Genomic DNA, 288,358 nt, shown 5'->3' on the forward strand with positions numbered 1-288,358 from the left:
ACAGACAATTTTGGGTTGTCTGAATTTAGAAGAGGTTGGCTAATCCTTGATTAACTTGAGGTAATGGATAGAATTCTAAGATAAAAATGTCAGTTTGCTAGCATCTTAATAGGCTTAGTCTGATCACCCTATAAACTGAACCAGGAGTTTTTAAACTTTTTGGTTTCAGAACCCCTATACACACAGAGGACCTTAAAGAGCTTTTCCTTATGTGGGCTGTAACTATCGTTATTTACCATATTAGAAATTTAAATGGATACAGCCATAAAAAAGAACGAGATCATGTCTTTTGCAGGAACATGGATGGAGCTGGAGGCTATTATCCTTAGCAAACTAACGCAGGAACAGACAACCAACTACCGCATGTTCTCACTTACAAGTGGGAGCTAAATGATAAGAATTTATGAATACAAAGAAGGAAACAACACAGTGGGGTCTTCTTGAGAAGGGTGGATGGGAAGAGGGAGAAGAGCAGACAAGATAACTATTGGGTACTGGGCTTGATCCTGGGTGAGGAAATAATATGTACAACAAACCCCATGACATGTGTTTACCTATGTAACAAAACCTCACATGTACCACCAACCTAAAGTGGAAGTTTTTAAAAAAAGTATAATAGTGTTAGCAGTGAAAGTTATTCGACTCACACAGCACCAAAATATGTTACCAGTGGCAAATCTCTATGGGTCTGCAGCAACTTTAATTCCTACCTCCTCAGAAAAAGAATTCGACTGAGGGGCATAAGACAGAAGAGACTGAAGCAAGTTTTAGAGCAGGAGTGAAAAAGTTTATTATAAAGCTTTAGAGGCCGGATGCGGTGGCTCACACCTGTAATCCCAGCACTTTGGGAGGCCAAGGCAAGCAGATCACCTGAGGTCAGGAGTTTGAGACTAGCCTGGGCAACATGGTGAAACCCTGTCTCTACTAAAAATACAAAATTAGCCAGGCGTGGTAGACGGTGCCTGTAATCCCAGCTACTCAGGAGGCTAAGGCAGGAGAATCACTTGAACCCGGGGGGTCAAGGTTGCAGTGAGCTGAGAGTGTGCCATTGCTCTCCAGCCTAGGCAAAAAGAGTCAGGAAAAAAAAAAAAAAAGCTTTAGAGCAGGAATGAAAAGAAAGTAAAGTACACTTGGAAGAGGGCCAAGCAGGCAACTTGAAAGACAAGTGCGCAGTTTGACCTTTTGACTTGGGGCTTTATATGTTGGCATACTTCTGGGGTCTTGCGTCCTTTTGAGAGGTGACAGTGTGCTGGCAGCCCTCACAGCCCTCGCTCGCTCTCGGCGCCTCCTCTGCCTGGGCTCCCACTTTGGCGGCACTTGAGGAGCCCTTCAGCCCGCCGCTGCACTGTGGGAGCCCCTTCCTGGGCTGGCCGAGGCCGGAGCTGGCTCCCTCAGCTTGCCGGGAGGTGTGGAGGGAGAGGCGCCGGTGGGAACCAGGGCTGCACGCGGTGTTTGCGGGCCAGCACGAGTTCCGGGTGGGTGTGGGCTCGGCAGGCCCCACACTCGGAGCGACCGGCCGGCCCTGCAGTCCCTGGGCAATGAGGGGCTTAGCACCTGGGCCAGCGGCTGCCAGGGGGTGTGCTGGGTCCCCCAGCAGTGCCGGCCCACCAGCGCTGCACTCGATTTCTCGCTGGGCCTTAGCTGCCTCCCCACGGGGCCAGGCTCAGGACCTGCAGCCCGCCATGCCTGAGCCTCCCCCACCCTCCGTGGGCTCCTGTGCCGCCCGAGCCTCCCTGACGAGTGCCGCCCCCTGCTCCACGGCGCCCAGTCCCATCAACCACCCAAGGGCTGAGGAGTGCAGGTGCACGGCGCGGGACTGGCAGGTAGCTCCACCTGTGGCCCCGATGCGGGATCCACTGGGTGAAGCCAGCTGGGCTCCTGACTGGTGGGGACTTGGAGAACCTTTATGCCTAGCTAAGGGATTGTAAATACACGAATCGGCACTCTGTATCTAGCTCAAGGTTTGTAAACAAACCAATCAGCACCCTGTGTCTAGCTCAGGGTTTGTGAATGCACCAATCCACACTCTGTATCTAGCTACTCTGGTGGGGACTTGGAGAACCTTTGTTTCAACACTCCGTATCTAGCTAATCTAGTGGGGAAGTGGAGAACCTTTGTGTCTAGCTCAGGGATTGTAAACGCACCAATCAGCACCCTGTCAAAACAGACCACTCGGCTTTCTGTAAAATGGACCAATCAGCAGGATGTGGGTGGGCCAGATAAGAGAATAAAATCAGGCTGCCCGAGACAGCAGTGGCAACCCACTGGGGTCCCGTTAGACACTGTGGAAGCTTTGTTCTTTCGCTCTTTGCAGTAAACCTTGCTGCTGCTCACTGTTTGGGTCCACACTGCTTTTATGAGCTGTAACACTCACCGCCAAGGTCCGCAGCTTCACTCCTGAGCCAGCGAGACCACGAACCCACTGGGAGGAAGAAACAAACTCCGGATACGCCGCTTTTAAGAACTGTTAACGCTCACAGCAAGGATCCGTGGCTTCATTCTTGAAGTCAGTGAGACCAAGAACCCACCAATTCCAGACACACTTTCTCCCTTCTTCCCTTGGGGTTGGCTGTCTGCATGGGCAGTGGCCTGCTAGCACTTGGGAGGTAAGCATGTGCAGCGTGTTTACTGGAACTGTAGGCACGCTCACTTGAGGTGTTCTTCCCTTAGGAGCCGCATGTCCCTAGGAGGTCATACACCAGTTAAACTCTGCCATTTCGCTTATTAGTGCGCATGTCTGAGCCCACTCCACCAACTCTTGAGAAGCTACTGATCACCAGTTTCAGGTTTTTCCTATCTGGAGGGAGACTGCCTTTCCCTGGCGCTGGCTGCAACCAATAATTTTAGATAGACAGTTAACCGCCTGACCATTACCTGATGGTTGCCTGACATTCCTGGTTGGGGGTATGGTGCGGGGAGCCCTCTCCTGCCCTGTTCATGTCTGTCTACTTACCTGAGGTAACAACAGTAGGAGCAGTAATAGCAAATTACATTGTTCATTTCTTTTCTTTTGGAATCTTTTAACTCAATCATGTTGAAAGAGCCTCAAATCAGCCTTGTGTTGATGAGGTACTTTTGCTGTAGTACCTTATCAACACGATAATGTGAGCCAGCAAATTTTAAGTCAATATCCTTTTTATACCCATCTAAGCAATGCTTGGCTACATAAACCACATTTTCCCTATGCTATTGTATTAAAGAATCCAGAAAATTGTATAAGGCAGTGCTCTAAATATGTTACCCAGCCTGCTCTTTGTAACTTCTAAATCCTATAAAAAGAGAAAAGTTAAAAAATTTAAATCCAGAAATTTAAAAACTATGTATTAATTCATTTAAAACAATAATAATATATCATTACATGTTAATATAAATAACATGTTTTATGAAAAATAACTACATTTCCCCAAACAAAAACATTTCATGAGAAGAGTGGCATTGTTTCACATTTTTGCAAATCTCTTTCATACTTGGCTTAATAGAAGACAGCTGAATTCTCTTAGCTGTAGTCGCATTCTGTCTTTTATGATATCACATGTCACATGACCTCAGCAAAACTCTAATGTTCTTTTGAGAGAATTGAAGTTTTAAAAAAGGGAAATAACATAGGATTATATTATAGTATTATGTTATAATGAAATTAGTTTTACTTTAAAGGCTTCCTGAAAAGGTATTGGAGACTTCTGGGAGTTGAGATGGGGGGCGGTCCCTGGACCACCCATTGAGAACCACTGAACACAAGGAAATGGATTATTCATAGTTCAAAGATACAAATGAAGAGGTAAAATAATATTAGATAAAATACTTTCTACTGGCCAATATTCTTTAAAGGTTTATTTCTTTTTTAAAAGAAATTGTGGTAAAATATATATAGCATAAAAGTTTACTATTTTAACTATTCTAAGTGTATAATTCAGTGATATTAAGTACATTAACGTTGTCATGTAACAATTACCACCATCCATCTCCAGAAAATTTTCATCTTCCAAAACTGAAACTTCATACTCATTAAATGATAACTCCCCATTCTCCCTACCCCCCAGCCTCTGGCAAATACCATTCTGCTTTTTTATTTTTTTTATTTTCAGAGACAGGGTCCCTCTCTGTTGCTCAGGCTGGGGCTGGAGTGCAGTGGTGGGAATCATAGCTCACTGCAGCCTCAAGATCATGGGCTGAAGGGATCCTCCTGCCTCAGCCTCCTGAGTAGCTGGGACTATAGGTGTGTGCCATCACACCTGGCTATTTTCTTATTTTATTTTTTTAGTGAAGGATCTTGCTATGTTGTCCAGGCTGGTCTCAAACTTCTGGGCTCCAGAGATCCTACCCCCTCCACCTCCCAAAGTGTTGGGATTACAGGTGAAGCCACAGTGCCCAGCTGTACTTTTTGTCTATGAATTTGACTACTTTAGGTACCTCACATGAGTGGAATCATATAATATTTGTCCTTTTATGTCTGGCTTATTTCACTTAACAAAATGTCTTCAAGATTCATCCATATTGTTGCATATGTTAGAATTTCATGTCTTTTTAAAGCTTGATAATATTCCATTGTATGTATATATCACATTATTTATCCATTCATCTGTTAATGGTGACTTGGTTTGCTTCCACCTTTTTGCTATTGTGAATAATGCTGCTATAAACATTGATGTGCAAATATCTGTTTGTGTCCCTGCTTTTAATTCTTTTTTAATTTTTTAGTCAATAACCATTTTGCCAAACTTGCCAACAGTTCTTTTGGGTAAATACTCAGAAGTAGAATTACTAGGTTATATGGTAATTCTATGTTTAATTTTTTTAGTAACCACCATATGGTTTTCCTGTGTCCACATTTTAAACACTTTCTGTTTCTTGTTAAAACTTTAAAAATACATCATTCAGAATACTAAAATTATTTTTATTTTTATTTTTTGGACTTTGTCCAATAACTAACAAATGTCCACTGAGTAGCTCATGGATTTGGTATATAATATAAAAGATTATGAGTTCTCTGGAAGTAGCTTTCTCATAGCCTGGCCTTTAAGGAGCTCTCAAACTAGACTAGAACATGAAAGTAAATTCCTCTAATAAAGGAATAAAGATAAGAGAGTAGTTCTGAAATGGTGACCCTCAGACCATGAGTAATCAAATACACCTTCAGGTGGTCTGGGAGCTGTCAGAAAAATCAACAGTTCACAGCCAAGCACAGTGGGCTCACGCCTGTAATCCCAGCACTTTGAGAGGCCGAGGCTGGTGGATCACTTGAGGTCAGGAGTTTGAGACCAGCCTGGCCAACATGGTGAAACACCATCTCTACTAAAAATACAAAAATTAGCCAGGCGTGGTTGCGCACGCCTGTAATCCCAGCTACTCGGGAGGCTGAGACAGGAGAATCGCTCGAACCTGGGAGGTGGAGCTTGCAGTGAGCCGGGATCATGCCATTGCACTCCAGCCAGGGCAAGAGTGAGATGCCGTCTCAAAAACAAACAAACAAAACAAAACAAAAATCAACAGTTCACTATTATGCCAGTGTCTATCCTTTGTCGATGGTACAACTTTGAGAGACAGTCCCAGTAGCATGAATCCCTGCCCACTTGCGAATTTAGAGAGAAGGACCCATAAAATGCTGCATACTTATGCTTGCCAACACCCATAACTCTAAGGGCCAGAGACGTTTCCAGAAGTTCTTTCTAGAAAGAACAGAGGAACAGGAAAGGACAAGGAAGAGAAAGCTTGCCAGAAGAAAGGAGTGGGCAGTGGTTTTAGGTGTGTTTGTTTTCTCTTTACCCTGAGGCTGTAAGGTTGATGGTGCTTAGGTAATCTGGGTTGTAACTCTACCCTCCAAGGCCTGGGGGCAGATAGGGCAGGCTCACTTGGCTGCCTTTCTATGCTTCAAGGAGCTCTGCAGCTAGGTAGTAAAGCAGTTCACAGCAGAATTGGTGTCTTTGTCTGGTAATACTGGTGGGAGAAGTTGTTTAAACTATTTATGTATTTCTTCCTCTTTTCTTCTCTAACTCCCATTTTCTTCTCTTACTAGCTTTCCTTTTCGCTTCAAATTTTCACTTGCTAATATGCGACTGCATGTTTGAGTGTGATGACTTTTTGGTGCAAATATTCTGCTGTCAAGATACCCAGCTTAAAACAGCTTTGCCATAGAAGAACTTTAAGGTGAAAAAAATTAATAAAATTGATTTACATCTGTTTCTTTCAAGGGCGATGCCTATAGGATCTGTATGAATTCCAAGAATTACTTAGATTTCACTGGTAAAAGAACAATCAAATATGAAAATTATGATTTCTGTTTTGGTATTCTTCTGAACTGTTGAGAAAGCAGATCCCAACACTCAATAGATTCCGTACTAGGAAAAGTTTTTAGGATGAAACAATAAAGTTTTCTCTTAACTCTAATGGTTTATATACTCCAGTGAAGTTCAGTTTTGAGCCTGAACACAAGGAATGATGTCAAAAACTCCCAAGTCTTAAAAATACCCACCCCCCCCCCACACACACACTCCTAAAAGAAACTCTTGCCTGCTTATTGATTGTTTGGGAAGATACACACGTTACACAGAATAAGAAGGAGATGTCATTTAGATAGTAATAAATGGTGCAAATCACATTGTAGGAAAAAAAGAGAACAGTTTTATATTAGAATAATGGCAAAAAACACAGAATAATTTTTTTTTTTTTTTTTTTAGACAGGGTCTTGCTCTGTCTCCCAGGCTGGAGTGCAATGGAGCAATTTCAGCTCACTGCAACCTCCGCCTCCCGAGTTCAAGCGGCTCTCCTGCCTCAGCCTCCTGAGTAGCTGGGATTAGAGGCACCTGCCACCATGCCCAGCTAATTTTGTATTTTTAGTAGAGATGGGGTTTTGCCATGTTGGCCAGGCTGGTCTTAAACTGTTGACCTCAGGTGATCCACCCGCCTCGGCCTCCAAAGTGCTGGGACTACAGGTGTGAGCCACCACGCCTGGCCAGAAAAATTTTTGCAATATATTCCAAGGTATCAATAAAATTAATCACTGACAATGCAGAATGTTACATTTGCTAAGCACTACATAGTTTATTTTCAGAGACCACATGTTTTACTTTTTTCTGTATCTCCATTGATAACAGAGGTTGATTCTAAGTTTCTGATGTCCAATACGGCCTATTTTGGCTATTCAGGGCCAGGTCATAACTATGGCTATTCTGCTAGCTATTGTGTCCACCAGCATGACAGGAGAGGCCACTGTCAAAGAAAACAGTGAAAAGAAGTTCAAACAATTTAGTGTTAGAATCAAGTTGCCTTAACGAAAACTGTGTGAGTTGGATCACTGGTAGCAGTGATCTTCCTTCCTTCTTTCCTTTCTTTCTTTCTCTCTTGTCCTTAGATCTGCTTTTTTGTGTTGCTTTTTTTGTTTTGATTTTTGCTGTTCCAGATTTGTTCATTAATTCTGTAATAGCATTGTTTTGGTCCTTTGGCCAGTTATTAAATATAATCTCTCAGTGCCACATCCACCCTTTCCTAATGTTGTTTTATGATGCTGGAGCTGGGACTATGCAAACCACATTTCTGCTTTGCCAGTTGCTCTCTGAGGTGTTTCCAATAGGGAATATCAGAGAGAGAGAGTGAAAGGCTGGAGGAGGGAGGATGGACTTCCTTCTTTCCTGTTGGATTCCTCCTCTTTATAGCAGTACCCCAGCCTCATTTTTAACTCTGGCTGAGTAAGTTTGATCCAGTAGCAGCAAGAGCAGCTATACAGTCCAGGTTACAGTCACAGTTTGCTTAATACTTGCAGAACTAACCTCATCACACCCCCTCAAATACCTAATATCAGCTGGTCAGCACCACTTCCTTAGAGATTTCGGTCGTAATTCCATGGAGGCCCTTCTCTGAGCAAAAAGACCATAGCACCAGCTAAGCAGCACGTTCTTTTCAGAGATCTGGTACTCAGTTTTTTGGGGCTTCTCCTCCAAGCTTCTAAGTTTTAATTATTCTAGCCCTTTCCCTTTATTCCTCAAGCCCCAGGGATAGAAGCTCCTTTTTATAATCTGTCTATAATCTGTATATCTATCTATAATCTTAGTGTTTTATTTTTCCCTTGTCAGTTCTTGATTACCTAGTTAGCAGTTCTTGAACTCTTTCTGTTAAAGTAAGTAGTATGGTTTCTGGCTCCTAATTAATATAGTTTTGTTTCCTAGATTCTGCAATCTCTTATTTTACTTATTTTTATTTTTAATTTTTTTTGAGACGGAGTTTTGCTCTTGTTGCCCAGGCTGGAGTGCAATGGCGCGATCTCGGTTCACCGCAACCTCTGCCTCCCAGGTTCAAGTGATTCTCCTGCCTCCGCCTGCCTAGTAGCTGGGATTACAGGCATGCGCCACCACGCCCGGCTAATTTTGTGTTTTCAGTAGAGACGGGGTTTCTCCATGTTGGTCAGGCTGGTCACAAACTCCTGACCTCAGGTGATCTGCCCACCTCGGCCTCCCAAAGTGCTGGGATTACAGGCATGAGCCACCATGCCCGGCCATGCAATCTCTCTTTTACACCTTTTATTATGTTATTTTATCATTTTGTAATAAGTTTTATTTTATCACAAACATGCTAACACAAACAGCTCTTACATTTTTCTATTCTCTGCGTTATGTTTAGATAGTATTTGGTGTGCCATCCTCCTTTCCTTACTGCTGCTTTCTTTGCTTAGTTTATTTGCATAGTTGCTGTGTTTTCTTTTATCTTGTTAATGCTTATGTTTTTCATAAAGCTTCATTTTATATTGTTCATGTATAACATGGGCAACTGTTTTCTAGACATTTTTTTGTTATGTTCATACATAAAAACATGTATGAGTAAATCTCTCAGCACTTTCTCTGCCTATTTGATAAGTATTTATGTTTTTCTACAGCTATAGTTTTAGGAAAAAATAACAGGAACAGATTTATTAAGGTGCAGGAAATGAGAAATGAGTGCACTATATTTTCTTATCATAGGATCTCAGAAATGGTTACATAATGAAGTATCTCTTTGCTGGGCAATGACCTTTCCTAATTTTAGAAATCTGTCTGCAAATATGAATCATGCTGAACAGAGTATGGTCATGTTTTTATCAAAAGAATGGACAATTAAGGACAACTTGTATTAAGTGTATAACTAAGTAATATTCATTTTAAAAACCTTTTATTTTATCTTTCAGATTGCAAAAATCAGGTAATCTGAAGACAGAAAAAAATGTACTGTGTCACCTTACTATCTTTGGTACTGCTAATTGAATCAGGGCTGTGGACATTGGACCGTGGTCAGAGATCTATGATAGTCTTGTGGGCAAGCTCTGCCCCACAAAGACCCCTCAATATTGCATAGTAAATGCCCCAAATAATCAGGTACTCTTTTTGAAGACATTTGAAGTTGAGACATAAGGGAAATAGTTTGGTAGTAGTAGGAATAGTGGAAGCAGAGTTAAAGAATATCCAAGTCTCTTTAAAAGCAGAGTACCTGAAGAGGGATTGAGAAGTTAATATTACTTTGATGATGACAATGCAACAAAATGTCTTATACCTTAAGAGATTCTAGTTCTGAAACTATGTGTCAGTCTTCATAATCCATTTTATCTCTCAATAAGCCACCATTAGTTAAGGTAATTGAAAACTTAAAAGATTGTAACTTACAAAGACATTTAACTTGTTTCTGATTTTTCAGTCTTGCATATGAATAACTTCATGTACATAGTTTTAATCTTCTGTTGAATTAGTTCTATAGCATAAACTCCTAGAAGTGGTCTTATGGTTTCAAGAAAAACATTGTGGTTTTTGCCACCTATGTTGCCATATTACTTTCCAAAAGGATTGTAACAATTTATCAGCAGTATTTGAGTATGGATTTCACTGTAATCTCATGTGTTGATTTTTTTCCCTAATTTTAAGAATATATAATTATGCCCTCAAAGCTTTCTTAGTTTACATGTTTTCGATACATACCAAATATTGTTGAGGCCGGGTGCGGTGGCTCACGCCTGTAATCTGAGCACTTTGGGAGGTCAAGGAGGGCTGATCACTTGAGGCCAGGAGTTAGAGACCAGCCTGGCCAACATGGTGAAACCCTGTCTCTACTAAAAAAAAAATACAAAAATTAGCCAGGTGTGGTGGCACATGCCTGTAATCCTAGCTACTCAGGAGACTGAGGTAGGAGAATCACTTGAACCCGGGAGGTGGAGGTTGCGGTGAGTTGAAATTGCACCACTGCACTCTAGCCTGGGTGACAGAGTGAGACCCTGTCTCAATCAATCAATAAATGAATAAATAAATAAACAAAAAACCATAAATATTGTTGAGAAAATTTTGATGAACTTTATGCAGACCTAAAAGTCCTCACGCCCTACGGACCAGCAGATGCAACTTTAAACATGTAAATTAATGACGTTAGAGTTAGCAATGTGTAAATCTTAGATTGAATTTCTAGTGTTTGTGAACTTGAAAACAAAGGCCCGATTAAACGTAGACCACAATATGAGATTGACAGGCTTCTGCTTGGACTAGACGTGACCTCATCAGTGCTTCAACAAAAGGCCATTATTCATTGCATTAATTTCAATGTGAGGATTAGCTTTTATTCCAAATGATCTCAGAAAGTTTTGATCTTTAGACCAATTTTCTACTTGAACCCAATCTATAAATGCCAAGCTAATGCTTCTACTATGATATAGCTGTCACTTTTGATAGGATGTCTTTAGATTTTATTGTGTCCTAAAGTTACCTGTTCTGAATAAAGAAAAAATTTCCAATTTTGTTTTGATGGCTCTAATTGCTAAGAACTTCCCAGTATGGAAAGACAAACAGATAGAAAGCCACAGTTAACATCTGTTATTGGATCTACTCTCTGCTTTCTTAAGATCATCTATATCAAAGTAACAAAAACAAAAACAAAAACAGAAGGTAATGTGAAATGATCTAGTCCAAATGGCTAAGCAGAATCCTTTTTACCCCACTCTACACACAGAATGTTGGACTAAAAGTAATAATAATAATTTAAGAAATATGTACCCAAGCTCAAAAATCAAGAAAAAAAAATTATCCAGAAATGCATAGATATAAAAGGGAGAAGGAGTTGAAGCTTTGCTGCCCATAGGAGGAACCAAATTGATCTGTGTCTTTGGGGTAGGGTAAATAAATCTAGGGCTGGGAGCTGAGGCTGCTGCCCTTGCCTGGTGCCTGCGGGGAGCGGCAAAATTACTACACTGTCTAAGAATGGGGACCAGGAAAACCCAAAGGCCAAGAGTTGCTGCAAAGGTGAGCCAACTCTACATAGATGAAAACAGGATGACCTACAAGCAATAGAGGTCTTAGGGAACCACCTCTGAGTGGGGGTTATCCTAAATATCAGCTGTCTAAAACCAAGAAACAAACATCAAGATTTGCAAAAACCCACAGGGCTCAGGCATAAGTAACAACGAAACCATCCCATAGGGAGGCTTCTATTACCCAGATATTCATGGAACACCGTAGAATTTATAACTCTAGCTAAAGAGAAACTCTCAGGCAAAAAATATAAAATACATAAAGAGCACATTTGTGTTCGAGCTGGATTAAAAAACTAAATTAACGTCTAGATACTTTTAATGAAATGGGAGAACAACAGAAAAGGAAAAAATATTCTAAAACTAACAGAAGGTTAACCAGAGAGGAAAGACAATTGGATTTCTCATTAGCAAGAATAAATGCCAGAAAACAGTAGAATAATATCTTCAATGTGCTGATGTTTCATTATGAGTGTGTGAATGTATAATTCCATCTTTAATAGCTGTCAAAATAAAACTCTATATTGTGATTATCACTGAAGAGTAAAGGTAAAATACCTTTGCAAATATACAGACAGTTTATTATCCATAGATACTTGAAAGAACTACCAAAGAATGTACTTCAACAAGAAGGAAAATAAATCTAGATGGAGGAGTGGACACAGAGAAGAATTGAGCTTGGGAACAATAACAGCTGAATTTTGTGAAGTATGTACAATTTTGCCTTGGGAAATACATTTCTATTGTATGTCAAATATAATGTTGAAAGACAAATTCTTGCCTTTGCAAATTTTTCCAGTAGACACTGAAGTTATAACTGTCATAAAAGATATCAAAAACATTTGGTTTTCTTAATGTAATGCCCAGACTTGTACCACAAGTATTACACACTTTTTAAAATGAAAATTATACATTCACACAGTTATAATGAAGCCTATAGTTAGAGGCTGAGTAAAAAGAAAGGTCAGCTTTTAATTTGGAATTAACTGTTTTAAATTCTGATAAGTGTTAATACTTAAAGTGAGTTGGAATTCCCAGTATTAATCAGGAATAAATGACTTCAATCTCTAAACATCCTGCACTTGGTCTGAGGTGAGTTGGTCTCATTACCTTTGACTTTTTATAACCTTTCAACTTCTTTCTTGAATTAAAGGGTTTGAAGAAGACTACAATACTTATTACTGCAAACCTATATTTTTGTGGTTGTAATGGGCATATTAGCAGTTCTGAGGTTGACCTCAACTTTTAAATACCTTATCATTTGATATCTCATTTTGAACATGTTATTTTCTACTTGCTTCTGTCATTGGTATTTTTCTTTGTATGAGGTCAGGTGAGTTACTTCAAGGTGAAAACTGTTGTTCAAATAAATGTTAGCCATTTCATGCTAAGCACAGAGCATTTTACTCAAGTAATTTAGAAAATTTTAAACGATGACATCTCTCAAGATGTCGATGAAGAAGTATTAATGTTAGACATGATACCTATCTGTGTAGAATGTATAGTTTGTTGGGAAAATGAGACACACAAACCTGGATGGGCCCAGTTTATGGGTGTCTCCACTGACAGATTTGAGCAGTTTGGATTTGATAGGGAATGGAGACTGGATGACTTTCCAGAGTAAGCAAGTGATATTTGAAAAAGCATGTTTCAGAATAATATAAGTAGAAATCTAAACATTCTCTTATGATCTTTGCAATTACTGCCAGGTCTTTCTTATCTACATGAAGGTTATTTATTTATTGTGAAAACTAATCTCAGCGAATATTTAGACTAGAAACTGGAGTCAGCCTGTCACTCAGCATGCTTGAGGCCTGTCTTCTTTACCATCTGTTAATGTGCTCTTTGGAATGCAAATTTTAACATTTGCCTAACCAAAACATAATTAGAAAGATAGCGTTGCTGTCAAAAATAATAAAATCCAGCATAAATGATTTTTCCCTATAGTCATCTTTTTTGGCTAAAATCTGCATTTTTTGACCTTATAAACCACTTTCTTCTATGGCACACCATCCTGTTTTTCTCTTTTTTAATTATAAAAATAATACAAGGACAATTTTGTGATCTAGCTGTGGGGAAGAACTTATTAAACAAGATGCACAAAATACAATCCACCAGGCAAAAATCAGGGCTATGTATGGCTGCATATGTTATTCACTGCCCAACTTCAGGGGGCCATTTACATAGATATTGTTGTTGTCTAAGGTGGTGGCCTGGTGAGAAATGGATAGATTTGATGAGACACCATACACAAACTTAAGATGGAGGACAGAGCCAGAAAAGATATTGTCAATGTCTAAAACTAACTAATGATATCTAGAATAGCATCTCCAATAGAAATATAATTTGTGGCTTGCACAAATACAAGCCAGCCATGTATGTTATTTTGAATTTTCTAGTTGCCACAATATAATAAAAAGCAAAAATAAATAGGTAAAATGTATTCTAAAAATACATTTTATTTAGCATATCTAAAATATTATAATTTCAATTTATTATAAATATTATTGAGATATTTTGCATTCTTTGTTTTGTACTGAGTTTTTAAAATCTGGTGTGTATGTTATACTAACATTATATCTCAATTTGGACTAGCCGTATTTAAAGTACTTGAGCGCTCTTGGCTTACTGGTTAATGGCTAGTGGCTACTGTACTGGACCGCACAGCTCTAGGACATAAATGATACTAGTGGAAATCAATAAATAAAAGGAAACAACAGAAAAATGGAGAAAGACTACAATCAAGCAGTATATTGAAAAAGAAACCTGAGGACTTCAGGGGTATTCCATCTCACTAGGAAGAAAAAACTTTAAACAATTAGGCACAATTTTATATTCATCAAATTGGCAAAAACAAGATATTACCGAGTGTTGATGAAAATGTTAGAATTGAGAACTCTCATGACCTGCTGGTGGAAATGTAAACTGTTGCATCATTTCTAAGCAGCAACTTGGCATTCTTGTTCTTATAGCAACATGATGTGTTGAGTGAAAAAATAACAAAATGAGGTCTGCAACATAATGTCACATATTTAAATACGTATTTAAATTTAAACACAAACTCCAAAAAACTCCACGTTTTTTACAGGGCTATATGTGTATGCATGTATATATATCCCTTAAAATATGTATATATATATGTATATATATATATGTATATATATATGGACATAAAATTAGAGTGGGTATCTGGGGTAGAGGGAGAAAATGGGATAAGAATAAAAATGGGAAAAATCATACTGCTTATAGTTAAAAGTTTATAGTACAGAAGTTCTCATTTTAAGTTCCCAAAACTTCCACTACCAACTCCTTTTTTAGGGGGATACTCTTTTTTTCTTACAATTTGGAGGGAAGTTTTCAACAATTTCTGCATATCATTTTATATATTTGTAAGACAGCCAGGTCTGACTTTTATTGCAATCTTTATGCCAAATCCTCCTAAGTCTATATCTCCAAACAAGTCCTCGTAGACTATTTAGTCCTAGTTCCTACTGAGCATTTTCCCCATCAGCTAAACTTAACACTGTAAGCATCATTTTCACCTCTATCCTAGATGTTGCTCTCTTTCTAAGCTGTCTTACTTCTACCACTATCATTCCTTCAGTCTTTAAGGAGAGCATTTATAGTAATTTTTTACTCTTTCCTTTTCCTTAACCTTTAGGCAGTTATCAAGGCTTACTGTTTTTACTTTGAACATCATTGCTATCCAATTACCACTGCCACAGTATATACCTGGAAAACTCACTATCTACCTTTAGATTTCCATTCCTTCAGTCCATTTGCAATTGCCAGATCTCCATATAGCATTATTTTCAACACATTGTCTCCTTGCTCAAAACCTCTAACAGTGCCAATAGTGAACTTTTGTTGTCTATTGGCTGCTCAGTATTTATTTCTCCTTCACACCTCAAATTCCTTTTGGGGATTATCTCTTCTATTGGATTAAAAAAACCCAACTATTAATCTCTTTTTCAGCTAAGGGAAGGACATATAACTCAAACTAGGGCTTTGGAATGCTCATTCCTCTAATTTGAATCCTTAGCAATGTAATAAAGAGATTAAACATGGTTGCATATTCATTCACGCTCGCATGGAGCCTTGGCCTGCTTCAAGACTACTTTTCTAGTTCCTACTTTTTAGCCTTAGAGTCCACTTTGCTTTCTAATGTTTCCAGGCCTGGTTCTCTAGTCTTTGCATTTGTTCTGGGAGCTCCTCATATTTTTCCAATAAATTCCTCTCTTGAATTTTCCAGAATTTGTTTCAGATGCATGCAAGCAGAGCCTGACTGATCCTTTCTCCACTGTACAAAGTATAAACTTCTTTACTGGTCCCAGATCTTCCATAATCTGGCCCCAGCCTTGTTTTCCTTTACTCACCAAAACCACAGCCAGCTGTCACTTTGTGACTGGAAAATGCCACGTTAGTCTTGCTTCTGGAATGACCTCCTCTCTTTCATGCATCTATACTATTTACTGATTCTTCAAGGTCCTGCTCAGTGTTTGTTTTCGTTAGGAAAACAAATTTTATGCCCTATATTAATTTCCACTATCTTTGAAATCTGTTAGCATTTAGTGTCTGTTATTAATTTTGCAGTCGGAATCAACTAGTTTTTGTATTTGTAGAAATATTTGATGGGCCAATCTCCAATCCCCTCCCCCAATAATTACCTATTCCATTGTTAGACAACTATAGTTAAAAGTTCTTTCTTGCATGAAACTGAAATTTCTCATCCTACCACCCATTAGGTCATCCATCACTGGTTTCAGCTTGGCATTCCAGTAAATTAATAATATCTTGAACATAGATTCTGTGCTTTAGCTAGTGGTTATTCCTTTCATCTTTGTGTCATCCGAGAAATTGTTAAGGTTGCCTTCAATGTCTGTGTCTAGGTTATTGATAAAAGATATGAAAGAAGGCCGGGCGTGGTGGCTCACGCCTGTAATGCCAGCACTTTGGGAGGCTGAGGCAGGTGGATCATGAGGTCAGGAGATCGAGACCATCCTGGCCAACATGGTGAAACGCTGTCTCTATTAAAAATACAAAAAATTAGCTGGGTGTGGTGGCACGCGCCTGTAATCCCAGCTACTCGGGAGGCTGAGGCAGGAGAATTGCTTGAACCCAGGAGGTGGAGGTTGCAGTCAGCTAAGATCACGCCACTGCACTCCATCCTGGGCAACAAAGTGAGACTCTGTCTCAAAAAAAAAAAAAAAATTAAAGACAAGTGGGCCAAAGATGGGCACTTATTGTATTGGATACATCTATCTAGGTATAGTCATTGAATATGATTTTGTAAACAGCTGTGAATCCTTTAATAATTTGCATTGTGTATATTTTCCAAAATGATGCTGCAGGAGAGTTTGTGAATGAACAGCTTTGCTGAAATCAACATATACTAAGTCTATGATACTCCTCGGAGCTACTGATCTAGTTACCCCAACAAAAAATAATAGGTTAGTTTGTCATGGTTTGTTCTTAGTGAATCTATGTCATCTGCTGATGACCACCACGTGCCTTTTTAAATGTTCACAAACCAAATATTTAATAATAATTAATTCTAGACTTTTCCTGGTGATAAACCTCAAGCCTTGTAGTTCGCAATTCCTGATTTTTTAAAATCAGAACCCTCAACCATTTTGAGCCGTCTGTCACCTCTAATCTTCTCTGTGAATTCTCAAAGGTTGTTGATAATGGATTTTGAGAGCTGTATGCTTCCCTTATAGCATGCTTTGCCTGGGTCCAGGCACTGGAACAACTTTAGGGCAATTACACTCTGTGACTTTTTATTTATTTATTATCTACTTACTTATTTTTTGAGACAGGGTCTCGTTCTGTGGTCCAGGCTGGAGTGTAGTGGTGTGATCACAGTTCACTGCAGCCTCAATCTCCTGGGGTCAAAAGATCCTCCTGCCTCAGCTTCCCAAGTAGCTGGGACTACAGGTGTACACCACCATGCCAGACCAATTTTAAATTTTTTCATAGAGACAGGGTCTCACTATTTTGCCCAGGCTGGTCTCGAACTCCTGGGCTCAAGCGATCTTCCTGCCTCAGCCTCCCAAAATGTTGGGATTATGGGTGTGGGCCACTGTGCCTGGACCACTCTCTGACTCTTTACTAATCCTAGGCTGTAATACTCTCACCATCTGTTTTCCCTCAATTTACATTTTAGTATATATTTTTAAATTATGAAAATGATATGTGCTCATTATAAAACTATTTCAATATTACAGAAATTTACAAAGTAAAAATAAAAAGTCCCTCCCTCAATCAATCCTAATGCCCAGTGGGAACAGATTGGAAAGTATCCTTCTAGACATTTTTTATGCATTACCAAACATTTTTATGTAATTTTAAGATGAGATTATACCCTGTGTACTGTGCTGCAATTTAGTTTTTTTCACCTAACAATGTATCATTAACATCGTTTTGTATGGGTTGTATAGCACTATCTCTTTTTTTTTTTTTTTTTTTTTTTCGAGACAGAGTCTCGCTCTTTTGCCCAGGCTGGAGTGCAATGGCATCATCTCAGCTCACTGCAACCTCTGCCTCCCAGGTTCAAGCGAGTCTCCTGCCTCAGCTTCCCAAGTAGCTGGGATTATAGGCACCTGCCACCATGCCTGGCTAATTTTTGTATTTTTAGTAGAGATGGGGTTTCACCATGCTGGCCAGGCTGGTCTTGAACTCCTGACCTCAGGCGATCCGCCCGCCTTGGCCTCCCAAAGTGCTGGGATTACAGACGTGAGCCACCGCGCCCGGCCACTGTCTCATTTTTTAAATGGGCACATGGTATTCTTTTGTAAGCACTGCAAAAATACATTGTTGTACATATACCTGTCTTCCTTCATCTCTTTTTCTACGAGGCCACATACTTTCCCTTGAGAATGAAGGGGAAACTGCAGGTACATAGGGGACTACCTAGAGAAAATAAGAAGAATGATTCTGCTCTATCCTGGAGGCTCTTAAGTCCATAGTCATATTGTTATCTTGACATGGCAATTTATGGCTTATAATTGCTTTCATGTTTCATTTGATCTTTATTCAAACCTATGAAGTGGCTAGACCCAACAGTAAAATCATTGCTATTTTACAGTCTCAGAGATATTGAGTGACCAGCCTCATGCCTCACAGCTAGTTAGGGACAGTATGCGGTTAGAATCCATGTCTTCTATCTTTCAGTCCACTGCTATTGCACAATGGACAGCTGCTCCCTGCACCCACATGTGGGAGGAGAATTGGGCGAACTGAAAAAAAACTGTGTAGTGATTCACAGGGAACTTGGGATAATGGTCGTCAAGAATGTGCTATGTCAGCCGGTTGGTGTCATGCTGAGCAGTGTTGGTTTGGGTTTTTTTTTTATATGGTGAGAAAGAGAATGAATGTCTCTCCATGTGTTTCTAGGTATATCAGTGATTTCTGCTTTCACAGTAGAGACAGTCATAATATGCATATGCACTTGTATCCTTAAAAGTAAGGCAGAGCATTATTCTAAGCGAAGTAACTCAGGAATGGAAAACCAAGTGTCTTATGTTCTCACTTATAAATGGGAGCTAAGCTACGAGGATGCAAAAACATACAGAGTGATATAATGGACTTTGGGGACTCAGGGGGAGGCTGGGAAGGGGATGAGGGATAAAAGACAACATATTGGGTACAGTGGACACTGCTCAAGTGCCAGGTGCACACAAATCTCAGAATTCACCACTAAAGTACTCATCCATGTAACCAAAAACCACCTGTACCCCAAAAACTATTGAAATAAAATTTAAAAATAAACATTTCCAAGGGAAATAAGCAACTCAGTGTCAAATATTGAAACACTGAAAAAAAATCTGTTTAAACAGGCTTACTATACTTTCTCCTGAAATTGGATTAATGAAACCTGAATAAAAATAACTATGTTTAAAGAAAAAAAAATGTAAGGCAGAGGTTCTTTTTTTTTTTTTTTTGGAGACGGAGTCTCGCACTGTTGCCCGGGCTGGAGTGCAGTGGTGTCATCTCGGCTCACTGCAACCTCTGCCTCCTGGGTTCAAGCAATTCTCCCGCCTCAGCCTTCCAAGTAGCTGGGATTACAGGTGCCCGCCACCATGCCCGACTAATTTTTTTTTTTGTATGTTTAGTAGAGATGGGGTTTTACTATGTTGGCCAGGCTGGTCTTGAACTCCTGACCTCAGGTGATCTGCCTGCCTCAGCCTCCCAAAGTGCTGGGATTACAGGCGTGAGCCACCGTGCCCAGCCAAGGCAGAGGTTCTTAACCCTGTTTGCACATTAGAATCACCTGGAGAGCTTTTAAAAAGCACCACTCTGTGTGGTGGCTCATGCCTGTAATCCCAGCACTTTGGGAAGCCAAGGCGGGCAGATCACAAGGTCAAGAGAGTGAGACCATCCTCGTCAACAGAGTGAAACCCCGTCTCTGCTAAAAATACAAAAATTAGCTGGGCTTGTTGGCACGCGCCTGTAGTCTCAGCTACTCAGGAGACTGAGGCAGGAGAATCTCTTGAACCTGGAAGGCAGAGTTTGCAGTGAGCTGAGATGGTGCCACTGCACTCCAGCCTGGGCGACAGAGTGAGACTCCGTCTCAAAAAAAAAAAAAAAAGACAATTTAACAGAGCTTTCAAAGTGAAATACAAAATCTCTACAGTAAACTTTCTCCCACCTACAGGGTTAGCAGTAACCAAATTTACCCTGGACAAGAATGTGTCAAATAATCTAAAAATTCTCAGTCATATTTTAGAGACAAGTATGTAATAAATAGATATTTGTTGAGTGAATGAATGATTAAATGAATGACCAAACAGAAACCACTTAAGAATCTATTTACTAACAGAAAAAAGAATCTATTTACTTACAGTCATTTACTCCAGTTCATCAGGGTATTTCTTTGAGAGCCTGCCCCATATCAGTAGTAGTAGCTTCCTATGTCTGCCAAAACAAATAATCACAAACTGGGTGGCTTAAAACAAGAGAAATTTATTTTCTCGCCATTTTGGAGGCCGGAAATCCAAAATCAAGGTATTGCTAGGGTTGGCTCCTTCTGGGGGCTGTAAGGGAGAATCTGTTACGTGCATTTCTCCTATCTTCTTCTTTTTTTTTTTTTTTTTTTTTTTTTTGAGATGGAGTTTGGCTCTGTCACCCAGGCTGGAGTCCAGTGGTGTGATCTCGGCTCACTGCAACCTCTGCCTCCTAGGTTCAAGGGATTGTCCAGCCTCAGCCCGTGAGTAGCTGGGATTACAGGTGCCTGCCACCACACGGGGCTAATTTTTGTATTTTAGTAGAGACAGGGTTTCACCATGTTGGCCAGGCTGGTCTTTAACTCCTGACCTCAGGTGATCAGTCCGACTCGGCTTCCCAAAGTGCTGAGATTACAGGTGTGAGTCACCGCACCCGGCGCATTTCTCCTATCTCCTGACATTCCTTGGCTTGTAGATGCATAACTCCAATCTCTGCCTTCATCTTCACGTGGCTTTTCCCCTATGTCTCTCTTGTGTCTCAAATCTCCCTCTCTTTTCTCTTATAAGGACACAGTCATTGTCTTCATAAGGACACAGACCACCCTAAATAAAGGATGATCTCATCCTGAGATTTTCAATTACATCTGCGAAGGCCTTTTCTTTCTTTTTCTTTTTTCTTTTTTTTTTTTGAGATGGAGTTTCACTCTTGTTGCCCAGGCTGGAGTGCAACCTCCGTCTCCCAGGTTCAAGCGATTCTCCCGCCTCAGCCTTCCTGAGTAGCTGGGATTACAAGACATGCACCACCATACCTGGCTAATTTTGTATTTTTAGTAGAGACAGGGTTTCTTCATGTTGGTCAGGCTGGTCTCATACTCCCAAGTTACTTCAGCAAGTTACATACTCCTGAGTTACTTCACCAAGCTCAGATGATCTGCCTGCCTCGGCCTCCCAAAGTGCTGGGATTACAGGCGTGAGTCACCATGCCTGGCTGCGAAGGCCTTATTTTCAATAAGGTGATATTCATAGGTACTGGGAGTTAGGACTTGGACACATCTTTTTGGCAGCCACCATTCAACCTACTACACCAGTAAAAGTCACTCATACTGTGGTCCACACTTGTGTCCTACAAGTGAATGATTTTTTATTTCCACAGCTGCTTTCCAGCAGACAGTAGGATTCTATTTGACTAGTGCAAGTATGGCTTTAACTTTCCATTAATGTCACCACGAATCATGAGGAACACACCCATCTCTGCAGCCAACACTAATGAGGTCATGTTAGGTGTCTGGACCTTGCATGATAACAATCTAAGGAAAATCACAAATAGAAAATAATCTTTTCCTAATTTTTTGAGAGGTACAGTCATCAAATACATTGAGATGTGAAAAATGACAGTCTCTTTAAAAATACAGAAAAACAAGTCACATCAAGCACATTAGAGGATTCCTTCCTCATTAGCTCAACAGTTTTCCCTGAATTAAAGTTTTTCAGTATTCAAATTTCTCAAAAGCCTGTATTACAAAAATGAAATGAAAAAGTTATTGTTCTTCAGCAGATATGTATAACTATAACTTCTAAATTAGAATGAACCCACCAAAATACATTTTTTTCCACATACAGTGTCTTTTGGGTACATGAAGGGCTTGTTTCTTCTCAGTGAATTGTGATTCAAAGTGCCTGGCTGGCTTGCAGCTTATCACGCTGAGGATTTGAGCACCAGCTGCTCACCCTGTTCATTCAGGTCTGAATAGATGGGTCTCACTATCCAATATGATTCTTCTATGAATAACAATCATTGCTTCTTACCTATTTCTTTTTCCTTCTGGATTAAATTATGTATTTCTAAAGAATATTTCAATAAAAAATTTTATCAAACATACACAAAAATACAGGGACTCTCACAAAGTCATCACCAAGATTCTAGAATTATCAATATTTTTCCATACTTACATACTATTTTTTGCTGAAACATTTTATTTTATTTTTGCGACAGAGTCTCGCTGTGCTGCCCAGGCTGGAGTGCAGTGGCATGATCTTGGCTTACTGCAACCTCCACCTCCTAGGTTCAAGAGATTCTCCTGCCTCAGCCTCCTGAGTAGCTGGGACTACAGGTATGTGCCACCACGCCCAGCTAATTTTTGTATTTTTAGTAGAGATGGGGTTTCACCATATTGACCAGGCTGGTCTCAAACTCCTGACCTCAGGTGATCCACCCGCCTCAGCCTCCCAAAGTGCTAGGATTACAGTTATAAGCCACTGTGCCCAGCCTGCTGAAATGTTTTAAAGAAAATCCTAGACATTATACCATTTAATTCCTACATCCTTTAGTATGCATCTCTAAAAATTATAGACATTTTCTTACCATACGTAATACTGGTATCATATCCAATGATAATTCTTCAGTATCATTTAATAGCCAGACTATATTCAAATTCCCCTGATTGTCTCAAAAATGTCTTCTTGGGTTTTTTGGTTTGTTTAAATAAGGATCAAAATAAGATCTACATATTAAATTAGATTGCTAAGTATTTTCAATCTCCTTTAATCTAGTAGATAATTTTTCACAGTGGCACTGTTGACATTTGGGACTAGATAATTGTTGTGGGGAAAGTTGTCAAAAAATTTGGACAATTTTTTGACAATGTCCCCTGAGGATAAAATCACCCTTGGTTGAAATCACTGATCTAGTATACTAGTATAGTCCCCCCACTTCATATATATATACACACACACACACACATATATGTATATGTATACATCTGCATATATATACGTATATATACACATCTGTATATATATACGTATAGATACACATCTGTATATATATGTATATACACATCTGTATATATATGTATATACACATTGGTATATATATATACGTATATATACACATCTGTATATATATGTATATACACATTGGTATATATATATACGTATATATATACACATCTGTATATATATACGTATATATATACATCTGTATATATATGCAGATGTATATATATACATATATATAGACATATATATAGACATATATACACATATATACGTATATATGTATATATACATCTGTGTGTATATATAGATGTGTATACACATCTGTATATATACAGACGTATATATATACACACATACATATACACGTATATATATACATATACATATATATACACATATACACATATATATGTATATGTGTGTATATATATATATACGTGTATATATATGTGTGTGTGTATATATATATGACATTAACAGGCCAGGCGTGGTGGCTCACACCTGTAATCCCAGCACTTTGGGAGCTGAGGTGGTGGATAACCTGAGGTTGGGAGTTTGAGACCAGCCTGGCCAACAGGGTGAAACCCCATCCCTACTAAAAATCCAAAAATTAGCCAGGCATGATGGCTTGTGCCTATAGTCCCAGCTATTCGGGAGGCTGAGGCAGGAGAATTGCTTGAACCCAGGAGGCGGAGTTTGCAGTGACTGAGACTGCGCCACTGCACTCTAGCCTGGGCTGCAGAGTGAGGAAAAAAAAAAAGAAACAAACAACAAAAAAAAAGGACATTAACTTATAGAAGAAATTAGATGATTTTTAGATGAGTTGTTTTGTAGAATGTCCCACATTCTGAATTTGTCTGCTCTCTCATAGTATCATCCAACATATCCCTCTAAGACCTATTCCCAGTAAGTGGAAACTAGGTTAACTGAGTCTCAGAATATTGGTAGTTTCAACATTTTTGACAAAAATAGTTCACAGTTGGTGCCATGTATTGTATTTTATATTGTATTATCTCAGGAGGTCTAGCATGTCTGTGTCATTATAAGTGATGCTACAATTGATCAGAAGGTTCAAGTGGTAATGTCTGATCCTTTTATTGTAAAGTTCTCAATCTTTAATTTAGTAGTTTTAGCCATTGATGAGCTTTGCCTGTTGTATCGACTATTTCATTATGTTGTAAAATAGAAAATTTATAATGTATTTTTCCTTTAATTTATTAACTGGAGTTCTTTTATAAAGAACTTTCCCTCATTAAGTATTTGGTTACTCTGAAGTATACTTCACTCAGGAAAGGCAGGATTAATTCTCAATTATTTTTAATTGCCAATTTTTCAAAGTAAGTATTGTACCCTAGGTTTTAATAGTGTCCAGTGTTTGCATGGGTGTGTATTTGCATTTTCTTGTTTACTTTTACTTTTTGATTCTGTAACACTGTGAACTCATGGATTTTTATATATTCAGTATGTTTAAATCAAATGTAGTCAATATCCGTTTTGTTGTTGTTTTGAGACAAGGTCTCACTCTGTCTCCCAGGCTGCAGTGGAGTGGCATGATCATGGCTCACTATAGCCTCCGTTTCCTGGGCTCAAGTGATCCTTCCACCTCAGCCTCCCGAGTAGCTGGGACTACAGGCATGTGCCATCACACCTGGCTAACTTTTGTGTTTTTTTGTAGAGATGGAGTTTCACCATGTTGCCTAGGCCAGTTTCGAACTCCTGGGCTCAAGTGATCGGTCTGCCTCAGCCTCCCAGAGTGCTGGGATTATAGACGTGAGCCACTGTGCCCAGGCCCAATATTCCTTTTGATGTTCACTTTTTTCCTATATTTGGCCAATAGAAGCTTCTCTATGTTTTTATTTTATTTTTCCCAAATAAGAAAGTTTAGTCATTTTTTTAATGAGTAACTGAGACAGTAAACTGCCTGCTTTAAATGTCTGAAGAAGTCTTTATTTTGACTTCATTATTGAGAGATAGATAGATAGATAGATAGATAGATAGATAGATAGATAGATAGATAGATAGTTATAACCTTACCATTGTTTTTCTGCAGCACTTCAAAGATATTAATCCATGGCTGGGCATGGTGGCTCAGTCTTGTAATCCCAGCACTTTGGGAGGCTAAGGCAGGCGGATCACCAGAAGTCAGGAGTTTGAGACCAGCTTAACCAACATGGTGAAACCCAGTCTCTACTGAAAATACAAAAATTAGCCAGGCGTGGTGGTAAGCACCTGTAATCCCAGTTACTTGGGAGGCTGAGGCAGGAGAATCGCTTGAACCTGGGAAGTGGAGGTTGCAGTGAGCCGAGATTGCACCATTGCACTCCAGCTTAGGCAACAAGAGCGGGACTCCGTCTCAAAAAAAAAAAAAAGATATTAATCTGCTACCAATTCCCATACCTGTATAACCTCACCCACTATGGACATCCTACACCACAGGAGTACATTTGTTACAATCAATGAACCTGCACTGACACATCATTTTCACCATAAGTCCTTAGTTTACATTAGGATTCATTCTTGGTGTTGTACATTCCATGGGTTTTGATGAATATATAATGACAGGTATCCACAATTGTAGTATCATACAGAAGAGTTTCACTACCCTAAAAATCTTTTGTGCTCTGCCTATTATCGTTCCCTCCCCGCAACCCCTGATATTTTTACTGTCTCCAAAGTTTTACCTTTTTCAGAATGTCACATAGTTGGAATTATACAGTATATATCCTGTTCAGACTGGCTTTTTTTTTCTTAGTATTAAGTTGGTGCAAAAGTAATTGTGGTTTGGGCCATGAATTTTGAATCATTATACCTAGGCTGAAACACATCTTTATTAATCAAAATGGGAATTATTACAATCAATACATTTTTGCCAACGAGAAATAATTTTGTTTATTCCTGTAGTGTAAAATCTGTGCTTTGGGATTCAACAAACTCTTGGAAAGCATTTTCTGCATCCTGCTGGCTGTGGAAGCATTTTCCCCGCAAAAAGTTGTCCAGATGCTTGAAGAAGTGGTAGTCGGTTGGTGAGAGGTTAGGTGAATATGGAAGACTAGGCAAAACTTTGTAGCCCAATTCGTTCAACTTTTGAAGCATTGGTTGTGCAATGTATGGTGGGCATTGTCATGGAGAAGAGTTGAGTCCTTTCTGTTGTCCAATGCCAGCTGCAAGCATTGCAGTTTTCAGTGCATCTCATTGATTTGCTGAGCATAATTCTCAGATATAATGGTTTCACCGGGAATTTGAAAGCTGTAGTGGATTAGACCGGTAGCAGACCACCAAACAGTGACCATGACCTTTTTATGGTGCAAGTTTGGCTTAGGAGTTGCTTTGGGACTTTTTCTCAGCCCAGCCACTGAGCTGGTCGTCACTGGTTGTTGTATAAAATCTACTTTTCAATGCATGTCACAATCCGATCAAGAAATGGTTCATTGTTGCATAGGATAAGAGAAGATGACACTTTAAAATGATTTTTTTGATTTTCGCTCAGCTCATGAGGCACCCACTTATCAAGCTTTTTCACCTTTCCAATTTGCATCAAATGCCGAACAACCACAGAATGGTCGATGTTGAGTTCTTCAGCAACTTCTCTTGTAGGTGTAAGAGGATCAGCTTCGATGATTGCTCTCCATTGGTAGTTGTCAACTTCCAATGGCCAGTGACGACGCTCCTCATGTTCAAGGTTCTCTCTTGCAAAACTTCTTGAATCACCACTGCACTGTACGTTCGTTAGCAGTTCCTGGGCCAAATGCATTGTTGATGTTGAGAGTTTTCTTCCCTGCTATATGACCCATTTCGAACTCAAAAAAGAAAATCGCTTGAATTTGCTTTTTATCTAACATCATTTCCATACTTTAAAATAAACATAAAACAAAGAGCACATAATAAGTTATTAGCAAAAAACAAAAACGTAAAGCAAGAAATTCCCATTAAAATGATGTATAACATAACCACATTTATTTAAGAATGTATTCCAATATCAAACGGCAAATTCCAACAATGCAAAAACCGCAATTACTTTTGCACTCACCTAATAATATGCATTTAAGTTTCCTCCATGTCTTTTAGTGGCTTGATAGCTCACTTCTTAAAGTGCTGAAAAATTCATTGTTTGGATTTACAACAATTTATCCATTACCTACTGAAGGACAGCTTGGTTGCTTCCAAGTTTTGGCAATTATGAATAAAGCTGTTATAAACATCCGCATACAAGTTTTTGTGTGAACATAAGCTTTCACTTCCTTTGGGTAAATACCATGGAGCATGATTGCTGAATTGTACAGTTAAGAGTACATTTAGTTTTGTAAGAAACTGCTGAATTCTTTTCCAAAGTGGCCATACCATTTTGCATTCCCACTAGCAATGAAGGAGAGTTCCTGTTGCTCCACAGCCAGAGTTTGGTGTTGTGTTTTGGCCATTTTAATAGGTGTGTAATGGTATATATTTGTTGTTTTAATTCATAATTTCCTAAGGATATATAATGTTGAATACCTTTTCATATGCTTCCTTGTCATCTGTGTATCTTCTTTGGTGAGGAATCTGTTTAAATCTTTTACTCATTTTTAAATTGGGTTGTTTTCTTGTTGTTGAGCTTTAAAAGTTCTTTATATATGTGTCTTTTGCAAATGTTTTCTCCTGGTTTGTGGCTTCTCATTTTCTTGACACTGTTTTTCACGCAGCAGAAAATTTTTAATTTTAATAAAGTCGAGATTATCAAGATTAATTGTTTCTTTTTTATTTTAATTAAATTAATTAATTAATTAATTAATTTAGAGACAGAGTCTTGCTCTGTTGCCCAGGCTGGAGTGCAGTGGCACCATCTCAGCTCACTGCAACCTCTGCCTCCCAAGTTCAAGCAATTCTCATCCCTCAGCCTCCCGAGTGGCTGGGATTACAGGCACATGCCACTATGTCCCGCTAATTTTTTGTATTTTTAGTAGAGACAGGGTTTCACCATGTTGCTCAGGCTGGTCTCTAACTCCTGAGCTCAGGCAATCCATCCGTCTCAGCCTCCCAAAGTGTTAGGATTACAGGCGTGAGCCACCATGCCTGGCCTCAATTGTTTCTTTCACGGATCATGACTTTGGCATTATATCTAGAAGGTAATCACCAGTCCCAAGTTTATCTAGAGTTTCTCCTATGTTCTCTTCTATGAGTTTTGTAGTTTTGCATTTTACATTTGGGCCTATGATCCATTTTGAGTTAGTTTTTGAGAAGGATGTTAGATCTTTCTCTAGATTCTTTTTTTTTTTTTTTTTTCTGTATGGATGTCCAGTTGTTCCAGCACCATTTGTTGAAAAGATTATTTTTGCACCATGGTATTGCCTTTGCTCCTTTGTCAAAGATCAGTTGACTGTGTTTATGTGGGTCTTTTTTGGGGCTCTCTTCTGTTCCATTCGTTTACTTGTCTATTCTTTTGCCAGTACTACATTGTTTTAATTATTGCTGCTTTATAGAAAGTCTTTTTTTTTTTTTTTTTTTTTTTTTTTTTGAGATGGAGTCTCACTCTGTTGACCAGGATGGTGCAGTGGCATAATCTCAGCTTGCTGCAACCTCTGCCTCTTGGGTTCAAGCGATTCTCCTGCCTCAGCCTCTCAAGTAGCTGGGATTACAGGCGTGTGCCACCATGCCCAGTTAATTTTTGTATTTTTAGTAGAGACGGGGTTTCACCATGTTGGCCAGGGTGGTATCAAACTCCTGACCTCAGGTGATCCACCCCTCTCAGCCTCCCAAAGTGCTAGGATTACAGGCGTGAGCCACCGTGCCCGGCCGGAAGTCTTGAATTTGGGTAGTATTAGTCCTCTGACTTTGTTATCCTTCAATACTGAGTTGTCTGTACTGGGTCTTTTGCCTCTCTTTTTTAGAAAAAGTTTATTGATATATATCAATAAATTGATTGAAAAATAACTTGCTGGGATTTTGACTGGGATTGCATTTAATCTACAGATTATGTTAGGAAGAAGTGACTTCTTGATAATATTAAGTCTTCCTAGCCATGAACATGGAATATCCCACCATTTATTTTGTTCTTTGATATCTTTCATTAGTTATATAGATTTCTTCATATAGATCTTGTACATAGTTTTTAGATTTATACCTACCTTAGTTTTGGCTGCTATAACAAAATACCACAGATTGGATGGCTTAAATGACAGAAATTTATTTCTCACAGTCCTGGGGGCTGGGAATTCCAATATCAAAGTGCCAGCAAATCCATTTTCTGGCAAGGGCACTCTTCCTGGTTTGTAGACGGCTGTCTCGCTGTTGCATTCTCACATGGTGGGAAGAAAGAAAGAGAGTGAGATCACGCTTTCATGTCTTTTCTTGTAAGGGTATTAATGCCATTCATGAGGGCTCCACCCTCATGACCTAATTACCTCCCAAAGGTCCCTACCTCTTAATACAATCACACTGGAGGTTAGAATTTCAACATATGAATTTGCTGGGACACAACAATTCAGTCTATAGCATTCTGCCACTGGACCCCCAAAACTCCTGCCTATCTCATATGCAAAATACATTCATTCCAACTCAACAGCCTCAAAAGTCTTAACTCATTGCAGCCTGAACTCTAAAGTTTAAAGCCCAAAGTCTCATCTAAATGAGATATGAATAAGAATAGAGGTAAGATTCATTGTAAGGCAAAATTCCTCTCCAGCTGTGAACTTGTGAAACCAAATTAGTTGCGTGTTTCCAAAATAAAATTGTGGGAAAGGAAAGGATACATATTCCCATCCCAAAAAGGAGAAATAGGAAAGAAGAAAGGGATGATGGAGTCCCAAGAAAGTCCCAAACCTATCAAGGCAAAATTCGTAAGACGTTAAGGCTTGAAGAGCTTCTTTGGCTCAATGCTCTGCCTTCTGGGACCCACTGGGGTAGCAGTCCTGCCTGTGTGGCTCTGTCTGGTGGGGGCCACACACCCTGGCTCTGCCAGGCTGGAGTTGTACCTCAGTGGCTCTGCTGAGTAGTGCTGTGCCTCTGCTGCTACAGGTGGCGCTGCACCGATGGCTCCATTGGGCATTGGTCCTGCTCTTTGAAACTGAGGCAGAGGCAGCCGCCCTGTTCCCCAAGTTAGGCACTCTGGTCCTATGGTGGGAGTGGTGGCCTGATGATCTTCAAATCATTTTTGGGTTTTGGGTTCTTTCTTCTCTTGTTTTGAGGAATAGTGCATGTTCACAGCTCTATGATCCAGTCCTGTAGGATCTAAGAAGGCTGACAGTCCCCCGCATTTAGTCCCAGCTGGCAGTGTTTCTGCTGCTATAATCTTTTCTTTTCTGTTTCTTCTTTTTTTTTTTTTTTTTTTTTTAGACGGAGTCTTGCTCTGTAGCCCAGGCTGGAGTGCAGTGGCCTGATCTCGGCTCACTGCAAGCTCTGCCTCCCGGGTTCACGCCATTCTCCTGCCTCAGCCTCCCAAGTAGCTGGGACTACGGGTGCCCGCCACCATGCCCGGCTAATTTTTTTTTTAATTTTTTTTAGTAGAGACGGGGTTTCACCGTGTTAGCCAGGATGGTCTCGATCTCCTGACCTCGTGATCCGCCCGCCTCGGCCTCCCAAAGTGCTGGGATTACAGGCATGAGCCACTGCGCCCGGCCTCTGCTGCTATAATCTTATCTGTATTCCTGGCTTCTGTTGAGATACATGGCTGATTTGGTTCATAGTTCACACCCATGCTAATCTTTTTTATCAAATCGTTGGTCTGACATGCCCTTTGTGTTCTCTTTTGAACATACCTTCTTACTTTTAAAATAATATGAACAGGCTTAGAATTTTCCAAATCTTTATATTCTGATTCCTTTTTGCTTAATAATGCCATTTTCAATTTATTTCTTCCTCTTGCATTTTACTATAAGCAGTAAGGAGGGACCAAGCTGCTTCTTTAACACTTGCTTAGAAATCTCCTCAGCTAAGGCCAGGAGTGGTGGCTCACTGTAAAGTGCTGTAATCCCAGCACTTTGGGAGGCCGAGGTGGGCAGATTGCCTGAGCTCAGGAATCGGAGACCAGCCTGGGCAACATGGTGAAACCCTGTTTCTACAAAAAATACAAAAATTAGCAGGGCAATGTGGCAGGCGCCTATAGTTCCAGCTACTCAGGAGGCTGAGGGAGGAGAGTCACTTGAACCCAGGAGGTGGAGGCTGCAGTGAGCTGAGATCGCACCACTGCACTCCAGCCTGGGCAATAAAGTGAGACTCTGTCTCAAAAAAAAAAAAAAGAAATCTCCTCAGCTAAATGTCCAATTTCTCCCTTCCCTTGCCCTTCCCCTCCCCCTCCCCCTCCCTTCCCTTCCCTCTTTTGTTTTCTCTCTTCTCTTCTCTTTCTTGAGATGGAGTCTCACTCTGTTGCCCAGGCTGGAGTGCAGTGGCGCAATCTTGACTCACTGCAACCTCCGCTTCCCAGGTTCAAGCGCTTCTCCCACCTCAGCCTCCCAAGTAGCTGGGATTACAGGCGCCCACCACCACACTCAGCAAATTTTTCTATTTTTAGTAGCAATGGGGTTTCATCATGTTGGCCAGGCCAGTCTCGAACTCCTGACCTCAGGTGATCTGCCCACCTTGGCCTCCCAAAGTGCTGGGATTATAGTCATGAGCCACCAGGGGCGCCTGGCCTAAATGTCCAATTTCATTGCTCATACGTTATACATTTTACCAAACACTAGAACATGAACAGTATTCAGCCAACTTCTTTGCTACTTTATGATGAGGATAGCCTCCAGGAAGAAATAGAAACTCTGTACAGACTAGTAACAAGCAGCAAGATAGAATCAGAAAAAAAAAAAAAAAAAAAGCCAACATAAAAAGTCCCAGGACCAGGTGGATTCACAGCTGAATTCTATCAGACATTCACAGAAGAATTGATGCCAATCTTACTAAAACTATTCCAAAACATAGAGAAAGAGGGAATCCTCCCTAAATCATTCTATTTAGCCAGTATCACCCTAATATCCAAACAGGATATAACAAAAAAAGAAAGCTACAGGCCAATATCCCTGATGCAGATAGATGCAAAAATCCTCAACAAAATGCTAGCTAACTTAATCCAACAGCATATCAAAAAGATAACACACCATGATCAAGTTGGTTACATACCCGGAATGCAGGGGTGGTTTAACATACACAAGTCAATAACTGTGACACCCCACATAAGCAGAATTAAAAACAAAAATCAGGCCGGGTGTGGCCTGTAATCCCAGCACTTTGGGAGGCTGAGGTGGGCAGATCACCCGAGGTCAGGAGTTCAAGACCAGCCTGGCCAACATGCGGAAACCCCATTTCTACTAAAAATACAAAAATTAGCTGGGTGTGGTGGCGGATGCCTGTAATCCCAGCTACTTGGGCGGCTAAGGCAGGAGAATTGCTTGAACCTGGGAGGCAGAGGTTGCAGTGAGCTGAGATCATGTCACTGCACTCCAGCCTGGGTGACAGAGTGAGACTCCATCTCAAAAAAAGAAAAAAAAAATCATATGATCATCTCAATAGATGCAGAAAAAGCATTTGACAAAATCCGGCATCCCTTTTTAATAAAAACCCTCAACAAAATTGGCATAGAAGGGACATACCTCAAAGTAATAAAAACCATCTGTGACAAACCCACAGCCAACATCACCATACTGAATGGCAAACATTGAAAGCATTATTATATATAACTGAGAACTGGAACAAGGCAAGGATGACCACTTTCACCGCTTCTATTCAACATAGTATTGGAAGTCCTAGCCAGAGCAATCAGACAAGAGAAATAAAAAGCATCCAAATTGGAAAAGAGGAAGTCAAACTGTTGCTGTTCACCAGTGATATGATTGTATACCTAGAAAACTCTCAAGACGCATCCAAAAAGCTCCTAAATCTGATAAATAAATTCAGTAAAGTGTCAGGATACAAAATCAATGTACATAAAACAGTAGCCCTGCTATACACCAACAACAACCAAGCTGAGGATCAAATCAAGAACTCAATCCCTTTTACAAGAGCTGCAAAAAGAAAATTTATAAATAAAATACTTAGGCCTGGCCAACATGATGAAACCCTGCCTCTACTAAAAATACAAAAAAAAATTAGCTGGGCATGGTGGCAGTAGCCTGTAATCCCAGCTACTCAGGAGGCTGAGGCAGGAGAATCACTGGAACCTGGGAGGCAGAAGTTGCAGTGAGCCAAGATGGTACCACTGCACTCCAGCCTGGGTGATAGAGTGAGACTCTATCTAAAAATAAAACAAAACAGAACAAACAAACAAAAAACAAAATGTACGCACACACAAAACAAAAAGCCTTAGGAATATACTTAACCAAAGTGGTAAAAGATCTCTACAAGGAAAACTACAATATCCTGCTGAAATAACTCATAGGGCTGGGTGTGGTGGCTCACTCCTGTAATCCCAGCACTTTGGAAGGCTGAGGCAAGCAGATCATGAGGTCGGGAGTTCAAGACCAGCCTGGCCAACATGGTGAAACCTTGTCTCTACTAAAAATACAAAAATTAGTTGGGCATGGTGGTGGGCACCTGTAATCCCAGCTACCTGGGAGGCTAATGCAGGAGAATTGCTTGAACCTGGGAGGCGGAGGTTGCAGTGAGCCAAGATCGCACCACTGCACTCCAGCCTGGGCAAAAAAAAAAAAAAAAAAGGTCTGAAAGAACTCATAGACAACACAAAGAACTGGAAACACATCTCGTGCACATGGATGGGTAGAACCAATATTGTGAAAATGACCATAAGCAATTTACAGATTCACTGCCAAAAGCAATCTACAGATTCAATGCAATTCCCATCAAAATACCATCATCATTCTTCACAGAACTAGTAAAAAGAATCCTAAAATTCATATGGAACCAAAAAAGAGCCCACATAACCAAAACAGTACTAAGCAAAAAGAACAAATCTGGAGGCATCACATGACCTGATTTCAAACTATACTATAAGGCTATAGTTACCAAAACAGCATGGTACTGGTACAACAGTAGGCATGTAGACTAATGGAACAGAATAGAGAACCCAGAAATAAAACCGAATACTTATAGCCAACTGATCTTCAACAAAGCATACAAAAACATTAAGTGGGAAAAGGACACCCTATTCAATAAATGGTGCTGGAATAACTGGCAAGCCACATGTAGAAGAATGAAACTGGATCCTCATCTCTTACCTCATTTGAAAATCAACTCAAGATGGACCAAAGACTTAAATCTAAATAAAAAACCTGAAATCATAAAAATCCTAGAAGATGGCCGGGCGCGGTGGCTCACGCCTGTAATCCCAGCACTTCGGGAGGCTGAGGCGGGTGGATCACGAGGTCAGGAGATCAAGACCATCCTGGCTAACATGGTGAAACCCCACCTCTACTAAAAATACAAAAAATTAGCCGGGCATGGTGGCGGGTGCCTGTAGTCCCAGCAAGTCGGGAGGCTGAGGCAGGAGAATGGCGTGAACCCGGGAGGCGGAGCTTGCAGTGAGCTGAGATTGTGCCACTGCACTCCAGCCTGGGTGACAGAGCAAGACTCCGTCTCAAAAAAAAAAAAAAAAAAAAAAAAATCCTAGCAGATAACATTGGAAAAACTCTTCTAGACATTGGCTTAGGCAAAGAATTCATGACTAAGGACCCAGAAGCAAAAGCAGCAAAAACAAAAATAAACAAATGAGACCTAATGAAACTAAAAAGCTTTTGTCAGCAAAAGAATTAATCAGCAGAATAAACAAACAACCACAGAGTAGAAGAAAATATTTGTAAACTATGCATCTGACAAAGGACTGATATCCAGAATCTACAAAGAACTCAAACAAATCAGCAAGAAAAAAACAAATAATCCCATCGAAAAGTGGGCAAAGGACATGAATAGACAGTTCTCAAAAGAAGATATATACAAATGACCAACGAAGTGAAAAAATGCTCAACATCACTAGTTATCAGGGAAATGCAAATTAAAACCACAATGAAATACCACCTTACTCCTGCAAGAATGACCAGAATTTAAAAATAATTTTTAAAAAGGTGTTGGTGTGGAGTGGTAAAAAGAGAACACTTCTACATGGCTGATGGGAATGTAAGCTAGTGCAACCACTATTGAAAAATGGTATGGAGAATCCTTAAAGAACTAAAAGTAGAACTACCATTCAATCCAGCAATCCCAGTACTGGCTATCTACTCAAAGGAAAATAAGTCATTATATGAAAAAGATGCACGCACTCACATATTTACAGCAGCACAATTAACAATTGCAAAAATGTGGAACCAACCTAAATGCCCATCAACCAACAAGTGAATAAAGAAAATGTGGTACATATACACCATGGAATACTACTTAGCCATAAAATGGAATGAAATAATGGCCTTTGCAGCAACTTGGATGGAGCTGAAGGCCATTATTCTGAGTGAAGTAATTCAGAAATGGAAAACCAAATATCACGTGTTCTTGCTTATAAGTGGGAGCTAAGCTATGAGGATACAAAGGTATAAGAATGATAGAATGGACTTTGGGGACTTGGAGGGATGGGTCAGGGGGTAAGGGATAAAAGACTACATATTGGGTACAGTGTATACTGCTTGGGTGATGGGTGCACTAAAATCTCAGAAATCACCATTAAATAACTTATCCATGTAACAAAAGAACACCTGTTCCCCCAAAACTATTGAAATAAAATTTTAAAAAGATAGCCTCTTCTCCATTGTCCAATAACATGTTCCTCATTTCCATCTGAGATCTCATCAGAGTGGTCTTACTATCTATAGATTTACCAACTTTCTGTATGTAATTACTTTTATATTCTCTAAGAAGATGGAAGCTTTCTATCCAGAAATCTTTTCTTTCTGAGCCTTTACCAGAATCATCTTCAAAAATTTCTTCATGGCATCACTGGCTTTATCTAGCATGCACCTCAAAACTCTTCCAACTTCCACCCATTACCTAGTTCCAAAGATGCTTCCACATTTTAAGGCATTTATTACAGCAGCACCTCACTTCTTGGTACCAATTTCTGTATTAGTCAGAACATATACATGTAGATATGTATTAGAAAGTATTAGCTCATGTGATTATGGAAGCTGAAAATTCCCATGATTTGCCATCTAAAGCTGGAAACTCAAGAAAACTGATGGTGTAGCTCAAAGGCCTGAGAGCTGGATAGCTGATGGTGTAGATTCCAGTTTGAATCTGTAGACCTGAGAACCAGGAGCACTGTGAGCAGAAGATTGATGTTCCAGCCGAAGCAGTTAAGCAAATAACAAATTCAATTTTTCTTCACCTTTTTGTTCTGTTCAGTCCCTCAACAGATTGGGTGATGCCCACCCATATGGGGAAAGGCCATCTTTATTCAGGTCACCAATTCAAATGCTAATTTCTCCAGAAACACTCTCACAGACACACCTAGAAATAATGTCTAGGAGTTCAAGAGTTCAAGACCAGCCTGACCAACGTGGTGAAACTCCGTCTCTACTAAAAATACAAAAATTAGCTGGGCGTGGTGGCAGGCACCTGTAATCCCAGGTACTTGGGAGGCTGAGGCAGGAGAATCGCTTGAACCCAGGAGGCGGAGGTTGCAGTGAGCCAAGATCACGCCATTGCACTCCAGTCTGGGATACAACAGTGAAACTCTGTGTCCAAAAATAAAAAATAAACATAAAATTAAAAAAATTCACCATCATAATACCTAAGCTTTCATTTTTGGATAATGCTAATGTAAATGTTAATGTGTTTTTAATTTCAAATTCCATTTGCTCATTGCCAGTATCTAGTAAAGTGATTGACTTTCATATATTAACCTGTGTCCTACAATCTGGCTAATTGCAGGATACAATTAGCTTTTTAGTTTCAGGAGCTTTTTGGTTGAATCTTTTGGATTTTCTACATAGATTATCACATCATCTGTAAACAAAGACTGTTTATTTCTTCCTTTACAACCTATATACTGGTTATTTTCTTTTAAAAATCTTATTGCAGTAGCTAGGACTTCCAGATGTCGAAAAGCGGTGGTAAGAAAAAATATCCTAGCCTTGTTCCTGATCTTAGTGGGAAAGCTTCGTTTCTCACCATTTGAGTACAATTTTAGCTGTAGGTTTTTTATAGTCCTTCTTTATAAAATTGAGGAAATTCCCCCTCTATTCCTCATCTGCTGAGAGTTTTTATCATGAATGGGTGTTGGATTTTTTTAAATGCCTTTTCTGCATCCATTGATATGATCATGTGACTTTCTTTAGTCTATCAATATGGATTTCATTAATATAGTTTCATATATTGAAACTGCCTTGTATACTTGGGATAAATTTCACTTAAGTTGTAGTGTGTAATTCTTTTTATACATCATCGGATTCAATTTGTTAATATTTTTGGGGGGATTTTTGCAGCTACATTCATGATATTGGTCTGATATGTCTTTTCTTGTTATGTCTTTTTCTGATTTTGGTGTTAGGGCAATGCTGGCCTCATAGAATGAGTTAGAAGGTACTCTCTGTGCTTCTATCTTTTGGAGAAGATTATAGAAAACTGATGTACTTTCTTCCTTAAATGTTTGGTAGAATGGTGAACACATCTGAGCCTGGTGTTTTCTGATTTGCAAGGTTATTAATTATCGTCAATTTTTAAAATAGATATAGGTCTATTTCTTCTTGTGTAAGTTTTGGCAGATTGTTTATTTGAAGGAATTGCTCCATTACATCTAGGTTATCATATATGTGGACATAGAGTTATTCACAGTATTCTTATATTATTCTCTTAATGTCCATGGGATCTGCAGTAATATCTACTCTTTCATTTCTGGTATCAGTGATTTTTTTTCTTAGTTAGCAGGGCCAGAGGGTTATTGATTTTATTGATCTTTTCAAGGAACCAGGTTTTTGTTTATTGATTTTCTCTGTTATTTCCTGTTTTCAATTTCATTGATTTCTCTGGGAGGTTTTTTGCTTGTTTTTGTTTTGGGTACAAAGGTTATCCTGAATCTCTGGTAGTTTCTTCAGATTTTTTTTTCTTAACATTTTTCAGTTTCACCATGGAGTGTGTAGAAGTATTTTTTATTGTTGTGTAAACAGTATAATGCTTGGACAGTGGTGTGCTGGTAAACATGGGAGTGGGGGCTGATTTGTAGCAGTCTGCCAATTTCTGTGACATAAACATTCCCTCAATAACCTATTTCAAGTTACCAATGTAACATCTTTAAGTAAGGATTTGAGAAGGGATGCAGAGTAGCATACCATTTCATTTTAGCCATGCAAACATGAGAGACATAAATAACTTCAAGAGCATTGATAATAGTAAAATGTAGTAAAATAATTAGGAATTGACAAGCTTTAAATATTTATTACTTCTGTTTTTAATATAATTATTTAATCATAAGTTTATGCAATTTAATTTTAATAATGGTTAACACTTGGCTTGCACATTTTCTGAATATTTAATAAGCAGCTCTCATAAGCTGACTCCAGCATATTTCTTCAGTGTGAGGATTTATCTCTCTTTAATTCCTGAAAATTCTTGGATATTATCTCTTCAAATATTATCTCACTCTCCCATTCTTTTTGCTTTCTCCTATTTTAATAAGCTCCTATTAAATACATGACAACTCTGCTCATTGAAGTTTTTTATTTTTCTTTTATATTTTCAATCTTTTTTTTTTTTTTTTTTTTTTTTGAGACAAGATCTCACTGTTGTCCAGGCTGGAGTGCAGTGGCACGATCATGGCTCACTGCAGCCTCGACTTCCGGGGCTCAAGTGATCTCAGCCTTCCACGTGGCTGGGACTACAGGTGTGTATCACCACACCCAGCTAACTTTTTTTGTTTTTTGTTTTTTTGCAGAGATGGGGTTTTTGTCTTGTTTTCCAGGCTGGTCCAGAACTCCTGGGCTCAAGTGGTCTGCCCCCTTCCACCTCCCAAAGTGCTGAGATTACAGGTGTGAGCCACCACACCTGGCCTCTATTCTTGTTTTTATTTTATTTAAACATTTTTGGCTGGGTGCGGTGGCTCACACCTGTAATCCCAGCACTTTGGGATGACGAGGCAGGCAGATCACCTGAGGTCAGGAGTTCGAGACCAGCCTGACCAACATGGTGAAACTCTGTCTCTACTAAAAATACAAAATTAGCTGGGTGTGGTGGTGCATGGCTGTAATCCCATCTACTTGGGAGGTTGAGGCAGGAGAATTGCTTAAACCCGGGAGGTGGAGGTTGCAGTGAGCTGAGATTGCACCATTGCACTCCAGCCTGGGGAACAAGAGCAAAATGCCATCTCAAAAAACAAAAATTTATTTATTTACTTTTTTTATTTTTAAAATTTTTATTATTTTTTATGGGTTTGAATCTACTCTTTTTAAAGTCGCTGTTTATTTTTAAAATTTCTAGTTCTTAAATTTCAAATTCCCCCATTGCCTGTTTATGATTATTTCATCAGATTCCTAACAGGAAATAGATGATATACTAAAATTTGTATAATTCCAAGGTGGTTTATTTACAAAGGGACCATTTACAGAGCTGTGAGCAGGGTGTAGTGTGGCCACAAAGGATAGTGCGATAACCTGGAAATGGTTGCAGTGGAGCCATTACTACTCCTTGGCCTGAAGAGATGAGGATAGGGAGAAGTGTCTAGAATTTGAAAGAAACTCATGAAGAAAAGATCACCTTGAGAGGTGCAATGACCTTCTGTTGAAAGACACAGCCAACAGCTGAGAGAGAGTCAACTGGGAAATAAAACTGATCCCACTTTCCAATATTCTGCTAGGGTTTCCCATTGGCTGAATCTAACAAGAGGCCAGAAGACATGAGAACTCACTGATGTAGTCCATGTAGGTCTGCCTCCAGCAATAGAAGACAGATGTAGAATAGTGGAGAGTGGGTCTACAGGAGCAAATGGAAGACATGCGATGTACTTTTTCTCCATCCTAGTGAGGTGTTTCTCCATGTGATTTGTAAGTTTTGGCTGTGAGTTCATCTTTAGCTGGTTGTTTTATATGGGAGTCTCTTGTGCCCTGGGTTGAGAGGGGTCTCAGTTAGGAAGTTTTATGTTTCCCTGTCTCTGGCCCTACAAGAAACACTGTATTTGGATCTCTTTTCATGTGCGTTTTTCTACTTAGAGTCCCTACACCGTGAATTCAGATCTTTTGTCCATGAGTGACACAGGTCTGTGTTTCTGATTTTTTTGGATTCATTGGATTCATGGCCCTAGGCTTTCAGCAGGATTCCTTGCTACTTCCCTTGCTAAGGACCACAGTTTACTTCCTGGTTTACTTCAAGAGCACCCTTTGTGGCTCCTGGCATTATATACGGACTTTGGTTCCAGCTCCTTATCTTTTACAAAAATTATGGTCTCATTAAAAATTATTTATTTATGACTTTTTTAATTTTTAAAAATTGTGGCAGCCGGAAGCAGTGGCTCACGCCTGTAAACCCAGCACTTTGGGAGGTCGAGGCAGGCAGATCACAAGGTCAGGAGTTGGAGACAAGCCTGGCCAATATGGTGCAATCCCGTCTCTACTAAAAATACAAACAATCAGCCGGGCGTGGTAGCGCACGCCTGTAGTCCTAGCTACTCTGGAGGCTGAGGCAGGAGAATTGCTTGAACCGGGGAGGCAGAGGTTGCAGTGAGCCGAGATTGCGCCACTACACTCCAGCCTAAGAGACAGAGCAAAACTCCGTCTCGAAAAAAAAGAAAACAAACCTGTGGCAAAATACATAAAATTTGCCATCTTCACGTTTTTTCCAATGCAAAGTTCAGTGGCATTAAGTATATTCACATTGTTGCGCTACCATCACCACCATCTATCTCCAAAGTTTTCATCTTCCCAACCTGAAATCCCATCCTCATTAAACAATAACTCCTCATTTCTCCCTCCTCCATTGGCATTCACCATTCTACTTTCTGTCTCAAAGAATCTGACTACTGTAAATACCTCATAGCAGTGGAATCATGGAATCATACAGTGTTTTTGTGTGTGTGACTGGCTTATTTCATTTAGCATAATATCCTCAAGGTTCATCCATGTTGTAGCATATGTCAGAATTTCCTTCCTTTTTATGACTGAAAAACATTCCGTTGTATGTATACATCACATTTTATTTATCTGTGCCTTCATTTATGGACATTTAGGCTACTTCCACCTTTTGGCTTTACAAATAATGCTGCTATAAGCATGGGTGTACAATCAGTTCTCTGTCTTTTGTGGACTTAAAATTTAGTATCCTTTCTGCATATATGCATTTAAACTTTCTCATTCAGCACCAAAGGCCTACTTCCAATTTCAAAACCCGTCTGAGTGACGTAGCTTCTGCCCCCGTTTATCAGGAATGCTGGGTACAGGTAAGCAGGTTATATCCTACATAAAGAAACCTGGGCAAGGTGGTGCATGGGGGTAATAACAAGCTTGAACTCCAAATTGAACTCACCAATTCCTGAAACCATGAGAGTGAATTTGTTCAGGGAGTAGGTCTATTTTTGATTCATGCAAAGGCACGGTTTGGCTGCCTTGCCACTCATTCACTTACATCTTTTTATGGCTTTTAGTTTCTGCTTCACTTTTGGCATCTAGAGATTTACCTTTCTTGTTTTTGAATTCATCCATGTATTTAATTTTTTGTTGTTATATTTTCTATTTTGTTGTTATATTTTTCTATTTTGTTGTTATATTTTCTATTGTTTGTATATGTTTGGAATAGGAGTGTCTTAGTTTGGGCTACTGTAACAAATATACCATAGACTAGGTGGCTTAAAAAACAAATGTTTATTTCTCACAGTTCTGGAGGCTGGGAAGTCCAAAATCAAGGTGCCAGTGTCTGATGAGGGTCTGCTTCTTGGTTTGCAGATTGCTATCTTCTCATTTATCCTCACACGGTGGAAAGCAAAGAGAGACAAAGGAAGCAAGCTCTATAGAGTTTCTTCTTATAAGGTACTAATTGCATTAATGAGGGCTCCCCCCTCACGACCTAATTATCTCCCAGAGGCCTCTCTGGGAGGGGGATTAGATACCATTACATTGGGGATTAGGCTTCAACATATAAATCTGAGGTATGGGGGGGCGGGGGGACACACAAAGATTAACTTCATAGCAAAGAGAAAAAGTCTTTTCATTGATTGGAAATCATAACCATTACTGTTATTGGAGTGCAATGGCGCAATCTCGGCTCACCACAACCTCCGCCTCCTGGGTTCAAGTAATTCTCCTGCCTCAGCCTCCCGAGTAGCTGGGATTATAGGCATGTGCCACCATGCCCAGCTAATTTTGTATTTTTAGTAGAGATGGGGTTTCTCCATATTGGTCAAGTTGGTCTCGAACTCCTGACCTCAGGTGATCCACCTGCCTCGGCCTCCCAAAGTGCTGGGATTACAGGCATGAGTCACCATGCCTGGCCCTCATTATTGTTATTTTTAAATAACGCGTTTAGGCTGAGCACAAAAATTAGCTGGGTGTGGTGGCACACACCTGTAATCCCAGCTACTTGCGGGGCTGAAGAAGAAGAAACGCTTAAATCTGGGAGACAGAGATTGCAGTGAGCTGAGATCGTGCCACTGCAGTCCAGCCTGGGCAACAGCAAGACTACATCTCAAAAAAATAAGATAAAATAAAACAATAAAATAGGCTGGGCGTGGTAGCTGGCGCCTGTAATCCCAGCACTTTGGGAGACAGATGTGGGTGTATCACCTGAGGTCAGGAGTTCAAGACCAGCCTGGGCAACATAGTGAAACTCCATCTCTACTGAAAACACAAAAAATTAGCTGGGTGTGGTGGCATGTGCCTGTAATCCCAGCTACTTGGGAGGCTGAGGCAGGAGAATCGCTTGAACCTGGGAGGTGGAGGTTGCAGTGAGCCAAGATTGCACCATTGCACTCCAGCCTGGGCGACAGAGCAAGACTCCATCTAAATAAATAAATAGATAAAATAATAATAAAATAATGCATTTCTTCTGTATGCTCTTTATTCTTCCAAATTAGATGAGGGATAGATACAATAAGAGAAACAGGAACTTTAAATTACAAACCTATTAAATCAAGAGCAAAAAGACAAGAGTCAAGTAATGAAGCATGGATATAATGTTAGGAGTACATTTACACTATGGGCAGCTACTAAAAGTGAGAATAAAACCTAGCTACTTATTTTTTTAAAATCTCATCAAAATCTGGTTTTCTTGGTTACAGTTTTAACCAAAGAATTTTCACAATTGTTGTAGGTAAACAATTTAATAATATGTGGGATTTTTCCCCCCATTTTTTAGGGGTCTAGCTATATTGCTAAGGCTGGATTTGAACTCCTGGGCTCAAGTGATCCTCCCACCTCATCCTCCCAAGTAGCTGGAGCTACAGACATGCACCACCATGCCCAGCAACCTCACTTTCTATTTGGAAAACCAAGACAAAAAGAGAAATATGATGGACTGTTTTTAGGGTATTCTATTTTGTAATTGATAAGTGCATAAAACGTATTTGGAATTTTCCCACACAAGCAGATAGATAAACCCCTTTTGCCCTATAACATAAAAGGCACTGTGTACCAGTTTTTCCAAAGTTGAGTGTTTATAAGTGCAGGACTGGCTCTCCTATATTTGCTTTCTTTTTTTTTTTTTTTTTTTTTTTCAGATGGAGTCTCACTGTGTAGCCCAGGCTATAGTGCTATAGTGCCATCTTGGCTCACTGCAACTTCTGCCTCCCAGGTTCAAGCGATTCTCGTGCCTCAGCCTCCCGAGTAGCTGGGACTACAGGCGGGTGCCACCACGCCCAGCTAATTTTTTTGTATTTTTAGTAGAGTCGGGGTTTTACCATGTTGGCCAGGCTGGTCTGGAACTCCTGACCTCAGGTGACCCGCCCGCCTCAGCCTCCCAAAGTGCTGGGATTACAGGCATGAGCCACCGTGCCCAGCCCGCTTTCTTGTTTTAAAACCAGAACAGTCCTGATTTAGACAAAGAATCTATCCCTGACTTCTGTTTTAACACTCAGCAAGTAGTTATGAAAGGTGTTTTCTTGCTCAGTCTCATTGGTTGTATTCAAAGTGGAAGTTGAAGAGTTTTTCCCTCAGGGCAAAAGGTTTTCATTCTCTCTGCGTGCTTTCCCTTACACAACGACTTCAGAGACTGGCAACATAAATGTTGCTTAACTTGTTCAGATGAACACGAAGGTAGAGGCTACCGCCTTAGGATTCTGAACCTGCAAGTGAGGTCAGACCTCAGAAGTCATCAAGTCCTAGTTTTGAGGCCCATGGGATGGCCTGGAATTTTTGTTTGTTTTTTCTTTCTGTTGGCCATTGAGCACAGGCAGAGAACTGACGGCTGTGAAAGCTGCCTAGAGGCCTGGCAGCAAGGGTTTTACCTGAACTATTTGGGAGAGAAAGTCCAGTCTTCCCCAGCTAACAGAAGAGGGCCTGTCTTCACTAGCACCTTGCCTAACCTTTAGATAAGTCACCTACATTCAATTTTGCATAAAGTGGTTGATTTCAGAGCAGCCAAAGCAGAAGTGAAATCAACTTGGTGTATCTCAAGACAACACTACATGGAAAGACCTTTCCTGGTGCTCACAGTGGGGTAACAGAGATTAGGTTCGCCTGAGATGAGATGCATGTGATATGAAAGAGAATGAACACTCAAGAAAAAAGAAAGGGATGAGTCATGGAATACTTTTGGAATATGAAAACAGAAATAGTTTACCTCCTCTACAGTTTTATCTGAGGAGCTTGAAGATGTAGAATATTTAGCTCCCAACTTTAGCTCACTATCCTGGTTTCTACCCCAATGCTAGATTCTGAAACAGTCTTGTGAGAGTAAAAGTCCAGGATGTAATATGGTCTGCTCTGTCCTTATCCAGGCTCAAAGAAAGACATCTTATATGTGTGTGTCAGAAGATTGAGGATTGGTTGGTAATCTTTACACAGGAGCCTAGGTCTGCAAGTGGGCTTATATGGCTCTCTTTAATTACAAAGTAGACTAGGTATTAGCAATTACCCTACTCAAGAAATTCCACTAAAGAGTCTCGTCCTTAACAGGATTGCTGTTCCGTGTAGGCCACTCTTCCTTCTGTGAATCCCAGCCCCAGTCTTCGTGGTGATTGCTCCTCCAGCCCCTTCATCCTTTCAATTTCCACACCTGGTATCTAACAAAAACACACTTCTGAGCTTTTGCAGAGTGCCACTTTATTCCACGGAGGCGGGAAGCTTGTAGATGGGAATGTGTGTTGCTCTAAATTAATTTCCTACACATGTTCCCTCATGTGCACAGAGCATTTGCATTTTAAGCAAATCTTCTCTCTCTCTCTCTCTCTCTCTCTCTCTCTCTCTATATATATATATATATATTTTTTTTTTTTTTTTTTTTTGAGACAGAGTCTCGCTCTGCCACCCAGGCTGGAGTGCAGTGGCACAATCTCAGCTCACTGCAAGCTCCGCCTCCTGGGTTCAAACCATTCTCCTGCCTCAGCCTCCCTAATAGTTGGGACTACAGGCACCCACCACCACGCTTGGCTAATGTTTTGTATTTTTAGTAGAGACAGGGTTTCACTGTGGTAGCCAGGATGGTCTTGATCTCCTGACCTCGTGATCCACCCGCCTCAGCCTCCCAAAGTGCTGGGATTACAGGCGTGAGCCACCGCGCCCGGCCTATCTTTTCTATATTTTATTGGTCACAGTATAATTTTACCTGCAATACAAATATAACAGTGATTACATTTTCTTTCTAGTAATTGGCTGTAGGAATCACATACTCTTATTAAACTCTTCCTGTCAGTTTATACTGCACAATAACTTTAGTTTATCACAGTGCCTACATGCAATGCTACCTGATACCCGCTCCTGGAAAAGAATTTTGTTCTGTTGTGCTTACTTTGCTCTTTTCTGTACAAACTCCCTTTTATGTACTTTTATGATTTATTGGCATTATGCAGCCCTCTATCCTCCTTTCCCGACCAGGCTCAGAAACTTGGGAGTGATGTGCGTTCTCTCCCTTTCTAGTTGACTCTTTCCTGGCTCCTTTACTCTTCCTTCTCCCCATCTCCTGCTTTCCTGTCACTGGCTTCTCCAATCTGCTTTTTCCTCTTGCTCCCCCTTTGCCCAGTCTTATAGCACCCTGTAAGAAATGTGTTTTGCCGAAGGAAGGTCTCTGTACACTGTTATTACTTTCTTCTTTGGCTGTGTTTTTAGTTTTTGTGTCATTTCTGGGAACTCTGCTACAATAACATTCCATGAAGGAAAGCTGAACACTAGGGAAATGAGAGAGGAAGCCGGGGAAAGAAAGAGCAGAGGGAAGATGGAGAGGGGCTCAGGGAGGACCCCAAACAAGTTAACATGAGGCATCTTGGAGTGAACTCTACAAATAAATACACTTTTTACAATGTTCTACTGTTTACAAAGTAGTTTTCATATGTTACCTGATTATCTGGTAACAAATATAGGCATGCTTCTTAACATTTTGCAGATGAAGAGACTGGAGCTATAAATTAAGAATAATATAAACTGTGATGATGCAGCTTATGAAAGCAGAGTTGGGATTTGAGGCTTCTGACTTCAGCTCTCTTTCTCTTCCCACTATTCCACAATGCCAGGAAGATGAAGGAGTTGAACTCAGGGAGAATTCAAGTCACCTTTCACAAGGCTATGTTTTCCATAGGTTCAAAAAACCAAAAAATCCAGACTTATGCTCTAGTTTATCATGATTAATTTTTCTTGTGGTAAGAAAATAATTTAACCATTAGGTTTGTTTGTTGTAGCAATAAGAAATGAATTACTTTCCAAACTGGGAATATCCCTTTGTAGCCAATGAAAGAATGAGTATAAGTGTGGAGGAGTAAATCTGCATAAAGATAAATATAAGATAACTTTAGAAAATTCTTGAGACATTGACAGAGTTTTGGACCTAATTTCTAAATGGGCAGAAAGCTCTCTTTTAGAACAGCTTCTCTGCAATCCTGTGTAGAAGTGGGAAGATGAACATGGAGACTATTCAAGGCAGGGATGGTGGACTTAGTGGGTCATTTTCACTTTTTTGAGTTTCAAAATCTTACAAATTATATTATTTTTGGCTCTTTCTGTGTCTGTGAGAACTGCTCTTTCTACCTTAAATCACCTCCAGAATCACCAGGGCAAACAAGAAGCTTATTTGAACTTCAGGTCTCTAGAAAACAGACTGCTGTGTCATTGCACTTGGAAAGCAATCATTTAAAGATAGTTTTCAGGCAGGTGAAAGACCAGCACAACAAACTGATAAAACTGCCTCTGTCATTTGATCTCCTGCAGCCATTCTGGAGAGAAGACATTCCTATTAGGAACCTGAGCAAGAAGCTCTGGTCAGGAGACTTCTATTTTATTAGGATCCTGCCCCAAGTTAGAGGTCAAGTTACAACTCCCCTCAAAATTACTCTGTAATAGGCTGCATTACATAGAAAATTCCAACAAAGCACCAGAATGTCTGAGTTAAGAGAGCTCTTTGTAAATTAAGAAGAAAAATAAAGTTCAGCAGCATAATCCTATTTCTAAGCCAAATCTGGATAATACTAAAGGACTTCCAAAAAACACCATTTAACTATTTGCGAGAATTATGAGTTTGCACTCTGAGCGATGTCCCGTCCCCTGCCCCCCAAACCCCAATAGAAGCAAAGCAGCTAGCAACACTCTACCTCATAAGCTTACTATTTAAACTGTGCAAAGGTAATAAAAAAAGTGAGAATAAAGAAGGTGATGTGGGAAGATGGCAAGGAAATGTCCCATTCTTAAACATCTTTTAAAAAAAGAATTGTAATCCCAGCACTTTGGGAGGCCAAGGCAGGCGGACCACGAGTTCAAGAGATAAGACCATCCTGGCCAACATGGTGAAACTCTGTCTCTACTAAAAATACAAAAATTAGCTGGGCATGGTGGTGTGCACCTGTAGTCCCAGCTACTTGGGAGGCTGAGGCAGGAGAATCACTTGAACCCGGGAGGCAGAGGTTGCAGTGAGCCGAGATCACACCACTGCACTCCAGCTTGGCAACAGAGTGAGACTCTATCAAAAAAAGAAAAAAAAAAAAAAAAAAAGAAGTGTAATGCCAAGATTTGCTCAAAGAATTTCCTGAATTCCATGGGGACCTAGAGTCCATTGACCCTGACACCTTCCACTACCCCTCATGGCCATTGTGTCCTCAATGCCCCTCCTTAGCCAGCTTCCATTTGCAGTCCTTGCATACAACCAACTTATTTGCCTCTCTCTCCTTTCAGAGTACAGTATGTGCCTGGCAATATCCTAGGTATGGTTAAAACCAATTCTCTGCCTAGTTTGTGCTTAAAAGTGTTGGGGGAAAACATGCAACCATGCTGACCAGACACACTTGAAATTCATGATCATTCATGATTATGGGCATCTTGTGGCCCTCCATGCTGCCTGGCTGTTCTTTTTTTTTTTTTTTTTTGAGGCAGAGTCTCGCTCTGTTGCCCAGGCTGGAGTGCCCTGGCATGATCTCTCTTGGCTCATTGCTACCTCCTCCTCCCGGGTTCAAGCAATTCTCCTGTCTCAGCCTCCCAAGTAGCTGGGACTTTACAGGCACTCGCTACCATGCCTGGCTAATATTTCTATTTTTAGTAAAGATGGGGTTTTGCCATGTTGGTCAGGCTGGTCTCCAACTTCTGACCTCAGGTGATCCACCTGCCTCAGCCTCCCAAAGTGCTGGGATTACAGGCGTGAGCCACTACACCCGGCCACACTGCTTGGCTGTTCTATCACATTGCACACGCCCCTAGATGGCTCGTCATACCTGTTCCCTCTTTTTACTCTCAGTGGGTCACCTTGCTTAACTGTTTTCTTAAAAATTTCTATGTACTCCTATTACCCCAATTCCCACAGGACTTACATCAGTTTAGACCTTGGAAGATGGCACCCAGCACTGGCTACATGCTCCTACTCTAGTTGTCATTTACCTTAAGGGCAGCATATTTATTGAAGGTTGAAACAATAAGATAGCACTGTCCTAGGCATGTTCCCTAGCAGCAGTGTCCTTCTGCCTCGTGTTGCTGTGCCTCTATTGCTTGAAACGTCAGTAAGTGAATGCAAGCCTGTTTAACCCAGGGTCCTGAGCATGTGTCCCCTGCCCACACTTCTGCTGAACTACAGTTCACATGTCTCACTGGGACAGTCTGGGAGGATGCTAGCTGTACAGACTGCTGTTGCTTCTCACTGCTGTTATTCCATCGAGCCGTCACCCAGAGACCTGCCCAAAGTTTGCAGGTGCATGTCCAGGGGTAAGGTGGGACCACACAGTTCAGCACCTCAGTAGGACTGTCCCCCACTGAGTCCTGCCCTGCTTTCTGCCACCTCCCCTGATGTCTGCCAGAAGAAGAGGCCATGCAAGAACTTAGGAAAAAAAACAGTGGGCACATTCATAATGGCTACCATTTACCAAGTATCTGTTGTGTGCCAGGTGCCTTACATGCATTCATTCACCTAATTCTAACAACTGTACTCCAAGGTGTCATTATTCTCATTTTATTAATGAGAAAACTGAGGCTTAGATTATGTAATATGCAGAAGCCTCACTGCTAATAAAGGGTAGAGTCTGCAACCGGACCCAAGTCTGCCTGAGTTCAAAGCCTATGTTCTTTTCACGACACTACTGCCTATTCATTTATGTCAAAATGAGAGCTTAGAGTTCACTGGAGACCATCAGTATGGGTCTCCAGGTTTCTTAGAATGCTGTGTGCTACCCAAATATTTTATTTTGTTCTGTTAAGTGAAACAATTTTTATTAATACTTGCAATTATATAAAATCAAAGCATGAACATGACCTGATAAACTTTGTATTTATTTTCATTTCGACTTGGACATCTAATAGGCATCTGAAACTTAACACATACAAAACCAAATTCCTGAAGACCAACTCCCCGCTAAATGTAGCTCATGTGGTCTTCCCCAGCTTAATAAATGGCAACTCCACTATTCTAATTGCCCTGGCAAAAAAAACCTTGGTGCCATCTTTAATTCTCTTTCTGTCATAGAACATCAGAAAATCTTGAGGACTCTACCTTTAAAATATATTAGAATATATTTTCTATTGCTGTTACTACCCTGCTCCAAGCTTCATTTTCTATTGGCCTGGATGATGGCAATAACTTGTTTCCTACCTCTTTGTCTCCTGACAGCCTTCACTCAACATTATGATCCAGAGTAAGCCTTTAAGACAGAAGTCAGCCTTCCCCACTCCCACGGCTTCACATGACTAGCCTAAAAAACAAAGATAGAAGTCAGGTCGTATCATCCTTCTGCTCAATATCACGGATTGGCTTCTCGTATCACTCCAAATAAAATTTCAAGTCCTTAAAAAGCTTATAAGGCTATATATCATCTAACCCCTCCTTCCCTATCTGAATGACTTCTACTTCTGTCCACCAATCTCACTCTGTCCACACTGGTCTCCTTGTTTTCAGAAACATATTACGACTATTTCTGCCTCAGGACATTGTGTTTGCTGTTCACCCTGCTAGAGATCTCTTCTAGATACCCACATGGCTTCTCCCTGGCTTCCCTTCTATCTCCGCTCAAATATCACTTTATCAGTGAGGCCATCCCTTTAATAACTGTGGTAGCTAGTGTCCAAAAATGGCCCCCTAATGAGCCACATCTTCCAATATTCTCAGCCTCATAGAGTCCTCTCTCCTTGAATCTAGTGATCCCTGTGACTTGTTTAGACCAATAGAATGTAGTGGAGGTGATGCTTGCCTGACTTCCAAGGCTACATCATAAGAAGCCTTGCAGTTTTCACCTGGAGTTTTTGGAATATTTGCTTCAGGAGAAGCCACCAGCATGGGAGAAGCCTGACTACTCAATCCCACCATGTTGTGAGAAAGCCCAAGATAGCCACATAGAAAGGTCATGTGCAGACAGAGTGATGCCTGGCCAGACCCCAGTTGTTCCAGCCTTCCCAGCTGACGGGCCAGCCATGTGAATGAAAAAGCCGTTTGGAATGTCCAGCCCATTCAATTATTCAGATAACCCTGGCCCGATTTGCCATATGACCGCAAATGTTTAAAGATCCCAGGGAACCTACCAGATCATACATTTTTTTCTTAAAGTTTTTTTTTTTGTTTTTTTTTTTAATTTTAGAGACAGGGTCTCACTCTGTCACGCAGGCTGGAGTGCAGTGGCACAGTCATAGCTCACTGTAAACTCAAACTCCTGGGCTCGAGCAATCTTCCTGCCTCAGCCTGCTGACTAGCTGAGACTATAGGTGCATGCCACCACACCCAGCTAATATTTTTTAACCAATAGGATTTAGGGTGTTTTGTTTTGTGGCAATGGATATCTGAAACAGAAATCAATATGTTACACCCCTTCCCACAAATATAATGACACTCCATATCCTCCTTAACTTGCTGTATTTTTCTCTTGTTGCATTTACCACCTGGCTTACTGTGTATCTACCTATTTGTTATTGTCTCCCTATCCCTGCTGGAACACAAACTCTGGGAAGGCAGAGACTTTGTCTTATTCATTACTGTATCTGAGCACCTGGAATAGTGTCTAAGATAGGCCCTCAATACATATTTGTTAAATGAAGGCATATATTTAATTTAATTTGATAAGTTTGCTTTTTGTAGACATAGCAAGTCCATAAAAAGAAAAGACAAATTAATTTAAATTGCCCATGCCGACAGCCTTCCCTCTTACGGACACAATATCTGGAGATGTCTAAAATACTGCGATCTTTGCCTTTCCACTGAAGCATACCTTCCAAGGGGAAAGGAGTAAGATTCTGCTCCTTTAATACATACTGACCTCAGGAGAAAGGGACTAGAAATGTATGGACTGAATGTCTGTGTGCCTTGCAAATTCATATGGTGAAATCCTAAACCCCAATATGATGGTATTAAGAAGTGAGACCTTTGGAGGTGATTAGGTCAGGAGGGTGAAGCCTTCAGGAATGGGATTAGTGCCCTTATAAAAGAGACTTCAGAGAATTCTCTAGCCCTCTTTATGCCATGTAAGGACACAGTGAGAAGATGGCCATCTATGAACCAGGAAACAGGCCCTCACCAGATATCATATCTTCCAGCACTTTGATCTTAGACTTCCTAGCCTCCAGAACTACAAGAAATAAATGTTTGCTGTTTAAGCCATCCAGTCTATGATATTCTGGTATAGTAGCCTGAACTAAGACAAGAAAAAAACCAGGTGTCAGGCAGATTCCAGGAGAACATCCCTTAAACATAACCCAAATGGAGATGACTATCAGAATCATCAAACCCTGTTGAGGAGCTCTTGTCAGTAGATCTGTGCTACACAGTGTCACCTCTCCCTTCGCTCACTTCTGGAAGGACTCAATAATTCCTCCTCATTCCACAAGCACTTTTTGAATGCCTAGTCACTCTCTTATGATAAAATATCCATTCCCTCCTTTCACAAAATTAGTCAGAATAAAGAAAAACCATTGGGTTGAAAAACTTTGAATAGAATGTTTAAAGTGATTTAGAAGTTTGGACACAAGAATTTTGTTTGCGTTAAAATAGTTCAAGATCTCATCTCAACCACTTCGTGGGAAAATTGCTAGCATAGAGATGCTTCAGCTATTAGCTTTGTTGACCTTTTTGTTTTGGCACTTCTGGAAAATGGAGGAAGGGGCTGAAGCTCATATATTCTTGGAGAAATAAGGCAAACAGCACAGCTCAGGTACGGGCTGGTGATGTGGCATTTTGTGTCAAGTAAGGAACACCCTGCCATCTCCTGGGCCTCAGCTTCAGATTTCTGGACAGCACCTTCTCAGGCAAGAATATATATTTTCCCATGCGCAGGCAAGAAGGCTGCCCAATCCATTTAGATTCATATGGAAAGAAAAGAGACACTGCCTCAAACTCAAAAGCAACAAAGCAGGCAGAGATGAAGTACAAGCTCAGAAACTCACAATAATTGCTTTACTAACCAGAATATCTAGTTAGCTTCTCTGCTGGAAATATCTGCAGTTAGGTTTTCTCAAAGTGCTCTTCATGATCCAGATTAGCTACAAGTTTTACTTTTTGTAAAGGGCCCAGTTGGGTATTTTTTCCAGAAAAAGGGTGAATGCAATGAATAGTCAAGTTTTTACCTTTCTCTAGACTGAAAAATTCTAGCTTTAAAATAATAGCTTTTCTAGATTATTTCAATACCCTGCCCTCCCCCTTCCTTTAAAAAATAAATCTTATAGGTTAAGTTTGGGCATCTGGTTGAAAAAACCCCATTTAAAAGTTTAGAAAATTGAGAGTTAGAGAGACTTAAGATCAGCTAGTACATGAGCCAAATTTTCAGATACAAAATCTATGTGTTCTCCATAGTGGAACACTGTAAAATTAAACTACCACACACTCACAAAGCTTTGTTTTTTTTTTTTTTTTTTTTTTTTGAGCAGAGTCCTGCTCTTTCACCCAGGCTAGATAGTGGCACGATCTTGGCTCACTGCAACCTCTGCCTCCTGAGTTCAAGCGATTTTCCTGCCTCAGCCTCCCAAGTAGCTGGGATTACAGGCGCACGCCACCACTCCCAGCTAATTTTTGTATTTTTAGTAGAGACAGGGTTTCTCCATGTTGCCCAGGCTGGTCTTGAACTCCTGACCTCAGGCGATCCACCCGCCTTGGCCTCCCAAAGTGCTGGGATTACAGGCGTGAACCACTGCGCCTTGCCTCACAAAGCTTCGAAAAACATTCCTTAATAAGGCCTCAAGGATGAACATGTCCTTGTGTATTTTTTTTCTGTGAAAATGAAACTAGTCTCAAATCTCCATGCAACTGTAGCTGGAAAAATAAATATTGATCTAGTTTCCTCCTATAATTCTGAATTTTAGTTCATAGGAGCTTAGAGTTAGAGGCAAACTTTAGACATTATTTAGTCCTAATCCATCACAAATTGTAAGAAAAAACTCAAAATAGCTTTATTTAAAACAAAAGTATCTTTAGGTATAATGCTATTTTCACATGATTGATAAATTTATTAGGATGAAAATCATATTAGAATAAAATATCTTTGAGGCTACAACTCGTCCTTTTTATGTGAATAGCAAAATTAAAGTTTTAAAATATATGCTAGGATGAAGATGAAAAATGTTATTTTCGGAAGACTGGAAAGTACAATGAAGGTTTGGCTTTCATACAAGGTTTGGATTTGTTTTTTAGATTCTTCCCAGTAATTAGATTTAGGGTTTAGAGTATCTCATGTGACTCTCTTATAAAAACAGACATTTTAACCAAGCACTGACATGCAAAATAAAAACAAAAACCTTTTTCCTTCAGGGACTAGCCCAGCTACAGTTGGAAGTTCAGAAATGCATCTAAACATACATAGTAATTAACTCTAGCTTCCAACAAACTTAAAGTTAAATTTTAATTACTTTTTACGGCTGGGTAATAAATTGTATGTAAATGAGTCATGGATGGAGACCTTAGTATATATAAAATGTCAAAAACCAGTACTGACTGATATACTGAAAAGAAAAGAGGCCTTGAAAATTTGTATTCTAAATCTAACTCAGCCACAATAGCTCCTTAACCAAATCATTCAGCTTTTCTGGGCCTCGGTTTCCTCATTTGTAAAATATGATAGTTACATTTGGTAATTATAATTAATGTTTGTGTGGTGTTTATGTCTCTAAAGCTCTTTCCTGTGTATGATCTCACTTCATTCCTATAATTCTTGGAAGTAAGAAGTACAGATACTTTTAGTATACAGATGAAGAAACAGCCTCATAAAGGCTAAAATATATGATCAAAGGCACACAGTTTGTAAATGGATTCAGACTCAGATGTTCAGACACAATTTTGTGTAGGTAGACACTATACCTACCACCTCTAAAAGTCTGATATAATAGAGTTGTGTTTAGTCATTACTCAATTATAACTAGACTTTTAAAGTACCTTAAACACTATTCAACAGGTACACCATGTTCTTTTAGCCTGCAGGACTGAATGCTCTTATGGTTTCCCTGCAGGAGGATCCAATTAAGTGCTAAGTTAATAGCCAACTTTATAGCCAAGCTAATAGAAAAGCCACATTACACTGGCTCCGTCTTGTCAAACCAATCACTTTTAAGACTTTGTGCTGATTTATGTCCCTGATATTCACTGTAATCTCTGGGTTACTGTAAAAATGCATTCTTCCATTGCTCAGTTACTAAGATGTGTTAAGAGTCACAACAGTAGCCAGAACACCAATAAGTAAATAATGTAAAGAGTATTCAAGTAGTTTAAGAAATGATGTTAGTTATGTGTCTCCATGCTCTCGCCCCAGATATTTAACCCCAGGCATTTGGTAAATCATAACAAGCCATTATTTTCGCAGTTCTTGATTTCCACTTGAAGTCAAGCCAAATATTATGTTCATTTACATTTGCGTGGCATACTTTTGTATCTTTCAAAGTGCCTTCACATTCATTATTTCATTTTATCTATATACAATGCTAACATGTAGTTGAAATTGTTCTCTGCGGTTGCCAAAATAGCTATTTCTTTATTTACGTTTTGCTTTTCTGTCTGTTTTTATCCCATCCAGGCATTTAAAATGCTAAAGAATGAACAAAACTGCAGTGTCACAGAACTTCCATGAAGACAATAGAAGGATGAATAGTAAAGTGTGCTAATCCCACCTAAAGTTAGTAGGGCCCAAAACCAAGAGAAGCAATGATAATAAAATAAAGTAACATGTTTCAAAAGTGATAAATCAACCTAAAAAATATAACCTAGGTTCAATCTTCAAATGTGTAATTTCAAAGAATGAGAGAAAATTGGTAGGAATTGGTGAGAATACCTTTGTAGCAGAAATGCCAATAACACTTAAGGATTTAGAAGGAGGTCTAAATAAATTTAATTATTTTTAAAAGATAAAAAGAAATAATTGAACACAACTTTACTAAAGGCCATGAATATTCATAGTAAGAGAAGAAGATACCGAGTGAGATTTGTCGATGTTTTGTCGATGAAAAGAGTTAAACTCTGTAAAATACTTGAAGAAATTTATTCTGAGCCAAATATAAGTGACCATGGCCTGTGACGCAGCCCTCAGGAGGTCCTGGGAACATGTGCCCAAGGTGATTGGGGTACAGCTTGGTTTTATATATTTTAGGGAGGCATGAGACATCAATCAAATACATTTAAAAGCTGGGCACGGTGGTTCACGCCTGTAATCCCAGCACTTTGGGAGGCTGAGGTGGGCGGATCACTTGAGGTCAAGAGTTTGAGACCAGCCTGACCAACATGGTAAAACCCCATCTCTACTAAAATACAAAAATTAGCTGGGCATGGTGGTGCGCACCTGAAATCCCAGCTACTTGGGAGGCTGAGGCAGGAGAATCACTTGAATCCAGGAGGTGGAGGTTGCAGTGAGCCAAGATCGTGCCACTGCACTCCAGCCTGGGTGACAGTGTGAGACTTCATCTCAAACAAACAAACAAACAAACAACCCAGATACATTTAAGAAATACATTGGTTTGGTTCAGAAAGGTGGGATAACTCAAAGCGGGGGTTTCCAGGCTATAGGTAAATTTAAACATTTTCTGGTTGATGACTGAGTTTATCTGAAGACCTAGGATCAGTGGAAAGGAATGTTCAGGTTAAGATAAAGGATTGTGGAGACTAAGTTTTATTATGCAGAGGAATCTCTCAGATAGCAGAGTTCAGAGAGAAAGCAGGTTGTAAAATGTTTCTTATTGGACCTAAAAGGGTGCCTGGCTCTTAGTTGATTATCTCCTGGATCTGGAAAGGAAGGAAGGAAAACAAAAGGGAAAGGGGATTCTCTATAGAATGTGGATTTTTTCCACAAGACACTTTGCAGGGCAATTTCAAGGTATGGCAAGGAAATATATTTTGGGATCAAGTATTTTTTCCTTGTCTCATAACGTTATGCCAGAGTCAGATTGAAAAGTAAGTCGTGATATACAGGGTCAGATAAAACCCATCTGATGAGAATTTATGGTTTGTAGGGCATGACTCCCTGGACCCCTTAGGTAGGAATTTGGGCAAAATGAAAAACAGAGCTTAGTCCTCCATCCCCCTTCTTGGCCAAAAAGCATTCCACAAAATGCATATGCAGGCCAACAAACAGCAACAGGTCCCACAGTGCTAGGAACGCTCATTCCTAGAGTAGTCTGGTTGGGTGATAATAATTTTAAGTATTTGCAATTTGGATCATGGGGGGAGGAAATGGTCTGACCTGGTGTAATAACCAGTAGTTTAAGGGGTGAGATGGAGTCAGACCTAGGGTTTAGTATAAAAAAATCCCAGATCATATCTATTTTGTGAGCTATCATGATCTGGGTCTTTAATTGTGCCTTGTTCATTTTGCTGTAACTGGCATAACATTTACAAGAGATATATAATGCTAATAGAGTGACAAATACCAAGATAAATACCGAGACGAATACCAAAATACCCAAGATAGCAAAGATTAGGCATCCAAGAAGGTTACAGGTAGAGTCAGAGGGCAGTAAACAACCTAACCAGCAAAAAAAAACACTGCATGCATCATCATATTCTTTGATCAGACTCACAATGTGTTTACCCTCCTTATCAAGGGTCATTTGAACCTTATGATAAATCTTATTTGAGGATTGTAGGACTGACACTAAATCAGAATCTAATAAATTTAGTCTCTCTTCCGGCCAATTTATCTCCATGGGTATAACATCCTGAGGAGGGTATAAATCAAATGCAAGGAATGCCTGGCCCTCAATGTCTAAATTGTTACAGGACTTATTAACAGTGGACAAATCTATTTTTCCCACCACCTTTGTATTGCACCATATACTGGTATTTGGGAGAGAAAAGAAGGTTTTGTTACAGGAGAAGTCATGTAATTCTACAGTGTCATTTTGTTGTCCCTCCCAACAGAAATGGCCCTTCCTTATATACCAGATGCTATGTTCCATGGGGGTGGATATTAGAGGCCAAGTTTAGGAAAATCAGGGTTCCAAGTGGTTTGAGGCCATAGCCATTCTCCTTTTCTCTTTTCATAATCTGAAAGGGAGATGGAATACCATGTGTTATTATCAGCTAAAATAGCCCACCTATTTCCCAGGGGTAGTACCTTTGAGCCTCATTTAACTTCGGTGCCTGTGCTCTGAGAATACAATGTTTAAGATCACACTTAACGTCCAAAAATCTCCATAAGTTTGGAGGACCACATATTTTCCACAGGTGTTTGGATTGTGCCTCAGTACTGAGGATTGTAGACCATTGCTTCATATCCACCTCTGATTCCATTTGTAATAAAATAGACATGAGCCCCTATCAGGTAAGAGTGCTTGTTCCCATCTTTGGATTTGGGAGTATGTTTTCATGGTTTGTCTGGTTTCTTCTATACATTTGATGAGTGCTGCATTATCTTTTAAAGCAGCTTCCCATCCTTTTCCCTCTTCCTGGAATAGCATTCCTTCAATGTGGCCTATTTTTGATAGGGATTTTTTTTTCTAAAGAATGTCTCTCTTCATTAGCCATGAACTCAGCTTGCCCCAGTATGCCTTGCCCAGCTCTGACTCCTCCAGTGAGGTCATGCTTTCGTTTTTTGGGTGGCCAATTTTCGTGTATCCATCAAGAATGCTGTTGCCATTGTATACTGATGCCATTTGTACAATTTGGATAAATGGAGTCAATGCAGAACCGCTGGGTATCCCAAACAATTGTTAGGTGAGTGGAGGTTACACCTAAGTATGCTCTTGTCTGGGTATTCCATAAGGCTTCCCAGTGGCGCCCTGGTTTTAGGGTGGAATTTGTGCTGTCAGGGACTTCTGTCCACCAATTGACTTCCATAAATAGTTATTTAAGGGCAGTGTCAGTGTGGTTGGTACTGGATGGGAGCATCCAGCAACAAGCACAGGGCTGGTGGTTATTTGGGCAGGCCATGCTATGGCAGTTTACACAGGAGACATTGTAACAAGGCAGTTGTCTCAAGTGATCATCCCCAATATCTATTGTTATGCAACGTTCTACCTGGTTAGACCCCCTCAGTGATCATCCTGAGGCATTGTTAGAAAAAGTATTCCTGCAGGGTGTCATATTTGGTTGCAGCCCTATAATAGGGGTACCTAAAAAGTGGGGACCTTGGGGAATGTTTAGAATGGTGCTCTTCCATATAACAGTCTTCATTTCCTCCTGGTCTATATCATACCAAATGATGTGGGCTCTGCCTGCAGGAAGACTGCTGAGGTTTACAGGGGACTGGTAGAAATTTTCAGGTTTGAAAAGAGGAGTGTGGGGTAGGTAGACAGAGGAGATTGTGGGAATGAGAATGAACAAGTAAAACATTTTCCTGGCTTTAGCAAGGGAATGTATAGCCACATCCATTTAGAAAGTTACACCAAAGAAGATTGCATAGATTCCAAACAGCTTCTTAGGGGTCTCAGTTAAAACATTTGGGTTTTAGCAATATTCTATAGCAAGGAAAGTAAGAATGATGGTTATTTTAGGGTTCATGAGGACTAGCCTGGTCCAGCATCTCTGGAAGTATGTTGACTTTGTTGTAGCCCTAGAGACTGGCTGAGCCTCCAGTGTTCTCTTGATTTGCAGGTGGGTGTCAGAGACTGCTGCAGAAGTTCAGGGGCGGTCAGGAATGTGGTCAGGTGCTCATTTTAGGTGTAAAATGTGAATCCAAGAAGCGACTCTCTTTAACGTGCAGAGCAAGAGTTGGTTAAAAGCACCTGAAAAGGTCCTTTCCGGAGGGGTTGTAAGGAATCCTTCAGTTGGTGTCTAGTTAATGCTATTAATTCAGCCATCTGGGCTGATTTGACTCCTTGGAGTTGGGCACTTTCGATTATGTCTGTTATGGAAGTGATGGTGTATCCTGCCTGGTAATATCCCTTAAATAAGAACCATCTGTGAACCAAATTAATTCAGCATTCTCAATGGGAGTTTTCCTATAAATCTTCCTTAGGGGAGAGTAAGATATTAGTTAGTAGAGTGCAGTCATGTTCCTCTTCCTTTTGTTGTCCACCTGGAAGGGAGACCAGGGTAGCAGGGTTAAGAGTGTTACAGCACTTCAAAGTGATGTTGAAGGCAGAAAGCAGGAGTACCTCATAAGAGGCAAGGTGGCTAACAGAATATTGTTAAGTGTAGTGACAGCTTAGAAGAGGTTTCACGAGTGGGGGACATAGATGGTCAGAGGGGACCCTAGGAAAAATCCTTCAATGTTTTTGCATAATGTGGCTGCAGCTGATATAGTCCTCATGCAAGAAGGGTGCCCCCTTGCAACTCGATCTAACTGTTGACTGAAATAACCAATTGGTCTGTGATTGTCACCATGTTTTTGAGTTAATACTCCTAGAGCATTCCCATTTATTGCATGTACAAAGAGGGAAAAAGGAAGACTGTAATTGGGGTGGCCTATAGCAAGTGCTTAGGTGAGAGCCTGTTTTAGATCTTCTATGTGTTGTTTTTTCCCTCTCTTCCCAGTGGATTGGGTCTGGCTGGGTCTGTTTTAGTTTTTTATATAGGGGTTGAGCAATTAAGGAGTTGGAATCCAACTCCTGTAATAGCCTGTTAACCGTGAGAAGCCTCTTAATTGCTTTTTAGTTTTGGGCAGGGGAAATGTCATAACAGCAGAGATTCTCTCAGGGTTTATTAAAAGCCCCCTTGGGGAAATCATATGTCCCAAATATTTAACTTGGGGGAGGCAAAATTGTAATTTATCTTTTGGCACTTTGTGTCCCTTAAAAGCAAGCTGTTTAAGGACTGTATCTTCTCTGCATTTTGGTAGGGAGGACGAACAATAAACCATCCACATACTGAGTTAGAATACATTCATTTGGAAATTCAATGTCATCTAAATCTGCCTTTAGTATTTGAGAAAAATAAGTAGGACTTTCAGAGTAGCCCTGGGGTAAGACTGTCTATGTGTATTGGTGATTTTCCCAAGTGGAAGTGAAAAGATACTGGCTATTTTGCTCTACAGGTATGCTGAAAAATGCACTACATTAATCAATAACAGAGAGGTGGCTGCAGTGATAGGAATATTGGACAGTAAGGTGTGGGAGTTAGGAACAACAGGGTGTCTAGGAACTATTATTTTATTTATAGCTCTTAGGTCTTGAACAAATCTCCAGCCTTTCTCATTTGGCTTTTTAACTGGGAGGACTGGTGTACTGCAGGGGCTGGTGCAGGGTATTATGAGTCCTTTGTCTAAATAGTCCTGAATGATTGGTTTGATTCCTAGGAAGGCTTCAGGTCTAAGGAGATACTGCCTTACATTTGGCAGAGGTTTGGATTTATTTATGGTTATCTCTATAGGGACTGCTGACTTAATGCTCCCAATATTTGTGGAAGAGCTTGCCCATAAGGAGTCTGGTACTTTAGATAAGAAAGGCTCTAATTCTTCCTGTCCAGAATCTTGATTGACTTTCCCAAGCACAATACTACATGTGGGTTTTTGTAAGTCTCCTAAGTTGAGAATAATTTCTCCCTTTTGTGAAAATGAGATATGAGCATTATGGGTCTCTAGGAAATCCCGTTCCAGCAGGTGTGTGTGGGACACTATCTACTATAAGAAAAATGTGATCCCCCACTAGTTCTCCTAGTTGAAATTGAAGGGGATTTGATTTAAAGGCTATAATAGGAGAGTCTGAAACCCTTACCATGTGTACTTTTTCTTTACTCCAAGGGAGAGGGTTTTTAATCAAGGTAGAGTTGAAGACTGACAGTGTGGTGCTGGTGTCGACAAGGGCTTTGATATTTTCCCCATTTATGGATATTTCTACTTCTCCTAAAGCATTAGTTAGAAGTAGGGGGAAAACCCTCTCTATTCCCTCAGAGCATCCTTATTCTGATTTTTGAGTTGTTCTGGTGCCTTCCTTTGGGGTCCTTTGCCCACGTTGAGCAAGCACCCATTTAAGTTTTTTACATTATTTTAAAAATGTCCTTTCTTTTTGCAATAGTGGCAAATTGCTTCCTCTTGGGGTTGCTTAGATCTCTGGAGACCATGGGACCCTTGCAAACTCCCAACTTGGTTACCAAGTTGTTTTAGTTGTAAACTTATAATTTTAGAGACTATTTCCTTTTCTTTCTTAATGATTGCTTGTGACAACTGGTCAGCTAGGGTGACTAGGTGGCTAGTGGGAAAGGAAGCCCAAGTCACATTATTCTTCTTTATTAGGGTTGCTAACTCTTTATCTAAACCTTGAATAAACTCAGAATTAAGGTGTCACTTTTACCGTGCTCAAAGTTTTCAGGAGGTATTCCTGAAAACTCTTTGAATGTCTTTTCAAACCTGATATAAAAGTCAGGCATGATCTCGTTTGGGTGTATTTTACATTGTTGCACCTTTGCTCAATCTATCAATCTATAACCTTGGGGAATATCTGTGGTACAGTGTCACAGAGGCGATTGCAGAGGTCTCTGCATTTCTGCCTTCCAGTTGCATCTATTTTGTCAAAATCTTCTAAAGGCTGTTTCCAATCTGCTACTCTAAACCATTCTTCAGCTTTGTTTTTGGAGACCAGTAACTGAATCAGCTGATATACGTCAGAGAACCCTGGGTCATAAATCTTAAGACTTAACTGGAATTCCTAAGCAAACCCAAAGGGATCTTCAATCAGATTGAGGAATCCAGATACCAGGGACTTAACTATGATTTGGTCCAGGGGGCATATATTATGTTAGAATCCCCTCTGCTTATGGGTTTTACTCTAAAAGGAGCAACTACTATATTATTTTCTGCAGCTATTTCTGGTCCCCCTGTGGTTTGAGGCAAGGGAGAAGGGAAAGGAGGAGGAAAAATGAAATTGTCCGGATAAGGAAGTTCAGAGAGTAGAGGGGTCAGGAGGAGCAGAAGGGGAGTCAGTTTCTGGAGCCTTCCTGATTTCAGAAGTGACTTTTACTGGTTTTTTAAATTCTGAAACAGTTTCAAAAATTTTTAAATTAACTTCCTGGAGGGAGGCAAGCTTATCTTTCCCTCTTTTTGATGATTCTAGATGCCAGCTAAAGTACGATTGCCATTCATTTTCTTTGATTTGGGAGCCTAATTTGTCTAATCTAGCATGCAGGAAAGCCAATTTAGGAATATCAAAGTTCCCTATTTTGGAAACCTTAAACCTAGGTCATCTTTAGTAAGATCTTTCCATTTACATAAATACTTGCAAGTAAAGGCACCACAATTATTAAACATAAACTCAGTTGGAGTGCCCACAGGGGGCCACTCTCCTTGCCTTTCCTCTTTTTTGGAGGATTTATTTCCTATCTTTTTTTTTTTTTTTTTTTTTTTTTTTTTTTTAGGGAACTGACCTGCGGCCTAAGGTTTTTGTGTGGTGGATCGATATGTGCTGCCTGTCAGTAGCACTCCACAGTGTGTCACCACTGAGTTATTTCTACACCCTTACGTGTCTCAATTTCTCTCTTCAGAGGTCTATCACCTCTGAGAGGGCTCAAGACGCTGGGTGATCAGCCCTTATGTGCATTTCCTGGATGAGCCTTTTTAAATTAATATTTGTTGGAGAGTTTCCTATAGGGCCGCTGCACATTACAGGTGATCAACCCCCCCCCACCCCCGCGGACACTCCCACGAGGCCCCCGGTCACCCAGAGGTGCCTTTCAGCTGGGAGGAGCAAAATGCCCTTTCACTTCAGAGCTGAGGAACTCAGTCTCTCACTTACTTATGAAAAACAACAGTTCAGTTCCTCATGCAAAGTGTGCACAGACAAGCCAATTGAGATTAATTTTGAGAGAAAAGGCAATGGAGAAAGATCCTTTTGAATGCACTTCTGAAACTAAAATTAAGATTTTAACCAACTTCCTAAGAGAAAAGACAGAGAGGAAAAAATCAGCCTAGAATAAATCAAGGACCGTCAACCAAAACAGGAGGTTGGGGCTCAGGAGAACTTACCAGTTCCACCGAAGGAGAAGCTCGAATTCGGTGAGGCTTCAATGGGCTCCTGCTGTACCTTAGCTCCAGTTTTGGGCAACTCCTTCAGGGTCCTGAGTCTTCTCTGAGGCCCAATGTTGGGCACCAGATTATTGTCGGTGAAAAGAGTCAAACCCTGTAAAATATTTGAAGAGATTTATTCTGAGCCAAATATAAGTTACCATGGCCTATAACACAGCCCTTAGGAGGTCCTGAGAACATGTGACCCAGGTGGTCAGGGTACAGCTTCTTTTTATATATTTTAGGGAGGCATGAGACATCAATCAAATACATTTAAGAAATACATTGGTTTGGTTCCGAAAGGTGGGACACCTCAAAGCGGGGGTTTCCAGGCTATAAGTAAATTTAAACATTTTCTGGTTGACAATTGGTTGAGTTTACCTGAAGACCTGGGGTTAATGCAAAGGAATGTTCAAGTTAAGAAAAAGGATCATAGAGGCCGTGGCGTGGTGGCTTGCGCCTGTAATCCCAGCACTTTGGGAGGCTGAGGTGGGCGGATCACCTGAGGTCGGGAGTTCGCGACCAGCCTGACCAACATGGAGAAACCCCATCTCTACTAAAAATACAAAATTAGCCAGGTGTGGTGGCACATGCCTGTAATCCCAGCTACTCGGGAGGCTGAGGCAGAAGAATTGCTTGAACCCGGGAGGTGGAGGTTGCGGTCAGCTGAGATCGCGCCATTGCACTCCAGCCTGGGCAACAAGAGTGAAACTCTGTCTCAAAAAAAAAAAAAAAAAAAAAAAGAAAAAGGATCATAGAGACCAGGTTTTATTATGCAGAGGAATCTCTCAGATAGCAGAGTTCAGAGAGAAAGCAGGTTGTAAAATGTTTCTTATCAGACCTAAAAGGTTGCCTGGCTCTTAGTTGATTATCTCCTGGATCTGGAAAGAAAAGGAAAACAAAAGGGAAATATGGATTTTTCCCACAAGATACTTTGCAGGGCAATTTCAAGGTATGGCAAGGAAATATATTTTGGGGTTAAATATTTTTTCCTTGTCTCATAATGTTATGCCAGAGTTAGAATGAAAAGTGTGTCACGATATATAGGGTCAAATAAAACCCATTTGATGAGAATTTATGGTTTGTAGTGCATGACTTCCTAGACTCCCTAGGTAGGAATTTGGGCAAAATAAAAAAATCAGAGCTCAGTCTTCAGTTTGATCAATAGTTCTTTTTATAATAAAATTGTAAAGATTATTTCTAAATGCTAGTTTTTATTTTTATAAAGAAACATATGCAACTATGTACTTTGAAAAAAACACCTGGACTGGGTGCGGTGGCTCAGTCCTGTAATCCCAGCACTTTGGAAGGCCGAGGCAGGTGGATCACAAGGTCAAGAGATCAAGACCATCCTGGTCAACATGGTAAAACCCTGTCTCTACTAAAAATACAAAAATTAGCTGGGCGTGGTGGTGTGTGCCTGTAGTCCCAGCTACTCGGGAGGCTGAGGCAGGAGAATCACTTGAACCTGGGTGGCAGAGGTTGCAGTGAGCCAAGATCGCATCACTGCACTCCAGCCTGGACGACACTGTCTCAAAAAAAAAAAAAAAAGAAAAAGAAAAAAACATCTGGAGTCATATACACATAATGTTACAGCAATTATCAAGGAAAGAATACCTATTTGTATGGATTTTTATCTGATCTGATACAGAAGTTTCCAAATGTTCTTGAAACTTGTGAGGGTGTTTTCTTTCATAAAACCGTAAACTTGGTCTCGTTTAAAAATTCCACCTGGAGAGCTACTGATTAACTTGTAAACTTACTGTCCCTTGATACATTTTAAGTGTGTTTCAGTAATGGGATCATAAAAAATTTGCCCTTAGGCCGGGCGCGGTGGTTCACGCCTGTAATCCTAGCACTTTGGGAGGCTGAGGCGGGTGGATCACCTCACGTCAGGAGTTCGAGGCCAACCTGACTAACATGGTGAAAACACTTCTCTACTAAAAATACAAAAATTAGCCCGGCATAGTGGCACACGCCTGTAATCCCAGCTACTCGGGAGGCTGAGACATGAGAATAGCTCGAAGCTGGGAAGCAGAGGTTGATCGCGCCATTGCACTCCAACCTGGGCGACAGAGCAAGACTTCGTCTCAAAAAAAAAAAAAAGAAGGAAATTTGCCCTTGTGCCCCTTCTTATGAATTCTGATGGATGAGGGAGAACGAAGAGAGGAAAAAGTAAGATAAAAAAAAAAAAGCCACAAGATGGAGGATAAAAATATTACGGTTATTCTTTTATCCAGGAACAGCATGAGTAGCATTTTCAGTTCAATGCCCTCACGGTGTATTTCAGAATACTCAGCACCTCCTAACCATTTTATATCTAGAAAGCTCCCAAAAAAAGGCTAATTTGGTTTACTGCCACTTTGGGACTATTCTGGTTCTGGGTGGATTCTGGTTCTGGGACGGAGTTGTTTTCCTTGTCTGTCCCCTCTGGATGCAGTTACGTAGCCATCTAGTGACTGAGTTGGGAATTGCAGCTTCCATTCAGATTGGGGAAGTCTGCCAATTCACCCTGCCTCATCGCAGATGTGGAATGAAAGAAATTCGGTTGGCAAACCTCCTACTAACGGAGAATACCTTAGTTAACCACTTTGCAAGTCCGTCTCCTATATCCTTGTGCAGGCATCTCTTGTGCATAGCCTTACATTCTTAGATTACCTCACAGGGATACCAAGAGCATAAGATGAAGTTACATAAACTAGAACACAAAAATGTATTTTTAAAAATTACTGTTGTTTTTGTTAGAAAACCCTTTGGAATAGGTCGTTAAAGAAGCCTGGTTAAGTGCAAGTCTGTCACAAAATCAGAGATGTTAAAGAAGGCAAGACTTGAGAAATCAATAGTCCAAGCCCTTTATATGAAGAATGAGGAAATTGAGGCTCAGAGAGGTAAAATGAAAGGAAATTCATGGGGTTGTTATACTTTCATTCATTTATTAACGATATCATTCACTGAGTTTCTACTTGGAGTAGGGTGCTGGGGAAACAAAGATGGATAACACATAAGGGGCACTCTGTCTAGAGGGGAGCCAGACTTGGAAGCAATTTTTAAAAAGTATATCAGAGCAGCGGTGACTGTGCAAAGCGCCTGCTTATGCTAGACGTGGGGACACTGAATCCCATTTAGGCAACATGCTTTAAAAAGTACACAGAATCGGATGGGTGCAGTGGCTCACGCCTGTAATCCCAGCACTTTGGGAGGCCGAGGTGGGTGGATTACTTGAGGTCAGGAGTTTGAGACCAGCCTGGCCAACATGGTGAAACCCTATATGTACAAAAAATACAAAAATTAGCCAGGCATGGTGGCACATGCCTTTAGTCCCAGCTACTTGGGAGGCTGAGGCAGAGGCAGGAGAATGGCTTGAACCTGGGAGGCAGAGGTTGCAGTGAGCCAAGGTCGCACCACTGCACTCCAGCCTGGGCAACAGAGTGAGACTCTGTCTCAAAAAAAAAAAAAAAATACACAGAATCAAACAAAATGTGGTATATCCATATCATGGAATATTATTCAGTCTTACAAAGGGAGGAAATTCTCACATGTGCTACAACATAGAGGAAACTTGAGGACATTATGCTAAGTGAAAAATAAGCCAGCTGCAAAAGAGAAAATACTGTATGATTACATTCATATGAGGTACCTAGAATAGTCAAATTCATAGAGACAGAAAGTAAAATGTGGTTTCCAGGGGCTCAGTGGAGAGGCAAATGGAGAGTTATTGCTTAAAGTACAGAGTTTTGCTTTGCGAAGATGAAAAAATTCTGGAGATGGATGGTGGTGATGGTAATAGAGCAATGTGAATATACTCAATACTACTGAACTGTACACTTGAAAATAGTTAAGATGGTAAACTTTATGTTATGTCTATTTTACCAGTTTTTAAAAAAGTACACAGAAAGCAATGAGAATGAATCAAGTATAGCTACACACAATATGACATGGATAACTCTTTTTTTTATTATACTTTAAGTTTTAGGGTACATGTGCACATTGTGCAGGTTAGTTACATATGTATACATGTGCCATGCTGGTGCGCTGCACCCACTAACTCGTCATCTAGCGTTAGGTATATCTCCCAATGCTATCCCTCCCCCCTCCCGACATGGATAACTCTTACAATGTTGAGCAAAAGAAGCCAGATACAAAATGGTGCATACTGTGTGATTCTATTGATATAATTCACATATTAGAAGTCAGGATGGTGGTTACTTCTGGGGGAGGCAGAGATAAAAAAGTAGCATAAACTTCTAGGGTTCTGGTAATATTTCTGTTTCTTGACCAAGCAGTGTTCACGTGTAAAAGTTAATTGCACAGTATATTTATAACTCGTGCAGTTTTCTGTATATATCTTAAGCTTCAGGTTTTTTTCTTTTTCTTTTTTTAAATGGGACAGAGACAAAGTGAAGGGGAATCACCAGGACAGTTAAGGGACTTTAAACATTTGTAGGAGGAAAAGTCGAACAATTTCAGGGTGGTCGAAGTAGTTTGTAGTCTTCAAATATCTGAAGGAGTGGCATGTGGAAGAGGAAGCAAACTTTGCTCACTATACCCAGAGGGGTAGGACTTGGAGGTGGTGGTGAGCCCGAGTTAGAGGAAGACAGAATTTAGCTCATTATAAATGATGCTTCAATTATAGGGTAAGAATTGGATCTCTTAGGAAAATCACACAGCTTCAACTTTGGGACTAAAGGTAATTGGGTATGAATCCTGGCTCTGCCACTTACTTGGATGAATTATGTCACTCAATCGAGTTTCACTTTCTACATTTGTAAAATGCGACTAGTACTAACCACTTGCTGGGTTACTTTCAGGACTAGTGATAATGTATAGCACATACTTTGCCTAGGCCCTGGCCCATAGGAAGTGCTGAAGAAGTAGTAGAAGTTATTTTCAGAAGAAAATGACATAGAAGATGGATTACACCTCAGTGAGGTGTTATGTATTAAAGCATTGGTTCCTTTCAACCCCAAGAATCTATGTAACTTGCCCAAGGTCACACAGCTAATAAAGCCTTCAGTTCCTGATTGGTCCACTCCACTGGGCTGCCTTAGGTGAGAGGATTTCTAGCATCAAGCCGTTGCCCATCAGGGCTAATCAGATAATCATGTCTGTAACAGACCATGAGGGATAGGATCTTATTCCTTTAAATTCTGACTGTACTCTGCAATAGTTCAAAGGGGGAAATCTGGGATGCTGGTTCAAGTGGTAGCCGTGAACAGACAGGTTACGGCTTGAAAGCACCAGGTATTGGTGTGTGTGTGTGTGTGTCTGTGTGTGTGTGTGTGTGTGTGGTGTGGTGAGTGAGAGAAATTTGTTTAAAAAAAAATTTTTTTTAATGGATTAAGGAAAAAATTTGAAGATAAGTTTAACCAACTTCACCATTTTTCAGGGTCCAGCTCTTACTGACTGAATAAATAAATCATGAGGCAGAAACAAGAGATACTGTTTTGAAAACCAGTTTCTTCGGCCGGGCATGGTGGCTCATGCCTGTAATCCCAGCACTTTGGGAGGCCGAGGCGGGTGGATTGCCTGAGGTCAGGAGTTCGAAACCAGCCTGGCCAGCATGGTGAAACCCTGTCTCTACTAAAAATACAAAAATTAGCCAGGCATGGTGGCAGGTGCCTGTAATCCCAGCTAATCGGGAAGCTGAGGCAGGAGAATCACTTGAACCTGGGAGGCGGAAGTTGCAGTGAGCTGAGATTGTGCCATTGCACTCCAGCCTGGGCAACAGAGCGAGACTTCATCTCAAAAAAAAAAAAAAAAAAAAAAAAGAACAGTTTATTCATTTGTAGGCAAAAGCAATGGACTCAATCCACAAAGGTGAGAAAAACCTGAGTTAACACTTTGGCCTAAATTTTCCCAAAGCCTCTTTCTTAGCCTGACTCCAGGCTGCTTAACCCTTATATTTCCAAAGGAAATGACTTGCTGGGGCGGGGTGTCTCAATTTCTACTCTAGGCTTTCTTCCCAACCTCTGTTGAATATTTCTGCCTTGGATTTATTTATGCCCTGGACACAAGAGGAGTCTCTATGACAAGAGACTTGAGGAAACAAACACCTAAAACAGTGTCTCTTTGTCTTGGGCATTATACACTTAAGTCACACTGACCCTTTAAACTTCTACAGCTGCTCAAATGTTATGTCTTGGCCCATATAACTTTTATACTGGATGAAAAATAAATGATATGAATTTAGCTCACTATAGCTTTGGTCTTCGCCAAAGGAAAGAAATACCAGCAGCTTCTTTTTGCAAGTAGCAACTTATTTTAGTGCTGTCCTCTTCAGACTAAAGCCCTTGGTAGGAACCAAAATTACAGCCAAAGCCCACACAGAAACCTCAGATTTTAGTCATATGTCTTGCAAGGATGTTACATCATTTCTTAGTTTACCAAATGGAGACATTTCCTGAAACACAGAGACTCACTGTGAGCTTTGGCCTAAAAGATTTTGGGACTGTGTAGCCCACAATGATCTTAAACTAAATCTTATTTAGGTATCTCATTGACAGACATTTTTTCTTTCACCTTGATCAGTGTGCCTGTCCTTTACGCAGGTGTAATACAAAGCAGGTACTTGTCTTATTTCTGAGATCTCAACATCAGAGTCCTGCAGGAAATGATGGCGTATTTAAAATGAATAATTTTTAGAATTCAAAGAAAGAGCCTAAAAAAATAAAGAAAAAAGAAAAAGAAAATGAGTAATTTGAGGAGAGTATAATAAAAAGGACTATTTACAAAGGTAAAAGAGTTCTGGGGAAGCAGCAAGGAATTGGGCAGTATTCTAGGGTTAGTTACTGTGAGCAAATGAGAGGGAGTAATCCCTTCCAACAGCAAGCAGTTTTCAAGCTTTAGTATGCATCAGAATTACCTGGAGGACTTATTACAACACAGATTACTCAGCCTCACCCTGGAGTTTCTGCTTCAGTAGGTCTGGGGTAGGACTAAAATATTTGCATTTTGCATAAATTCCCTGATGATGGCAATGCTACTGGTCTGGAGAGAAAACTGTGTGGAGAAGGCAATTTGGGGCCAGAGGTGTAGCTCACGCCTGTAGTTCCAGCACTGTGGGAGACTGAGGCAGGAGGATTGTTTGAGTTTAGGAGTTCAAGACCATCCTGAGCAACATAGCAAGACCTTGTCTCTACTTAAAGAAGTTGGGCATGGTGGTACATGCCTGTAATCCCAGCTACTCGGGAGGCTGAGAGTGGGAGGATTGCTTGAACTCACGAGGTCAAGGCTGCAATGAGCTACGATTGTGCCACTGCACTACAGCCTGGGTGATTGCCAAAAAAAAAAAAAAAAAAAGGCAGTTTGGCAATTTGACACAAGCTGTGCCCTCCACAGAGAGATGCAGCCAACATGGGAGATCCAGCAGGGACGTACCAAGAGAATCTAATCATCAAAATCTACCCCTATCCCATTCCTTCTGTTGCTCCTTTTTAAACTCAACCAGCAGCCGAAAGGCAAGGGAACCCAGTGATGCAATTCAGACAATTCAGCCTTTAGGATATGGATCACAGTAGAGAGTAGAGTTGGGTGAGCAAATGGGAAATATCCAGCACTTCTATCACAAAATATCAAGTACCTTCTCCTCACTACTTTTTTCATGCTATTTTATATTTTTATTTTGCTTTCCAGTATATACATGAACATTCATATACATGATATAAATGTAATTTCACAGTAACCCTATAGGGTAGGCAGGAAGATATTTATGCTTATTTAGAAATAAGAAAACTGAGGTGCAAAATGGTAAAGGCTACACATCTGAAAACAGCTTGGATTTCATCACAGGTTTTCTGGGTCCCAATGTAGGGGGCTCTTGCCACCACTTCACACTGCAGACATGAGGGAATCTGGTAGTGATGCTGGTTCCCCCACTCGAGGCTTCTAGGAAGCTCTTTCTCCTTCACTGCCCCACCTGCATTCCCCTTGAGCTGCATTCTCTTCTGGAAAAGGTGACTCTCTTTGACTGAGGAGCTCAACCCTTGCTCAAGGGCATACAATGAATTTAGTCTTCTACTAGAGTCATTTATTTGCATTTTTCACTGATTTTCAACCTTTTCAGTGGCAGGGCTACTTAGTCTTGATTTGGGGGCCTTGGAGAGACAAATAAATAACAGCTGTTACCCATCTGAATTCCTTTTGAGAAATAGACACAAAAATCAGACAGACAGAAATAAAAGCATCAGCTTTAATGAGGGTGAGGACAGAGTAGACAAGCTGCCGGTCAGGTCTCACAATCAGACTTCCTAATACAGTCATGCACTGCATAAGGACTCTTTTTTTTTTTTTTTGAGACGGAGTTTCACTCTTGTTGCCCAGGCTGGAGTGCAATGGCACGATCTTGGCTCACCGCAACCTCCACCTCCAAGGTTCAAGCTATTCTCCTGCCTCAGCATCCCTAGTAGCTGGGATTATAGGCATGTGCCACCACGCCCGGCTAATTTTGTATTTTCAGTACAGATGGGGTTTCTCCATGTTGGTCAGGCTGGTCTCAAACTCCTGACCTCAGGTGATCTGCCAGCCTTGGCCTCCCAAAGTGCTGGGATTACAGGCATGAGCCACTGCCCCCGGCCAAGGACTCTTTAATTAATGATGAACACATATATGACAGTGGTCCCTTAAGATTATAATACTGTATTTTTACTGTACCTTTCCTATGTTTAGATATGTTTATATACACAGACACTATTGTGTTACAATTCCCTAGAGTATTCAGTACAGTAACATGTTGTATAGGTTTGTAGCCTAAGAGCAATAAGATATATCACATAGCCCAGGTGTGTAGTAAGCATCTAGATTTATTTTATTTTTATTTTATTTTTTTTGAGACAGAGTCTCACTCTGTCGACCAGGCTGGAGTGCAGTGGCACAATCTCGGCTCACTGCAACCTCAGCCTCCCGGGTTCACGCCATTCTCCTGCCTCAGCCTCCCAAGTAGCTGGGACTACAGGCGCCCGCCACCACATCCGGCTAATTTTTGTATTTTTAGTAGAGACGGGGTTTCACCGTGCTAGCCAGGATGGTCTCGATCTCCTGACCTCGTGATCTGCCCCCCTCGGCCTCCCAAAGTGTTGGGATTACAGGCGTGAGCCACCACGCCTGGCCAGCAGCTAGATTTATTTAAGTGTGCTCTATGATGTTTGCACAACAAAGAATCACCTGGTTCCAGGTACCGGTCCCTGGCCTGTTAGGAACCAGGTCACACAGCAGGAGGTGATGGCAATGGCGGTGAGCCCGAGGCGGGCATTACTGCCTGAGCTCCACCTCCTGTCAGATCAGTAGCATCATTAGATTGTTATAACAGTGCAAACCCTATTGTGAACTGCACATGTGAAGGATCTAGGTTGCATGCTCCTTATGAGAATCTAATACCTGATGATCTGTGGTGGAAGTTTCATCCCAAAACCATACCTCACCCTTCCAGTCTGTGGAAAAATTGTCTTCCACAAAACTGGTCCCCCCCTGGTGCCAAAGGGGTTGGGAATCACTGACCTAATTACCTATTTCTCATAACGTATCCCTGTCTTTAAGTGATACATGACTGTACTTGACTCCTGAACTTTTTGGGGAGGCAGGAGTGTATGTGTGTGGGGAGGTGCACATGCTTCAGCGGTGGGGTTGGTGGGAGGATGCACCTGTCTAGTGGGCAGGCTAGTCCAAGAAGGTTGCAAAAAGGGCTGAGCATGCTCAGTTCCTTCCTCAGTGGTTCAGTCAGATGAGTCACTCCTTCCTTGGGGAGAACTGAGAGGGGAAATAGCAGGAAGCTAAATGCTGTCTTCACAATTCTTCTGAAGTGGAAGTTTCCATTTTATGGACCTGGGAGAGGGAGAAAATGGCTTCCCCAACAACATTGCTCTTAGCAGTACAGATGGTCCCCAACTTAAAATTTTTCGACTCTACCAGGTGCAAAGTGATATGCATTCAGTAGAAACCATACCTTGAGCACCCATACAACCATTTTGTTTTACTTTCAGTACAGTATTCAATAAATTACATGAGATATTCAATGCTTTAATATAAAATAACTCTAGGCTAACATAAGTGATCTGAGACTTTTAAGGTAGGCTAGTCTATGATGTTCAGTAGGCTAGGTGTATTAAATACATTTTCCGCTTATGATATTTTCAACTTATGATGAGTTTTTTGGGAGGTAACCCTACTGTAAATCAAGGAGCATCATCTGTATGTAACACCTCGCTCTTAGCAGTATACAAGGACTACTGATGCAATTAATTCTGTCATATGATCTACGTACTGTAGTTTTTGAAGTTTTGATTCTCGTTAGTATATTAGTACAGGGCTGGGCGCGGTGGAGTATAGCCTCAGGCTTCAACAGTACTATCACTTCTTTGGAATGTTATTTAGTTTCTTTTTAACTTGATTCATTTTTGATCCCTTGGTCAGTTCCCATAATGCTCTGGATCAGGGCCTGCTTGAATATTAAATTCCCATTGTTTCCTTCTGGGAAGGTCTCTGCTTATCTAATCTGGAGCCTATCTTTCTTCCTTGTCCTGGATCTGGTAGACTATTGGGAAAAGTCCTTACAAAGATTTCCTGGGAACTGGATTTTTAAAATGAGTGCATGTGGGAAAATACTCTCCAAGTGCAAAGGGGACTCTGTTTTTGCCTCTACTTATATTTCCAGCTCCTCGGGGAAAATAAAAGTATTACAGGTCAAATCTCTTTACAAGTAGCTCAACTTGACTGTCTAAATATGTAGTATGGAGTAGAGTTTTATTTCATGGATTACTGCTTGAACTAGGTTAGACATAAGCTGGGCTGTGGAGAACTTTTGGTTAAATAGAGATTTTCATTGCAAAGGTATTTGTTGTAGAGGAATTTACCCAGTAAACAGATATCTTCCAGCTAATGTTTTTACCAGGCTGATTCAGACCGGGTAGCAGGAGCGGGAAAACACTGTGGACACAGTCTGCTGGCTAGCGGTCAAGGCAGAGGCAAGTCTGGCACAGGCAAAAGTCTGTGTGAAATGTGGACCTGAGTCATGAAAGGAGAGGAAGAAACTAGTATGTGTCATTCTGAAAAAGCTCTTCTTAGGGCTCTTTGGGCTGTAACCACTGCCTCTCTCCATAGAGAGTCACAGGGCCTCACTTGGCTCTTCCTGCTGCATTTTCAGACTTAAAAGGAAGCCACCGGCCGGGCGTGGTGGCTCATGCCTGTAATCCCAGCACTTTGGGACGCCGAAGCGGGCGGATCACGAGGTCAGGAGATCGAGACCATCCTGGCCAACACAGTGAAACCGCATCTCTACTAAAAATACAAAAATTAGCCGGGCATGGTGGCGCATGCCTGTAATCCCAGCTACTTGGGAGGTGGAGGCAGGAGAATCCCTTGAACCAGGGAGTTGGAGGTTGCAGTGAGCCGAGATTGCGCCACAGCACTCTAGCCTGGCGACAGAGCGAGACTCCGTCTCAAAAAAAAAAAAAAAAAAAAAAAAGGAAGCCACCTTCAGGAAAATTCCCTCCGCCTCTCAAGAAAGATAATAAAACAAAATGGAGAGTCCTCGTCTCTAAAAAACCTGGGTCAGGTTTTGAATGAACGCAGTACGGTGACCCAGCATTAGGGGCTAAGAACGTCCACAGTCACGACTGAGGCTTGCTGCTCTGGCGCCCCCTTGGGCATGAGAGTGGAACTGTACACAAAGTTGCCTAAATCCCCACTGCTGCAGTCCCCAGAACTCCACCCAGTGTCTCTTTTTCTAGGCCTTTCTCAGCCTGGAGAGTTTCCTGACTAACTTTTTGCCATTCCCAAGGTTTTTCTCTGACCACCACCAAACCCTTCTCAATCTACTAATTTTTCTAAACAAATTATTTTATCTTTCTAATTCTGCATGCATCTCTAGTCACTAAGCCCCAGAAAGATCCTGTAGCAAACTGTCAATCAATGATAAATTAGCATTTCTGAAATTCATGAGACTTTTTCTTAGTTTTATTGAAATATATTTTATGTACCATAAGACCTCACCCATTATAAGTGTACAGTGAATAATTTTTAGTAAATTGATAGCTTTGTGCAACCACTGTCACAATCCAGTTTTAGAACATTTCTAACACCCAGAAAATCCTTGTGAGAATGTGCAGTCAAAAAAAAAAAAGAAAGAAAACAAACAAACAAACAAAAAGAGAATTTGCAGTCAATCCTCACTTGTTACCTTCAGTTTCAGACAACTACTGATCTGCTTTCTGTTTCTAAAAATTTTCCTTTCCTGGTCATTTCATATAAATGAAGTCATACACTATACAGTTTTTTGTGACTGGCTTCTTTCACTTAGCATGTTTTCAAAGTTCACCCATGTTGTAGCATGTGTCAGTACTTCATTCCTTTTTATGGCTGAATAATAGTCCATTGTATATAGATAAACTATATTTTGTTTATTCATTCATCAGTTGATGAACATTTGGGTTGTCTCCAGTTTTTGGCTATTATGAATGATGTTGCTATAACATTTCTATACAAGTGTTTGCATGAATATATGTTTTCATTTCTCTTGGGTAGATACTTAGTAGAATCGCTGAGTTGTATGGCAAATCTATTTAGCTTTTTAAGAAACTGCCAAACAATTTCACAATGTGGCTGTTCTATTTTACATTCTCATCAGCAATATGTGAAGGTTTTCCCATAACTCCTCCATCACTAGGTATTGTCTGACTTTTTGGTTATTGCTTAGTGGGTGTGTTAATGCTATCTTATTGTGGTTTTGACTTGCACTTCCCTCATGACTAATGATGTTGCACATTTTTTCAAGTGATTATTAGCCATTTATATATCCTCTTTGGTGAAATGTCTATTCAAATGTTTACTTCATTTTAAAATTAGATTATTAGTCTTCTTATTACTAAGTTATGAGTTCTTTGTATATTTTGGATATAAGCCCTTTATCACATACATGAGTTATAAATATTTTCTTTCAGTCTACATCTTTTCAATTTATTATGGATGTCTTTTAAACCCAAAAGTTTTAATTTTGATAAAATCCAATTTGTCAGCTATTTTTGTGAACTGTGCTTTTGATGTTATATTTAAGAACTCTGCCTAGCCCAAGGTCATAAAGATTTTCTCCTGTGTCTTCTTTTTTAATATGAAACTCTATTTTTCTTTTTTTTTTTTTTTTGAGACAGAGTCTCGCTCTGTCGCGCCCAGGCTGGAGTGCAGTGGCACGATCTCAGCTCTCTGCAAGCTCCGCCTCCCAGGGTCACGCCATTCTCCTGCCTCAGCCTCCTGAGTAGCTGGGACTACAGGCGCCCGCCACCACACCCGGCTAATTTTTTGTATTTTTAGTAGAGATGGGGTTTCACCATGTTAGCCAGGATGGTCTTGATCTCCTGACCTCATGATCTGCCCACCTTGGCCTCCCAAAGTGCTGGGATTACAGGCATGAGCCACTGCGCCTGGCCTCTCCTGTGTTTTCTTTTAGAACTTTTGTAGTTTTACTTCTCACATGTGGGTCTGAGATCCATTTTGAGTTCCATTTTGTATATAATGTGAAGTAAGAGCCTAGGTTCACTTTTTTGCATATGGATATTCAATTGTCCCAATACTATTTGTTGAAAAGATGGTCATTTCTCCATTGAAATGTCTTGGCTACTTCATCAAAAATCAATGGACCATAATTTCTGAACTCTCAGTTTTATACATGCCTATCTTTACACCAATACTACATTGTCTTGATTACTATCTGTTTATAGTAAGTTTTGAAACTGGGTATTATAAGTCTTCCAGCTTTGTTCTTCTTTTTCAAAATGTTCCTGGATATTACATATAAAATTTAGGACCAGCTGATTCATTTTTCATTTTTGCCAAAAAGCCTGCTGCAGTTTTTTGCTTGTTTGTTTTAGAGATATGGTCTCACTCTGTCATCCAGGCTGGAGTGCTGTGGCATGATCATAACTCACAGCAACCCTGAACTCCTGGCTTCAAGTGATCCTCTGCCTTAGCCTCCAGAGTAGCTAGGAGTACAAGCACGCACCACCGTGCCCAGCTAGTTGTTTTATTTTTATTTTTGAAGAGATAGGGGTCTCTTACTGTGTTGTCCAGGTTGGTCTCAAACTCCCAGCTTTAAATGATCCTCCTACCTTGGCCCGATAAAAGGCTAGGATTATAGGTGTGGACCACTGCATCTAGCCAACTGCTACAGCTTTGATAGAGATTGCGTAGAATTTAAGAACATTTTGGGGAGAATTATAATCTTAGCAATACTGAGTCTTTTCGATCCATGAACATGCAGTGTCTATCCATTCACTTAGATCTTTCATCTAACAAAAAAAGCAAAAAAAAAAAAAAAAAAAAACCAACACAACAGAATTGCTGGGCGCGGTGGGACATGCCTGTAATCCCAGCACTTTGGGAGGCTAAGGTGGGTGGATCACTTGAGGTCAGGAGTTCGAGACCAGTCTGGCCAACATGATAAAACTCTGTCTCTACTGAAAATACAAAAATTAGCTGGGTGTGGTGGTATGCGCCTGTAATCCCAGCTGGGGAGGCTGGGGCAGGAGAATCGCCTGAACCTGGGAGGCAGAAGTTGCAATGAGCCAAGATCACGCCACTGCACTCCAGCCTGGGTGACAGAGTGAGACTGTGTCTCAAAAAAATCCCCCCAAAACCCTAAAAACCAAAACAGAACTGAAGGGAAAAAGAGTGATTCAAGAATAGCTGGAGATTTCAATACACGCTTTCAAAAATGGTTAGAAACCAGAGAGAAGATTAATAGGAAATTGAGGACTTGTACAATACTATAAACCAATTATACTTAACAGACATATGCACACTCTGCCCAACAGCAGCAGAGTACACATTCTTCTCAAGTATATGTGGAACATTCTACAGGACAGACTGTATGTTAGGCCACAACACAAACACTAACACACTTAAAAAGACTGAAATACAAAATATATTTTCTGACCACAATGGAATGAAACTAGAAATCAATAACAGAAGGAAAACTGGAAAACTCACAAATATGTAGAAATTAAACCACACATTTTTAAACAACAACAATAGGTCAAAGAAGGAATACAAGGGAAACTGGAAAATACCTTAAGATTTATGAAAATACAAACACAGCATACCAAAACATATGAGATGCAGCAAAACAGTGCTGAGAGAAATTAATAGCTGTAAACACATTCATTAAAAAAGTGGAATAGGTCAGATGCGGTGGCTCAAGCCTGTAATCTCAGCACTTTGGGAGGTCAAGGTGGGCGATCACTTGAGGTCAGGAGTTTGAGACCAGCCTGGCCAACATGGTGAAACCCCCGTGTCTACTAAAAATACAAAAGTAAGCCAGGATTGGTGGCGCATACCTGTAACCCCAGCTACTCGAGTGGCTGAGGCACAAGAATCACTTGAACCTGGTAAGTGGAGAGGTTGCAGTAAGTTGAGATCATGCTACTGCACTCCAGCCTGGGCAATGAAAGGAACCTCTGTCTCCAAAAAAAAAAAAAAAAAAAAAAAAAAAAACGCCGGGCGCAGTGGCTCACGCCTGTAATCCTACGTAATCCTAGCACTTTGGGAGGCCGAGGCGAGTGTATCATGAGGTCAGGAGTTTGAGACCAGCCTGGCCAAGATGGCAAAACCCCGTCTCTACTAAAAAATACAAAAACTAGCCAGGTGTGGTAGCGGGCACCTGTAATCCCAGCTACTCGGGAGGCTGAGGCAGAAGAATCGCTTGAACCTGGGAGGCGGAGGTTGCAGTGAGCCAAGATCACATCACTGCACTCTAGATTGGGTGACAGAGCAAGACTCTGTCTCAAAAAAAAAAGTGGAATAGTTTTCAACCTAATTGTACACATTAGGGAACTAGAAAAAGAAGAGCAGTCCAGGTGCGGTGGCTCACGCCTGTAATCCCAGCACTTTGGGAGGCCGAGGCAGGTGGATCACAAGGTCAGGAAATCGAGAGCATCCTGGCTAACAAGGTGAAACCCCGTCTCTACTAAAATTACAAAAATTAGCCTGGTGTGGTGGCAGGCGCCTGTAGTCCCAGCTACTCGGGAGGCTGAGGCAGAAGAATGGCGTGAACTCGGGAGGCGGAGCTTGCAGTGAGCCAAGACTGTGTCACTGCACTCCAGCCTGAGCGACAGAGCAAGACTTCGTCTCAAAAAAAAAAAAAAAAAAAAAGAGCAAACTAAAGATTTGTGCAGAGATAAGTGCAATATAGAATAGAAACACAATAGAGAAATCAATGAAACCAAAATTTGTTTTTCAAAAGTGTAACTGCATTGACAACCTGTAGCTAAATTAAGAAAAAAAGAAATACTCAAATAACCAAAATCAGAACATTACAATCAAAGTCACAGAAATAAATAGGATAAGAGAATACTATGAACAACTGTACACTAACAAACTGGATAACCTAGAAGAAATGGATAAATTCCTAGAAAAATACAATTTATCAAGACTGAATCATAAAGTAAAAGAAAATCTGAACAGACCTATTGTTAGAATGAGATTGAATCAGTAATAAAAAATCTGTCAACAAAGAAAAGCCCCGGATGAGATGGCTTCACTGATGAATTCTACCAAATATTTAAAGAATGAAGACTGGGCACGGTGATTCATGCCTGTCATCCCAGCTTTTTAGGAGGCCGAGGCAAGAGGCTTGCTTGAGTCCAGGAGTTCAAGACCATCCTGGGCAACGTAGTGAGATCTGGTCTCTGAAGAAAAAAAAAAAAAAGTTAAAGAAGAATGAATACCAAACTCTCAAACCTCCTAAAACTCCTCCAAAAAGTGAAGAGGAAGGAACACTTCCAAACTCATTTTAAGACGCTAACATTATCCTGATACCAAAATCAGACAGACACTACAAGAAAAGAAAACCACAGTCCAATATCCCTGATGAATACTGATTGATTTAAAAAAATCCTCAAAATAGTGCAGGCAAATAGAATTCATTAAAAGGGTTATACATCATGACCAAGTGGGATTTATTTCTGGAATGCAAGGATGGTTCCACAAATGAAAATCAACCAATGTAATGTACCACATTAACAGAATGAGGGAAATAACCCATTCAGAATTTTTTTTTAATTTTAGAGACAGGGAGGGTCTCACATTGTCACCCAGAGTGGAGTGCAGTGGCACAATCATAACTCATTGCAACCTTGAAATCCTGGACTCAAGGGATCCTCCTGCCTCAGCCTCCCAAGTAGCTAGGACTACAGGTGCACATCACCATGCCTGGCTAATTTTTTATTTTATTTTGTAGAGACAGGGTCTTGCTATTTTTCCTAGGATGGGTCTTGAACTCCTGGCCACAAGTGATCCTCCTGCCTCCCAAAGCACTGGATTTACAGGCATGAGCTACTGTGCCCAACCCCCATTCAGATTTAATACAATTTATCAATAAGGTTGAATTAATGTCTACCATTTTGCTATTTGTTCTCTATATGCTGCTTGTCTTTTTTGTTCTTCTGTTCTTCCTTTACTGTTTTTTATGTTTAATAGATATTTTTATATCCCATTTTAATTTGTTAACTTTTTACTATTTTTTAAGTTATTTTCTAAGTGGCCACTTTAAGAATTAAAATATGCATCTTGATTTATCAAAATCTATTTCAGAGTAATAACTCCAGTAAAACATAGAAACTTTGCTCTAATATAGTTCCACTTACACCTTCTTCTTTGTTTTACTACTGTCATACACATTACATCTATATACGTTATAAAGCCATTTATTGTTTTATAATATTAGTTCACATAATATTCTGTTTCAAAGTTCTTAGAAGAGAAAACATATGGGTACAGTCCTTTATATTTACTCATATGTTTAATAATTGCTGTGTTATGCATTTCTTTGTATAATTTGAGTTACCATCTGGTGTTATTTCCTATTAGCCTAAATAATTCTCTTTAATATTTTTTTTAATGCAGGTCTGCTGGGTCCCTCTCAGCAGTCCAGGCCTTATGTTGACTCATTTACACACAGCTCTGCTTTGCTTTGACCTTGTGAAAACACTGCTTCATTTAAATTTCACCTAAACTCTACTCTTCCCCCACAATCCTATAATAATTCCATCTTTTCCTTTGTCTAGTCAGATGCTCCACAGTTCTTCTGGTAAGTGGTCTCTGTCATTGTCATGAGTCAATAAACTTGTTTATAGATTTGTCCCTGAAAGCTGATTGGGCTACAATATTTATTTAGTACCTATTTTATCCATGGGACTAAAAACTCCAGGACTGGGCTGGGTGTAGTGGCTCATGCCTATAATCCCAGTACTTTGGGAGGCTGAGACAGGTGGATCACCTGAGGTCAGGAGTCCAAGACCAGCCTGGCCACCATGGTGAAACCCAATCTCTACTAAAAATACAAAAATTGGCTGGGTGTGGTGTTGGGCGCCTGTAATCCCAGCTACTTGGGAGGCTGAGGCAGGAGAATCACTTGAACCTGGAGGCAGAGGTTGCAGTGAGCCAAGATCACACCATTGCACTCCAGCCTGGGTGACAAGAGCAAAACTCCATCTCAAAAAAAAAAAAAAAAGAATTAGCCGGGTGGCACGCACCTGTAGTCCCAGCTACTGTGGAGGCTGAGGCAGGAGAATCGCTTGAACCCAGGAGATGGAGGTTGCAGTGAGCCAAGATCACACTACTGCACTCCAGCCTGGGCGACAGAGTGAGACTCCGCCCCAAATAAATAAATAAATAAATAAATAAACTCCAGGAAGGGAGTTGTGTCTATCTTGTATCTCTAGCATGGTTCAATGCCTGACACATTGTAGTAGATCAATAAAAGTTGCATAAATGAATAATGATACAGTTTGGCTGTGTCCCCACCCAAATCTCATCTTGAATTCCCATGTGTTGTAGGAGGGACCCAGTGGGAGGTAATTGAATCATGGGGGACAGGTCTTTCCTGTGCTGTTCTGTGATAGTGAGTAAGTCTCATGAGATCTAATGGTTAATTATAAGGGGGAGTTTTCCTGCATAAGCTCTTTTTGCCTGCCTCCAACTATGTAAGATGTAACTTGCTCCTCCTTGCCTTCTCCCATGACTGCAAGGCATCCCTACCCATGTGGAACTGTAAGTCCAGTTAAACTTCTTTCATTTGTAAATTGCCCAGTCTCAGGTATGTCTTTATCAGCAGTGTGAAAACAGATGAATACAGTAAATTGGTACCAAAAGTGGGGTGCCACTGAAAAGATATCTGAAAATCTGGAAGCAACTTTGGAATTGGGTAACAGGAAGAGGTAGGAACAGTCTGGAGGGCTCAGAAGAAGACAGGAAAATGTGAGAAAGTTTGTAACTTCCTAGAGACTTGTTGCATGGCTTTGACAAAAATGCTGATAATGGTATGAACAATAAGGTCCAGGCTGAGGTGGTCTCAGATAGAGACGAGGAACTTGTTGGGAACTGGAGCAAAGGTAACTTTTGTTATGTTTTAGCAAAGAGAATGGTGGCATTTTGCCCCTGCCCTAGAGATTTGTGGAACTTTCAACTTGAGAGAGATGATTTAGGGTATCTGGTGGAAGAAATTTCTAAGCAGCAAAGCATCCAAGATGTGATGTGGATGCTGTTAAAGGCATTCAGTTTCATAAGGGAAGCAGAGCATAAAGGTTTGGAAAATTTGCAGCCTGACAATGCGATAGAAAAGAAAATACCATTTTCTGAGGAGAAGTTCAGGCTGGTTGCAGAAATTTGCATAAGTAACGAGAAGCCAAATGTTAATACCCAAGACAATGGGGAAAATGTCTCCAGGGCATGTCAGAGGTCTTCACAGCAGCCCCTCCCATCACAGGCCTGGAGGTCTAGGAAGAAAAAATGGTTTAGTGGGCTAGGACCAGGTTCCCCGTGCTGTGTGCAGTCTAGGGACTTGGTGCCCTGAATCCTAGCTGCTCCAGCCATGACTAAAGGGGGCCAAGGTACAGCTCAGGCCATGGCTTCAGTGGGTGCAAGCCCCAAGCATTGGCAGCATCCACATAGTTTTCAGCCTGCAGATGCATAGAAGTCAAGAATTGAAGTTTGGGAACCTCCGCCTAGATTTCAGAGGATGTATGGAAACATCTGGATGTCCAGGCAGAAGTCTGCTGCATAGCCCCAAGCCTTGGCAGCTTCCACGTGGTTTTGAGCCTGCAGATGCACAGAACTGCATCTGCACAAACTTCAAGAATTGAAGTTTGGGAACCTCTGTCTAGATTTCAGCGGATATATGGAAACACCTGGATGTCCAGGAAGAAGTTTGCTGCAGAGGCAGGGCTCTCATAGAGAACTGCTAGTGCAGTGGAGAAGGGAAATGTGGGATTGGAGCCCCCACACAGAGTCCCTACCGGGCCACTGCCTAGTTGAGCTGTGAGAAGAGGGCCACCATCTTCCAGACCCCAGAATGGTAGATCCACTTACAACTTGTACCATGCACCTGGAAAATTCACAGACACTCAATGCCAGTCCATGAAGGCAGCTAGGAGGTGGGCTATACTCTGCAAAGCCACAGGGGCAAAGCTGCCCAAGACCATGGGAACCCACCTCTTGCATCAGTGTGACCTGGATACATGGAGTCAAAGAGAGAATGAGTTTGAAGGAAAACGAAGAGACCCGAGAATGGGAGTATTCTGGAAAGCACAAGTAGTTCAGTATTTCTAGAGGCTCAAATAGGAGGGTGGTGGAGGGAGAGGAGAAAGGGGAGCCACCTAAGCTTGTTAATGGCTACCTCTGTGGTTCTGCTGATAAGATTGGATTTTGTTAGGCCGGGTGCAGTGGCTCACGCCTGTAATCCCAGCACTTTGGGAGGCCGAGGCGGGCAGATCACGAGGTCAGGAGATTGAGACCATCCTGGCTAACACGGTGAAATCCCGTCTCTACAAAAAAATACAAAAAATTAGCTGGGTGTGGTGGCAGGCGCCTGTAGTCCCAGCTACTCAGGAGGCTGAGGCAGGAGAACGGCATGAACCTGGCAGGCAGAGCTTGCAGTGAGCTGAGATTGTGCCACTGCACTCCAGCCTAGGCGACAGAGCAAGACTCTGTATCCAAAAAAAAAAAAAAAAAAGATTGGATTTTGTTCTGTAAGTGATGGGGGAGGCCTTTGAAGATTCTTGCTGAAGGGACCCACTAATCAGGTGTCCTACTAGCACCTCTCTCCTCATAATTCTTCCTCTGGTTCTATTTTAATCTCTGGCACTCCTAGCTCTCCACAGGTCCTGTGTCTGAGGCAAATCCATATATCATCTACTGTGACTGAGGAAGTAGTAACTAGAGCCTAATGGGCCTCTGAATTCCTTCTTTCCATCCCTCCTAAAGCAGTTTTAATTTTTCTTATGATTATGAAAGTAATATATTATCATTTCTAAAACTTCAATAAATACAGAAAAATATAAAGAAAAAATACACAGTAACCATAATTCTATTATCTGAGGCAACCATCTTTAAGGTTTGGGTATTCATGCTTCCAGTTATTTTTCTATGCACATTCTCCCTTCTAACAAATGTATAAATGCTTATTAATTGCCAGCCATTGTGCCAGGCACTGCATAAACAGCAGTGAACACCTGATCCCTGCCCTCAAAGAGCATTCAGCCTAGTGAGGGAGAAACACATTAAATAAATAAGGCAAATACTTTTATATTTACAAATTGTGATGTGTGACATTGACATATATTTTTGGCAAAGATGAGCTCAAACCATACGTATATTATACCGTTTTATAACCTGTTTTCTTCACTTACATCGATGTATCATGAATATCTTTCCATGGAAATAAATACAGACTCTGTTAGAACTGAGAGTAAGAAGATGAATATGGAAAACATGTTCCTGCCTTCATCTTCATATCCCCAAGGGTCAGCTCTAATAGGGAAGAGAGACATATAAACCGGTAATTTCAACTCAGTTTTAGTAGAGGTTGTAAAAGGTACAAACATAAGGTTTGATAGAGGAAATAAGGTCTGAGTTCTGTTTTAAAGGATAAATAGGAATTTTTCAGTTAAACAAAGAGTGGAAGAATATTCCAGGCAGTCAGCAGGTGCAAAAACATGAGGAGTTAAACAGCACGGCACACTCAGGGAATTCAGGCAGCTCAATATTACTAAAATAAAAAATTCTGACATAAGACTAGTATGAGGCCAGGTGTGGTGGCTCACACCTGTAATCCCAGCACTTTGAGAGGCCTAGGTGGGCAGATCACCTGAGGCCAGGAGTTTGAGACCAGCCTGGCCAACATAGTGAAACCCCATCTCTACTAAAAATACAAAAATTAGCTGGTGTGATGGCACACGCCTGTAGTCCCAGCTACTCGGGAAGCTGAGGCAGGAGAACTGCCTGAACCCAAAAGGCGGAGGTTGCAGTGAGCCGAGATCGCGCCACTGCACTCCAGCCTGGGTGGCAGGGCGAGACTCTGTCTTAAAAAAATAAAAAAAAAAGGCCAGGGTGCAATGGCTCATGCCTGGAATCCCACCACTTTGGGAGTCCAAGATGGGCAGATCACCTGAGGTCAGGAGTTCAAGACCAGCATGGCCAACATGGTGAAACCCCGTCTTTACTAAACATACAAAAAATTAGCTGGGCGTGGTGGCAGGTGCCTGTAATCCCAGCTACTTGGGAGGCTGAGGCAGGAGAATCGCTTGAACCCAGCAGGAGGAGGTTGCAGTGAGCTGAGGTTGTGCCATTGCACTCCAGCCTGGGGCAACAAGAGCACAGCTCCATCTCAAAAAAAAAAAAAAAAAAAAAAAAAAAAAAAAAAGAATAGTATGAGAAGAGGGTAGAGAGGCAGGCAATGGAAGAGTTATAAATATCTACAGATGCCCAGGTAAAGAGCTTCCATTTTTCCCACCAAACTATTTTGAACTAGGAATAGTAAAAGATTTCTGAGTTAGAAATCAGATGGCTGGCTGAAGAGAGGAGAGGACAGTGATGGCGATGACAAATTAGATTGTTATAATGATTCAGGAGAGAGATGAGGTACTAAAGTAAGATGTTTGCAGGGGAAATGAAGCAATGGGGGACGTTATTGGGGGTAAACTAAGGCAATATCGAGAGTGAAAAATCAGAACTATTGATGAGAGTTGTCAAGGTCTTTGCTGGAAAAACCTTGCCAAATGTCAAACCCAAACAGCCTGGGGATAAAGAATGCTAAATGCAGTTTAGTAGTTGAGGGGGTTGAAAACAGGATGAGAGCCTAGGAGAGAGTATAGAAGGGGAGAACTGGGGCCATTGGATATGTGTGTGTGTATCCTAGAACTTTCCTTTCAGGCGATTCCCAGGTGCACTGCTGGAGCAGGGATGATAACTCTTGGGGTAAGTGAGCATGAACAACTGTTGTCTGTTTGCAATACTCTAATCAACAGGTGGGCAGAGATTTTCAGTAAAATGTTATAAAAAGGAATGATTCTCTAGAGATATACTCTAAAAATAAGTGGGCTGAATTCTCTGTGGGCATGGGATGGCATAAATGACTTTCAAAATGAAAGCTATTGTTTCTGCAGAAAATATTGCTGAAGAAATGGATCATGGTGGTTGCTTCTAAGGAGGAAAGTAGGAGGGTGGGGAAAGGAAAAGAGGAATACTTTTCTCAGTGTAAGCTTTTGTACATGTTGAATTTGGAATAAAGTGAATGTAATGTTTATGCAAAATAAATAAAAGTTTTCTAAATGAAAGCTGAGGAAACACATGGAAGAAAAACATGTCTTACCTTTTCCTGTACCTCTATATATTTCCAAGTGAGACAGAAAGAAAGCTTTCTGTCTGTGTATTTCCAGTTGAGACAGAAAAGAAATAAAACAAGTGAGACAGGAAAAAAACTTGTGGAGTGGCTGGTGATAGTCTTATGGAGAATATACTAGTTTGCCCCCCTGCTGTCCTTGGACCACTGCACCTTCTTAAAGTGTACGGAGTCACTTTTCTGTCCTTTTATTTTTCTTTTTGAGACGGAGTTTTGCTCTTGTTGCCCAGGCTGGAGGGCAATGGCGTGATCTCGGCTAACCTCAACCTGGGCCTCCAGGGTTCAAGCAATTCTCCTGCCTCAGCCTCCTGAGTAGCTGGGATTATAGGCATGCGCCACCACCCTGGCTAATTTTGTATTTTTAGTAGAGACGGGGTTTCTCCATGTTGGTCAGTTTGGTCTTGAACTCCCGACCTCAGGTGATCTGCCCGCCTCGACCTCCCAAAGTGCTGGGATTACAGGTGTGAGCCACTGCGCCTGGCCCTGTCCTATTTTCTTTCTTTTTTTTTTTGAGATGGAGTCTTACTCTGTCATCCAGGCTGGAGTTCAGTGGTGCTATTTGGGCTCACTGCAACCTCCACGTCCCAGGTTCAAGTGATTCTCCTGCCTCAGTCTCCTGAGTAGCTGAGAATTACAGGGGTGCACCTCCACACCTAGCTCATTTTTTGTATTTTTAATAAAGATGGGGTTTCGCCACATTGGCCAGGCTGGTCTCAAACTCCCGACCTCAAGTGATCTGCCTGCCTCGGCCTCCCAAAGTGCTGGGATTACAGGCGTGAGCCACTGCATCTGGCCCCCTATTTTCAGTTCAATGAGAGCCACTTTTCTGCTTGACTGGAAGAAGAAAGAGGAATTTCAGCTCAAGAGGGTTTAACAGGTTCAATCTTTGTGACAGTAAATCATTCCAAGTGAAATTACCTAGGACAGAGGTGGTGATAAGAAAAGGAGGAAGAAGAGTCCATATTTACAGAAAAAGTGGACAGTCTAAAATTATAAGCTTAAAATGGAAAATTCATATCCTCTTTATTTTGGGGCAGGACTAAGAGCCAGAGTCTCAGAACAGGAAGCCACAAGTAACCTCTTTACTATCAACACCATGAAAGTATGGGGGAAATGCTCTGGGTTTGAATTCTAGATGTAGGGCTACAATTTCAGTTCCACCCGTATGGTTGTGTGACTTGAGATTAGTGGCTTCCACAATCTAAGTCTTAGCATCCTTTTCTACAAAAGGAGACAATTGGATGTGTGGATGGCCTTCAACTTTTCTTCCAGCTCTCACATTCTGTCATTATAAATCTTAGCAAGTCTTATGTACGATCAGCTTTTCTCTCCAGGCATTTAACTTCTGGACATTTGACATTTGTTTCCTTGCTCTATTTTCAATTTTTAGCTTTGAGAAGTGGAAGCTAGAGGAGGAATGGTAGGAATTAATGAGAGTCAACAATTTTTGTGCCTGGGTCACAAAATAGGAGGCTCTGGGAGTTGTTCCAGAAAATTCTCTGTCATAATCTGGTCAGTCATAGATTGTCCAGATTGAGAAAAAAACTTTGTCTTTTTCTCAAATTTCTCTTTCCCAAGAACTATTCTGTCCTTTTCTCTTGCAACCATTCACCTTATCTCTGAACTCTGGCTGTTCACTGTCCTAGACTAATATACCAATTGATGTGATTGAATGAGAAATATAATAATTACTTCAATAAATAATTGACTACATACTATGTACTAGATAAGCAGCTTTCAATTTTTTTGGTCTCAGGAGCCCCACAACATAGTTAAAAATTATTGAAGATCCTCAGAAGTTTTTGCTTTTGAGTTATATCTACTAATACTTACCGGGTTAGAAAGTAAAAGTGAGAGAATTTTAAGATGTTAATTAATTTTAAAAACAGCAACAATGGGCTGGGTGCAGTAGCTCACGCCTGTAATCCCAGCACTTTGGGAAGCCGAGGCGGGTGGTTCACCTGAGGTCCGGAGTTGGAGACCGGCGTGGCCAATGTGGGGAAACCCCGTCTCTACTAAAAATACAAAAAATTAGCCGGGCGTGGTGGTGGGTGTCTATAATCCCAACAACTTGGGAGGCTGAGGCAGCACAATCCCTGGGAGGTGGAGGTTGCAGCGAACTGAGATTGTGCCATTGCACTCCAGCCTGGAAAACAAAAGCAAAACTCCATCTCAAAGAAAAAGAATAATAAATAAATGAAACAGCAACAATAAACCCATTGCATGTTGACATCCTTTTCTATTTTTAAATGAAAAACAGTTATATAGTCAGCCCTCAGTATCCTCAGGGGATTGATTCTAGGACCCTCGTGGATATCAAAATTGGTGGATGCTTGAGTCCCTTAATTAGCCTTATTCATCTGAGGGTTTTTCATCCATGGTGGATTTTGATCCACAGTTGGTTAAATCCTTGGGGATATGGATCACGTGGATATGGAGAGCTGACTGTATATCAAATTCCAAAACAATTAAAGAACTGTGTCACTGTTTTACAACTTTGCAAGTCTCTTTAACGTCAGGATTAATATAAAACATTGCATTGTCATGTCTGATTCTGCATGTAATCTGTTGATTTGGGGTTTGTATTAGTTTCCTGTGGTTGCTGTTTAACAAATTATCACAAACTTGGTGGCTCAAAACTACAGAAATTTATTCCCTCATAGTTCTGGAGGCCAGAAAGTTCAATACCAGTTTCACTGGGCCAAAGTTAAAGTGTGGGCAGGAAAATGTTCCCTCTGGAGGCTCTAGAGAAGCTTCTTCCAGCTTTTGGTAACTGCTGGCATTGCTTGACTTTTAGAGGCATCACACTAATCTCTGCCTTTATCTTCACATCAATTTCACTTCTGTGTTGGGTGGCTAATCTCCCTTCTCTCTTAACAGGATGCTTGAGATAACATCAATAATCCACTCAGGTAATCCATGATAATCTCTTTACCTGAAGATCCTTAACTTCATCTCATCTGTAAAAGTTTTACCACGAGGTAACACAAATTCCAGGGATTAGGACATGGACATCTTTGGAAGTCATTATCAGCCTACCACAAGGTTTTTCTTTTTTGTTGAAGTTTATGAGGAAAACCTGGTCACATACAGAAAGTAGTTGGGGAAAAAGCCCTTTCAAATAATTGTAGATATTCTTCTTAGATCCAACACTAAAAGCAGTAAGTAGCTTTTAAAAAGTTGTTGCAATGTGGAATCTGAAACCATCAGGGAACCTTTTTTACTAGGTTACATTAAAATCATAATTCTATTGAAGCTGTCCTCAAAGGGTTAACAAGAATTCTGGATGGAAATATAGTTATAATTGAGCATTAATCAGGCTGCACTCTGACCCACTTCCTTGTAACCAAAAGTCAGGTTACACTATATAGAGACGATTTGCATTCCCATTGTTCCTATTGACAGAATTTCTGACATTAGGCTTTTTTTTTTTTTTTTTTTTGAGATGGAGTCTCTCTCTGTCGCCCAGGCTGGAATGCAGTGATGCAATCTTGGCTCACTGCAACCTCTGCCTCCTGGGTTCAAGCGATTCTCCTGCCTCAGCCTCCCGAATAGCTGGGATTACAGGCACCTGCCACCATGCCTAGCTGATTTTTGTATTTTTAGTAGAGACAGGGTTTCACCATGTTGGCCAGGCTGATCTCGAACTCCTGACCTCAGGTGATTTGCCCGCCTTGGCCCAAAGTGCTGGGATTACAGGCATGAACCACCGCACCTGGCCCACTCAACTAATTTTTGTGTTTTTGGTAGAGACGGGGTTTCACCATGTTGGCCTGGCTGGCCTCAAACTCCTGACCTCAAGTGATCTGTCTGCCTTGGCACGGACTCCCAAAGTGCTAGGATTACAGATGTGAGCCACCGCGCCTGGCCAGGGCTTTTGTTTAAGATAGATAGGATCTCTGACATTAGAATCATAAAGGGTTTAAGAACTGCTTAAGCAGATCCTGAATTCCAGCTGAACAGCTGATGCCAACCAGTTTAAAAATCCCCAGAGAGGAACGGAATCAATATCATCTCCCTGTCCCATGGCTTCACCCTGCACTCTGATCAATCTCTACACTTTGGCCTACTCCCAAACCCTTAAAAACCCTAGCTCCACATTCCTTGGGGAAATGGATTTGAGGTTTCCTCCCATCTCCTCATCTGGCAGCCCTACAATTAAACCTCTTTCTCTGCTACAACCTGGTGTCTTGGCATATTAACTTGTCACATATTGGGCGAAGGGCCCTATTATGGTTACACTATTTGCTTTAAGTGGATGTTTTGCTGGTACATAATTTTATAACATTGTGCATTGATCATTTGAAAAATATTGGTTCATTGAGTTATGTAGATCTTTCAAATGTTGGCACATTTAATTATACAATATAAAAAATTCATTAACATAATCACCAATTTATCAGAATGGTCTTTATGTATCTGGAAATTATTAAAATTGTAGTAGACAAACATTTTTCAAAATTTTAGTTTTCACTTGAAAGCCTGAATTTATCAGTGGCAACAAATATTGTCAGTTATCTTCCTTGAAGTGTGAAGGAAACCAGACTCTGTCACCCCAAAATATTCCTATTTGACATGAATATTATTTTGAGCTGAAGGCAATTAAGCAGCAGCAAAGGCAGGAAACACTCTCTCTACCTTCCTCCTTTTCTGTTTAAAGGCAGGATACAACTTCCTTTACTGGAGGCAACTCTACCATCTTACTAGCCCAGAGATGGCACCAGAGGAATCTGCACACAAACCTTACTTCATTACTTTCTTTCCATATATTTTCCTTCCCCAAGATTCGCAACCCTGGAAGACTAAAACTGCTTTCCTTTGTCCTGTCATTTCTCTATAAGTTTATTGTATTTTGTTAAAGATGCTATATAAGCCAGAGTTTTACCTTCTTTGAATTACTCATTTCTAGGTATTGCTATGTTATATGCTCCATACATTTTAATAAACTTGCTTGTTTTTTTTCACAGGGGACCCGGCCAAGAACTTAGAAGGGTAAGAGAAAAATATTTTTTTCTTTCCTTACAACTGAAAGACTCACTGTTCATTTTCAAGAAAACTACTGTTTATCGCTTTCAACTAAAAATGGTGTTCCATGAAAAAAAGTGGTTGGTTCAGCTCTCTCTTTTCTTTTTTTGAGACGGAGTCTCACTCTGTCGCCCAGGCTGGAGTGCAGTGGCGTGATCTAGGCTCACTGCAAGCTCCACCTCCCAGGTTCACGCCATTCTCCTGCCTCAGCCTCCAGAATCGCTGGGACTACAGGCGCCCGCCACCATGGTAGAGACGGGTTTTGCACCGTGTTAACTACGATGGTATTGATCTCCTGACCTTGTGATCCCCCCGCCTTGGCCTCCCAAAGTGCTGGCATTACAGGCATGAGCCACTGTGTCAGGCCGGTTCAGCTTTCAAGTTAAACAATGATACAAATGCTTTTCCTTGAGAAACCATCTTATCTCAGTTATGCCTCAGGAATTTTTTCTTTTTCTTTTTTTTTTTTTTGAGACGGAGTTTCGCTCTTGTTGCCCAGGTTGAAGTGCAATGGCACGATCTCAGCTCACTGCAACCTCCGCCTCCCGGGTTCAAGTGATTCTCCTGCCTCAGCCTCCCAAGTAGCTGGGATTACAGGCATGTGCCACCACGCCCTGCTAATTTTGCATTTTTAGTAGAGATGGGGTTTCACCACGTTGGCCAGGCTGGTTTCGAACCCCTGACCTCAGGTGATCTGCCCGCCTCAGCCTCCCAAAGTGCTGGGATTATAGGCCTGAGCCACCACACCCGGCCAAAAAAAAAGCCTCAGGATTTAAGAGTTTATACTTTATGAGGTTGTACTTTATGAGTACTTCCCATTTTGTCACAAAAAAATATTTTTTAAAAAGTGCACTCAAAGACTGAGATTTAATAAAATTAAGAATTCTTACTGCTTCATCAAGGATATTCTTAAGTGAAACTGACTTAAAAAAAATTGAGTGTATTGTTCCAGGATAAACTATGAGATTCAAAGAAGTTGTTCAATACATTATTTCATCACCACTTGTGTTTCTTGTCAAGATTTATGTAAAAGAAGATCTTCAAGAATTAGTTGGTGCTGACACTGGATGGATATAAGCAAAGCAACAAGTCCACCTACATGAATAATTATGTCCATTTTAAAGGAATTATAATTCTGCAGATGACATAGTAACTCAGTCTTTATGTTTGCAACTAAATTTCTTTCTTTTTTTTGAGACAGTCTTGCTCTGTTGTCCAGGCTGGAGTGCCATGGCACCATCTCAGCTCACTGTAACCTCTGCCTCCCAGGTTCAAGTGATTCTCCAGCCTCAGCCTCCCGAATAGCTGGGATTACAGGCATGTACCACCATGCCCAGCTAATTTTTTTTTGTATTTTTAGTAGAGACAGGGTTTCACCATATTGGCCAGGTTGGTCTCAAACTCCTGATCTCAAGTTATCCGCCTGCCTTGGCCTCCCAAAATACAGGGATTACAGGCATGAGCCACCTTGCCTGGCCTGCAACTAAATGTCTAATTTGGTGAGTTATTGCATCTTTGGAAAGTAGCACTCCCATGAGTTCTTTTACTGATTATCATCTAGCAGGCATTCATTAGTCTTTTAGCTATTGCATGTCCTTCTCCAATGAATGAAATATAATAATTTCATGTGTAAGATGCTTCAGTAGGTTTTTCATTTTTACTTTGAAAATGGTAATGCAAAAGCTTTGGCTTTTATAAAGCATATCATCTCTATGTTGAAAATATTAAATTCCCTTTCTTTTAAATTCTGACTGGTCTGAAAATGATGCCTCAACTTGATTGGCACCATAATAGTATTTGAAAATGTTCTGTTGAATGACATAAAATAAGGCAAGTGATTAACATCTCTAATGCCAAGGGAAAGAAAGAAGCTTTTGTCATACTTTCCTTTGTTATTTATAGTTTCAACCAGATTTCTCCCTTTCCCTGAGTCAGTGAATTCTGATACTGATGTCAGCTTCATCTTTTTCAGCATCTTTACATGGGAAGGTTAGAAAGCGAATCTTCTAGTATCCCCTTTTTAAGCCAATGGAAGAGCCTAAAATTAAAAAACTATACATAAAACAAAATTTACTTTTAAGATAAAATATTAAATTCCTTTTTTTTTTTGGAGACAGAGTCTTGCTCTGTCACCCAGGCTGGAGTACAGTGGTGCGATCTTGGCTCACTGCAACCTTCGCCTCCTAGGTTCAAGCAATTCTCCTGCCTCAGCCTCCCAAGTAGTTGGGACTACAGGTGTGCCACCATGCCCGGCTAAATTTTTTGTATTTTTTTTTTTTTTGAGATGGAGTCTTGCTCTGTCGCCCACGCTGGAGTGCAGTGGTGAAATCTCGGCTCACTGCAACCTCCGCCTCCCGGGTCCCAGCAATTCTCCTGCCTCAGCCTCCTGAGTAGCTGGGATTACGGGCGCACGCCACCATGCCCGGCTAATTTCTGTATTTTTTTAGTAGAGTCATAGGTTGGCCAGGCTGGTCTTGATCTCCTGACCTTGTGGTCTGCGCACCTTGGCCTCCCAAAGTGCTGTGATTACAGGTGTGAGCCACCGTGCCCGTCCGAATATTTTGTATTTTTAGTAGAGACGGGGTTTCACCATGTTAGCCAGGTTGGTCTGGAACTCCTGAGCTCAGACAATCTGCCCGCCTTGGCCTCCCAAAGTGCTAGAATTATAGGCATAAACCACCGCGCCTGTACGACAAAATATTAAATTCTAGGCAGGGCGTGGTGGCTCACACCTGTAATCCCAGCACTTTGAGTGGCTGAGGCGGGCAGATCACGAGGTCAGGAGACCGAGGCCATCCTGGCCAACGTGGTGAAACCACATCTCTACTAAAAATACAAAAAATTAGCCGGGTGTGGTGGCACGCACCTGTAATCCCAGCTACTCGGGAGGCTGAGGCAGGAGAACTGCTTGAACCTGGGAGGCGGAGGTTGCAGTGGGCCGAGATCACACCACTGCACTCCATCCTGGGCAACAGAGTGAGACACCATCTCAAAAAATAATAATAAAATAAAAAAATTAAATTCTAAAAGAGTATCCCTTTCTGGCTGGGCGCAGTGGCTCGCGCTTGTAATCCCAGCACTTTGGGAGGCTGAGGTGGGCGGATCACCTGAGGTCAGGAGTTCGAGACCAGCTTGGCCAAAATGGTGAAACTCTGTGTTTACTAAAAATACAAAAATTAGCCGGGCATGGTGGCGGGCGCCTGTAATCCCAGCTACTCGGGAGGCTGAGGCAGGAGAATTGCTTGAACCCAGGGGGAGGAGGCTGCAGTGAACCCAGATCGTGCCACTGCATTCCAGTCTGGGTGATAGAGCAAGACTCTGAAAAAAAAAATTAAATGAATAAATGAGTATCCCTTTTAGATAAAGTTTAAATATTTTAAAATGTTCTCAATATATTAAAAAATATTCTTGCGAGACAAGCCAACAAATTGAACTTTTTTCTTATGTTCCCATATAGGTATTAGAACAACTTCAGGATTTCAAAAAAACTCATTTATTAGGTGACGAGGTTACAGAGATTAGAGGAGGTATAACCGAAGATAGCTTGTAAGTGTAGCTGTAGCTGGTGGGCCGGTTGAGGTTCTGGACTTCGCGGTGCAAAATAATTTTGAAGTCCAAAGTAAAAGCAAGCAAAAGAGTTTATTGCTTGTAATAAGTACACCCTTACAGCTGATCAGAGCGGGCTGCTCAAAGGTGAGACAGCATGCACTGACACTGGGGAAACTCCCTTTGTAGGAGTCTCACAGGATCATTCATGAAGCGGGGAGAACGGGTGCTGCTATTAAGCATGTTCTCTGGTTTTCTGGCGCCATGTGCGCTGTGGTTGTATATGCTAGTACATACATTGCATGTCTTATTAGTATCTTAAATCTTCACCCAGGAGTGGTTTTTTTTTTTTTTTTTTTTTTTTTACTATTATAATGAGTATAATTCAGCCCAACGACACTGATCATGGGTTTCTGCGCTTGTGAGAGTTTGGGGATTTTCCCTTCTGCTCTCGTACCTCTTTGCTGCAAAATTTTCTAACCAGGAGCCTCGGATGTGGTTTGTACACTATGGGCTGGTTTGTTCTATTTATTTAGCAAGTTTGTTCCCCTTGAAGAGAGGCTATCACCACCTACCTAACCTACCTCCTAGAAACACACTAGGAGTACTGAGGGCAAATTGCATTAATCTCTGAAAACGCACGTATTTATGCCCTAAACCTACTACCTTAGAAAATTCTAGAAAACACAAGGATACATTTTACCAGCTAGTCAATCGTCATCTAGCCTCTTGAAAACTCTGTACACTTCCAACAGAATGAGGGTAAAAACGGCAAATAACACGTAAGAAACGTTATCAATATTGTTTTGACTTTGTGAATTCCCTAGAAGGGTCTCAGCGACCCTGAGGTCACCAGACCACATTTCCAGAGCCATTGTACCAGACTCTGTTCTAGATAAAAGCTGGAGCAATCGGAATGAATAAAATACTCTCTCTATGGGGAGCTGTTTACTTAGTGGCAACTGCGACCTGTTCTAAAGTGGAACAGAACCGAGCGCTGTGAGAGGGTGGGACGTGGAGACCTATCCTTGCCCGCCGGGCCAGGGGAGTGGGCTCCAGAAGGATGACCTTTCAACTGCGACCTGCTGAGGAGGAGTCGGCAAGGGTGGCCGCCGACCACTTCTCTTTCCCGCCCACCTCTCCAAATCCCAGAAGAGGAGCGGACGGGAAGCGACAGTGGCCGTGAGTCCCCGACACGCGACGGGCTCTCAACCTGGCACGCCGAATCCTCAGGACAGCCCCGCTATCACGCAACTACTCGGGTGTCCCAAGAGTCGCCAGGGCCGGAGCCGCGCGCGGCGCCGGGGACCCGCGTGAAACCGCCTGTGGGAAGCGGGCGGGTGGCGCGCGGTCCGGGGACAGTGAGAGGCGGCGGACGGCGCGGGGACGTCCCGAAAAAGGCGCAGCCAGGAAGACGCAACTCCTGACGCGGTCTCGGGCTATGCGGAGGCGGCTAGTGGGAAAGGGGGACTCTGGGAGACAGTGCCTAACAGGGCCAGGCCCCCGACGGCTTCCTCAGGAGGACTCCGGGGGATTCCGGAACCGCTGCCCCGTCGCGAGAAAGGAGGTTTACTTACGCGCGCAATCTCGAGCGAGCGGCCTTTTCCACCCCCGCGGTCTCTTGCGCCCTCTGGTGGCCTCTCGCGAGAACGACGCTGAACTTGTTCAGGTGGGACGCCAATAAAGATTTCTTATTCAAAAAACAGGAAGTGCCTACGGAGGCCGGGTCGGCAGCGGCGGCCGGGCATGAAGCCGGGCGGCTACGGGATCGCGGGCGGCGGCGGCATCGCGGGCGGCGGCGGCGATGAGCGACATAGTGGAGAAGACGCTGACGGCGCTGCCGGGACTCTTTCTGCAGAACCAGCCCGGTGGTGGGCCCGCGGCCGCCAAGGCGTCCTTCTCCTCGAGGCTGGGCAGCCTTGTCCGCGGCATCACAGCCCTCACCTCCAAGCACGTAGGTGCCCGCCGGCCAGGGAGCTCAGGGACATCGGAGTGAGGCCCCCGCGCCAGGAGGCCCTGGCCGGGCGGCGAGACTCCAGGGCCTCTGGGGTTAGCCCTCCGGCGGGGCTCAGGGGCTGCTGTGTCGGTTCGTCCTTTCGTCTGCCTGGAAGCTTCACTTTCCTGCTGGGACTGACAGCAGGGAAGCCGAGTTTCCACAGTTAGTTCTGACACTGACTCTTTGATCTGGGGCACATCTCTGTAACCTCTGAGCCTCCATGTGTTTTCTCAACGTTGTGGTGGAAAAGTACTGATACATAATTCATAGGTTTTTTGTTTGTTTGTTTTGAGGATTGGGTGAGATGTCAAGCGTGTGAAAATACCTAGTGCGATGGAAGTGTCAGACATTATTTACCTTCCACAAAGTTTTTTTTCCCTACTCAGTTTCCTTCTCTCCCCCGGTGCCTTCAACTGAACAACAGTTCAGATGTCGCATACCTGAAGAGATCCTGTGAGCCTCTTGTTGAATATCTTTGGGGAGCTTGAGGTTCTTGGGTTACAACAACGTGTTGGGCAAAGAAAAAGCACAGTTCTCTCAAAATGTAAAATTTGCTAAGTCTCTGCCTCAAGTGGGCTTTGAAAATGAGCAGTTATAAAAATTCTTAAGCTTTTAAAATTTTTAAATTTTTATTGACGGAGTCTCTCTCTGTTGCCCAGGCTGGAGTGCAATGGTGCGATCTCGATCTCGGCTCGCTGGAGCCTTAAGGTTTTAAAAATTTTAATTTTTTTTTTTTTGAGACGGAGTCTCGCTCTGTCGCGCAGGCTGGAGTGCAGTGGCGCGATCTGGGCTCACTACAAGCTCCGCCTTCCGGGTTCACGCCATTCTCCTGCCTCAGCTTCCCGAGTAGCTGGGACTACAAGTGCCCGCCACTGCCTGGCTAATTTTTTGTACTTTTCGTAGAGACGGGGTTTCACCGTGTTAGCGAGGATGGTCTGCATCTCCTGACCTCGCGATCCGCCCCCCTTGGCGTCCCAAAGTGTTGGGATTACATGCGTGAGCTACCCTGCCCGGCCTTAAAATTTTTTAAATTTTTAATGACGGAGTCTCGCTGTGTCGCCCAGGCTGGAGTGCGATGGTGCGATCTTGGCTCACTGGAGCGTCTGCCTCCCGGGTTCAAGCGATTCTCCTGCCTCAGCCTCCCAAGTAGCTGGGATTATAGGCGTACGCCACTACGGCTGGCTAATTTTTGTATTTTTAGTAGAGACAGGAGGATTTCACCATGTTGGGCAGGCTGGTCTTGAACTGACCTCAAGTGCTCGCCCGCTTCGGCCTCCCAAAGTGCTGGGATTACAGGCATGAGCCACCGCGCCGGGCCCCCACAGGCGCTCGATGGTTGCACGGATTGTGTAGTATACCGATTCACAGCTACAAGGAGTTTATATCTTAAAAAGAGCACGTGTTAATGTCATTATTTGTTCAACAGATGTTTATGGAACAAGGTTATGTGTTAGACACGGGAAAATAGAATTAAACACATTCCCTTTTCCCAAGGAATTAGTCATTCGTTTTGGGCTTAAGACAAGTATAAGCATGACTACAATGCAATGTAAGTGCTAAAAGAGAAGGAAAGACAGAAAAGAAAGTGCTCTGAAGGTTTAAAAAAAATAATTTTTTGGCAGCTCTAATAAGTTGATGCTATCCGGAGAGAACCTGCTTCACATTCCAGAATCATTACTTGTGGGCTTGTCTTGTTTTGTTTTGTTTTTGAGATGGAGTCTCACTCTGTCGCCCAGGCTGGAATGCAGTGGTGCAATCTTGGCTCACTGCAACCTCTGCTTCCTGGGTTCAAGTGATTCTTCTGCCTCACCCTCCCTGGTAGCTGGGATTACAGGCACACGTCACCATACCCGGCTAATTTTTATATTTTTAGTAGAGACAGGGTTTCGCCATGTTGGCCAGGCTGGTCTTGAACTCCTGACCTCAGGTAATCCACCCGCCTTGGCCTTGGCCTCCCAAAGTGCTGGGATTACAGGCGTGAGCCACCACGCCTGACCATTTGTGGCCTTAATAATGTTGTTTTTCTTAAGGTTTTTGTCCTTTGCTAATTTTTAAGGGATCCTCAATAAAATTTTTTAAAAAGTTATTTTTGGTCTTAAATAGCAGTTTGAAACTGTAGATAGGCATCCACGTGTATCAGTACGTCACTAGTGGCTTTTGAATAGCCATCTGATGAACATGTAATTCAGTGTGTAATTTAAGGTAGCATGATATTAGCCAAAAAAAAATGGGGCCAATTTTTTAAGTGCTTAGGGAGATAACATACAATGCAGACAGTAGGAGTGACCACATTGGTATGTGTCTGAGATAGGAAGTTATGGAAAGGATTTGGGGAATGAGGAAAAGACAGGGAAGAAGAATGTAGTTTAAGGGAAAAAGACCTATTTCTGTTTCTGCTTTCTTACCCTGTTTCTTAATTCCATGAAGACTTTTTACTTCTAAGGGGAAGATGTGAGATGAGACTCTTTTCTTGGGCCAATACATGGAGAATTTCTACTCTCTCTCCACCTTTAATTCTTTTTTTTTTTTTTTTAGATGGAGTCTTGCTCTGTTGCCCAGGCTGGAGTGCAGTGGTACGATCTCGGCTCACTGCAACATTCACCTCCCGGGTTCAAGCGATTCTCCTGCCCCTGCCTCAGCCTCTCGAGTATCTGGGATTACAGGACGCCCAGCTAATGTTTGTATTTTTAGTAGGGATGGGGTTTTGCCATGTTGGCCAGGCTGGTCTCAAACTGCTGACCTCAAGTGATTCACTCGCCTTGGCCTCCCAAAGTGCTGGGATTACAGGCATGAGCTGCTGTGCCCGGCTTCCACCTTTAGTTTTAAAAAAAAACATTTTCTGCTATTCTACCATTAAGGGGAAGTAACTGAGTAAAGAAAAGAGGAAGGATGGGTTAGCCTGGAAATATTTATTCTCTCCAGGGATGGTTCTGAGGTTTGGAGAAATGCCTTTAGATAGATCGTAAGCACATAATATTTGTAACTCTCCTTTAAAATAATGTTTCTTTTAAATTAAAAGTATTGTAAATTATATTTTTCCCTTTAGATAAATGCTGTTACAGTTTTAAAAGACAGTTAATCAAGCATTTAAATATTTTCACTTTCTCAGGAAGAAGAAAAATTAATCCAGCAGGAACTGAGTAGTCTGAAAGCGACTGTTTCTGCTCCTACTACAACACTGGTAGGTTTGCATAGTCAGTGCCAACACACTTGAATTTGAAATCTAGTCTACTGTGGACTCAATAGTGGCATCTAACTGATGATCGGTTGCTAAAATTTGATTTATCATAGTCAAAATGAATTATAGATGGTAGCAACTCAGATGTTAACTTTAGCCTTTTATTGTTGACTGGTTTGTACCAGAACAAGATTTGCCTACGTGAAGTCAGGGCTAATGTGATGATGATTACATAAATGTGGAGATACTCTTGGGACCCTAGTGCTGATCTGATGTTTTTAATGTTATGCATTTGGAAAAGGTTGGGATTTCAACATGATATTTTCAGACCTGAATTAATATATTGTAGGTATATCTAATTTTATTATTTAAGACCTAGTTGTTTTTAAAGTTTGTTCTACATAATTTGATTTTTCAAACAATATTCAGCAACTATTTAATGAATGGTCATTCATTATTATGCAGGCCACCGTGGGGCTGTCCCAGCATAGCTAGATTAAAACTCAGTTTGATTTTTTTTTTTTTTTTTTGAGACGGAGTCTCGCTCTGTTGCCCAAGCTGGAGTGCAGTGGCGTGGCGTGATCTCAGCTCACTGCAACCTCTGCCTCCTGGATTCAACCGATTCTCCTGCCTCAGCCTCCTGAGTAACTGGGACTACAGGTGCCCGCCACCATGCCTGGCTAATTTTTGTATTTTTAGTAGAGTTGGGGTTTTCATCATGTTGACCAGGCTAGTCTCGAACTCCTGACCTCAAGCGATCCACCCACCTCAGCCTCCTAAATCAAAGTACTAGGATTACAAGTGTGAGCCACCGTGCCTGGCCTGATTTTTTTTTAAATGAGATTTTGTTTCAAGCAACATATCTTCAGCAAATATTTGGTGAGTGTCTTCAGTATACAAGCCACTGTGGGAATGTTTTCCCTCTCTGCCAGTAAAAATATCAGGACGATCATTTTGCATAAGCACATGATTGTGAATTTGAATAACACTTGTAAAGTCTGAGAGAATGAATATATTTTCTTCTGTGGTCATAATAATAGTATGTGGCAAATAAAACTGAAAACATAATCTGATATATCCGTGTGTATATATGTATATGTATGTTTGTGTGTATACATGTATGTGTGTCTGTGGCTATGGATAGAATAATTATGCTTCATAGTACTAGATAGAAACGTTAAACAGAAATGGTTTTTGTTTGTTAGATTTCCATTTTTTATGATTGGCATCAGTATATAATTTTTCTTGTTCCAAGGCAGAAACCTGAAGTTGGGCAGAACTAAGATAAATAGGTAGAAATTAGGAAGGCAGAGTTTGAAAGGAAGGTTTTATAACACTATGGCCATCCAACTCTGTGTATATCTTTACAGAGTAGTCTGTCCCAGAGCTGTTCATGTAAAGGTTGGCTGTCAGAGAAATTGTAAAGAGAATTCTTGCATTGGGGAATGCACTTTCATCTCTAAAAATAAATGCATGAGATGTAATCTCACTTAGATAAAGTTCATAATGACTTTTGAAAAACTCTGAGATAAAATGTTACAAATCTAGGGTTGAAACTTAATGGCTTAAATGAACCCTTTAACTCCTAATTAATGTAGAAGTCTGAAGAGGGACTTCCAGTATTTTTTGTTTATCTTTTGTTTGTTTTCTCAGTATTTTGTAGCTTTTTTGGGGGCGGCAGGGGGGGAGGATGGAGTCTTGCTCTGTTGCCTAGGCTGGAGTGCAACTGCGTGATCTTGGCTCACTGCAACCTCTGCCTCTCGGGTTCAAGCGATTCTCCTGCCTCAGCCTCCCAAGTAGCTGGGATTAATTGCAGGCGCAGGTCCCCACGCCTGGCTAATTTTTGTATTTTTTTAATAGAGATGGGGTTTCACCATGTTGGTCAGGCTGGTCTCGAACTCCTGACCTCAGGTGATCTGCCCTCCTTGGCCTCCCAAAGTGCTGGGATTACAGGAGTGAGTCACTGTGCCCAGCTAGTGTTTTGTAGTCTTAATTAATGTGTTAATGAATTAACTTTTATTGCTTTAAGCACAAGTGACCTGAGTTAAATCTCATTCCCTTAAGATTTTCCTATGGTTTCTCTTTAAATTCTTTATATTTACATTAAACATTATTATCCTTGCTTTCAAATATTCATTTTTACTGTTTCCTAAGCATTTTGTGATTTAATAATCCTGTAATATGCTAACTCTAGTTAATTTTGACATATTAAAATAGTCTATGTGGCCGGGTGTGGTGGCTCACACCTGTAATCCCGGCAATTTGTGGGGCTGAGGTGGGTGGATCATTTGAGGTCAAGAGTTTGAGACCAGCCTGGCCAACATGGTGAAACCCCATCTCTACTAAATATACAAAAATTAGCTGGGCTTGGTGGCGTGCGCCTGTGGTCCTGGCTACTCGAGAGGCTGAAGCATGAGAATCGCTTGAACGTGGTAGGTGGAGGCTGCGGTGAGCCGAGATCTTGCCACTGTACTCCAGCCTGGGTGACAGAGCGAGACTCTGTCTCAAAAAAAAAAAAAAAAAAGTCTATGAGCTTTTAGTTATTTCGAAACACATTTTATTTATATATTTTACTTCTGATTAAGATTTTCCATAAATATTGAGAATGCAAATATCTTAGTGATAAAACAAATTTTTTAGCATCTCTTAAAAATTTTTGGCTTGCATTGAAGATATTAAAAGACCCCATTAGAAAACTAAATATTATTACAATAGCCATGCCATTAATGAAATCATGCCCCTCAGTTTATAATTGTGAGTTATTAAAAAAGAGTGCCTATAAAGCAAACTGTTCCATATTGTACTTAGCACAATAATTCTGAAGAAAATCTAGGTGCAATTTGGTTTTCCAATGTGAAAAATATTTTTGTTACAGAAATTATTACCAACTTGTGGGAATTTTATGGATGTTTTCATTTGACAAAGTCTACTAAAATTATGTGCTGTATTTTAGAAGCCAAGTAAAATGACCATGATGAAATCTTGTGTGAAGACCCCATGTATCACATTATAACCAAATTTTTCACTAGGGACACATAGAAACAGCTACAGTTGATTTATTTTATAGTAGTGCCACTAACAAAATAGTAAAATAATTTTACTAAAAGTAATACTGTTGGTAAGTAAGATCGGGAGCAATTTTTATTTATAAAGTCTGATATTGGGTGATTAATTTGTAATATATATGTTATTTCTTCAGCGCCAGGATTAAAGGATTCTCCTTTTAAATTATGAGAACATAGTTAAAACAATCTAAATATTCTGTTTATTTATACAGCTACTGGATATTTTGCTTTTCAGAAAATGATGAAGGAATGTATGGTGAGACTTATATATTGTGAAATGCTTGGATATGATGCTTCCTTTGGCTATATTCATGCAATCAAGTTAGCCCAACAAGGAAACCTCTTAGAAAAAAGAGTAGGTATGTATGTGTTTTAAGACTTTGATGCTTTCATGTTGTCCTTGAAGTTCCATCTATTATACAAAATGAATGATGGCAGGTATATAGTATGTGTTTAGAACACTGTATTATAATTTCTAAAACTTTAAAAGATCACACTTCAGAAAGTCAAAGCCATTTATAGGAAATCAGTTTTCCTGATTCATAGCATTTTGGAGTTAAAGAGAAGACTAAAAATTACTTGCTCTTGTGATGGTGGTTAGATGACTATATATGTCAGAACTCATTGAACCATACACTTAAATATTTTTTGTATATAAATTATATGTCTATAAAGCTGACTTTTTTGTATATAAATTATATGTCTATAAAGAGCTCTTTTTTTTGTTGTTGTTGAGACAGAGTCTCTCTGTGTTGCCCAGGCTAGAGTGCAGTGGCGGGATCTCTGCTCACTGCAACCTCTGCCTCCAGGTTCAAGTGATCCTCCTATCTCAGCCCCCTGAGTAGCTGGGACTAAGCTGTGTGCCACCATGCCTGGCTAATTTTTGTGTTTTGTTTTTGTAGAGATGGGGTTTCACTATGTTGCATAGGCTGGTCTTGAACTCCTGGGCTCAAGTGATCCACACGCCTTGGCCTCCCAAAGCGCTGGGATTACAGGTGTGAACCACTGCGCCTGGTCAATAGAGCTGATATTAAGAAGTCTTTTTAACCTTATTAGTTTAATGGTCAGAAATGCTTCTTTATAGAATAAAACTGAAATTTATTAAAGTAATTTTAAATATCTTGTTCTTAGCTTCTCAAATGTTAGCTATAAGGATTAGCAGTGTCTTAAAAAATTTTCTCTCTATAGTCAACCTTTAGGGCTGTTAGGAAAAATTCTTTTAAGCAATTAAATATTCTATTCATAAATGTTCAACTTTATATCAGAATTTCAAGAAGGAAGTATTTTAGAATAGTAAAGGTTAGAACACGTTCTTTATTCAGAGAAGTTGATAATGTCATGTCGTTAAGGACTAGCATTATTCATAAGTTATATTGCTCTGTGCTATCAGATGGCGGGGTGGAGGTGACAGATGTCTTGGTAAACATTCTGAGACTGAGTGCACACAATATTCCACTTGTGGAACCCCACTCCGCCCAAAACACACTTAGATCTTTTAAACTTGTTATATTCTTTCCTCCAAGTAGAATGTCCTTTAGCATTCTCTTTCTCTCTTTCCATATTCCAAATCAAATTTTATTTCTCCTGTGATCACTCAGGTGGCTCCTACCATCTGTTACCTTTTGTTATCTTTTCATATATTAATGTCTTAGCTCCTGAACTAATTTTAAGATCCCTAAAGGCAGGAATTTTTTTTTCGAGGCTTCAAATTAGTTTTTATTAGTAATTTGCTTTTCTTAAAACTTTGATTTTTCTTAAATATTATACAAATATGGAATGTAAGCTCTTCCAGTCATATTCACGATTTTCAGTTGTCATCCCAAACCTTGAAAATTCACCTGTCAGAATTTTCATATGTTAAAGTCTTTCTAATGGTGTTGCTCTTTTTAGCTTCTGAAAGACTGTATTTGTAGTTTTTTTCTCTTCTTTGGTTTGGTTTTGATCAAAGAAGGAAAACATCAAAAAGGAAATTTCAACCATTGTTGAGCATTTTGAGAAAAGTCAAAACCAACTTCATCCTTTTCGTTTCTAAGGAAAAATGTGTTAGATGTGAATACATTTGGAAATGTTTATAATTCAGTCATAACAAGAGTCAGTGATGGCAGATTTTAGGCAAAAGTCTGGTATTTCTTTGCCTCCCTCCCATCTTATCTTTTCATCTCATTTCTTTTACTTTTCTGCTTCTCAATTTCTTTGCTTTCTAATCTTTCCCTTCAACTTTGGGCCATTTTCTCTTATTCCCTTTACATATTAGCTTACAGCAGTTGAGATAACATTGATACTCTTCTTAGAGGTATCTATTTTGTTAAAGACTCTGGAAGACAGATCCAAATAAATTAGCCTTCAATAGTGAAATTTTGTCTTGAGTAGGAAAAATATTTATGAACGGAAAGTCTTCTTAGGGATTGTCTGTTTATAAAATTTATTCAGTATTCATGGAATTGATAAGATGAGTGCCCACTGTATGCCAGATACTGCAGTTAAACTTACAGATGAATAACTTACATTGCTTATTCATACTTACAGATGAATAACTTACATTTTGAGGATCCCTGCAATGACAAGGGAAAGGACCGAAACAAACAGAAATTAATAGTTACAGTACAGGCCAGGTACAGTGGCTCATGCGTGTAATCCCAGCACTTTGGGAGGCTGAGGCAGGTGGATTGTTTGAGCTCAGAAGTTGGAGACCAGCCAGGGCAACATAGTGAAATCCCATCTCTACAAAAAATACAAAAATTAGCTAGGCATGGTGGTGTGCACCTGTAGTCCCAGCTACTTGGGAGGTTGAGGTGGGAGGATGGCTTGTGCCCAGGAGGCAGAGGTTGCAGTGAGCTGAGATTGTGCCACTGCACTCCAGCCTGGGCAGCAGAGCCAGGGCATGTCTCAAAAGAAAAAAAAAAAAGTTATAGTATAATGTTGTAATTGCCTTCATGAAGGCATGAACCATGTGTTGTGCTGATATAATCAGGCATACAAATGACCATGGGAACCTTTGTTTCCCTGGTCTCAGACTTTGAAGAGGAGAATATGCTGATTAGATTTTGTCTGAGAGTTCTGAAATGAAACTACCTGGGAACCTGTTTAAATATTGCATGGGTAGAATTTAGTACTTTGCTTTGGTCCTGCCATTTTTGTTTTGGCTTCCTTTGGCATGAAATGGGCCTTAGTCCTGCTCTTTCTTGTTACTTGGCTGGCTTCCATGTTAGCATAGGCAGGAAATTTTGAAAACAATAGATAGTTATTAAATATTAGATAGTTGATGGTAGAATTATTTTGTCCAACTGTTGCTACATTTTGCTTCTTAGACTTACATATAATTTAAACAATTTTCAATTTTATTTTATTTTTAAAATATGTAAAGCATTATGGCTCACTTTCATCTCTAGCCCCACTACCCAGTCTTCCCCTTACCCTCATAGGGAACTATTTTCATTAGTTTCTGATTAATCTTTCCATTGTTTTATTTTGAAAAAGCAAGCAAAAGTTTGTGCACACATTCACTCTCTTTTATATAAAAGGCAGCATGTTATCTATACTATCTCTTACTTGAAAGATAGCATACTATATAGATTATTCTATACCTTGTTTTGACATCTTTATACTTTTATACAGTTGCATAATTTTTATTGGGTGGATGTACCATAGTTTTTTCAACCACATCCCTTTTGGTGGACATATGGCTTGTTTTTGATTTTTTTTGTTGTTGTTGTTCTCATAAATAATGTTGTAATTTGGCTGGGCATGGTGGCTCATGCCTGTAATCCCAGCACTTTGAGAGGCCGAGGTGGGCGGATCACCTGAGGTCAAGATTTCGAGACCAGCCTGGCAAACATGGCAAAACCCTGTCTCTACTAAAAATACAAAAAATTAGCCTGTAGTCCCAGCTACTAGGGAGGCTGAGGCATGAGAATCGCTTGAACCTGGGAGGTGGAGGTTGCAGTGAGCCAAGATCACGCCACTGCACTCCATCCTGGGTAACAGAGTGAGACCCTGTCTCGAAAAAATAAATAAATAATGTGGCCAGGCACGGTGGCTCACACCTGTAATCCCAGCACTTTGGGAGGCTGAAGTGGGCAGATCACTTGAGGTCAGGAGTATGAGACCAGCCTGACCAACATGGAGAAACCCTGTCTCTACTAAAAATACAGAATTAGCTGGGCGTGGTGGTGCAGGCCTGTAATCCCAGCTGCTTGGAAGGCTGAGGCAGGAGAATCACTTGAACCTGGGAGGCGGAGGTTGTGGTGAGCTGAGATCGCACCATTGCACTCCAGCCTGGGCTACAAGAGCGAAACTCCATCTCAAAAAAAAAATAAATAAATAAATAAATAAATAAAGCTGTAATTAATAACCTTTTATATGTATCATTTTATAGTTATGGATGCTTATATTAAAGGGGATCTCAGAGTTATTTTTATTGAGACTCATGATCTTTAGGAAAATATTTTCTTGCCAATTAGAGGGACGTATATCTGCAGGCATCAGATGTTTTTAATGTATATTATTGAGTGGTAATCATTTTTTAAAGATATAATTTATGGGGCTGGGCACGGTGGCTAATGTCTGTAATGCCAACACTGTGAGAGGCTTAGGTGGGCAGATCGCTTGAAGTCAGGAGTTCGAGACCAGCCTGGCCAGCATGGTGAAACCCCATCTCTACTAAGAATACAAAAATTAGCCTTATGTGGTGGTACATGCCTGTGTTCCCAGCTACTTGGGAAGCTGGGGTCAGAGGATTGCTTGAACCTGGGAGGTGGAGATTGTGGTAAGCTGAGATTGTGCCACTGCACTCCAGCCTAGGCAACACAGCGATAGTATGTCTCAAAAAAAAAAAAAAAGATAAAATTTATGCCTTCTTTTTTTTTTTTTTTTTGAGACGGAGTCTCGCTCTTTCGCCCAGGCCAGAGTGCAGTGGCGCTATCTCGGCTCACTGCAACCTCCCAGGTTCACGCCATTCTCCTGCCTCAGCCTCCCGAGTAGCTGGGACTACAGGTGCCTGCCACCGCGCCTAGCTAATTTTTTGTATTTTTAGTAGAGATGGGGTTTCACCGTGTTAGCCAGGATGGTCTCGATCTCCTGACCTCGTGATCCGCCCGCCTCAGCCTCCCAAAGTGCTGGGGTTACATGCATAAGCCACCGTGTCCGGCCTTCTTTTTTTTTTTTTGAGACAGAGTCTCGGTCACCTAGGCTGGAGTATGGTGGCGCCACCTCGGTTCACTGCAACCTCCGCCTCCTGGGTTCAAGTGATTCTCCTGCCTAAGCCTCTCGAGTAGCTGAGACTACAGGTGCGTGCCACTGTGCCCGGCTAATTTTTTGGTAGGGACGGGGTTTCACCGTGTTAGCCAGGATGGTCTGGAAATCCTGACCTCATGATCCACCCGCTTTGGCCTCCCAAAGTGCTGGGATTACAGGCATGAGCCACTGCGCCCGGCCATTTTATGCCTTCTATATGTCTTCACTCTGGTACTGTTGTCTCATCCACTCCTGAATTTTAAGGCCTGCTTTGGTGCTTTCTCTGATGCAGAATGTCTTTTTATTTGTATTTTCTTCTGAGATGGAGTTTCGCTGTTGCATCCCAAGCTAGAGTGCAATGGCACGATCTCGGCTTACTGCAATCTCTACCTCCCAGGTTCAAGCAATTTTCCTGCCTCAGCCTCCCGAGTAACTGGGATTACAGGTGCCCGCCTGCCATCACACCCGGCTAATTTTTTTATTTGTGGTAGAAACAGGGTTTTGCCATGTTGGCCAGGCTGGTCTCGAACTCCTGATCTCAGGTGATCCACCCACCTTGGCCTCCCAAAGTGCTGGGATTACGGGCATGAGCCACCGTGCCCAGCCAGAATGCCTTATTATTTTTTTTATGAGTATCATTGAATAAATACATTTTTTTAAGTTATTATTTTCTTTTTAGAGATAGGGTCTTGCTACGTTAGCCAGGCTGGTCTCAAACTTCTGGCCTCAAGCAGTCCTCCCACCTTGGCCCCCCAACGTGCTGGAATTATAGGCATGAATAAATAAACTTCAGTGCTCATAAAGTTAGGTGTTAAGTGCTTTATCTTCTGAGGTAGTATTTATCTTCATTTTACCTTTTCTTTTTTTTTTTGAGACAGAGTCTTGTTCTGTCACCCAGGCTGGAGTGCAGTGGCATGATCTTGGTTCACTGCAACCTTTGCCTCCTGGGTTCAAACGATTCTCATGCCTCAGCCTCCCAAGTAGCTGGGATTACAGGAGAGTGCCACCACGTCTGTCTAATTTTTGTGTTCTTAATAGAGATGAGGTTTCTCACCGTGTTGGCCAGGCTGGTTTCAAACTCCTGACTTCGAGTGATCCGCCTGCCTCAGCCTCCCAAAGTGCCTGGCCATTTATCTTCATTTTAAAGATGAGAAGACTGAGGCTCAGAAAAGTCAAGTAACTTATAGAGCATAGGAGCATAAGTCGTAGAGCAGATAAACGGAGCCAGAGCCCAAATTTCTGTACTCAAAGCTTGTATACCTCATTCTTAGTTATACCAAATATACTTTGTAATCGTAGTTATTATTCTTTGTTTCTCTGAAAATTTTTACATTTTTTGAGTCACAGTGTTTTTCCCCCTTTTTTTCTGATTGTTGAAACAGTTGGGATATTATTCATAACAGAAAGAATTAAGGTTTCATTGAGATGGTCTTTGGATTAGTTTGTTGACCTTGATATTGGTGACTTGGGAATGGGTGATACCTTAGCTGAGCAGGTGATTTATCAGCAATCTGATAAGACAATCTCTGCTTTAAATGCTTTCTGGGGGCCTGGGTGTGGTGGCTCACTCCTGTAATCCCAGCACTTTGGGAAGCTAAGGTGGGAGGGATCGCTTGAGTCTGGGCGTTTGAGACCAGCCTGGGTAACATAGTGAGACCCTATCTCTACAAAAAAAAAAAAATTAGCTCGGTGTGATGGTGCATGCCTTGGTCCCAGCTACTTGGGAGGCTGAGGTGAAGGATTGCTTGAGCTTAGAAGGTAGAGGCTGCAGTGAGTTTTGATCGTGCCACTGCCTTCCAACCTGAGTGATGGAGTGAGACTCTGTCTCAGGAAACGAAACAAAACAAATGCTTTCTGGGATGTTCCTTATCTCTTTCTTGGCCCGGGTCAGATTTGTTTCAACTCTTAAGATTGTGAGAGTAATAGCTCTGCTCCTCTGACCTCTAGTGAAGGTGTTGGAATTGGTCATGCTGCTACCTCTTGATTGTAAGAATAGGAAGTTTCCGTTTTCTCCCGTTCCATAGTAGACACAGACAGCATGGATGCTGGGTAATGATGGTTATAGTTAACATTAGAATCCCTGATGAAAGGGCTGAAAGAATTGAGAAGAATGAAAAACAATGAGCATAGAGTCAGGGAATCAGGTCAAGATAGACTATGTGGAGAGGCAGTAAAATATGGGGGTTTAAAATATGGACTGACTTCAACTGTCTGGGTTTGAGTCCTGGCTCCACCATGTGATAGATTGGACCTTGAGAAATTGCCTTTTTTTGGGTCTCTCTTTTTTTTGTTTTTTTTTTTTTTGAGACCGAGTCTTGCTCTGTCGTCCAGTCTGGAGTGCAGTGGCGTGATCTTGGCTCACTGCAAGCTCTGCCTCCTGGGTTCATGCCATTCTCCTGCCTCAGCCTCCCGAGTAGCTGGGACTACAGGTGCCCGCCACCACGCCTGGCTAATTTTTTGTATTTTTAGTAGAGACGGGGTTTCACCGTGTTAGCCAGGATGGTCTCGATCTCCTGACCTCATGATTCACCCACCTCGGCCTCCCAAAGTGCTGGGATTACAGGCGTGAGCCACCACGCCCAGTCTTGGGTCTCATTATTATATAGGGATAAAAATGCCTATCTCATTGGGTGGTTATGAGGATTAAATGAAGTAATGCTTATAAAGTACTTGACCCATAGTGACTGTCTAATTAAAGTGTTAGTTATTATCAGTGTGAAGCCTGACTGAGAAAATTCCTTGGAGTATCTAGATTATATGTACATGGCATTTGTCATAGTGTTAATATATTTCCTCAATCTTAAAATGTACTTTAAAAATGTTTTAATATTATTGCAATAAAAATGCTTATTTAAGCCAATGAGTATATTTAATGTGGCAGACAGTGTTTCTTTCCTAAATAATTGTTATTCCCTCAATTGAGAAGATAAGGTATTGTGTGTGGCTTATTATATTTAATATATGATTTACATCATGTGGGTTGATATTAGGTGGCTAGCTCACTCAATACAAAGAGCTAGTAACTCACTATTAACTGTAGTGATTAGGGTTTTTTTATTATAGTGATTAGTTTTTGAATTATATATTTGGCTATAAAATAGCAATTATAAAATAGAGAATGCTTTGATTGATAATGTAAAGATTTGCACAAAAAATAGAAGGCATGTCTTCTTAGTGCCATTTACAAGATTTTAAGTTGATACACATAGTGTCTATTCCGTTTCTGGAATATCCTATGAAATACATAATTCTGGAAGATTTCAGGGTGAAGAATACCTGAAATCTTCCTTACTGAAGGTTTTTAACCTTATATTTTGCAATTTGTGTTTCTGTTTACTTGTAACTGGTATCTTTGATACTTACAGGACTGCTTTGTTTAACTTCGTGTGAAAAGTCTGTTTTTGGTAGTTAGTAATCAGACTTTTCCCTCAACTTTTATAGGTTATTTGGCTGTTTCCTTATTTCTACATGAAAGTCATGAATTATTGCTTCTCCTTGTGAATACAGTTGTAAAGGTATTGTATTGTATGTTGGTTAATATGAAGTCATAATTCTTGTCAGCACCTGATATTTCTCCTCGATCATATTCAATTAGATGAGATTAGAAGAAAGTGGGCTTGCAGAATGGGCTTAGAAGAATCTTTTAGATCAGTTTCTGCATCTATAAAATGGAGTTAAATAATAGAACTTACAGAGTTGTGAGGATTAAATGAAATACTATGTGAAGTAGTAGCTGCTGCTCTTCTTGTTATAATTTCATTTTAAAACACAGAGTTAGAACTAAAGTTCAGGTCTCTAAGTTGTTAGTTTAGATATACTTTCCATGCTGTTATCTTTTTTTCTAGGATCTGTTCTAAAGGGATATAGATATAAACTGGGTAAATGAAGTCTTTAAAATTTAAAAAGTCATTTAAAAAAAGAATAGAATATAATCAAGTAACTGAAATGTAGAGATAATAAAAACAATCCTCACTCACAATATTTTCTGTTAAACTCCCAAATCAAAATGATAATGAGATGTAATTGAGTTGTTGAGCTTTTTATCTTGTGTCAGTTTTTTGATATGTGAGAGAGAGAGAACAGTATTTTCTGACCTTTAAGTCATATGCTATATTAAGGTTACTAGTAGCTTAAATTTCTTCCAAACTTAAAAAATATATTTTTAGGTTCTATTAGAATGGTTTATAGACCATATGGATAGATAAGTACATATGAATGTGTGCATTTTATTGTGAATATTCCAGAATCACTTCGTTTTAAACTTACATTCATATTATTGTTGATTAATAAGAAAAACTCATAAAATTGTTTTATTATTGGTTTAGAAAAGTTTTAAAGGCTGTAATAAAGGAGACTACTTTGGCTAGATTCAGAACAGAGATACAATTTCCTCTTGTATCAGTTGCTTTTTGGCTTTATTTGTCTACTGACTCTATTAAGGCAAATGAAACAAATGGGAGCATTGCAATAAAATATGCCATAAGTTTGGATGTACAAATTAATTATAAATAACACAAAATTACTAAGTATATAGGACCATTACAGTGTTGAATTTGCCATTCCTAGTTTCAGTATTTACACTAAATGTTTTCTTTGCTTAATGTTGTACCAGGATCTGCAGAGCACTAACCTAGTAGAAGTGTGTATGGCACTGACTGTTGTTAGCCAGATTTTCCCCCGCGAAATGATTCCAGCTGTTCTTCCATTAATAGAAGATAAACTTCAACATTCTAAGTAAGTAAATTCTTTTGGGATAGGCGTCTATGCCATATATTTCAAAACAGAAGTTTATACTAGAAAATTTATTATAACTTCAGTGCTACCAGGATAGAGATTATTTGACTGCTAGGAATAATACAAAAATCTTCAATAAGATCATCTTTATTTTTATGTGGGTTTAGGGGAAATGTTAGACAGCTTTCTAAAGTTAGACTAAGAGACAGTGAGGCCTAGTATCCAGGAATCCTTGGCTTGCCTCCCATTTCTACCACTAATGAGCAGTGGTCTTGTTTTTCCTTGGCTATATGGGGTTGGTTGAAGCTCCTTAGTTCTACCAAAGTTGTTTGGGGATAAAGTGAAATAATGAAAAACATATGGCAATTGTGCAAGTGTTGTGAATGCAAAGCTTCAGTGTAGTGGGAAGATGCTTTTTTTTTTTTTTTTGAGACAGAGTCTCACTCCGTTGTCCAGGCTGGAGTGCAATGGCATGATCTTGGCTCACTGCAACCTCTGCCTCCCGGGTTCAAGCAATTCTCCTGCCTCAGCCTCCCATGTAGCTGGGATTACAGGTGCCTGCCACCATGCCCGACTAATTTTTTTTTTTTTTTTTTAATAGAAACTGGGTTTAGCCAGGCTGGTCTCGAACTCCTGACCTCAGGTGATCCACCTGCCTCAGCCTCCCAAAGTGCTGGGATTACAGGTGTGAACCACCATGCCCGGCCCGGGAAGATGCTTTTTATATCAAAACCACAGCATTTTAATCCTATTTTATAGCAGAATGTTTCCAAACTTAATTTACTTTGTAGTATTTTGCTAATCTTCTCTTGTAAATTTCCTTAACTGTCTCCTTATCAGATTGACTTACTTTTCACTGTATTTGAATTATTAATATTTTGTTTTTGACCAAGCCCCTTTATGTCATAATTTTAATTAATTAAGTAATTAATTAATTTTTTTGAGACAGAGTCTCACTCTGTTGCCTAGGCTGGAGTGCGGTGGAGTGATCTCGGCTCACTGCACGCTCCACCTTCCAGGTTTAAGCAGTTCTCTGCCTCAGCCTCCTGAGTAGCTGGAATTACAGGAACACGCCACCATGCCCAGCTAATTTTTTGTATTTTTAGTGGAGGCAGGGTTTCACCATCTTGGCCAGGCTGATCTTGAACTCCTGACCTTGTGATTCACCTGCCTCGGCCTCCCAAAGTGCTGAGATTACACATGTGAGCCACTGCGCCTGGCCCATAATTTTTAAAGTTGGAAAAGGTTTGCAATCATTGTGATTATGGTATGTCAGTTATATATTCTTGATGAAGATTTTTTTGTTACTCATACAACATGTGTTTTACATACTTTAAATCAGTATTTTTAATGTTCTGAGATTGCAAAATGTTGTCTTATAGCTTGTATTCTTTTTTTTTTTTGAGACGGAGTCTTGCTCGGTCGCCCAGGCTGGAGTGCAGTGGCGTGATCTTGGCTCACTGCAACCTCCGCCTCCCGGGTTCAAGCTATTCTTCTGCCTCAGCCTCCTGAGTAGTTGGAACTACAGGCGCCCGCCACTATGCCTGGCTAATTTTTGTAGTTTTTGTAGAGACAGGGTTTCACCATATAGGCCAAGCTGGTCTCGAACTCCTGACCTCGTGATCCACCTGCCTTGGCCTCCCAAAGTGCTGGGCTTACAGGCGTGAGCCACCATGCCCGGCCAACTTGTATACTTTAAGAAATATTGAATCATGAATCTTCCAGCTAAAATGATAGCTTTTACTAAGAATTACAGAATAACTTCATAGGTCTTTCAGACTTTTTATGTATTGTATATCATATCTGTGTTTAGAATGAAGGATGATTATGGACAATTAATTATTGGAAATATTTGCTTTTTTGAGATTTATAAGGTGATCTGATTATAACAGCAGCATATTTTTGCTTAACTTTTCCTTACCACTACTTTTTGTGGTGACCTTACTTACTGACCATTTGTATGAAATCCTTCTGAGAATTGAAAGGTCCCGTTTCAATTTTTTTCTTTATTGCCTTGTATTTAGTCTAATTTCAAGTCCTGGCTAGAGTTTAGACTTTTTGAAACTCAGCTTTTGCAGTTATGGCTATACTCAGCCCCATGCTCTGGAGTAAAGAGCTGACGAATATGGGGCAGAGCTATAGGTAAGCCAGTAGATGTCACAAAGAATATTTGAAATAAGGCTTGAATTCAACTTTTGAATCCCTGGCTGTATTTCAGCATACCAACCCCAGAGCCTGAATCTAGGTCTCTTGTCTTATGTTAGTACCACCACTTGAGGCCAGGCCTGTGAACTCCTGGGCCTATTCAGAGTTTTTTTTTTTTTTTCCTCACTTCATTTACCTATTCTCCCCCAGAATTAATATCAGTTAACACGCAATGGCAATACACTGTGATGTGGCTTGCATTCACCACAGTATTAATACTAACAGTAAATCTGTTACTAATCTGCCTTTCTTTTCTTTTTTTTTTTTTTTTTTGTGAAAAGAGTTTTCCGTTATGGCATAGCTTGCCTAGGAAGATAAGAGTTGTTTATTAATGGAATTTGTATGACCACTTATTAAGAATCTTATAAAAGGTGTTCGTGAGTGGAACACAAAGGATTGCACTGAATAGTCTTAGTCTTGAGATTCTATGACAGAAATATCTGTTAAGGAACCCGAAAAGTAAATACTTCACTTTTGTGATGTTTGCTGCTGTTCTGAGCACTGCCAGCATAGTCTGCAAATAACAGATATGTAGAAATAGACAAGAGAGAGAATTTCTAACAAGGAAGAAGCTTCCTTGGAAACTACATCATGAACATAGGATGGCATTTCTTTATTTTTGTTTCTGTGTGCTAGACGTTATCTGCTACAGATGAAGTGCAAAACTAGTATATACTTTTCTTTTTATTATCATGAGGTTTTGAAACAGATGAACTGGGCAAGGAGAGGAATAACATCTTTTTATTCCATGTGTGTCCTTGTATTCCTCCCCTCTGTCTCCCAGAGTATTTGGAGTCTGCTATCCAGTGATATATATATAAAAAAAAGAAACATAGAAAGCTACTATTTTAGGGTGAGAATGTTAACGAGTTTTTTTTCTTTTCTTTCCTTTTTTTTTTATTTGAGACTGAGTCTCACTCTGTCACCAGGTTGGAGTGCAGTGGCACAACCTTGGCTCACTGCAACTTCTGCCTCCCAGGTTCAAGCGATTCTTGTGCCTCAGCCACCCAAGTAACTGGAACTACAGGTGTGCACCACCACACCTGGCTAATTTTTGTATTTTTAGTAGAGACAGGGTTTCGCCATGTTGGCCAGGCTGGTTTTGAACTCCTGGCCTCAAGTGATCCACCCACCTCAGCCTCCCAAAGTGCTGGGATTACAGGCCAAAGATTTTTAATATTAATAAAAAGACTTTAATATTACTAGCTGAAATTACCTATTACTTAAACTTACTGTTGACTTTTTTCAATTTTTAGAGATACGTCTTTTAAAAATGGAATTAGAGAATTAAGAAATTTGTTTTTCTTGTTTTTTTTAATCTCAAAAGTAATATATGCTTATTACAAAAAAAATTCCCTAATTAGATAAATATATAACACGGGCAGTTAAAGTTTTGAGACCTTACTTCCTAGAGGTAACCACTTTTTATAATTTGGTATATTAGAATAAATAAATTAATCACAAATGTATAGTTATCTCTTTCTTTGTAAATTAAGGTAATGAGCCAGTATTTTGAATTCATCTGGCCTATAATCTTTCAAAGTAAATACTTGAGAATTCAGATTGTCTTGTTTAAATTTCATTTTTTGTCTTCAGGGAGATTGTACGAAGAAAAGCTGTTCTGGCATTATACAAATTCCATCTCATTGCTCCTAATCAAGTACAACATATTCATATTAAGTTTCGGAAAGCACTTTGTGACAGAGATGTTGGGGTCATGGCTGCCTCCTTGCATATATATCTTAGAATGATTAAGGTAAGTTGGAAATTTTAGCAAGTACTGAGTAGTTACCATTAGAAAAATACAATTATGGAATTAAAAAGAAACAGATATTTTGGTAAAATGCTTAGTTAACATTTTATAATTTTATTATTGACCTTTGAATTAGTAGTTTTGCAAGTTGTTGAGAGCATGAGTTGTAGGCACATTACAGAATTAGTTTTTTTTTTTTAATGCCTAAAATTTTTTGATATTACTAAACAGGTGTGGAAAAATGGTATCAATGGAAGGTGTCTTAAGTTTGCAGATTTGTGTTTTTTCAAGCGGTAATTCTCTTTTATATAACTTCATGGGATGCATAGAAATGAGGAAAACCAGCGGGGGTTGTGCAAGCTATAGATTGTAGTATTGACTCCATGTATTAATTCTGTATCATATGAGGAAAGAGGGTTGAATGTTATGGTAAAACACTTTTCTAAATGGCGATGGTGGATTTATACTAATTCATCCTTAGTGTATTGCCTGAAACCATTTGTGTTCAAATATACATATTTGTAACAGATTTCATGGCACTTACTATAACAAAATAAAATATGCTATTGAACTCATTTAAAGTTATATTGTTTTTTATGTATCGTATTCTAAAATAGTACAGTTTAAATAAATGTTCAATATTAAATTTTATTTTTTCCTTAACATTTACTAAAATTTGAAAGAGCTTTATTTCCCTTCCAAAAAATTTTCCCTTGATACATAATAAAAATTAGAATAAAGAATCTAATGTTCCTTTTAAGGAGTGTGGATATAATTTCCCCAGTCCAAGAGATTACTCAGATACATAATCAAGGCACACTCCTTCAGAAACAAATATTTTTAGATACTGTGTGGCTAATTAATTTTTAATTGGCAGGCACACTGATTTTGGGGACTTTTTTTTTTTTGAGATTGAGTTTCGCTTTTGTTGCCCAGGCTGGAGTGAAATGGCATGATCTCAGCTCACCACAACCTCCCCCTCCCAGGTTCAAGCGATTCTCCTGCCTCAGCCTCTCGAGTAGCTGGGATTACAGGCATGTGCCACCACACCCGGCTTATTTGGTATTTTTAGTAGAACCAAGGTTTCACCATGTTGGTCAGGCTGGTCTCAAACTCCTGACTTCAGATGATCCACTGGCTCGGCCTCCCAGAGTGCTGGGATTACAGGTGTGAGCCACTGTGCCCGGCCGATTTTGGGGACTTTTAATGTTTAGTCTTGGCTGTGCTCTTCTACCCAGGACAAATTTTTTTTTTTTTTTTTTTTTTTTTTGGGTGGAGCTTCGCTCTTGTTGCCCAGGCTGGAGTGCAATGGCGCGATCCCGGCTCAAAGCAACCTCTACCTCCCGGGTTCAAGCAGTTCTCCTGCCTCAGCCTCCCGAGTAGCTGGGATTACAGGCATGTACCACCATGCCCGGCTAATTTTGTATTTTTAGTAGAGACGGGGTTTCTCCATGTTGGTCAGGCTGGTCTCGAACTCCCAACCTCAGGTGATCCGCCCGCCTCATCCTCCCAAAGTGTTGGGATTACTGGCGTGAGCCACTGTGCCCGGCCCCAGAATGAATTTAACTCATTTACATGTGAAGTCTTTTGGACACAGAGTTCAGAGATTGCAAATAGGCCTTGATTTTCATCCAAAGCCGAGGTATTACTGTCCTTTTGCAGTATGCCAGTTCTTTTCACTTTTTGTTTTAATTACTGGTATTGGCTATTAAGGATTCTACCTAAGATATAAGAATTTTGAAATGTGATTAAACTGTATATGGGGAAAAGTAGGGAGTGATGGAAGCTTTTCTGGGATGATTCACCTTTGGGTTGGTTAGCCACAGGAATTTTATCATGGAAGATGTTATACATATTAGAGCACTGTTTCATTAAATGTGAACATAAACTTACGTATGTATTAAGTCAGGTTCTATATGACATTTCAATTAGGTCTATTTCTATTTAATAAGACGTTATTAACAAAGTTTTTTTTTGGGGGGGATGTAGGAGAATTCATCTGGATATAAAGACTTGACTGGGAGTTTTGTAACCATTTTGAAGCAAGTAGTTGGAGGAAAGCTCCCAGTAGAATTCAATTACCACAGTGTGCCAGCACCATGGTTACAAATTCAGCTCTTGAGAATACTGGGACTTCTAGGAAAAGATGATCAAAGGTAAACTATTTTCAGTAAGTTTGCTTAATGACCCCATACCAGATGATAAGCTTAGACTTTAGTAACCTAGAGGTTTAATGATAAACCAGATTCTTCCAATGTTTAATTGGCTTAATAGTGATAAAAGAAGCCATGGTAAGAACCACATAAATGCTTTCAGGTTGCTGGGATAATCCTGGCTCTCTCCTTATCTTAATTTTACCCATCATGAAAGGTACCCATGAAACACCATCTCCTCTGTGATGCTTTCGTAATTGTTCTAGTTCAGGGGTTGGGAAACTTTTTCTGCAAAGGGCCAGATAATAAATATTTTAGGTGGCCGGGCACGGTGGCTCACGCCTGTAATCCCAGCACTTTGGGAGGCTGAGGTGGCGGATCACAAGGTCAGGAGTTTGAGACCAGCCTGACCAACATTGTGAAACCCCGTCTCTACTAAAAATACAAAAATTAGTTGGGCACAGTGGCGCGCGCCTGTAGTCCTAGCTACTCAGGAGGCTGAGGTAGGAGAATCGCTTGAACCCAGGAGGTGTAGGTTGCAGTGAGCCGAGATTGTGCCACTGCACTCCAGCCTGGGTGACAAAGCAAGACTCTGTCTCAAAAAATAATAATAATAAATAAATAAATATTTTAGGCTTTGTGGGCCATATGTTGTTTTTTGCATCTATTCGACTCTGCTATTACAGCATGAAAGCAGCCACAGATAGAACATAAATAAACATTATGGACATTAAAACTTGAATCTCAAATCGGCACATCATAAAGTATTATTCTTTTAATTTTTTTCCAACTATTTCAAACTGTAAAATCTCTTCTTAGCTTGAACCCATACAAAACCAGGCATTTGGCCAGATTAGGCCTGCGGGCTATAGTTTGCCAACCCTTGCTCTGGTTGGGTGTGAGTGCTTCACCTTTTTAATTCATTTATCTGAATTATTCTTTTAGCCAATAACTTAAACTTTTCATGTGTATCTTTCCAACTATATATATATATATAAATATATATACTTTCAATTTTGCCATTTTTTTTGTTTTTGAGACTAAGTCTTGCTGTGTTGCCCAGGCTGGAGTGTAGTGGTGCGATCTCAGCTCACTGCAACCTCCACCTCCTGGATTCAAGAGATTTTCCCACCTCAGTTTCCCAAGTAGCTGGGATTACAGGCGCACACCACCATGCCCAGCTAATTTTTGTATTTTTAGTAGAAATGGGTTTCACCATGTTGGCCAGGCTAGTCTCGAGCTCCTGACCTCAGATGATCTCCCTGCCTCAGCCTCCTAAAGTGCTGGGATTACAGGCGTGAGCCACCGCCCCGGCCTCAATTTTGCCCTACTTTTTCAAACTTAGACACTTTCAAAGTTCTAAGGACAGTACAAGGAGTTCCCTTACATCCTGCACCTAGATTCATCAATTTATTTTCATTTGTTCTATCATTCTCATTCTCTGTGTGTGTGCATGTGTGTATGCGTTTGCAAGTGCACCTACATATTATTTTTATTTTAAAAACTATTTCCGAGTTGCTTGAGAGCAAGCCCCTTGAGATTTTAGTTCCCTTGAGAGCAAGGACCTTGGCTAGAGTTCCTGATATGTTTCTGTCTTAAGAAAATGTTTGCTAATCAGTGTTCTGATTTTATGAATATTGTTCCCTTTTATATAGTAGGGTACCTTTGTATTCTAATGTTTTAGCCTAGCTTTACAAAGGGACCATTCTCCAGGCTTTTGCTTCTAGAAATCAACTTAATGTCAGAATCCATTTGCCTGTGAGCTCCTGACTAGCACTAATTGGGCTATATCACTGTTGGTATTATATATAGTGTTACTTTTTTCTGTGTTTATGAATCTCAACTACTGATTGAAACCTGCAGTGAAAACGTAAGGTGATGGAGCATGTACACACATTAGAAATGATTGTCTTAATTATATTTTATTTTATATCATGCCAGCCTATCCTAACGTGGAGCTCTAGTTGGAATTACTGGAATTATGTTTTAAAATCATGAATTTTATATTAATGCATCAGATCTTATTGGTCTAAAAAAGACTTACTGCCATCCATTGTTATCAGGAAGTAACTTGGGAGGCATTTAGTGAATTTATTAAATTCATTAACTCACTGTCTTCCTTTTTCTTGCCTTCATGGATAAATTTGGATAATACATATATACAAAGATGAGTAAGCTAGTCCTTACCTTCACAGCACTCAGGTGACCAGTAACTAGGCTCAGTTATGAATAGAGTGGAACTTTCTTATAATGTTATGGAACATTAGAATGTTTTCTCCTTTTTTGTCTCAACTCTAATGAGATTTTATTTTAACATAAATCTTACATTTTGTTGGACATTATTGCTCAATGTAGCAAAGTAAAAAGTTATAACTGGATTCTAAAGTATTTAATTGAAAAAACCAATTTACTGGAAAAGTCTGTTGTATTTATGGTCTTTTATATCTATTTGAATATTTTCTTGTGTTTTGTAGTTTTGTGCTTCTTAGATTTATTAAGATTTATCTTGATCTTGTTCACAAATGTTTCTTCATTTCATGTGGTTAAGACTCACGCCAGACACTGGCTTTTTAAATTGAGGAACTAGACTATAATCTAGGTATAATATTACCAAATTTTTTGGGGGGGCAGGGAAGGATTGGTAATGTCTGCTGTATGGTTATCTTCTGAGGAAGAAATGCTTAACAATAAAACGAAGGATTTTAGAATGTGGTTCTGGATTCTTAATTATTGGATATTTATACTTCAGTCAAGACAGAATGAAAGTACATGCACTTAACATTGAACTTTCTAGCTGTATATTTGGAAAAAAAGAGATTTTCTGAAAGATGTAATTAATTTATATAGTCCCAAATTATTTTGATATTTTCATTTATTTTATGGCACAGTTTCTCTGCAAGACCACTGTATGTATCCTGTGTTGCTGGTATTTTTTTTTTCTTCTATTAGTGCTTTTTGAATTTGTAAAACATACAAAATACCAGCTAAGAAGCTATAGTTTTTCACATTGGCCTCTTGGAGAGGATATTTCTCTAACAAGCGTGGAGGCAGAGTGCTAGGGCACTAATGCACTTTTTTTTTCCCACAGTATCTTCCTCATCACAGTTATTCTTACTGTAATCAGTGACCATAATGACATATGAATGGTCCAAACCTGTTAATTCCACAAAATATCTTTTTTTATATTTAATGTAAGTGTAAGTAAAAATTTTCTTTCTGAAGAACCTAGTTACTACTCAAGGAAAGACTAGTATTTGAAAACTTTTTCATGGTATCTGGTTAAAATACAGTTAATATGCTATCTGAAATAATATGAATATATGAAGTATTACTATGGTGACTTAGAAATATTCTATTGAAAGAAAATTATAAAATATAGTATGTTCAACCAAATAAAAACTTGGTTTATAAACTAGGCACAGTGAGGAAAGAGTTGATTGACATATATATCTCATTGGTTAACTAGTCAACTTTGATAAAGTAGGAAGTTCAGCTCGTGAAAAACAGCAAACCTTTTAAGAAGTGAAATTTCCATAACTTCATCATAAAATGAATTTCTTTCACTTCTCTTCTGTAGATCCTCAGTTTTAAAGAGAAGTTTGAAAAACTGTGTTTTATTGGGTTAGAATACTATAATTCTACTGCAAATAAAATATCTTTTAAACAGGACAAGTGAATTAATGTATGATGTTCTTGATGAATCCTTACGAAGAGCTGAGTTAAATCACAATGTCACATATGGTAGGTAATATATGTAAATATTACTCTAATGACTAATAATGTTTTTTAGTATTGCAGTTAAATCTGTGTTAGAATGCTATAAATTCCAATAGAATTTTATACACTGATTTTAAGATAGTTCTTTGGATTATTATTTTTTCAATGTAAGCATTTAATTACTGATAGATAAGAGTAATTTGAACTCATGGCATGTTCTAAATGTTGACCTAAGTTTATTATTATAACTGTCTCTATTGAAAACACATATCAATTATCTATTTTTTTCAAGTATCTAATTGACTGTGAAGATAACTCCATAGATTTTTCCATGCTTGGTAAACATTTACGGTATTCAAAGACAGTTCTTAAATAAATCAATCGACTAGTTGTCAGATATTTTATTAAATTTCTGTTATTTGTCAGTCCCTATGCAAGGTACTTAGAATACAGCAGTGAATAAAACATTATGGGGCTTATAAACTAGATTGATGGACAGGGATAGGTGTTGTTAATGTTACAAAAGAGAATTGCAGGGCATGGTGGGAGAATTTAGCAGCTAGTCTTAGGTGAGGGGAAGAATAAAGAAGGTTTTCCTGAGAAAGTAATATTTAAGAAGACATCTGAAGGATGAATAGGATATAGGCAGGAATATATAGATGTGGAATAATAGTATACTATTTTGTGAAGAGACAATAAATTGTTACATACAATTTAAAAATTAGTAATAGGAGACAAGAGTTGAGGGAAGGGGGTAGAAAACTGAGAAAGCAGCCAAAAAAAACTTCCAATTTTAACAGCCAATGGGAGGAGCTATTCTTTTTGATTAGCCTGAGAAAGCTCAGTGAGGAAATTGAGATATTTGGAGCTATTTAAAAGGTAGAACAGTTTGAATTTTGCATGCTCTGGAGGACAACAGTAGAAGAGGCACTGAGAGATGTAACTCAAATGAGAAGTCATTTCTTAATCTGGTAAAATATCATGAAGTAGGAAATGAAGAGCATTACTTTTTCTGTGAGACAAGGATAACCTGCGGACCTTTAAGAACAATGGTTGTAGAAACGTAGGTTAGACCAGAGGACAGAAATTGAACTAGTTTAACTGAAATAAAAAGTGCCTGACAAAGATGCAGTCCAAATAAGGAAAAAGGATTGTGTGTATGAGACTAATACAAGAAAAATAATGCACATGGTAGTGAATTGGGGTGGTAAACTTTGAAGGATAGATTTTTGTTTTGCATGTATGAATGGTAATTAAGGTAATAAGGATGCTTTATTAATTTGTTCAGCCAGCGTTTATAGAGTGCCTGTGAAACAAAAACTTGATTGTGTTTTAAACTAGGTGTGGATTGAGGAAAGAGTTGATTGACTTATGTATCTCTCCATGCTAAGTGTGGAAAGTAAAGGGAAGAATAAGGTAGACACAGGCCTTGTCCTTATGAGTATATAGTGTAATAAACAGTTGATATTATGTAGGTTCCTGCTATGCAGGAATAAGGGGTCACAGATGTGGATGACCCTTACTGAAGCAGGTGATTTTCTGAGAAGATCTAGAAAAGTGTCAGAATTTTTCCAGTAAGTTAAAGTAAGTTAAACTTTTTTGTTTGCGATATAACCAGTGTCCAGGATAAGGGTTTGAAAGTCTTTCGGGAAATTCTGCTTAAAATTCAGTTAAAAATCTGCTTTTTTTTTTCCCTTGCAGAAAGTTTTTTTTATTTTATTTTAATAATTGACATTTCAGCTTTAATTTTTTTATTTTTTTGAATAGGTAATATATGCACATGGGTCAAAATTCAAAAGGTACAAAAGGGTATACAATGAACAGTAAGTGTCCTTTCCACCCTTATCACCCACCACCCAGTTCCCTTTCCTGGGGATAACCACTGTTACCCGTTCCTTTTGATTTGGAGAATACTGTATACCTGAGGAAATATTTTTTAATATTTTCCAGAACGACCCTTATTATTAAGATTGCTTGGCCAGGCATGGTGGCTCACGCCTGTGATCCCAGCACTTTGGGAGGCCGAGGTGGGCGGATCACAAGGTCGGGAGTTCAAGACCAGCCTGGCCAATATGGTGAAACCCTGTCTCTACTAAAAATACAAATATTAGCTGGGCATGGTGGTGTGTTCCTGTAATCCCAGCTACTCGGGAGGCTGATGCAGGAGAATTGCTTGAACCGGGACCTGGGAGGCAGAGGTTACAGTGAGCCAAGATCATGCCACTGCACTCTAGCCTTTGCTACATAGCAAGACTCTGTCTCAAAAAAAAAAAAAATGATTGCTTGAACCAACACCAACAGTTTGTTTCTTTGCAGGCTCTTGGTCCAGTGTTTCACCTTGCTACAGAAACCTTATAGTTCCTGTTGTTTCATTTCCTTTGTTTAGCTTTTCATTGTTATGCTTTTCTCTATATCTGTATTGATAGAGCTTATAACTTACATTGATTATATCAGTGGTAGAGTATTTGCTAGCAATCCTGATATAGGTATTTTACTGCTTAAGAATGTTAATTTTAATCGTAAGCTTCATAAGGGCAGGGACTGTGTCTCTCTTATTAACCAGCATATCTCAGTAGCTGGTACTGTGTTAATGAGTAATATGCTTTAACTGAATTAAAGGAAGAAGAAGTTATTTACTTTATCAGTTATCTAAGTGGGTTTCAGTATTAGTACTTTCTATATTTTATTTTTATGGAAGCTCTATTATTACAATTTAGTGTCTAATCAAGAAATAAATTACATTAAAGACATCTATTGAATATCTGCTATGTGCCAGGCATTGTATAAAGTGGTGTATAGGATATGAAGACGTATAATATATGACCTTTGTCTTTAAGAAATTCACAATATAGTGGAAAGATAACTTGTTCATGAAAGCTTAATACCAGTGTAAGGCAGAATGTGAAGGGATGGTTCAGGGAAATAAGTATTGTAGGAGTTCCGAGGAAGTAGAGATCATTAAGGGCCTCAGGGCACAGATAGGGATTTATTGATGTGATAGGACCCTGAAAGGTAGATAAGATTTAGATAGGCAGAAGGGAGATTGAAGGGGCTTTTAGGTGGAGGGAACATGAGAGAAGGTGTAGACATGGGGCTATTTAAAAACAGTTTCAGAGACAATGTCTCACCAGTCTGAAAGGATAATTTATGGTGGGGAGCAGTGGAAGGGCAGTATTGTGGAGGACCTGTCACAACAGCCAAATGAGTTTGGATTTGTAAATCCGGAGGTATGGAAGATTTTTGGATAGGGTACTGATAACATGAGAATATCATTTTTAGTAAATTAGTAAATTGAGAGAATTATATAAAATGGAGTACAAGAGACAAAAGCCATCAAAAGTAGGTAGATAGAAGTACTTTTCCGTTTTTTTTTTCTCACTAATTTCACCGAAAACCCTTGGATACTATGTATAAGAAACATAAGACTCAGGAAGGTGGAGAACAAGTCAGGCTGGTTAGAGACCTCAGGACACAAGGAAAGAAACAGACACGGTGGTGTGTACCCTGGGTTTTCTTTTTGCCTCGGGTACCCCAGACTGGGTACTGAAGAGCCAGCAGTCTGGAAATGCCAACAGACACAGACAAAAACACCCCCAGAAAAGCCTGCCCTCTCTCACCAAAGGACCAAGAAGAAAAGGGAAATTAGCAAAGTAGAAAACTTTTAGATGATAACCCCTCTGTTCCATCCAAGCACAGGAAAAAACTGTGGACCCATCCCCTCCAGCAAAGGCTGAGGAAAAAGCCAAGATTTCCATCATCACCAGGTATAATGACGTGCCCCAACACACCCTCCCTAACCCCCCACTAGAGTGGTGACAGAAGCCCAAGAGACAGCTGGAATTTCATTGATGCCAGGTGATAAGGAAGGCCCCTTCCTTACGCTGTCAGTGGAGGTGACTTGGGAAGTCTGGATTTTTCCCATCTGGAAGTAGGGAGTAAAGAGGTAATTTTCCCCTCTTTGTGGCCAGGGTTCGGAGGCGTGGGTGTTAGAGAAAGCCTGGTGGACAGTCAGAACTTCCACTCCTGATCAGCGATAATGAGGCCACTCCCTCATAGTGTCACTGGAGGCCACAAAGGAAGCAGTAATGAGGTACCCCTCTCTCTCCCAGGCAGGGTAGAATCAGTTGATACTCCCTCCAACAATAACCAGGAGCCTCTCCATCCCCAGGTATCAAAGGAGACAGAGTAGAGAGCCTGGATTCCATTCCCATTGGGTGATACCTCCTCTCTCCTGCCAGAATAATGTCAGTAGATACTTATTTAACTTAATTAAAGTGAGAGTAAACTCTATTCTGAGGGATAAGGTGTCAGAAGAACTTTACATTTTGTTTGAGCATACATAATCCAACCCAAAATATCTATGATGAAACTGCAGTGTCATAAATGGTAGAACATTATTGATTTTTAATTTAGTAATTTATGCTTTATAGTATTTTAATTAGTACCAAGAGAGTAACCAAGAGTACTGAAGAGTAACCAAGTTCCATGTTGTATTTTTAAGTTTAGAAACCCTCAGTTGTGGCCGGGTACGGTGGCTCATGCCTGTAATCCCAGCACTTTGGGAGGCTGAGTTGGGCAGATCACTTGAGGTTAGGAGTTCAAAACCAGCCTGGCCAACATGGTGAAACCCTGTCTCTACTAAAAATACAAAAATTAGCTGGCCATGGTGGTGCACGCTTGTACTGCCAGCTACTTGGGAGGCCAAGGCAGGAGAATCACTTGAACCTGGGGGGTAGAGGTTGCAGACTGCATCTCAAAAAAAAAAAAAAGAAATTCTCAGTTGTATTTTACTTCACCACCACAGAGAGGAGACAGCAGAGTGGCTGCTCTTTCAGTTATGAACTTATACTTAGATATTTGTAGAATTGGAGAATAAAATGACTTAGCTCTGGGTGAGAAAATAATTTAAAAATCCATTTAATTCATTTTCAGCTCAATTATGCCTAAGGAAACTAAAAATAAGTGCAGTTTTTGAACTATTATTTTTTTTCCCATATTGGCATCCCAGAAACTTTATGAGTATCTAAATATAAACGTTTAAATTTTGGATGGGTAATGGCAGGCTTTTGTTAGTAAAACAATTTAATAGCAAGAGAGTTCTTAATGGTAGGAAGCCGTAATGAAAAATGTGTCAGTTATGTTGGAAAATGGAATATCATGATTTGAAATCTTAGGACTGTCATGGTAGTTCACAGTTCAGCAAACTTTTTCTGAAAAGAGGGCCAGATAGTAAATATTTTAGGCTTTGCAGGTCATGGAGGTTTCTGTTGCATATTCTCCTTTGTTTTTTGTTTTGTTTTTTACAGCCTTTTAAAAATGTAAAAATCTTTCTTTAGTTCACAGGCCTATAAAAATAGGCTGAAGGCTGGATTTTGTGGCAATTTAAAAATAGGCTGAAGGCTGGATTTAGTGGCAGTTTCTCCATTCCTGCCTTATCTTATTAGTCAATTGACTAAGGTCCTCTTTGTTTAGTTTGTCTAGTTCATGAATCATAAAGCGAACTTTTTTCACAGCATAGAGTAAAGACATTTTATAGCATAGCATCTGAATATACAAAGTCTCTTTAGGTTCAGCCAACTTACTCTGTAGTTTTCATTTAAAGTCAGTTCCTTTCTTAAAGAAAAATTAATATATCTGATTTTTTTTCTGTCTCTGTTATAGAAGAGGTTTAAATTTTTTTTTGTCTTTTCTTTCCTTGTAAATTTGAGAAAAAGACAGAGGTTTATAGAAGTTTTTTCCACAAAATTTATTTGTGCATTAATCGATAGGCAACATAGTGTAAAACATAGCTAGCTGAATATTCAGAATATATTTTGTACATAAAGAGAATATCTGGTTATATTTTAAGCTTTTGGAAATAGAGAAGGAGTGATTGTATCAGGACACTTGATATACTTCAACTTGTACTAGAACAGTTTTTAAGTGTTGATTCTGTACCTTCACTGTGTCACACTTCTGATACTATGATTCCATAGAACACATAAGACTTAATGTCCTTTCAGTGATTTTTCTTTACCATGGCAAAGCTCCAACCGCTTGACTCATGCTTTTTCAAATAATTTGAAAAAAACTTTAGTGTCCATTTTGATCATTCACTTTGATCATCTGTCATAGTGATGAGACTTTCGAATGTATCAGAAAATAAAATTTGAATGCTATCAAGATGTCCAGTAGATTATTTTATGTGCTTTGAGGTTATTTTAAAGAATAGTTTGAAGATTTATGAGTAGGGACTATATCTTTGAAATAAATACTGGATCATCCTATAAAATGATTATGTTGAAATAAACTACATACACAATTTTGGCACGTAAATGGTCGAAAGTGTTTGAGAATAAACCATTTTAAAGCATTAAAGGAACGTGGGAAATATCTTTTTATATAGGAATAATGAATATGTTATTGATGTTTCCATTAGAATGTGAGCTCCTTGAAGGCAGGATCTTTTTTTCCATCTGTTTTGTTCACTGCTATATTCATAGTACTGAAACCATGCCTGGCACATAGGAGGTGTTCAGTAAATACTTGTTCCATTAATAAATGCATAATTATTACCAGTAAATATAATTTTTTGAACATTGTATTGTGGTAACCTAATCCTAGTAACTGGGTAAGCCTGAAAGTAGTAGCGTTTGTTTCTGTGAAAAGTCCATAAATAAGATTTCTGACTAAAATGGACTTTCCAATTAGTTTTATTACAAGTTCTACACAAATACATTGTTTTGTTATACCTTACCATGATACCTGCCATTTTTATGTTTCTTTTTCTAGCTATTTTGTTTGAATGTGTGCATACAGTCTATTCTATTTATCCTAAATCGGAATTACTTGAGAAGGCTGCCAAGTGCATTGGAAAATTTGTTCTGTCACCTAAAATAAATCTAAAATATTTAGGTAAGATGATTGGTTCTTTTGACAGAAATTACAGAGATAGCTTTTGAAATTTGCTGTGTATTTGTTTCAATTCACTTTGTATAATGTGTCTTTGTTTCTAGGACTGAAGGCTCTTACCTATGTTATCCAACAGGATCCTACTCTGGCTCTTCAACACCAGATGACAATAATTGAATGTTTAGATCATCCTGATCCCATTATTAAAAGAGAGGTAAACTGGTATTTTGAATAGTATATGTGAAGTGTTAAAATTTTTAAAAATTTTGTTGGCATTGTGTAGAGAGATTAAAGTGGTGGGCAGTGTGTATGTTTGCTCGTGTGTATATTTTAACTTTTGGATGTATTTAATCCTTTTTTTGTTTTCTATTTTGAGACAGAATCTCACTCTGTCACCCAGGCTGTAGTGCAGTGGCGTGATCTCAGCTCACTGCAACTTCCACCTCCTGGGTTCAAGTGATTCTCGTGCCTCAGCCTCCTGAGTAGCTGGGATTATAGGTGTGTGCCACCATGCGTGGCTAATTTTTGTGTTTTTAGTAGAAACGGGGTTTCACCATATTGGCCAGGCCGATCCTGAAATCCTGACCTCAAGTGATCTGCCTGCCTTGGCCTCCCAAAGTGCTGGGATTACAGGTGTGAGCCACTGTGCCCGGCTTATTTATTTTTACTAAAGTTTAAGTAACTTTTCTAAAAAGTACTATGTCAGTGTCCACAGGAATGTCTTTAAATTATGAGTTGAAGGAATTAGGTCCAGTCATCTGTGTGGGTTCATTAATATAATTTCGATCTGAGCATCATACCAATAGGAGACCTGAATTCTGGTCCCAGGTCTTCCTATTAGTACAATTTCCTGTTATTGTACAATTTAAGATGCAGTTGATGTTAATTAATGATTTCTCATTGTTCTCTTTTATATCTATAAAATTAATTAATTTCCTACCAAACAGAAGTATTGAAAGAATTAATGAAGATATTCATAAAATGATTTGAACTTCTTGGAAGGAAAGGCTTAATAATATCATCATCGTATATGTCTGTATATTATATATAACATATACATAGCATATACCATATGTTACTTATATATAATATTACTTTTGTATATTACATTTATATATATATAATTATATATATCACTTATAATAATAATATACTTCTTTCCAACTTTTTCTTTTTGTAAATTTGCTTCAATGTCTACTTGGGTGTCTATATAAATATTCCTTTTAATTCTTATGGAAGAAATCATTCAGTATCTTTATTTCAAATGGTATATGGGACCTAGTTAAGAGTAAAAAATTCTATTTATAAAAATAGCAAAGATTTAAAAAGAATTTTTTAAAAAAATTTTAGATTCAGGGGATACATGTGTGGGTTTATTACATGGACATTTTATGTAATGCTGAGATTTGGGCGTCTATTGAACCCATCACCCAAATAGTGAACATAGTACTGGGTAGGTAGTTTTTCAACTCATTCCTTTCCCCTCCTGCCCTCCCTGCCTGCTTGTGGAGTCCCCAGTGTCTATTGTTTCATCATTACATCCATGTGTACCCATTGTTTAGCTCCCACTTATAAGTGAGAACAAGTGATATTTGATTTTCTGTTTTTGCATTAATTCACTTAGGATAATGGCTTCCAGCTGCATCCATGTTGCTGCAAAGGACATGATTACATTCTTAAAAAAAGATAATCTACTAAATACTAAACATCTAAATATCTTAAAAGCAATGAGCTAAGAGTAGGAGAGTTTATTGAGAGAACACTATTACATTAAACAACTATAATTTTTGAAGATTACAAATTTTAAATTTTAAAAGGCATTTGAAACACATTTTTGAAAAAATTTGCCTTCATATATATTTATTTATTTCATATTTTTAGTAGTCTGAAAATTGTTACATGCCTTGGATCTGGGCAGTTTGCAGATGTACTAATTTCTGCGTGTAGACATCCTAGAAAAATAAGAAGGCTCGAAGAGACAGTAACAAATAATTATACAGCCGTTCTGCTTTAACAGATACAGAGCATGCATTTCCTTTGTATAGTTGAGTACTAAGTTGAACAAAGTTGACTTAGGTACAGTTTTTTCTTATTGCTATTTGGTAGTCCCCACTTATTTATGGAAATATGTTCTAATACACCCATTGGATGCCTGAAACCATAGATAGTATTGAACCATGTATATATTTATATATTTTCAATCTGATAACCAAGATGGCTACTTTATGACTAAAGAGCTGGTAGCATATACAGTGTGAATACAAAGGGATGATTCATGTCCCAGATGGAGTAGGATGGTGCAAGATTTTATCATGCTACTCAGAAAGGCATGCAATTTAAAACTTATGAATTATTGATTTCTGGAATTTTCCATTTAATATTTTTTAGATTGTTTGACTGTCGGTAACTGAAGCCATGGGAAGCAAAACCACAGATAGGGGGTTTATAATATTATTGTATTTCATAATTATCCTTTCACTTAAAACTCAGAGTCAAAGGGAAAATAGGTGACTTTTAAAATTATGAAGGTTGATCTGTTTGGTCCCTTACCTGCAGTGAGAAAAGTGATTTGAATTCTTTGAGGAGTTACTGAGTATCCTTGGTGCGCAAAGATGGCACTAAAGTACTGTCTCTTCAATGCTGTTGTCACTTCTAACCTCTATCAAATGATACGGCGAGAACTTTGGTCCTTGGATGTTCAGTGATCTGTAGCTCGGGGTAGGATTCCCTTTTACCAGGTTTTATTACCTCTGTCATATACAGGAGGAGAGAAGGTGAGAGGGAGCTACCAAGTCTGAATAGAAAAGACCTCTGGCAGTACAGTTTGTAACACTATACCCCATTCAGTTCTAGAAATGCCATATTTCATGGTCTTAGAATAGGAGATAAATTTGATGTATGTTATCTAAAACTATATAACATAATTTGGAGTTCACAGGGAGCATGTCTGAAGCAGCTCCATAAGTTGAAAGCTATTGTTGGGGTGACCTATGTATTTTTAGATTTAAGTGGTGTTACACATTAACTAAAACAGTTAAAAAAAAAATCAGGCAGTGGACAGAACTCACAGCGAAGAGCTCGTGGAGTCCGGCCAGAAGAGCAACCAAGATGAGGATGAAGATACTGAGCCAGAATCTGGACAATTATGTCTGTGAAACCAAGTTGGACTTACAGAGAGTTCCAAGAAACTATGATCCTACTTTACATCCTTTTGAGGTCCCATGAGAATATGTAAGAGCTTTAAATGCTACCAAAATGGAATGAGTATTTGCAAAACCATTCCTTGCTTTGCTGGATGGTCACCAAGATGGAGTCAGTTGCTTGGCAAAGCATCCAAAGAACCTGGCTACTGTCCTTTCTGGGGCGTGTGATGGAGAGGTTAGAATTTGGAACCTGACTCAACAGAAATGTATCCGTACAATACAAGCACATGAAGGCTTTGTATAAGGAATACTTACTCACTTTTGTGGGACTTCTTTTTTCACCGTTGGTGGTGACAAAACTGTGAAACAATGGAAAATGGATGGGCCAGGCTATGGAGATGAGGAAGAACCATTACATACAACATTAGGAAAGACAGTGTATACTGGGGTTTATCATCACTGTAAAGAAGCTGTTTTTGCCACATGTGATCAGCAAGTAGACATTTGGGATGAACAAAGAACTAATCCTGTATGTTCAATGACCTGGGGATTTGACAGTGTAAGTAGTGTTAAATTTAACCCAATCGAGACATTTCTCTTGGGAAGTTTGTGCGTCTGACAGGAATATAGTACTGTACGACATGAGGCAAGCTACTCCTTTGAAAAAGGTTATATTAGATATGAGAACAAATACAGTTTGTTGGAACCCTATGGAAGCTTTCATTTTTACGGCAGCAAATGAAGACTATAACTTACATACTTTTGATATGTGTGCACTGGACACTCCTGTAATGTTCCATATGGATCATGTATCTGCAGTGCTTGACATGGATTACCCTCCCACTGGGAAAGAGTTTGTGTCTGCTAGTTTCGATAAAGCTATTTGTATCTTTCCTATAGACAAAAGTTGAAGCAGGGAGGTATATCACACAAAGCGAATGCAACATGTTATCTGTGTAAAATGGACTTCTGACAGCAAGTATATTATGTGTGGATCTGATGAAATGAACATTTGCCTGTGGAAAGCTAATGCTTCTGAAAAATTTGGTGTGCTTACATCATGAGAAAAAGCAGCTAAGGATTATAACTAGAAATTGAAGGAGAAATTTCAGCATCATCCTCATATAAAATGTATAGCTTGTCATTGACATCTACCAAAATCTATCTACAGCCAGATTCAGGAACAGCGCATCATGAAAGAAGCTCGTCGAAGAAAGGAAGTGAATCGTATTAAACGCAGCAAGCCTGGATCTGTGCCAATTGTGTCAGAGAAGAAGAAACACGTAGGGGCAGTTGTAAAATAATTGGTATTCCTAACAATCCTGATGTACAATTATTTGTTACCTTTTAGCTACCCTGAAAAATGATCCTTAAAGGTGGCCTAGTTGATAAAGACTATCTAACTGTTTTATCCTTAATCTGCATTCTTTTATTGAAGAATACAGTATTTGCAACTAACTCATTTTTTCCTGTTTTAATTACAGATATACTCTGTATAGTCTCTCTGATCTATTATTGTAGACACTGCACATTCAAATTGACATTTAAGACCAAACGTCTCTTATGTTATCTTTAACATTACTTTGAATAATAATTACAATGATGTTTCTTCCTATGATTCCACATAACATTTAGAAGAATGTCAACTTTTTATAACTGAATGTATTTCTAGTGCTTTACTTATATTCGGCTTTTCGACTCTTACAAAACAATCAGTCTGCATTTATATAACTTTTATAAATAATATTATAATTTGGGTCAAGTTAAGATAATAAAACTTCCTTTCAGCATTGAAAAAAAAAATCTTTCAAAATATGTTATCCTTTCTGCTTTAAGTCCTGGCTGTAAGGATTGAAAAACTAGAACCCTAAATATATTGAGCAAGTTTGACAAATATGTGGAAATTATCTTGCAGCTAATATTGCTGATCCTAAAACACCAATAAATGATGCTTTCTCAGTATTTCTCATATTGATTTCTGAGACTTATATTTTTGAAACCTTAATCTAGAGCTGTGGCAAGCCATGCAAATGGGAGCTTACTCTGGTATTGGTCTTCCTTCATCTTATTTGAAGCAGCAAGAGGTATATTCCTCAGCACTTAGAAAGTAGCTGTAGCAGCTGGGCGCTGTGGCTCACACCTGTAATCCCAGCACTTTGGGAGGACGAGGTGGGCGGATCACCTGAGGTCAGGAGTTCGAGACCAGCCTGGCCAACATGGTGAAACCCGATCTCTACTAAAAATACAAAAATTAGCCAGGCTTGGTGGCACGCTGAGATCCTGCCACTGCACTCTAGCCTGGGCTACAGAGTGAGACTCCATCTCAAGAAAAAAAAGAAAAGAAAAGAAAGAAAGTAGCTACAAGCCAGGCACAGTGGCTCATGCCTGTAATCCCAACACTTGGGGAGGCCAAGGTGGGAGGATCACTTGAGCCCAGGAGTTCAAGACCAGCCTGGGCAACATGGTTGAACTCCATCTCTATAAAATACCAAAAAATTAGCTGGGCATGGTGGCACGTGCCTGTAGTCCCACCTATTTGGAAGGCTGATGTGGGAGGATTGCTTGAGCCCAGGAGGTGGAGGTTGCATTGAGCTGAGATTGTACCACTGCACTACAGCCTGGATGACAGAGCAAGACCCTGTCTCAAAAAAAAAAAAAAAAAAGTAGCTATAAAACAGTTCTTCCTTGATGACTGAGATTTTGAACCTAGGCTTTGAAGCATTTGAGCCACCAGTCTTTGTCCATCCAAACAAAACCTGTTTGCCTTCAATTACCTAACCCACTCAAGTGGTGTCTTCTGTTGTTTGGGAAATAGTCTGCTGTCTTCTGTAGCATGGGAAATAGTTTCCAAGACTAGATTTATACACACATACATACACTTGCATATATATATACACCCATAGCTGTAGGTAATGTATATTTAAGGGCTGTTATGTTTTTAGAAAATATATATCTATTGTATTTTAACTTTTTAGTCTCTTAAGTGTTCTGTCATGTAGAGATGTCAGGTTGTGATTATCTCAGTAGAAAGCTTATAGACATTGGAATTGATCATAATTCATTTTTTGACGATAGTTTTACCTTTCTTAAGCTTTTCATTGAAATTTGCATTTCTTACCTGTTAACTGACTACCCAGTAGATCTCCATAAAAGTAGAAGAATCAACTGTATGGTCAACCTTTATGTTACTGTACTCATTGGTGTTATGCATAGTTTTATAATATTGTTTTTAATTTTTCTTCTTTAAATAGACTCTGGAACTTCTTTACAGAATTACTAATGCACAGAATATAACAGTTATTGTCCAGAAAATGCTTGAATATTTACATCAGAGCAAAGAAGAGTATGTCATCGTCAATTTGGTCGGCAAAATAGCAGAGCTGGCTGAGAAATATCCTTTTATTTCGACCATGAGTCTTAAAATAGTTAGTTATGCAGTGACTTTAAGATGATTGGTATAGATATGGTCACTTGCAAGTTGAGTTCAGAGACCTAGCAATACTTTTTATTCCTAATTTTCAAGCCTCTCTTGTCAGAAAAAGGGATTTGTGTAGACCTCTTAGGAGATGGCTTTTTTTTTTTTTTTTTTTGCTGGTTTCTTTTATTCATGTAGTCCAGTATTTTGAGCAGGAAGATAGAGGAACCTTTATCCTCTATATTCCTCTTTCAGTCCTGCCTCGTCTCTACTTCTATCTTGATTTCTTTTCTGAGTAAAAGTTCTTGCTTTTTGGGGAAAGTGGAGGGTGTGTGGGAGTGGTCAGGATGCTAAAGCTTATCCTTTATTGTTTTAAGCTGGAAATTGTCACAGTTAAGTAGTTGGGAACTCTATTAACATGTTACTCTTCTTCATGTTTGTTTCTTAAAAGTCAGAAGAACTTTACAGGTCATAAGGATATTCCATTCATTAAAAAATGTTACTGTTTAGGCCAGGCGCAGTGGCTCATGCCTGTAATCCCAGCACTTTGGGAGGCTGAGGCAGGCGGATCACCTGAGGTCGGGAGTTTGAGACCAGCCTGACCAACATGGAGAAACCCTGTCTCTACTAAAAATACAAAATTAGCCGGGCGTGGTGGCGCATGCCTGTAATCCCAGCTACTCGGTAGGCTGAGGCAGAAGAATCGCTTGAACCTGGGAGGCGGAGGTTGCAGTGAGCTGAGATTGCACCATTGCACTCCAGCCTGGGCAACAAGAGCGAAACTCCGTCTCAAAAAAAAAAAAAAAAGTTACTGTTTAATTATAAAAAAGAGTGAGTGAATGCTGTTAATGAAATTATATTGGAAATTGCTTAAGTGTAGTTTTGTCCTAGTCAGTGCTGTAGCTCTGGCCAGCAGAATGATAGAACTTTAGAACTGATGAGGAACAGATTAGAAAAGAGACTAAACACCTGTAATCACAGCACTTTGGGAGGCAGAGGCGGGAGGATTGCCTGAGCTCAGGAGTTCGCGACCAGCCTGGGCAACACAGTGAAACCCTGTCTCTACTAAAACACAAAAAAATTTAGCCGGGCATGGTGGTGTGCACCTGTAGTCCCAGATACTCGGGAGGCTGAGGCAGGAGAATTGCTTGAACCCAGGAGGCGGAGGTCACAGTGAACCGAGATCGCACCACTGCCCTCCAGGCTTGGCGACAGAGCAAGATTCTGCCTCAAAAAAAAAAAAAAACAAAAAAAAACGAAAAAAAGAAAAGATGCTAAACAATTTGTTCAAGTAGACATACAACAATATTTAGCTTCTTTGAAGTGAATTCTTTGAAGAATATAATTTTCCATTATTTGCATCTAGTTAGCTGGTTTGTTTCTTTCAGTTATTTCACATTTATTTATTGGATGACTGTTTTGTGCAAGTGTGGTTCCAAAGTGACATAAACTCAGTTTATTAAGTTTATTAAATAAGCTTCTACTGAGTACCTATTTTACATAAAACTGGGGTACAGAACAATTTATGGCAGAGGTTAAAGGTAAAACTGCCATACTAGGATGAATTGGGGTTATTTTTTAAAAGATTGCTACAGAAGGGTAATTTTAATAAGTAGCATTTGGAAGTGTACTTGTTCTTAACACTGTGGACACATATGCTCCTGATAATGCATGGTTTATTCAGACAATGAATGCTGTGTTTTCAGTAGGAGGAGATGTAATGCATCCTGATATTCCCAATAACTTTCTGAGACTACTAGCGGAAGGTTGGTAGACTATTATATTCTATAAAGTAAACATTTTAAAGTTAAATGTTTTTATTACAGAGTCCTTAGATAAGTTTGTGGAAATTAAAATGGTGTATCAATTTCTTTGTAGGTTTTGATGATGAAACAGAAGATCAGCAATTAAGACTCTATGCAGTTCAGTCTTATCTCACTTTACTGGATATGGAAAATGTGTTCTATCCACAGAGATTTCTTCAAGTTATGAGTTGGGTGAGCAAAGTACCTTAAATCATAAATTTTTATAACATTTTTAATACAAACCAAATGTTAACATATTTTCTTCAGAAACCATTCGCTTTACTCAGCTAACTCCTTCAGCTGTTAGTTTTTCAAATGGCCACCATCTATCACTTAACTATTTACTTTGTTTTTTCTCTCTGCCATCTCACTTGTTTGGTCTTTTAAATATAGGTATTTACTTGTCTCTTTGTGTTTACAATGTTTTTGTTGTGTTTTTTATGTGCATCCGTGTTTGAATATTTGAATACTCATTTATCTCTACTATATTAGTTTTCTTTTTTAAAAAATTATAACCAGTAAATTATCTTTATTTTAACCAAATAGAAGGAGGTTCATCTTTAAGAGGCATTTTCAAGGTACCAGGCACAGTGCTGAATACTTACATTATTAACTTCTTTTCTTCTTCTTTTTTATTTTATTTTATTTTTTAAGTTCTAGGGTACCTGTGCAGGATGTGTAGGTTTGTTACATAGGTAAATGTGTGCCATGGTGTTTTTTGCTGCACCTATTAACACATCACCTAGGTATTAAGACTAGTACACAATAGCTCTTTTTCCTAAAGCTCTCCACCCCCACCACCCTCCCTGATAGGCGCTGGTGTGTGTTGTTCCCCTCTGTGTGTCCTGTGTTCTCATTGTTCAACTCCCACTTATAAGTGAGAACATGTGGTATTTGGTTTTCTGTTCCTGCATTAGTTTGCTAAGAATAATGGCTTCCAGCTTCATCCATGTCTCTGCAAAGGACATGATCTTGTTCCTTTTTATGGCTGTATAGTATTCCATGGTGTATATGTACTACATTTTCTTTATCCAGTCTATCATTGATAGGCTATCTCTGCTAAATTAGTTTTCTTATGCTGCATAACAATGTTACCACAAACTTAGTGGCTTAAGACAATACAAATTCATTATCTCATAGTTTCTGTGGGTCAAGAGTCCAGGTATGGCTTAGCTGGGTTCTCTGCTTAGGGTCTCACAGGGTTGCAGTCAAGGTGTTGGCTAGAGCTACTGTCTCACCTGAAGCTTGACTGGTAAATAATCCACTTTCGAGCTCGTGTGGTTGTTGGCAGAATTCATTTTCTCGTGGCTGAGTTTTTGTGACTGAGGGTTTTGCTTGCATACTGTTAACTAGGCTGTCCTTAGCTGCTAGAGCTGCTTTCAGTTTCTTGCCATGTGGCCTCCCAACAGGGCTGCCTGCTTCATCAAAGCCAGTAGTGGAGATCAGTTTTTTTTCAAGACAGAGGTCACAATTTTGTGTAATGTAATCACATGTAATTGCATACAGGTCATTACCTTTATGTATTCTTTCTTGTGCATATAGGTGAGTGTTTCTTTAGGGGAGATTTAGAGAAGTGATATGGTATGCACATTTTAATATTTTATAGAATTGCCAAATGTTAGCATGTTAGCTTAAATTTTCCCCAGATTTTTACTTAAAATTTTTTCTTTTCTCATCTGCAGAAAAGTTAAAAGACTTAGATAATGAAATATACTTTTAGTTTAGTTTTTTCAGTTAATTTTCTTTTTTTTTTTTTTTTTTTTGAGACAGAGTCTTTCTCTGTCACCCAGACTGGAGTGCAGTGGCGTGATCTTGGCTCACTGTAACCTCTGCCTCCTGGGTTCAAGCGATTCTCCTGTCTTGGCATCCCGAGTTGCTGGGATTACAGGCACACGCCACTGCTTCTGGCTAATTTTTGTATTTTTAGCAGAGATGGGGTTTTGCCATGTTGGTCAGGCTGGTCTCGAACTCTCGACCTCAGGTCATCCACCTGCCTCAGCCTCCCAAAGTGCTGGGATTACAGGTGTGAGCCACCACACCCGGCCCAGTTAAATATTTTTAGCTACATTTGTTTTACTGTATCTGCATCTATAGGTATATCTAGGTCTACCTATATACAGTTTGTTTTGCTGAGCTGTTTAGAATTGAATTGCAGACACTGTGACACTTCACTCCTAAAACCTCAACATGAATCTTCTATGAATGACATAAGTATAAAACTGTTGTCATACCCAAGAAGTGTAAAGACACCGGGCGCGGTGGCTCATGCCTGTAATCCCAGCACTTTGGGATGCCGAGGTGGGTGGATCACGAGGTCAGGAGATCGAGACCATCCTGGCTAACATGGTAACACCCCATCTCTACTAAAAATACAAAAAATTAGCCAGGCATGGTGGCACACACCTGTAGTCCCAGCTACTCGGGAGGCTGAGGCAGGAGAATCGCTTGAACTCAGGAGGCGGAGGTTGCAGTGAACCAAGATCACGCCACTGCACTCCAGCCTGGGCGACACAGCAAGACTCCATCTCAAAAAAAAAGAAGTGTACAGTAATTCGTTAATATCACCCGCTATACTGTCCATACTCTGATTTATGGAGTTGTACCAAAAAATGTCTCTTAGGGCTATTATTCTCCTCCTTTCAATCCCAGATCCAGTTGAGGATCACAAATTGCCTTTACTTATGTCTCTTTATCCTTTTTAAATTTATAATGAACCCCACTTTCTTTTGGTTTTTATGACTGATTTTTTTGTTTGTTTTGGATGACTACTGTTAACTTATAGAATGTCCTACATTCTGGATATCTAATTATTTTTGTTCAGGTTAAACATTTTTAGTGAGAATACTACATAGGCAATGTTGTGTATTTCCTACTGCATCATATCAGGATATATATAATATCAGTTTGTCCACTTATTGGTGATTGTAAGTTTATAAGTTTGGGTTAAGATGGTGGCCTGGTGCAGTGGTTCATGCCTGTCATCCCAGCACTTTGGGAGGTGGGAGGATTGCTTGAAGCCAGAGTTTGAGATCAGCTTGGGCAACAAAGTGAGACCTAGTCTCTACCAAAGGGAGAAAAAAAAGATGGTGACCTCCAGATCTTTGCATTATAAAGGTATCTTTCCTTTTTGTAATTTATAACTAATTTGTGAGGTGATTCTATGAGGCTGTGCAAGTATCTTTTCCTCAGCTATCTTCAATGGCTTTAGTGTTGATTATCCTTCCTGAATTGATTATTGGTTTTTGTGGCCATTAGTTTTTTTTGTCTATGAACGTGGCATGTCACTCCACTTAATTTAGATTGTCTTTTATTTCTTTCTACAGCATACAGGTCATGTACAGTCGGCCCCCTTATCTGTAGTTTTGCTTTCTGCAGTTTTAGTTACCTGTGGCCAGTCATGGTCTGAAAATACGAAATGGAAAATTCCAGAAATCAACAATTTATAAGTTTTAAATTATGTGCTGTCCTGAGTAGCATGATGAAATCTTGAGCCATCCTGCTTCATCCTGCTCTGCCCCAGCTGGGACCTGAATCATTCCTTTGTCCAGTGTATCCATGCTGTATACACTACCTGCCTGTTAGTCACTTAGTAGCTGTCTAGGTTTTCAGATGAACTGTAGCATTATTGCAGTGCTTATATTGTAGTAAACCTTTATTTACTTAATCATGGCCCCACAGCACAAGAGTTGCGATGCTGGCAATTTGGATACGCCAAAGAGAAGCTATAAAAATGGTTCCTTTAAGTGAAAAGGTGAAAGTTCTTGACTTAATGAGGAAAGAAAAACATCATATGCTGAGGTTGTAAAGTTCTACAGTAAGAAGGGAAATTGCCTCTGTGAAATGGTGAAGAAGGAAAAAAAAATCCTGTTTTGCTGTCATACCTTAAATTACAAAAGTTATGGTCACAGTGCGTGATGAGATCTTAGTTAAGATGGAAAAGGCATTAAATTTGTGAGTGGAAGACGTGATCAGAAGCATGTTCCAATTGATGGCAGTTGGGTTCAGTACTATTTTCGGATTCAGGCATCCACAGGGAGTCCTGACACCAATCCCCTTTAGATGCAGAGGGCCAAATGTATATACAAATACAATAGATTTTGTATTTCGATCTTGTATCCTACAGTCTTGCTGAACTAACTTAATAGTTCTAGGAGTGTTCTTGTAGATTTCTTGAGACTTTGTTAAGAATTTTATCTAGTGTCATGAGGGCTATTGGTCTGTAGTTTTCATTTTTGTGGTATTCCAGTTTTGGTATCAAAGTAATACTAGTTTCATAAAATGACTTGGGAATGTGCCCTCCTATTTTCTGGAAGAGTTTGCATAAAATTGCTGTTAATTCTGCTTTAAAAATTTGGTAGAATTTTCCAGTGAAACCATCTGGACTTGTAGATTTTTGGGGGAGTTATTAAATTATAAATTCAGTTTTCTTAAAGAAAAATCTCAACTGAATTTTCATTCAATAGTTCAGTTTGTTGTTGCTGTTGTTGTTGTTGTTTTTGTTTTCCCCCCCCTTGGGACTTATCTTTGAGTCATGGATTATTCAGAAGAGTATTGTTTAGTTTCTGAGTGTTTAGAAAATTTTCTGTTATCTTTCTGTTACTGATTTCTAGTTTGCTTTCATTGTGATTAGAGAAAATACTATGTATGATTTCAGTTCTTTCAAATTCGAGGTTTGTTTTACGGTTCAAGGCACAGTCTATCTTGGTATATGTTCTGTGTTTGCTTGAAAAGTTACTTTAAGTTCTAGGGTACATGTGCACAACGTTCAGGTTTGTTACATATGTATACATGTGCCATGTTGATGTGCTGCACCCATTAACTCGTCATTTACGTTAGGTATATCTCCTAATGCTATCCCTCCGCCGTCCCCCTACCCCACAACAGGCCCCAGTGTGTGATATTCCCCTTCCTGTTCCAAGTGTTCTCATTGTTCAGTTCCCACCTATGAGTGAGAACATGTGGTGTTTGGTTTTCTGTCCTTGCGATAGTTTGCTGAGAATGATGGTTTCCAGCTTCATCCATGTCCCTACAAAGGACGCGAACTCATCCTTTTTATGGCTGCATAGTATTCCATGGTGTATATGTGCCACATTTTCTTAATCCAGTCTGTCATTGATGGACATTTGGGTTGGTTCCAAGTCTTTGCTATTGTGAATAAACATACGTGTGCATGTGTCTTTATAACAGCGTGATTTATAATCCTTTGGGTATATACCCAGTAATGGGATGGCTGGATCAAATGGTATTTCTAGTTCTAGATCCTTGAGGAATCACCACACTGTCTTCCACAATGGTTGAACTAGTTTACAGTCTCACGGACAGTGTGAAAGTGTTCCTATTTCTCCACATTCTTTCCAGCACCTGTTGTTTCCTGACTTTTTAATGATCACCATTCTAACTGGTGTGAGATGGTATCTCATTGTGGTTTTGATTAGCATTTCTCTGATGGCTGGTGATGATCTATTTTGCTTTTTCTGGGTGTTGTGTTCTATAAAGTCTGTTGTGATGGTGTTGTTGAGTTCTTCTATATCCTTGCTGATTCTTGGTCTAGTCCTATTAATTGTTGAGAGAAGGGTATTGACATCTTCAGTTCTGTGGCCTATACTGACACTATGAGGGGGTGGCTTGCTGAACAGTGGGGAAAATCCTGACTCCATCAGGCTTCCACTGACACACTCCCATCAGAGAAAGGCAGGGACACTGTATTTCTCCTCGATAGAGGTGAGGTGCAGGCTCCCTGCCTAGTCTCCACTGACACTGCAGGGGAGTAGGCCTCTCTACAGCTCAGTGGGGATGAAAGTCTTGACTCCCCACCCAGTCTTCTCAGTTGCCACCCTGCTGGGGAATTTGGGGTACCTCTTGCAGCCTGGTGAGGGTAGAAGTCTTGATTCTCCACTCTGCCTTTGCTGGTGTGGGTGTGGCTGCAGATTTTTCTGTGTGGTATTTGGCTGGAGTAGGAGGATTATTGTCTGAAACTTTTCTGTCCTCTTGGCTTATTGACTAGAGGGCAGGCTCCTCTTGGGGCTTTTTGTCTGTGTGCATTGGCATTTCCAGGTTCTGGCTCTCCACATCCAGTCTGAGGTAAATGAGACAACAGATAATGTGCTGTATGTTTTATATGTAATATCAAGGGTTTTTAGGTATACTTAGTAGGAAGAATAGGGATAAATACATCTTCTTCATCTTCCCGGAAGCAGACATCCATTACCATTGATTTTTGAACTGGGACTTATGTTACGTGTTCTTCTGGAGCTACCTTCCATTTTTTATAAAACCACCCTAAAAATTATCATACCGTTTAAGGATTGAACTCATTTAGTCCTATTTCTTTTTCCTTCTCTTCTCTTCCTTCTTACTAGCTATACATTTTCCCTTGCTTATCACCCAGCCTCCTTTTCTTGCTGGTGCCGATATTATACCAAAGACATGAAATTATTCCATAAACACCATTTAGGAAAGTGTATTAGTCCATTCTCACACTGCTATGAAGAAATATCCAAGACTGGGTAATTTATAAAGAAAAGAGGTTTAGTTGACTCACAGTTCCACATGGCTGGGGAGGCCTCAGGAAACTTAAAATCAAGGCAGAAGGCACCTCTTTACAGGGTGGCAGGAGAGAGAATGAAGCCGAGTGAAAGGGGAAGCCCCTCATAAAACCATCAGATCTCATGAGAACTCACTATCACAAGAGCAGCATGGGGGAAACTGCCCCCATGATTCAGTTATTTCCACCTCGTCCTGCCCTTGACATGTGGGGGATTATTACAATTCAAGGTGAGATTTGGGTGGGAGCACAGAGCCAACCATATCAGAGAGATTTCATACTTCCTGAATTATCAGTTTATTAATGATTCTGAAACAGGAAATTCCCCTTGACCCCTTTGTGGGCTTTGAGACGGGTGCTTCACTTACTCATCCTGTAGCTCTCAACCCCTCACGGGAGGGTGAGCATGCAGGTGAGCGGGTGCAGGAGCCAGAGTGAGTGCTTTTGGGCTCTGGCAGGAGCAAAACTCTGTATGGGCCCCATGGCAGCATCTAGTGGGGAGTACCCGCGACTCCTGAAGCCCCACTGAGCATGTTACAGTGCTCTTTTAGCTCTGTCATCAGCAGACGGCTTAAGTGTTAACAGCTCAGTGGGCCCTTTTGTATCTGCACTCACTTCTGAGCTCTCATCTGGTGTCCAGGAAAAATGAGGTCACACAAATGAATTGAAGGATGAGAAATGCATGGGATTTTGTTGCCAGTGAAAGTGGCTCTCGGCAGGAAGGGAAGCTGACAGGGGGACTGGGGCAGTGAAGGTAATGTTCTCCAGAAGTCCAGCCGTCTCTGGCTGGATTCTTCTTTGAAGTTACGCTGTCAAGCTGTCCCTCTGAAGTAAAGCCACTTCTCTCTGACATCCAGCTGCTTCTTCCTCTATGCTGGCTGAGTCTGGGGTCTTTATAGGCACAGGATGGGGCAGGGCAGGGCAGGGCCATGGGTGGTTTAGGAAAAGGCAACATTTGAATGGGAAAATAGGGATATAAGTTCTCACTTTGGGCCATGGTCTCAGGCTTTCTGGCTTGCGGGTGGGGCTTCTCCAGGGACCCCACCCTTTTTTGCCTAGAATTCCTCTGCCTCCTGTCCCTATCCGTTCTTTCACTTACAGGATTGTATGTCACCTAAGTTAGATGTGTGACATAGACAAGCATTTCTTTTTTTTTTTTTTTTTTTTTTTTGAGATGGAGTCTTGTTCTGTTGCCCAGGCTGGAGTGCAGTGTCATGATCTCAGCTCACTGCAACATCTGCCTCCCAGGTTCAAGCAGTTCTCCCGCCTCAGCCTCCTGAGTAGCTGAGACTATAGGCGTGTGCCACCACACCTAGCTAATTTTTTAATTTTTATTAGAGATGTGGTTTCACCATGTTGGCCAGGCTGGTTTCAAACTCCTCAGGTGATCCACCCGCCTCGGCCTCCCAAAGTGCTGGGATTACAGGTGTGAGCCACCATGCCTGGCCAATAAGTGTTTCTTAAAGTCTCTTCTGTGGAATGTCTACATCAGAATCAGGTGATGCATATTCAAATGTATATCCTCGGGGACCACAGTCATACTAAATCAGAATATCTGGGGGTGGAGCCTAGAAATCTGTATTTTTAATGAAACACCTTAAGTGCCTAATATCTCTTTGTTTTATTTACAGGTATTAGGGGAATATTCTTACCTCTTAGATAAGGAAACGCCAGAGGAAGTTATAGCTAAGCTCTACAAGTTACTTATGAATGACTCTGTGTCTTCAGAAACAAAAGCCTGGTTAATTGCTGCTGTGACCAAACTGACATCTCAGGCGCACTCTTCTAATACAGTTGAGAGATTAATCCATGAATTTACCATATCTTTGGATACTTGTATGAGACAACATGCATTTGAATTAAAACATTTGCATGAGAATGTGGAACTTATGAAGAGCTTGCTTCCAGTTGACAGGAGTTGTGAAGACTTGGTGGTAAGACATTGGTGTTCCATCTTTTTAAAAATTGCGTTGTCATTAAACAGAGTAATTCTTGCATTTGTGACATATCAGGAATATATCAAAATGTGGTTTCTGTAGCATTTAAGGTGAACGTTGGAGTTCCTTCTCACATTAGTATGACAGGGAATCTGAAAGCTCCCAGCACTTTGGGAGGCTGAGGTGGGTGGATCACCTGAGGTTGGGAGTTTGAGACCAGCCTGACCAACGTGGAGAAACCCCATCTCTACTAAAAGTGCAAAATTAGCTGGGCATGTGGTACATGCCTGTAATCCCAGCTACTTGGGAGACTGAGGCAGGAGAATTGCTTGAACCTGGGAGGCAGAGGTTGCGGTGAGCTGAGATTGCACCATTGCACTCCAGCCTGGGCAACAAGAATGAAACTCTGTCTCAAAAAAAAAAAAAAAAGATTCAATCTAAAAAGGTCTTCACCAAAGCACATTATAGTCAGACTGACAAAAGTCAAATTACAAAGAGAGAATTCTAAAAACAGCAAGAGAAAAGTATCAAGTCACACATATAAGAGTATTCCTATCAGACTAATAGTGGATTTCTTAGCAGAAACCTTATTTTATAGGCAAGGAGAAAATGGGAAGATATACTCAAAGTGCTGGAAAAAAAACCCCAAAAACTGCCAGACAAATAAGTATACTATACACAGCATAAAGGAGAAATAAAGTCTTTCCCAGACAGGTGAAACTGAGATAATTCATCCCCACTAGACCAACTCTAAAAGAAATGTTTGAGGGAGTCTTATATCTGGGAGTGAAAAGATATCTACCAACGTGAAAACACATGAAAGTATAAAACTCACTGGTAAGGCAGATACACAAATGAGAAACAGAAAGGAATCAAATATTATCATCACACACACAAAATCCATCCAGCTAAACAATGAAAAAGGAAGAAAGGAAAAAATGTATAAAACAATCAACAAAATGACAGTAGTAAGTCCTCAACTATCCATAACAACCTTTAATGAAAACAGTTTAAATTCCTCAATTAAAATATATAGGCTGGCTGAATAGATAACAAAATAAGATCCAGCTATATGCCGCGTATAAGAAACTCACTCACCTGTAAAGACACACAGACTGAAAGTGAAGGGATAAATAAAAATAACCATGCAAACATAAACCAAAAGCATGCAAGAATAGCTAATGTTATATCAGACAAAATGGACTTGGAAAAAAAATATAAAGGAGACAAGAAATGTCATTATATAATGATGAAGGGATCAATTTACCAAGGGCATATAACATTTGTAAATACATATGCACCCAACACTGAAGCAAATATATATAAAGCAAATATTATTAAAGCTCAAGAGAGAGGTAGAACCCCATACAGTCATAGTTGGAAACCTTGACACATCACTTTCAGAATAAGACAGATCATCTAGACCGAAAATCAACAAAGAAGCATCAAACTTAATTTTCAGTCTAGACCAAATGGACCTAACAGATATTTACAGAACATTTTATTCAACAGCTGCAGAATACACATTCTTCTCATCAACACATGGAACATTCTCCAGGACAGACCATATGTTAGGCCACAAAAAAGTCTCAACAAATTTGAAAAAATTAAAATCATAGCAAGTACCTTCTCAGGCTGCATGTGATAAAACTAGAAATCAATAATAAAAGGTACTTTGGAAACTGAACAAATATATGAAAATCAAAACAGCATATTTCTGAGTGATGATTAGGTCAGTGAAGAAATTAAGAAGGAAATAAAAAAATTTCTTGAATCTAATAAAAATGGAAATTCAAACACAACTTACCAAAACCTATGTAATATGGCAAAAACAGTGCTAAGAGGGAAGTTTATAGCAATAAACACATACATCAGAAAAGTAGAAGGATTTCAAACAAACAACCTTATGATGCACCTCAAGGGACTAGAAAGGAAGAACAAACCAAACTCAACATTAGTAGAAGGAAATAAATAGTAAAGATCAGACCAGAAATAAACAAAATGGAGACGTAAAAAAGATACAAAAAAAAAACAATGAGACAAAAAGTTGGTTATTTTGAACAATAAACAAAATTGATAAACTGCTAGCTACACTAATCAAGAAAGAGAGAAGATTCAAATAAGTAAAACCAGAAACAAAAAAGTAGACATTATAATGGCTACCACAGAAATATAAATGATTATTAGAGACAATTATAAACAACTGTACACTAACAAACTGGAAAACCTGATGGAAACGAATAAATTCCTGGACACATCTACCAAGATTGCACAAGGAAGAAATAGAAAACCTGAATGAATAATGACATTGAATCAGTAATAGTAAGTCTCCCAACAGAGAAAAGCTTACAAGATGGCTTTACAAATGAATTCTGGCAAATTTATAAAGAAGAACTAGCACCAACTCTTCTTAAACTAGTCCAAAAAAATCGAAGAGGAGGACATTCTTCCTAACTCATTTTATATGGCCAGCATTACCCTGATACCAAAACTAGACAAGGACACAACAACAATAACAAACTACAAGCCATATCCCAGATGAACATAGATGCAAAAATTCTCAACAGAATACTAGAAAACTGAATCCAATAACACACCAAAAAGATAATACACTACGATCAAGTGGAATTTTCCCAGAAATGCAAGGATGGTTGAACATACACAAATCAATAAATGTGATACTTCACATAAATGGAATAAAGGACAAAAACCATATGCTCATCTCAATAGATGCAGAGAATTCATTTGGTAGAATCCAACATCCCATCATGATAAAAATTCACAAGAAAAAGCATAGAAAAAAAAATACTCAACATCATAAAGCCCATATATGACAAACCCAAAGCCAATATTGCAATGAATAAGAAAAAACTGAAGGCACTTCCTCTAAGAATTGGAAAAAGGCAAGGATGCCCACTTTCATCACTCCTATTCAACATAGTACTGGAAGTCCTAGCTAGAGCAATCGGGCAAAAGAAAGAAATAAAGGGATCTAAACTGGAAAAGAGGAAGTCAAATTGTCCCTTTTTGCAGATGACATGATCTTATATATAGAAAAACCTAAAGACTCAAACAAAAAGTTCTTAGAACCAATAAAAGAATTCAGTAAAGATCCAGGATACAAAAATCAACATATAAAAATCAGTAGCATTTCTATACACCAAGCCAGAAAAAAAAAAATCAAGAAAGTAATGCCATTTACAACAGCTACAAAATAAATAAATACAATACAATACAATACTTGGAATAAATTTAACCAGGGAGGTGGAAGACCTCTACAAGGAAAACTTCAAAAGGCTGATAAAAGAAACTGAAGAGGATACAAACAAATGGAAATATATCCCATGCTCATGGATCACTTGAATATTGTTAAAAATGCCCATACTACTCAAAGCAATCTACAGATTCAATGTGCTATCAAAATACCAATGACAGTCTTCACAGAAATAGAAAAAACAACCCTAAAATTTGTAGAGAACCATGAGACTCTGAATAGCCAATACAATACTAAGCAAAAAGAACAAAGCTGGAGGCATCACACTACCCAATTTCAAAATATACTACAAAGCTGTAGTAACCAAAACAACATGGTATTGGTATAAAGGAAGACATACACACCAATGGAACAGAGGGAACCCAGAAAAAAAATCCGTGTATTTACGACTAACTGATTTTCGGTCAAAGTGCCAAGAATATATATTGGGGAAATGACACCCTTTTCAATAAATAGTGTTGAAAAGCCTTGATATCAGCATGCAGAATAATGAAACGAGATCCCTATCTCTCACCATATAAAAAAATCAACCCACAATGAATTAAAGAATTTAATGTAAGATCCAAAACTATAAAACTACTAGAAGAAAACTTAGAGGAAATGCTTTAGGACATTGGTCGAGGCAAAGATTTATGGCTAAGACTTCAAAAGCACAGGCAAAAAAGACAAAAATGACAAATGGGACTGTATTAAGGTCAAAAGCTTATGCACAGCAAACGATACAATCAATAGAGTGAAGAAACAATCTGTAGACTGGGGAAAAATATTTACAAACAAGGGAATAATATCCAGAATATATAAGGATCTCAATTCAACAGCAAAAAAAAAAAAAAAAAAATCCCATTTAAAGGTGGGCAAAGGTCATCAACAGACATTTCTTAAAAGAAGATACACAAATGGCCAACAGGTAAACAAAAAAATGCTCAACATCTCTAATCATCGGAGATGTAAATCAAAACCACCATGAGATATTATTTCAGTTACAATGGCTGTTATCAAGGAGACAAAAAATAACAAATGTTGCCAAGGATGCAGAAAAAAGGAAACTCATGCACTGTTAGTAGGAATGTAAATTAAGATAGCCATTATAGAAAACAGCACGGAGAGTTTTCAAAAAACCAAAAATTGTTTCAAAAAAAACAACCCAGCAATCCCACCCCTGGGTATTTATCCAGTGGAAAGGAAATCATTATTTCAAAGGTATACCTGCACCCCCACGTTCACTGCAGTACTATTCACAATAGCCAAAATGTAGAATCAACCTAAGTGTCCACCAGTGGACACATGGATAAGGAAAATGTGGTATGTATACACAATGGAATACTATTCAGCCAAATAATATCCCAGCAACATAGATGGGACTTATTTCACTATGAAGTAAAATAAGCATGGCACAGAAAGTCAAATATTACATGTTCTTATGCATATGTGGAAGTTAAAAATGTGCATCTTATGGAGGTAGAGAATAAAGAAGCTGGGAAGGGTTGGGGGGCAGGGAAGAAGAATGGTTGGTTAATGGTTAGTAACATACCTAGATAAGAGGAGTAAGTTCTAGTGTTTGATGGCACAGTAGGGTGACTATAGTTAGTAATAATTGTATAGTATTTGTATATTTCAAAATAAAGAGAAGATTTGAAATGTTCCCAACACAAATGATAAATGTTAGAGGTGATGGATATCCTAAATACTCTGATTTACGTATTACACATTCTATGCATGTATCAAAGAATCGTATGTACGCCAGATATGTATGTCTTTTAAAATCAACAAATAAGAGAAATTCCTCAATTATTCTGTATTAAAAGAGACTGTCACAGGATATAAATATCTTCACTGCAGTTTTCCAGAAGAAACACTCTTATTCCTATTTAGAATCAGTACTGGATTACAGGCGTGAGCCACCACTCCTGGCCAGGTTGAATCTCTTTGAGGCGCTTTGAGCTTCCTGCATATGGATGTCTGTATCTCTTGCAAGACTTGGGAAGTTTTTAGCTATTATTTTTCAATTAGGTTTTCTGTGCCTTCACCCATTTTGTCTTTAAACTCTCAAAATTCAAATATTTGTTTGCTTTATGTTGTCTCATATGTTACGTATGCTTTCTTTGTTTTATTTATTTATTTTTGTCTGGTTTATTTCAAAGACATGTCTTCAAATTTGGAGTCTCAGTCTATTGTTGAAGCTCTTGGTTATACTTTTTATTTCATTCATTGAATTCTTCAGTTCTACGAGTTCTGTTTGTTTCTTATTTATGATGTCTACCTCTGTTGAATTTCTCATTCAGATCATGAATTGTTTTCTTGATTTATTTTTGTTTTGTTTATCTGTGTTCTCTTGTATCTTTTGAGTTTCCTTAAGATCATTATTTTGATTTTTTTTTCAAGCATTTTATATATTTCCTTTTTTTGGGATCTGTCACTGGAGAGTTATTGTGTTCCTTTGGAGGTTTTGTTTCTTTGCTTTTTTATTTTTCTTGTGTCCTCACATTGACATATGTGTATCTGGTATCATAGCAGTTGGTTCTAAGTTTATGGATTCCTTTTAGTAGGGAAAGACCTCTCCCTGTAGATGTATCTGTGGTGTTGGTTAATAAGGTGCTTGGGCTTTGATTCTGGATGGGCACAGTAGTATATTTTCCAGATGATTTCTTCAACTGTAATCATAATCAGTGATGTCTGTGAGTTCCTCAGTGGTGATATGGTTTGGATCTCCCGCCCAAATCTCAAGTTGAATTGTAATCCCCAGCGTTGGAGGTAGGGCCTGGTGGGAGTTGTTTGGGTTATGAAGGCAGATACGTCATGGCTTGGTGCTGTCCTCGTGATAGAGAGTGAGTTCTTGAGAAATCTGGTTATTGTAAAGTATAACACCTCCCCCTACCACACACACACACACACACACACACACACACACACACACACACACACACACACACACACACACACACTGGACTTTCCCTTTCGCTCCTGCTTTCACCATGTGATGTGCTTGCTTCTGCTTTACCTTCCTCCATAAGTAAAAGCTTCTGAGGCCTTACAAGAGCTGAACAGATGCCGGTATCATGCTGCTCGTACAGCCTGCAGATCCGCGAGCCAATGAAACCTATTTTTTTTTCTTATAAATTACCCAGTCTCAAGTGTTTCTTTATAGCAGTGCAAGAATGGACTAATAGAATGGCTTAGGCTGTGGTTGTTAGTGGAGGCTGTAGAAAGGCTTTGCTGAGGATAGAACATTAGGTGAGTTGATCCTTGTGCACCACTGGTAGCAATGGTTGGCTGGGCATAATGGTTGTCAGATCCCTGGGCAGTGTGTATGGGTCCTGGCAGTGGCAGGATTGGGTGTGCCAGTCCTTGGGCCTCCAAAGATGGCATGTGCACATGCCGGTGGTGGCAACAGTGGGGTGCACACAAATTGATTTTTAGTAGCGATTCATGAATCGGGCAATATCTCATTAGTATTATTCCACATTTTCTCCTTGATTTGTGTTAGCTTACTGGTTTATTATAAACTATATTGCAGAGGATACAGAGGAAGGAGATGCATAGGGCAAGCTATGGAGGAAGGTTTTCGGAGCCTTTATACTCTCCGTGGCCATACCACTTTTCAGGAACCTCCACATGTTTGGCTATCTTCTTTTAATCTTCTTTGAAATTCTGTGTCATTTTATTCCTCCTCTATTTGAGAATCCAAAAAAGTGGTTTTCCCTTTTATTTTGTCAGTCTACTTGTTAAAGTCTTCACCATTTTGGAGCTTGATCATCCACCTTTTAGTTTCACACCTACTTTTTGCCACCACCCCTTTTAACCCAAAGTTCTCACTTAATACTCACTCTCTTTATTTCATATCATGATCTCCCTCAGGTGTAAATTAGAAAACTTTGTTTTTTTTTTTGAGACGGAGTCTCGCTCTGCCACCCAGGCTGGAGTGTAGTGGCATGATCTTGGCTGACTGCAACCTCTGCCTCCCGGGTTCAAGTGATTCTTCTGCCTCAGCTTCCTGAGTAGCTGGGACTACAGGTGCGCGCCACCATGCCTGGCTAATTTTTTCTGTAATTTTAGTATAGACAGGGTGTCACCATATTGGCCAGGCTGGTCTCAAACTCCTGACCTAGTGATCCACCCACCTTGGCCTACCAATGTGCTGGGATTACAGACGTGAGCCACCACACCTGGTCTAGAAAACTTTCAAAGGTAATTAGAATTATTCATATTAGCTGAGAAAGAGAAAATAAAGGGTATTATTTCCACTAATTTCGACTCAGATTTTCATGGCTTGTATTCATTTTGAACATTTCTTCATTAGTTCTTTCAGTAGTTCCTCAAGGGCAGAGGCCTTGTTTTAGTATTTGGTGGGCATTCCAGAGATGTTTATTGAAATGATGAATGAATATGCTACACACAGTATTATATTAGGGAGTAACTACACTTCCCTTTTCCTCCAATACAAAATAATGATGTTGACATAGCCTCAACCTCATCTCAAGAATCTTTTTTTTTTTTTTTTTTTTTTTTTTTGAGATGAAGTTTCACTCTTGTCACCCAGGCTGGAGTGCAATGGTACGATCTCGGCTCACTGCAACTTCCTCCTCCCAGGTTTCAAGTGATTCTCCTGTCTCAGCCTCCCGAGTAGCTGGGATTACAGGCACCCACCACCATGCCTGGCCCATTTTTGTATTTTAGTAGAGATGAGGTTTCACCATGTTGGTCAGGCTGGTCTCGAACTCTTGACCTCAGGTGATCCACCCGCCTCGGCCTCCCAGAGTGCTGGGATTACAGGCGTGAGCCACCATGCGTGGCCTAAGAATCTTATTTAAGTGAAACCTTTCCAGATTCAGAGAGTGAGGTGCCATTTTTATGTTTGATAATTATTTGCTATTCTAAATTATCTGAGCTATTTGTATATACTTGCTAAATCAGGAGAGGCAAGTCTTTGGTTTCTGAGGTCATCACTGCTCTCTCCACTTGTTTATCTATCATTTTTGTTCATCTCCTTCTTTTCTCCTTTCCCTGTCATTCTTTCTTCATCTCTTATCATTTATTCATTAAAAATTATTCTCCTAACACTTTTCCTGGTGAAATTAAGTAATTTTCCATAGATTTGTGAAAAAGCATTTTCAGTTTATATTAGGATAGTTAAATCAAAGGCACTGTGGGAGGCTGAATAATGGCCCTTGCAGAGATGTCCATGACTTAATCTCTGGAATTTGTGCTTGTTACCTTAAACATTGAAGGGAACTTGGTAGATGTGATGAAATTAAATATTTTGTGATGGGGCAGTTATCCTAGATTATGTAGCTAGGCATGATATAATCACAAGGACCCTTACAAAAGTGAAGCAAGAGGTTAGAGAGGAGAAGGCGAAGTAACAACAAAAGCAGAGATTGGAATGATAGGGCCACAAATCAAGGAATGTTGGCAGTCTCTAAAAGCTGAAAGAAACAAGAAACAGATTCCCCTGGTACATCCAGAAGGAAGCAGCCCTGCCAAAGCCTTGATTTTAGCCCCCTGCAGCAGGAAACCAATACAGTTACCATATCTTGTAGTATATATGTCTGTTTCTTCTGGTGGGTTACAGTTCTGCTCAGGGTAGGAGCTGTGTCTTCCTTTGTCTCAGTTATAGAACCTAACAGGATGCCGTAACATATTTGATGCTCAAAAATACATTCTCCACTGCAGTGAAATTAATAGTAAGTGCAAATGATTTATATTGTTAGATTCTTAGGCAGGTGATCTGATTATAGATGTTTCAGAAAGCTAGAGAGTTGGGTAGCATTTTCATTCATTCATTTTTTGAGGCAGAATCTTGTTCTGTTGCCCAGGCTGAAGTACAGTGGCACAGTCTCGGCTCACTGCAACCTCTGCCTTCTGGGTTCAAGCAGTTCTGCTGCAGTCTCCTGGGTGGTGGCTGTGCTGGGACTACAGCTGCGTGACACCATGCCAAGCTAATTTTTTTGTATTTTTAGTAGAGATGGGGTTTTGCCATGTTGGCGAGGCTGGTCTCAAACTCCTGGCCTCAAGTGATCCGCCCATTTCAGCCTTCCAAAGTGCTGGGATTACAGTCATGAGCCACCATGCCTGGCTGTGGTAGCATTTTTAGAATTGAAGTTTTCGTTTCTCATTTAGAATTTTAAAAAATATATATGGGCTGAAATTATTTATGTGACTATATAATCTACTTAGGATAAATTTATTTAATTCCTAATTTTTGCTTAATTTTAATATAGGTAGATGCTTCTTTATCTTTTCTGGATGGTTTTGTGGCTGAAGGACTCAGTCAGGGTGCAGCGCCTTACAAACCTCACCATCAACGCCAGGAGGAAAAGCTTTCTCAGGAAAAAGGTAATTTTTCATGGATTTATGATAAGCTAGAGTGTAGGGATGTAATTTTTGATATTATAGTCATGTAAGTAAATAAATAAAGATATTTACTTTCTATTATTCCTCTTTAATGATTTGTGATTTGTTTGCCGTGACTAGGTTTTCAGATATCCAGAGGAAAAAAAAAAGTTAGCCAAGAGATATTGCTAAAGACATAGGCTCTCTATCCACAAATACCTAAGATATGGTAGTCATACTGGAATTTATTTATTTATTTATTTTTTGAGACAAGAGTCTTGCTCTGTCACCCAGGCTGCAGTGCAGTGGCACGATCTGGGCTTACTGCAACCCTCTGCCTCCCAGGCTCAAGTGATTCTTGTGCCTCAGCCTCCCAAGTAGCTGGATTTACAGGTGGGTGCCACCACACCCAGCTAAATTTTGTATTTTTAGTAGAGATGGGTTTTCAAACTTGGCCAGGCTGGTTTCAAACTTCCGGCCCCAAGTGATCTTTGACCTCTCAAAGTGCTAGGATTACAGGCGTGAGCCACTGCGACTGGCCATTATACTGAAATTTTGAGGAACTTTTTTTTTTTTGATAATATATTTGTTAACATAATGATCTTTATGGGAAACTTTTTTTTCTTCTTCTTTTTTTTAAATTTACACTTTTAAGTTCAGGGGTACAAGTGCAGGTTTGTTACATAGGTAAACTTGTATCATGGGAGTTTGTTGTACAGCTTATTTCATCACCCAGGTATTAAGCCTAGTACCCATTAGTTTTCCTGATCCTCACCCTCCTCTCACCCTCCACCCTCTGAAAGGCCCCAGCATGTATTGTTTCCCTCTATATGTCCATGTGTTTTCATCATTTAGCTCCCACGTTTAAGCGAGAACATGCGGTATTTGGCTTTCTGTTCCTGCATTAATTTGCTAAGGATGGCCTCCAGCTCCATCCATGTCCCTGCAAAAGACATGATCTCATTCTTTTTTATGGCTACATGAAAGAACTTGAAGGTGGGAGTATCATGTTGTTCACTGTGCTGGTAGGTTGACACATATTAGTCTGAGCATTATCTGTGGAAAAGTTTCAGAAAACAACCCTGGTTACTATGGACTAGTGAGCTTCATTTTTATTTTGAGCAGTCTTTATTTATTTATTTTTAAATTTTATTTTCTTAATTGACAAATAATTATACATATTCATGGGGAATATAGTGATGTTTCAATCCTTGTATAGTGTTCAGATCATAGTAATTAGCATATCCATCATCTCAAACATGTATCATTTCTTTGTGTTGGGAACATTCAATATCTTTCTTTTTTTTTTTTTTGAGACAGAGTCTGGCTCTGTCACCCAGGCTTGAGTGCAGTGGCGTGATCTTGGCTCACTGCAAGCTCCGCCTCCTGGGTTCATGCCGTTCTCCTGCCTCAGCCTCCCGAGTAGCTGGGACTACAAGTGCTGGCCACCACGCCCAGCTAATTTTTTTGTATTTTTAGTAGAGACAGGGTTTCACCGTGTGAGCCAGGATGGTCTCGATCTCCTGACCTCGTGATCTGCCCGCCTTGGCCTCCCAAAGTGCTGGGACTACCGGCGTGAGCCACCATGCCCGGCCACATTCAATATCTTTCTTCTAGTTTTTGAGACTATGTGATACTTTATTATTAAACCATAGTAATTCTATAGTGGTCTAGAACTTATTTCTTCTATCTAGCTGTAATTTTTTATCCTTTACCCTATTCTTCCCTTACCCCTACCTTTCCTAGCCCCTAGTATCCTCTATTCTAATTTTTACTTCTATGAGATCAGTTTTGTTTAGCTTCCACATATGACAGAGAACATGTGGTGTTTAACTTTCTGTTCCTGACTTATTTCACTTAATATAATGTCCTTTGGTTTCATCCATGTTGCCATGAATGACAGGATTTCATTTGTTTTTATGGCTGAATAATATTTCACTTTGTATATAATACCACATCATTTTCTTTATCCATTCATCTGTTGTTGGACACCTAGGCTGATTCCATATTAGGTTGATTCCATATCTTGGCTACGTTGAATAGTGCTCTGCAGTAAACATTGAAGTGCTAGATAATTCGTTCAATACTGAGAGTGCAGTTTTTGGAAGCCCCCAACTATTACTGAATCAGGGTCTTTCTCTCTTTGGGTCTAATATTTGCTTTATATATTTGGATGCTCTGGTGTTGGGTACATATATATTTATAATTGTTATATTCTTTTTATGAATTGATCCCTTTATTGTACAGTGTCTTTCTTTGTCTCCTTTTACAGCTTTTAACTTAAAATCTGTTTTGTTTGTTATTAGTATAGTGACTTCTGCTTACTTTTGTTTTCTATTTGTCTGGAACGTCTTTTTCCAACCCCCCACTTTCAGTCTGTGTGTCTTTAGAGGTGAGGTGAGTTTCTTGTAGGCAGTGTATTGTTGAGTCTTGTTTTTTGAAAATCCAGGCAGTGATTCTGTATCTTTTAAGTGGGGGAATTTGATCCATTTACATTCAAGGTTATTATTGGTGGGCGAGGATTTGCTGCTATCATTTTATTGATTGTTTTCTGGGTATTTTACATATGCTTTGTTCCTTACTTCCTCTCTTATTGTTTATTTTTGTAGTTGGGTGCTTTTCTTCAGTGATAAGGTTTGATTCCTTTCTTTTTCTCATTTGTGTTTCAGCACTACCAGTGAGTTTTATAGTTTTGAATGTTTTCATAATGGTAGTTATTGTCTTTTCACTTCCAGACTCCCTGGAGCATTTCATGTAAGGGTGGTCTACTGGTGATGAAGTTCTTGATTTTGGTTGTCTGTGAAATATCTTATTTCCCCTTTATTTCTGAAGGATAGCTTTGCTGGATATGATATTCATGCTGTTTTTTCTTTTTCTTTTTTCTTTTAGTACTTTGAATATATCATCCCATTTTCTCCTGGCCTCTAAGGTTTCTGCTGAGAAATCCAGCTGTTAGCCTAATGGGGATTCCCTTATATGTGACTTGATGCTTTTCTCTTGCTGCTTTCAAAATTCTTTGTCTTTGACTTTTGACAGTTTGACTAAAATGTGCCTCAAAAAGGACCTGCTTGGGGTTGAATCTGTTTGGGGTTCTTTGAGCTTCCTGGACTAGGATGTTCTGTCTTCCAAGACTTGGAAAGTTTCCTGCTATTATTTCATTAATTATTTTCTTCATATCTTCCCTTCTCTTCTCCTTCTGAAATGCCCATAATACAAACATTTATTTGCTTAATGGTGTCCCACAAATCCTGTAGGCTTTCTTCATTTTTTTAAAAATTATTTTTTCTTTTTTTCTGTCTTCCTGTGTTATTTCAAAAGACCTGTCTTCAACTTTAGAAATTATTTCTTCTGCTTTCTAATGTGTTGTTGAAGCTCTTAGGTGTATATTTTATTTCATTTATTGAATTCTTCAGCTCTAGGATTTCTGTTTGGTTCTTTTTTATGATATCTGTTTCTTTGTTGAATTTCTTGTTCAAATAATGTATCATTTTCCTGATTTCATTGAATTGTCTGTCTTTATTCTCTTGTATCTCACTGAGTTTCCTTAATATTGTTATTTTGAATTCCTTTTCTGGAATTTCATACATTTCCTTATGATTAGGGGTCTGTTACTAGAAATTTATTATTTTCCTTTGGTAGTGACATGTTTCTTTTTTCATGGTTGATTTGTTCCTATGTTGATTTGTATGAATCTGGTGGAAAAGTTAGCTCTTTCAATTTTATGTAGTACAGTTTGAAGGGAAAGACTTATTTGTATAAATGGGTCTTGGAGTATAAGTTCAGTAGGGTACTAAGGCCTTGGTGGTGGACGTGTAGTGTAGTCTTCATGTAGTTTCTTTCTTTCTTTCTTTTTTTTTTTTCTTTTGAGAAGGAGTCTCGCTCTGTCATCCAGGCTGGAGTGCAGTGGCATGATCTTGGCTCACTGCAACCTCTGTCTCCCAGGTTCAAGCAATTCTCCCATCTCAGCCTCCCACGTAGCTGGGACTACAGGCACACACCACCACGCCCGGCTAATTTTTGTATTTTTAGTAGAGACGGGGTTTCACCATGTTGGTCAGGCTGGTCTCAAACTCCTGACCTCAGGTGATCCACCCACCTCAGCCTCCCAAAGTGCTGGGATTACAAGTGTGAGCCACTGTACCTGGCCATGTAGTTTCTTTAGCTGTAATCTACACTAGTGGTATTTGTGAGTTTCTCAGTGGCCCAGGCTGAGTTTGTGGTGGTGGTGGTGTGGCTTCACCAAGGGCGGGTTTCCCAGGCTGTTTTCAAATTTTGGATATGTGCATGTACACAGTGAGTCAGCCAACTTGGGTTCTGGCTTACTGAGGTTGGGGCCATGGAGCTGTTACTCTGGCTGGGAAGCATGGGCATGTAGTTGCCTAGCCAGCCTGAGGACATGTCTGCCAAGAGTAGCCTATGGGGCTGTTTCTTAGGCTCGTGATGTGGGTGCAAGGCTGTTTGGCTGGCCTTGGGGATGGGGGGCATGTCTTCTGAGGGTAGCCCTATGGGGATGTTTCTCTCACACAGGACACAGCCACATGGCTCTGAGCAGTCTAATATTTCTCAAGTGTATTAGAATTCTTCCTTCAACAAAATATCTGATGATTTAAGTTAGAAACAGCTAATAAAGGAAAGAGTAACTTTGTACTTAAGAAATGCAGCCTGTTGGGAAAATACGTCTGTCATGATTTTGGTAAAGGGGAAATCATTGAGTTATTTGGATGGTAGAAGGGAAGTATGCATATGAATAAAGGGAGATCAGTGAATAAATATATTATCTGTTTGTGAGTTCAGAATGTCAATACTGAAAAATTCAGTGCTGAAAGGTTTTTCTTTTTTTTCCTATTTGTCCTTTAATGATTTTGTTGAGTACTTATTTTCCAGGCTGTGTGCTAGGCATATTAAGACAACAACTAAACTGTTGATCCTAGAATGAGACCAAAAAGTTATGAACGTTATTAATAGGCCTGATGTTCTCTTTTTCCAGAAGCATTTGCTCTTTTTTGCCTTTTATCTTTTTAAATCTTTTTATTATTTTATTTTATTGTGGTTAAGAACCTTAACTGGAGGTCTCTCCTCTTAACAAATTTTTAAGTGTATAATACGTTATGATTGACTATAGATACAATGTTGTACAGCAGATCTCTAGCACTTATTCATCTTGTTTAACTAAAACTTCATGCCCATTGATTGGTAAGTCCCCATTTCTCTCTCCCCTTAGCCTCTGGCAGCAACCAGTCCATTCCTCAATCCTATGAATTTGACCTTTTAGGTACCTCATAAAAGTGGACCCATGCAATATTTTTCTGTGCCTTACTTATTTCACTTAGCATAATATTCTTAAGTTTCATCTATGTTGTTGTATATTGCAGAATTTTCTTCGTTTTCAAATAGTATTCCATTGTATATGTATATGACATCATCTTTATCCATTCACCTACTGATGAACATTTAAGTTGTTTTCACGTCTTGGTTATTATGAATAGTGCTGCAGTGAACATGGGAATGCTAATATCTCTTTTGGATCCTAATTTCAATTATTTGGGATAAATACCCACCCGGAAGTGAGATTGTTGGAGCATATAGTAGTTGTATTTTTATTTATTTAGAGACAGAATCTTCCTCTGTCGCCTAGGCTGGAGTGCAGTGGTATGATCTCAGCTCACTGCAACCTCTGCCTCCTGGGTTCAAGTGATTCTCCTGCCTCAGCCTCCTGGGTAGCCGGGACTACAAGCATGAGCCACCATACCTGGCTAATTGTTGTATTTTTAGTAGAGACAGGGTTTTGCCATGTTGGCCAGGCTGGTCTCAAACTCCTGACTTCAAGTGATCCACCTGTCTTGGCTTCCCAAAGTACTGGGATTACAGGTATGAACCACTGTGCCCGGCCATTTTTTTTTTTTTTTTGAAACAGTGTCTCATTCCGTCACCTAGGCTGGAGTGCAGTAGAACGATCATAGTTCACTGTAGCCTTGAACTCCTGGGCTCAAGTGATCCTACTGCCTCAGCTTCCTGAGTATCCAGGATTCCAGGTGCATGCCATCATGCCTGGTTCATTTTTAATTTTTTGTAGAGACAGAGTCTCCCTAATGTTGCCCAGACTGGTCTCAAACTCTTGAGCTCAAGTGATCCTCCTACCTTGACGTTGCAAAGCACTGGGATTATAGGCATGAGCCACTGTGTACTGCCTGTATTTTTATTTTTTTGAGGAACCTCCATACTGCTTTCCACAGTGGTTGCACCATTTTGCATTCCCATCAACAGTGGGTAAGGGTTCTAACTTCTTCACATCCTTCCTGACACGTTATGTTTTCTTTTCTTTGATAATCACCATCCTGACTGGTACAAGGTGATGCCTTATTATGGTTTCAGTTTGTATTTTCTTGCTAATAGTAACCTTGAGCATTTTTTCATATACCTGTCGGCCATGTGTATGTCTTCTTTAGAGAAATGTTTATTTAAGTTATTGGCCTATTTGTGATCAGGTTATTAGTAAAAAAAAAAAAAAAACAAAAAAACTATTGAGTCATAGGATTAACATATTTTGGAGGTTAACCCTTACCAGAAATGTGGTTTGCAAATATTTTCTCCTATTCCATAAATTGCCTTTTCACTCTGTTGAGTGTTTTCTTTGCTATGCAGAAGCTTTTTAATTTGATGTATTGCCACTTGTTTATTTTTGTTATTGTTACCTGTACTTTTGGTGTCATATCCATGAAATTATTGTAAAGACCAATGTCATAAAGCAGCTTTTCCCAGCTGGGCGCGGTGGCTCACGCCTGTAATCCCAGTACTTTGGGAAGCTGAGGTGGGTGGACCACCTGAGGTTGGGAGTTTGAGACCAGCCAGACCAACATGGAGATACCTCATCTCTACTGAAAATACAAAATTAGCCAGGCGTGGTGGTGCATGCTTGTAATCCCAGCTACTTGAGAGGCTGAGGCAGGAGAATCACTTGAACCCAGGAGGTGGAGGTTGCAGTGAGCTGAGATTGTACCATTGCACTCCAGCCTGGGCAACAAGAGCAAAACTTCATCTCTTTCTATGAGTTTTACAGTTTTGGGTCTTACAGTTAAGTCCTTAATTCATTTTGAGTTGATTTTTATGTATGGTATAAGATAAAGGTTCCATTTTATTCTTTTGCATGTGAATATTTGGTTTTCCCAATGTTGTTTGTTGAGAAGACTGTCCTTTCTCTGTTGTGTATTCTTGGTGTCCTTGTTCAATATTAGTTGACTATACATGCTTGGATTTATTTCTGGGCTGTCTGTTCTGTCTCTATGTCTGTCTTTATGCCAGTACTATGCTGTTTTGATTATTGTAGGTTTGTAATATATTTTGAAATCAGTAAGTGTGATGCCTTCAGCTTTGCTCTTTTTTCTCAAGATTAAATTGGGTATTCATGGTCTTTTGTGGTTCTTCATTGGTGAATTCTACCAAACACTTAATGAATTAATATTGGGGCTAGGCACAGTGGCTCATGCCTGTAGTCCCAGCAATTCGAGAGGCCATGGTGGGAGGATCACTTGAAGCCAGGAGTTTGATACCAGCCTAGACAATATAGCTTGACCCCATCTCTACAAAAGGGACAGAGAGAGAGAGAAAGAGAGAGAGAGTTCTTTTCAACCTCTTCCAAAAATTTAAAGAGGAGAGAACATTTCTAAACTTATTTTATGAGACCAGCCTTACCCTGATACCAAAGCCAGACAGAGCCACCACAAAAAAAAGAAAACTACAGGCCAATATCCCTGATGAATATAGGCAAAATACTAGGAAACTGAACTCAGTAAAAGGGTCATACACCATGATCAAGTGGGATTTATCCTAGGGATCCAAGGATGGTTCAACATCTGAAAATAAATTAATGTGATATCATGTTAACAGAATAAAGGATAAAAACCACACAGTTCTCAATAAAAGCAGAAAAAGTGTTTGACAAAATTGAACACCCTTTCATGATTAAAAAGAAACTCAATAAAACTAAGAATAGAAGGCAATATCTCAATATAATAAAGGCCATATATGATAAACCCAGAGCTAACATCATAGCATGGTATGATGAAAAACCAAAAGCTTTTCCTCTGAGATCAGGAGCAAAGCAAGGATGCCCACTTGTCTCTTTTGTAGTCAACACAGTACTGGAAGTATTAGCCAGAGCAGTTAAGAAAAAGAAGAGAGGTATTCAGATTGGAAAGGAAAATTGTTCCTCTTTGCAGATAATATGGTTTTATTTATAGAAAACCCTAAATTAGACTCCATTAAAAAACCGTTAGAAGTAATAAGCGAATTCTGGAAAGTTGTAGGATGCAAAGTCAACATGCAAAAATTATTTGCATTTTTGTGCACTAACAACAAACCATGTGACAAGGTTATTAGGAAGACAGCCCAATTTATGATACCACCAAAAGGAACAAAATACCTAATAATAAACTGAAGCAAGTGAGAAAGTTGTGTTTAATGAAAACCACTGAACATTAATGAAAGAAATCAAACAAGGCACAAATAAATGGAAATACATCCTGTGTTCATGGATTGGAAAGCACATGTATTCTGTGCAATCCCTTTCTTTTAAGGCTTTTTATATGTTATTTAGCACAGTGATAACTAATGTACTATAAAATTTAAACTCTCTTTCAAAGTGTAATCAGTTTTCTCTCATTAACTTTTTATATATTAATAGAATATATTGGGGGAAAAAGTAAACTTTTGAATTATAATTGCCTAACCTGTGGTTATACTGCATATAAATGCCTTATGACATCCAGGGCCTAGAGTGAAAAGCTCCTGGGTTTCCACAGTGGGAGGTATGATTCCGTTGTCATACTTCCTTATTTTCAGGTATCTGGGGGCCACCAGATGCCATTACTGAAGTCAAGGGTTGGATAGGGAAGGGGAGATATAATAGGGAGACTATTTCCTGGCACTGCCTATTTTGTTTCTTAAAATAAGCTAAATAGCTGACACAAATACAAGAGCCCTGGAATTCCCCAAGCTTATGCAGTCCTTTGCCAAGTACATTTTTTCCCATAGAACCATCATTATAAATGGGATTAAGCGCTCAAACTAGATTCTCCCTCTCTCCTCCCAAATCTGTGTGCTTCAAAAGTCCTTTAAAGCAAAATTGAAATTTCAGGAGACTGTTATAGAAAAGGAAATTGGTTATGAGACAAGATATAGCAAGTATTTAATAAATACTTGTGGAATAAATTATAAAATTATATATCTTAGAAATGGGGTTGGCTATAAGACAAAATAAAGAGTAGGGGGAAATAGGTATTTTATGCATAAAGAATTAATTCTTGAATCTTTTAATTATCAATCTGTTATGGTTTTTTTTTTTTTTTTTTTTAGACAGAGTCTCTCTCTGTTGTCCAGGCTGGAGTGCAGTGTTGCAATCTTTTGGCTCACTGCAACCTCCACTTCTCGGGTTCAAGCGATTCTTGTGCCTCAACTTCCTAAGTAGCTAGGACAACTGGTGCATGCCACCACATCCAGCTAATTTTTGTATTTTTAGTAGTGATGACGTTTCACCTGTTGCCCAGGCTGGTCTCAAATTCCTGACCTCAAGTGATCCTCCCTCTTCTGCCTCCCAAAATTCTGGGATTACAGGCACAAGCCACCATGCCAGCCTGTTCTGGTACTAATCTGATTTCAGATTTCTGTAATCATTTGCAGAGAGTAGTAGTTAAATGTTACTTTAATAAGTGATACTTTGATCTTTTAGGTAGAAAAATGAATAAACTTCAGGAAAATATCATGGGATACTAAGAATTAGCAAAAATAGGTGAGATGGTGGGGAACAAACTTTCTTACAAGTTCCCATCAAAAAAAGCATTTCAGAATCTGTGGATTATTCTATTAAAATATTAATAAAATGTGTTATAACTCCAACACTAGACAACCAGAAATAATAAGGGGAAACAGTATTTACTAAATCTGGCTTTTAGAAAGCCATGTCAAGGTAAGGTTGCTAGTCTCTCAAAAAATAAAATAACAATAATCAGATAATTAAAGTTAATTCTTTAAATAATTGTAAAAATTATTAATAATAGCTGAGAATGGTTAGAGAAATATAGCCAAGTCGTCAAGGTATAAATAATTGCAGTACAAAGTATGATAAATGAGTGTGCATATAATTGAGGCCTCTGAAGTATTAATAATAAGGGATACAAATAGGTTGAATGTTGAATTATTCACTTATGCCCAGGATAGTTTATACTTTATTATGTCTCACCTAGAATACTTCAGCGGCTCCCAACTCCAAGGACTCTCTGCCTCCAGCTTATGTTTTCTCTTCTGGTGAATTGCCCTCATTCTTCATCTGGCTAAATTCTATGTATTCACTGAGTTGCAAGTCAGCCGTCTTCTTCCTTCTCTTGGTTCTTTCTGCATACCATTTTTCTCCTTCTGTTCCACATATGTGCATGAGCTCTTGCACATGTAGTTAACTCTCCAGCATCTTTAGTCCTTTTAGGCATTCATCACTATATGGGTCTTGGGGAGTTTTCACTGAAGAGTGAAAATAATGTGGTTTGAACTTTATTCTCAACCTTGAGCCTTTCCAGCCCTTCCTTAGATGATAATCTTAATTCTTTTGACTTGGAATTGATACTTTTTTCTGCTTGCTCTCCAAACACTGTTCCTTTCCATGTCTGTTTTATTCTCTCTACTTTCAAACTTTGTACCTCTAATTTTGAGCTTCTTTCTGCTTTTTGGTTTAAACTCTTTATCTTTAATGTGCATAGAAAACATTTCTTGAGGTATTCACTGTTACTGGAAGTGTTAATGCAGTGGCTGGATGACTCACTGTCACAGATGCTATTAAAAAGATACCACTGTTGAATGGTAAGTGCAATGGTTTGAATGTGTTTGTCAAAACCCGTATTTAAATTTAATTGCCATTGCGATGGTATTCAGAGATTGGACTGTAAAAAGGTGATCAGGCCATGAGGAATCTGCCTTCATGAATTGATTAATGTCATTATCATGAGAGTGGGTTGTTATAAAAGTGAGTTTGGCCCTCTCTTGCTCTCATACTCTCTTGCCCTTCTGTCTTCTTCATGATGCAGCATGAAGGCCCTTGCCAAATGCTGATGCCATGCTCTTAGATAGCTCAGCCTCGAGAACAATGAGCCAAATAAATTTCTTTTTCTTTTCTTTTTTTTGAGACGGAGTTTCACTCTGTCACCCAGGCTAGAGTGCAGTGGCATGATCTCGACTCACTGCAACCTCCGCATCCCAGGTTCAAGCAATTCTCCTGCCTCAGCCTCCCGAGTAGCTGGGATTACAGGCGTCCACCACCATGTCTGGCTAATTTTTGTATTTTTAGTAGAGGCAGGGTTTCACCATAGTGGCCAGGCTGGTCTTGAACTCCTGACCTCAAATGATCCGCCCACCTTGGCCTCCCAAAGTGCTGGAATTACCACCCGGCCATAAATTTCTGTTCATTATAAATTACCCGTTCTGTGGTATTCTGTTATAGCAACATAAAATGGACTATGATAGAAAATTGGTCCTGAGAAGTGAAGCTGTTGCTATTAAAAATATCTGAAAATGTGGAAATGGCTTTGAAACTGTGTAATGAGTAGAGCAGAAGAATTTAAAGAAGCAGGCTAGGAAAATCTTAGATTGCCGTAAACATAATATTAAGGGCAGTTCTGATGAGGGCTGAGAAGAAGAGGAGAGCTATAGGGAAAATCTGAAAGTTAGAGATTATTAAGTGTTCATGATCAGAAAGTTGTTAGAAATATGGGCTTCACTGTCTCTTTATCTCTAAGTTACTTAAGTGTACTTAATCTCTAAGTTCATTAAATGTATGAGATCCCAGACAGGAAAGAGGAATATATCTTGTTGGAAACTGGAGTAAGGCCATCTTTCTTATAAAGTGGCAAAAATCTTGGATGATTTATGTCTCTTCATGCCTGAGGGCTTTATGGAAGACAGAATTTAAGAGCGATGAACTAGAATATCTGGTGGAAGAAATTTCTGTGCAAAATATTGAAGGAGCTGTATGGCTACTTTTAAGTGCATGCAGTAAGATATGAGAGGAAATAAATGACTTAAAGATGGAATTTATAGTTAAACAGAAGCATAACAGACGGAAAATTTTCAGCCTGGCCATGTGAAGAATGAGAAAATGTATTTGGGAGACCAGGCCAAGGATCTGGTCAAGTGACTGTCTGCTAAGGCGGTTATTACAGATAGAAATGATCATCAAGACATTGGGAGAGTGACACTAAAGGCATTTCAGAGATCTCAGAGGCTGCCCTTCTCTTCACAGGCTCGAGCTGTGGGAGTGCAGAGTGCTTTCAGGGGATGACCAGGGTACCCTTCATGGGCTTGCTGCCCAGAGCTGCCTCAAGTCTCTGCTCCCTGCATTCTGGTACAGCATTCTGTGGTTGCTCCAGCCATTCATTGGGCCCAGGTGTGGCTTGCCCTGCTACTCCAGAAGATTCAAGCCATAAACCTTGGTGGCATATGTGGTGCTAATTCTGTAGGTGCACAGTGTGCAAGAGCCGTGGGGTCATGGCGTCCTCCACCTAGATTTCAAAAGATGTCGTGGACTCCCTGGGGCTTAGGCAGAGACTTTTCACGGGTGTGGAGCCATCACAGAAAGCCCCACTAGGGCAATGCTGAGCAGAAATACAGGATCAGAGGCATCACAGAGAGTACCCACCAGGGCAGTGCCTAGTGGAGCCTTGGGAGTGGGGTCACTCCTGAGACCCCAGAACTGATGCTACTAGCTTGCAGCATCAGCCTGGGAAAGTTGCAGGCGTGAGACTCCAATCCCCTGAGAGCTGCTGGGTGTACTGAGCCCCAAAGTCATAGGACTTTGTCATAGATGTGGGGCTGCCTAAGGCCTTGAGTGTCCACCTCCTGCCCCAGTGTTCCCAAAAGGTGGGACGTGGAGTGAAGATAGATAATTCTGGAGCATTAAGACTTAATGTTGATTTCTCTGTTGGGCTTTGGACTTATTTGAGACCACTTACCCCTTTCTTCTGGCCTATTCCTCCCTTTTGGAATGGGAATATCTACTTTATGCCTGCGCCACTATTGTATTTTGGAAGCACATAACTTGTTAATTTCACAGCCCCACAGCTGGAGAGAAATTTGCTTTTAGTCTCACCCATATCTGATTTAGATGTCTCTGGATTTTGGAGTTAATGCTGGAATGAGTTAAGGCTTTTGAGACTTGTAATGGAATGAATATATTTTGCATCATAAGGACATGATTTTGTGGGGGCAGGAGCAGAATGCTATGGTGTGAATGTGTACTCCAAAGTTCATGTGTTGGAAACAATCCCCAGTGAAACAGTGTTGGGAGGTGAGACCTAATAAGAGGTGATTAGGTCACGAGGGCTCTGCCCTCACAAATGAATTTATATCATTATCATGGGAGTGGGTCATTAAAAAAGCAAGTTCGGGCCAGATGCAGTAGCTTACACCTGTAATCCCAGCACTTTGGGAGCCTGAAGCAGGTGGATCACCTGAGGTTGGGGGTTCGAGACCAGCCTGACCAACATGGAGAAACCACGTCTCTACTAAAAATATGAAATTAGCCAGGCATGCTGGCACATGCCTATAATCCCAGCTACTCAGGAGACTGAGGCAGGAGAATCACTTGAACGCGGGAGGCGGAGGTTGTGGGGAGCTGAGATCATGCCATTGCACACCAGCTTGGGCAACAAGAGCAAAACTCCCATCTCAAAAAAAAAAGCAAGTTCAGCCCTCTCTTGCTCTTGCACTATCTTCCCTTCTGCTTTCCTTTCACCATGGGATGATGCAGCATGAAGGCCCTCACCAGATGCCAGTGCCATGCTCTTGGACTTCTCAGTTTCTGGAACTATAAGCCAAGTAAATTTCTGTTCATTATAAATCACCTGTTATGTTGCATTGTCTTATAGCAACATAAAACGGACTATGATTAAGTTAGATGATTAAAAAACTTAAAATGAGAGGGTATTCTAGTTGGAAAGGACCTTCAAAAGATTTAGATAAGTGGTTTCCAAACATGGTTATGAATCATAATCACAAAGAGTTTTTTAAAAACGAGACTTATTTTGAGCCCTACTCCTATTCCTTCTATATCTGAATGTCTGTAAGCTTGGCTGTATGTATAAAAAGGTCCTTGGGAGATTCAGTGAAGTAAGCTTGATCCTTGTTATCAGATCAGCATTTGGAAACTGTTGACGTAGTTTGAATTCTTCACTTTACAGATGAAGAAATGAAGATCTAGTTCACATACCTAGTTAACAGCAAAGCTGTGTCCAGAACACAGTTCTCCTGATCATTAGCCCATCATTATTATTTTTTTACATTGATTCTTCTTCTGTATCATTTATTTAGGTAACTAACAAGCATTTATTTAGCATTCTTTGGAATAGGTGATATTTCCTTTGGAGGAGGCCATATACTATAATAGTTGAGAGTACAGCTCTGGTGCTAGAATATCTGAGTTCATGTCTGGCTTTTTCATTTTCTATTTTTTGTAATTTGGGACAAACTCTTTACCACAGTTTCCTCATTTGTAAAATGAGAATAGTAATTACAGAAGTTGACACAATATTTTCTAAGATACTTTTTATGATTTAAAAAGGTCCTTTTCTATAATCTAGACTGTTCAAAATTTGTCAGTTAAGATTAGGCTTGCTGAATTAGCCAATTAAAAAATAAAGACACAAAGTGGGACCTCATACAAGATAGACGGTTATTGCTTTCTCCCATTAAAGGAATCCAGAAGTAGGCAATGTAGGGTTGATGATGGCTTCATGATTATTAAAAAACCCAAGTTTCACCTTTCTTGCTGTTCTGGCATCTTTGCTGTTCCACTTTATGATCCAAGATGGCTGCTTATGCCCCAGCAATCATGTTGCAGTCTAGTCAGCAGGGAAGAGAAAGGGGGAGAAGAAAGATTGTCTTTTATTCCAGGAGGACTCCTTCCAGAAGTTGCAAACAAAATATGTGTATAATTTCATAGGCTAGACCTCAGTCATATGACAAAGGTGTTTGTAAATGTCTCTGGGTGGTCATGATCTAGATAAGAATTGAGGGGTTTATTACATAGAAAGAAAGGGAGAGTGGATATTGGCATCTGCCCTACCACAGTAACAACATGAATTTTCTTGGCTCTTATTGAATTAATTAGGTTATACAGATTAAAAGGAATCAGAATCTGTGTTAACCTTAGGGAGATTTTACGTTGAGGACTCTATCAATCCATTTGGTATGAGAATGTACCCAGGAGCAGTTTGTTCAGCAAAACATGGTCACCTCTTCATTATAACTCATTAAACATTTTTGCATGGGAGCAGCAACTTTTCAGTAGACTTGGTTTATCAGTTATCTTTCCTAATTGAGTTTTTTTTTTTAGCTTCCAAGGGAGGTAAAAAGGTAAAAATAAAGGATAGTTGGTCTTTAATCACCTAGTAATATGAAGACTTACAGTAGACATTTACCAAATGGTAGTTGATTTATTACTGTAAGTATTTGATTAGATCATCCTCAAAGTCCTTTAGAGTTTAAAAATGGCTATTAGTTCCGGGCTTGAATTATTGTGGTAGTGAATGGTAACTTTGACAGTTTTTTGTTTTGTTTCAAATATGAACCTCTGTTATTATTTTAAAATTCTAGTTCTCAATTTTGAACCATATGGACTCTCCTTTTCTTCATCTGGCTTCACTGGACGACAGTCTCCTGCTGGCATTTCTCTTGGTTCAGATGTATCTGGGAATAGTGCTGAGACAGGACTGAAAGAGTAAGTTCATTTCTTATTAAAATTGAGGTTATGGGAGTGCTTAAATGTCTTTTAGCGTTCCATTTGCCTTCTGCTCCTGCCTCATATCATCATGGTCATTATTTGCTTATTTTAGGATAACTTTCAAGAGGTCTATTGTTTCAGTGGTTTTCACATAATTTTCTTTTTTTTTTTTAATTATACTTTAAGTTCTAGGGTACATGTTCACAACGTGCAGGTTTGTTACATATGTATACATGTGTGCCATGTTGGTGTGCTGCACCCATTAACTCGTCATTTACATTAGGTATATCTCCTAATACTATCCCTTCCCCCTCCCCCCACCCCACAACAGGCCCTGGTGTGTGATGTTCCCCTTCCTGTGTCCAAGTGTTCTCATTGTTCAATTCCCACCTATGAGTGAGAACATGCAGTGTTTGGTTTTTTGTCCTTGCGATAGTTTGCTGAGAATGATGGTTTCCAGCTTCATCCGTGTCCCTACAAAGGACATGAACTCATCCTTTTTTATGGCTGCATAGTATTCCATGGTGTATATGTGCCACATTTTCTTAATCCAGTCTATCATTGATGGACATTTGGGTTGGTTCCAAGTCTTTGCTATTGTGAATAGTGCCGCAGTAAACATACGTGTGCATGTGTCTCTATAGCAGCATGATTTATACTCCTTTGGGTATATACCCAGTAATGGGATGGCTGGGTCAAATGGTATTTCTAGTTCTAGATCCTTGAGGAATCACCACACTGTCTTCCACAATGGTTGAACTAGTTTACAGTCCCACCGACAGTGTAAAAGTGTTCCTATTTCTCCACATCCTCTCCAGCATCTGTTGTTTCCTGACTTTTTAATGATCACCATTCTAACTGGTGTGAGATGGTATCTCATTGTGGTTTTGATTAGCATTCCTCTGATAGCCAGTGATGATGAGCATTTTTTCATGTGTGTTTTGGCTGCATAAATGTCTTCTTTTGAGAAGTGTCTGTTCATATCCTTCGCCCACTTTTTGATGGGGTTGTTTGTTTTTTTCTTGTAAATTTGTTTGAGTTCTTTGTAGATTCTGGATATTAGCCCTTTGTCAGATGAGTAGTTTGAAAAAATTTTTGCCCATTCTGTAGGTTGCCTGTTCACTCTGATGGTAGTTTCTTTTGCTGTGCAGAAGCTCTTTAGTTTAATTAGATCCCATTTGTCAATTTTGTCTTTTGTTGCCATTGCTTTTGGTGTTTTAGACATGAAGTCTTTGCCCATGCCTATGTCCTGAATGGTATTGCCTAGGTTTTCTTCTAGGATTTTTATGGTTTTAGGTCTAACATTTAAGTCTTTGATCCCATCTTGAATTGATTTTTGTATAAGGTGTAAGGAAGGGATCCAGTTTCAGCTTTCTACATGTGGCTAGCCAGTTTTCCCAGCACCATTTATTTAATAGGGAATCCTTTCCCCATTTCTTGTTTTTCTCAGGTTTGTCAAAGATCAGATGGTTGTAGATGTGTGGTATTATTTCTGAGGGCTCTGTACTGTTCCATTGGTCTATATCTCTGTTTTGGTACCAGTACCATGCTGTTTTGGTTACTGTAGTCTTGTAGTGTAGCTTGAAGTCAGGTAGTGTGATGCCTCCAGCTTTGTTCTTTTGGCTTAGGATTGACTTGGCAATGCGGGCTCTTTTTTGATTCCATATGAACTTTAAAGTAGTTTTTTCCAATTCTGTGAAGAAAGTCATTGGTAGCTTGATGGGGATGGCATTGAATCTATAAATTACCTTGGGCAATATGGCCATTTTCACGATATTGATTCTTCCTACCCATGAGCATGGAATGTTCTTCCATTTGTTTGTATCCTCATTTATTTCTTTGAGCAGTGGTTTGTAGTTCTGCTTGAAGAGGTCCTTCACATCCCTTGTAAGTTGGATTCCTAGGTATTTTATTCTCTTTGAAGCAATTGTGAATGGGAGTTCACTCATGATTTGGCTCTCTGTCTGTTATTGGTGTATAAGAATGCTTGTGATTTTTGTACATTGATTTTGTATCCTGAGACTTTGCTGAAGTTGCTTATCAGCTTAAGGAGATTTTGGGCTGAGACGATGGGGTTTTCTAGATATACAATCATGTCATCTGCAAACAGGGACAATTTGACTTCCTCTTTTCCTGATTGAATACCTTTTATTTCTTTCTCCTGCCTGATTGCCCTGGCCAGAACTTCCAACACTGTGTTGAATAGGAGTGGTGAGGGAGGGCATCCCTGTCTTGTGCCACTTTTCAAAGGGAATGCTTCCAGTTTTTGCCCATTCAGTATGATATTGGCTGTGGGTTTGTCATAAATAGCTCTTATTATTTTGAGATACGTCCCATCAATACCTAATTTATTGAGAGTTTTTAGCATGAAGCGCTGTTGAATTTTGTCAAAGGCCTTTTCTGCGTCTATTGAGATAATCATGTGGTTTTTGTCTTTGGTTCTGTTTATATGCTGGATTACGTTTATTGATTTGCGTATGTTGAACCAGCCTTGCATCCCAGGGATGAAGCCCACTTGATCATGGTGGATAATCTTTTTGATGTGCTGCTGGATTTGGTTTGCCAGTATTTTATTGAGGATTTTTGCGTCGATGTTCATCAGGGACATTGGTCTAAAATTCTCTTTTTTGGTTGTGTCTCTGCTAGGCTTTGGTATCAGGATGATGCTGGCCTCATAAAATGAGTTAGGGAGGATTCCCTCTTTTTCTATTGATTGGAATAGTTTCAGAAGGAATGGTACTAGCTCCTCCTTGTACCTCTGGTAGAATTCAGCTGTGAATCCGTCTGGTCCTGGACTTTTTTTGGTTGGTAAGCTATTAATTATTGCCTCAATTTCAGAGCCTGTTATTGGTCTACTCAGAGATTCAACTTCTTCCTGGTTTAGCCTTGGGAGGCTGTATGTGTCCAGGAATTTATCCATTTCTTCTAGATTTTCTAGTTTATTTGTGTAGAGGTGTTTATAGTATTCTCTGATGGTAGTTTGTATTTCTGTGGGATCGGTGGTGATATCCCCTTTATCATTTTTTATTGCATCTATTTGATTCTTCTCTTTTTTTATTAGTCTTGCTAGCGGTCTATCAATTTTGTTGATCTTTTCAAAAAACCAGCTCCTGGATTCACTGATTTTTTGAAGGGTTTTTTGTGTCTCTATCTCCTTCAGCTCTGCTCTGATCTTAGTTATTTCTTGCCTTCTGCCAGCTTTTGAATGTGTTTGCTCTTGCTTCTCTAGTTCTTTTAATTGTGATGTTAGGGTGTCAATTTTAGATCTTTCCTGCTTTCTCTTGTAGGCATTTAGTGCTATAAATTTCCCTCTACACACTACTTTAAATGTGTCCCAGAGATTCTGGTATGTTGTGTCTTTGTTCTCATTGGTTTCAAAGAACATCTTTCTTTCTGCCTTCATTTCGTTATGTACCAGTAGTCATTCAGGAGCAGATTGTTCAGTTTTCATGTAGTTGAGCGGTTTTGAGTGAGTTTCTTAATCCTGAGTTCTAGTTTGATTGCACTGTGATCTGAGAGACAGTTTGTTATAATTTCTGTTTTTACATTTGCTGAGGAGTGCTTTACTTCCAACTAGGTTTTCACATAATTTTCAAAGGGAGAGACACACTTGTGACAATGTGTTTTAATATAATGGTTTAGAAAGGTTTTTAAAAGCTAAATTGTATGGGCTGTTGTTTCAGTGGTTTCTATTTATTGCTCTTAAGGTATTTATATTGTACAGTATGTTCTTTAAGAGCTTATCTACCTTCCAAGACAGCATAAAATATGTACAAGCTTTATACATAGTAATAATATGTGTTATTGCTACATATTATATATATATATTTAGAAGCATATTAGAATTTATACATCCAGGTTGATGTTTAACATATCATTCTACATTCCTCATTCTTCTGATAAATATATCTTGTAACCGTCTCATTGGAACATTGGTAGATATAGAGGTGAACATAAAATAAGGTGATTGATTTCACCTGAGGAAGCCATATAGTTGGTCACCTAGTGAAGGCCAGATGCCCCTAAACTTATGATGGGGTTACATTCTGATAAACCCATTATAAATTGAAAATATCGTAAGTCAGAAGTGATCTACCAAACAGCAGATCTATGTCTAGAACTCAGTTCTGCTGATCATTGGCCCATTATTGTTTATTATTTTATTTTATTGTTATTATTTTTTTGAGACACAATTTCACTCTTATTGCCTAGGCTGGAGTGCAGTGGCATGATCTCGGTTCACTGCAACCTCTGCCTTCTGGGCTCAGGCAATTCTCCTGCCTCACCCTTCTGAGTAGCTGGGATTACAGGCTCCTGCCACCATACCCGGCTAATTTTTTATATTTTTAGTAGAGATGGGTTTCACCATGTTGGCCAGGCTGGTCTCAAACTACTGGCCTCAAGTGCTCCACCCACCTCGGCCTCCCAAAGTGCTGGGATTACAAGCATGAGCCACCGTGCCCAGCCTGTTTATTATTGTATTAGCTCATTATTATCTCTGCATTGCAAGAGAATATCCTATCACATATTGCTAGCCTGGGAAAAGATAAAAGTTCAAAATCTGAAGTATGGTTTCTACGAAACTCTATTGCTTTCACACCGTTGTAAAGCCAAAAAATCATTAAATTGAACTATTGTAAGTCAGGGACCATCCGTAGTCACCTATGGAAGCTGTGTACTTTGCTCAAAATGCTTTCAGAGTTTCTTTCCAGCCACCTTGAAAATTGGTGAGCATTTGCTAAAATGTCTTATTTGGAGCCGAATTTCATCCTTGTTAGGTATACTTTGATTTTGGAAACATAATTAGTTACCTTTAGAAACATAATTAAGTGAATAAAATGAGATGACATTTGTAAGTACGTAGTACAGCCCAGTTCATAGTAAGTGATTGATAAATGGTAGTTGCTGTTATTAATAATGATTGCCATTACCATCATTGTCTTCATTACCCAAGAGGTGAGTTTACCAGATAATATTTGTGATCAATCTGTATAATTTTGATCAATATTCTGATGTGACAATAAAGTAAGGAAATGGCTTTCTTGTTTGGGAAGAAGCTGCATCTAATAGAGTTAAAAATGTTTTAAGTAATGGCCGCATTGTTGGAATAAATGTGATAAAATCTCAAAAGTGACAACTTTAAAGGATGACATTTGAATTTTGAGTTCTTCTGTATTTATTAAGAAATCAGTCATCTTATTTTATGTTCATCCTTACATTTGTCTGTTGTTCAATGAAATGGTTACAAGTATTTATCAGAAGAAAGATACTAATAATAGATCATGAGGAATGTAGAATATGTTGAATGAAATGGCATGAGTTCAAATTCTTTTTCTTATCTTTTTTTTTTTCCTGCTCTGTTAACCTCCTTATTTTCTTTCCCAGATATTTAATTTTGGTACTCCAAGCATGGGGAGCAGATATTGTTTGTGGGCATTTGATGATGGAGGTGACAGCAATTAAGTGTCCCAAACAGGGATCAAAGGGACAAGGGAAAGAGACAGGAACCCTTCAAACCCAGGGAGGAACTTACACACTTTTACCTGCACAACAGGTGACAGCATCTACTACTATAGTACTGAACTAGGATCTGGGGGGTGTGACAGGGCCTTGTAAATGCCATACATATACATCTACTACCCTCAGAGAAATGACATTTGGCAAAACTGCTAAGGAATTATATAATATATCCTGCATTATTGTGAAATGGAAGATAAGGGATGAATTTAAAATTTGTTTCCAAAGAGGACCTCAGCTCACACATTATTTCAGAAGAGGAACATAGTAATTGGCAAGGTGAATCATCTTAGAGGGAAGACAGTTGCTCTTTTACAGTCCCTGGCAACCTGAGAATAAAGTAGTAGCAAATCTAATTTATAATTTCTTAACTGGCAGCACCCTGTCTCAAATGGGAATTCCTAGAGCTGAGTTAAAGTACATCCCTAGTCTTTTGAAGGTTAGTTACTTAGTCAGAATTTACATCTACGTTTGAATGGTCTGAATAAAAACAATACAAGGGCACACCATAGAAAACCATGTATTATATAATAGTATTGTCAAAATCCAGGCAAAGATGACTCGTGTTTAAAAATATTCTTTTTCTAATGTTTCATATAATTAAGAAGCATATTTTTATATGAAATGGCCTTATGTTGCTTTCTTATTTTCCCATTTTTTATTATTTATTTAATTTATTATTATTATTATTATTATTTGAGACAAGTCTCGTTCTGTCACCCAGACTGGAGTGCAGTGACATGATCTTGGCTCACTGCATGCTCCGCTTCCTGGGTTCTAGTGGGTTCTCCCAGGTTGTCATGCCTCAGACTTTGAATGTGGAGTACACATTCAAAGCCGGGATTACAGATGCCTGCCACCATGCCCTGCTAATTTTTATGTTTTTAGTAGAGGCAGTGTTTTGCCAAGTTGGCCAGGCTGGTTTTGAACTCCTGGGCTCAAGTGATCTGCCTGCCTCAGCGTCAGTGCTGGCATTACAGGTGTGAGCTACTGCACCTGGCCATATTTTCCCACTTTTTAGATGGTCTGTATGTATGCTTAACAGAATATTTGTGTCGATCATAAGTATGTATGCAGATGAAATAAATAAGAAAATAAGAAAAATCTTTAAAATAGTTTGAGGCTCCTTTTAGGCTCCTTTTGTACCTCCTGCCCCTTTTTGCCAGTTGTGGATTGAGTTCCCTGGGAAGCACATTCTGTGATGGCATTTAGTATGCAGAATAATTAGGAGTGTCATTGGGATCAACATCTATAGAAGGAAGGAAAAAGAAGCAGGTTTGGGCAGAAGTTAAGATGCAATGCATTGCCGGTGACAACCTCTGCTGACCCCATGGGGAGCTCTGGAGCTGGAATGACCCTTCAGAGTTGTGCTGAGTTGGACCGAGATGGATGGCAAGGACTTTATACTTCCATTCATCCATCACTGGATGTAGGCTGCCTTGGAAGGGGCGTGATCTTGCGTGAAGTAGCCCTCTGCAGCTCAGGCAATCCCTGAAGGGGCTGAGAGATGACAGCACTCCCAACAGCTGGTCAACAGTCCTTCATTGAAGAGAGATCCGGATGGAGCAGCCCATTGTCCTCCACATTGGCCTTTTGTTGTTGTTGTTAAACTACTATTTAAATCATTGATTAGTAAAATTTAGGGACTTGTTCTCTCTTTTTTTGTAAATAAAGGTAATATTTTGGTTAAAGGGAGTGTACAGATACTATAATACTATTGTGGGTATTCATGAATTCCCTAGAGGTGCTTCTTTTGAGAATTCTATTCTAGAAATGGTAGGATTTATTTTAGTGGTTCCCATGACCACTTGGGATCTGCTTGTGGCAAGTACAACCAATTTTTGTCTAAGAGGTTTATTATATAACTTTTTTTTTTCTTTAGAAAACTCTTTTAGAACCTGGAGGAAGAAAGGGGGAAATGAAGATATTTGTAAAGGGATACTCAGCAGTAAAAATCATTGAGAAGGAATGAACCAATTCCCTTTAGGGCATTTTTTATTAACATTCAAATTTTCCTGTAGCTACTTACTTCTTAATAGCATTAATTCTTCACTCAGTATGAAGTGTAATTACCTGTTTTTGTTTTGTTTTGGGCTCAAAATCACATTGATCATGATTCCAACAATTTCAATACTAATAATAATTAGTAGAAATATTTCTGAGTCTTCCTTTTTGTTCATTTCATGATCAACTCATCTTGTAGTAGAAATGATTTTTTAAAAATGCCATTTTGGACCATGACAGAGATGCTTAAATAAGTCAAGTGCCAAGGACACATAGTTCTTTTTTTTTCTTTTTTTTTAACTCCAGTGTTATTGAGATATAATTGCCAAATAAACATTGTATATTTGACCCTTGAACAATATGGGTTAAACTGTGCGGGTCCACTTAATACACAGATTTCTTCAATAAATATATTGGAAAAAGTTTTTCAGACTTGAGACAATTTGAAAAAACTTTCCAACAAACCATGTACCCTAGGAATATCAAAAAATTAAGAAACAATAAGATTGTCAGGAATACATAAAATATGTATAGATACTAGTCTATGTATTAATTGACTGTTTATGTTATTAGTAAGGCTTCCAGTCAACAGTAGGCTATTAGTAGTTAAGTTTTGGAGGAGTCAAAAGTTACATGTGGATTTTTGACAACACAAGGAGTCAGTGCCCCAACCCTCTCCATTTTTCAAGGGTCATTGGTATGTATTTAAGGTGTGCTATGTGATGTTTTGATATACATTGTGAAATGATTACCACAATCAAACTAATTAATGGACACATAGCTCTTATATGAGAATAATAGAGATGATCCTTGGCTATTTTAGCCCTCACTTATTAGTCACTCCAGATTCACAACTGCAACTTTTGTGACAACATTAGGATTCTAAATTTGGCCCTGGACTTACTGCCTAGATGCCTTGTTTAGGCTTTTTGGGTAGGACACCTGGCTCCTAAACAATATTTTAATTCTTTTTCAACTCAGGTGTAAAAATTTGTCAGCCTCAGGCTTTTTCCCAAAATCTTACTTTTTTCTTTTTTAGATAAAACTTCATTGCATTTTGATAAAAGTACACTTAATAATAGTTGAAAATGTCGCTATGTGCATAGTGAGAAAAACCTTTTGGATTAAAGTAAATTTATGGGGAGCATGTATTCAGGGCAACTTGAATTTATGTTTCCTGGGTTGTAAAACTAAAGAAAAAATAAAATGTAAATTTATACATAGGAGTAAATTTGAATGATGTTTTTGCTTTTAACAGGATTTTACTTAATGAATTTATATAGGTTTAATTCCTTCATATTGCTAAGAAATTTCAATCATTTCTCATCTTTAACCCATCAGAACTAAAGGTATTTTTGAAAAGTCAGTGGAGGAAAGAAACTGATTTACAATATTTCTATTTTTGTATAACTTAAGCAGTTAAGTGAAAATTAAATGCTCTGAAATTTTTAACTAAGTCTGGAGTTCTGCAGCCTTAAATCAAATCCTTTGACTGGAGGGTGGAGGGATGTTGGCTATAACTAAAATAAAATCTAGAGATCGAGGTTTTACTTCTGGCATATAGAATATAATGTGACAGTTGTTTTTAAAAGGCCATGGGCATTGATATGTTTTGAAAGAATGCCTCAAGAAAGTAACTATTAGCAGTTATTTAAGTTGACTTGATTTTATTATCAACCTCCTTAGGACAAATAGCTTGAAGCTGGAAGGTATAAAGAAATTGTGGGGGAAAGAAGGCTATCTTCCCAAGAAGGAAAGCAAAACTGGTGATGAAATTGGAGCTCTGCCTGTTCCTCAGGAGAGTATAATGGAGAATGTAGATCAAGCTATAACTAAAAAGGATCAATCTCAAGTTCTTACCCAATCTAAAGAGGAGAAAGAAAAGCAGCTGCTGGCATCATCATTATTTGTTGGTCTAGGATCAGAAAGTACAATCAACCTGGTAAGTAATCAGTTCTATTCCTGTAAGAATCTTTGTCATCTGTCTGTACAAAAAAAACTGGCTCTATAAAAGCTCCTGGCTGTCGTCTATATGTATAGTGAAAAGTGGCTTCCCCAGTTCTTACTCACCATCATTTCCCAGCTCCAGAACCACTAATGACACACCTTTTTATATTCCTGAAAGAGAAAATGCAGTTGGCTCAACTTGAGTCAGGTGTTCTCTGTAGCCCAGTCAGTGGACAAGGGTCAGGCTCCAAATAAGGTTACAGGTATGACCACAGCCACTCTCACCCCTGTGGGTGGACGGGGCAGTTCTCAAAGGGAAGGGGGATGAATAATAATCGTTCAACAGTATTGATATATCTTTGTAAAAAGTACTCCTCAAAATTGTATTACATAAATTGTATTCTCCCAGAACATTATTCAGCTCTAAGAATGATCAATAATATTGCTTTGTAAAATGAAAAAATACTTAAATGATATATTAAACAAAAAGTACAGAGTATAAAGTTTTATTTATACCTTGTTTATACCTAAGGCTGAAAGGAATTATACAAAAATGATAATTATATTCAGATATTAAGATTATGATTTTTAAGCTTTTTATACTGAGAAATTATTTTCATGGTAAAAGAATGACAAGTTGGAGTGAAGGACAGGTGCTGTTTTTGAGCATCTGAGAATACCATGTAATGTATCCTCCTTTTGGTGGCTAATGAACCCACCTTGTACAAAGTTTTGATTAGAGTGACATCCCAGGTCTTTCATCCTCCTCCTCCCATGGTGAAATTTCCCCTTCATTCCTGTCAGTACCAGGCCAGATGGTATACCATACTATATACTCTTTATCTTTGTCTCTTTCTTTTCTAGACTCACCAGTCTAGATCCCATTTCTGTTAGACTTGATATTTTCTCTTAAGAAAAAACAGATTCAGCCTAAAAATATTAATAACTAATGTATCTTAATATTTTCCGAGTTGACATTTGCAGATCAGCAGTAAAGTGACTGATCTTGGGTTTTTGAGTTGTTCTGGCAGGCTGTGATGAGAGGGTGGGTACCAGTGGAATGCTTGGTAAGAGCACACCAAAGTCAGATTACACCCAGGCTCATGGAGCCCTGGTTTGTGAACCTCATTGCTGGTATAGAAGTATTCCTGCCTATTTAACAAGTGCATAGCTTTCAGTTAGATTTTTTCCTTAGGAGAACATTCAGGGTGATATTAGATTTTTTGTGGTGAGTTTGAAATTGGAAATATTATTAAGATGTTTTTTCTGTTAATGATGCTAAATCCTTTTTGACTTACCCCTTATAATTCCCCCTCATTCCCACCCAGCTATCACTGAAGAGTAGAAAAAGGGGTGTATTTCTCTGTTTTATGAGACCCTGAATTCCGTAAGGAATTGTGTTGTAACTTAGATGCATAAAGAAGGAGGAACAGTTAACAATGACATAAAATTAGCAGGTATCCTCTCACTTCTCAGCCCCGACCCTTCCTCTGATACTGGGGCAAAGCAGACAGGATTGGGACTAACTGAATGTGCTCCTTCTGTGTCATGCCTCGTTTTGGATGGCTGTTTTTCTTCAGAAATCCTGTTCCCTACTGATTTTTCTTACGTTTAGCGTTCTCAGTTTCATACATCAAGGCTCTATTGATGTATTTCATTTTAACTAGCTTTTATTTTTAGGTCTGTGATCCATTTTGAATTAATTTTTTATATCACTTTAGAAACGCCAAGGTTTATTATTTTTTTCACCCTTGGCTTATTTCACCTTCTTTTTTTTTTTTTTTTTTTTGAGACAGAGTCTTACTCTGTTACCCAGGCTGGAGCGCAGTGGCATGATATTGGCTCACTGCAACCTCCGCCTCAATTCGCCTGTCTCAGCGTCCCCAGTAGCTGGGATTACAGGCATGTGCCACCACGCCCAGCTAATTTTTATATTTTTAGTAGAGATGGGGTTTCACCATGTTGGCCAGGCTGGTCTCAAACTCCCGACTTCAAGTGATTCGCCTCCCTTGGCCTCCCAAAGTGTTGGGATTGCAGGTGTGAGCCGCCATGCCCGGCCTCACCTTCATTTTTAAGACATTTTTTTCTGAGTATGCAGTGCTAAACTGTTTCTTTTCTTCAAGCATTTTAACAAAGATGTCACTACAGTGTCTTCTGGCATGTATAGCTTCTGAATAATAACAGATTGACAATGCAGAAGAAAAGATCATTAAACTTGAAGACAAAGTAATAGAAACTATCCAAAATGAAACATAGACCAAAAAAAAAAAGACCAGAAAAGACCAAAGAAAGAAAAAAGGAACAGAGAGCATCAGTGACCTGGGGGACAGTAACAAGCAGTCTAATATACATCTTTTTTTTTTTTTTTGAGACAGAATCTTGCTCTGTTACCCAGGCTGGAGTGCAGTGTCACGATCTCAGCTTACTGCAACCTCTGCCTCCCAAGTTCAAGCAATTCTCCTGCCTCAGTCTCCCGAGTAGCTGGGATTACAGGCATGCGCTACCACGCCTGGCTAATTTTTTTTTTTTTTTTCAGTAGAGACGGGGTTTTACCATGTTGGCCAAGCTGGTCTTGAACTCCTGGCCTCAAGTGATCCGCCTGCTTCAGCCTCCCAATGTGCTGGGATTACAGATATGAGTCACCATGCCTGACCTCTAATACACATCTACCTTGAGTCCCATTACTACTGAAAATAACTACTATTTGATAGTTATTAGTAACTATCGAAAATAACTACAGTAGTTTTTGTGCCCCCTTGTTTTTGTGTTAATAAAATGTTAGTTCTTATTTGGTGACTTCTGAATTTGGAGGTAAGAGACAAAAATCATCTGTTCAGAGTTGGAAGAAGGTGTTGGGGCTTGAGGAGAGTGACAGAGAAGATAAGAAAAGGGAACTAGAATTCTGGTCAACTAGAATCATGTAAAGGATGCTGTGTAGTGTCAAAGCCCCCCGGGGCAGTGGAGGTGGAGAGTAGTGCCAGTCTGCTGCACTGATTCTAAATAGACCTTTGCGAGGCAAGGAAACACTTGAACCATCACTCCTCTTACATAGATTCACAGACCATTCTTCAGAAAGTTTAGATCAACGATGTCAAGTTTGCCATTCTATCTCCTGAATGAGTGGCAAACATCACTAGTCAGTTATTGAATTCTTTCCTGCTGAGTGTTCCAGTCAGCTACTGCCAGTTAATTCTTGAGGTAAATCCAGTTTTTCTTTCTGCTTACTAACTTACAGGCCATGAAATCATGATTATTATAGATGACTAAAACAGAGGTTGGGTCATCCCTGCATTCAAGAGTAACTTAGGCTTATACAGAACAACTATGGCAACTCAAAAAATGGTGAAGTTTCTCACCGTTTTTTAATTTGTTCAGTTCTATACTCTAGTATTCTGAAATCTAACAAGTTTTTTGTTCATGACTGACTTTTGGACCTTATTTCTTTTTCGGATTCCATGTGTTTTTTATGAGAAATAAGATTTAGCTAATAGTTCAAAGTTATATAGCTGTCAGGATTTTAGGGCTTAACATTTTATTTATCTCTGATTCTTTACTAATTTATTCTTTATAGATAGAACCTTAGCAAATTGTTCTATTGCCGATTTGGAATTATAGATGAATGTTTAAAACTCATGACTAGTAGAATGATTTCTTTTTATATTATTATGTTTTATTTTTGCAGCTGGGAAAAGCAGATACTGTCTCTCACAAGTTCAGAAGAAAATCAAAAGTCAAAGAAGCTAAAAGTGGCGAAACAACCAGTACTCATAATATGACCTGTTCTTCCTTTAGTTCTTTGTCAAATGTGGCATATGAAGATGATTATTATTCGAATACTTTGCATGATACAGGAGACAAGGAATTAAAGAAATTTTCTCTCAATTCGGAACTTTTGGATTCTGAGTCACTCACAGAACTGCCCTTGGTTGAGAAATTCTCATATTGTAGTCTGTCTACACCTTCATTGTTTGCTAATAACAACATGGAAATTTTTCACCCTCCTCAATCTACTGCAGCCTCAGTTGCCAAGGAAAGCTCTTTAGCTTCATCTTTTTTGGAAGAAACTACTGAATATATACACTCAAATGCTATGGAAGTCTGTAATAATGAAACTATATCAGTGTCTTCTTATAAAATTTGGAAAGATGATTGTTTATTGATGGTCTGGTCAGTCACTAATAAGAGTGGTTTGGAATTGAAAAGTGCTGACTTAGAAATTTTTCCTGCAGAAAATTTCAAGGTAAAATGTAAAGGTATTATTGTTTTATTTTCAGTGTGTATTTTGTGTTCTCTTTTCCTGTGCTCTTTAAATGTCTCCTTCACTTTTGTCATAAACACTAAAACAAAATTCTCAAATTATTTAGCAAAGTAGAAGATTAAGGAGTAAGGATATTGAAGAATAAATGTGTATGCTGCTTACTTCTTTCTCTCACCAATTTATTTTTATATACCAAGTGCTCAGACATCAGTTCTCTTTCTTCCCTAGCTCTAACAGATTGCCATTGTGATTGCTGGAAGTATGTTTAATTGCATTATTGTATGGATGTCCTTGGTGGATTTATAATGAGATTTGACCAGTATATTTATCTTCCACAAAACTGGCCCAGTTTCTTCTATGAGCTAGAATGTGTTGAATGGGATATTGTCTGGGCCACTGACCAGAGCAAAAATTCCTGATACTAGATGTGCTTTAGAATCACCTGTGGGGCCAGGTGCGGTGGCTTACGCCTGTAATCCCAGCACTTTGGGAGGCTGAGGTGGGTGGATCACGAGGTCAGGAGTTTGAGACCACCCTGACCAACATGGTGAAGCCCTGTCTCTACTAAAAATACAAAAATTAGCTGGGCATGGTGGTGCGCACCTGTAATCCCAGCTACTCAGGAGGCTGAGGCAGGAGAATTGCTTGAACCTGGGAGATGGAGGTTGCAGTGAGCCAAGATTGCACCATTGCACTCCAGCCTGGGTGACAGAGTGAGACTCCATCTCAAAAAAAAAAAAAAAAAAAAAAAAAAAGAATCACCTGTGGAACTTAAAAAAACAGACCAAACCCTTCCCAGTTGCTTTAACTCTACCACCAAAGCTTGAGGGTAGAGAATGAGAATAGATGACATCTGTATTTGTATTTATATTTATATTTAAATTCTTTTAAAAATTATTTGAAAACTCTCCTATCTTTAAAAACCCAGGACCAGCCAGGACATTTACAGTTTTAACTGTAATGCCATTTGTTAACATAATTTTGACCTGTGTACAATTATTATTTCATTATCTGTTCTAGTGAATTTTTCTCAAGTGAAGTTGCCAGTCATCTTCATAATGTAGTTTGTTATTAACTTCCCATATTAGTATGATTTGTGCCACTTCAATTAAATAGAAAATTGGTAGTCATGTAATAGTCTGTATTGATCCCTTCCTTCTTCAACACTTTTATTACTTCTATTTGCAGGTGACTGAGCAACCTGGATGCTGTTTGCCTGTAATGGAAGCAGAAAGCACCAAAAGCTTTCAATATAGTGTGCAGATAGAAAAACCTTTTACAGAAGGAAATCTTACTGGTTTTATTAGTTATCATATGATGGATACTCATTCTGCTCAGCTGGAATTTTCTGTAAACTTATCACTATTAGATTTCATTAGGTAAATGTTTTGTGAAATGTTAATTCAAGTTGTTAATTCACCAACTATTTTTTAGACCTCTTCTCTGGATGGAGGCACTATGTTGGGTGCTAGGGAGTATAACAGTTAAAAACTACACACAGTTCCTACCTTAGAGGAACTTCTAGTCTATGGAGGAGACATGGAGCAATTACATAAATACATATGTAATTATGAATTGTGCTATGAAGAGAAAATAAGTGGTACAATGAGGGATTATAATGAGAGACCTGATTTAGGTTGGAGTTGGTTGGTGACCTGGAAAAGCTTGTGAGAAAAAGTATTATTTAAACTAAATAACTCCGAAGATTCTGCATGGCTTTTAAAAGTTTCTTTCATTTGTATTTTATTCAATTATTTCATAAAATTTGTTTGTTAAGCTTTAGAGAAATGTAAGAAAATTGCTCGACATAGTTATTAAACTTTTTTTTTATTATTATACTTTAAGTTTTAGGGTACATGTGCACCATGTGCAGGTTAGTTACATATGTATACATGTGCCATGCTGGTGTGCTGCACCCATTAACTCATCATTTGGCAGTAGGTATATCTCCTAAAGCTATCCCTCCCCCCTCCCACCACCCCACAACAGTCCCCAGAGTGTGATGTGTTATTAAACTTTTATTAAACATGCAGTTTTTACCATTATACTAGGCACTGTACAGTGTTACCAAAATAATTGAAAACAATATCTTACCTGCTCTAATTTTGTTTTATAAATGTATTGTACTGTTTTTGAACATTAAAAATATGAAGGCTGCCTGAACCCAGAATGCAGAATATCGATGAATATCTCTATATATTTTTTTAACCTCCACATGTCACTTCTGTTACAATACAATGCTCTCGTTTTTGTTCATTCTTTTTTTTTTTTTTTTTTTTTTTTAAACAGGGTCTTGCTGTGTCACCCAGGCTAGAGTGCAGTGGCACACTATGGCTCACTGTAGCCTCGACCTCCCAGGCTCAATTGATCCTCCCACCTCAGGCTCCTGAGTAGCTGGGACTACAGGAATATGTCACCATGCCAGCTAATTTTTGTGTTTTTTGTAGAGATAGGGTTTTGCCATGTTGCTCAGGCTAGTCTCAAACTGTTGGGCTCAAGCGATCTGTCTGCCTCGGCCTCCCAAGGTGCTGGGATTAGGGACGAGGGCTACCATGCCCAGCTTTGCCCATTCTTTAAAGTCTTTTAGTAATAACATAACTGTCAGTCTATTACAGTACTGTATGCCTGTGGTGCTGATAGGATAAAATCCAGCCTTCAAAAAACTTATGTTGTGTGATTGTGGAGGTCTCCTGAACCATTTAAAAAATGTGTTTGTTAAAATTCTTTCTTTTGGTCTAATTTACTTAAGGTGCTAGATCTTTGTATTCATGTTCTTTTTCATAACTTTGATAGAGTATCCCATTATCCCCAAATTCAAAGTAAATATGAAAGAAAAGTTCTGTATTATAGTTGAATGATTTATGAAATTACTTGGTAAAATCTTACTGGAATGACTAGTAGAAAGAGAGATAACTGAGTGATTTATTGAAATGATATTTTAAATTTAATAATATACCTGCTTTCAGTATTTTCATCAGGTTGGAGGATGATACTAACCATTTTTAGCATATTTGGTTTAAAGACATAAATCTTATGGGACCCAGATTTACAATGATTATGTTTTATTCTCATGAGGCATTTGAAATTTGTTTGTTTAGAATCATTTCACTGTTTTTGACATATATCTAATTTTAAAAATTATTTTCAGACCATTAAAAATCTCAAGTGACGACTTTGGGAAACTCTGGTTATCCTTCGCAAATGATGTGAAACAAAATGTAAAAATGTCAGAATCTCAAGCTGCACTTCCTTCTGCACTAAAGACTCTGCAACAGAAACTAAGACTCCATATTATTGAGATTATAGGTTCGTAGAGTTATAAAAAGGCTATTCTGTGTTTATAGGAGCTTTCTTATAATTGGAACACAAATCAACTCTTACAAGTATCTTAAGAGCTTTATTTCCTATTATGACTGTCTTTCAGATGAATGTGTTTTTCAGACTGTATTAAATAATTTTTTATTGGAAAATATACATACATAAAATATACCATTTTAACAATTTTTAAACATATAGTTAAGTGGCATTAAGTATATTTACACTGTTGTGCAACTGTCACCATCATCTATCTTCAGAACTTTTTTATCCTCCTCAACTGGAACACTCTACCCATTAAACGCTAACTCCGCCTTTCCCCTTCCTCTCCACCTCTTGGCAACTACCATTTTACCTCTTGTCTCTATGAACTTGACTGTGTTAGGTACCTTATATAAGTGGAATCATACAATACTTGTCCCTTTGTATCTGGCTTATTTCACTGAGCATAATATCTTCAAGGTTGATCCATGTTGTAGAATGTGTCCGAATTTTAATGTGATACATTTTGTTTATCCATTCGTCTGTAAATGGATACTTGGGTTACTTCCACTTTTTGGCTATGGTGAGTAAGGCTGCTATGAACAGGGTTATACAAATACCTGTTTGTGTCCCTGCTTTCAGTTCTTTATTTGGTTATATACCCAGAAGTGGAATTGGTGGATTATATGATAATTATAGATTTAATTTTTTTTTTTGAGACAGAGGCTCACTTTGTTACCCATGCTGGAGTACAGTGGTGCGATCTGAGCTCACTGCAACCTCCACCTTCCGTGTTCAAGCTATTCTCGTGCCTCAGCCTCCCGAGTAGCTAGGATTACAGGTGTGTGGCACCATGCTCAGCTAATTTTTTGTATTTTTTAGTAGAGATGGGGTTTCACCATATTGCCTAGGCAGGTCTAGAACTCCTGAGCTTAAGTGATCTGCCCGCCTCAGCCTCCCAAAGTGCTGGGATTACAGGCGTGAACTACTGCACCTGGCCTAGATTTAATTCTTTGAGAAACCACCATATCATTTTCACAGCAACTGCACCATTTTATATTCCCACCAGCAATGTACCAGGGTTCCAGTTTCTCCACGTCTTCATCATCATTTGTTATTATCTGTTTTTTTCTTTAATATTAGCCATCCTAATGGGTATGAGGTATAGTATCTCACTGTGGTTTCAATTTGCAGTCTCCTTAGTGGTTAGTGATATTGAGTATCTTTTCATGTGCTTATTAGCCCTTTGTGTATCTTCTTGGAGAAATGTCTGTTTAACTCCTTTTGCATTAAATCATTTTTCACTTTTGTTTTGTTTTAGGCAATGAAGGGCTATTGGCCTGTCAGCTGCTCCCATCCATCCCCTGCTTACTGCATTGCCGAGTTCATGCAGATGTATTAGCCCTGTGGTTCAGATCCTCCTGTTCTACTCTTCCTGACTATTTACTGTATCAGTGTCAAAAGGTGATGGAGGGATCCTAGCAGAAGCCCTGCTAAATTTTACTCCATCAAGATCAATGGTTTACATAGATAAACTTATTTACCAAAGTAAAAAGAACTCATGGTACTTCTAATGAAAATGGGGATTATTACAAGTGTGGTTTATATGTTTTCTTTATGATTCCTGGTCAAGAAAGATCCCCAAAACTGTATCCCTAACCTTTAACTCAGGATTGTACAGTATGTTTAGGTCCCTCAAAAAGTGACCTAAGCTAATGTTATAAACTGCTAATGATTTATATATCACTTAGTGTGTAGAGGGACTGAAAATATTTATTTTGTTATAAATAATTTTATAGCACGTTTACTCTAGTGCTAGCTAATTTGTAATAAAGCCAAGTCTCAGTTTTCTGCATTAAATGGAAGGGAGACATGAAATTGATAATCTCAAACTTAATTCATATTTGGCTTTGGAATGTAGTGTATGGTTTTTGGTAGGGAAGTCAATATTTTCGATTATGTTTTGCTTAGATCAGTGTTGAACTAAGTTGGCATAGCACACACTAACAGTTGTAGGAGATCCATGAGCATGCTGGATATTGAGGGGATCCAATCTGTGATCTATTTTTTATTATAGATAACTGTTACACATAATTTCAGATCGTTTGGCTATAAAATTTGTCTGTTTTCCACTTGGAGTTATTTTAAAATTCAAAGTAAATCACTCTATTCTTATTTTGAAAACTCAGAGCCATTTTCAAAATATCATATAGAAACAAAACCCATAAGAGCACACAGTAACAAAGCAAACAGATACAAAAATGACTTTTTAGTTACGACAAATATTTTAGTTGGTTACTACTTAGGTCCTTTTGGCAAATGAAAATTTGTGATTAGAGTATAAATGGCAAAACTATCTTTTCCTGGCCTTTGAATCCACTAGTACTTAAAGGATATAGCTGAAGCAGAGACTAAGTATAACATACAGGTTCTTCAGTAAAATATATCATTTTCATGTTATAGTTATGCCTGTGTGGCCTCTGTCAGAACTATTATCAGTAGAAGAGGTTAAGCCTATATATGAATGATGGACCAAAACCTTGAGGTTGTACATTAACTGAAATAGTATTTTATAAAATCTTATGGTGCTGTGGAAAATATTTATTATTTCACCTTTTCTGACACTTCACCATGGAGACTATTCAGGTAATACAATTTTAAGTCACTGCAGTTAATACTCTGGTTAATTGGTACTGTTAATCACCCAGGTCAGGAATTCTGATTTTAGGTTATCTCATTAATCATGGCTGATAAAGAAGCTAAGGGGATTCTCCAGATCTAATAGATTTCATTAGTCATTTGTGTCGAGTATTCCTCCCTAAAAACAAAAGCAGTATTTTCTTTCTCAATTAATTTTTAAGTTATTCATTAAAAAATATATAACATCTTAATTTTATTCTTTTAAAAACATACAGTGAAGCCTTGCTACAAGAGTCATAAGTGACTGGAATTTCTTGCATAATAGGTTCCTCCTTTTGAATAGATTAGATTCATCCCCAGGCTCTCAGCAGTGTCATGAAATGAGTGTGCTGACTCCAGGGGTGCAGTGGACACTGGTAGCTAGCCTTATCAGCTCCCTCCTTATTCCTACCTCTGTCAGCAGCATGCCTCGCCCCTTACCTAATTCTGCTGTGACTCTGATAGAGAGGAAGTGCCTTCTCACTTTGCAAAGGAATGCAGCATGTCACAAAGGAGGTGCTCCAATTTTTTGTGTCCTTACTTCCCTATGTTTGCCTAGTTACTGAGGCTAGGTCGAGTGTGAAGCGATAGGTGTAAGATGCTGAGAGCACATGGACAGCTACCAGGGAGATCTGTTGCTTGGTTACAGGGTGTATTCATGAGTGGTAGCTGCAGTTGTCGTGAGAGACATGCTTGGCATACAGAGCTGTCTAATGGGTGGGAGACATGTAATGGTAGATTTAGGGCTGGGAGCATGATTTTGGGTCTGCCCAAAGGAACATGGTGTCACTTTTGTTCTTTCTGACCCACTAAATAAAAAGTAGTGTAACAGGGTTTCACTGGAATGTTTATTAGAATGTTTACAGTTTTTATATTTTTATGATTTTAAAAACAAACAATAATAGAAAAATAGATTTTAAGGAACTTCAGAGCAGTATATATTCTGTCTAAACTCATTGAATATTTTAAGTTGTAAATCAGGTGTCCACCAACCTTTATTTTTGCATTGCAGGAGATGTGACTGTAAAGTAGGGAGTTTTTTTTTTTGAGACAGAGTTTCACCCTTGTTGCCCAGGCTAGAGTGTAATGGTGCAATCTCAGCTCACTGCAACCTCTGCCTCCCAGGTTCAAGCGATTCTCCTGCCTCAGCCTCCCTAGTAGCTGGGATTACAGGCATGCACCACCACACCCGGCTAATTTTTTTGTATTTTTAGTAGAGACAAGGTTTCTCCATGTTGGTCAGGCTGGTCTTGAACTCCCGACCTCAGGTGATCTGCCCGTCTCAGCCTCCCAAAGTGCTGGGATTACAGGCGTGAGCCACTGCCCCCGGCCAAATTATTTTTGTGGGTAGATTCATTCTCTTTACCTAATAGTCATAATTTAGTCAGTGAAGGGACAACATCTGGGGTAAGAGCTATGGAGGAGGTGCTCAGCTTTGTGAGTTTTGTGCCAGGCATCTTTGCTGAAAATGGAGATGGCAGCAAGTGTGAATCTGGGGAAATATAAGGGAAGACAGAAAAGCCTTAAGAGTAGACGGAGGAAGAAGGGTACCAGAATAGTCCCTGTGGAGGCAGGCAGATCAGAGCTCAGGGTTTGAAAGTGGGCCTGAGTAAGGGTCCTGCTAGAGAAACTGCAGATGGAAGCTGAGCAGTTACCAACTGCTAATGTGCCAAGTATACCAAGCACAGCATGTGTCCTGTAGAGGAGCATTATTTTAAACAATATTCTACTATCATCTACCAAAATAATTGTGGTAAAAGTGTAGTATTTTATTTTTTCCTTTTATGTCAGCAATATTTTAAAATATTGATCTGTTTATCTTATATTTTTATGGATAAATGTGGTATTTGCCTCATGATTGTGAGCCACTGAGAGTGCACTGAACCTATTCACACGTCTTTAAGATGTTTTGCTGTGTTAAAATTTTAGGAGAGAAAAATACAAGTGAATAATTATTTAATAGGCATTTATTACTTTATTTTGGAGTTGAATTCTGTCATTTGAAAAAGTTAAGTAATGTAATAAATACAAAGTGATCTGCACTGTTTTTTGGTCTATGTTCTTTATTAACTAAGTAGCTGAATAATAAGTAATATTATTTAAACAATAATTTGGTAGACATCAGCTAAAAAGAGCAGGAGCAATTAGAATGGGATGAAAAGAATGAGTTTTTCATTACAGCCCCCAAAGAATCTTGTCTCGTTGGCTAAAAGTAAAGATATTGCTATTTCTCTTTCTGTATGATGGTCAGAGAGAACTTTGTGGGCTTCAGACAAGTTATAGCATGGATTGATTCTCAGGATGCCTGTCCATATCTCCTGCTTTCACCTTAGGCTGACCAGAGCATTTAAAGCAGAGCATTATTTCCATCATGCCTTCCTTTGTAGATGTCTGAAGATGCCAGAAACACAGTAAATCAATTAGAAACTTAGTGACCAAAGAATCTGAGTGTGCTGTCCATCTCTGCCTCATGTATCCTAAAACACAAAGCTAGATCAGAAATGGAGTTTAAATTCCATTGATTTGTGTCTCTTGTTGGCTACAGTGTATAAGAAGAAAAAAAACCCCTGAGACTTGAAGCTCCATCTTTGGGGCACTGAAGTCAAAAAGGAAGTTTAAATGCACCACACTCACTGTAGTAATTGAAAAGAAGGGAGCTGTTGAAGGGAGGGGTGGCCTGCAGCCCTATGGGCCAGGGTTAATGATTGCATGATAGTTACTGGTTTAGTGTATGCATAATGGGAGACTGAGCGTTTTGTGCTTAGGAACTCTCTGTGTGTGTATAGATTTTATTTTTTTGATAGGCTCTTTTTTAAGACTTTTTGAGCAGTTTCAGGTTCAAGCAGAATCGAGAAGAACAGGTTTCCCATATACTCCCTCCTCCCACATGCATGCATAGACTCCCCCATTATGAGTATCCCCTACCAAAGTGTTATATTTGTTATAATTCATGAGCCTACCTTGACATATTGTTATCACCAAATGTTTTACATTAGTGTTCACTCATGATGTACATTCTGTGGATTTACACAGATGTATAATGACATGAATCCACTAGTGTAGTATCATACAGAGTGTGTTCACATGAATTTAGAGGATTTCTAAATCCTCTGTGTTCTGCCTGCTTATCCCTTCTGCCCTCCCGCCCCCAACCCCTGGTAACCACTTATGTTTTTTACTATGTCCATAGTTTTGCCACTTCCAGAATATCATATCTTTGGAATCATATAGTAGTAGCCTTTTTAGATTGTTCTTAATATGCATTTAAGTTTCCTCCATATCTTTTCATGGCTAACTTTTTAGCATTGAAAAATTCGTTGTGTATACCACAGCTTTTTTAATCCATTCACTTACTGAAAGACGTGATTGCTTCTAAGTTTTGGCAATTATGAATAAAGCTGCTATAAACACTGTATACAGATTTTTGTGTAGACATGTCTTCAACTCCTTTGGACAAATACCAGGGAGCATGTTTGCTGGATCCTATGTTAAGAGTATGTTTAGTTATGTGAGAAACTGCCAAATTGTATTCCAAAGTGGCTGTACTATTTTGCATTCCTGCCAACAAAGAATGAGAATTCCTGTTGCTCCACATCCTTGCCAGCATTTGATGGTGTCCGAGTTCTGGATTTTGGCCATTCTAATAGGTGTGTAGTGATATCTCATTTTAATTTGCGTTTCCCTGATGACATATGGTATTGAGCATCTTTTCATATGCTTTGTTGCCATCTGTCTGTTTGTGTGTGCGTGTGTGTGTGTGAGATGCCTGTTAAGGGCTTTAGCCCATTTTTAAATCAAGTTTTCTGATTGTTTGAGTTCTTTCTATATTTTTGGTAATATGCTCTTGCCAGATGTGTCTTTTGCAAATATTTTCTTCTGGTCTGTGGTTTATCTTTTCACTCTCTTGATAGTGTCTTTTGCAGAGCAGAGATTTTTAATTTTAGTGAAGTTCAGCTTATTAAATGTTTCTTTCATGGATTATGCCTTGATGTTATATCTAAAAGTCATTGCTAAACCCAAGGTTATCTAGATTTTTCTCCTATGATATCTTCTCGGAGTTTTACAGTTTTGCATTTTACTTTTAGGTATGTGATCCATTTTAAGTCAATTTTTGTGCAGGGTGTAAGGTCTGTGTCTAGATTCTTTTTTTTTTTTGCATGTGGATGTCCAGTTGTTCCAGCACCATTTCTTGAAAAGAACATCTTTTCTCCATTATATTGCCTTTGCTTCTTTGTCGGTGTGTTACTCTGTTTTTACGTTACTCTAAAGAAATAACTGAGTATTTTATAAAGAAAAGAAGTTTACTTGGCTTATGGTTCTGCAGACTGTACAGGAAGCATAGTGCTGGCATCTGCTTCTGGTGAGGCCTCAGGAAGCTTACAATCATGGTGGAATGCAAAGGGAGAGCAGCTCGTGTCTCATGGTGAGGAAGGGAGCAAGAGAGAGAGGAGGGAGGTCCCAGACTCTCTTAAACAAACAGACCTCATGTGAACTAACTGAGCAAGAACTGACTTATGACCAAGGGGATGGTGCTAAGCCATTCATGAGGGATCTGCCCCATGATCCAATTACTTCCCACCAGGCCCCACCTCCAACACTGGGAATCACATTTCAGCATGAGATTTGGAGGGGACAAGCATCCAAACCATATCAGTCAAATCAGTTGACTATGTTTATGTGGATCCATTTCTGGGCTCTCTGTTCTCTTCCACTCATCTATTTTCGTCTTTTGCCAGTGCTACAACTGCCATGATTATTCTAGCTTTATAGTAAGTCTGTAAGTCAGGTAGTGTCAGTCTTCTAACTTTGTTCTCCTTCAATATTATGTTGGCTATTCTGGGTCTTTTGCCTCTTCATATAAAATTTAGAATTAGTTTATAGATATCTACAAAATAACTTGCTGGATTTTTTTATTGGGATTGCATTGAATCTAAAGATCAAGTTGGGTAGAAGAGACATCTTTAATCAAAGATACTTTTATTTCTTCCTGCCGAATCAGTGTACCTTTTATTTCCTTTTTTGTCTTACTAAATTCACTAAGATTTCTAGTATAATGTTGAAAAGCAGTGGTGAGAGGAGATATTCTTCTCTTCTTCCTGATCTTAGTGGGAAAGCTTCTAGTTTCTCACCATTAAGTATGATGCTAGCTGTAGGATTTTTGTAGAGATTCTTTATCAAGGTGAGGAAGTTCTCTCTTCCTGATTTACTGAGATTTTAATCACGAATGGGTGTTGGATTTTGTCAGCTGCTTTTTCTTTTTCTTTTTTTTTTTTTCTGAGACATAGTCTCACTCTGTTGCCCAGGCTGGAGTGCGATGGCGCGATCTCGGCTCACTGCAACCTCTGCCTCCTGGGTTCAAGTGATTCTCTGCCTCAGCCTCCTGAGTAGCTGGGATTTCAGGTGCATGCCACCACGCCCAGCTAATTTTTGTATTTTTAATAGAGATGGGGTTTCACCGTATTGGTCAGGCTGGTCTCGAACTCCTGACCTTGTGATCCGCCTGCCTTGGCCTCCCAAAGTGCTGAGATTACAGATGTGAGCCATCGCGCCTGGCCTGTCAGCTGCTTTTTTCTGTATTGGTATGATCATATGATTATTCTTCTTTAGCCTGTTGACATGATGGATTACATTCATTAATTTTGATTTTTTTTTTTTTTTTTTTTGAGACAGAGTCTCGTTCTGTCACCTAGGCTGTAGTGCAGTGGTGCAATCTCAGCTCACTGCAACCTCCATCTTACAGGTTCAAGCAATTCTCCTGTCTCAGCCTTGTGAGTAGCTGGAACTGCAGGTGCACACCACCATGCCCAGCTAATTTGTTTTTTGTATTTTTAGTAGAGATGGAGTTTCACCATGTTGGCCAGGCTGGTCTTGAACTCCTGACCCCAAGTGATCTGCCCACCCAGGCCTTTGAAAGTGCTGGGATTACAGACATGAGCCACTGTGCCTGGCCTAATTTTGAATGTTGAACCAGCTTTGTATAACTGAGATAAGTCCTACTTGGTTATGGTGTATAATTCTTATTTTACATTGTTGGATTTGATTTGCTAATGCTTTGTTGAGGTTTTATACATCTATATTTATGAGAGACTGGTCTATATATTTTTTTCCTTGTGATGTCTTTGTCTAGTTTTGGTATTAAGGTAATTCTGACCTCATAGAACGAGTTAGGAAGTATTTCCTCTGTAGTTATCTCCTGGAAGAGAGCTGGTATAATTTCTTCTTTTGGTAGAAACATTTGTGAACCCACTTGGGCCTCGTGCTTTCTATTTTGGAAGTTTATTAATTATTGATTCAACTTTTTCCTAAAGATAAGCCTATTCAGGTAGTTTTTGTGTGTGTGTGAGTTTTGGCAGATTGTGTCTTTCAAGGAATGGTCCATTTCATCTAGGTTATCAAATTTGCAGGCTTAGAGTTATTCATAGTGTTCCTTGATTATCTTCTTAATGTCCATGGGATCTGTAGTGATGTCCCCTCTTTCATTTATGATATTAGTAGTTTGTGTCCTCTCTTTTTCTTATGTGTAAGTTTTTATGTCCCTTTTGCCTGACACAATAGACATTCAATAACAGTCACTCATCTATTGAATGAATAATTAAGGAGACCTGCCCACTCAAAATAAGTAACCTGGGACCAGATAATATCCAGGGATTTATATTACTAATTCTGTGGCCCTCCCAGAAGTAAAGAAATATGATCTGATCCAGTTTAAATATTTAAGTCAGCAGAAGGGGGTTCCAGTGAAAATAGCCTATGCCATTTTGTACCAGGTGGGAAAGAGGAAACATGATATCTTCATGAGACCCTTACCGGCCTGAATACTCTTTTATAAGAACATGTCATGCCTTTAAGAGATCTCTCTGCAATGCAATGTTATTACAGATAGAAATTATGATTTGGAGGAGGGATACTTTTCTGTATTATATAGTTCATAAAGTTTTATTGATCTAAAAACTTGTTCTAGGACAGAAAGTATAGACATCTAATTGGGGCAGTTAAAAATAGGGAACTAATGAATATGATAAGGCAGACTTACTAGCTAAATCAGCATCACTTATTGATAAAAGTAGGCGCTATGATAAAGGGAGGGACAACTACACATTAATAAGATCACTAACATCAGGAAAGTTGGGAAAGAACAGGCCCTCTGGGATAAAGCAGCAGAAAGGAGTTACTTAAAAGGAAATGTGTTTCATATGCATCACACAGGAAAATTTTTATGATAGGTACATGGATCCAAGGTAGGAAAGCACCCAAAAGGTGAATCCCAGAGAATCCTGAGAACTTATAAATATTGCGGATACGAGAAGATGGACCTGGTTGTGCAGAAAGTACAGATGATGTGGAGCATATGAGCTTCCTGGAGCATCTTTAATGCTGAAAAAATAGTGGGTCCTTGTAAGCAGTTGCAGCCAGATTGTAGGCTTTTTTCCAAGGGAGGGAATCAATTTCCATTAGTTATTTTAAACTCTCTTCCTAAGTGGATGAGTACTTTTCCTTCCCCAAAACATTACATTGCCAATGCCACTAAATGGCTGACTTCAGGAAATTTTTCCTTTATAGGATCTGGCACATTATGTGCCAAATGGAGAGACTAGAGCCCAGAGGTTAATTGTATTTCAGTGAAAGTGCTTAGAAATATTTTAATTGCACATCTCCTCCATTCCTTATATGACAAGTAGAAAGGAGCAGAGGCAAGGCATGTACATTCTCAGGGGGAGGCATTTGATCTCTACCAAATAATTTAATGAAGGCAAGGACAAAACCAGTGACTGGAACAAGCTGGTCCTGTTAGTGATAGTTATCAAGGTATTAGAATTAATTTTCTTATTTTAGTTGATTGATTAATGGTTTATAGGGGTAAATAGTTATTGTGAATTATGGGAAAGATGAAATGACTTTGTACCCTATTATTGGACCAGTCTTCATTTACAGACATAGAATATGTATATCTTGGAACTTAGAAATTCCTAGGTTTTTATAGATAAAACATCATTTATAATTGGTTTCTCAGATGTTGCCTTTTTATTGATTCAGATTTTGTTGAAGATGATTAGAACATTGAATATCATTCATATGTCCTATGACAGCTGCCACCATGAATAAAAGTGGCATAATTGGAAAGACCTGAACTGCAATAATTTTGTAAACTTTTTTATTACAAAAATTTCAAATACATACCAAATAAACAGTGACATAATGAACCCATGTACCATTATCCAGCTTCAACAACTATCAGCTTTCTGCTATTCTTATCATACCTCCTCACTTCCTGCCCCCACTAGATTATTTTTTGTAGTTCTTTTATTTGCATGCATTGAAATGCACAAATCTTAATTGCTTAACCTCATCAAATGGATATGCCCTTGTAACCCACAACCCTGTCAAGCTGTGAAGCATTTCCATTACCCCAAGAACCTCCTCTTTTCCCTTCCAGTCAGTTCCTGTGTTCCATCATCACTCTGCTGCAAGGCAGCTACTGTTCTGTTTTTTTTTTTCTACTATAGATGAGTTTTACTTGTTCTAGAACTTCATATAAATGGAAGCATTAAAAATGTACTTTTTTTTTTTTTTTTTTTTTGGAGACAGAGTTTTGCTCTTGTTGCCCAGGCTGGAGTGCAATGGTACAATCTTGGCTCAGTGCAACCTCTGCCTCCTGGGTTCAAGCAATTCTCCTGCCTCAGCCTCCCGAGTAGCTGGGATTACAGGTGTCCGCCACCATACCCAGCTAATTTTTGTATTATTAGTAGAGATGAGGTTTCATTATGTTGGCCAGGCTGGTCTCGAACTCCTGACCTTAGGTGATCCACCCGCCTCAGCTTCCCAAATTGCTGGGATTGCAGGTGTGAGCCACCATGCCCAGCCAAGGATGTACCTTTTAAATCAAGCTCTTTTGATTAGTTAAATATTTGTTGTTGCATTTATCAACTGTATGGAAAGACAGGACCTGACAGGAATGGTGTACTGAGCAGATGTGGGAACAAAATTAGATAGATATGATATTGATGGCACATGAGGAGTGTTGGTGAGATATTCCTTAGCCTGAGATGTGTCATATTGATGAGTTCACACATTTTCTCCACCCACTAATACATCTCCAGCATCTAGAACAACTTTAAATGATATGAGCGCAAAACAGAAGGGGTTGAGTGACAGAAGGTAACATGATTTGGGAGAGAGATGCAAGATTGGGAATTTGTGGTCAGAGAATAGTGATCCACTTGAATTAAAGGATTCATTAAAATGTTTGTAGCAGGCTCAATCATCTCAACCTTTGATAATTTTATCACATACATATGGGATTATATTTAGCCTGACCAATTCCAAAGACTTTATTTATGTTTTTGAGACAGAGTCTTGCTTTGTTGCTCAGGGTAGATTGTAATGGATCCATCACAGCTCACTGCAGCCTTGACCTCCCAGGGTCAAGTGATCCTTCCACCTCAGCCTCCCAAGTAGCTGAGACTACAGGCACACACCATTATGCCTGGCTAATTTTTGTATTTTTTGTAGAGATGGGGTTTTGCTATGTTGCCCAGGCTGGTCTTGAACTCTGGGGCTCAAGCATTCTGACAACCTCGGCCTCCCAAAGTGCTGGGATTACCAGCCACTATGTTTGGCCAGACTTCTAAATGTTAAAGGCTTTCAAACTATATTGACTGTAACCCACAGTAAGAAGTACATTGTACATGATGACCTAGTTTACACATTATGTATATAATTGAAATTTCAAATTGCACAAAAAATCACTTAGCTAATACTCAGTCCCATGCACTTTGATACTTTCTATTCTGATCTATTCCATTCTTTCAAAAAGCTAGTTGCAACCCATTAGATTGATTTCATGACCTATTTCATGCCCACCAAGCCCAGCTTGGATCAGCTAAACTGTAGTTGACCTGCAGACTCATGATCATGAGAACAATACTTGTTGCTATTAGCCACTGAGTTTTTCAGGTGGTTTATAGACAGCATTGTTGTAGCATTAGCTGAGATGCACATCAGAAAGTCAACATTTACTTGTTGCAGTAAGATGGACACTGGACTAGAAATAATAGCCCAGTGACTTATAATTCTGATCAAATTAGTTCTAACCTTGGACAGGTCATCTTTTCTCTCTGGGCTATAGTTTTCTGCTCTGTAAAGTGAAGAGAGAGACAGGACTGGAGTGGATCTCTCAAATCCTCACTTCTGAAGTTCAGAGTCTCAGGGCTGCTCTGAGCATATGTGATTTTCACAAATTATATGACTTCCTCTTCTAAAATTTCTTAGCTCAAGGAGATCACCCTTGTCACTATTGTAGAGTGGGGAGCAGATTCTTATATATTTCTCTAGAACAATATGGAAGAACATCAGTCCATAGAAGAACAGTAACTTAGAAAGTTTCAGCATAACCCACAAGGTCTTAGTTTTCAACAGAAGCATTCTTCATGGCCAGTGCTTTCTGTGCAGGGCAACTGGCCTTCTGTCTAATCAGATAGGAAAAAATTGACTGTGTTGACAGCTCTGATCTGCAGAAGAGCCTCCCCACTCTTTGATTCAGCACTACAGTTGTGGCAGCATCACTGTTTCCACATGCTCTTCTGTTTCCCAGCTCGTTTGGAGTTGGATTTTCATGTGATTGAGTTCCAGTCAGTTATATTCCAATAGAATGTTGGTGGAAATGATATACAGAACTTCTAGGCAAGGGCCCTAAAACATTTTACATGCCCTCACTCTTTGCTCATCAGGTTGCTGGATGGAGAGAATCCAGTTATAAAGTTTCCAAAAAGGAGACAATGGGGCTACTGGTTGGAAGAAACCTGAGTCTCTGAAAGGAGCAGTTCCTTTCCCTCTTGACCTCCCTGTACTGTAACCTGAATTAAAAACAAGTCTTTGTTGTGTTAAGCCACTGAGATTTGGGGGTTTGCTACATCAGTTAGAACTACCCTGACTAATGCATCTGCTTAGACCCATAATTTTCAATATGTTAGCCACTAGCCACATGTGGGAACTGAGCACTTGAAATGTGGCTAGTCAGAATTGAGATGTGCTCTAACTATAGAACAAACTGGATTTCAAAGACTTAGTGCATAAAAAGTAAAGTATTAATTTTATATTAATGATATTACAATTATATTTTGGATATATTAGATAAAATATAGTACTAAAATTAGTTTCACCCATTTCTCTTTATTTTTGATGTGACCACTAGAAAATTTAAAGTTGCATGTGTGACTTGCATTATATTTGTATTGAAAAGTGCTGTCTCAGATCTGACTTTCAATCAGGATCTCAGTTTACAGTCTTCAAAGATTAAATCTAGAAAAAACATTAGTGATTGGTCTGTCTTTCTTACTACTAAACTAACCTTAAATCTGTATACTATCCTTGAATTTTAATGGCAGGTCAGAGAGAATTATTTCTGAAAAGGAAGATACTCCCTTCACTTCTGGAGGAGTTTGATATCTATTTGTTTTCTTTCTTGCCTCCCTCCTACATCTAACTTATTTTTGTTTAATTGGTGATTAATCTAATCTAGATGTGTTTTTCATCACAGATATTACATTTTTCATCTCTAGAGGTTCCATTTGGGTCTTTTATATCTTCAGTTTTTCTCTTCATCATGTTCACATTTTCTTCTACTTTCTTAAACATACGGAATGTATTTTTTTTTTTTTTTTTTTTCTGAGACTGAGTCCCACTCTGTTGCCCAGGCTGGAGCACAGTGGCATGATCTCAGCTCACTGCAAGCTCAACCTCCTGGGTTCACGCCATTTTCCTGCCTCAGCCTCTCGGGTATCTGGGACTACAGGCGCCCGCCACCACGTCCGGCTAATTTTTTTGTATTTTTAGTAGAGACGGGGTTTTACCGTGTTAGCCAAGAGGGTCTTGACCTCCTGACCTCGTGATCCGCCCGTCTCGGCCTCCCAAAGTGCTGGGATTACAGGCGTGAGCCACGCGCCTAGCCTACGGAATGTATTTTTAATAGGTGTTTTAATGTCCTTGTTTGAGAATTCCATTCTCTCTGTCATTTTTATGTCTGTTTCTATTGATTGCAGTTTCTCCCAGGTATTGATCATATTATTCTGTTTTTTTGACATGCCTAAAGATTTTTTTTACTAGATGGCAGATATTGTGAATTTTATATTGTTGTGTGCTGAATTGTATTGCATTCATTTCAATGTCAGCATGTTGTCGCATGCTGAATTGTATCAAATTCATTTATGTGGTGTTGAATTTTGTTCTGGTACACAGTCGAGTTGCTTGGAATCACCTGAATCCTTTTAAGACCTGCCTTTAACATGCACGCAAATATTAATTGCAACACTAGTCATAAGGGCAGAGACATGGAATCAACCTAAATGCTCATCAGTGACAGATTGGATAAAGAAAATGTGGTACATATACACGATGGAATACTATGCAGCCACAGAAAAGAATGAGCGCATGTCTTTTGCTGGAACATGGGTGGAGCTGGAGGCCATTATCCTTAGCAAACTAATGCAGAAACAGAAAACCAAATACTGCATGTTCTCACTTTTAAGTGGAAGCTAAATAATGAGAACTCATGAACAGAAAGAAGGGAACAGTAGACACTGGGGGCTCCTTGAGGGTGGAGGGTGGGAGGAGGGAGGGGAGCAGAAAATATAACTTGAGTACTAGGCTTAGTACCTGGGTGATGAAATAATCTGTACAACAAACCCCCGTAACACAGGTTTACCTATATAACAAACCTGCACATGTACCCCCAAACCTAAAAGTTAAAAAGAAAAAAAAAAAAGACCTGCCTTTAAATTTTATTAGGCTGGGTCCAGAGCAGTCTTTAGGGTTAACTTATCCCTAGGAAACACCCTTCTGAGGATTCTACCAGATGTCCTTTGTATCATGAGGGCAGTCTGGTTGGTGGAAACATAAACTATTTCTATCCCAAATTCTGGCCACCCTGACCTCCCTTAACTCTTAGGGTTTCTCCTCCCTGTGCTGTGACCTGGAAACTGCCTGTAGTCAGTAAGCTGTGACAATCATAGGGCTTGTGTTGTTTTTGTTTCCCTTCTCTCTGGGAGATTAGAGTCCTGTGCTGGTTGTTTTTCAATGTCTGAAAACCATGATTTCATAAGTCTCTCCGGTTTCCTAGTTGTTTAAGGCAGGAAGATAAATCCAGTCCTTGTTACTCTTGGCCATAAGAGGTAGTACCTTAACCAGGTAGTACCAGGTTCTAATTTCATTAGATATTCCTACCCTATTCTAGAAATTCCTGAGGAACTTGATCAAATTCAGTACAGAATTTTGAAAGAAGAGAGCTGTCTCACTCTCTGTAGACAAATAACTCTTCTATATGTTTGTTTTGTGTTTGGTCAGGTTATTAAATATAATGATGCTACAATTAGGGGTACCATTATCATCCAAAGGAAGAGCCCCTTATTGTGACAGATAAATGGTGAGTTAAGAAAGCTAAATGGAGAAGAAGAGAAATTCTTAAATCTTCTCATTAGAATGAGGCCCCTGAAGACTTGCATCAACAGATATTTCTGGACAGGCCACAGTGCATAGGGCAGAGGCATTTGCTGGAACAGCTCAAGGCAAAAACTGTAGTAGGCCAGTCTGAGCTGAACTCTTCCCCAAAATTGTGAGTGGTATTTGAGAATGTTCTTTGTGGGAGAATACTGTGGACTTAGGACTACCAATTTGTCTGTTTGTATAATAGCATTTTTTTAAAAAAATTATTTTGTCAGGGGAAGCTTGCTGTTTCTTAAAAGTTTCCCTCCATGGGCGTCAAACTTATAAATGTTGAAAATTGTTGTCAGCCCTTGGGCTATCCAGCAGTCTCCTTTCCCTACCTCTTCCTCAGATTTCAAAGGTGTAAGCCAGTAAACTAGGATATCTCTAAAGTTTTGTCCCTATAATGACATGGATATTATCAGTACTGGCATATTCTTTGTTAAACAATTTTTTGTTTGTTTTAATTAAAAAACCTTCATTGGCTTTTATTTGTGATTCTAGAAGATAATTTTCCCTCTGATGATTTTTTCTTATTTTTAGTTGACATGTAATAATTATACATATTTATGGGATATAGAGTGATATTTTGATAAGTATATACAATTTATAAGGTAATCAAACCAGGTTGTAAAAAGCAAATCCATTACCTCAAACATTTATTATTTCTTTGTGCTGTGAACATTCAAAATCCTCACTTCTAGCTTTTTGAAAATATACAAATAAGTTACTGTTAGCCATATTTACCCTACAGTGCTGCAGAACACTAGAATGAATTCTTCCTATCTAGCCATAATTTTGTATCCATTAACCAACCTTTCCCCATCCTTCCCTCCCCTTTACCCTTCCCAGCCTCTAATACCCACAATTCTACTGTCTACTTCCATGACCTCAAAAATTTGTTTTAGCTCCCCCTTATAAGCGAGAATATGAAGTATTTAACTTTCTGTGCCTGACTTACTTTGCTTAACATAATATCCTCTAGGCTTATTCATATTGATGTGAATGACAGGATTTTATTTGTTTTATGGCTAAATAGTATTTCTTATGCTCATTTTAAAATCCATTCATCTGTTGATGGAAGTTTAGGTTGATTCCAGATCTTAACTATTGTGAATAGTGCTGCAATAAACATGAGGGTGCAGGTATACCTTTGATATACTGATTTCCTTTCCTTTAAATAAATACCCAGTAATGGGATTGCTGAATGCATGGAAGTTTTATTTTTAATTTTTTGAGAAGCCTCCATACTATTTTCCATAATGGCTGTACTAATTTACATTCCCACCAACAGTGTATGAGTTCCCCTTTCTCCACATTCTTACCAGCATTTGTTTTTTTCTTTTTGATAACAGCCATTCTAACTGGGGTGAGATCTCATTGTGGTTTGATATGTATTTCCCCAATGATTAGTGATGTTGAGCATTTTATTATATACCTGTTGGTCATTGGTATGTCTTCTTTTGAGAAATGTCTATTGATATCCTTTGCCCACTTTTTAATGGGATTATTTGTGAGTTTTTTTTTTTACAGTTGAATTGAGTTCCTTGTATATTCTGGATATTAGTTCCTTGTCAGATGAATAGTTTGCAGATATTTTGTCGCAATCAACAGGTTGTCTCTTCACTGTGTTGATTGTGTCTTTGCTGTGCAGAAACTTTTCAGTTTAATATAGTTCACATTTGTCTATTTTTGTTTTTGTTGCATATACTTTTGAAGTCTTAGCCATAAAGTCTTTGCCTAGATCAGTATCCTGAAGCATTTCCTCTGTGTTTTCTTCTAGTAGTTTTATAGTTTTGGGTGTTAGGCTTCAGTCTTTTATCCATTTTGAGTTGATTTTTGTATGTGGTGAGAGATAGGAGTCTAGTTTCATTATTCTGCATATGGATATCCAGTTTTCCCAGCACCATTTATTGAAAAGGATGTTCTTTACTCAATGTACGTTGGCACCTTTATTGAATATCAGTTGGCTGTAAATATGTACATAAATTTCTGAGTTCTGTATTCTGTTCCATTGGTCTATATGTCTGTTTTTATACCAAATACCATGCTGTTTTGGTTAGTATAGTTTTGTAGTATATTTTGAAATCTGGTAGTGTGATGCCTTGTTCTTTTTGTCCAGGATTTTTTTTTTCTTTTTTTTGGCTATTCAGGGTTTTTTGTAGTTCCATATAAATTTTAGAATTGTTTTTTCTATTTCTATGGAGAATGTCATTGGTATTTTGATAGGGATTACACTGAATCTGTAAATTGCTTTGGGTAGTATGGTCATTTTAACAATATTCTTCTGATCCATGAACAAGGGAAGTGTTTCCATTTGTTTGTGTCCATTTGTTGTGTCCAAAACACCAATGAAAGAAATAATTTCTTTCATCTTTCAGTGAACATCTTTTGGTGTTCAAGAATTTCTTTCATTGATGTTTTGTAGTTTTCCTTGTAGAGGTCTTTCACTTCCTTGGTTAAGTTCGTAGGTATTTTATTTATTTATTTTGTTTGTTTGTTAATTTCAGCTTTTAGATATAGGAGTAGCTAAAATATTATAAAACAAGCCATGTACAGGCTTGTTACATGAATATATTGTACCCAGGTAGTGAGCCTAGTTACCCAATAGGTAGTTTTTCAACCCACGCCCCTCTCCCTCTCTCCCTCTTTTGGTACTCCTCAGTGTCTATTGTTGCAATCTTTATGTCCATGAGTACCTGATGTTTAGCTCCCATATATAAGCAAGAACACGTGGTATTTGTTTTTCTGTTCCTGTGTTAATTTTCTTAGGATAATGGCCTCCCAGCTCCATCCATGTTGTTGCAAAGGACATGATTTCATTCTTTTTTTATGGCTCATAGAATTCCACAGTGTATATGTACCACATTTCCTTTATCCAATCCATCAACGATGGGCACCTAGCTTAATTCCATGTCTTTGCTATTGTGAATAGCATGGTGATGAATATGTGAATCTGTGCATCTTTTTGGTATAATGATTTATTTTCCTCTGAGTAAACACCCAGTAAAATGGGATTGCTGGGTTGAATGGTAGCTCTGTTTTAAGTTCTTTGAGAAATCTCCAAAATGTTTTCCATGGTAGGTGAACTAATTTATAGCCCCACCAACAATGTATAAGTGTTTCCTTTTCTTCACAGCCTCACCAACACCTGGTTTTTGACTTTTTTTTTTTTTTTTTGAGGCAGAGTCTTCCTCTGTCGCCCAGGCCGAAGTGCAGTGGTATAATCTCCGCTCACTGCAAATTCTGCCTCCAGGGTTCAAGTGATTCTCCTGCCTCAGCCTCCTGAGTAGCTGGGGTTACAGGCACACGCCACCAAGCCTGGCTAATTTTTGTATTTTTTGGCACGCCACCACACCTGGCTAATTTTTGTATTTTTTAGTAGAGACAGGGTTTCGCCATGTTGGCAGGCTGGTCTCAAACTCCAGACCTCAGGTGATCCTCCCACCTTGGCCTCCCAAAGTGCTGGGATTACAGGCATGAGCCACCGTGCCCGGCCCTTGACTTTTTCATAATAGCCATTCTGACTGGTATGAGATGGTACCTCATTGTGGTTTTGACTTGCATTTCTCTGAGGATTAGTGATGATGAGCATTTTTTCATATGTGTGTTGGCTGCTTTTATGTCTTCTTTTGAGAGATGTCTGTTCATGTCCTTTGCCTACTTTTTTTTTTTTTTTTCTTTTGAGATGGAGTCTCGCTCTGTCACCCAGGCTGGAGTGCAGTGGCACGATCTTGGCTCACTGCAAGCTCCACCTCCCGAGTTCATGCCATTCTCCTGCCTCAGCCTCCCGAGTAGCTGGGACTATAGGCACCTGCCACCACGCCCGGCTAATTTTTTCTATTTTTAGTAGAGACGGGGTTTCACCATGTTAGCCAGGATGGTCTTGATCTCCTGACCTGGTGATCTGCCTGCCTCAGCCTCCCAAAGTGCTGGGATTACAGGTGTGAGCCACCGTGCCCAGCCAATCCTTTGCCTACTTTTTAATGGGGCTATTTGTTTTTTGCTTGTGGTATTAAGTTCCGTATAGATTCTGGATATTAGACCTTTGTTAGATACATAGTTGGTGAAAATTTTCTCCCATTCTATAGGAGATATTTCCTATGTTTTCTTCTATGATTTTTATAGTTTGAGGTCTTACATTTAAATATTTAATCCCTCTTGGGTTAATTTTTGTGTACGGTGAAAGGTAGAGGTTCAATTTCATTCTTCTGGGATAACATGGTTAGCCATTTATCCCAACACAATTTATTGCTTGTTGTTATTGGCCTCGTCAAAGATCAGATTGTTGTAGTGTGAGGCTTTATTACTGAGTATTTGTTCTGTTCTATTGGTCTATATGTCTGTTTTTGTACCAGTACCATGCTGGTTTGGTTACCATGGCCTTATAGTATGGTTTGAAGTTGGGTAGTGTGATGCCTCTGGCTCAGTTCTTTTTGTTTAGTATTGCTTTGGTTATTTGGGCTCTTTTTTGGTTCCATATGAATTTGAGAATAGGTTTTTCTAATTCTGTGAAGAATGACATTGGTAGTTTGATAGGAATAGCATTGAATCTATAAATTACTTTGGGCAGTATGACCATTTCAGTGATATTGATTCTTCCAATCCATGAGCATGGAATGTTTTTCCGTTTATCTGTGTCATCTCTGATTTCTTCCAGCAGTGTTTTTTTTACTTCTCCTTGTAGAGATCTTTAACCTCCTTGGTTAGCTTATTCCTAGGTATTTCATTTTCTTTGTGGCTATTGTAAGTGGGATTGTGTTCTTGATTTGCCTCTCAGCCTGGACGTTATTGGTATATAGAAATGCTACTAATTTTTGTATATTGATTTTGTATCCTAAAACCTTGCTAAAGTCATTTTTTTAGTTCTCTTTTTGGTGGAATTTTTAGAGTTTTCTAAGTATAGAATCGAATCATCAGCAAAGAGAGATAGTTTGACTTCTTTTCCCATTTGGATCCCTTTTATTTGTTTTGCCTGATTGCTCTGGCTAGGACTTCTAGTACTATGTTGAATAGGAGTGGTGAGCATGGGTATCCTTGTCTTATTCCAGTTCTCAGGGGGAATGGTTCCAGCTTTTGCTCACTCAGTATGATGTTGGCTGTGGTTTTGTCCTAGATGACTCTTATACTTTTGAGATATGTTCCTTTGATGCCTAGTCTATTGAGGGTTTTTATTATGAAGAGATGTTGGACTTTATAGAAAGTTTTTTCTGCATCTGTTGAGAAGATCATATGGTCTATACTTTTAATTCTGTTTATATGGTGAATCACATTTATTGATTTGCATTATGTTGAACCAAGCTTGCATCCCGGAATAAAGTCTACTTGATTGTGGTGAATTAACTTTTTGATGTGCTGCCGGATTCAGTTTGCTAGTATTTTGTGAGGATTTTTGCCTCTGTGCTTTCAGGAATATTGGCCTGAAGTTTTCTTTTTTTGTCATTCTCTTCCAGATCTTGGTATTAGGCTGATACTGCCTTCATAGAATGAGTTAAGGAGGAGTCCCTCCTCAATTTTTTAGAATACTCTTAGTATGATTGGTACCATTTCTTTTTTATACATCTGGTAGAGTTTGACTGTGAATCCATCAGGGCTTTTTTTGGTGGTAGGTTTTTTGTGTTTTTTTTGTTTGTTTGCTTGTTTGTTTTTAACAGATTCAGTTTCAGAGCTTGCTATTGGTCTATTCAGGGTTTCAATTTATCTTCTATCCCGAGTTTCCTTAAGATCATTATTTTGAATTCTTTTTCAAGTATTTCATAGATTTTTTTTTTTTGATCTGTTACTGGAGAATTATTGCAGTCTGTTGAAGGTGTCATGTTTCCTTGCTTTTTTTTTAATGGTTCTTGTGTTCTTACATTGACATCTGTGCATCTGGTACAACAGTCACTTCTTCCAATTTTATGGATTGGCTTTTGCAGGCAAAGATTTTTCCTGTAGTTGTATCTACAGTGATGGTTGGATTGGGTATTTTGGCTTCAATTCTGAGTGGGCACAGTAGTGTAGTCTCCATATGATTTCTTTCACTGTAATCAGTGTCATTGGTGTCTGTGAGTTCCTTGATGACTTAGGCTGAACTTGTTAGTGGAGGCTGTGGCGAGACTTCGCTGGGGATGGGGACACCAAGTGAGCCATCTTCAGGCACCAGTGGTGGTGTTGGTGAGACAGGCATACTGGTCTTCATGCCCCTGGGAAGCATATGTGGGTGCTGGTGGAGGTGGAGGCCCTGCATGGGCACATTCCGTAGCCTCCAGATGGCATCCTCATGTGCTGGGAGTAGCAGTGGTGGGCTGGGAGACAGGCCTTTGGCCCTTGGCTGGCATGCATGGCACCACTGGTAGCAGTAGTGGCAGCAGGTTGGCTGTGGGGCCCCTGGGTGGCACATGTGGGTGCCAGTGGCTGCAGCAGAAGGTGTCACAGACCTGTCCTCAGGGCCGTGGTCCACATGAGTGCTGAGCACTGGCAGCAGTGCTGAATTTTTTTTTGTAAATGAAGTGATTCTTAAGTTATTTCTTGGTTTAATAATTATTATTACTTGTCTGAATTTCTCTTGTGAGGCTGGCTACAAAACTCATTGAAGTTGTATCCTTTGTGCATAGAATATCAGGAATGGCATGAGCCATCACTTCCCCTTCTGCAGTCATGGTAGGTGTTGCCATCTATTACATCTCTCTTGCTCTGGATTTAAAACTCAGCTTCAGGATCCTTCCTACCATAGTGCTTCAGGCATCCACTACTAGTTTATCTGAGTTTTCACTCAAAATGAAACCTATTTTTTCTGTCTTAAGCAGTGCATAAAGCCGGGCACGGTGGCTCATGCCTGGAATCCCAGCACTTTGGGAGGCTGAGGCTGATCACCTGAGGTCAGGAGTTTGAGACCAGCCTGGCCAACATGATGAAACCCCGTCTGTACTAAAAATACAAAAGTTAGCTGGGCATGGTAGTGGGTGCCTGTAATACCAGCTACCTGGGAGGCTGAGGCAGGAGAATCGCTTGAACCTGGGAGGCAGAGAATGCAGTGAGCTGAGATTGTTCCATTGCACTCCAGTCTGGGCAACAAGAGTGAAACTCTGTCTCAAGAAAAAAAAAAATAGTACATAGTTGGCTTCTAACGTCAACCTTCCTCACATTAAGGGGTTCCCAACTTGTAGTCTACAAGTACAGTTCAAACACACCTTTCTACATGATTTACTATTGTCTATAATGACACTCTACTTCTAATTAAGTCTAAAAGGCCTAAAGAAAAAATAATTTGTCATCAAAACAATAAGGAAATATTTATTGAGTGCAACTGGGTCAGAAGCTGTTCTAAACACTGTCATGTGTTTTTTATTAATCTCCTCAAGCCCCTGTAGCACAGTATTATCTTCCTATTTTACTGATGAAGAAACAGAGGCTCAGAGAGCTTAAATGATTTAATACAGATATCTGTCTGTAGAATCAGGATTTGCGCTGGGATCTCATGATCTTCCGTGAATATACTCTTTTTTCTTATTTCATTTTCCCTTTTATTCTTCCACACCTCTTGGCTTTAGTGAGGAGCAGCTGGCCCTTTCGGAGCTCTGCCAATAAGAGGGTGTCATAACGTCTGTGAGCAGATTGACAAGTCACAGCCTGTAACAGGGAGGGTTCTTCTTTTTCTACTGGAGAGAAAGACATTTTGCTTTTTCTTTTCTTTGTTACTTCCAGATTTGAAGTGATTCTGATTGCCAAAAGTCCAGCTAGTCTAAAGAAAACTGGGGGATTATAGTAACTTGTTTTATTTTAGATTAATTTGGTAGTTGGGTCAGGAAATTAAATAATGCTGTGATTATTTTATTTTATTGAAGCAGGTAATCATGAAGCCAGAGGAAAACTATTTTCAACAAGTTAATCATTGATGATTCACTGGTATTTTTTGTAGTGTTGTGTTAGAATAATAATCATCACCAAAAATGAATGAGAAGTAGATAAATCCAGCATACATGGAGACAGACACAAACACGCCCAACCACACCACACCCACATATACACATATATAATTATTTATTGAAATAAACATGTTTGAAACTATGAACTATTATTAATATGTGTGAAATATGTTTTTCAAGTTAAAATTTTCAGCCACATCAACTTGAAATGTCTGAATATAACATTTCTTAGCCAAAGTGCCATGATTGCTCCCAACAGAGCAGAATGTGGAATAATCAGACCACCAGCTCCTCTTCAGAGTTCTAGGAGCAAGCCTAGGGTGGCAGGAGCCCTGGAGTTCAGAGCCAGCTGTTTGAGGCTGGGTCTGATGCCAATTTTGAGGTTGAAATGCAGCTTTACTGTCTGGTCCAGGGAGCGTGGGTGCCAGTCCCAGAGCCCAAAGGTGGAGGGCAAGCACTAGTTATCATGCCAGCCTTTCTGTAGTTCTTCCGGGATCTAATACTAGAGAACAAAGGAGACACGGCCCCAAGCACTGGGATTACAGGAACAGCATAGAACCTGCAAGTGAGGGTAATCTTCCCTCCCTCCTTCCTTTATTTTCTTCCTTTCTTCATTTCATCATTAATCTTTTTTTTTTTTTTTTTGAGACAGACTCTCACTCTGTCACCCAGGCTGGAGTGCAGGGGCGTGATCTCAGCTTACTGCAACCTCTGCCTCCCAGGTTCAAGCAGTTCTCCTGCCTCAGCCTCCCAAGTAGCGGGGATTTATTACAGGCACGAGCCACCACACCCAGCTAATTTTTTGTATTTTAGTAGAGATGGGGTTTCACCATGTTGGCTAGGCTGGTCTTGAACTCCTGACTTCAGGTGGTCCTCCTGCCTCGGCCTCCCAAAGTGTTGGGATTACAGGCGTGAGCCACTGCACCTGGTCTGATTTCTTTCTCAGCTGTTCACTCTTGGCATATAGAAATGCTACTAATTTTTGTATCATTGGTTTGAATATACCATCCCGTTTTCTCCTGGCCTATAAGGTTCTGCTGAGAAGTCTGCTTAGTCTTATGGTATCTTTTTTTTTTTCTTGAGACGGAGTCTCGCTCTGTCGCCCAGGCTGGAGTGTAGTGGCGCGCTCTTGGCTTACTGCAAGCTCCGCCTGCCAGGTTCACACCATTCTCCCGCCTCAGCCTCCTGAGTGGCTGGGACTACAGGCACCTGCCACCACACCTGGCTAGTTTTGTTTTTGTATTTTTAGTAGAGACAGGGTTTCACCGTGTTAGCCAGGATGGTCTTCATCTCCTGACCTCATGATCCACCTGCCTCAGCCTCCCAAAGTGCTGGGATTACAAGCATAAGCCACCATGCCCGGCCTTATGGGGGTTCTTTTATAAGTGATAAAGCATTCTTTTCTTGCTGTTTTTAGAATTCTCTCTTTGTCTTTGACTTTTGACAGTTTGACTATAATGTGCTGTGGAGAAGATTTTTTTAGATTATATGGATTTGTGTGTCGAGCTTTCTGGATGTCTAAATCTCTTGCTAGACTTGGGCAGTTTTCAGATATTATTTCATTAAATAGGTTTGCTATACCTTTCATTTTTTCTTTGCCTTCTGGGATATTGGAAAATAAATATTTGGTCTTTATGGTGTCTCATACATCTTGTAGACTTATTTCATTCTTTTTAATGTTTTTCTTCATTTTTGCCTGACTGGGATATTTTAAAAGACCTGTCTTTAAGTTCTGAGATGTTTTCTTCCACTTGATTTAATCTATTGTTGAAGCTTTTGAATATTATAATTTTTTTTTTTTTTTTTGAGATGGAGTCTCGCTCTGTTGCTCAGGCTGGAGTGCAGTGGCATGATCTCAGCTCACTGCAACCTCCGCCTCCCGCATTCAAGTGATTCTCCTGTCTCAGCCTTCCAAGTAGCTGGGATTACAGATACCCACCACCATGCTTGGCTAATTTTTGTATTTTTAGTAGAGACAGGGTTTCCACCAAGTTGGCCAGGCTGGTCTCGAACCCCTGACCTCAAGTGATCTACCTGCTTCGGCCTCCCAAAGTGCTGGGATTACAGGTGTGAGCCACTGTGCCCAGCCTGAATGTTGTTTTGTATTTCATTTAATGAATTATTCAGTCCTCAGTTCCAGAATTTCTGCTGAATTGACTTTTTTTTTTTTTTTTTTGAGACAGAGTCTCACTCTGTTGCCCAGGCTGAGACAATCTTGGCTCACTGCAACCTCTGCCTCCCAGGTTCAAGAGATTCTTGTGCCTCAGCTTCCCAAGTAGCTGGGATTACAGGCATGTGCCATCACACCCAGATAATTTTTGTATTTTTAGTAGAGATGGGTTTTTGCCATGTTAGCCAGGCTGGTCTTGAACTCCTGGCCTCAAGTGATCTGCCAGGCCTCCCAAAGTGCTGGAATTACAGGCATGAGCCACCACGCCTGGTGAATTGACCTCTTTATTATCATATAATGACTTTCTTTGTCTCTTTTTATAGTTTGTGTCTTAAAATCTATTTTGTCTGATATAAGCGTAAGCTACTACTACTCTTTTTTGGTTTCCACTGGCATGGAATATCTTTTTTCATCGCTTTATTTTCAGTCTATGTGTGTCTTTATAGGTGAAGTGTGTTTCTTGTAGGCAACAGATTATTGGATCCTGTTTATTTATCCATTCAACCATTGTATGTGTTTTGATTGGAGAGTTTAGTCATTTACATTCAATGGTAGTATTGATGAATAAGGAGTTACTTTTGCCATTTTGTTATTTGTTTTCTGATTGTTTTGTGGTCTTTTCTTCCTTCTTTCCTTCCTTTCTTCCTTTTGGTGAAGGTGGTTTTCTCTGGTGGTATGTTTTAATTTCTTGCTTTTTATTTTTTATGTATCTGTTGTAGGTTCTCTGATTTGAAGTTGTCATGAGGTTTATAAATAACATCTTAAAACTCATTATTTTAAACTAATGACAACATAACACTGATTGCAAAAAACAAACTACAAACAAGCAAAGAGAAAACTAATAAAAACTCTACATTTTAACTTTATTCTCCTTCCCCCACTTTTTAACTCTTTGTTGTTTCTATTTATATCTTATTACACTGTCTATGCCTTTAAAAATTGTTGTAGTTATTATTTTTGATAGGTTCATCTTTTAGTCTTTCTACTCAAGATATAAGTAGTTTACACACCACAATTTCAGTTATAATATTCTGTGTTTCTCTGTTTACTTACTATTACCAGTGAGTTTTGTGCCTTCAGATGATTTCTTTTTTTCTTTTCTTTTCTTTTTTTTTTTTTGAGATGGAGTCTCGCTCTGTCGCCCAGGCTGGAGTGCAATGGTGCGATCTCGGCTCACTGCAACCTCCACCTCCCAGGTTCAAGTGATTCTGCCTCAGCCTCCTGAGTAGCTGGGACTACAGGCGTGCACCACCACGCCCAGCTAATTTTTGTATTTTTAATAGAGACGGGGTTTCACCATGTTGGCCAGGATGGTCTCGATCTCTTGACCTTGTGATCTGCCCAAACATCCTTTTCTTTCAGATTGAAGAGCTCCCTTTAGCATTTCTTGTAGGACAGGTCTTGTGTTTAAATCCCTCAGCTTCTGTCTGTCTGGGAAAGTCTTTATTTCTCCTTTTGGTTTGAAGGACAGTTTTGCTTGATATACTATTCTAGGATATTTTTTTTTCCTTCAGCACTTTAAATATGTCATGCCACTCGCTCTTGGCCTGTAAGGTTTCTATTGAGAAGTCTGCTGCTAGTTGTACTGGAGCTCCTTTGTATGTTATTTGTTTCCTTTCTCTTGCTGCTTTTAGGATCCTTTATTTATCCTTGACCTTTGGGAGTTTGATTGTTAATGCTTTGAGGGTAGTCTAATTTGGGTTAAAGATGTTTTGTGTTCTATATCCTTCTTGTACTTGAATATTGATATCTTTCTCTAGTTTTGGAAAGTTGTCTGTTATTCTCTCTACCCTAATTTTTCTCTCTACCTCCTCTATAAGGCCAATAATCCTTAGATTTGCCCCTTTGAGGCTATTTTTTTTCAGATCTTGTAGGCATGCTTCATTCTTTCTTCTTTTGTCTCCTCTGTGTATTTTCAAATAGCCAGTCTTCAAGCTCACTAATTCTTTCTTCTGCTTGATCAATTCTGCTGTTAAGATACTCTGTATGTCTTCAGTATCTCAGTTGAATTTTTCAGCTACAGAAATTCAGCTTGATTTTTAAAAATTATTTCAATCTCTTTGTTGAATTTATCTAATAGGATTCTTAATTCCTTCTCTGCGTTATCTTAAATTTCATTGAGTTTCCTCATGATTTTTGAATGCTTTGTCTGAAAGATCACATCTCTCTGTCACTCCAGGATTGGTCACTGGTACCTTATTTAGTTTGTTTGGTAAGTTCATGTTTTCCTGGATGGTCTTGATGCTTGTGGATGTTCATCAGTGTTTAGACATTGAAGAGTTAGGTATTTATTATAGTCTTCACTGTCTGAGCTTGTTTGTACCCATCCTTCTTGGGAAGGCTTTCTAAGTATTCAAAAGGAATCGAGTATTATAATCTAAATATTTGGTCACTGGTGTTTAAATCCCTCAGCTTCTGTTTGTCTGGGAAAGTCTTTATTATCTGTGTTATGGGGCACCCCAGGCCTGATAACATTGTGATTCTTGCACACTTATAGAGGTACCATCTTGGTGGTCTTGGGAAAGATCTGAGAGAATTCTCTGGATTACTAGGCAGAGACACTTTTTCTCTTCCTTTACTTTCCCCCAAACAGAGTATCTCTCTCTGTCCATGCTGGGCTACCTGGAGCTGGTTGAGGGGTGACACAAACACCCCTGTGGCCACCACCACTGGCCCTGCACTGTGTCAGAGCCAAAGCCAGCATAGCATTTAGTCTTGCCTGACCTGCAGAGACCACTGCCTGGCTACTGCTGATGTTCACTGAAGGCCCAAGGGCTCTTTAGTCAGCAGGTGGTAAATCCAGCCAGGCTCGTATCCTGTTCATGGCAGCGAGCTCCCACCTCTGGCCCAGGGCAGGTTCATAAATGCCATCTGGGAGCCAGAGCTTGGAGTTCAGAACCTTAGGATTCTACTTGGTACTCTATTCTACTGTAGTTATGCTGGCATCCAAGCTGCAAGATAAAGTCCTTTCCACTCTTCCTTCTCCTTTTCTTACGCAGGAGTGTCTCCTCATGGCCACCATTGCCCCAGGGCCACTGCGAGTACTGCCTGGTTAGTGCCAATGTTCACTCAAGGCTCACATGCTCTTCAGTCTGCTTGTGGTGAATGCTGCCAGGTCTGGGTCTCTCCCTTCAGGGCAGTGGGCTCCCCTCTGGCTGAGGGTGGGTCCAGAAATGCCATCCAGAAGCCAAGGCCTGGAATTGGGAACCCCAGGAGCCTGCTTAGTGCTGTATGCTACTGCGGCTGAGCTGATGCCTAAGTTCTATGACAACGTCCCCTTTACTCTTTCCTGTCCTTTCCTCAAGCAGAAGGAGCCTCTCCCTGTGGCCACCAAAGTTGGGAATATGCTGGGTCACATCTGAAGCCAGCAAAGCCCTGGGTCTCATCCAAGTACTGCTGATGTTTATTCAAGGCTCAGCGGCTCTTTAGTCATCAGGTGACGAATCCTGTCAGGACTGGGTCCTTTACTTCAAGGCAACAACAGTTTCTCTTCTGGCCCAGGGTATGTCTAGAAATGTCATCTGGGAGTTAGGGCCTGGAATGGAGGCCTCACGACTGCCTGGTGACCTCTTCTACTGTGGATTAGCTGGTATCCAAGTTGCAAGACAGTCCTCTTTAGTCTCCTCTCTCCTTTCCTCAAGCAAAAGGAAGAAGTCTCTCCTGGGCCTGTAAGCTACATTGTCTTGGAATGGGAAAAGGGTGATTTAAGCATTTCTTTGGCTGCCCCATCTAGTGTCTCACTGAGTTGTGTGTACCCCAAGTCCACTTGTTCTGAGCCCAGAACAGTACCAGGACTTGCCCAGGAATTGCAATCCTTGTGGCCTAGACTGACTTTCATGTTTATTTAGGACCCCGGAGTGCTTTAGCCTGTGGTGGGGGGGCTAGCTGGAACTCAGTTTCCAACCACTGGAATGGATGATTCCCCTCTGTCTAAGGCTGGCCTAAATGTTCCTTCATAGGTGCTGGCCAAATTCTGTCCTATGTTTCTTTCCACTGTGACAGGGCAGTGCTGAGTTCCAATGCAAAGTCCCACAATCACTGCAGTCCCTCTCCCCAAAGCACACATATTCTCTCTCCATGCCACGTGGCCAGTGCTGGGGGAAGGGAGAGGGGTGATGTCAGCAATTCAAGACTGTCTTTCCTATCTTCTTCAGTGCTTCTTTCCTTTTTTTTTTTTTTTTTATTATTATCATTATACTTTAAGTTTTAGGGTACATGTGCATATTGTGCAGGTTAATTACATATGTATACATGTGCCATGCTGGTGCGCTGCACCCACCAACTCGTCATCTAGCATTAGGTATATATCCCAATGCTATCCCTCCCCCCTCCCCCCACCCCACAACAGTCCCCAGAGTGTGATGTTCCCCTTCCTGTGTCCATGTGTTCTCATTGTTCAATTCCCACCTACGAGTGAGAATATGTGGTGTTTGGTTTTTTGTTCTTGTGATAGTTTACTGAGAATGATGATTTCCAATTTCATCCATGTCCCTACAAAGGACATGAACTCATCATTTTTTATGGCTGCATAGTATTCCATGGTGTATACATGCCACATTTTCTTAATCCAGTCTATCATTGTTGGACATTTGGGTTGGTTCCAAGTCTTTGCTATTGTGAATAATGCTGCAATAAACATACGTGTGCATGTGTCTTTATAGCAGCATGATTTATAGTCGTTTGGGTATATACCCAGTAATGGGATGGCTGGGTCAAATGGTATTTCCAGTTCTAGATCCCTGAGGAATCGCCACACTGACTTCCACAATGGTTGAACTAGTTTACAGTCCCACCAACAGTGTAAAAGTGTTCCTATTTCTCCACATCCTCTCCAGCATCTGTTGTTTCCTGACTTTTTAATGATCGCCATTCTAACTGGTGTGAGATGGTATCTCATTGTGGTTTTGATTTGCATTTCTCTGATGGCCAGTGATGATGAGCATTTTTTCATGTGTTTTTTTGGCTGCATAAATGTCTTCTTTTGAGAAGTGTCTGTTCATGTCCTTCGCCCACTTTTTGATGGGGTTGTTTGTTTTTTTCTTGTAAATTTGTTTGAGTTCATTGTAGATTCTGGATATTAGCTGTTTGTCAGATGAGTAGGTTGCGAAAATTTTTCTCCCATTTTGTAGGTTGCCTGTTCACTCTGATGGTAGTTTCTTTGCTGTGCAGAAGCTCTTTAGTTTAATCAGATCCCATTTGTCAATTTTGTCTTTTGTTGCCATTGCTTTTGGTGTTTTAGACATGAAGTCCTTGCCCATGCCTATGTCCTGAATGGTAATGCCTAGGTTTTCTTCTAGGGTTTTTATGGTTTTAGGTCTAATGTTTAAGTCTTTAATCCATCTTGAATTGATTTTTGTATAAGGTGTAAGGAAGGGATCCAGTTTCAGCTTTCTACATATGGCTAGCCAGTTTTCCCAGCACCATTTATTAAATAGGGAATCCTTTCCCCATTGCTTGTTTTTCCCAGGTTTGTCAAAGATCAGATAGTTGTAGATATGTGGCGTTATTTCTGAGGGCTCTGTTCTGTTCCATTGATCTATATCTCTGTTTTGGTACCAGTACCATGCTGTTTTGGTTACTGTAGCCTTGTAGTATAGTTTGAAGGCAGGTAGTGTGATGCCTCCAGCTTTGTTCTTTTGGCTTAGGATTGCCTTGGTGATGCGGGCTCTTTTTTGGTTCCATATGAACTTTAAAGTAGTTTTTTCCAATTCTGTGAAGAAAGGCATTGGTAGCTTGATGGGGATGGCATTGAATCTGTAAATTACCTTGGGCAGTATGGCCATTTTCACGATATTGATTCTTCCTACCCATGAGCATGGAATGTTCTTCCATTTGTTTGTATCCTCTTTTATTTCCTTGAGCAGTGGTTTGTAGTTCTCCTTGAAGAGGTCCTTCACATCCCTTGTAAGTTGGATTCCTAGGTATTTTATTCTCTTTGAAGCAATTGTGAATGGGAGTTCACTCATGATTTGGCTCTCTGTTTGTCTGTTATTGGTGTATAAGAATGCTTGTGATTTTTGTACATTGATTTTGTATCGTGAGACTTTGCTGAAGTTGCTTATCAGCTTAAGGAGATTTTGGGCTGAGACGATGGGGTTTTCTAGATATATAATCATGTCGTCTGCCAACAGGGACAATTTGACTTCCTCTTTTCCTAACTGAATACCCTTTATTTCCTTCTCCTGCCTAATTGCCCTGGCCAGAACTTCCAACACTATGTTGAATAGGAGTGGTGAGAGAGGGCATCCCTGTCTTGTGCCACTTTTCAAAGGGAATGCTTCCAGTTTTTGCCCATTCAGTATGATATTGGCTGTGGGTTTGTCATAGATAGCTCTTATTATTTTGAAATACGTCCCATCAATACCTAACTTATTGAGAGTTTTTAGCATGAAGGGTTGTTGAATTTTGTCAAAGCCTTTTCTGCATCTATTGAGATAATCATGTGGTTTTTGTCTTTGGCTCTGTTTATATGCTGGATTACATTTATTAATTTGCGTATATTGAACCAGCCTTGCATCCCAGGGATGAAGCCCACTTGATCATAGTGGATAAGCTTTTTGATGTGCTGCTGGATTCGTTTTGCCAGTATTTTATTGAGGATTTTTGCATCAATGTTCATCAAGGATATTGGTCTAAAATACTCTTTTTTTGTTGTGTCTCTGCCTGGCTTTGGTATCAGAATGATGCTGGCCTCATAAAATGAGTTAGGGAGGATTCCCTCTTTTTCTATTGATTGGAATAGTTTCAGAAGGAATGGTACCAGTTCCTCCTTGTACCTCTAGTAGAATTCGGATGTGAATCCATCTGGTCCTGGACTCTTTTTGGTTGGTAAGCTATTGATTATTGCCACAATTTCAGATCCTGTTATTGGTCTATTCAGAGATTCAATTTCTTCCTGGTTTAGTCTTGGGAGAGTGTATGTGTCGAGGAATTTATCCATTTCTTCTAGATTTTCTAGTTTATTTGCATAGAGGTGTTTATAGTATTCTCTGATGGTAGTTTGTATTTCTGTGGGATTGGTGGTGATATCCCCTTTATCATTTTTTGTTGCATCTATTTGATTCTTCTCTCTTTTTTTCTTTATTAGTCTTGCTAGCGGTCTATCAATTTTGTTGATCCTTTCAAAAAACCAGCTCCTGGATTCATTAATTTTTTGAAGGGCTTTTTGTGTCTCTATTTCCTTCAGTTCTACTCTGATTTTAGTTATTTCTTGCCTTCTGCTAGCTTTGGAATGTGTTTGCCCTTGCTTTTCTAGTTCTTTTAATTGTGATGTTAGGGTGTCAATTTTGGATCTTTCCTGCTTTCTCTTGTGGGCATTTAGTGCTATAAATTTCCCTCTACACACTGCTTTGAATGCGTCCCAGAGATTCTAGTATGTTGTGTCTTTGTTCTCGTTGGTTTCAAAGAACATCTTTATTTCTGCCTTCATTTTGTTATGTACCCAGTAGTCATTCAGGAGCAGGTTGTTCAGTTTCCATGTAGTTGAGCGGTTTTGAGTGAGATTCTTAATCCTGAGTTCTAGTTTGATTGCACTGTGGTCTGAGAGATAGTTTGTTATAATTTCTGTTCTTTTCCATTTGCTGAGGAGTGCTTTACTTCCAAGTATGTGGTCAATTTTGGAATAGGTGTGGTGTGGTGCTGAAAAAAATGTATATTCTGTTGATTTGGGGTGGAGAGTTCTGTAGATGTCTATTAGGTCCGCTTGGTGCAGAGCTGAGTTCAATTCCTGGGTATCCTTGTTGACTTTCTGTCTCATTGATCTGTCTAATGTTGACAGTGGGGTGTTAAAGTCTCCCATTATTAATGTGTGGGAGTCTAAGTCTCTTTGTAGGTCACTCAGGACTTGCTTTATGAATCTTGGTGCTCCTGTATTGGGTGCATATATATTTAGGATAGTTAGCTCTTCTTGTTGAATTGATCCCTTTACCATTATGTAATGTCCTTCTTTGTCTCTTTTGATCTTTGTTGGTTTAAAGTCTGTTTTATCAGAGACTAGGATTGCAACCCCTGCCTTTTTTTGTTTTCCATTTCCTTGGTAGATCTTCCTCCATCCTTTTATTTTGAGCCTATGTGTGTCTCTGCACGTGAGATGGGTTTCCTGAATACAGCACACTGTTGGGTCTTGACTCTTTATCCAATTTGCCAGTCTGTGTCTTTTAATTGGAGCATTTAGTCCATTTACATTTAAAGTTAATATTGTTATGTGTGAATTTGATCCTGTCATTATGATGTTAGCTGGTTATTTTGCTCGTTAGTTGATGCAGTTTCTTCCTAGTCTCGATGGTCTTTACATTTTGGCATGATTTTGCAGCGGCTGGTACTGGTTGTTCCTTTCCATGTTTAGTGCTTCCTTCAGGATCTCTTTTAGGGCAGGCCTGGTGGTGACAAAATCTCTCAGCATTTGCTGGTCTGTAAAGTATTTTATTTCTCCTTCGCTTATGAAGCTTAGTTTGGCTGGATATGAAATTCTGGGTTGAAAATTCTTTTCTTTAAGAATGTTGAATATTGGCCCCCACTCTCTTCTGGCTTGTAGAGTTTCTGCCGAGAGAAACTGTAGAGCTGTTAGTCTGATGGGCTTCCCTTTGAGGGTAACCCGACCTTTCTCTCTGGCTGCCCTTAACATGTTTTCCTTCATTTCAACTTTGGTGAATCTGACAATTATGTGTCTTGGAGTTGCTCTTCTCGAGGAGTATCTTTGTGGCATTCTCTGTATTTCCTGAATCTGAACGTTGGCTTGCCTTGCTAGATTGGGGAAGTTCTCCTGGATAATATCCTGCAGAGTGTTTTCCAACTTGGTTCCATTCTCCCCATCACTTTCAGGTACACCAATCAGACGTAGATTTGGTCTTTTCACATAGTCCCATATTTCTTGGAGGCTTTGCTCATTTCTTTTTATTCTTTTTTCTCTAAACTTCCCTTCTCGCTTCATTTCATTCATTTCATCTTCCATCGCTGATACCCTTTCTTCCAGTTGATCGCATCGGCTCCTGAGGCTTCTGCATTCTTCACGTAGTTCTCCAGCCTTGGTTTTCAGCTCCATCACCTCCTTTAAGCACTTCTCTGTATTGGTTATTCTAGTTATACATTCTTCTAAATTTTTTTCAAAGTTTTCAACTTCTTTGCCTTTGGTTTGAATGTCCTCCTGTAGCTCAGAGTAATTTGATCGTCTGAAGCCTTCTTCTCTCAGCTCCTCAAAGTCATTCTCCATCCAGCTTTGTTCCGTTGCTGGTGAGGAACTGCGTTCCTTTGGAGGAGGAGAGGAGCTCTGCTTTTTAGAGTTTCCAGTTTTTCTGTTCTGTTTTTTCCTCATCTTTGTGGTTTTATCTACTTTTGGTCTTTGATGATGGTGATGTACAGATGGGTTTTTGGTGTGGATGTCCTTTCTGTTAGTTAGTTTTCCTTCTAACAGACAGGACCCTCAGCTGCAGGTGTGTTGGAGTACCCAGCCATGTGAGGTGTCAGTGTGCCCCTGCTGGGGGGTGCCTCCCAGTTAGGCTGCTCGGGGGTCAGGGGTCAGGGACCCACTTGAGGAGGCAGTCTGCCCGTTCTCAGATCTCCAGCTGCGTGCTGGGAGAACCACTACTCTCTTCAAAGCTGTCAGACAGGGACATTTAAGTCTGCAGAGGTTACTGCTGTCTTTTTGTTTGTCTGTGCCCTGCCCCCAGAGGTGGAGCCTACAGAGGCAGGCAGGCCTCCTTGAGCTGTGGTGGGCTCCACCCAGTTCGAGCTTCCCGGCTGCTTTGTTTACCTACTCAAGCCTGGGCAATGGTGGGCGCCCCTCCCCCAGCCTCGCTGCCGCCTTGCAGTTTGATCTCAGACTGCTGTGCTAGCAATCAGAGAGACTCCGTGGGCGTAGGACCCTCCAAGCCAGGTGTGGGATATAATCTCGTTGTGCGCCGTTTTTTAAGCCCGTCGGAAAAGCGCAGTATTCGGGTGGGAGTGACTCAATTTTCCAGGTGCCGTCAGTCACCCCTTTCTTTGACTCGGAAAGGGAACTCCCTGACCCCTTGCGCTTCCCAAGTGAGGCAATGCCTCACCCTGCTTCGGCTCGAGCACGGTGCGTGCACCCACTGACCTGCGCCCACTGTCTGGCACTCCCTAGTGAGAAGAACCGGGTACCTCAGATGGAAATGCAGAAATCACCCGTCTTCTGTGTCGCTCACGCTGGGAGCTGTAGACCCGAGCTGTTCCTATTCGGCCATCTTGGCTCCTCTCGCTTCTTTCCTTGATGTGATGTTCAAACCAGGTACTGTGACTACTCACCTGATTTTTGGTTCTTATGAAGGTGCTTTCTTGGGTGGATCATTGTTCAATTTGGTGTTCTTGCAGGGGGGATGATTGCTGGAGGGTTCTTTTCAGCCATATTGCTCCGCCTCCTTGCCTGAATTTCTGTTTCTTTTTAATGATTTCTATCTCTTTGGTAAATTTCCCATTTATTTCCTGAATTGTTTTTCTGATTTGTTTGTATTGTTTTTCTGTGTTCTGTTGTATCTTACTGAACTTCTTCAGCATCAATATTTTCACTTTTTTTCTGTGATCTCATAAATTTCTTTTTGCTTGGAATATGTTATTGGAGAATTACTGTTTTTCCTGGAGGTGTCGTATTTCTTTGCTTTTCATGTTTCTGTGTCCTTACACTGATATCTGTGCATCTGGTGTAACAGTCACTTCTTCCAGTATTTTGTATTTGCTTTTATAGGAGAGGACTTATTCCTAAAGATGTATCTATGGTGTTGATTGGGTAGGGCACTTTTGCTTTGATTCTGGGTGCGTGCAGTAGTGTAGTCTCTGTATTATTTCTTTGGCTATAAACAGCAACAGTGATGTCTGTGATTTCCTCACTCGTTTTAGGGTGCAGTTGTTAGTGGAGTCTGTGGTGAAATTTTGCTGAGGACAAGAGCACCATGTAGTCCTGTCCTTGGGCCCCAGTGGTGGCAGCAGCAGGCAGAGTGTGCCTGTCCTTAGGCCCCAGGGCAGCGTATGCTGGCACTGGCGTTAGCGGGTCCAGGCTGGCCGATTCTTGGGCCTCCAGGCAGCTTACTCAGCTGCTGGTTGTGGCAATAGTGGACAAGTTCTTCAGGTCCTTGAGGAGTGAGTGTGGTGTGGGCAATGGCAGTAGTAGTGCTGAGACAACCTTCTGACTCCCAAGCAGTCCTTGCTGGAGTTGGTGGTGGCTGTGATGGGCTGGGTAGGCTGGTCACCAGGCCCATAGGTGGCACATGCTGGTGGATTCCTGCTATGGTGGTAGTGGCAGGCTGAGTGAGCCTGACCTCAGGACCCTAGGAGGCTCAAGTGCCAAAACTGGTAGACTAGTCTGAGTGGTCCCCAGGCCCCTGGATGGTATGTTTAGGCATTGGTGGGTGGCAGAGCTGGGATGGGTGGACCTATCCTCAGGCCCCCTGGTGGTGCATGCAGGCACTAACTATAGTAGGCAGAAATAGGGTGATTCCCAGGTCCTAAGTGAATGTTCAGGCGGGGGTGTCAGCAGCCCTGCTACTAGGGAGGGTGGGGTTGCTTTCAAGGACAACAGCTGTATGCAGGCAGCTAAGGAGCATACACTTTGCTTGTGCTTCACACACCCCACCCACCCACCCCCACCCGCCCCGCTGTGGTGGCAGCCTGCAGTGCTGGTGACTGTGGGCAGAGGAGTTTGTCCTCAGGGTTCATGAAAATTCATGATGGCTTTGCTGCTGGGAGCAGTGGGGATGTTGCCAATGGTTTAAGCTTCAGCCTTGGCAGCAGCAGCCACCTATGGTGGTGGCTGTTCTTGGTGATGTTAATGGGGATCCGGGGATGTGGAGATGCAGGTGCTGTTGGGCCCCCAGGCAGGATGCAAGCTGGTGGGGCTAGGCTCTCAATATAACACCATGATGTATCTGCTTAGGACTTGGGAATTGTTCGGGACCCAACATAAGCTCCCTCTCTGGAGCAATACTGTTGCGTGGTCTCCAGGCAGCTTCCTATGTTAGTCTCAGGGCGGCCCACAAGGGTCAATGGGCTCCCCTGTTGCTAGGATTGCAGGAGTCTGCTGTGAGAATGTGGACTGCTGGGGATCTCTCACCCTTTCCCCACTTTGGAGAGCCTCTCCAGGCTCCCAGCTGATCCTGGTTAAGAAGGCTGCCTTGCTTCCTTCTTCTTCCTTGCTTTAAATGTTTCCTGTCATTTCTCTGTTGAATTCCAGTGTTCTCTTTTAGATGATCTATTCAAAGTGTGATTATCTATTACTATTTTGGTTCTTCTTTGTGGAGGAGGTGAGTGCTGGGTGCCTCTAGCCAGTCCTCTTGAAGCCCTTACTCACCTATATTTTCTCGTTAGAGTTTTTATTTTTTTAACTCTTACATTTAAGTAGTTGATCCATTTTGTGTTAAAGTCTGCATATAGCACGAATTAGGGGCCCTGATGCATTCTTTTGCATGTGGATAGCTAGTTGTCCCAGCACGATTTGTTGAAAAGACTATTCTTTCCCCACTGAATGGTCTTGGCAAAGATAAATTGACCATAAATATATGGATTCATTATCTAGACCAGGGGTCCCCAACCCCTGGGCTGTGGACTGATACCGGTCCGGTCCGTGGCCTGTTAGGAACCAGGCCGCACAGCAGGAGGTGGGCAGCTGGTGAACGAGCATTACAGCCTGAGCCTGTCAGATCAGCTGCAGCATTAAATTCTCATAGGAGTGTGAACCCTATTGTGAACTGCATGTGCGAGGGATCTAGGATGCGCGCTCCTTACGAGAATCTAACTAATGCCTGATGATCTGAGGTGAAATAGTTTCATCCTGAAACCATCCCCTCAACTGTCCATGGAAAAATTGTCTTCCACAAATCTGGTCTGTGGTGCCAAAAGGGTTGGAGACCACTGATCTAGACTCTTGATTCTGTTCCGTTGATCTATATGTCTGTCCACATTATCTTGGTTATTGTATCTTTGTTGTAACTTTTGAAATTGGGAAGTGTGAATCCTCCAACTTTTTTCTTCTTTTTCTAGATGACTTTGGCCATTCTGTGTCCATTGCAATTTTGTACAAATTTTAGGATAGGCTCATTCACTTCTGATAAGAAAGGCAGTTGGAATTTTGATAAGGATTTAACTGAATCTGTAGATCACTGTGGGGAATATTGCCATTTTAACAGTATTGTCTTCTAATCCGTGAGCACAGGATGTCTGCATTTACATAGGTTTTCTTTAATTTCTGTCTATGATGTTTTGTAGTTAACCTTAGCTTCTTTGGTTAAATTTATTCCTAGATATTTTATTCTTTTGGGTGGTAATGTAACAATTAAGAAATTGTTTTCTTAATTTCATTTTTGGACTACTCATTGCTAGTAGATAGAAATTCAACTGATTTTTATTTATTCATCTTGTATCCTGGAACTTTGCTGAAATAATTAGCTGTAGTAGTATTTTTGTAGATTCTTTAGAGTTCTCTATATGTGAGATCATGCCTTCTGCAAATAGAGGTAGTTTTATTTCTTTCTTTCCAATCTGGATGCCTTTTTTCTTTTTCTTGCCTAATTGCCCTGACTAGAACCTGTAATACAATGTTGAATAGAAGTAGTTAAAAATGAACATAGCAAGTCTATCACCAGTAGGTATATGTTAACTATGGAAAGTTTCCTTCTATTAGTTTCTTGAGTATGTTTACCATGAAATAGTATTGGGTCTTGTGAAATCCTTCTTATGTATCTATTGATAACTACACTTTGATAACAGCTTCAAAAATTAAAGTTTTTGGCACTCTGAGGATGCCCTGATTAAAAACTTCCAGCTGATTTTCAACCAAGTACAACCAAAATTTAGAGATCTTATTTATGTAAAAGTTCAATGCCACTTAGGATACTTTAGTTGATTTCAAAACTAATTTTCCAACGGCTCAGACATTTTGGAAATCTAATTGATGATGGATAGTAAAGAGAAAAAGTATGAACTGTCATACTGAAGCATTGAAAAAAATTCAAAATCATCTTTATCAGAAAATTTTGTAGTGTGTATATATAAAATATATGTAAACTTTGGTAAGTACAGATGCTGCTTCAATCGGTAGAATATCCTGGTTTATGATATTGAGTTATAAATTATGTATGCACCACAATCCACTCAAAATACATTTTTGCTCCATCTAGTAAGAATATAAGTTTTATCACAATGCTATATTCTACCAAATTTGTATTTATATTATCATTTCAAAAATAAATAATTCTATCCTTGATGCCAAATTTTTAATTGAATTTACAATAATATTTACAACAAATGTTTCACTTTTGGCAAAATAAACATTTTAAGACTTAATTAGATGAAAAAAATTGAGGCATTCTGGGAATTAACTCATTTTATATTTGAATCATCTAGTGATGCTGATATTAAGCTAGGCATCATTCAACTGTTTGCAGTATACTTCTGCTATTAATTTACCTTTTGTCCATGCATGAGAAAACTTGGAATCAAAAATGAGCAAAATTCATTTAAGGGGAGAATCATTTGATCTAAATGAACAGTTGTGCTTTTCCAAATGATAGGTAAACACACCTTCTCCAGCTGCATATGATGTCTTTGGGTGCAGTCTTCTTAAGATAATTGCTAATTTCTGAAGGAGATGCTGATGCTGCTTCTAATTCTCATGTGATCATACTATCACAGAGGTAGATGGTAAATATAAACATTCTGTGCAAGTTGCGTATCCATCAACTTTCTCGTGAAATGGAAATTTGATTATTTAATTTTCATTAAATTTTTATTTTTTGAGCTCAGTGCTGCTGAAAGGATTTACTACAAAATATAAAATTGTTGCCAAACAGTGAGATAAATAGTTATAGATTCACATCATATAATAAATGAGAAAACCAAAATATCAAGAGCATTTGGGAAACTTTCTTTTCATTTTCATCTTTGGTTTACCCTTGTATTTCATGTACACCAACTCCAACAACTTTTCACTGACTCTTCCAATTAGTGGTCTGAATGCTTTGTGCATTGAAAAGGCTGTGGCAATGGCCATGATATAACAGGTGGGCAAGAGTGACACATACTTTCCCCACAACCACCCAAGCCCAGTAGTTAACTGGTCCTAGTCACTGGCATAGGAGTGCACTTAGTTTTATCAGTGAGCACTCTGCAAACCAATTTTGAAAGGGATATGTTAATTACGTTGTATCATAAAAAGTTGGAAAAGAGATATGAGTATAGATGGCCATCTTTCAGTGTGTTAAAATGAGAAATCTGTTCACTGCACATGAGTCTCACACACCATTACCTAAAACTATGGTGGAAGGTGGAAGTGCAAAGTGGAAGTCTACCAAACCTATCCCAGCTCATTTTAATACAATTGTTGATAATACTTCATTATAAGATGAAAATTCCAGGACATATGCTAAACAAGATAGGATGCCAGGAAAACAGATGTATATTGGGATTGTCTTTGGCAAATCAGGATATATGGTCTCCCTACCTCTAATGGCCTGTGGGGAGCCCACTGGAGTAAGAGAGGACATGGGCAAGGGTTGATCATATTTATTCCTCTCCTTCATGTTTATTCAAAGACCTGAAAAGGATCAAACATTTCTTTGATGCCTACTGGGATCTAGACTTGTTTCCATGGAATACAGTGACTTTTTTTAATCTTTTAAGTAATCTATAGAGAAATCTTTACCCCTAAACTGAGAGTCCTGAAAAGGGAGGTTACACGTAAATGGACGTGGTAACATGCCTACAATCTACAATGTTTTATTCAAACTGGACCTCCTGAGCTCCTGAAAATAAGTTTCTCCTCTCTATCCCTCCTGTTCTAAGGGTTGGTAGCAACCCCCTGCTATTGCTAATCTTTGGGGTGCATCACTGTACCCTGTTAGACTTCTCAACTCTTTCCATCAACTCAGTAATCAATTCCCTGTATTAAATTCTATGTTCAAAATTTTGGGAGTGATATATATATTTTTAATTTTACCTTAAGTTGTGGGATACATGTGCAGAATGTTCAGGTTTGTTACGTAGGTATACATGTGCCACGGTGGTTTGCTGCACCTATCAACCCATTATCTAGGTTTTAAGCCCCACATGCATTAGGTATTTGTCCTAATGCTCTCCCTCCCTTTGCCCCCCACCCCCCTGGAGTGCCATTTTCTTGATTGAACCTTGGTTGATTCAGATCTCCTTCTCTATTTCCTTTTTGTCATAATTCTTAGGTGCTTAATGTTGCCCACTTCACCCTATTATAGTGATCTGTTTAGTGGGATTGAGCCATCCCTTCCTGGGTTTTCTGTATTTTATACACCTCATTCTCCATCTTCTATCAAAACTCACTACATTAGTGTCCCATTGCATTGTTTTCCAAGAAAACAGCTATCTATTTGACACCCAGCTGTGCCAAGGGGTTAGGGCATGATAATGGATTACTGCATGTCCTTCTCAGAAGTATTCAAACACTGCACAGAAATGTATGGCCACATAATGGTCTACCTAAAAGAAGTCCCAATGTTAGACTTTCAGGCTTTTCCTGGGAATTCCTAAAACTTCACCAAGCATATAGTCATTACATAAAGTTGGTCTTTTCTGCTGGGAGACTTCCATTTTCTCAAAATGACCAAAATTTTGGAAGCTGAGAATGAAACAAGATGGGCTCAGAGAAACAATAGACTGAAAACAGAAGAAGTGTTTTTGGCACTTGTTTATCTGAAGTGGACTTCCAAGCAAGGCCTGCTGATTAACAGAATAGCTAAGTCTTATTCTTTAGGGTTATACATGTAGGATGGAGGAGGAATTTGGGTTTCATGGCTGGGGAGAGGGCAGGGATGGGCAAGTGGAGAAATGACAGGGCAAGCAGTTTGTGTTTGAGCTCCAAAGCAATCAGGCTGTAGGGACAACTAGAACAAAGATAGAGGCAGAGAAAGGAGAGGGGCAGGAAAAAAGCAGGAGCAAGTACGGGGCTTTATGAATCCTCAACTGCCTCCAGGCTACAACCTGAGAACAATGGAAACCACTCTTCACCTAGGAAGTGATAATGACCACACTCCAGGATCATCCTCCTCTTAAACAGCCATCCAGAATTTTTCTAGAGGAAGGAGTAATGTCAAACAGAGTGACCCACAGTGAGAAATTCTTCCAACGCTCTAAAAGCAGTCATTACCCAAAATAGGCACCCAACATGTTCATTTATGACTTGCCATAAATACTAGCATTAGCAAGACAATATTATCCTCGTATGAGTTGACTTTATTGTGCTTCAGAAAGTTACAACATCATAAATATCTATGAACGTGTTATTTCATCTGCTCTCATAATTTGTCTCTTCCAACATGGTTCTGGCCAATTTTAGAAGTTTCCATGTAAATATATAAAAATAATGATAGGAAAAAATGAAGACAGAACAAAAAGAGGTCAAGTATCACATTTAGTCCACAAATATTATGACAGAATATGAAATTGTTTTATGGGTGGCTAAAGCAAACTTTTTATTTTTTTTTTGTGGTGGTGGTGGTGAAGATGATGCTATGTCTAAAAAGAAAGGATGCCTAAATAGGGAATGGAGCAGGCATCTTTAGAACCTCTTTTAATCTCTAGTTAATGATGTTGTAAACCAAAAATAAAATTCTAAGGCCCCCCACCCCCCAACCCCAACCAACCATCTGAATGGACTTCCTCCTCAGCCAGGGCTCTTAATGTGTAACCTGAAAGACTGGTTCAGGCCATGAAGGGAAGTGGGGGTCAGACATGCCTCATTATACATCTCTGGCATTAACATCAATACAGATTTTAAGTCTGATAGAAACATTTTACAACCTATTCTCTCTGAAGCCTGCAAGTTAAAGCTTCATCTGCATAGTAAAACTTTGGTCTCTACCACCAAACTTTCCTTTCTATTGATCCCAGGTCTTTGGACAAACTCAACCAATTGTCAACAGGAAATGTTTAAATTTACCTATACCGGCCAGGCAGGGTGGCTGACGCCTGTAACACCAGCACTTCAGAAGGCTGAGGTGGGCGGATCGCCTGAGGTCAGGAGTTCGAGACCAGCCTGGCCAACATGGTGAAACCCCGTCTCTACTAAAAATATAAAAATTAGCCGGGTGTGGTGGTGGGTGCCTGTAATCCCAGCTACTCGGAAGGCTGAGGCAGGAGAATTGCTTGAACCCGGGAGGTGGAGGTTTCAGTGAGCCAAGGTCCCGCCATTGCACTCCAGCCTGGGCAACAAGAGTGAAACTGTGTCTCAAAACAACAACAACAACAACAAAAAAAAACGCCCCCCACCACCCCTGACCCCACCACTTCTAGTTGTCCCGCCTTTCTGGACCAAATCAATGTATTTCATAAATGTATTTGATTGATGTCTCATGCCTTCCTAAAATGTATAAAACCAAGATGCACCCCGACCACCTTGGGCACATGTTCTCAGGACCTCCTGAGGGCTGTGTCACAGGCCACGATCACTCATATTTGGCTCAGGATAAGTCTTTTCAAATATTGTACAGAGTTTGACTCTTTTATTGACAATGTCCACGTTTATAAAAGATTTGGTGGTGGTCTAAAATACTAGGCCCAGCAAATTTATGTACACATAAATTTATCCTGGCACTTTAAGAGTAACAAACAAACAAACGAACAAACAGAAAAACATTATTTTACAACATGTAATACCCTGTGACACCTTTGGAAGTGTGCCATAAAAGAAAATTAATTTTGAAACAGAGTTGGTTCCCATCTATTTTCACTAAAAGTTATTTAGGTGAAAATGAACAGTTTGGATTCTAGGAAGGTGTTAATTGAGGGAATGGGTTAACAATTATTGTTCACTTGAGTTTTCTAAAACATATGCCTTGGGTTTGAGCTGTGATTCTCTCTTCCGTCCTTGAGTCTGGAACCCTCTCCTGCTCCCAGGTTACTTTTACAGCAATGTGCAACTCTCGAGAGAACTTTCCCAATGCCTTTGATTTCCACATGTGTTACAAGTTGGGGATCACACAGAATTCAGGTTGAGAAGGTTCAAGTCTATATTTTCAGGAGACACACCAGGAAGAGTTCAGTGGCTGTCTGAATGTCCATCCATGTTGTTTAGGTAAATTGGTGATGGGGTAGATTAAAAGGGGACCTGTTTAGTGGTTTCCTGGCAATTGCTCTGATTTCCTCCAGACTTCCTCTTGACAGCCGAAAGTAGACTCAATAAAATTATATCCGGGAAGGTATGGAAGTGGAGGTGGTGAGGCTATTGATTTGGCGAACACATGGGATGAAGGGGAAGGCCTAGGTCTGAAAAACCTGTTTCTCCCTCCTGAGACCTCTATTTATAAAGATAAGGGATAAGACTTTGGAGACAGGTATGAGCCATATAATCTGCTTTGGAGATTAAGCAGCAACAAATAGGGAATTAAAATGTACCATTCAGTAATGTATTATTTACTCTAAAAGAAACAACTATGCCTTATACTGCACCAGTTCCTTAAACAACTTATTTTATTTTTTTAAATGATGGCAGCTCCAGGACCACACTGGATAACAAATATCAGTGACCAATACCTTTTTAAATGCCTCCTGCTGGAGAGTTTTTTCTCTCTCGTCTACATTTCAGGGGAAACTCAGCAACCTCTGGGCCCTTTTACAATGCACAATTAGGGGCTTATAAAGAAAGAACTGCTGCAACAGGTGTAGGTACTCATGCTAGATATTCAGGGAGGCTTGAAGGCTGAAGGTGAGATACAGTGAGCTTACGAAACATGGTGGAACTCAAAGAAGGGTTTCTGAGATAAACACCCTTATTCAAATGCCAGAGACACACTGTTTCTCTAAACAGAAACTCTTAAGGCCCGGCAGTTTTTATGTTGGAGCAAAAGATTTGGGTCAGAACCAAAGTTTTAAAGACTTTTTATTGAAGAAGTTCAAAGATTCCTTGGCCAGCAGCCAAGTGTGGTCTGATTTGTTTGCATTTCCTCTGGGAACTCACACACAAGTGAGGAATTGGCCAGCCACCACTGTGAGGGTCACCCACACCCCTGTGGGCCTTTTCTCCCTGAGCAGTTCCAAGGTGGGGGAGGGAAGCCAGGGGGAATCAGATCCCTACAAAGGCCGAGAGTTCGGCAGCCTGGCCAAGCTGCAGTTCTTTCCTGGGTGAAGGAGTATCTCTCCCAATAGCTGCAGTATCTCTTCCAATACACGAAGATGGTATTGATTAGTCCACAAATGAGACCACTATGACTCAGGAGGTAAGTGAGAGGCATCAAGGGGAGAGGTGGGAAGTGAAATATCACCTCTTCTTCCCTCCTCCCAGTGATGGTAGAAGGACTTGCTCCAGGCTGGGAGGCATCAAGCATGTGTGCTAATGGGCCAGTTCTCCACATTCAAGATCCCGGAGATGTTAAGCTTATCCAAAAATCTTTCAAGCAATCCTGTTGTTTGCAATTAACTCAGAGGGAGTTTTGAGAAATTTGTCAACTGGATTTAATTTTAAAAAGGGAAAATATATCTTTTCCTATGGTTTTGGAAGTTTGAAAAGGAGATGCTTGTGTAACCACACACGTGTGCACAAACAGCATGAAGGTCTCTCCTTGGGATTTTGATCACAGAGGTAGAAAATTAGGCAAAGTGTAAAAGGATATGTGATTGTCAAAAGGTGAGGAGTTAGAGGGACTGAAAGAAATGGGTCCCTGGTTCTCCTGGACTGATGGGTCCCAGCATGTGACTGATGCCCATCACTGAGCAGATTTCATGACCTCTTCTTCGGTGAGCTGAAAATCCAAGAGAGAGTGGAGCGGGGAAGCTGGAGGTCACACATATATAACCGCGACAGGGGAAAGGGCTGAGTAGGCAGGAGCTCCAACAGTGAAGGTGTCTGTTATTGTGTTGAGCAGTAGGAGGGAAACACTTTCAATTCCTGTCCCTCCCAACTAAATGATAAAGGAAGGAGCCTCCATCCATATAGAGGGAAGAGAAGTGCCCTGCTGAGTTCTGGGCATTTGAGTTTGTGGGATGACCAGGGTGTGGCCTGATACCTGAGCTAGCAGCTGGTTGATCTCTCCAGAAGTGAGCTGCCTGTTGTCAGATTAGAGGCATGAGATCAGGGCCAGCCCTCACTTTTGCAGGGTCTTACTCAACCCCTGACAGGAATGGACTTGTATACCAGCACCTGTAGTCCTGCCCTGTGCTAGGGGACCTGCAGTGAGGGGAACCTAACCCTTTAGGGAGGTTTGGGAGCAACAACTCCCACACAAGTCTGGGCTCCCCACATTGGTTTTTTTGTTGTTCATTGGCTGTAAGTTCCTTTTCTGAGATGAAGCCTTCTTCCCTTTTTTCAAAGAGAGCTTGGTAAGGGAAAGCTAAAGGGATTGGTAGCCCTGTTCAACTTGCAACCACATGGAGCCACATGTACATGTTCCTGGAGGCCTCTCCCCTCTGTCCCTGTGTGTCCCTGGTTTCTCTTCTGTCTCCCATCTGGGAGTCTCATGGCTGGCTGATCTGATCCCGGGTTCAACTTTTATAGATGTTGTTTCTCCATTGGCTAAAAGAAAGGTATGTCACCTGGGGTGCTCTTTCTGCCCCCTTTTGCCTCCAGGTTCTAGGAGTAATCCTGCTCTACACTGGGGTTTCCAGATCATCCTACATTACTGGAAAGGAGGCCTTGGAAAGAAAAGGGCCAAAGAGAGGCCTGGCAGAAGATGATATTTACCTCAAGGGGTAGGGACTCTCTCTGTTTATTCTTTATATATGGGTCAAATATAGTTCTGGAAATTATATCTCCAGATCAACATCCCAGGTCATTGACCTTAGAAGAAAATGTTTAAACAGTTACTAAAGGTAATTAATTGAGAGGTGAGAAATGGAAAAAATGCAGCAATTGCCAGGACATTAGGTGCCAACTGGTGCCACTTTTCTCATGGTTCCCATGGCTCTTCGCATTGGAAATAACTGCCTAAAGATAGCTGTCCTTCAGGCACTTGCAGCTAGTGAGAATAGGGCTTGCTGACAGCCCCAGGATGATGACAGCATGTGAAGAGTAGTGGGGTGAGCACATGCCCAGAGGTTGCTTCCTGAACACAAAGGAAGAAGAGGAGATGGACTCAGTTTCAAAGCTGAAAAGGGTGGGAAGTAAAAACAATTCAGGCAGGAGTTACATTCTGAAAGCCACAGAATTTGAGATGCAAATGATTTCAAGTGGAGCTCTCTATACTGGGTCAGCAAACTTTACTGTGTCTAAAAATCACCAAGGAGCTTTTTAACTATTCGGGGTCCCAAGCCCCACCTCCAGAAATTTGGAGCTGGTAGATTTGGGGTAGGACCCAGGATTCTGCATTTTTAATAGGGCCATTCCCCATCCCTGGGACCTCTGATGCAGGTGTTTCACAGTTTTGAGATCCTTTGCCCTATGTAATGCCTGAATTCCTTCTATGGCACCCCCAGCACATGGCTATTGACTCTGCATCCTCAGTGGGGCTGCAGGATGATGAGGGAGTGGCCAGACTCTGGCAGCCAGGTTGTCCTTAACATTTTGCAAAACCCACTTCCCCACAGAGGCCACCCCTGTTAAGAGGCTGATGAGGCTTCATCTCAAGAGAATGTTGAGGTGGGGGACATAGATGGAGCTTGAGGCTCAATCTAGGATGCTGTTCGGCAAAATGAGTCAGTCATGCATATAAATGGGATTTGCTTGATCTGAATCTAAGACCATAGAGCAGTTCCAATATTGAGAAATTCTTATTTGTGATATTTTGGGGAGAAAATCAACTTTTATGTTGCTAATAAGGTCTCATGGGGGTAGAGAGGTGATTGATAAGGTATTGGGCTTCTTTCTGAGATAATGAAAATGTTCAAAAGTTGACTGTGGTTAGGGTTGCACATATTAATGAATACTCATACACTGACAGGGATTCATTCTGAGAAATGCGTCGTTAGGTGATTTGATTGTTGTGCAAACATCATAGAGTGTACTTACAAAAACCTAGATGGCGTAGCTTACCACACACCTAGGATATATGGTAGAGCCTATTGCTCCTAGGCTACAAACTTGTACTACATGTTACTGAACTGAATACTGTAGGCGACTGTAACACAATGGTAAGTATTTATGTATCTAAAATACCTAAACATAGAAAAGGTACAGTAAAAATACAGTAGAAAACATAAAAAGTGGTACACCTGTATGGGGCACTTAACCATGAATGGAGCTTGCAGGACTGGAAGTTTCCCTGAGTGAGTCAGTGAGTGAGTGTTGAGTGAATTTGAAGGCCTAGGACATTATTGCACACCTCTATAAACTATAAACAATGTACGTTTAGGCTACACTAAATTTATAAAAAATATTTTTCCTTCTTCAATAAAATTAACCTTAGCTTACTAAAACTATAAACTTTTAAATTTTTAAAAAATATTGACTCTTTTGTAACAACACTTAGCTTAACACACACATTGTATAGCTATACAAAATGTTTTCTTCCTTTATGTCCTTATTCTACAAACTTTCTATTTTTAAAATTTTTACTTTTTAAACTTTCTTGTTAATAAACTAAGAAACAAACACACACATTAACCTAGGCCTACAAAGGGTCAGGATCATGAAGACATCACCAGGTGACAGGAATTTTTCAGCTCCATTATAATCCTATGGGACGACTGTTGTCTATGGGGTCAGTTATTGACCAAAACGTCCTTATGTAGCGCATAACACATCACAATTCAAAAAACCATTGAATTGTACTCTCAAACTGGTGCATTTTATGTTATGTGAACTATATCTTTATAAAGCTATTTCTAAAAAAGGACTGAGAATTCCATAAAATGTTTCATTTGTTGGTGGAATGGCTTCATTAATATATTTTAAAATAATTCTCATAGCATCCTATGATATTTGACTCAAATCAATATTGACTTATTCATGACTTTGCTTATACCCTGTTCTCTGTCCAGAGACCTATTACTGGAGTCTGACACAATTTTGATCTGTAATGCATGTCTCAGTAGAGGGTTGAGCCTAACATTGAACCCCAGCGGGCTCCTGCTGAGTTGGCTAATTGGCTGACTCCCTGGGCCAACAGTGTGTAGTTCTCTGGTGTTTATGGAGTCTTGATTTTACTTTTCATTTTTCTGGCTTAAAGCTTTTCCCCTTTGAAATCCATCAACTAAGATCTTCGTTCAAAAGTTCTGAAGAGGATCATTGAGGAGTCATTTTTCAATTTGGAGGCTATTGCTCTGTTGAATAATGAATAGGTTTTCCTTCTAAGAGACCTACAGTGCAGAAATGCCCAGAGCTTCTCTTCTATGCTGCTTGGAAGAACTATGGAACTGGAAGGATTCTTAAAGACCTTGTACAACTCCCTGCTTTTGCAGTTGAGGAAACTGAGGCTTGGAGAGGTGAAGCATAAGGAAATCCCCGGCTAGTGAGCAAGCTAAGACGAATCCTCCTGACCCATGGCTGGCTCCATGTTCTACATTTTCTATTGTCTGTGAAAGCTGAAAAGACAGCAAACCCCAAAATATCCATCTCCCTCATCTCCCCCAACCCAAAGCCAACAATCTATTTCTAAAATCAAGTTGTCACTATTTCTGAAACACAAAGTAGGGGAAGCCCCATCCCATGGCTGAGAGGAAATGTGATGCTCTTACAGGGAAGCCAGCTGCTGGGAGAGGTGGAAAGAGCCCAAGTCCCTCTTTGGGGACCAGCCCACAAGCTCTTCCTTTACCAGTGACAGAGCCTGAGAAAGTGCTTCTCTCCCTAACATAACCTAATTGCCACTTCCCCACTAGCCTCCGGCACTCACTCTGTGCCAAGCTCTGGCTCCTGCCCAGCTGCTCCTTGAGCTGGGAGCCAAACCCCAGACTCCCTTGTCTCAGGAACTGGTCCAGAATGGCCTTAGTAGTCAGCTAAGAAGAGCTCTATATGAAGGCCTGGGAGGGCTGGCTGCCCAGACTCTGGCTGCCTGGGTGGGCTGCCAGGACCCCTCCTCTGTACAGACCTGCCCCAGCTCAGCAAAGGAAGGACATGTAAGGAAAAGGCAAGGCTACCAGTGGAACTGCAGTGCTGTTGGGGGTGGGTGTGAGTCTTTGCACCAGCTGACCTCTCCTTTTTCTGGGGCTGGAAGGAATTTGATGTCACCAGTATCTTAGAGCCACATGCCTCATTCTTCAGGAACAACCTCTTGGGATCCTGGAGGCATACAAGGTCTCCTGAGGCCTTGGACTTGTGTCTGCATGCCAGCAGATGAGGCTGGAACTAGGACAGAGTGTGAGCACGTGCAGGTGACCTCTTCAAAAGCTTCTCCCCTGTTCCTTTCCTTGGGAGTCACACTGCCTGCTTTGTCCAGTGGTGGACACTCTTGAGCCTTTGAGGTTTAGTATTAGGATTGCCAGCATAGGTTGGTCAATTTTTAATTTGATTTCTATGTTGATATGGTTTGAATGTGTGTCCCCTCTAAATCTTAAGTTGAAATGTAATCCCTGGTGTTGGAGGCGGGGCCTGGTGGAACGTGTTTGGGGCAATGGGGATGGATCCTCCATGAATGTCTTGGTGCTGTCCTCCCAGTAATGAGTGAGTTCTTGCTCTGAATTCATGTGAGATCTGGTTGTTTAAAAGACAGGTTGTTAAAAGAGAGCATCTCCTCTCTTGCTCCTTTGCTCCCTCTCTTGCCATGTGACATGCCTGCTCCCACTTCACTTTCTGCCATGAGTAAAAGCTCCCTGAGTGCTCACCAGGATCACATGCTGGCACCATGCTTCCTGTACAGCCTGCATAACCATGAGACAAAATAAACCTTCTGTCTTTATAAATTACACAGCCTCAGGTATTTCTTTATGGCAATGCAAGCAGACTAACACATATGTGGTAGCTTCTTTTGGCCAGGTTTCAAAGGGCAGGCAGAACATGTGGCAGCTGACCTGCACATAGAATGCAGACCTATGTGTGCTTCAGATACTTGGCTCACCTCTCAACCTTCAAGCCCCCACAAATAAGTCACTGTTTAGGGGAGGGTGACATTCATTCTCTGCAAGCCTCCACATTCGTATGTCATAGCAATGTTTCTCTAAATTGAGTACTCACAGACCCTGCAAGTTCCCCCTGCAGACCTCTAGGTGATGTCAGACCTTAAACACATGAAGTTAAATTCTTTTCTTTCACCTGCTGTGCTCAGTCAGCATGAGTGATGTTGTAAACACAAACTCAGAAACTCAGACTGAAGCCAGATGGCACCACATGGCTATAAGGTCATTCCCAAATGATGTGGAACATACTTATGTTGATTTTAATTTTTTTAAAAAGTTGTCAGAATGAAACAAAAACTTAAAAACTTATTTTGGAACTCATGGACTCCACCTCCCCCTTCTCCCCACCTTGCCCTCAGGACTTTCAGAGATTCATAGACGCTATTTTGAGGAATAGTGTTGTAGAAGATTCTCTCTCCCTTTCCCCTACCCTTGCCAACAAGCAAGACCTCCCTCTAAAGAAAGAGCATGAGCTGGGCCCAGCTTGGGCTGTGGCTCATGTAGCAGGGTCAGATTAAACAAGCAAAATCCAGTTGACCATTCAACTCCCAGTTGGGAGGGCCTTGGCAACCCTCTTCTCGAAGGCCATCTGATTCATAACTTTATTGTCAACATTCTGGTCCATTGTTGGATAGCTCCTGTTAGTGCAATGTTTTCACAGCTAAAGTTGAATTTTCACTGATTGGTTTTGGTCTTGACCTCTGGGATCATGTTGAATTAAAAAAAGAGAAAAGTCCTAAAAATATTGGGGCAAGGCTGGGCACAGTTGGCTCACTCACGTCTGTAATCTCAGCTCTTTGGGAGGATGAAGTGGGAGGATTGCTTAAGGCTAGGAGTTGGAGACCACCTTGGGCAACATAGCGAGACCCCCGTCTCTACCAGAAAAAAAAAAAAAAATTAGCCAGGCGTGGTGGTGCACACCTGTAGTCCCAGCTACTCGGGAAGTTTAGGCAGGAGGATTGCTTGAGCCCAGGAGTTTGAGGCTTCAGTGAGCTGTGATCATGCCACTACACTTCAACCTGGGTGACAGAGGAAGACCTTATCTCTAAAAAGTAAAAAAATTAAAAAAAGATATTGGGACAGAGGGCACATAGGCCTGATTTGAGCTCTTTTCTTTTTTAAAATATAAATGGATGCAATAAGTTCATTGGAGCAGCCAATGAATGTACTGATTTGATTCTATAAAATGTACAGATGGGAGAGATGAGAGTTTGAAGAAGCACAGATGGAGAAGTCTTTTCATTTTGTCACTGAGCAGAGACCTGGAGTTACTGAGGGTGTCAAGACCCACAGATGCAAACACAGAGAAGAGTGGTACAGACACATGGCAGGTGGCAGCTGGCAGGGAATGTGTTTCTGCAGGGCTCAGATATATGAGGAAGGACACGCACAAAAGGGCTTGATGAGGATTTCAGCACAAGTCCCTGGTGTCCTCCTGTGGGGACAGAGCTGAGTGTTCAGGGATGGTTGAAGACTCAGTGATGTTTCCAGATGACTGATGCAAGCTGCTCCTGCCACTTCTCAGCCTTAAAGAATGTCACGCCCCTACCTGGTTTGCTGAATCAGGCATTGCTGTCTGAAGTCTGTGTGGGGCTAGATCAATTGAGACATCTTGTACCATTGCTTCTTTTGAAATTACTTTCCCATCACTTTGCAAAATGATATGTTTGTTATTGGGGACCTAAAAATGTAGCTATTCTAACTCTGCTTTTGTGGGTTCTCATATTGAGAGTTTTGTACAGAGCTCTGAGCACAAATTCAATCTAGAGTCCTGCTTTCCAAAGCATCTGCTGGCCTCTGTCACATTTTTTTCAGCCAAAACAGCCTTTCAGGGCCACCAGGTGATGTGGTTAGAGTACTTAGGATAAACCAATAGGACTGTATAATGAGAAGCTAGCTTTGGTCACTAGATTGTTATGTAAAATATTTGAAATTTGTAGGCCTTTCAGCTGCTTGATGAAACTCAAGAATCACTTGATTTAGATGCAAATCGTATGTTTGAAATGTGCACATGGGATTGGTTTTGGCTTTGTATTTTTAGAGGAGTTCTTGTGCCCAGGTAGCCCAGATCCCCACTGGTTGCTGCTGCTAAGTCTAGGGGTCTTGGGTAGACAGCCCACTGGCTCCCTCAGCGGAGAGCCTAAGGTAACAGAAAGTGTTTTGGTCCACACTCTGCCATTGCACTTGGTGAGATTCACTGGTGGAGGTGCTGATCCTTCCTTGACCAAAGCAGAAAGGACCCAGTTTCCTTAGAGACTTGTGGGCTGTCAGAACCCAACTCAGCCTTCTTCCTACACCATTGTTGTGCTGTGGCCTGCAGAGCCAGGAGAGAACCCAACACCTTCTTTAGCTGGGGATCCTGCTTTCTTCCCCACTGTATCTCACACGGACAGAAGACAAGTTCACTCATTCCTCTTGGGTCTGAGTTCTCTGTAACGGTCCACTTAATGAACAGTGAACCTACTTCTAGAACCATCTTTTGAACAAGAAAACAGTCTTTTGTCAGATAAATACATCAAGGCAAACCTTGAAGACAGCATGAGAAAATCCAGCACTGCTGGACTGGTGCCTTGCAGGCAGGTGGGAAGGAAGGGGAGCCAACTGCCTGTAGTTCCCACCAGCAGTGCCAAATGACCAGCCATCTCCCCAGCCCAGGTGTGCACAGGGCATCATTGTTCAGCCCTTGGGTTTGAGTAGAGGGCTAGGCCATGTTTGTCCAATATGGAGAACAGGGGTTGGCCTTACTCCTCCATATTCCATACCGAATAGCCTTCCTATGAACTAATTCTGGCTGCATGGCTGAAGAACGTAACTAGATAGTTTGCTATGATGTTGACATGAGAGCCAGCTGAGGCTGAATGGCCAGCGAGGCTCAGTGAACATTGTTTCACACCTCCCCACAAACCATCTCTTGATGCTCCTGCTGGAGATAGACTGTGGGGTGGGATGAACCATAGGGCTGTGCTAGTATGGTATTTTTATATTATCATTAGAAGAGAAGCAGAGGAGGATGGAAGGAAAGGCAAGAGGAGCAAGTCTCTTAATGTGGCACAGTGTTGAAAGGAAGCACATTGTTCTGACGTTGGTTAAGACTATGATGAAAAGATGTCAGAAGCTGCACTGTGAAAGCAAGGCTGTGACATTTGGAGAAGGTGGTTTGTGTCTGTGGACTAGCTCCCCATTGACCATCTCACAGATCCACCCACTTGTGCTCCCCTGAATCTATCTCCTCTTGGGGTTCGAGTGCAGAACTCTTGCTCTTCATTTTCTTCTTCCTTTCAATCCTGTTATTCTTAACACTGTATTTAACTCCAAGGAATTTTATTTTGAATCACAACTCTAAGATCTCTTGTTTGGAGGGCAGTTTCAATTTATTAATGAACCAGAGAAAACAGCACAAAATGACTGAAAAGCCAAGAAAGATGGGTAGGGGTTCATTCTGCCTGATTCTCCCATGCATATGGAATAAAGCCTCCCTGAGCTCTATGCCCCTTAGATAAGGGAAGGCTGGTCCTGCAGAGGGAGCACAGTGCTTCTCTGTTTCTGTATTGTGGATGGAAAACTCTCTCTCCCCACCCCCCCATGGAAAGTTTCCCTCTGCAGGATCATCAACCTGAACATCTAAGACCTTAAAAACACCTCTTTTTAAAAAAATTTTTATTATTATTATTTTTTAGAGACAGAGTCTTGCTCTGTTGCCCAGGCTGGAGTACAGTGGCATGATCTCAGCTCACTGCAGCCTCCATCTCCCAGGTTCAAACAATTCTCCTGCCTCAGCCTCCTGAGTAGCTGGGATTACAGGCGTGTACCACCACTCCTGGCTAATTTTTGTAATTTTAGTAGAGATAGGGTTTCATCATGTTGGCCAGGCTGATCTTGAACTCCAGACCTCAGGCAATCTGCCCGCCTCGGCCTCCCAAAGTGCTGGGATTACAGGTGTGAGCCACCATGCCTGGCCAAAAAGACGACTCTTGAAACACATTTTTCCAATTTGCAGCTATACTTTTTCACACCTTTGGATTTCACTTTGTCTGAAGCAGTGCATTTAGAGAGAGATTGCAAACCCAGTCCATTAGATTCTATTGTTCTTTTCTCCTATGCTGCTTAATAGTCTACATCCAGGTTTATCCCCTCACACTCAGAAGACAAAATATTAAGACTTTAAATTAGAGATTCCAAAAGTATGAACATACATCATCTCATCTGGTCCTCACAACAGCCCTGTGAGGCAGGCAGGCAGGCATCATGGTTCCAGAATGCAGAGGACAGAGTCCTAACTGGTTAAGCTGGAAACCAAATCCATGTCCTCTGTCTCCTGGTTTAGTGCTCCTCCCACTCCATGAGATGAACAGCACTCACTGTAATGAACAAAACAGCCTTTCTGCTTAGAATAGATGAAATGTCCTTTGGGCTTGCACACAGGTGATTTTAAGTAGAAACCTTGCTAGAAAGCTTGGAAAAAAAACACACCTGAGCTCACTCAGTTCAGCATCAGAATCAGCATCAGAGGGATGAACAAGACAGAACATGGACATCTTTGACAAGGGTTTCTGCTTATGTTCTTGATTCTCACCCAGATCATGGTTGAGTGCTGTAACTTTAAAGCAGCAAAGTCCAGTAGGAGGGAAGGCATTTAAAGGACTTTCTCATCTAGCAACTTATTGATTCCTTCACAAATCCTCTTGAGGTTGGGCCTACAGTCTCCATCCAGACTATAGAGGGTGGAGAGAAACTCCACATCGGCAAAGTGGTTAAAGACGTGGTTGATGCGCCCGTGGGTCCTGGGCGTCAGGTGCCGCTGCACCAGTTCATGCACCAGGTCCTTGCACTCATGCAGGAGATTGGAGAGCACGTTCCTATCGAAGGTGTATTCCACCTCATAGAAGCTGACGATGGTCATGGCGGTCTGGTTCAGCTTCTTCCGGAACTTCTCCACAATAACAAGCTCCTCTTGGCTAAACTGGTTGTTCCTGTAGAGGATCCCGATTTTGATCGCCACCTTGATTAAGTCTTTCATGATCTTGTGGGCTTCCTTCTTGTTGTGTGTGTGCTCTTTGGTGACTTTGTAGAGCTCATCAAAGATCTCGCTGCTGGTGTCATCAATCAACATGTTGGCCACAGTTTTGCTGGCTATTTTGCTCAGAATCTTCTTCTGGGCTTGAAGCGCAAGACTCTTTGAACTAAAAACATCAGGACCTATGGTAAAAAAAGTATATAAAAGTTTTAGAAATATAAGAACTGTCTGTTACTTTTCCACAAGTAAAACACACTAACTTGAACTTATGTTCTTAGAGCAAAAACTCATGTCTTTATATTCCCTCACTCCCTAACTAAACCCCACCCCAGCCTGGTTCCCCCACTTTCCTCTCCACATGATATGCTTTGTTTACCCTTTTAAATCCTCTAAACTGTGCTTATGCTCCTTCCTCTGCTGGAGGTCATCTCCTCTTATCCAGGCCAAATCTTACCTTTTTAAACCTACTTCATTCATAAAGCCTTCCTGATTCTACTAGCTCACAGAGAACACTCTACCACTGCTGTCACGCTGGAAACCATTCAGCTTTGCAAACTATACAGGAGCAAATTATTGCTTAATGGCACGAATGTAGCCCCATTGTCAACCCCATTCCCAGGGCAGACATGGATAGCTGATCATGACAGTCATTTTGACTGAGTCTCAGAACCCACATATCACTGGGTCTAAGAGGTATTCTTTTGCTTTTGAAATATTGAAAATTGGATGGGTCTTTCAGTTACTGTTGCCAGGTAGCTGTTGTGCTGTGGTTGTTATTACCTGTGTGCACATCAATTTACACAAAAGTTGTCAGAGATTTGGGAGAAAGTCAAGAGAAATTTTTGTAAGAAATGTTGCCTCCTGAATACTCTTGATGGCATAGAGAGTTGTACTGTGGGAACACAGACATCAGTAACTCCAAATCAAAGATGCTAGAGATGAGTAGTACTCTGAAGGTGAAGCAGCTTAGGAAAACCAGACCTAATTTATTTTGCTGTTATTTTCTACTTTATGAATGAATGAGAGCAATATATGTTTAAAAAATCCACAATATTATATGCAAAGAAGTCTAAAAAGCCTCTTTCAATAAGTATAAATAAAAATTCTAACTAATAAGAAAGAAATGGTTCATAATTTAATTTATAGCGTATTTTTTTCTTAAGAACACATAAAATGGCATCTTACAATTGATGGTGTTTTGATTTGATGAAATACTCTACAAGGCCACCAATTAGCTGGAGCTGACATCTGAAATGAAACCCACTGGCTATCCTCACTCTACAGTATGTATGTATATTGTTCTTATCTTCCCAAGGAGATTCAAATTGCCCAAGGACAGAGGCAATGTCTCCCACAGCACCTAGCTCGTTCTGAGCATAGGGAATGGTGCTGTTGAGTAAAATACCAGAGAAATGCAGAAGAATAAGAAAGTAGTAAAATACAGTGTACACCAAACTGATACTAAGAAAAACCAATATTCCTTTTGAGAATTGAGGGTCCTGGAGAATCCCAAGAGCTTTTGTCCAGTGCTTTGTGTCCACACAGGAGTGACTGGATAGGCAGAGCAGACAGAGCGACGGCCACATGCCCTGGCTTCTGTTGTCCTTGTCTGGTCCCTCCCTCTCTGCTCCTTCTGGGTCAGCAGAACTAAAGCAGCGAGCACCAGGGGCCTTCCACAGTCCCAGCAAGCTCTCTTCCAAAGTCTGAGACCATAGAATCTTTAAGCAACTTCACACCCAAGTGACCCTGACATGGCCAGGCTTTTCCCTTCTGCCTCAGTGCTAAGAGGAATAAACACTCATTGTGCAGAACATAAAAGGAATGAACAATCTCTCCTGACTCTTTTTTACTATGAGAAAGCTCCGACTTCCTGACTGATGCTATTCCAGAGTTTGAGGCAAATGATATTCCTGCCCAGTCTCATCATCTACCGTGATCACTAGAGCTTTGTGTGAATAGCTTTTGTTCTCTGCAAAATTAAAGTTGTTCTCCAAAAGCAAATATTTACAAGCACTAAGCATATTCAGAAGATTGCACTGTATGCTTTGAAGTCAATTCCACAGATGAAGCTTAAAGACTTTTGAGTAATCGTCCTGTCACTGAAATAAGTATATGCCTCCTCAGGTGACTATTCTAATAGGAATAGTGGAATGTAGATGGATCCATTCTAGAATATAAAAAAATGAGTCATGGCTTTGTAGTCACAGCTTCTAAAAACTGCCCAAGAATAAGTCTTTAGACTCTCTAGAAATGCAGCCAACATGCATTTACACAGAAGCAGCAGGTCAACTACATATGCATCCAGTGGCAGGTTGGTGCCTGAGGGCAGGGACTTGTGTCTAAGCCTGATTACCCCCAATGCCTGGCACACTGGCCACACACAGCAGGTGTCGGCTGAGTGAAGGGAGTGCTGGTTCTGTGCCAGGCGCTGTTTAACCCTTTGGGCTGGGTTAAGTGGGCATTTTCCCGAGGCTTTCCTGCTGGCCTGATTCCATACCCTGCTGTTTGTACTGCCAGCATTTCCTCTATTCTGCTCTGGACCAGTTGTCAGAGCTCACATATCCCCATAAGATTTATTTTAAAAATAATTAATTGGCTGGGTGCTGTGGCTCATGCCTGTAATCCCAGCATTTTGGGAGGCTGAGGCAGGTGGATCAGTTGAGGTCAGGAGTTTGAGACCACCCTGGCCAACATGACTAAAACCCATCTCTATTAAAAATACAAAAATTAGCCAGGCATGATGGCATGCATCTGTAGGCCCAGCTACTTGGGAGTCTGAAACACGAGAATTGCTTGAACTGGGGAGGCAGAGGTTGCAGTGAGCTGAGATCACGCCACTGCACTCTGGCCTGATCAAAAGAGCAAGACTGTCTCAAAATAATAATAATTAATTCAATTTATCAACATTTATTTTATTTTGTTTTTTGAGATGGGGGTCTCACTATGGTGGCCTCAAAGCTGGCCTTGAACTCCAGGGCTCAAGCAATCCTCCTGTCTCAGCCCCGAGTAGCTGGGACTACAGGAATGTACACAGTGCCCAGCCCATATAAGAAATTTTAAAAACTGTGTACCTCCTTGAATATTTTAAAACTTGTCAGCAAGTATTTTGCATGTTAAGATTAAATAGTTAGGAAAGATATAATTTCTAGATAATGTAAATAGTGACATTTTCAAATTAGCCTGTTAAATCATTCTTTTAAATGTGTCCAATGTAACGTAAGTACCATTGTTATATAATACCCATTATTGTACACTTTAAAAATGACATGAACAAGGTCTTCTTTAAAAATTGGAAATGTTACATTTTTTTCTCCTTGAAATTGTATCTCTATTCTACTTCACCCACAGCACTTTAACTTCATGTATGTGCTTTGCTTGAAAATATTTATCAATCCATCATAATTCTCTACAACCAAAGGATGCGTATGAATTTAAATTTAAATTAAGAGAAGATTCCAGGGACCATAAATCTCTAGGCAAAAATTAAAAATTTTCCTTTGGAGCGAGTTATCATTTTAATTATTTTAGGTATAATATAAAATATCAAAATTTTGATAACTACTTACTAAACATAAGAAATGAAGTTTTATTGGAAATGCACCTCTAAATAAGAGGGGCAGGGGTGAGGTATGGTGTCTTACCAAAAGAATCATCATTGGCAATGTGAATTTCACATCAACTCTTTGTTTGCCAGGAGGTTTTGTACCCCCAGGGCAAAATGTCCAATTAAAATTTTTTTCTTGGCTACCACACCCTGTAATCCCAGCATTTTGGGAGGCTGAGCTAGGTAGATAGCTTGAGCCTAGGAGTTTGAGACCATCCTGGGCAACATGGCAAAACCCTGTCTCTAGGAAAAATACAAAAATTAGCTGGGTGTGGTGCCATGCACCTGTAGTCTCAGCTACTTGAGAAGCTGAGGTGGGAGGATGGCTTGAGCCCAGGAGGTTGAGGCTGCAGTGAGCTGTGATCATGCCACTGCCCTCCAGCCTGTGTGACAGAGTGAGACTGTCTCAATAAAAATAAAATAAAATAAAATACAGTGAAAAATTAGCCAGGCATGCACCTGTGGTCTCAGCTACTCAGGAGGCTAAGATAGGATTGCCTGAGCCCAGGAGGTCGAGGCTACAACAGTGGAAGAAAGGGAGATCCACCATGCCTTGACCTTAGGTTTCTTCTTAGGCAGATGAGTTTGTATATTAGTATGTACAAAGAATATGTATTGAAGTTGTCAAGAGGAATTTGGATCTATAACTGAGTTCCCTCAGAACTCTGTACATGTTGTGGAATGTCTCTGGACTCTTGCAGTCTGCCCATCTACCATTCTGAATCCTACTTTTCTGCAAGAGCAGCAGGCTTCCATGAAATGTTAAGTGTTCCTTGGGATGAAAAGAAGAATTTCTTGATTACATAAATTTAAAAAACACTGATTAAGCAAAATGAAATAGTTTATTTTCTGTGAGATTTTAAAAATATTTATTTAATACATTAAGGTGTTCTATCAATTCCCAGAGAGAAGTGGGTGTGGTAGGCAGACTAATGACCCCCAGAGATATCCACATTCTCATCCTTGGAACCACTGGATATGCTGCCTTACTTGGCAAAAGGGAATTTGCAGACATGATTAAGTTGAGAGTGAAAGAGGGAAGTGGGAGAGTGAGTTAGAGAAAGAGATGTGATGATGAAAACAGAGGTTGGAGTGACATGGTGGCTGGCTCTGAAGATGGATGGAGAAGTCAGAACAAAGGAATGTGTCCTGTAGAAGCTGGAGATGGCTAGGGAGGGGATCGTACCCTGGAGCCTCCAGGAAAAAAACAAAATGGAGCTCCTGCCAGCACCTGGATTTTAGCTCTGTAAAATCCATTTCGGACTTCTGATCTCCAGAAATATAAAATGATAAATTGGTGTCTTAAGCCACTGAATTTGTGGTAATTTGTTACAGCAGCAATAGGAAATGTATTCAGGTGGGTAGAATGAGATGTAGCAGTCTTGATTTTCTTTGATTAGGGAACTATTTTTGCCTCCTGAGTGACCAAATGCCCAGTTTTCCAGCAAGGAGGGCTTTCCCAGGCAGTGGAATTTCATTGCTAAAACTGGAAATGTTCCATACAAATTGGGACAAGTTGGTCATCTATTCCTGAACTACTAGCGATGTATATTTATCATATGAAGAACGAGAAGTAACGAAGATAAAACTTAAGAGTGGAGGAAGATTATACCATTTAAGAAGCTCCTATCTCAGCAGGGGAAGCTGAGTACCTACCCATCTTGCCACATTTACCACCTGCTCTACCTGCTTTTTAATTCTAGAGCCAACCTTTTGTCCCTTTTAGACCAAGGTCCCCTTTGTCCCTTGTTTTCTCTGCAATTATTGAGCATTTACTCTTAGTTTGGCTATGTAGCAAGTGCTATGAGGATATCCCGAGAAAAGTATTCAACTGGGTCTTGCTCTGAATATGATCCTGCAAGGAGGCCGGATATAGACAATGAATCAAGATACAGAAACATGTGAAACAGCCCACATTGGCATGAGTGAGAGTAGTTGGGGTAAAGTCTATGGGCTCTGAAGGTGGATTTGCATGTAGGTAGGGACAGCTATGATGTTAGGAAGTGGTTTCTAAAGTCATGGATATAGGCCAGTACTTTTCCCCAAGTCACAAAGTCCCTGGGTGGTTTCCCTGATAAGCTTCCAGCCATCTATCTTGTATAAGAATTTGTTATTTACCTGCAAGTAATTTGGGGTACAAACTTCTACAGTGAGGGCTCAGGAAGGTCACTGGGATAGCATCTCTGAAGCTTTAAAGATCAAAAGTGTCATGTAGAGGAACCCAAATGTTATGGACCGCCAAAATTACCAGGAAGGCTTTAAGAAAAGACAACAACCAAGTAGATTTCCATACTCTACCCCAAATTGTCACAAGCTCCCTAAGTGATTCTGACATGATGAATGTAGGACCCATGATTTATAACAGTGTCCTCCAACATGTATCCTATAGAGCACTTGTCCTGTTAGATGCTCCAGGAAAGAAAGTCTTGAGGTCAGTTAAATGAGTTTGTAGATGACAATATATCATGGTTTGCTTTTGATGGTTCACCATACCAGGTAGCTTATTAAGGCTTTGAGAAGTCCTACAGTAAAGATACCTGCATAGTTTTGTTTAGTCCACCACTTCTCAAATTTACTGGACATATACATATACATATGAATATATATATATATGTATACGACATATATATATCACATTCTCTGGTATGCATTATAGGAAATACTGGGATAGGATTGAGAGAAATAAAATCAAGACACTGGTCAACAGAACACTTTCACAACTCTCAGAGCTTAACGGGGAAGCTGGGGAGATACCATTGTTTCCAACATGCATACATAATGTTACAAATGATTTAAGGGAGAGAGAGGGCACTGAGGGAGCAGTCCCATTTGCAAGACTTTCTGCACATGGAAATCTTGGCCTTGCTTTCAACCATCCTTCTGCCTCAGCCTTCTGCACAGGGTGCCTACTGGTGACCCACCAAGGAGGAATACTGCAGGCTGAAAGAAAGAGCATGAGCTAAGCTTTGGGAGTCAAGGTCACAAGTGTGCTTGGGATATTTGGGAAACAGGCCTAACTAGTGGACCGTGTTTATTAATGGGGAAACACTAAAAGATGGAGGATAGGTCTTGGTAAAAACTTCTCCTTCTGTATACAAGTCCTAGGAAAGCTCTTTTGGCCAGGGATAATTCTTTTAACCATGTTTGAACAAAAGTTCCCATTTTCCAGGCATGAAAGGTAATGGATTGTTTATAGTACTTCGGAATCTCTGAGAATAGACATAAAAATGTGATTATGTAGCGATAGCAAATTCATCCTGGTAGAAAGACAGGGGGCTTCCTTAAACCAAGATTGATAGAAGAGCTCAATCAAAGATAATATGAAGTCTCTGAGGATAAGGCCCCTTCGATCATTTACAAGAAAGGAAACACACCAGGACTATGTTGGGAGAATGGTGTGACAATGGCAGTGAGCTAGTTTGGAGAGAGAAAGCAAAAGATAATTTAAGGGGGAAACTTCACTGCATGGAAAAGTGCTGGGGTCAGTCTGAGCTGCTGCTTTTATAAATGATGTTCAGTCGGAGTACAAGTGATGTTTCCATGTTTCTAGAAAACGCTAAGCTCTCCCAGATGGTGAAATGCCAAGCTAATGGTGATAAACAACAGGAAGATCTTTACCAAGCTGGGTGAGTGGGCAGAAGAGCTTCAGCATGGTAAGAACAAGGTAATAAATTTTGGGAAAAATAAAGTAAATGATGGTTATAAAAGATGACAGGCTCTGAGCTCTCAGCTACAGCCCAGAAAAGGGGCTCTGAGCATCACTCTAGGATGTGGGAGTGGACAGGGTGAGGGGACAGCTATTCTCCCCTCTTTTTCACATGACTTGGAAACTTCTCTAAGGAGTGTGTGGAAAACTTGAATGTAAGTGTGGATAGCTGTGTCAAAATTATAAAATGGGAAATTATTTGTAATAGCCAGTACACATCAGAATTACTTCATTTCTCTAAATAGCTTAAGATAATGGCAGGGAAGAGAATTAGCTAAAAATGTTAAGCAGAAGTTAAGAGTGAAGATGGTTCCCAGAAGAAAATCTGGAGTGCTTAATGAGCATCATTTGTCAAGGCAGGGGACCCAAAAGACAGGGAAGGTGGGAGGAAAGGCCCAAGGGGTGGGGTAAGAGCCCTGGGCAGAGGGAGATTCCTGGTAGTCCAAGTTTCTGGCACTCAATCACTTACACTTAATTGTTAGGGGAAAAAAAAAAAACAAAAAATGGAAGAACTTCAAGCAAGTCTCCTTAAGACGGAGCAGGCTCACAAACTGCTTTGAACTTGAACTTTCTTTTTTTTTTTTTTTTTTTGAGACAGAGTCTCGCTCTGTCGCCCAGGCTGGAGGGCAGTGGCACAATCTCGGCTCACTGAAACCTCTGCCTCCTGGATTCAAGTGATTCTCCTGCCTCCGCCTCCCGAGTAGCTGGGACTACAGGTGCACACCACCATGCCTGGCTAATTTTTGTATTTTTAGTAGAGACGGGGTTTCAACATGTTGGCCAGGCTGGTCTACAAACTCCTGACCTCGTGATCCACCCGCCTCAGCCTCCCAAAGTGCTGGAATTACAGGCATTGAGCCACAGTGTCTGGCCTGAACTTGAACTTTCATGATGAGCAACCATCCTTCTGCTCAGTTTATGCCTTCTGCTCAGTTTATGCAGCCAGAAAAGCTGACTGAACCTGTCACGTCTCTCATGCTCCATCTTTCACTACTGATAAGTGGTCAGGAGCGAGTGGTGAGAGTGATGGCCTCCCCACCCCTTCCTGTCTCCTTTTCTGTTCTGTGGGTGAATGATGAGGAAGGTGTTTGCTGTAGGGGTGAGGCGTGGTGGTATGCAGGATGGGATATCCTTGACAATGATAAAATGCTTCCTCAAGAAGACACTGCCTCTGCTTTAGGTTTTGGATGTCCCTAAGTAGCTGTGGGGGCAGGACCATTAAGGAGCTTTAAGTAGTGTTTTGAAATGTGAACCTAATACAGTTGTGGTTTCCAGAGAGACTCATTGAGTTGTTGCATCTCCAGTGGATTCAAACTAGAAAACATTTTCCATCCCTTGTATAAAACTGTTGTTTGTATATTCCTAGAATTCTAAAGAAAGAACATGGAGCTGGAGGAGGTAGAACGAAATGCAAGCCTTAAGGGATGGTGGGGCCTTTGAGTTAGAGACAAGCAAAAAAAACCTTGATCCTCCCCTCTCCCATGGAGAAATGATCAAAGCTTAGAAGCTCATGAAAAGTGCCTTTATTGGTCCAATTCCTTTCATACGTGAGAGAGGGTGGCACTTCTGAGGCTTACAAAAGGCATTTGGGAACACTTTAAAAGGCACCCATGGTAAAACTTAGATGATTTAGAAGGGTTAGGGAATGGATTTTTCAGACTCAGGGTTAACTTTGCAGCATATTCTTGAAGACTTCTTGGGTCTGGTCCCTTCCCAACCCTCCAGAGGAGCCACCTGCCTTGAAGACAGATACCCCGAGCTTACCCCTGCTTCTGGGAAGTCCTGAGGTCTCCCAAATTTCCACCACCTGCCACAGGAAGCAGGCAACTTGTGGGACTCATGGGGGACACCATGACTTAAAGGGTAGCAGCCTCCACTAGGCACCACTGGTGGGGGCAAAAAATGGAACTCTTAGAACCTCTATTTAGGTTTCCTTTTTTGTAATGAGATAAATTAAGCTTTACTAATATTTAATACACAGACAGATTTGGGCCCCACTGTTGTGTGGCATTCTGAGGGATGAGGGAAACATCCCCCACATGGGGTGGGGAGAGGTGCTTAGTCTATGCCTCACTCGTTTGTTCTCTTTCAGCAGTTTTGATTTATTTCAGCATATGTTTATGTGTGCTTGGTTAAACAGACTCACTGATTATATTACTTCATTCTAACTAAACTAGCCCTTGCAAAATAGCCCAGTGATTTCAAAAAATGCCTGAAAGAAACAAAACCGAGGACTGAAGATGAGCTGCTAATCATACAGGCACATGTGAACAGCAGGAAAACACAGAGTGGACAATTATCCTTCCTCTTGACAAAAGCTTTCCCCGCAGCCCCACTTTAAGGGAAAAGAAATGATCTAATCAGATCTGACAAGAAATGGGCCATCTACATTTCAAAAATTTCTATGGGACAACTTGAAGAATGGATTTCAAACACTTTTACTTGCCTTGAGATATTTCCCGAAGGCAGTAGGAAGCCATGGCAATTAGAAAGATAGTTAAATGCTTTGTATTTAAAGATAGTTAAATGCCTCGTGTTTCTGATCTTTAGCTTGTCCTCTGGGTGACAGGGAGAGAGCAGAGTAAGGAACAGCATGGGTGATTGCTGGGGTTCAGGGATGAGTCAAGGATGACGATGAGTTGTTTCTTCTAGCTTTAGAGACAGGTGGGGTGAAAGGATATAGAGGTGCCACCAACTGAAATGGACATCTTGGAGGAGGAGCCAGCCTGTAGGGAAGATGAATTCATCCCTGAGTTCCAGGTACCCATGGGGCATCTGGGTGGAGATGGTGACACCAGCCTGTCTAGCAGGACACTTCAAACCTCACCTGTCCTACCCTAGTCTTCCCATTTTCCCCTGCAAACCCTGTCCCTTTACAGTAAGGAAGAGATGATGAAAAGACCCATCTTCCTGAAATAATTAGCCCACTAGAGATCTTGAGGGATAAGTGGACTCTTCCTTCAAAATGCAAACACGTCCATTTAGCTGGTTAAAGTGGATTCTCTATTCACTTTAGTCAGAGCCACACTGTATCTCTCTTGGGAGTCTCTCTCCCCTTTGGCGTCCACCATCAAATCACCTCTCCTCTTTCTTTCTTTCTTTTTTTTTTTTTTGCAAGACAGAGTCTTGCTCTGTTGCCCAGGCTGGAGTGCAGTGGCACGATCTCAGCTCACTGCAACCTCCGCCTCCCAGGTTCAAGCGATTCTCCTGCCTCAGCCTCCCGAGTAAGCTGAGATTACAGGTGCACGCCACCACGCCTGGCTAATTTTTGTATTTTTAGTAGAGATGGGGTTTCACCAGGTTGGCCAGGTTGGTCTCGAACTCCTGACCTCATGATCCGCCCCCTCGGCCTCCCAAAGTGCTGGGATTACAGAGGTGAGCCACTGCACCTGGCCTACCCCTCCTCTTCATCAAGAGAATGAATTATTTAAAAATTAGGGTAGGGAGGGAGAGGCAGGCTTGGGTGCAATAGGACGGGGGCAGAGGTTGGAAGGATGAAGGAGTGAATTACCAGAGACAACCAAATGCAGAACAGGGGTGCTGGTTCACCAGTCTTCACCCCCTCTGCCATGTGACCAGCTTTCCTGACTCCAGCTCTGGTTTAGGTGCCCCTGAGATCCTGCCTTTGGCTGGGGCCTGCTAACAAGCAGAGAGCTTTGGCTTTGCAGTTGGTAGCTGCTCAGTCTCAGAGATTCATTCATCCACAGGCTAGGAATGGGGATTTGTGTGTTTTGGGGGCACCAAACATGACAAAATTTCCCAACTCTTTTGGACATTTTAAGGGTGCTGAATAAGAACATACAAAAGCAATGGCAGTCAAAACAGGATGCAATTTCAGATTGCTTCAATGCCTTACATTGAATAATTACACTTGAAAAGCAGCATTTAATTGTCTTCAAGATGAAGACCTTTCCCCTACCCCGATTCCTGGGTCTTGAAGAGAAGAGAGATTGGCAGGAGGAGCTGTAAAACCTTTTAGCTCATTATATCAGCTTGTTTTAGAGCCTCCAATCCATCACCAATCAGCACTGAGCAATCTGTAACTCAATTAGTGATAATGTCAGAGATAAGGACAACTGCTGAGTACAGATTATGCACATGAGGTGGTATATACCGTGTATGTGATCCTCACGACAATTCCTCAACAGAGGGACTGTGAGTTCTATTTTATAGATGAGGAAACTGAGGCACAGTCAATTTAAGTAATTCACTGCAAGCTAAGTGGCTAGTAAGTAGCAAAGCGGCAGTTGGGCCCAAGTTCACCAGACACCAAAGCCTACAGTCTTTGCCTTCCTGCATCTGCCTTCGAAAAATTCCCCTTGGCTCCCTAATGACTGAGATTTCTCACTTATTTGAAACATTAAAGGCCTCAATTTGAATCTCCACCTACCTAGGGGAGTTGTATTTCATCACTTTTTTAAATACAAAAGGGCCAGTCTTATGTGATAGAACATACTCATCAAGACTTGAAGATAGATGTAGCTTTCATTTTTAGAGGGAATTCTGTATATTTCAACAGTTACATATTAATGTTGCTTTTCATATTGATTTTACAGCCAGCTCTGAAAAGTGAATGAGTGTTTGATAATTTTACTTACCAGAGCTAACTGAAGCAGATACTTGTGAAGCCACTGGGGGTGAATCATCTCCAAATCAACAGGTTAATTTTGGAGATCTGAGAGATATTTTTGGCTCACTGCAGAAAAGTAACCATCACTAAAAACAACATTTACTTACATGAGTTCTTTAAATGAAGCTTATTCATTCCCCCAAATCCCTTGCATCTAACAAATAACTAGTGTCTCTCTGAATGGTAGATTATATTCAGGCATAATAATAAAGTTAAAGTGCTTGCTCTTCCATGTGCTTTATGCACAGTTAAGCATCATATTCTTGCAACAACTGTATGAAGTAGGCACTAATGTCAGCAATAGCAATGGATGCAGCATTTCACATCAAGGAAACCAAGGCAAAGAGAGATTAAGTAGCTTGCCTGAATCCACCATTTAGAAAGTGGCAGAGCTGGACTGGGCAGACTCTGCCCCAGAGTCTGCCTGAGTTCAGTGCTTCAGCCTGCCACACTGAGCTGCGATGCATAGGGTGACAAACATCAATTAGTTTAAATGTTTTCTGAATTATTGCCCACTTTAAGATGGAGATTGAGCAGTATTTTTCCCTCACAAGAATTAATTTTCTAAAAACCACCAAGTATTTCAAACATATAAATAGATAAAAATATGTAATACATAAAAACATATACATAAACATAAACAAAATAGAAGATAATTTAACAAACACTGTGTAGCCACCACCCAGATGGAACAATTATTAATATTTTAAATATTAAGCATTTCAAACATATGGACAAAATAGAACATAATTTAACAAACAGTGTGTGGTCACCACTCAGGTGGAAAAATTTGTAATAGTTTACCCTCAAAGACAGGGAGAGGTAAAGCCCTCTTTGCTTTCAACTCCCTCTCTTCTGCTTCTAGCTCCCAGATCAAACTGCACTACAGAAGTTGTTTTTTTTTTTTATCCACGTTTTTATGCTTTTGTCTCATTTCATAAGTATGCATGCATCAACATCATGTTTAAATTTCACACAGAAGGTGTCATACTACACAGATCCTTCTACAACTCTTTATTCCACATCCTGTTTTCAAGATTTATCTTGTTTAATCATTTAGTTGCTTATATAAATATATATCATCAGGTTTCCTCCTGATGGACATTTAAGTTCTTTCCATTTTCTGCAAGGAAAAAAGTGTCTTCTTGTGCGCACACACACAACAGTCTCCTGGGGTCTACACCTATAACTTGATTGCCAAGTCCTGCAGCAGCAAGGGCTGCCAATGGCTCTCCAGAGAGACTGCACTCATTTTCACTCCCAGCAGCAGTGTCTGAGTTCCTGTGGTTGCACTTCCTCATTAACACTTCAAATCATCCAACTTTTTAATTTTTGCCAATCTGATAGGTATAAAATGGTACCTTGTTTTAATATGCATGTTCCTGATTGCTGGTGAGAGTCAATATATTTGTGTTTATTGGGCATTAAGGTTTTTCTCTTCTGCAAATTGCTTGTTCATATAATTTACTCATTTTTTCAGTTGAATTATATATATTTTTCTTTTTTTTATATTTTGCTTATGATTCTAAGCCTCTGCTGATCACAGGGGTGGCAACTATCTCTTCCCAGTCTGTAGCATTACATTTTAACTTTATTATGGTGTCTTTAATCATACAGAAAGCTATTTTTTTTTTTTTTAGATGGAGTTTCACTCTTGTTGCCCAGGCTGGAGTGCAATGGCATGATCTCGGCTCACCGCAACCTCTGCCTCCTGGGTTCAAGCGATTCTCTTGCTGCAGCCTCCCAAGTAACTGGGATTACAGGCATGCACCACCACGCCCGGCTAATTTTGTATTTTTAGTACAGGTGGGGTTTCTCCATGTTGGTCAGGCTGATCTCGAACTCCTGATCTCAAGTGATCCGCCTCCTCTTAGCCTCCCAAAGTGCTGAGATTATAGGCATGAGCCACCGTGCCTGGCCAGAAATCTAAAATTTTAATAGTCTAATTTATCAATCTTTTCCTTGATGGTTGGTGGTTTCTGTATCTCATTTTAAAAATTCTTCTCTTGCCATGAGCTGATAAAAGATAACCATATATTTTCCAGAGGTTGAAAGGTTTTGTTTTTCACATTTAGGTCTTTAATCAATCTGAAAATTATCTGTACATATTGCATGAGGTTGGGAATCTTTTTCTCCCCACAATTTATTCTATTTATTGAATAGTTCATACTTCTGCTACCTATCTGGTAGGCCCCTTCTTTTCATATCAGGTTTCTATATTGCATAGATCTGTTTTTGAGTTTTTTACTCTGTTTATTAGACTCTGGTCTATTTCAGTACAAAAACCAAGTTTTCTTAATATAACTCATAAGTCATGATAGACCAAAGGGAAGTGCCCCTCCTCACCCTCACTTTATTCTGCTTAGAAACTGTCTTGATTATTCTTGCCTTTTTTTTTCCATAGGAATTTTAGGATCATATGATCAAATGCCATCAGCACTCTATGTTGATCTGAAGTAAACTGGTATCTTTTTTTTTTTTTTTTTTGAGACAGAGTTTTGCTCTTGTTGCCCAGGCTGGAGTGCAATGGTGCAATCTCGGCACACTGCAACCTCCACCTCCCGGGTTCAAGCGATTCTTCTGCCTCAGCCTCCTGAGTAGCTGGGATTACAGGCATGCGCCACCATGCCTGGCTGATTTTGTATTTTTAGTAGAGATGGGGTTCCTCCATGTTGGTCAGGCTGGTCTCAAACTCCCGACCTCAGGTGATCTGCCTGCCTTGGCCTCCCAAAGTGCTGGGATTACAGGCGTGAGCCACCATGCCCAGCCTAAACTGGTATCTTTATGATACTGAATCTTCCTCTTCATTAACATGACATGTCTCTCCATTTAGTCATATCTTCTTCTGTGTCCTTCAATTATGTTTACAGTCATCTCCATAAATCTCTTGCATATCTTTCATTAGATTTACTTCTAGCTACCTTATAGTTTTGGTTGCTGCTGTTAATTTTTTTCTATTAGTTTCTAAATGGTTATTAATGATGCATAGGAACCCAACTGATCCCTGTATACTTATCTCCAATCGAGACATTTTGCCAAGCTCTGTTATGAGTTCTAATATATTTTATATAGCATCTCTTGGAATTTTTAATGTAGACAACATTGCCTACACAAAATGATTGTTTTCTTTGACCCCCTATTTCTTTGTCCTGCTTTATAACACCGGTAGAAAACATCCAGCACAGTGTTGAATAGCATTACATGGCATCCTGGTCTTGTTCCTAACTTTAACAGGATTGTCTCTAAAATTTCCCTGAGTATGCAATGTTTGCTGTGGGTTTTGATGGATACCCCTTATCAAGTTATCTTCCTTTTATTCCTATTTTGCTAAGGCATTGTTTGCTTTTAAGTAGAAATGTATCCAATTTTAGCAAACAATTTCTTTGTATCCACTGAGATGATCATATAATTTATCTTATAATATGTAAATTTAACCAATTATTCAAAGACTTTTTGATTTAAATCATCATTGTATTCCCAGGATAAGCCCTACTTGGTCATGATGCATATGTATTTACTATACTGGTGAATTCTACTAGTAAATATTGCATTTTGCAACTATACTCAAAAGTGAGATTGGTCTATAACCTTTTCATAGTACTATCTTTGTCAAATTTTGATGTCAGAGAAGACTAGTCCCATAAAACGGATTGAGTAGCTTTCCTTCTTTTTCTGTGTCTGAGAGTGTTTATGTAAGGTGGGGATTAACTGTTTTTTGACAGTTTTAGTAAAACTCGCCTGCATTTCACTCAACATTCTGAGGATATCTTTCCATGACAACAAATGTACTACATCATTGTTTTTTGACAATAGCACATGCCACCATTTTCTCTACTGGTCCCCTCTTGGTAGGTTTCAAACTGTTTCCAGTTTTTGCTATGAAGTATCTGCAGAAAGTAACAACCTAGCAGCAGGCTGCCTGTTGGGGAAAAGGGTGCCTATTGGCACATGGTAGGATTCCCTTCTAATGCTCCTTCCTAAGTAACAAAGTAACAGGAGACACTGAAGAGGAGCTCCATGAACAGACCTCTGGCTCTGCCCACCGGATCCCATCCCTCCTACCAGAGGCCTGCTTGCCCAATTCAAAGCCAAAAGGAGGCTCAACTCTTCACAAAAATGGTTTTGCTCTAACCCAACTGGCTGAAATAGTCGGGATGACAGCCAAACAGTACCAGAAATCAAGCCAGCTCTCCCTAAGGGTGCTGCCCTGGCTGCCAGCCATGCCCTGACTCTCTTGTGCCATAGCTGAATCCAGTGGACCCTCGCCCAGGTGGAAGAGGCACAGCTGACAGGTTGTTTGTTGCCGCTGAAGGTCCCCTCCCACCATGAGCCCCTGGCCAACCCTTATATCCCTCTTGTCAGGGAGGCTGGCCCTCACACCTAGCTCAGTGGTAGCCCTGTTCCTGTGCTGCACTGCGACTGGCCATCCACTTTCCGCATCCGGTGCTGAGTTCTTAGGGATTGATGCTCAGAAGACCTGTGAATCCCCATAAGCAGAACTGCCTACTATGTAGAAGTTACTCAGTATATGTCTTGTATATATGTCTCAGTAAATGAATGACTGATGAATGATTTTAGCGTGTTTGTTCTTGTTCTTTGAGGCTCAGATTCCATCAGTTCAGGACCCACACCTGGAAGGAGGTGCATATTCACAATGTGCAGGTGGAACTGAATGTACTCAAATGCCTTCTGAACTAAGTACAAGGTTCACCCTTTGCCTTTCATACGGAGCTATCTGCTTGGCCCACTTGGGTTCTGCCTGTCTTTGACCCAACAACAGCAGCATCACCTGGGGGCCAGATGGATCGCCCACCATGCTCTCAGTGTTCAGTTCCAGCAGTAAACCCTTTCTCCATGGCAGAAGCACCCCTCCTTCCTGCCACCCCTGGAGCCTCCCCATTTACGCCCCTTCACACTCATGAGCTATTTTAATGTACTCAGGAGCTGTCGGGCTTGGAATAGCACAGTCCACGTTCTGTCTCTCTGGGTAATCCTCTCTCTCTCTGCTGGCAGCTCCCAAACCTTCTCCACCACGGCAGGCACCCAAGAACTCAGGCTCAGAACACCAGACTGCTAACAAGGACACCAGTGGGATGCCACATTCAGAGCCATGGGAGCATGCCAACACCGTAATATGTGAAATTAGTAAACAGTCTAATGCAATAAAAATGTCAGTCTTTGGAATGCTGTAATTTTTGGAGGATGGATGCAGAACCTAAAATGTGCAAAACAATAAAATGGAACAAACTCGTCTATCTTGGAAAAAAGAAACAAAACATGGCCTGTGACAGTGGACTGAGGCTACTGGAAGGTGCTCTAATTAATTAATGTAGTAACATGTAAACCCTCAGCTTAGTGAGCTTAACAACAACTAGACAAACTGTTAGCTGTACTTGAGAAGTCAGAACACACGAGGGAGAAGAAACCAGAAGGTACTTCTGGATGGGAGATGATTTGGCAGACAGCATTATGGCTTCCTCAATGTTCTACTTGATTTTTTTTTTAGTGAAATATGAATCCTGAACAATGACATTTTTGGATTTCAGTCAATCTGAATGCGGAACAGCAGGAAAGGGACATGTAATATATTGCTTATAATCTCCCTTACATATATTCTGTAGTAAAACTGGTTTTGTTTACGGATTTAAGACAAGTCAAGCCACATTTTTAATATCTGCTGGTGTCATGGTCAATATCTGGCCTGTGGAATGACAGTGTTGAGGGATGTTGTTAGCAGATGGGAGGTGGGATGACACCCGCAAGATCTCCTGAGGTTGGGCTCCTAAGCTCTGCTGGGACCGCTACTGTGATGGAACCACTCTGAGTCCAGGGGGAATCCCATTCACATCACGTAACGGGAAGGGCCAACTAGCTGTGGAGGCTTAACTTCCTGGAAGTTTCTCAGAAATGTGACTTTCTCTCAGGCTTCCTTTCTAAATTAAACTCTAAGGCCACAAATGGCTAAGAATAGAATTTTTTATACTTCATGGTAACGTAAAGAAGTACCACCAAAAGGTTTCACTGTTTTCCAACCAAATCACCAGGTGTGGTCACTCAAAGATGCTGAGAATGGCTGTCCTGCACAATCAAGATGCCAGGGTGTATCCATGGAGTAGCTAGCTCCTCGGATACAGGGAAAACGAGAGAGCCCAGTCCTGGTCCTGACTTTTGCCACTGAGCCAGCAGCAGGAAGTGGAAGACAGAGCCCGGCCTCCAGCCCTGCCCTGCCCCTGCCACCCCCAGCGCACTCACTGTGTGCCATGGGCCCATCTCTTTACCTGCTGGTTTCTGGGGCTGTTAAATGAGAAAGCAGACTAGAAGATTCTGCTAATTTGCTTTCTTAATTTAATAGTAGCCCCTTAAGTATGATAAATTGAATTTTTCTCATCATCTGGGCACGCATCAGATGTGCGCTGATGCCTGTGGAGAGGTCCTCCGCGTTCCTCCTCTCCCGTGCTGGATTCCTGCCGCCCCCCATTCTACTCCCGCCCCCCATTCTACTCCCGCCATTCTTCGTAAATGGAATCCTCCTGCTTCTTTCTCACTGTGTAACACCTGGGGCATCGACCTTGGAGCCTCCAGCTTTCCTTATCTGTGACTTCCCTCCAAAATGCTGCTCCCTCCCGTTTTCCTGGGGCCCTTGACTCCTCCATTAGACCTCAGCCTCCTCTGTCAGTCCTTGGCCTGTGCTCGCCACAGAGCGTGCGGTCAGCAGGCGTCATGCTGGCTCTCCCCAAGGCCTCTTCCTGTGTTGGCCTCAGTGCCCACAGACCAAACCACAGACTGCCAGGCCCCCAGACCCCTGGCCCCGGCAGGCCGCCCTGTGCTGACGTAGCTTGTGGGTGGGACTCGTGTCCGAAACCTCAAGGCCAGCTCTTCCCGCTGGTCCCATATCCCAGCTGCCCCGCCTGTCTCCCCAGCCTCTCATCCCGCTTTGCTCAGCGCAACTCCTCCCTAAGCCAAGCACGCCCTGCTGCCCACCCCGCTCCCATCTTATGCAAGGGGGCCTAGTCAAGGAACCCCCACCTGGCTTCAATTGTTTGTTCCCTGGCAGTTCCGAGAGGGGAGACCTTTGATAGAGACAGGAGACAGCCAAGGGGTCCCTTGCAAAACACCCCATTCAAGCCTAAAACAGTCTGAAAGCTGAAAGACCCGACTGCCGGTCCCGTATGAAACCCGCAACCCAGAGGGAGAACAGCACCTGTCTGCCCTCCCTTCCGCGACAGCTTCTCGCTTAATAATACGCATATGCGCACTGGGGGAACAGGGGGCGGAGCCTCAGGATTTCGCGCCTTGGGCAGGGGGAGGAGCCTGGACTCCAGCTCGAGTGTGCTGGCCTGGAATTCAGTCTGTGAGGTGGAAGCCTGTTAGCAGGACCACTTATTTTTTTCTCCGAGAGCTTTCTTTTAATAAATTCTGCTCCCCTCACCTTTCAATGTGTCTGCGGACCTCATCTTTCCTGGTCATGTGACAAGAACCCCGTTTTAGCTGAACTAAGGGGCAAAAACTTCTGCATCACCTTAACTGTCGTGTTCACCGTGGCGTCCCTGACATGTGCTAGGAACTCAATAATATACATTTAAACCATTTAAACCTCAAAAAATAAATAGTGATTGGGCAGCCCCGGAAGAAGCCTGAGGAGGGAATGGCCACGGCAGGACAGAGGAGCTGTGGTTTTATTCTTCCCTGGCTTTCACCGCAGACTCCTTGGTAACCGCTCTCACCAAGGTCACCAAATAATCTTGTAATTGGCCCTGAGGAGTGTTTGGAAACATGGGAGGGCATTTTCGGTTGTCACAAATATAAGTGGGGGCGGGGGGTTCTAAAGGCTGTTTTCGGGGGGCAGATATGCTAACTACTTGTAATCCTGGAACGCTGAGGGCACCCCGATACACACGGCTTACCTGGTCACCAGCAGCAGGGGACCCTCGGTTGGTCTTGCTTTCCTAACCCCACCTCTTCTGGCCCTCCTTAGTCTCCTCCAGGCCTCCTCCTCCTCTGTCTATGCCTCATGTCTGGGTGTCCTCCTGAGCTCACTCAGGGTCCTCTTCTCTCGCTAGACACTTCTCAAGTGTGAGATGCCACCCCTGTCCCATGGACTGACCCCTGCCCCGCATGTTCCCCAGTCCAGGGGACTCTCCCATCCATTACTGCTTGCCTGATCCCTCCCCCTCCACATTCAACGTTTCTCTCAGCTCCTTTCTCCAACCCTCCTGAAGTCCTCTCCTTGTATGATACGTGACTCTGCCACCGGCCTGTGTCCAGACAAGAACCTGGGGACCATCCTTGCCTTATTTCTCTCCCTCACCTCCCATATCTAACGAGGCCTCCGACTGTCTATTCAGCTTCTGTAACATCTTTAAATGCACCTGCCTTCCTCTGCCTCTCTTTCGCTACCTCAGTACAGACCCTCATGGTTTCTTCCCCGAATGCTTGTCTGTCTCCTTGCTCATCTCTCTACCCCAGCTACCGTTCTGTTTTCCACACCAGGCTGACAGCAGGCTTCGATGATGCTGCTCCTCTAGAAAAGGCCTTGAGGGGATTCCCATAACCTTCAAGACAGAGCCCAGACAACTCTTTAGCATGGCACACCAGGCCACTGAACTGACATCTGTCTTCTCTTCACCCTCTACAAACCCTAAGCTCCCGGCTCCAGGCCACAGGCAGGTCTCACCTGCACCAGGCCTGGGTCCCCTTGCACCTTTGCATTTTCTGTCCCTGTGCTGGGACACTGACCTCTTACTCTCTTCCCAGCCCAATTCCTGCTTAGCTTCCAGGGCTCCATTTGAATGACTTCTGACTTCTAGGCAATTTCTTTTTGCAATCACCTGCCCTGTCACTTATCACCTTGTGGAGCAATCAATCATCCACTAGCTGGATGAGGAATTTTATCACCCACTGGTCTGTGAACTCCTTGAGGGCAGGGACCAAGGCTTATTTATCTGGGCAACTGTAGCTAGGGACTGAAACAGAGAATGTTCATTGCTTGAATGCATGGCTCTCACTCATGACATTTTATTGAAATGCATTCACACTCATGTCAGGAACAATAATGATAATGAGAGCTGGCATGTCCTCCAACCAGGGGCCTGAGACACTCTCACCTGGGAATGGTTGCCACATCACTCACCAGGTTGCTCTGTCACTTCTTTTCTTTTTATTAAGAAAATTATTTTCAAAGTAATACAGGGTACAATTATTTAAAAAGTCAAATCAGACTGAGCATGGTGGCTCAAGCCTGTAATCTCAGCACTTTGGAGGCCAATGTGGGAGGTTCACTTGAGGCTAGGAGTTCGAGGCTGCAGTGAGCTATGATCGTGCCACTGCACTCTGCACTCCAGCCTGGGTGACAGAGCAAGACTTTGTCTCAAAAAAAAAAAAAAAAAAGAAAGAAAGAAAAAAAAGAAAAGTCATTCCACAAGGGAGGCTTATAACATGATGTAGCATCCCCGGCACACCTCTGATGCTAGCTACTTACAGACAAAATAGTTTAAACTATTTTAGCTGTTTCAATGAATAATTACCTCTCTATATTTAAATTACATGCTTACACTATTAATTCTTGATTTTATTTGCTTTTAACTGTCTACTACAGAAGGTGAAAACTTAGCTTTCTTTCCCATTCATTTCTCCATTTCTCCTTCCACCTTCCAATTTGCTTCTCTTTCAACATTTGGTTAAATCAAACTTCAGCGATGACATTACTATGATTTAGCTATCATTCATAGCCAAGTCATGTAGTGTCCTGTGACTTCCATGCCTGCATTTCCTTTCTTATTCATCTTGTTTTCCCAGGAGTTAAACACTATTTTTTAATCTCCTGGTTAGTTTTTTATCTGTCTAGTGCAAATTCATTCCTAAAGTTCCTAGCAGAATAGAAAGTTCTTCTCAATAGGTTCAAACACATCAACTAATCAACTGCTTCCGCATTTTTTTTTCTTGGAGATATCTCTGGCAGCCCTCTGTCCCCCAACTCAAGTCTGGGCATGTTTCTCTTGATGCCTGACACACGTAGTCATCCTGGGTCCTCCCTTCACTCTTTACCCCTTCTCTCCTGTGTCCATCTCCTGTTTCTTGGATCTCACAACTCCTTTTTCTTAATTTGGTCCTCGGTTCAGTGGAGCACTTGGTCTAGCACAGGCTTCGGCAAACCGCCTTAAAGAGCCACAGAGTAAAGGAGAAAAAGGCAAAATAGAGGATATTGTATAGGTACTTAAATAACCATGTAAAGTGTAAATAACCATGTAAGGTGTACTTAAAAATGGAAACACAAAAACAGGTGGCAGGCCAGATTTGGCCTGGGGGCCTCAGTTGGCTGCCGCCTGAGTAAGCAGCTATCTCAGGAAGAGGACATGATAAAGTCATTTTTTGGTATCTAACATATCATACAATGACTTTATTCCAACCACACGCTTGATGGATGGTTTGCCTTGGTCTAGAGCTCTATGTTGGAAATCATTTGCCTTGAGAATTCAAAGGCAGGGCATCATTGTTGTCTAAAGTTCAGTGTTGCTATTTAGAAAACTAGTATACATTGGTAAGGGCCTGTTTTTTTTCTCTCTGGAAGCTTTTAAGATTTTTGCTTCGTGACTTGACTCCAGGAATGGCCACAAGACTTGGATTTTTCACTGCCTTAGTCCCTCTAACACTCAGGAGGGCTTGTGGGGGTGGGTGGGGGCCCAAGGCAGTGGAAACGGAGAGGAGCATCTGGGCCTGAGATGGGCTAGGGAAGGGAAGACATCTCAGGTGAGGCAGAGAGCTGGGACCAGGGAGATGGGGAGGACAGGGTGAAGTCAGGAGGAGATATTAAGCTTCTGGAGTGTGGACAAGATGGGTAGGGCCCATGGGGGGCCCAGCTTTTCTGGAAGTTTTAGATTCTCTGAGCTTAAAAGAGGCTACCCTCCAGGTGGAGGGGCTCAAGAAAGCTGGGGCAGCCATGACGGGACTCAGTGACTCATGAGAGAATGGACTTGTCCTACAGCACTCCTGTCATGTGCCCCATGATTCCCTGAACCACTGACCAGCTGCTCTTGGCCCTCACCCGGCCTTGATTCCACCTGTGTGCTGTCTTAGCACCAACCTCCACCCTCTTCACACGCTGCTCAGACCTCAGCCACTCTCATTGAGTTATGACAATTTGGCAGAGCTACTTTTTACATAGTTTGTTTTTTAACAACAGCACAACAGAAAACAAAATAAAACACTAAGAATGGGTGGAAACAGGCCTCCTCATCCATTCCCTGAGTCTCGGCACATCACTGACCTCCCTCCCAGGATGAGGAGAAATCCTGGGTAAGGGTGGTTGGTAGCAGCCCTTGTGCTTACCACGCTTGCTGGTCTTAGGATGAGCTATCCATCATTTTGGGCACAATGCTCCCTTTGTCCAACAATTTGCTCCTGTCTCAATCATTCTCCCTCTCTTATTCCCTGATCTCTCCTTTTAAAATCGCAGTGGTCATAGTCACTCACTTGCAAATAATAAGAAAAGATGGCTCCTTCATAAAGGCGCTAAATAAGGGAACTTTCCTGCTTTCAACTTGAAAACTAAGAAAGAGTGAATTTTTTTTTTTTTTTTTTTTTTTTTTAATGAGGGGACTTTTCTGGAAGGGTGAAAAAGCATAGTCAACATAGAGTCATGAGTGACTTGATGGGGCTACGTTCTCAGAAATGCATTATTAGGGGATTTTGCCATTGGGTGAACATCATACGGTGTACTTATACAAACCTAGATGGTCAAGCCCACTACCACCTAGGCTATATGGTACAGCATTTTGCTCCTAGGCTACAAACTTGTACCGTATGTTACTGTACTGAATACTGTAGGCACCTGTAACACAATGGTATTTGTACATCTAAACATGTATAAGGTACAGTAAAAATGCAGTATAAAAGATAAAAAATGGTCCACTTCTCTAAGGCACTTAGCATGAATACAGCTTGCAGGACTGGAAGTTGTTCCAGGTGAGTCAGTGAATGAGTGGAGAGTGAATGTGGAGGCCCAGGACATAACTGTACACTACTATAGACTTTATCAACACTGTACACCTAGGCCACATTAATCTTATAAAAAACATTTTTCTTTCTTCAGTGATAAATTACCCTTAGCTTACTGAAACTTTTTTACTTTAGAAACTTTAAATTTTTAAAAACTTTTTGACTTTTGTAGTAACACTTAGCTTAAAACACAAGCACATTGTATAGCTGTACAAAAATTATTTTTTCCTTTATATCTTTATTCTATAAGCTTTTTTCTATTAATTTTTTTCTTTTACTTTTTAAACTTTTTTGTTAAAAACTAAGAAAAACACATACATTAGTCTCTGCCAACAAAGGGTCAAGATCGTCAAAACATCATCAGGTGCAAGGCATTTTTAGCTCCATTGTAAGCCTAGGGACTACTATCACGTCCAAAATATCATTATGCAGCACCTGACTGTATAATTTTATACCTGAAAAGGAATAAGGATAAATCATTTTTCATAATATAAACCAAGAAAGTAAATAAAGATAGATAAAATCCTGGCTGATGGGGAATACCAACTATTAAGGGTGATTGGGGCTAATTTAAAACTGGGTTAAAAATTCTGTTAAATGTGAATCTAAATGGTGGGCACTTCCTTTTCTAGAAGCTTCCTGACTGGGCTCCCTCTGCTTGGGAGGCTAGAGGGGAGTAAGGGATTCTGGGGCCACCGTATGATCTCTTATTTTTAGCTTCAAGATGCACAAGGAATCTTCACTTAAATTTCAGTCTAATTCCTTCAGAAATAGATTCACATTATATTTAATATCACACCACTCCTCAATAATAAATTTTTTTGGAACGATGGACTGACGGTGGTGGTGGCAGACCAATACCTCCTAAAAGCTAACAATCCCGTTACAACAGGCTTTTAAATGTCCTTGTTTCCCCCTCTAATTTAAAAAGTAATAAAAACACAAAATTAGTATAGGTAAATGAAAATGTGGGAAGTGAATGTCACTCATATCTGGAATAGAGGTCAAGGACAGAGGAAGGGTCGCAGAGGGCATGCGGGTCAGAGCTGCCAGGTGGACCCCCTGCCAGCCAGCGAGCAGCAGCGACGCTGAGTTTCAAGACAGCCAAGATGGCTGAGTCCACAGGCTCACCCACGGGTGCGTTTAGACTGGGATGCTGCAGTGCCCTCGGCCAGTCTGTAGGCCTCATATTTACAAGCTCATTAACTATTCTGACCCTCTGTTCATGGCATGGAGGCCCACAAAGGCTAGGCCAAGTGGGCTCAGAGCAGGAGGTGGTGATGGGGGTGGAGGCACCAGAGAAAGCAAGGGCTGAGGCTAGGGCAGGGGGTGAACAGGGCAGAAGGCTGGATCACCCCAGGCAGGGGGCTGGGCGGAGCCAGCGAGGGGGGCCACAGAGGACTGGAACACAGGGAATTGATGGAAGAGCAAATTTCAAGGGAGAGGACGGAGGGGCCTGGGACAAGCCTGCAGGAGGATGAGCTGGGGAACAGGCACTGCAGCTCACTTGGCTATTGTTTATAAAAGCAAATTACCAGCTGAAAGCTGCATGTACTCACTGAAGACAAATCTGGAAGAGTACAAAGAAGACAATTAAAATTACCTATGCACTCATCACAGAGTGGTTTATTTTGCTCGAGCATTAACAAAAAATCTCAAGTGTTTATGTGTGTGAATGTGAGGGGAGATTTCTCCCCCTCTCCATATACAAAGGGGTAGATGTGTGGGGTGTGTGTGTGTGTGTGTGTGTGTGTGTGTGTATGCACATTTATGTATATACGTACATACAGAAAAACAGGGATCACAGATTATTGAGCCTTCTTTGACAATGTTATAATGTGAACATTTCCCTATATCATCAAATGTTCTTCAAATTAACTTTCCTTAACATCTGAATAATATCCCACTGTGTGGAAATGTCATTATGTATTTAATCATTCCATAAATATTTGACTGAATATTCAAGTTGTTTATTTAGGTTTGTTTCTGCCCCTGCCCTGGCCAGTTTTAAATAGCAAAAATCTGCCATTTACTTTGTGATTGGGATAATTTAATCTCTCTGCATCTGTTTCTTCATCTGTAAACTAGGAATGATAATACCTGCTTTATCCATGTCATGGTTTTGCTATGAGAACATGTGTGGAGGAGTTTTCACTGTTCTATGATTTCACAGTCTTTTAACTTCGAGTGACTCAGTGGCTGTCAAGGCCACCAGCAGAGTTGGGAAAAAGTGAGGGAAAGGTGATGGCCTGGATGTGGGTGTGTTGGGGTGTCTCCTAAACAGTGAGGAGGAGGGGTCCGGGGCCTTTAGAAGACAGGATTCTTGCTCAGGAAAGAAGACTGGGCTAGAGTACAACTTTGGGAGCCTTTAGCTTCCCAAAAGCTTACAGCTATTGTTATAAGAATGGATGGTCTTTTCTAATAAAGTATTTTGTCAGAAAAAAAACAAGGCAAGAGCTCCATCTTAAGGGACATAGTTAGGAAAAAGGTATTAATGAGGGATGCAGGAGGAGCAACTGAGAAGGTACAGAGAAACCAGGATTATACACAGAGAAGTTAGAAACAAAGAAAAATAGAGTCACAAAAATTCAGGTTTGATACCTACAGATACTGCTGTGGGCTCTCTAAAAGTTGACCCTGTATAAATTCAGCTCTGCCTGCCTTGTTTGACTCAGCGAATTATGAAGTTAAATCCTAAAGGTAGAGAGACCAAACATGGATGAACAAACATGCCAGTTTCTTTACAATAAAAAAAAAAATCAATCTAAAGAAAGATAAAATGTAATTGGAGAACTAGTGGCCAATAAACTTTTCTTGAAGCTGGTAGCTATTTAAGCTCAAAGTAAATTAACCTTTGCAATTGTCACTGGGCATCTGTAAAACCTACCAAATGCCTCTCAAGTATTAAAAAAAAAATGCATTAATCTTCTGAGGGCTTTGTGGAGGGCTCTTCTGACTAAGAAAGAGAAGTGGGCCTGACCCAAGGGAAGGAGGCCCCTGGGCAGCATGCTAGCGTGGGCCTGTGCTGGTCTGACCTGTGGCAAATGGGCCCAGGATGGAGAAACCTAAGAAAGGAAATGCGGGTGATGGGAGGGAGTGGCAAGAACACAGTAGAAGGTGTCAGAAGGAAAAACAGCAAAAGTCCTTTTGATATCTCAATACCTGGAATAGCTCCGATTCTTTTTTTTTTTTTTTAATTACATGTTTTGGGGTAAACACAAAGAAGCCATGGGATCTGGCCTCCAGTTCTGGTTCTAACACTGCCTGACAGTGGAATAAAATGTTTTTAGCATCCCAGGTCAGCATTTCAGAAACGGGACTCTCATTCTTTTTAAACCCTCCTCTCTCCCTAAATAAAGCTCTCACATCTTTTTCAAATTGCTTTTGGACCACCTTCTTGGAATAGTGCAGTCTTCTCTTAGGGCTCAATCTAATTTTCTTCCTTGTACTGTTTTCACATATTCTACCATGAGCTTGCACTTTTTTGGTCAGAAAATAATGTTACTGACAAGCAATAACTAAGCGACAATGCTTGAAACACAGACCTGAGTCATCCAGCTCTGAATGTCAAGTTCTTTTCACTATGTTGCACTCTCACCTTTTGAATTTTCTCTCCTCAAGTCCTGCTGGTCACCATGTCCTGGGGATTGTATATCTGAAATGATTCTAAATGCTGGGGTGAAAAAAAGGGCTTAGGACCCAGCTTAAGCACACTTTGAAAAAGGGTGTATTTGACTTTGGTATCTCTCTTAACTCTGCTTTTCAAATCTTCTTCTCTCCTCTCACCAGGCCCATGTGATCCAGAAGAAGCCCACGGCTGGAGCGTCCTTCTAGGGCCTTCTGCCTATCAGTGGCTTTGTGCTAACTCTCCCATCTTCCCTCACAGATCGCCCTTTACCATCCCCTGATCTGGATCCGGAGTCAGCCAGTCCTTCCCCATTTTGTTTATGGGCTAATGCAGGGAATGTCTGCAGCTTAAAGCAGGCCTTTGTGGAGGCAGAATGCCCTCACCTAACAGAGGGAGCCTAAGGGTTAGGGTTCTGGGAACCATGGGAGCTGTGTGGGGGATGCAAGACAGCCTGGTGGCATCCGTGAATCTAATTACGTAGTCTACCTGGTGCAAGAGAAGAGTCTCTGGAGTTAGACTGGCTTCATTTCTACTGACAAGCTGTCCAACCCTGAGCAGGTTACTTAACCTCTCTGTGTTTGGTTTTCTGTTCTATAAATTCGGGCTATTTATAGTACATAGCCCAGAAGGCTGGTATAAGGATCAACTACCATATAAACAATTAACCCAGTCCCGAATACATTGTAAGTGCTTAATTAATATAGGATAAATAAAAACTAAAACATCATTATACTTTTATGTTCAGTAACAGCCCTCTGGGGCTGACCTTGGGCTGGCAAGGATCATGCCATCTTATTTCTCATCTTGTTTTGCTACAACTTCTTTTTTTTTTTTTTGGAGTCAGAGTCTCTCTTTTGCCCAGGCTGGAGTGCAGTGGCACGATCCAGGCTCACTGCAACTTCTGCCTCCCGAGTTCAAGCAATTCTCCTGCCTCAGCCTCCCGAGTAGCTAGGATTGCAGGCATGCACCACCATGCCCAGCTAATTTTTGTATTTTTAGTAGAGACGGTTGGTCTTGAACTTCTGACCTCAGGTGATCCACCCGCCTCAGCCTCCCAAAGTGCTGGGATTACAGGCGTGAGCCACTGCACCCGGCTCACAATTTCTTAAACCCTGGTTTCTCTTATCCTGCAACCCCCAATCCCAGCCTTCCCACCCTCACTTTCTCAGTCTTATCCAAAGGAAACCAAGGAGCCACGACTCAATTGTGGCAGGAAAGAGCTGCCACAGAGGCCTGCTGGGCAGATGGCTCCCCTCACCTACCTCCCGTATTTGACTTCTTTGTATTTGCCCACCTTCCCAGCATAACCCAGAGGCTCCAAATCAGGAGCGTGGGATGTGTGTGCTCACTAGCAACAGCTCCTTCCAGAATCTCCTCCCTCATGTGAAACTGGATGCTTCTACTACAAAAATATAAACCAGGAGTCTCCATGAAGCTACGTATGGCTAACATGCTTCCTTTCACGGCCAGAATATTTTCCCAGAAAGCACATTTTACTTCTGAAACACAACCTAGAAGCCAGTGGCTGCCCCTGTGGTTTTTCAATAGTTTAAAGCAATATTGGACACCACCAAGTGTCTCCTTTTTTTCCCGGAGAACTGAGTTACAAAATACTGGTTTCTATTAGGGTGTGTCTAGCACTTTCTGTGCTGCCAAGCCTTCCATTTTTACAGTCTGCACACTGGTAGATTTTCCATGAACAGGCTCAAATTTATTCCCAGGCAATGATGCTTAGGAAACCCAATATGAACGTGAAGATTGTTCTAAAGCAGACTCAGAATTTGTCCCATGCCATTGCCTAAAAAGAGCATTTCTGATATGTAATAAAATAAAATTTTTCTAGCATACCTTTATATATATATATATATATATATATATGGGAAGGGGGAGGATATTTGCTCTCCTGATATGATTTTTTGGATTGGATTTTTAGAGGAAACTTGTCTTTTAAATTCTTCTTCTCTATCCTTTTATTTCTATATTTGTATAGAATACAGCCCAAACATCCACCTACACAGGCATTTTACATAAAGAGTTGGAAGCCAAGTGACTGAAAAACAAAACAAAGTTATTTATGTAGTGTCTTTATAGAGATTTACATGTGAATTCGAATGGGAGCCAAGGGTAATGCTGGAGGGAAATGAACCAGTTAGGGAAGTATGCTAATAGAAAGTGTGACTAAAATTTAGCTTTGTTGACAAATAAAAAGGCAACTGCTGTATTTTTTATGAGAAAAATAACATAGGAAATAGAGCTTTCCATGTATATATTCATATACACTCAGTCTTCACCTCAAGAAGCCTTCCCACTAGAATTCCAAATCACATTGCCCTATGCTCCAAATCCTGCACCAATTATTGCTGGTGCTGCCCAGTTTTACAGATCCAGTTTGAGGTGGGTTTTCTCTCCCCAATATGGCTACAAACCTCTGGAAGGCAGGAGCACATCTAAGTGCATTTCTGTATACTATCACAGCACCTGGCACCACTCTGAACACAAAACAGCTGATCAGCCAGCATCTACTGGACTGTGTGGATTGAACAGTTGGATTCAGAGCTATGAGGTCTAGAATGGCCAGTTTAATCTGGCAACCGAAACTGCCCCAAAGAGGTCTAGACAAAGTTTGCAGTTCAACAACTATCCCCTGAATTCTGCTGGTAGACAGGCCTGCCATCCCTAGTAAACAGTCCTAAAGATCTGTGGAGGCCACCTGTGGTGACCACTGCCATGTGCTGCACAGACTCCCCTTCAGGAACGAAGGACTTCCTCCACAAGTGGCTGGTAGTGCTACCTGCAGAAGCCCTCAGCTGGAGGGAACAGCCTCACCCAAGGTTATACCTAGTTCCTTGAAATGACTTGCCTTTAATGACTGCTTATTTTGGGGGTGTAAAGGTATAAAGACCTGGCCTCTCACCCCAACTCAGAATAGTTCTGATGAGCCATTCTAGCTCCAGAGTTCCCATGGGCTCAACTGAGGCTGTTGGGTCTACATGGTAGCTCAGCTTCTCTGCCCAGTCCTGCTCCCTTCCCTTCCCCCTTCTTTCCCTTGCCTTCTACAGGTATTAATTCCAAGAGAAGTCCCAAATAAACCTTGTGCATGCTGCTGACCTCCATCTCACGGTCTGCTTCCTAGCAAACCAACCCACAACACCATCCATTCATCCATCCATCCATCTGCCCACCCACCCACCTACCTATTCAGCCAGCAACCTGCCACTATGCTTAAGGGATATGGGTGGCATGGACTGATACAGATGAAAAAGACCCAGTCCTTGTCCTTAGGAAGCTAACTAACAGTCCAGCACAGGAATAACCATAAAGTATGCAATAGGAAGGGCTGGTGTCAAGGGATATGTGGTTGCGGATATGATGCCAGGTAAGGGAGGTGAGGAGTCTTCATGCACTGGCTTAGGCTGTGGTCATCAGTAGACATACCCTGTCTCCTCATCCAATGTCAAGCCCTGGAGGACAGGGTGAACTGTGTCCTTATCTCTCTTTGCATTTCCCATAATTCCTAACACAGAGTCCCAGACAGTACAGAAATCTTAAAACACTAAAACAAAACAAAACACTGAGGGAAAGCCTTGGCATCCTGTCTACTTTATAGGACAGGTTTCTGGCTGCTGGTCTGGCCTTTTAGGGCAAAGTTCTCAGGAGGTTCCTCAGGATGCTCATTCACTTACTATGTCCATAAAATCCCAGGAACATGAAGAAGCACAAGACAAGGTCCTGACTCCGAAAGCAGCTACAGCTTACTCTGTGGATGAGGCAGAGATCCGTGCAAATTTCAACAAACAGGAACAAGAAATGGGAATATAACTAATAACCAAATGGCACATCATTCCTAGGCTGTCCTTGCCCTTAGCAGGCCAGCCCATTTATCTTCAATCTGTCAGTAGACAAAGATTACTAAACAGCCTCTGCAAGGAACCTAGCAATGAGAATCAACAAACCCTCAAACTTCACAGTGCCTCAAAACTAATGCAGCTGAGAAACTTAATGTCAAAGGGGAAAAGAATCTTTACCCCAAACACCACTGCTAAGTGCCTGAAGGAAGAGGCAGCGTCTGTGGGGTGGGGGAGCCTGTCTCCTGCATTTCCCTGCCTCCAGAGAACGTTACCCAACACAACATGCCACTGTCTCCTTCAACTCTCCCTCTCCTTTCACTGCTTTTGTACAATCTGTCACCAACTTCTGTTGTTGATTTCTCTGAAATGCCATTTGCACCCTCCCTCTTCCATCTTGCCTTAGTGCCACTACCTTCTCTGATGTTGTGGCCATACCCTGGGAGTTGAGGTGCCAAGTCCAGGCAAATCTTGCATCTCTCCATCTCTGCCAGATGTACATTCTGAAAACTCAGCTTTCATTTGGTCACATCTCTGCTCAAGAATCATGGGGGCTCCAGAAGCCCTGCCAAGACCAACTTACTCCCTGTACTCGCTTAGCTTTATCTTTCAGAACTCCCCAGTATGCGCCCTCTACTCTAGCTGCCTTCCTGTTTATTTGTGTCTTTTCTCAAGCTGTATGACTTCTGGAATGTCTTTCCCTTTCACCTGCCACCTCCTCAACAGGATCCTATTGAATCCTATCCATTCCTTCAGTTGGTTCATGTGGACCAAGCTAAGCATGTAGGGGAGGAGAGGGAGAGGAGGGGCAGAGTTAGGGGCCTGGTGTTTTCCCAGTCCTGTTTTTCTCTTGTGGTTCCCCTACCACATTCTGACTTCATCACATGGAAATGCTTTTCTGTAGCACCGACCCAGGCACAAGGGCACCATCAGCTTGATCGCCCTGGACCATCTATTTGTGGGAGGAAGGAGCTTATCTGCCCTCAGCTGGGTAGGCTGTCTTGATCTTCCAAGCCAGAAAGGGGAAAAAACTGACGTTGCTGTTTACTCCCCTGTTGCTTCTTAGGAAAGACTTAACCACTCCCAAGTGAATACACCAAGCTCTAGGATTTCTGAGAGATGGATGGTGGGTTTGCCAAAGGAAAGAGTGCCAAGTTGGGTCTCTGGAAAGAATCCAGTGTTCCATAAACCTTGCCTCTTCCCTAATCATAGAAAGATCCATAAAATGACAGAAAGGCAGAGGAGAATGCAGGCAGCACAATGACATAGAAGCATCATTCTGTGCTTCCTGAAAAACAGAAAATGCAGATGGAGACAAATTTCATCCTCCGCCCCACCCTCCACTGCAGCGTGTTGCTCTGTGAGAGATCTGCTCTGCACGCACAAAGTGGGGGGAACTTTGGAAGAGTCTCTTGAAAGTAGTACAGTAAAAAGTGAGTTGTCTTTGTCCTCTGCCAATAGGTGACTAGAAAGGTGACCATGATGGTTCCTGCCACCTTGAAGGGAAAAGGTTTACCAATGGAATGGGGGAGGTGGAGGGCAGGGGATTGCCTCCTCTTCTTCCACTTGAAGCACCATGAAAGAAGAAACGCTTTCATCTCCACATTAGCAGGTGGACTGAGTAAGGGGCTCTCTGTTTTTTTATAACTTTCCCTAGAGGCATAGGAGAAGCTGGTAAAAGCAGCAGGTCGGAATATCCCCATCTTCATGCCTTGCGCTGGAAGATGGATGAAGATGAGAAGAGGTAAACTAAAAAGACCTCCTCAGGCACACACACACACACACACACACACGTGCACACACCAGAGATAATGAACAAGAGACTGAAAAGGAGAAAATTCAAAACAAATTTCTTTAGGCAGTTATATTAATGTGATAATAACAACAGCAACATTAATTGTTTTAAACATGCATTTATATTTTAAAACACTAGAGTTCATTATTTAGCAGTATTCTTACAACAAATAATCCAATCAGGTAATAATCAAAATAACAGCTACCATTTACTAAATGATTACCAGGAACACCTCTCATGTGTTATTATACTGAATCTTCATAAACCCCTGTGGTACTATTGTTATCCTCATTTTACAGAGTGGGAAACTGAGGTTGGAGATGTTAAATAACTTGCCCATGAGGTGCAGACTGAAACTCAGGTCTGTTCAATTCCAGAGTCCAGCCTTTTACCCTTACAATGTCCATCTTATGGCAGGGCTTTTTCATAAATTCAGGAAATGGAAAGGCATGGACGAGGAAGCAGCCCTTATGTCTCAACTCCCTGTGAGGCAGGTACACACACACATATAAGTGCTCCAAGAGGTCCCACTCACTCTGCTGTACTTCTCAGTTACACCCATTCAGCTTTCATAGATACAGGTCCATGGATGAATGTCAAGTTTCTTGTAGGGACAAAGGTCAATCTCTAAGGAGAACACACCTGTCATCTAACCTGTATCTGAATCTGCAACAACGGTTTCCATTTGACAGGATGCAGCCCTAGCAAGGTGGTGAATTAACATCCAGCTTTGAAGCACTGTCATACAGGAGAATACTTTAAGATGGAATATAAAGAGTGAGACTGACTGCCATTTAGCAGAATGGCTTGTGACATTAAAATACATGTTCAACGTGTGAGATTCAAGCACACGCAGAAAGAAGAAACAACTGCAGAAAACAGTAAGGTGCAAACAAATAGTGACAGCTCACGAGAGCTGTCTGCCCTGTTCTTCATGGGGCCCATCTGACCTTAGTGATGTTTGCTGTCAGCTACGCAGAGGCCTTCTGACACAAACTGACCGTGAATACAACAGGGATTTTAAACACTGGGTCAGGCTGGAGAGAGAAAACAACAGGGTGCAGCAGAATTCTTTTCCTTCCCTTTCACCCAAGTACCAGGGATTCTGAAGATTCTCCTCCCTCCCCCCGGCTTCTCTTCCTTCCTCTTTCTCTAAGCCTCCTTATCCTCCTCCCCCTTCTCCCTCAACCCCTTAACTTCAACCAGAAGAAGAGATGGAGGGTTGGGCAGGGGAGCACAGAGAATGTTGTTCTTAGGATTTTCAGAGAGTTAAGCGTCAGGGTCAATGTCCCCTTCCCGCTTGCGCTCTCGAAATAGATACACACAAAACATCTACTGGAACTTTTAAATGATGAGAGGAGATCCACAAGTCACCTGTGAAGCAAAATCTCAGCACTTTATAGTCACAGAAACATACAGGCATGCAAAGGGCTCATGTTTATGAATTATATCCACACATACCTACGCAAAGCAGGTGGCACTTGCACACACACAGGAATCCTTAAATACACGCATCTTGGCATTTCCTTTCCGCCAGCCTTGGCCCTTCCCACCCACCCAAAGGTGCGGGCCACAGCCACCCTCTGTGGGGTCTGATGCAGGGTGAAGGGCGTCACTGGGTCCTGACTACTCCCTGGCTGTGAGAAGTGGGCAAGCCCTTTACTCTATGGGAATCTCTGTAAAATGAAAATAACTGCCTGGCCAGGGGCTGTGAGGATGAAAGAGTATTAATAATATACGCAGGGCACTGTCCTGCTTGGTTCCCGAACCTCTCTTTCCTACACCCACGGCTGGACTGATGGTGCCTGCTGTCACTTGGTCCCCACCGTCAGTACTCTAGTGTGACACTGGGAAGAGTGGGGGCTTAGCCAGGGCCGCGGTCTGTACAGGAGGGTCCCAGCCCGCAGGTCACGGGTCTGCAGGCCCACAGCTAACCTTCAGAGCTGAACAAGCGCCGGGAGCCGTGGGCACGTGAGGAGGGCGAGGGGGTCCCAGGTGCGTAGACCCGTGGGTGGGGGGCGGAGCGGACCGGTGGAGGTGGGCAGAGACCGGCGGCAAGTCGACCCACGGCTGTGGGTGGCTTCCTCCTGTTGCTCAGTATCAGGGAGAGGCGGGGGAGGACATACATTTTTTTTCTTCCCTAAGTAAGCATCCACCTATTGCTTTAATAACTATCGATTGTGAAAAGCCGGCGGGGCCTCTTAAAGGCGAAGTCGGGAGGCGCGCGCCCCTGCGTCTGTGTTCGGGGACCAGTCCGCGGGGACCTTCTGGACCTTCTCCGCCGGCTGCGCGGCAGCGATGGACCCTGTGCATGGGCTCTCCTAGCAGCCTCGGGAACCGCGGCCGCAAGCTGTGGTTTGACCCCTGCCCCAACCACTCGCGAAGCCTTTTCTGTTCAGAGCCCCCAGTCACCTTCTTGGACCCAGTCACCTGCGCCGCAGCGCAGTCCCGGCGCCCCAGGTTCGAGGACCCGGCCCGCGCTCGGAAAGTTATTTCAAAAGGCAGATGTGTTGCAACCCTCTCTGCAGCAAACTACAGTACGCGGATTCCCGAACCCTTCCCCGCCCCCACCCAGCCCGGGCGACCAGAGCCCGCCGCGGGAGACTGGCAGCAAGGAGAGCCACCCCTAAATGCACCTTCCCTCCCTCCCGCGCGCCCAAGAGCAATGGGGTTGGGGGAAGCCCCAAAGCAAACTCACGACGCGGAGCAATCCCCAGTCTTGGCCTGGAAGGGGTCGGGCTGCTGAGGATCGGCTTCCCGATTTCATGCCCCAGCCTCCCGTCCTCCCCAGCCCCAGCCCACCCGCCTGGGCCGTCGCGGCCCCTCGGTACCTGCGGCGGTCACGGGCTCGCCCTCGCTCTGCTCCCCGGAATCCGAATCCATGCTGCGGGCTGCTGGCTGGGCGTCCACGGCCACTCGCCCGTCTGCGGGGCGCTCGGGCAGCCGCGGTGCACTCAGGGCGGACAGCGGGGCGGCTGGAGCCCGGGCGGCGCGGGCGGCGCGGGCTGGGCGGTGCGCGGCGGCAGCGGCCAGGGGGCGGCTCCGCAGAGGCGAGCGCCGCCCGCGCCCCGCTCCCCGCGCCCGCCGGCCGGTGCCTGCGCGCGAGGCGAGCGCAGGGCGGAGGGTGGGGCGCTCCGGGAGATAGCCGGGAGGAGGGAGGGGAGGCGCGAGCGCCGAGGAGCCCGAGCGTCCGGCGCCCGGCGGGCTCCAGGCTGGGGTTAAATATCCCGGGGGCGGCGCCGCGCCTCCCTACCCGCGCCCTGCGTCGGAGCCCTTGGACTTGCCTCGCGCGGCGAGGTTGTGCTGGTTTGCAAGGCCGAGCCCCTTCCCTAGGGTGAGGCCAAGTTTGTAAAATTACTAGGTGAAAAAGAGCTTCAACTCGCGCAGGAAAGGAGAGGTTCCGAGTGTTCCGACTTATGGGGTTGCCAGGGTTCGAGTCCAACTCCTCCGCTCAGAGACCTTGGACGAGACCTGTGTTTGTTTTCTCACTAGGAAGATGAGGGAAGGGGGGCGGGGAATAAGGGAAGGGGAGCGGGGAATAAGGGAAGGGGGCGGGGTGGGGGGAGATGACAGTTGGACTGTTGTGGAAAGTAGTAAGACAAGGCGTGTGCGGGACCGAGCGCTGGGCCTGGCACCTAGTGACGAAGTAAACACACAGGCAGGTAATGCTAACTCCGGCTGTTTGAGTCTTCTGCCGGCGAGGGCAGGGCAGGTAGGGCAAGCGGTGGTGAAGCGGGTTCCGGGGGCTCGGTGAGTCTGAACACTGGCTCGCCTGGAAGGTTGGAGCCACCCTGCCAATCAAGCAGCCGTGCTATTTCGCGCCCTCGACTAGAGGGGCCAGAATTAATTTTAAAAGCTTTTCTTTGTTGATGGGATTAAACACAGAGTGCTAAACTTCCGTAACACCCTCCTTTATGAAAGGAAAAAAAAAAAAGCATTTGTAAACCTATTTACTAATTAAGAGCCCAAACGAGGGGGGAAATGCACGGAGCACCGAGGCCTTTTTGTTGTTGTTGTTAATTCTTGGTTATCTATATGCTCTTATTGCCTCCCTATTATAGGCTCCTACACTCACAAAGCCTCAAGCTGGGTTCTCTGCATGTAAAGTCTGCCCAGAGAATGCAAACTATTGGCCAGAGCAAAAGAAAATCAAGAAGAAAAAGTCTGCTAAAAAGCGCCACTTACTGAACGTTTCCCTTTGTGTCCTCATCTAATCTGTACAATGACCCAGTGAAGAATTTAGGTTGCATCATTTGAAAATACTTTTTGGAAGTAGAATATGGTTGAAAGTTGGCAAGTTCATAGAATTCAACTTATTTTCAGTCCCATTTTACAGATGGGAAAAGTCTCAGAGACAGCAGATGATGTCCCTGTGGTCTCAGGTCGTCCAGTAGGTGGGTGAACTGGGACTTGAAATCAGGTCTGATGTCCAGATCTGCTCCTGACTGCTATGGTACAGTGTCATAAGTGAGTTTTGGCTTCTGGTCTACCTGAAGGCTGCCGTCTTTAGTGAAGTGTGGGCTTAACAGAGTGCAAATACCACTCTACTTTGTGTTTTCAGAAAACAAAGGATGGCCAAGCTCATGGACTCTAGTGATACAAGTTGGATGGATATTGATGAAATGGTCAAAAGAGCCCCACAGTGGATGTGTTATCTTGGGCAAAATGGCTAAACCTCTCTCGGTTTCCTCAAGTGTTGGTGTCTTCTTCATAGGGTGTTTGTAAATAAATGAAATAATGAGTATGAAAGCTATTACCCAATGCCTGGCACACAGTGAATGTTTGATAACTGGAAAGAACACTAATTTTTAGATTGAATGGATCCCATTTAGAAAAACAAAATATTTTAGAGTTGCATTTTTTAATGAAAAGAAAAAAGTGGGGGCTGGGCACGGTGGCTCACGCCTGTAATCCCAGCACTTTGGGAAACTGAGGCGGGCGGATCACCTGAGGTCGGGAGTTTGAGACCAGCCTGACCAACATGGAGAAACTCTGTCTCGACTGAAAACACAAAATTAGCCAGGTGTGGACTGTAATCACTGCTACTCGGGAGGCTGAGGCAGGAGAATCGCTTGAACCCAGGAGGCAGAAGTTGCAGTGGGCAACAAGAGCAACATGCTGTCTCAAAAAAAAAAAAAAAAAAAGAAAGAAAAAAGTAATGGCAAAATTTGGATACAAGATGATACTCAAAAAACAAATAGCTGGGATCATTTAAAAAGTTTGCCATAATAGCTTTTCAGTTATAAGGTAAAACAACAATGATAGCTTCACAGAACAGAGCATATGGGATTCAAAAGGCATTCAGCTTCCTCTAAAGGTTGTGCCTAGATTCAATAACAGGAAATGTGAAACTTTCCCTGTTTCCTTAGACCTCCTTTCCTTGCACTTCATGGAAGCTTTTTTGGTTTTGTTTTTGTTTTAATGGACAGGTAGCCTGGGTTGCAGTGTGAGGGAGACAGACCACAGAGACATGTATGAATAACAGCAAAAAGGAAACAGAGAAGCTACTGGAATTTGATCAACAGTAAACAATGTACTGAGAACACACATTTACAACACATGTATGCTCATCAGTCATCAGGTCTTCATTAAGTATCTAGCACATTTTGACCCAGAGATAAATGCTTTGGGCATTGGGGGGAGAGAAAGAACTGGTCAAGGTATCCTGAAAAGTCTTTGAGTGAAGTTCTTAGATAATGCCTATTCATTTACCTGCTCCTATATTCATTCATAGTATATTTCTGCGAAACGAGGCAGACATAGAATGAAAAATTGAATTGAATGTGGAATTAGACAATGGGGAAGAGAGATCCAAACTAAATAAGGTCTCGATTCCAATTTCCTATGATGTACAATCTGTTGTCATGGGACAGCAAGACAAAGGGAAATGACTACTGGCATGCGTGTGAGTTTAATGAGGAACATTAGTGGAACATACCTTATCTCTCCTCCCAGTATGGAAAGATCTGTGTAAGAGAAGGAAGTCCTTAAAATAGTATCCTATGACCATCACCCCCACTAAAACAGTGAAATCTGAGGTGGTGAATCTCCTTTTACAAACCAGTTCTGATATATTTCTTGTGGGGGCGGGGGGGGGGGGAAACTCTTAAGAAAGAGAAAAAGGGAAAGGGTTTCTGTAGTTCCTCTGTATATTTTTAGAAAAATGGCATCACTTTGCAGACTTGAATCTAGAGTCTGAGGGTTATAAGCCACCTTCCTCAGTGTTTCCACTACATCTTTTCAGCCTGGCAGCTCTTCAGATATACGAGTTTCTACCACTCATTGGTCATTTCTTAACTCGAGTGAACAAAATTGTTGGCTTTTTAAGGAAATTGCCTGTCTGGTGGGTAAAGCGTATCTATTTGTAAGGTGTCAAGAAACAGATAATAAAATAGATCCATTTCTGCTAACACAATAATACTCCTTTAATCTGAGCCAGTGCTATGACTCATCTGCCTGTCTCCTCTTGTGGGATGGAAAGGGAGCTGTCTGCAAACCTTCAGCAGTGGGAGGAGGGAAGGAGATACTTTTCACACGCTAGGACTGCTGCTCTGCTTTGAAAACCCACCAGCTCTAGAACCGCTGTTTTCTGTAGGCTGAAGTGGCCTTTGGTCCTTAGAGGTGAAAGGTTGGCCCTATTTTTAATCATTTGTCTCAAGGTAGACTTTGGTCCCAAGGAAGCTTCTACCCAGAGCTGAGGGGGCCTCCATGGGACTGTAGGTAAGCTGGAGAGCAGGGTCCAAGCTAGCTTGATATCCATCTAACAGAACATGGTGCTAGAAGACAGCCTTGAAAAAGGGAGCTTTCCTATTCTTTCTTGCCAGTAAAAACAAGCTTTTATTTGTCCCCCCTTATTTAAAAAGTAATGCAGATTACTAGAAAAATTGGAAAATACATATAAACAAAAAAGAATATAAATTAATTTATACTTTTACTAATTGCAATCACGGTTAACATATCTTTTGAGAAGTTTCCTTCTGTGTGTGTACAGTATTCTGCTTTTGTAAATTGCTTTTTCCTTTTAACAATATGTTGTGAACATCATTTCATCTACTCTTTGATAACATGATTTTTAATAGCTGTACAATATTCTACTGGATGAGTACACCATATGTATTTAAACAATCCTCTATTGTTGAGCAGTTAGGTTGTTTCCAATTTTCTGCTATAATAGCATCAATCAATATCCTCGTGTCTAAATCTTTGCACACATCATTAATCAATGCCTGTGAACTTTCAGCAGCCTCCTTCGTTTTCCTTGGGAGAGAGAAACAAGAAAGAAAATTGCAACTAACAAAATAATTGCTGTATATATCCCAAGACTTTAAGGTTATCAAGAATTTTCATGGGTATAATCTCCACTAGGCAGCAGGTGGGTTATTTGAGTTCATTCTTGCATTTGTCCAGCATCAGTTGAGCCCAGAGGAGGTTTAGGAGAAGAATGCAAAGTTTCCTTCCACACTTTCTTTGTGGGCAATGTGTCCTCTGCACAGCCCCATCCAAGTCCAGACCCCTTGTAGGAGGCAGAGGGTGGATGAGGCTGGCAACTTTGGCATTCAGCTGTTCTCCTGGGTTCTTAGCTTCTGCTTCCTGAGCTGCCAGCAGGATAGCTTTCTCGGTGGTTAATGCAATTATAGTGACTCAAAAGCACTGATACAAAGGGAGAGGGAAATTGAGAAGGAGAAAGGGAGAAGAGAAAGAGAGAGAGAAGAAAACTCTATGGGCCCAACCTCTGTTGTGCCCTAGCCCAACCCTATGGGGTTATTTATAAGCCCTTTAAATAGCAGCACCAGGATCTTAGGTTCACTGGGAGCCTCCCTGATCACACATGGTGTGTGATCTCACTTGTGG

At 40.5% G+C, this 288,358-nt stretch overlaps 2 protein-coding genes, 2 long non-coding RNA genes and 1 pseudogene across 10 annotated transcripts; 3 read left to right on the forward strand and 2 right to left on the reverse strand.

The window, feature by feature from the left end:
• Positions 1 to 3,569: 3,569 nt before the first annotated feature.
• On the forward strand, positions 3,570 to 55,548 carry LOC129526966 (uncharacterized). Of its 2 annotated transcripts, XR_008671790.2 has the most exons (5): positions 3,570 to 3,778; positions 6,014 to 6,144; positions 41,736 to 41,819; positions 43,144 to 43,313; positions 55,382 to 55,548. It is a non-coding gene; the product is annotated as an uncharacterized lncRNA (long non-coding RNA). The 2 variants fall into 2 exon arrangements; XR_008671789.2 differs by lacking the exon at positions 43,144 to 43,313.
• A 3,032-nt stretch (positions 55,549 to 58,580) lies between these two features.
• On the reverse strand, positions 58,581 to 97,610 carry LOC109023397 (uncharacterized). The gene is made up of 3 exons (XR_008671791.1): positions 97,535 to 97,610; positions 63,692 to 63,845; positions 58,581 to 59,812 (listed from the first exon to the last, which is right to left on the reverse strand). It is a non-coding gene; the product is annotated as an uncharacterized lncRNA (long non-coding RNA).
• AP4E1 (adaptor related protein complex 4 subunit epsilon 1) lies at positions 97,061 to 194,830 on the forward strand. 6 transcript variants are annotated; one of them, XM_055362998.2, is made up of 21 exons: positions 97,061 to 97,626; positions 101,063 to 101,134; positions 104,432 to 104,555; positions 112,870 to 112,943; positions 114,041 to 114,162; positions 117,964 to 118,123; positions 120,110 to 120,276; positions 123,941 to 124,014; positions 130,762 to 130,884; positions 130,986 to 131,095; positions 137,276 to 137,415; positions 139,093 to 139,205; positions 139,318 to 139,436; positions 147,420 to 147,722; positions 157,218 to 157,332; positions 172,960 to 173,083; positions 182,294 to 182,549; positions 186,237 to 186,794; positions 188,001 to 188,191; positions 189,961 to 190,118; positions 191,431 to 194,830. In XM_055362998.2, exons 1-21 carry the CDS (start codon positions 97,399 to 97,401, stop codon positions 191,589 to 191,591), a joined length of 3,492 nt encoding a protein of 1,163 aa, XP_055218973.2. In that variant the 5' UTR covers positions 97,061 to 97,398; the 3' UTR covers positions 191,592 to 194,830. The 6 variants fall into 6 exon arrangements, with proteins under 6 accessions (XP_055218973.2, XP_018866898.2, XP_055218974.1 ...); XM_019011353.4 differs by having other exon boundaries at positions 97,138 to 97,911; XM_055362999.2 differs by lacking the exon at positions 97,061 to 97,626 and adding an exon at positions 100,489 to 100,630 and having other exon boundaries at positions 104,409 to 104,555.
• LOC129526965 (DDB1- and CUL4-associated factor 13-like) lies at positions 132,163 to 135,827 on the forward strand (annotated as a pseudogene).
• Positions 194,831 to 245,643: 50,813 nt separating the features above from the next.
• Positions 245,644 to 283,703, reverse strand: TNFAIP8L3 (TNF alpha induced protein 8 like 3). Its single transcript, XM_004056181.5, has 2 exons — positions 283,339 to 283,703; positions 245,644 to 247,487 (listed from the first exon to the last, which is right to left on the reverse strand). The coding sequence occupies exons 1-2, from the start codon at positions 283,388 to 283,390 to the stop codon at positions 246,925 to 246,927; spliced, it is 615 nt and encodes a 204-aa protein (XP_004056229.1). The 5' UTR covers positions 283,391 to 283,703; the 3' UTR covers positions 245,644 to 246,924.
• Between the last annotated feature and the right edge of the window lie 4,655 nt (positions 283,704 to 288,358).

Source organism: Gorilla gorilla, chromosome 16, assembly GCF_029281585.2.
Source record: "Gorilla gorilla gorilla isolate KB3781 chromosome 16, NHGRI_mGorGor1-v2.1_pri, whole genome shotgun sequence".
Lineage (NCBI taxonomy): Eukaryota > Metazoa > Chordata > Mammalia > Primates > Hominidae > Gorilla > Gorilla gorilla.

Excerpts from the sequence above, each read along its gene's own strand:
- AP4E1 (XM_055362998.2), top strand. The coding sequence starts at position 97,399 with ATGCGGAGGCGGCTAGTGGGAAAGGGGGACTCTGGGAGACAGTGCCTA. Across the intron at positions 147,723-157,217 it reads GGAGTTGTGAAGACTTGGTG|GTAGATGCTTCTTTATCTTT; the intron begins GTAAGACATTGG and ends ATTTTAATATAG. Across the intron at positions 157,333-172,959 it reads AAAGCTTTCTCAGGAAAAAG|TTCTCAATTTTGAACCATAT; the intron begins GTAATTTTTCAT and ends TTAAAATTCTAG.
- TNFAIP8L3 (XM_004056181.5), bottom strand. The coding sequence starts at position 283,390 with ATGGATTCGGATTCCGGGGAGCAGAGCGAGGGCGAGCCCGTGACCGCC. Across the intron at positions 247,488-283,338 it reads CGAGCCCGTGACCGCCGCAG|GTCCTGATGTTTTTAGTTCA; the intron begins GTACCGAGGGGC and ends TTTTTACCATAG.